We start from the raw sequence: 288358 nt of genomic DNA on the forward strand, positions 1-288358 counted from the left end.
TCCTGCCTACATACAGTTTATTACATGGACATCTGAGGCTATAGATGACACCTTCAGTGTTACAAGTAATGAAGTCTGATATAGTGTGGGTAATTGGACCTTCTTTAATAATTTTCTGCTTGGTGGTCTGGAGTTTATTGCATGCTGCGCATTTATTACAGGGGAAGAAACCAACAACTTCTTTGGTAAACGGAAGTTGTTCATTAGTTTGGGGGTTGCGAATTGTGGGAGCAATGAGGTTTCCCAGATTCTTGGCCTTCTTGTAGATGAATCTGGGTTTTGGTGGAATGAGATCACCTATCATTTTGTCGTCATGAAGAATATGCCAATGCTTGGTAATATTTTTTCTTAATAGATGTGTGTTGGAATTGAATTGAGTAATGATAGGGATATTGGATTGTGCCGTGATGTCTAGTGCATGAGTTTTTTTATTTTGATTCTTAAAGAATGTGTCCCTGGGTATTGTTTGGATCTTATTTTTCACTTTGCTGAGAAATTGTGCATTATATCCCTTTTCCAGGAATTTTTTGGTAAGTTGTGTTGATTCTTCATTAAAATCTTTGATGTTGGAGCAATTCCTGTGTAGCTGCATAAATTGACTACGTGGAATATTTAGAAGCCAGCTGGGGAGATGACAGCTGTCCAGCGAAATAAAACTGTTTGAGTCTGTCGGTTTAATATAAGTTTTGGTTTAGATTTTGTTGTCATGGATATATATATTGAGGTCTAGGAAATTTACTTGTTGTGTGCTAGTTTTGGAGGTGAATTCTAGGAAAAATTTGTTAGTGTTGATCTCTTTGACAAAGGAATCCAGGGATTCTCCAGACCAGATAAATAGAACGTCATCAATGAATCTGTGCCAGAGGACCAGGTTTGATCTGAGAGCCCCGCCGGGGTATATGGCAGACTCCTCCCACCGACCAACATATAGGTTCGCGTAGCTTGGGGCAAACCTGGTCCCCATGGCTGTACCTCACTGTTGTGTGTAGAATTTTTTTTCATATTTAAAATAGTTGTGTGTGAGAATGAACTTCATGCACTCCTTGATGTACATTATTTGCTCGTTGGGTAGTTTGCTTTGTTTCTGGAGAAAATGGGTGGCTGCCTCGCAGCCTACATCATGTTGAATTACTGTGTAGAGTGAGGAAATGTCCAGGGTGCCTAGGATGAAATTGTCGCAACATTTGACCTGTTGTAGAAGCCGGAGCACATGTTGACTGTCTTTTAAGTATGCCAGCAATAGGGGTACCAGGTCTTGTAGTTGTTTGTCAATGAATCTGGTTAGATTTGAAGTTAAACATTGAATTCCAGAAATGATAGGTCTGCCTGGGGGATGAGAGAGTGATTTGTGTATTTTGGGTAAATAATAGAAGGCAGCGAGTCGTGGGTGGGAGATGGTAATGTAATCAAATTCCTGTTTGGTGAGGAAGCCTTCATCGAGGCCTTTGGTGGTTAAAGTTTTCAATTCTTTTAGGTAAATGTCAGTGGGGTCCTCTCTCATAGTTTTGTAGGTTCTAGTGTCATTTAAGAGTCGATAAGCCTCTGTTTGGTATTGATCATAATCCAGGATAACCAGACCTCCTCCTTTATCAGCTGGATGAATAATGATGTTCTGGTTAGTTTGGAGGAGTTTTATAGCTTGCCGTTCCGAGGCATTAAGGTTATATTGGAATTTATTGCATGTTTTGTTACTTAAATTGCGGATATCTGAGATTACATTCTCTTGGAAACTTTCAAAAGCAGGTGAGTATTCATTTAGTGGGTGGAATTTGGATTTAGTTTTTAAATCTGTATGAACATATTTCAGAGTGAGGGGGTTATTTAATTGCTGTGCGTTCCCTTGGTTCTGACATTTAAGATAGTATTTCTTAAGCGCTAGTTTGCGCATAAATTGTTTGACTCCAATAAATGCCTGGAATTTATTAAATCCTGTGGAGGGGGCGTATTTCAAACCTTTTATCAAGAGGTTAGTTTCGTTTGGTTTTAAGGTATATTTGCTGAGGTTGAAGATGGTGTCGGCCTTTGATTTATCTCCTTTGGGTGTACCTTTTTCTTTTTGGAGAATTGCCCTCCTCTACATCCCCTGTGACGTCTGTTCTTTGGACCTTTTGAAAAAATTTGAAGAACTGTTTTACCTACGCACTTGTGGACATTTGGTATTAGTGCCGCAATTTTGTATCTTGGAGATGGTATTTTGTGCCATATCAGGTTGGTCATCCTCATTAAGTGGAGATTTGCTAATATCATTAAGGTTTAGTGTTGATCGAGCACTAAAATGCTTGGGTGCTCGAAGCTCGGGCCGAGCTCGCCGTGATACTCGGGTGCTCGACCCAAGCAACGAGCCCAATGTTAGTCTATGGGAGACCCGAGCATTTTTGCGGTGGCACCCCCGGCAGTCTTTTAAAAGCCAAACAAGTGCCCAAAACGACAGTGACAGTGCTCAAATGACATGGGGACAGCATGGGGATTGCCCCAGGAATCATTTCTGACCCCCAGGTCACTGCTGTCAACAACGTGTTCAGAGGTATTAAGCCACTTTTACGGGCTCACAGTAAAACGTTCAAAAACGAAACTGAAACTTTTTTCCTGTGAAATATGTTTAGGAATTTCTTTTCCAGGATAAAGACTTGTATATAAGGTAAAATAAATAGCCAAAAACAAAAATACTCCTCCACACCTCTTGGGCTATGTTCACAAGTAGCATTTTTTATGAGTTTTTGCACTTTTGTATTGCTTTCAACTGTGACAAATGCATTTACCGGGAAATGTCATTTTAACATTTTACAACCTTATCTGGCCATGTGCTGTGTGACACATGCATAAAGTGCTGAAAAGACATGGGAACAGCATGGGGAAGACCCCTGGAAGCATCTCTGACACCCAGGTCACTGTCTAAAAGTGTGCCCATCATAAGTGATCCTTGCCGCATCAGAAGATGCAGACTTGCAACTATCCCCGTGCAAGTTCTAGTCCCAGGGCAGTGTTCAATTGTACCTCCCCCATTCCTTGCAATACAAGTGCAAGTATGCAGCCTGCCACCCACCCACCCCCAGGCTGCAATACTATACTGCTTACTTGCATGCAGTTGAAATTGGGCCTTTTAGGCATGTGGAGGTGGAAACTGGCCACCACGTCATGGCTGCGTTGGCGGCCTGGAATCCATACTCAGTCCCCAGCCGCCCGGCGGCCGGGTGTCCATGCTCGGTCCCCAGCCGCCCCGCGGCCGGGTGTCCACACACGGTTCCCAGTCGCCTGGTTCTCCTTGGAACATCCCCCCACACACTTTTCTTAGCCCGGCCTGCTTTAGGGCAGCATTGGACGAGCCCACCAGAGAACCAGACTCCTCCGGTGGGCCCTGGCTTCTCCATCAGGGGAGTTGAGAGTGCCAAGGTGAGGAGCATGATGATGATGACAGAAGTTAGCATCTGCTTTGTTTTCTTTTAATGCAAGTGTAAGTGTGCAGCCTGCCACCCACCCACCCCCAGACTGCAATGCCATACTGCTAGCTTGCACTTGAAATGGGGCCTTTTAGTTTGGAGGAGGCCGAAGCTGGCCACTACCTCATGGCTGCTTCGGCAGCGAGGTATCCATACTCTGTCCCCAGCCACCCCTATTTGTCCTGGTGTGCCTTATACATAAGATTAAGCGCGTATACCAAAACATTACCTGTGCCCTCCCCAGTGCATTTAGTGGGAAGGAGAGCCTATTCCGCTGTAGTGTGTGCATGCCAAACCCCTGTTCATGGTACATGCGAAGATGCCTCCCACCCTGCACCTGTCGTTGCAGACTTGCAACTATCCCCGTTCAAGTCCTTGTCCCAGGGCAGTGTTCAATTGTACCTCTCCCATTCCTTGCAATGCAAGCGCAAGTATGCAGCCTGCCACCCACCCACCCCCAGGCTGCAATACCATACTGCTTGCTTGCTTGCACTTTAAATTGGGCCTTTTAGGCATGTGGAGGCGGAATCTGGCCACCACGCCATGGCTGCGTCGGCAGCCTGGTATCCATACTCAGTCCCCAGCCACCCCTATTTGTCCCGGTAACCCTTCCCACACTTTTCTTAGCCTGGCCTGCTTTAGGGCAGCATTGGCCGAGCTCACCAGACAACCAGACTCCTCCGGTGGGCCCTGGCTTCTCCATCAGGGGAGTTGAGAGTGCCAAGGCGAGGAGCATGATGAGGATGATAGAAGTTAGCATCTGCTTTGTTTTGTTGGAATGCAAGCGCATGTATGTAGTAGCGGCTAGGCCTGAGGGGGGCAGCGTTTTGGCGCATATCCTACCTCCTCCGAGGATTGCTGGATGTTTTCCTGCTACTATCCAAGTTCTATGACTCCTGTTAAAACAAAGCTTCAGGTGATAAATGATGGATGAGGTAGTGGCAAAGGAGAAAGAGCAGGAGGAACAGGGACCATTCACATCAATATCAGGCCAGTCAACTAGATATGTCTTGTTGGATATGTTTCTGTAACAAAAGGAGCGGTTCGGCTAAACAGTTATAGGGCATACAGTGAGTGCAATGCCTACCAAAAATTTCGAGGCACTCCAATGCCCCTTGGAAATGACATGGAGGTCAGAGGGCCTTAACTAAACCGTTTTTTCCATTTATAGCAACTGGGTCTCCTGTGCACTGTTGGCCTAAGCAGTGAATGGAAGGCTTTCCAAAAATTATGAGGAACTGCAATGCCCCTTACAAGAGCCATGCAGTACAGCATATTACAAACATAAGTCCCATTATTGGGGAGTGGGTCTCCCATAGGATTTGCTTATGCCTTTCAAGCAAAAACTTCCAAAAATTAGGACAGAGCAACTTGCAATGCTCCTTACAAGAGCCATGCAGTACAGCATATTACAAACATAAGTCCCATTATTGGGGAGTGGATCTCCCATAGTATTTGCTTATGCCTTCCAAGCAAAAGCTTCCAAAAATTAGGACGGAGCAACTTGCAATGCCCCTTACAAGAACCATGCAGTACAGCATATTACAAACATAAGTCCCATTATTGGGGAGTGGGTCTCCCATAGGATTTGCTTATGCCTTCCAAGCAAAAGCTTCCAAAAATTAGGACGGAGCAACTTGCAATGCCCCTTACAAGAGCCATGCAGTACAGCATATTACAAACATAAGTCTCATTATTGGGGAGTGGGTCTCCCATAGTATTTGCTTATGCCTTCCAAGCAAAAGCTTCCAAAAATTAGGACGGAGCAACTTGCAATGCCCCTTACAAGAACCATGCAGTACAGCATATTACAAACATAAGTCCCATTATTGGGGAGTGGGTGTCCCATAGGATTTGCTTATGCCTTCCAAGCAAAAGCTTCCAAAAATTAGGACGGAGCAACTTGCAATGCCCCTTACAAGAACCATGCAGTACAGCATATTACAAACATAAGTCCCATTATTGGGGAGTGGGTCTCCCATAGGATTTGCTTATGCCTTCCAAGCAAAAGCTTCCAAAAATTAGGACGGAGCAACTTGCAATGCCCCTTACAAGAGCCATGCAGTACAGCATATTACAAACATAAGGCTCATTATTGGGGAGTGGGTCTCCCATAGTATTTGCTTATGCCTTCCAAGCAAAAGCTTCCAAAAATTAGGACGGAGCAACTTGCAATGCCCCTTACAAGAACCATGCAGTACAGCATATTACAAACATAAGTCCCATTATTGGGGAGTGGGTCTCCCATAGGATTTGCTTATGCCTTCCAAGCAAAAGCTTCCAAAAATTAGGACGGAGCAACTTGCAATGCCCCTTACAAGAGCCATGCAGTACAGCATATTACAAACATAAGTCCCATTATTGGGGAGTGGGTCTCCCACAGTCTTTGCTTATGCCTTCCAAGCAAAAGCTGAAAAAAATAAGGACGGAGGAACTTGCAATGCTGGCACCCTGGTGGTATAGTGGTGGTGGAGGCTGAGGATAAGGAGAAGAACATAAAACAGCTGAAATGAGGAAGCGTATACCCATGTGTGGGTGTGAAGCGGTGCATGTGAATACACCTCCCGAAATAACACAGTGGATTTGACTTTATGTTACTCTGCTGTCATTTGGTGGTGATGAGAAGTCTGGCCCAATCCAGCCCTTGTTCATTTTGATAAGGGTCAGCTTGTCAGCATTGTCAGTTAACAGGCGAGTGCGCTTATCAGTTATAATTCCCCCAGCGGCACTAAAAACACGCTCCGATAACACACTAGCGGCAGGGCAGGCCAGGACCTCCAAGGCGTACAGAGCGAGTTCATTCCAAGTGTCCAGCTTGGATACCCAATAATTAAAAGGCATTGAGGAATCACGGAGGACGCTGGTACGGTCGGCAAGGTACTCCCTCACCATCTTTTGAAACTTTCCACTCCTTGTGAGAGTACCCCGCGCCTCAGGGCCAGTAAGCTGTGCGGGTGTCAGAAATCTGTCCCAGAATGTTGACAGTGTTCCCCTGCCTCTGCTGGATTGGAGTTGCATCTCTCTCGCCTGTACGCCTTGGTTGGGCAACGAACTGTGACCTCTGCGCTAGCGTGTTCAGATGGGAATTTTTTTAAGAGTTCTGCAGCAAGGGCCTTCTGGTACTGCCCCATTTTTGTAGACCTCTCCACCTCAGGAATAAGAGAGTGAAAGTTCTCCTTGTAGCGGGGTCTAAAAGTGTCACCAACCAGTAATGACTGTCACCCAACATTTTGACAACGCGAGGGTCACGGTTAAGGCAGCGTAACATAAAGTCAGCCATGCGTGCCAGACTGGTAACGGGCAAGATTTCCGTGTCTTCACCAAGATGACGACTAACCATGCTCTCCTCCTCCTCCTCCTCCTCCTCCCCCCTGTCCTCAGGCCACCCACACTGAACCGACGATATGACACTTGTACAGGTACTACCGTCTATAGCGCATGATAGCAGCTCCTGTTCTTCCTCCTCCTCCTCCTCCTCCTCTCCCTCATTGTCCCCCAATGCACGTTGGGATGAGATGAGGCTGGGCTGTGTGTAATCGCCCACTACGGCTTCTTGATCCATCTCATCATACTCTGGCTGCAATTCCTCCTCTTTAATTCTCTGCAGAGAGCGTTGCAAAAGACAGACAAGTGGGATGCTGACACTAATGATGGCGTCATCGCTACTCACCATCTTGGTGGCCTCCTCAAAGTTTGTCAGGATGGTACATATGTCAGACATCCAGGTCCACTCCTGAGGTCATATGTGTGGAGTCTGACCTGAATATCGACGGCCTTGTTGCATCTGGTACTCCACAACTGCTCTCTTCTGCTCACAAATCCTTTGCAACATGTAGAGGGTAGAGTTCCAACGTGTGGGGACATCACACACCAGTCGGTGTGCCGGAAGCTGCAAACGCTGCTGCAACACAGCATGGGCGGCGGAAGCTGTAGCTGACTTGCGAAAATGAGCTGACAGGCGGCGTACTTTGACGAGCAGATCTGGCAAATCGGGGTACGATTTAAGAAACCGCTGAACCACGAGGTTAAGCACATGAGCCAGGCATGGTACGTGTGTGATCTCACCTCGCCTCAGAGCCGCCACCAGGTTACGGCCATTGTCATACACGACCATGCCGGGATGTAGGTTCAGCGGTCTCAGCCACAGATCTGCCTGCTCTTTCACAGCTGTCCACAACTCACAAGCAGTGTGAGGTTTATCACCTAAGCTTATGAGTTTCAGCACAGCCTGTTGCCGCTTGGCGGAGGCAGTACTGCAGTGCTTCCAGCTTGTAACTGATGTGGTGATATCTGAGATGGAGGCTGAACATAAGGAGGAGGAGGAGGATGATGTGCAGGAGCTATACACTGTGGGGGCAACTATGACTGACATAGGGCCCGCCATCCTCGGTGTGGGGAGGACGTGTTCCGTCCCAATGTCCGACTGGGTCCCGGCTTCCACTATGTTTACCCAGTGTGCCGTCAGAGAGATGTACCGTCCCTGGCCACAAGCACTTGTCCACGTGTCCGTTGTCAGGTGGACTCTCCCAGTAACTGCGTTGTTGAGGGCACGGCAGATGCTTTGGGACACGTGCTTGTGTAGTACGGGGATGGCACACCGGGCAAAATAGTGTCGGCTGGGGACCGATTACCGAGGGACGGCCACCGCCATAAGATTGCGGAAGGATTCCGTCTCCACCAGCCTAAAAGGCAGCATTTCCAACGCAAGCAGTCGTGAAATGTGCGAATTTAGGACTGTGGCCTGTGGGGCGTTAGCTGCGAATTTCCGCTTTCGTTCAAAGGTCTGGGATATGGACAATTGAACGCTGCGGTGGGACGTGGACGTGGACGTTGATGCTGTTTCTTGAGAAACTGCCATAACAAGTGAAGACTGAGAGGAGGGGGCATCTTTACATGCAGTATGAACAGCGGATTGCCTTGCACACACAACAGGGGGTTCTATTGCACGCACAACAGTGGAAGAAGCAGTGGTGACACCCGCTGACACTGGTCGTGGACCCTGGGTTTCGCCCCACAAAGTCGGGTGCTTTGCTGCCATGTGCCTGATCATGCTGGTTGTGGTCAGGCTGGCAGTTTTGTCACCCCTGCTGATGCTGGCATGGCAGGTGGAACATATGGCCTTTTGGGGTTATCAGCAGAGTCTTTAAAAAAATTCCAGACTCTGGAAGACCTACCGCTTGTACTGGCAACGTCCCTCGTGTTGGTGTTACGGGGAACGGTTGCCCGCCTTCTGTCTGCGACCACCACACTGCTTCTTCCTGCCTGTTGGGGTACTCTGCCTCCCTCCCCCTGTGTGCTGCTGGCCTCACTCTGCATATCCTCCTGCCACGTTGGGTCAGTTACTAGATCATCCACCACCTCCTCCTCTTCCACTTGCGCACCACGATGCTCCTCCTCACTTCGTGGCAATTGTGTCTCGTCATCGTCCACCTCTTGTGACAAATTGCCAGCGTCGACTTCCTGTGGCCGTGGCTGTTCAAATATTTGGGCATCGCTACATGGGATCTCCTCTTCCACCACTTCAAGCGTATCAGGCGAGGGGCACAAATATGGAAATGGACCAGTGAACAGCTCTTCAGAGTGTCCAAGTGTGGGATAAATTGCTGTCTGACGACACTCGGCATGGTGGGAGGAAGGAGCATCAGGGTGAGGAGGAGTATGCGGTCGAGACTCACGGCTACTAAGAGTTGACCGTGTGGAAGACAGTCCGGAGGTGGTGGTGCCCAGGTAACTGGAAGTATTATCTGCTATCCAATTAATAACCTGTTCACACTGATCAGTTCTCAATACTGGTGTTGTTCTGTGCTTCCCTAGTAATTCGGTCAAGAAGTGGGAGCGAGAAGATGTGGCTGTTGGTTGTGGCACATTTTCACCTTGGCCACGGCCCCGTCCTCTGCACGAACCATCACCAGAACGTCCACTTCCACGTCCCTTGCCACGCGCCTTGCCCATTGTAAAGGAAGTAAAATAGCTTACACTTGCACTATCAATGGAAAAAGGGTAATAAAAAGTAGATTAGAACCGTAGAAGAGGAACACCACAGTTCTATTTCTCTGGCCTACACCTGACTCTTTTAAACAATCTGAACAATCAGGGAGAAACTATTACTGTTTTTCTTTATGGAAAAAGTACCAAAGCCGAATAATAGAGATTTTTTACCGTGGGATGGCAAAACCACAGTTATTGTTTACTGGGGTATACCAGACTTTTTTAAATATATAGATTTGCGGCTGAACAGTGAGCGACACACTCAAACTGTTTTTTTTTTAGATACCAAAGGCCCAAAACTGGATAGTACAGAGATTTGACCCGTGGAACTGCAAAACCACATTGGGATTTGTCGAGCCTACACCAGACTATTTTTAACAGATATATTTTTGCGTCACAACAGTCAGGAGACACTACTGTTTTTCTTTATGGAAAATATACCAAAACCTGAATAATAGAGATTTTTTACCATGAGATGGCAAAACCACAGTTATTGTTTACTGGGGTATACCAGACTCTTTTAAATATATAGATTTGCGGCTGAACAGTGAGCGACACACTCAAACTGTGTTTTTTTAGATACCAAAGGCCCCAAACTGGATAGTACAGAGATTTGACCCGTGGAACTGCAAAACCACACTGGGATTTGTCAGGCCTACACCAGACTATTTTCAACAGATATATTTTTGTGTCACAACAGTCAGGAGACACTACTGTTTTTCTTTACGGAAAATATACCAAAACCTGAATAATAGAGATTTTTTACCGTGGGATGGAAAAACCACAGTTATTGTTTACTGGGGTATACCAGACTTTTTTAAATAGATATATTTGCGGCTGAACAGTGAGCGACACACTCAAACTGTTTTTTTTTAGATACAAATGGCCCAAAAGTGGATAATACAGAGGTTTGAACCGTGGAAGTGCAAAACAACACTTCTGTTTCTCTAGCCTTCACCTGACTATTTTCAACAGATATATTTGTGTCTGAAAAATCAGAGACATGCTTTTTTTTTTGGGGGGGGGGACACCAAAAGGTTAATAAGATGTGTATTTGTACAGTGTGAAGGAGGGGAAAAAAAAAAGAGGATTTAGATGAAAAAAAAAGGATTTTTCCTGTCCCCTGAGACCTGGAGCTAAGTCCAGCAATTTCAGCAACAGGAGCAGCACACAGGACTGTAATGCAGCGTTTGCTGGTATAACCACTGCGTCTCCTATACAGCCTGCCTGATATCTGGGATGGATATTAGTCCTGAGAAGGACTGTTTGTTTGATCTGGCAGCCTTTACAGACCCTACACTAACTATTTCGCAGTTTATTTCTCTCCCTAAATCAGCAGCGCTGTCCCTACACTGTCTGATCCGGAGCGACTGTGTCCAAGATGGCGGTGCCCAGTTTTAAATACTCGAGGTGACGCTGTGTGGCCTGCCAATCACTGTAATGCCCACAACCAACATGGCTGCGGCATTACAGTGACTGGCTGGCAATCCCTGCATGTTCATTGGCTCTGTAAAGAGCGCCAAACATGCAGGGCGGAGACCCGAGCTCCCACCCGAGTAACCCGGAAATGCTCGGTGCTCGCCGAACATCCCGAGTAGCGTGATGCTCGGGCGAGTACCGAGCAGTGTCGAGCATGTTCGCTCAACACTATTAAGGTTATATTGGAATTTATTGCATGTTTTGTTACTTAAATTGCGGATATTAGTGCTCAGTCAAAGCTTGAATCTAATAACAAAGAAAATGACAGCACTTCCACTATTCCACGTTACAGAGTGCTACTTTGTTTTTTCATTGTATATGGAGGTAGCTCCTCTTTGTAAGCCCTGTTCACACATATTTCTTATAGTGGAAGTGCCGTCATTTTCTTTGTTATTAGATTCAAGCTTTGACTGAGCACTCCACCCCCATGCCACAGGTGGTTTTAATTGCATCAGGATCTTACTTTCCCACACATAAGCAGACGGATGTCCCTTAGAGAGGTATTCACATTGTTAGGTCCTGACATCGAGAAACGACTTATCGCGGCTGTCAGGTACACATGAATTGGCCAATTTATGCGCTAAGATTTCTCATTTGTTTCTATGTTCTACAGCAGTAATGCTATTCATATTTCATACTTCATATTTACACGTGCAAAAATTTTTCAAATATTTTTCATTTATTTCTATTTTCTACAGCAGTAATGCTATTCATAATTCATACTTCATATTCACACACTCAGCGTTACAGAGTGCTACTTTGTTTTTTCATTGTATATGGAGGTAGCTCCTCTTAGTAAGCACCTGTTCACACCAATTTCTTATAGTGGAAGTGCCATAATTTTCTTTGATATTAGATTCAAGCTTTGACTGAGCACTCCACCCCCATGCCGCAGGTGGTTTTAATTGCATCAGGATCTTACTTTCCCACACATAAGCAGATGGATGTCCCTTAGAGAGGTATTCACATTGGTAGGTCCTGACATCGAGAAACGCCTTATCGCGGCTGTCAGGTTCACATGAATTGGCCAATTTATGCGCTAAGATTTCTCATTTGTTTCTATGTTCTACAGCAGTAATGCTATTCATATTTCATACTTCATATTTACATGCGCAAACATTTTTCAAATATTTTTCATTTATTTCTATTTTCTACAGCAGTAATGCTATTCATATTTCATACTTCATATTCACATACTCAGCGTCACAGAGTGCTACTTTGTTTTTTCATTGTATATGGAGGTAGCTCCTCTTAGTAAGCACCTGTTCACACCTATTTCTTATAGTGGAAGTGCCGTCATTTTCTTTGTTATTAGATTCAAGCTTTGACTGAGCACTCCACCCCCATGCCGCAGGTGGTTTTAATTGCATCAGGATCTTACTTTCCCACACATAAGTAGTTGGATGTCCCTTAGAGAGGTATTCACATTGGTAGGTCCTGACATCGAGAAACGCCTTATCGCGGCTATCAGGTTCACATGAATTGGCCAATTTATGCGCTAAGATTTCTCATTTGTTTCTATGTTCTACAGCAGTAATGCTATTCATATTTCATACTTCATATTTACATGCGCAAAAAAATTTCAAATATTTTTCATTTATTTCTATTTTCTACAGCAGTAATGCTATTCACATTTCATACTTCATATTCACATACTCAGCGTTACAGAGTGCTACTTTGTTTTTTCATTGTATATGGAGGTAGCTCTTCTTAGTAAGCACCTGTTCACACCTATTTCTTATAGTGGAAGTGCCGTCATTTTGTTTGTTACAGTAACTTTATGAGCCACCAAGAGTACAGAAATATACAGTATCACTAGAACCACTAACAGAACAGAAATACATCACTAGCACCACTATCAGTTCAGAAATACATAAATTCTAAATAAATACAAATACTAAAACCACCTTTTGTACGGGAATACAGCACCAGAACCACCATCAGTACATGAATACAGCACCAGAACCACTGTCAGTACAGAAATATATCATCAGAAAAACATCAATACATGAATACATTACTAGAACCACCATCAGTACATGAATACAGCACCAGAACCACCATCAGTACATGAATACCTCACCAACCTTAGTACAGCAATCAATTGTAATGTCAGGCCAGCCCCATATACAAATGTATTGCATGAACCTACAATTCCCTGGATTCCTTAACAATGGTAAGGAGATACAGTGAGTTCTTGTTACCAGCCATCATTAGACTCTGGAACCTCTGGAACCTAAAGGAACCACAGTAATGATGACATGCTTGACAGTCGTCTCAAAAAACTGCTGAATCCCACTCCAGAGGCTGGCAAAATACAGCTGCCTGGGAGCCACCTCAGACAGCCGCATCAGGTTACCCGATGATCCTCCCGCTCCCCTAGATATGTCCCTTTTTTACTATCCATTGCCATCGTCTTTTTTTTTACCATACATTTTTTACAACACTGTAAATCTGTCAATCTTTTCAACTGTAATTATCCCTTACGATATCACAACCCCCCCTGCTCCATCTATCTTTAGAATGAACTTTGCACACGCTGATTAGATGCTTTAATACAAAATGTATGGTCTGAATCAGTCTATTACTGCCAATGTACATGTGGATTTTCTCAAAGACCAAGAATAATGAGTCTATAATTGTGCCAGTGTTCAGTGTGAACAGAGCAAGATGATATTAAAAATATTTAAAAAACACCAAATTATGAAAAAAATAGATTTAATATTAAACCTGATACAAATATATATTTTTTTAAATACACATTGATTTTTAACACTTATATTACCAGTAGGCAGCGTTACAATTAGATGGCAGAAAAAACAAACAAGGTGAACTAACAAGAAGACAAAGATGCCATGGAAATTGTATTACAATATTGTAATTTTCATTTTTTTTCTCATCTTTAACCTTTAGTCGATATTTATTAAATAACTGTAATATGGATCATTCCTGTAAATGTCACAATTGATGTTCACTATTTAGCTTCAGTTTGTGTATTTCCTGATTTGAAAAGAGGTAATTACCTATAAGTAACTGCATTGCTTACAAATATATACAGACATTCTATACTTTTAATATGTATTTGCCAATTGCGTAATTAGTGTCTCCTCATACCATACAATGGTAATAAAGAACCTAGATTTAACAAGCCCACAGGAGAAAAATGATCCCCCCACTTCTAGCTGATTACATTGCAATGACCACATATCTACATTATGTAAATGGCTCCTTTCCATTCTGCACTGAACACTATCAAATAAAATACTACAGTATTGATTTTCACTAGGGACCAATCATTATAACAATGTACTGACATACAATGTAATGAGCTTCCCGAGCAAAAGCTTTATCCTCCAGTTACCTCATCCAAAAGGTCTTTTCAGGTTGTGTATTGTCAACCGAATAAAATGCTATAATGTCAGTGTTCCCATTGACTGCTTAGTATGATGAGCTGATTCCAAGCCCCAATTTCATTAACCCTTTGACCCTTTAATTGATTGGTCTTATCCAAAAACTGAAATGATGTCCTGACATTTACTTTCAAGTTCATCTGCTACTGTGAACCTGTCAGTAATTACATTGGCTGCAAAAATATGTCTGTAAAATGGTTTTTCTCCACCAGTTAAGCTAGCTAGAGTGGTTATATACAAGTAAACCAAAGCAGATATATGACTTATCAGTGGCATAGCTAAGTTTTTGTTTTTTTACCTTGATTTTGCTGCCTATACCTTTATCTTAAAACTCTGCAGCATCCAGGGCACATGCCCTGCCAACCCTGTCCTATGCTCATGTATTTAACAGTGGACTTTAAAGATTGAGCTGTGCCATGCACAACAGGTGGCAGCTGTGTTCTACAGCTGGCAGCTAGCTCTAACTGCAGCAATCAGAGCTGAGTTCCAATGCCAGCTGGGGGTTTACTGAAATGCTCCATTCAGTCTCAAATATGGCAAAAAGTGTAAAATACACTTTAATACAGAAACACTGTAGTGTATTTTACCCATAATCAAGCTTAAAGGGAATTTGTCAGCAGATTTTGCTATGTAATCTGAGAGAAGCATAATATAGAGCAAGAGCCAACTATGCATCACTTACTGGACTGCTTGGTATATTTTTGGTAGAATCCCTGTTTTATCTGCTATAGATGTAGCAGTGATCAGAATGCTGAGCTGTGTATAATCCTGCCCACACCCGATTGACATTGCCAGCAAGCTACCAGTCAGCAGTGGGAGCGAGGCTGCACAGATCAGCCTTACTAGTCAGGCAGTGATAATCTCCTGCTGAAAAATCACTGATTGTATTAAAACTACAACACAGCCTATTCAGTGACACATCCCTGGAATCAGGCTCTCTTGCCCTATATTATGTTACTCTCAGATTAGATAGAAAAAAACTGCTGACAGATTCCCTTTAAGTCCCCTGGGGCATTAAAAAAAATAAATGTCAAAAATTGTTAAGAAAATGAAAGTAGACAAAACAATACCAAAATATCTTAACTTCTTCTAGAAAGAAAAAATACGATAAAAAATATATAATGCGTATCTCCAATCGTAAACATTATAGGATTATTTATCCGGCACAGTGAACACCATACAAAAAATAGAAAGGAAAATGCCAGAATGGCTGTTCTTCAGTCTTCTTACTTTCCCTACAGCTAAATAAAATAAAAAGTCATAAAAACTTCATATTTACCACAAAATGGTACAACTAAAAAACATGACTTCTCACACATCTATTGACAGAAAAATATGAGCTAATAAATAAGTTACGGGTCCCAAAAGTTTTTCTTTTATTACAAGCTTTAAAATATAAAAAAAAAAACCAATCTGAATTTGGTATTTTCATAATTATGCTGACCTGCAAAATACAGTTTTCTGACTAAATTAAATAAGCAGGCACGTGTCTGACAGCGGCTGTTAACCATTTAAATGTCGCAACATTTCAGACTTGGTCACACAACTGTTTTTCTCTCATCTGAGAAAATCGGTCCGATTATGCTAATCACACTCTGATTATAATGTGATCAGAGTGTGATATGATTTTCTCGGATGAGGAGGAAAAAAAATTCTCCATCTTTTCATTTCAGTCTGTCCGAGAAAATTGGAACGCACTTGGATGTCATTTGAGTGCGGCCAGATTTTTTTTCCATTGACCCATAGACATGAAAGGCCTAGTGTGGTGTGCTAATCGGATGCAAATTGTACATGCTGCCATTTTTTTCCTTGGACCAACTTTGTCCGAGAGAAAAATTGGACATGTGCACGACCCCATAGAATAATATGGGAATGAGTGCTACCAAACAAAATGACTGATAGCACTTGTCCGATTTTTACGGTTGTGTGCACGAGCCCTTAATGGAATACGTCCTGCTAGTGCACACCGGCTCGCATCGGCTCCCCACAATTCAATTGGGGGGCAACGATGGGCTACCATGGCAGCTGAGGGCCTGCTGAACACCACCGCTGCTGCCATCTTGGTACCCCTATAAAACTCAGCTACACATTGAGCTTCAAAGGAGACCGGGATTTTCACTGCATACTGTAATAGTGTAGTATTGCAATATATAGTATAAATAACCAAGTTCAAGTCTCCTGAAAGAACTAAAAAATAAGAATAAAATATATAAAAATAATAGAAACATTCAAATAACCTTCCCTTTTCCTCCATTAAAAATAAGTACATTTAAAAAATAAAAATAGACATATTAGATATTATTGCATCCATTAATTAAGAGACTAGTCCCTGTGCTGCCTCAGTCGACTTTTCACAGGTGATTGACAGGTCTCTTGCTTTGAGAGAGACCTGTCAATCACCTGCAGCAGCGCTAGGAGAAGCAGGTTGTGGATGGTGCCGGACTAGTCTTGTCTCTATGGTCCCCGGCTGGATCTTCTTTTTCTGAGCTGCTGCAGAGGGGTATACCTAGCTGTAATAGTGCAGCCAGGATCTGATTCATGCTGTCCGTGGTTTAGGCAGCATGGATTGAATGACAGATTATCTTGAAAAGTGTTGAAAATGACATTGTGCCTGCAGACTTGTGAATCGTCCCAGTGCACACACTGCATTCCTCGAGGATTCGGTGGGAACAGCAATCACGTAACTACAAGTATGTGATATACACCCTCCTGGCCAGAACCAGACTAGACTGTTTTCGGCGAGTCATCACGGCGTGCAGTGCCTGCGCTGGGACGATTCACAAGTCTACAGTCACATAGAGTGACTGCAGACTTGTCGTTTTAGACCAGACAACCCCTTTAACTACTCCTCACATGCACAGCACCGAGCAAACAGCTTCATACTATTTCCAGAACATGGATGTGAAATAGGAGGACATTTACTAGGTCTTATGTAGCAATCGAACACTGCATAAGTCCTCAAATTAAAGCTAGAGAACATTTAGAATAATTATTGATGAGTTTCTGCTATCTGCCACCCTTACCCATCCTTCCTTGTCTAGATCCTGCACAGTTTTTCGTTGCTTGCCAACATGCAGATCAGCAGCGTGCCTATTGCAGTTACAAGACCCCTCTCCTCTCCTGGTGACTTTCAGTTCTCTGTGTTCATGCATTAATCACTTATCATGCCAGGGCTATTTTTAGATGCACAACTGTACATTAGATGTTGCTATGCTCCCTGCATATTATTCCAGTGCCCTTGTCTGTGCTTGGGCTGCATTTTCTCCAGCACCAGAGACTGGCAGGTCATCATGAAGATCACCCCAGTGCACTCTATGTAAATCTTATTTAACAGCTCCTATAGAATTCCCATCCTGCACATTAATAGTAGCACAACAGCTGCTTGGAAGGAGGGGAAACCACAGCTGAGCTGCTCTTTAACTTTCACTGACTTCTTTATGGGTGATTTTTTTTCTCTCCTACTGATGCTAAAGAGAGCTGAGAGAGTGAAGTGAGTCAATTAATAAATTAAGACATTAAGCAATCAATTTTTGCAGGCTTGTGTGTTACACTGGGTAGGCTAGTCTGTAATGGGAAGATTAATGTGATGCGCTGATGTATGGTAATGTGCTATAGTACATTCCCCAGCACTACCTCTATTCATCAGGGAGCTTCAGTAGGGGGAGGCATCTGTTATTGGCTGCCTCCACTCCTCAAGGATAGCATTCCTGCTCTCTCCATTGGTTAGCACACTGCTGCAAGATTCTAAGCATCTTATTTTGATGATAAATATGAAGGCATGCTAGTCAGTGCAGGAGTGTGGGGCTCACACAAGGCTACACTCCTCTCCAGGACTGACAGGCTCCTCTCTATCCACAGCCCTGAACAAGGCAGGGGGAAGAGGCAGAAAGTTGTTGTGATGCTTTTCTTTACTCAGTGCTTTGGGGCAGTGTTAGATCTTATTCACCTAAGGTTTCAGCATTATCAGGCAAAGAGAGTCTTCTCCTCAGCTGGACAACTGGTCTGTGTGGTCACCCCAACACAAAACTCAAAGGTGAGTCTACCCTGGACCCCCTTTACTAGCCGCTGCACTTGAATATTTCCTTCCCTTCTGCTCAGCAGTTCTCTCCATTCCTTGCTTCTCCCTGCTCGGCTGCTCTGCCAGTGCATTATGTAAGAAGGGCTTTTTCAGAGCATTCATAATAGGATTCATAATTTAATTTGCATGTAAACTACAACTGCGGGGCAAATGGGTTTGTAAGCTGGGAAAGCAATTCCGCTCATGTTCTTTGATGTGAAGGAGAGAGAAGGTTTCCATTGCCTGTACAGATGCCCCTCTGCTGATCGCTGCTGATCGGGGACAGTGACACCCAGGAGAGTGTACAGAGCACAGGGCTAAAGCAGGGAGTTGATGCCTCTCAAAATAAGTTTACACTGGTTGTAGGTAATAGTGATACATAGTGTGCAGATACAAGTACAATGTGGACATGCAGTACTGATTACCTGTAGTCAGCTACAATGTTATCACCATACTTCCTATGTTCAACTGGTGATAGCATCTGATAGTACTTATCTAAACTGATACTAAAGGTATTATTGTACTGGTACCATATTATTGTAGTATTACTATATTATTATACTGTTACCATATTATTGTACTCTTACCATACTATGTACTGTAGCTGTGAACCAGTCAGAAAGTAGAAGCGAGCGCTGTCCATGGCTGGTGGTGCTGAAACAGAACAGATATCATCAGTGTGAAGTATAGTAGCTGGAGAAATGCCCCAACTTTCTTTCTATAGAAAGATCTATCTATCTTTTTTATCTATCTATATTTATATCTATCTATCTAGTTATCAGTCTGTCTATCTATGTCTTATTTATCAGTCAATTATCTATCTCATATTTATCTGTCTGCTATCTATCAATCTATGTCTATATCTGTCAATCTATATGATGTTTGTTTATCTTTCTCTATCTGTCCATCTATATGTCTGTTTATCTATCTATGTATATATCTATCTATATATGTCTATCTATCTATTGCTTGTCTATGTATGTGTCTGTTTATCTAACATTTATCTATGTATTTGTCTGTCTATCTATGTCTATCTATCTACTTAGATATCTTGAACTTGGACTTTCAGTCATTAGAGAGGTTCTAAGAGTAAAATTGTGGCTATATGTGTAATTTAGGTTTATGTGAGTGAGAATGAGGTATATAATAGACTAATGTTACTACAGGTCAGGTATGACAATTTATTACTATTTATGTATGCTGTGCAGTTTAATATAGTGCAGCACATAACTATTCTGTGTTAAACATTTGCCATGGACTGACTTTTTATTAGTCTGTATAGTTTATAAATGCTCTTATTACCCCTTTTATTCAAGTTGCTCCCTTACATTAAATTGTCAGGTAACGGTATCTAACTGCGCTGCAATATACAGATGTAAACAAAACATTTCATGGTTCACACTGTTTAGTTGCATGGATGGAGTCAGCAACTGTTTTGATTCTCTTTATGGGTATTATTAATTGTGAAGCCATGGCAGAAATCTGTATCAGCAACTTAGCTGCTATATATATCTCATTCTGTAGTTTAGTGAGAGAGCCAATGTGTGGGAAGCAGGTAGAGATGTAAACAAAGAGATGTGGGATGAAGAAATGTGCTACAATCAGTCTATAACAAAGAGCTGCTCTGACAGGTCCTTTTTGTTTGGGGCCTTAAAACAGTCTATTAGATGTGATTTTCTAGAATTAAAAGCTTCAAATTGCTTGATGTTCTCATGCACCATATCTTAATTATGCAATTGTGCCCATTGCTAGAATTTTTTCCACTAAATGAATCTGCATGAGCTTAAAACACTACAGAGTCATTTAATCATACTCAATTGCCAATCTTATGTTCATTCTGTCCAGAATGGACTAATATGTATAGTGATTCTTCTACATATATAACTGTGTGATTGTAAAAGCATCCATGGCAACTGATTAGACTTTATCTTTGCTCATTCTGGTCTAATAGGTTGAAATAAATGAAATTTTCGGAGGCACGTTTGTCCTTAAGGTATTTCCATACATACCAAGAACTTGGGTCAATGAGAACTTGACCTATGGACAGTGCATGTTGTCAAGCATGGCAAGTGTTAACAATAAATAAATAAATTAAATAAAGGCTTGGGTGTATTTAATCACTCATATTATTTTCTCTTTTACACCACAGTTTTTCCCATTTTTTTAAAAGGTTGAGCTTCTCTGATGTTCCTTGGTCATTATATAAGATCTAAGCTGTGACAGGCAGATAATTTATATTATGTATTTTGCATCTATTAATAACACAAGCCTACTGAGCGAGCTAAGCTTGATCAAAAAGTTAGAAGCTCTGAGATTTATCAGGTATGTGTAGTGCTAATTCATACTTTATTCAAGAATATAACAGATAGACAAATGTTTTTGAGGGCTTTTTCGTGAGCCTCTCAGACTGGGAATTTCTAAGCTATTTCCATACAGGAAAAATATATATCTTTGTACCGTGCTAACCAGTAGATAGAAAAATATTTAGATTTTAGAGTCCTCAGAGGTTGATACCTTTTAATGTCTAATTGAAAAGATGGTAACAAATTGCAAGCTTTCGAGACTACTCAGGTCTCTTCATCAGGCATAGTATACCACAAAATCTGAAGAGTCACAACAAGACACAGAAATAATGTAACAGATGACACAAGTGACGTGAAGCAGAACTATCATTATGGGAGAGGGATAAACATTTGTGGCCGTAAATATTGGAGCAGTTCATAGATAAGGAGTGTGAAAGTTTTATTGCCCTGTGATTGAAGTCTAGTCCATGGTTATGATGCCCCCACAAGGTCTGAGAAGCATATTCCTTAGTTGATATGCCTGATGACGAGACCTCAGTAGTCTCAAAAGCTTGCAATTTGTTACCATCTTTTCAGTTAGCCATTAAAAGGTATCAACCACTGAGGACTCTCAAATCTTAATACTTAGTTGATATAGAAAGACATAAATCCATGCAATACATTCATTCCTGCACTGAGTGTGTCAAAGGTTGTCATTAGTAGAGATGAGTGTTGTTCTACTCGAACTGTTCGCCAATCTCAAATTCGAGCTGTTTTGGGCGGTGTTCGAGCCGTTCGGCGAACACGAACAATTTGAGAAAAATTCGGCTGTTCGAGGTTATGTTCGATAACTGTTCGTGCACCAAAATCATAACTGGATTTTTTCTCAGTAATGATGAAAATTAATGTTAATACGCAGTTTGAGTGTACAGCGGGGTGGGGGGAGGGGCAGGGGATGGATCTCTGCAGGAACAATGAAGATTTCCATTTTTTTTCCTCTTTCCCGCATTTACAGTGGGGAGGTGCAATCTGTCAGCCTATCAGCAGCGCACACACGGAGCGAAGTGCTTTTTTTCACACAAGCAAGGGCATGTGTCATTGGCAGTGTATGTCACATGTCCTTGCCCTATAAGACCAAGCCATTTTCCCCGTCGCCACCATTTTCTCACTGCTGCAGCTGCGTGTTAGACGGCACCGCTGTTGCTGTGTGCGCTATACCTTGTTAATTTCAAGCCAATTTTCGCACAAATCTACAGATAGCTTGGGAGTAGGGAATAGTTGTGATTGCAGTCCTTTTAAGGACTAGGTTACAGCATTTCCTAAGACTTTTATCAGGCAGGTCTGTGCTCTTAAATAGATAGATTGTGGGAGTAAAGACTAATTGTAATTGGAGTCCTTTTCAGGACTAGGTTACATCAGTTCCTATCAGTTTTTGCCAGGCAGGTCTGTGCCAGTGCTGTGCAAGTTTTTTTCACAGCATTTGGCTGAATCTAGCAAAGCTAATCCTTTTTGGCCTATTGCAGAGTGTGTTAGTCAGTGGAGTAGCCTATCTGTGTTGCAAGATATACCACCTGTGTATAGAATACCAATTTTTTTTACTGCACCTAGTGAAGTAAAATCTTTTAGGCATAGCATCATTCTATTAGTCCATCTATACTGACCTCCATCAGGTTGCAAATTGAATATAATTTTTTTCTGCATCTAGCTCTGAAAAAATATTGGGCTTCTAGCTGTGTGTGGGACTTGTTCTATTAATCCATCTATACAGACCTCCATCAGGTTGCAAACTGAATATATTTTTTTCTGCATCTACCTCTGAAAAAATATTGGGCTTCTAGCTGTGTGTGGGACTTGTTGTATTAGTCCATCTATACTGACCTCCATCAGGTTGCAAATTGAATATATTTTTTTCTGCATCTACCTCTGAAAAAATATTGGGCTTCTAGCTGTGTGTGGGACTTGTTCTATTAATCCATCTATACAGACCTCCATCAGGTTGCAAACTGAATATATTTTTTTCTGCATCTACCTCTGAAAAAATATTGGGCTTCTAGCTGTGTGTGGGACTTGTTGTATTAGTCCATCTATACTGACCTCCATCAGGTTGCAAACTGAATATATTTTTTCTGCATCTACCTCTGAAAAAATATTGGGCTTCTAGCTGTGTGTGGGACTTGTTCTATTAATCCATCTATACAGACCTCCATCAGGTTGCAAACTGAATATATTTTTTTCTGCATCTAGCTCTGAAAAAATATTTGGCCTTCTAGCAGTGTGTGGGACTTTCTCTATTAGTCCATCTATACTGACCTCCATCAGGTTGCAAATTGAATATAATTTTTTTCTGCATCTAACCCAGCCAATAGTTTTGGCCTAATACCACAGTTTGGCCACTCAGCTCTGCTCGGTTCCCATCCATTGTTTTTTTGTGCAAACAACTCCAGAGTTGTTAATTAGTTAACCACCAAAATGAGTGGAAAAAGGCCTGCTGCTGGTGGAAAGGGGAATAGGCGTGTTGGGAAGGGGAAAAAAGGTTGTGTCCGTGGGGTAGGTGTTAAAGCAACAGTAACATCTGCAGAAGAAAGACCATCTTCCAGCCAAACTAAAATGTCTACTTCTTTTAGCGGACAATGTGATAAGATCCCTTTCTTACGGCCACACCAATCGCTACAAATTCCAGATGAGGCACAAAAACAGCAGGTGCTTCAACGGATATCAAGTGCTCCTTTAAGTGGGCTCTCCTCCACATCAACTTCAACATCACAAATACTCCAGTCCTCAAAGGTGTCACCCCAATCGCACTAGCTTCCTCACAGCTCCCAAATCTCCAGCTGCCCGTCTGAGTATGAGGTAGAACAGATGGTTGAGTCTGCAGAGCTGTTTACTCATACTATAGCCTGGGAATCAGAGGTCGACTCCAGCGCTTCTGTGAATCCAGACGAGGAAATGATCTGCACTGATGCCCAGAATCTTTATGAGTCGGATCCAGGACCAGACGCAGAAGGTTCTGACCATAATGTAGACCCTCATTCCCAAACTGTAACTCCTGTTGGTGGAGACAATGAGGAAGACGATGATAAGACTCAAATACCTGACTGGAGCGACAACTTTAGTTTTTTGTCAGGGCAGGAACAGGTTGGCTCTGAGGACGACGGGTGTGATAACGCACAGGGTGATGATGATGAGGTTGGAGATCCCACTTACTGTCAACCCACAGTCAGCCAAGAGATGAGGTCAGCAGAGGAGGTGGAGGAAGATGCTAGTGACGACGAGGTCAGGTTGCGCCTTCCTGGACAGAGACGTAGTACTGGAAGCACGTCAACAACTGCGTCCTCAAACACAACTCTGCCTCTCACCACAAGTCGTGGTGGCTCTTCAGGTCGCATGGGTGCTAAGCCTTGCATAGCCTGGGCATTTTTTCAGATCGATAAAGATGACCCAACTCGTGTTATCTGTAACATTTGTCAGCAAAAGCTAAGTAGAGGCCAAAAAATACATAGTTTGAGTACTTCATGCATGAACCGGCACATGGACATGAAGCATAAGTTGCAGTGGGAAGCTCAGTGTGCTACAATGCGACCTAGCCGGCCGGGCCAACCACCGTCTGCCATATCTTGTGCATCCGCGGCCTCTTCATCCTCTGTGACTGGGGGGACAGCAGTCACACCTGTTTTGGGGCGCAGACCTGCCACCTCTTTACCCGCAACAGCCAGCGTGATTGGCAGGTCATCATTTTCTTTGGAGGTGGTAACACCAGCTGGTGTTGAGCGCTGTCCGACATCGATAGCACCACCTTTGGATCAAGGCAACCTAACATGTCCGCCTGCATCTTCCTCACAGACCAGCAGTTTGCCGGGGACACCCTTATCAACCCCGTCTAAGCACAATAGCCAGCCCTCGGTCCCTCAGATGTGGACAAGTAAAAGACCATTTCCTCCTAGCCATGAGAAAGCTAAGAGGTTGAATTTCACCATCTGCAAGTTCTTGGCTACAGAAATGCTGCCTTTCCTCCTGGTGGACACAGAGGATTTTCGAGACCTTATGTCCGTCGCAGTGCCCCAGTACCAGATGTCCAGTCGGCACTACTTCTCAAAGAAAGGTGTGCCTGCGCTCCACCAGCATGTCGCACACAACATCACCGCTTCTTTGAGAAACTCTGTGTGTGACAGGGTGCATTTCACCACAGACACTTGGACGAGTAGGCATGGACAGGGGCATTACATGTCGCTGACTGGGCACTGGGTAACTATGGTGACAGCAGGACAAGGGGCTGCTGTCCAAGTCTTGCCGTCCCCACGAGTTGTGCGTCAATCCTCTTTATGTCAAAGTTCCTCCACTGCTTCTGCCTCCTCAACCTCCTCTCGGTCTTCCACCTGCACCCAAAGCCTGTCTGGTCATGCCACAAGCTTTCTAACTGCGCAGAAGGGATCCTGCACACCTCCTTACTATGCTGGCAGTAGGGCTCAACGTCATCAGGCGGTTTTTACATTGAAATGTCTGGGAAATGTGAGTCACACAGCTGAGGAGTTGTGGTCAGCTCTGGAGAACCAACTTCATGAATGGTTGTCTCCACTGGACCTGAAACCAGGGAAGGCCGTGTGCGACAATGCTGCAAACCTGGGTGCGGCCCTTCGCCGGGGCAATGTCACACACGTGCCTTGTATGGCTCACGTGTTGAACCTGGTTGTCCAGCAATTTTTAGCCCACTATCCCAGACTAGATGGCCTTCTGCAGAGGGCACGGTCGCTGTGTGCTCACTTTCGCCGTTCGCATCCCGCAGCTCAGCGACTTACATCTCTACAGAAGTCGTTGGGCCTGCCACTTCACCGGCTAAAATGCGATGTGCCTACCCGGTGGAATTCAACTCTGCACATGTTGCAGCGACTGTGGCAGCACCGACAAGCCCTGGTGCAATACGTTCTGACGTATAGCCTGGGCCAACGAGATCCAGAGGTGGGGCAAATCACGCTGGAGGAGTGGTCTCAGATCAGGGACCTATGCACCCTTCTGCACAGTTTTGAAATGGCGACGAAGATGTTTAGTGCTGACGATGCCATTATCAGCATGACTATTCCGGTGATTTACATGCTGGAGCACATGTTAAACAGAATTCGGAGTCAGGTGGTGGCACAAGTGGAGGTTGAGGAAGTAGAGGAGGAGGAGTTGTATGCGGAAGGGCTAACATCTGCAAGGTCCAGACGGTCGGCAGCACCAAGGCGGCAGGCATGTGAGGGTGGGGGAGATGGTTTTACCAGGGCGCATGGTAGCAGCCAAACTAGTGAGGAAGGTGCAGGAGCCCAGGAAGAAGTGGAGGACGAACTGATGGAAGACTCATCAGATGAGGGAGACCTTGATCACATTTCTGTTGTGCGAGGTTTGGGGGAGAGGACAGAGGAAGGAAGCATGATTGTTACCTCGCCACCAACACAACAGGGACTTGGTGCTCCTGGATGCGCAACACACATGAGTGCCTTCTTGCTGCACTACCTGCAACATGACCCTCGAATTGTGAGAATTAGAAATAATCCTGACTACTGGGTTGCCACACTGTTAGATCCCCGGTACAAAAGTAAATTTGCAGAAATTATTCCTGCCATAGAAAGGGATGCACGCATGCAGGAGTATCAGCAGAGACTGTTGCAGAATCTTACATGTGCTTCTCCACAAAATACCAGTGGTGCACGTAATGAATCTCACAGTTCCAACTTGCCAACCGTGGGACCGTCAAGTGTTCAGCACTCAAACCGTAACAGAACCACAGTATCTGCTGGTAACATCAATTTTGCGGAATCATTTCACCACTTTTTTAGCCCATCCTTTGCAAGGCCACAGGAGACAAGAAGTCTGACACATAGTCAACGCCTAGAGACGATGGTACAGGAGTATCTCCAAGTAAACATTGAAGCCATGACTGTGTCACTGGACCCTTGCTCTTTTTGGGCTTCCAATCTGGATAAATGGCCGGAGCTAGCCACTTACACCTTGGAGATCTTGTCATGCCCCGCAGCCAGCGTTCTGTCTGAACGTGTGTTCAGCGCTGCTGGTGGTGTGCTCACAGATAAGCGCACGTGGCTCTCCACTGATAATGTAGACAGACTCACGTTCATAAAGATGAACAAATCATGGATCCGAAACGACTTTTCTACCCCTGTGTCATCCTGGGGAGAGTAAAAGCTTGATGATTGGTTAAAATCACCCTACCAACCGTTTTAATCTTTCAAATTACTAATCATGTTTATCTGTATCTTGGCTGGAAAATAATTTGAGCTTTGTAGCAGTGTGCAGCACTGATTCTATTAGGCCATCTATAATAAGCTCCACCAGATTTAAAATTACTAATCATGTTTATCTGTATCTTGACTGGAAAATAATTTGGGCTTTGTAGCAGTGTGCAGCACTGATCCTATTAGGCCATCTATACTAAAGCTTCACCAGATTTAAAATTAATAATAATTTTTAGCTGCATCTAGCCCGGAAAATAATTTTGGGGCTCCGAGATGCGCAAGACACATAAGTGCCTTCTTGCTGCACTACCTGCAGCATGACCCTCATATTGTCAAAATTCGAAGTAATCATGACTACTGGGTTGCCACACTCTTAGATCCCCCAAACTTTTCGATCAACCTTTTCATTTTAATAAAGACCAAAAAAATGGTCATTTTTCAAATTATAAGCATTAGCAGGTTGTTAGAAACTGAAATCAAACAGTTTTCAACTCAAAACTTTATTCTAGGTGATATTACATTTTCACATAGGACCCCTTGTTCGAAAGGAGCTTCTGAACTCTCTCCATTGAATTTGTCAGGTTTTGGATGGTTTCTGCTTCAATTGTTTTGCATGAGGACAGAATACCCTCCCAGAGCTGTTGCTTAGATGTGAACTGCCTCCCGCCATCATAGACACTCCTTTTAATGATGCTCCAAAGGTTCTGAATGGGGTAGAGGTCAGGGGAGCATGGGGGTCACACCATAAGTTTGTCCCCTTTTATGCCCATATCAGCCAGAGATGCAGATGTTTTATGTGCAGCATGAGATGGTGCATTATCATGCAGAAAAATGATCTTGCTGTGAAATACACGGTTCTTCTTCTTGAACCATGGCAGGAAGTGCTGTTTGAGAAAATCCACATACATTATGGAGTTCATCTTTAGCGCCTTCAGGGATCCTAAAGGGGCCGACAATCTCTCTCCCCATGATTCCAGCCCAAAACATTACTCCACCTCCTCCTTGTTGGCGCTGTAGCCGTGTTTGCGTGGGGTGTCCATCAACCAGCCATCCTCCACTCCATCCATCTGGACCATCGAGCGCTGCACAGCACTCATCCGTGAACAAAACAGTTTTGAAATCAGTCTTCATGTAATGTTTGGCCCACTGGAGCCGTTTCTGCTTGTGTGAAGTGGATAGAGGAGGTCGACAGGATGGCGTATGCACAGCTGCAAACCTCTGAAGGACCCTGCATCTTGTTGTTCGGGGGACGTTGGAGGCACAAGCAGCTTCAAAAACTTGTCTGCTGCTATGACAAGGCTTTTTTGCCGCTGCTCTTTCAACCTGACGTAATTGCCTGTAGGAAAGAGTCCTCAATTTGCCCTTATCAGCACGCACACGTGTGTACTGTGAATCAGCTACATACTTCTTGATTGCCAAGACACTTCATCCTGATCATCGCACAATGTTGATTGTAGTCATGCCTTGACCTAAACACTCCACAATTTGTTGCTTCTCAGCAGCCGACACATCCTTTTTCTTTCCCATTTTGGCAGAAAATGTATGCTGCTTAATAATGTGAGACAGCCTTCTTAAGTAGTCTTGCCTTTCATTGGACACACCTGCCAAACTAATTAGCACAGGTGTCTGCAATTGCTTACAGTGATATAAAGAGCCCTGACACACATCACCATCAATGAGTTTAACTGACAAACAAACAAATTCTTCCCTTATCACTCCTAAACACTTTTTGCATAATAATTTGGAACACAGTGTACATGTGCTTTTCCACAAAACACCAGTGGTTCACGTAGTGAATCTTACAGTTCTAACTTACCAACCGTGGTCTGTATGGAGTTGTTCAATAAAGGGCCCAAAATTAAGATAACATAGATGGGAGAGGTGTCTATGAATAGGAATTCCTAAGTATTTGATACCCTGTGAGGGCCAGGCAAAGGGAAAGTTGGACTGGATGGAATCCTATATGGATTTGGGGAGGGAGACATCGAGGGCCTCAGACTTCGCTGCATTGATTTTAAAATTTGACCATGTAACAAAGTGATCTATTTCAGCCATAACAGCATGGATGGATATTTGTGATTGAGTGATATATACTAGGACATCATCAGCAAATAGAGAGCACTTGTACTCGGTGCCTCCCACCTCAATCCACCTAATATTGGGGTTATGGCGAATTGATGAGAGCAGGTGCTCCGTCACTAGGATGTATAAGAGAGGGGACAGAGGACATCCCTGCCTTGTCCCATTGGTGATTGTGAAAGGTGATGAAAATGTTCTGACGCACCCCCTGGGCCTTGGGACACCCGGAGCCGGACCCTTTTTGGTGGATGCTGGTGGTTGTAGTCTACGTGGCGGCGACCCGGTTCCGTGGCTCAGGGCGGTCAAACCAGTGGCGGAACAATTTATGTGGTTTTGATGTTTAAATGTCCGACTACGCCACCCGTGGATTGCGGTCAGAGTGAACCGCCGCTCCAGGGCAGACCGCTGAGGCTGGTGTTGTGGGTGCAGCAGAGCGTAGCATAACTCCCCACGGGAGGAGTATAGCCTCAGGGCAGTGTATGCGGAGGATGGGGGTGATGGTGCAGGGCAGCAGCAGTAACGACACGGAGTCAGTGATGCAGTCCAGGGCCTTTACTCACAGTTCTTATTATCCAGACCACGACTGCAGGTAACGGCTGCCCACTTCGTACTGTACTCACCAGGTGAGGGGCTCAGACAACTCCCAGATAACTTTGGAGTGCTTCACAGGACCCCCTTTGTGTGTCCTTTGTCTGGCCTTTCTTACCAACCCTTCTGTCCGGCTGCCTCGGGCCTCCTCTTGGTAAACTTGGCGCCAGTTTCCCTGACCCTATGTGGTGCCTTCCTAGCGGGTGTAGCGAGGGGCTGCGCCACATAAAATGTCACAGCCTCCTGTTTCTAGCTGAGGGTCGTTTCCTGCCTCCACTAGTTTCGGGGACCGGTCTCCCCCTTTGGCCTGACCCCTCCATGCAGGTGGATTCGGGCGTGCGGTGGCGACTCGCCCGTCCGCACCCCTGAGATCCCTTCGTTCCTCGTTCCTGGAGCCTTCTCCGCTCCTCTTCCTTCCTTCTCCCTCTTCCAGGCCTGGGCCTCTGTTACTAGGCCCGCCTCCGGAGCAGAGCTCATGCAGAGCCCCTGCTCCCTGCCACTTCTGCTCAGACTTCTCTGCACTGAACTAAGATGGTGCCCACCTGTTATACTCCCTTCTCAATGCACCCAGGAACTGCATCCTCCCTGCTCCTGCACTACAGGGTTCCCCTTCCTCAGTGTTCCCTCCCCCCACTCCAGCCAGGGACAGGGACTGTCGTGCCCATCTCAGGGGCATATTGGTCACCCTGCCCCACGGCAATGTGGTGTAATGCATGCAGGTGTCGGGTCCTGATCCACACTACATCCTTACCTGAGAGTGAGATGCAATACCTCTGTAGCAACCGAGCCCTCAGGGTGCTACAGTTCCATTTATCTTCAGCCTAGGTGACGTATTGCGATACAGGGCCGTGATTTTGGCTATAAAAGGGTCCCCTAGACCCCTACCCCAAGCTTTTTAAGAGAATCATATATGGCGTGCCAGGAGACTCTATGGAATGCTTTCTCAGCATCCAACGAGAGTATCTAATTACAAATTTTTAACTGCATCTAGCCCAGGAAATACTTTGTGCCTAGTAGCAGGGTCTGCTAGTCAGCGGATTATCCCGGCTGTTAAGCAAGCTACACCACCTGTAGTTTGGACACTTAATTTTTTCAAAGGAAATGCTTCGGGACCACGGGATACTCAGTGAAGAGCATCAGGAGGCACCCCAAGGCATAGGGGCTCGGACTAGCAGTAGGATGCCTTGCGGTGGACAGCCGAGCTCGATCCTTATAAAAGCTTTTTAACTGCAGCAGCTTTAGTGGACGCTACTGGAGCTGGAATTACGCGGCTGCTGGCATGAGACTTGCCCTCCAATAGATCCTTGTAAATGGATTTAAAGTGTATTTATTCAAATTAGAGAGACAATTTAAATTAAAAAGCTTAGAGTTGCCTCCACCACAGGGGGGCTCGCTCGACCCACCAGCGGACAGGCACCAGTATTGGGAGAGGGGGGCTGGCCGTCAGGGTTCACCGCGGCTCTGGCACAAACCCGGCGACACGGAGGTGGCACGGGCAGGAGCGGACTGAACGTGTCGGCTTCTCACTTTTTGGATTTTAGAAGGGCATGACATGCCTATATCGGTGTCTCCCCCTCCTTTTACTCCTCCACCTCTTTTCTTTTCGCATGACTATATGTACTTGTCACTTTTCCATGTGTTAGTTGTGTCTTCTGAGCAGTTTGTCAGCTTTTGGACACCTTTGAAGGTGTTTTCTATGTGTTTCTATGTGATTTTGTTTGCCTGCCATTGGTTTTAACGGTGTTCGAAGGTGTTCGACGAACAGTTCGACGAACAGTTCGGCGAACACACGGGTGTTCGACGAACCGAACCGAACTCGAACACTACGGGGGTGGCTCAACACTAGTCATTAGTTTGTTTTCCAAGACCCTCCTGTCTCTCTGAGATTTGAAGTTACCTTTTATAATTTCATGTCCATGATGCTGTTATCAGGGATACAAAAATGTTTGGCCACAGGTAGATCTATTTTTTTTTCTTTTATTGTATGGCGATGAGAATTCATCCTTGTTCTAAGTTTTTGCCCTGTCTCCCCCACATACAGACCCCCAGTTGCACATTTGGTACATAGAATTAAGTGCACCACATTAGATATGATGCAGCTGAAAGTACCTGAGATCTTGTAGTCCTGATGTGAGTTGGGGATCTTTATCTTGTCTGTGGTTATTATAAATGAACAGGTTTTACACTTTTTTCTGGTTGCAGGGATAGCTTCCTGTAGTTGTTGTAGAGGATAGGGAGCTTCTGACAATGATGCTTCTTAGATTTGGGGGCTGCCGAAGTTGTGGGTCTGGTGGGTCTGGAAATACTAACAGCTAACAGCTAACTGTCATTATATGAGTGGCCATAACCATGAATACTTAAGCTACTGCAATGCCCTACATGAGGTAAGCAACATAGCTAATCAGAAGAACTATACTAAATTTCTGTTTGGAGGTATTTGCTAATACTATTATTATTATTATACCCACTACATATTGGGATAGGATCTTGTAGATGGGAATACCCCTTTAACTAAGAGTCTTCACTGTTTTCCATAGATTTATAGTCTCAAGTTGCAATATTACCTTATAATTGTTGTCAAGAAAATAATAATGTAACTTGAGGGATGACTTGACAAGCGAAGAAATGTTGCGGGTATTCAATATGTTTGTAAAAATTTTCTTTTACATGCCATAGGAAACTTATCCAAAATGTATCTCCAGTTTAATGAAAAGTTAGATTCAAAAGGCGAGTGCCAGGTATTTTAACTATACATTATGTATCGTGAACTTTTGTTATGCTCGGGATGATTGCTTTAATGCTTTTAGCCTACAAAAGGAGCACATAGTGAATAATAGGCAGTCTATGCTTCTTTCAAGTGTAAAAAAAAATATTAGATTGTGAAAAAACTGCAATAAAAAGTTGAAAATGAAAAGGCTGTAGAAGTTAAAGAGGTTTATCCACTTTATTTTAATTTATTGGTTACATGATTTTGTGGCAATTACTAAAATATAAAAATTACAAGTTCTCCTCTAGCACTTGTTCTCCTCACAAACTGTACAACGGTCCTATTTTCAAAATGTCTGTTTATGGGGGAGTGTGTGACCAGACCTGCCCATCTACCTCCTCCGCTAGAAACACACTGAACATGGGAGGAGGCTGATGAACTCTGGTCACTTGCTGCTCTATTAGCAGCCAAATTGAGAACAGGCGGGGAGAACCTGTAATACCTATATATTAGTAAGTGTCACAAAGTCATATTCGGATTGGTTACCAGAACGGTACCCAAACTTGATTCCAAACCCGAACCCCATTCAAGTGAATAGGGTTTCAAACATCCCGCGGTTCCTATGCTGTCATCTATAGTCACTGCCGGTCACAGCCGCTGGGTATCGTGGACTGCTGTGGTTCCTACACTGTCTCACAGAGGACAGCGAGACCAGCTGGCGTCTGTGGATAGTAAGAAATATGTAAGTGAGATATATAATTAGTGCAGTGCATGTGTAGCTTACTGTACATATATTTAGCTAATAAATAAAGAAATAAAAGAAAAAAATGGTGTGGGGTCCCCCTTATTTTTAATACCCAGCTAAGGAAAAGCAGACAGCTGGGGGCTGGTGTTATTATTTTGGGAAGAGGCCAATATCCATGAAGCTTCCCAGGCTATTAGTATTGTCACGCTAAGTAAGGGGAGGACCAAGTGTACAACGATGGCAAAAGGGGGAAAGCCCAACAACTAGGGAAAGGGAGAGTGGAGACCCCTAGACAGATCTTACAATACCTTGACTCCCCTACCATACCTAAATAGGTTCCGCACCTATCGCCGAGCTGGATACCTAACTGACCCTAGAGCTAGGCCCTAGGTAGGGAGGGGAAGGGGTGAGCACTAGTCAGCCCCCACTGCAACTAAAGACAAACATGGCAAACAGTCAAGGGGATACGCTTAGCTTTGAGAAGACACCAGAGAGAAGACGACAACAATCCACCAAGAAATTCTAAGAAGAAAATAGCCGAGCGATAGCTCCAGTGCTAAACAGAGGAAAATAGTTCTGTCTCTCTCTGGAGACACTGAGGCTTTTTAAATATCAAGCAAGGGTGTGTCAATTAGCAGCAGAAGGTGGAGATCACTGCTGGGTCCTAGCGAGAGAAGGATACCACTACACTACAGAGATGAAAGGATCAAGAAGGTGTCTGCAATGCCAAGCGCAGCGACCTTCTACAGCCGGATCCAGAATGACTGTCTGTCAAACCTGATATACCCATGTCAAATGTCAGCTCACAGCTGTCTGTGTAGTCTTTACTGGTTATTAAAAAGGGGGAAAAAAGATGTTGGGTCCCCCCTATTTTTAATAACCAGCAAAGACTAGGGAGACAGCTGTGAGATGATATTAATAAGCTGGCAAGGGGTCATGGATATTGGCCCCATCCCAGACTAATAACACCAGCCCTCAGCTGACCCAGAAATGGCACATCCATTAGATGTGCCAATTCTGGCCCTTAGCCTAGGCGCTTCCCGCTTGCCCTGGTGCGTTATCAAGCGGTGTAATGGTTTTGGAGTTGATGTCAGCTGTGTAATATCCACTGACATCAAGCCAAGGATTAGTAATGGAGAGGTATCCATAAGACACCGCCATTACTAACCCCACAGTTGAAAGTAATAAACAAACAGAGAAAAGTCCTTTAATTGTACAAAACACTTCCTGACCTTCTTTTCCCCATTTACAACCTATACATTTATTACCTTAGGGATCCACTGTAAATCCGTCCCACGACAATCCCCGACTCTGCTACATCTGGATGCAGTGCTGAGTGGTGACATCAGTAATCAGTAGTGTGTGAATGTGAGTAGGGATGTGAATTATTTACATCCCTACTCAATAGTCTTTATATATTTACTTTTCATTGCAATTTTTTTAATAATATACATTAGATAATTTTTACTCATGCAAGAAGCATAGATTTCCTATTATTCACTATATGCTCCTTTTGTTAAGAGCATTAAAAGGGGTTATTCACAACTCGAACAGGCCCTTCTTGAATACTACATATCGCAATGTAAAATAAAGACACCTTATACTCTCCTCTCGCACTGGTGCCATTACAGCAATGTTGGCGGTGGGTCTCCCGGGGCTTGTGTCATGCCATGTAAGCCCTGCAGTTAATCAGCAGCCACTGTTGGGCTGCTGAGCCCACACTATCTGCGGAAGTTCTTTGGATGAATCTCAGATGTCCTAAGGAAGTGAGAGTGCAGTGGCCCATTAGTGATTGCAGCTGATTGGCTGCAGTGCCCATGTGGCATACCAATGTCATGTGAGCCCCAGAAGACCCGCTGCCGATATCACTGGAACAGCACCAGTGCGGGAGGTGAGGATGTAGTTTTTAGGAAGAGTTTGTCAGAGTGTAGAACCCCTTTAAAGCAACCCTCCAGGTCACAATAAAAACTTCACAATTCAAAATGCATAGTTAAAATATCTGGTGTTGTAAGTTTGAATCTGTCTGGCATGGCTCTTATGGTTGGTAGTCTTCTTTCCTTATTTAGTAAAAATAGCTGCCAGCTTTTAAAACTACTCAATACACACCATGCTTTGGTAATCTGAGAGATGCCCCCATCCCTCAGAAAAATGAGCCAAGAGCAGGTAGAAGGGAGATTTAAGGTATGTGTTCACATTTCGTGAATTTTTTTGCGAAAACTTTCCACATCAAACTATTCACAGAGAATCAAAAACCAAATTGTGTACATTTTCCTACTAATCTCCCTTTGGACTTCAGCAGATTGTTTATAAATAAAAAAAGATGACACTCACCTTTGCTTCCAATTTTTGCTGCAATATGTCAACACAGATGGAAGTTAGGCACTGGGGCTGGCATATAAACTTTGCAGGCTAAAACATAACAAATTGGCATCTGAGGTGTTTTTCATGTTTTCCATGGTTCAACATTTTTTAAAATTTGGTGTGGATTTAGCTGTGGACCGCCATGTATTCTGTAGAAAAATCTGAAAAAAATTAGCCTTAGTGTAAATTTTAACTTCCTCATTAATCTCATTGAGGGTGTTCCTAAAAAAAAATCCAAAGTTCCTAAAAAATAGGTGTCCACTATGTCTAGCTGTAATATTCGCCAGATTCATTACTGGCAAGCACCAGTTTTTACACGCAAGATTCTCGAATAAAGTCAATCAAGTCTAACATGTGCAAAAGGTGCGCTACATCTAACAAACCGCGTGCACCAACTACTGATTGCGTCCTCTAAGTTTATTCAGCCTGGATGCTGAACAGCAATGATATATCTGCCCCAATGTGCATAGAATAGCCCCAGTTATTTTATAGAGATAAAAAGGGAGCTAGGTATCATGGGAACAAGCACCAATAAATATTACAAAGAGGGACTAGAAACATTATAACTATGTATTTACTGTGAAATTTGAGCTAGAGAGCGCCTTTAAGTATCTGGACCTCAATCTAAAATTCATAATAGAACTCCCCCCTATCTTCTGTTTGCCATTGATAATTTAGTTTTACTATATGGCAAAAGCATTTGCCCTTTCTATGGCTACCACTTTAATGGCTACATGCAGTTATACTACCAATGGGATGTACTTCTAAATTAAAGAAAGAACTTTCTAAATTGTCTTTATTAGAAATATGCTACCATTTTGTGTCTGGAATTGATATCCAGACCTATGTTTCTCCATGGTTACAGACCACAAACAAACCCTGTATCGTCTGATCTTCCAGACTCCCTTCCATACAGTAACAAGACAATAAGTTATATGAAATCTTCAGGTTTCCAGAAAGATACAAATTAATAATTCTTTAACAAATAAAACTGGACCTTTTTATATTTGTCTATGATTACTTTACTGAACTATTGAAGTAATAAACAGAATAAAAAATTGTGTTTCTGCTTCAATTGCATTTTTAAATAGTTTCAAGGACAAATAAGCTAAATTGTATCATCATTATTCTAACACATTCTGTTTTAGTAAAGTGTGATTTTGTATTTGACCAACTAGTAAAAATATCAATGGCTGGAAATAAAACATACAGCATGCAACATAGAAAACAGTAAACGTGCAATTAACAGGATACTTCTCCTGTTTCCAAAAGCGGAAGACATCTACCATTCGGTAGATGATGTGAGAGTATGTTTCTCTCTCACATCATTAAAAAGGCGGTGCAAAATTAACATTTATTCTAATCCTAAATGTTTATCTATTTAATATCATGAGCTAATCACTTTTCTAATATACTTAAAGAGTAACCAATGTTTTAATTTTTATTTCATAAATCAATAGTACACATCAAAATAAGCAACTTTGTAATATATCTTATCAGAGAAATCTGCTTTTTTCTCTCCCAAAATTTTTCTTCTTACCTTCTTCCTATTTGATGAGGCTTTGTTTGCGAACCCCCATTGCAAGCTGTGATACTCAAATGAGCCATCATCAGGGGGCTGCCGCTCACTGTCGCAGCCTCAGCCTTCTTCCTGAAACTAAGCATTGTTAGTGACATCCGTTTCTGCAGCTTGGCTAGTCCCTAATTTATTGATCATGTGTCAGTTGTCAATACTGACGTATAGGCTATGTGCCCACAATGCAGAAATGCTCAGGATTTTTTCCTGAGTGTTTCTGCATCTCCCTGGCAGAAAAAAACGCATGCGGATTGTACATGCGTTTTCCTGCCAGGGACATGCGGATGTGAAGCGTTCTTCACTTGCATTTCCGCATGCGGGTTGACAAGCGCTTTCCAAGCGATTTTAGCATCACTTGGAAAGTGCTTGACAACTTGGTCACACTATATAAATCCATGCAAACAGCATGGATTTATACACTGGATTTGTACAGCGAAGGACCTGCCGACGTCAGCGTCGCGTGACCCGTCACATGACTCTGACGTCAGCGCAGGTCCTTCATTCCATCGCGAAGTGTCGGGAAGCAAGCGTGGGCCGCCAGAAGGTAAGTATACATTTATTTTTATTTTATTATTTTTTTACAGCTTTTTTAATGGTACCTGGGTGTGGATGAGACTCTCCTCTCCTCTACACCCAGGTACCATCCGCACATTAGAACGCGCCAATTACGCAAGTACAGATGCAGTCTTGTGGAATTGGCACGTTCTAATGCAAATCAATGGCGGCGAAAACGCAGCACTTCCGCAAAATAATTGGTAGTGCTGCGTTTGTTTCCACAATGATAATCCGCAGCGGAAATTTCCATAGCATGTGCACAGCACATGCGGATTATCATTGGGGAACATGGCAGGCCTTCTACCATGCGTTTTTGAAGCGTTTCTGCAGCGTTTTTGCCGCTGCGGAAACGCTTAAAAAACGCATCGTGGGCACGCAGCCATATTGAGTAGAATCTGGTTGTAAGATAGCTGCGGTGACAGTGCGCTCCCTCGCTAGCTTTGATGAGAAGTGACGTCACTTGCTGAGCTGGTCACTGCTTTTCCTGCATACCGGGTTTTCTCCTTACTATGCACACTGACAGGTCACTCATTTGCTGGCTCGTCACTTTTCATCAGAAACGGCGAGCAAGCGCACTGTCACTGTGCACAGTGAAAAGATCTTACTGAGCATCCGTCGAAATTGACAATAAAAGCATTTTCAGTAGAGCAGGGACTAGCCCAGCCCCTGAAATGGATGTCACTGACGATGCTTTGTTTCCAGGTGGGGGCAGAGGCTGTGGCTGTGACTGCAGCCTTTGCCCTGTGATGACAATTTGCTTCAGTATCCCAGCATGCACTAGGGATTCTCAAACAAATCATCAAACAGGAAAAAGGTAAAAAAAAATATTAGTTAGTGTGGTGAGTAAACGATACATACTTTTCAAGTAACATATATTAGAAAAGAGATGAGATTATGTGACATTAATTAGAAAGACATTTAGAATTAAAAGAAATGTTATTTTCTGACCACCCCGGTAAGTGCTCTTCATCCACTGGTTGAATCTGTATCACACATACATCCTCCTTTTCCCACTTCTTGTCTATCCTTCAAACATAATAAAGTAATTATTAAGAGCTCTTGGATACTTATGAGATACTTCTCCGTATATACGAAGCTGTAAATATAATGTAATTTCTCCTAAAAAATAAAATGGATTGTCTAAAAACCTTCAACTGTTGGACCTAACAGCAAGGCTTTATTGAGGGCAGATCATGGTAAAATAACCTCATTGATTTCTTTGACTGTGTCAGAAAAGTGCCTTGAATATCGTCGATCTGGAGTTCAGTAGTTCCACATAAAGAACATTTTAGGTAAGTCATTGAATATTTAATATAATTCCTGGATAGTTCAGTGGATTTTCTGTTGGCTTTTGGGTAGATATCAGAGTGTTGTTATTAATGGTGTGCATTGTGAAGAGAGATTAGTTACAGGCGATGTACCACTAGCCTTTGGTCTGGATAAATAGAAGATAATTTAGTAAGTAAGGTATGTTTGATAGTGTGGCCATGCAGTATAGAAAGTACAATGCTCACACTAGATAAAAGTATAAGCTGCACAGAGAGCGAGATTTTGAGACCACATTTAGTATTGGAGACCACCTCTATAAAAAGATATTGAGACAATAGAGTAAAGATCCAAAGCTGGACTACAAAATAGTGTGTGTGAGTGTTTGTGTGGAGGTGGAGGGGGGTGTCATAATCATAAAACATTAGAAGACTTTGGAAACTATTTTATATAGGCTGGAGGAAAGAAAGGAAAAGTTGTGGGTCCGAAGTCACATTTAGGGGGGAATATCAGAAGCAATATAAGAAAATGTTATTTTACTACTTTAAGTGAATCTGGCAGCAGGCATTTAGTTTGTTATCTGAGAGCAGTATGATATAAGGGTTGAGACCCTGATTCCAGCAATGTGTCACTTAATAGGCCGTGTGTTGCTGTTTCAATAAAATTAGTGTTTTATCAGTAAAGGACTAGCTGTCCTGTGCCTCCCAGTCATCTGCTCTGTGTACTTACACCCCCACCACTGATTGGCAGCTTCCTGTCACTGTAAAGTGTACACAGAAAGCTGCCAATCAGTGATGTGGACGGGGTTATATCACGCGCCCAGGGGATGGGGACGACTCGGTACCCGGGCCTTTGCCAGGTTTGGGGGTGTCGCGGTGGTCGGCTCCCGGGCCCGTACTCTGGGGTCACTCTTGAAAAAGGGGATTAGAACTTGGATAAAATAAATAAACAGTTTGTGACGCCACCTGTGGTACCTGGTAATGATTACCAGCGCTGTTTCAGACCTCCGGGGGTGTTGGGATGGCAGCTGAGGTGTTTCTGCTCCCCGCAGGTGGAGCGGGCCCCCGGGGCAGGGATGGTGTGAAGGGATGCAGGAGAGAGGGGACCCAGCCAGGTCAGCGGAAGAACAGACACGCACACAGGGGTTCGCTTCAGTACCTTTACTGATGATGGTAGTCAGGTACGGTCCGGGGTACTTGTAGGTGGTGTGCCCTTCTGGACTTGCTCCCCAGTGAGCGGGTGTAAGGCCTCCTTGCCTGTATCTTCCTGTCTCTCTCCCTGGAGCTTCTGACCTGCCTGGAACAGGGTCTAGCTCCCTCGATGTTTCTCTCACCCATCTTGCTTGGTGCCGAGGGCTTTCCCACTGGTTACCACTATCCCTGGATGCTGGGGCCTTTGTGGTACCTAGTCCTCTGAATGTGCGGTATTCACAGGTGGACTGAGGGATATGAAATCCTCCTCAGTATGCCGAATTCCCTACTGGCATAGAGATCCCAACAGGCTCAGGCCCGGTGCCCGGCTTGCATCAGGGGACGAACCCTCTGTGGTTCTTCTGTCCCTCATGGCTCCTCTCTTCTCTTTGCCTTATAGCCCACTCTAGGCTCTCACTGGCCAGACTAGCCCGAAGCTTGGGCCTAGCCTGGCTTTCAGCCACACAGACTTCAGCTGGTCTGGTGCTGCAGCATCGTGTCACACTCACTGCTTCCCACTGACTGACTTCCTGAACTCCACCCCCCAGTATATATATACCTGACAGGGCTCCTTCTAGTGGACTTGGGTGGAGATGTCTGCATGTACTGAGGCCACTGGGGAGAATCCGTCTGTGCAACACCCAGGAGTTCTGTGACAGCCTGCAGCCGCAGGGCGTCACATTCCCCCCTAGTACTAGTCAGTACTCCCGGACTGAAACAAATTTTTTTAAAACAGGTTACATTGATATCAATAACAATTTTATGAACATAACTATTTTTCTTCCCTTTATGGGAGGCACTTGGCTTGAACGTTGCAATAACAGATTTAATAAACATTATTTATGCTTTACTGTAGCGAAAATATTTTCTTTCTTTTTAATATATATAAAATACTTTTATAACAATTGAGCACACGCACATTAGCAGCAACACAACTTTACTTTCTGCAATGGTCAGTTTTGATGAGATCCCTCCTCGGGTGTGTCCCTCTCATCCGGGTAAGCTGGCTTGTGGGGGACCTGCTCCAAACCCCGAACGAAGGTCCTGGGCGGGCTGCAGGACTGGTGTAGGACCACTGGTTCGGCCACGCCAAGCAGGTTTTAGTGGTGGTGGTCTTGTGAAAACCACCAGGGGGCACCTCAGGAGGTGCAAACTATGTACAATGGTGGGACCGCTCATAGTTCACGGACTCCAAGTTCAGGTTGACTTATACTTAACATGAGAGCTACCGGGGAACTAGTAGCTCAAGGGCGCCCCCTCCTGGGATGCGCCTGGAGATGGGAGGTAGGTGACCCGTCCTGGTCATCCTCCCGTTCAGTGAGGGTGTCCTCCTGCAGAAGTTCCGTCACCCTCTGAACATCTAGGGAATACGGCAGAGCCATGGGCATGATCCGTGCCACAGCTCCTGCTGGTGCGGCGACTGCTCCTGCCCGAGCAGCACCGGACGAAGATACTTTCAGCCACACAGACTTCAGCTTGTCTGGTGCAGCAGCATCGTGTCACACTCACTGCTTCCCACTGACTGACTTCCTGAACTCCACCCCCCAGTATATAAATACCTGACAGGGCCCCATCTAGTGGACTTGGGTGGAGATGTCTGCATGCATTGAGGCCACTGGGGAGAATCCATCTGTGCAACACCCAGGAGTTCTGTGACAGCCTGCAGCCGCAGGGGGTCACATATACAGAGCTCAGCATTCTAAGCACTGCTGGATCTGCGGCAGATAAAACAATGATTGCATCAAAATGATAGGATACAGACCAGCAAGTGACACATTTCTGGAATCAGGAACTCAGCTCCTACATCATGCTGCATTCAGATTACATGGCAAAAACCTGGTGGTGACAGATTCCCTTTAACAGTAAGTGAACTGCAATAGCTTGTGATAAACATATATTTTGTAACATAAAAACAAAATAATACAGGCAATAAATACAACAACAATAATAATAATGGAAGACTAGATGGAACAAGTGGTCTTTTTCTGCCATCAATGTTTCTGTGTAACAACTATTTGGAACTAGATAATAGTTGTTATAAAAATCACTGACACTTTATTAGCATGCTGCACAAAATTATTATGGGCCCACCAAACCTGGTAAACATTTTTTTTTTAAACACCTATAATTTAGTTAAGTAAAATGCACAGCAGGAATGCAAGCACAAGATATTCCAAGGCGGAAGACATTATTGTATGTGCTACTTTAAAATATAGCTTAATTCTACAGAGCAGACCCTAATGCATTTTTGTCAGGGGGACGTATGTGAGCGAGCTAATGGCATGCAGTGAATGGTATAAAATGTCAAGGTTCTGTCACAGAGTGCTCTCATTAATCGTGTGCTGATGCTTTTATCTTGTAAGGTTCTCACCATTCACTATACTGTGTGATAAACTAATGTACATTATTTGGAGATATTCCATATAGTTAACAGCTTTCTGGCCTTGAAAGATAAGAAGCTCAGGCACTGAAGGCGTTAAGAGGACATTATCATCCTATAGAGAGTGGCTAGATATGAATTGTATGGAGTAGACCATAAGCTTCTAAACAGGGTTATGTGTTCTAAATTTGCCAGATTAATTGGCAATTTCTCCAAAAAGTGATTTTTGTTTTCTGTATGAAATGCTGGGCTTAGATGCATGGTCTTTTAATAGCCTGTTTAGACAACTTGACCACATTCTATGTTCATAAAGCAATTGTTAACCCCTTTACGACCTTGGACTTATAGGTACATCCAAGATTGCCTCCCCTTGTTTGATGCGGGCTCCAGCGATGAGCCTGCATCTTTTCCTGCACATGACAGCTGATCTGTCCACCCGTGGCTGTTAACATGTTAAACTCTGCTGTCAAACTCCCACAGCGGCATTTAATATGGCCGCACTAGAAGCACGTCATAAGACCTGCTCATCGGCGCGTCCATCACATAGAATCATAGAATCATAGAATGGTAGAGTTGGAAGGGATCTCCTGGGTCATCTGGTCCAACCCCCTGCTCAAAGCAGGATTCAATAAATCATCTCAGACAGAAGTCTGTCCAGCCTCTGTTTGAAGACGTCCATTGAAGGGGAACTCACCACCTCTCGTGGCAGCCTGTTCCACTCATTAATCACCCTAACTGTCAAAAAGTTTTTTCTAATATCTAATCTGTGTCTCCTCCCATTTAGTTTCATCCCATTGCTTCTAGTCTTCTCTAGTATTAGCTATCCCTCCTAGCTTTGTGTCAGCAGAAAATTTAATCAGTTTACCCTCAATTCCTTCATCTAAATCATTGATGAAGATGTTGAACAATACAGGTCCCAGGACAGAGCCCTGTGGTACCCCACTTGAGACATTCATCCAGCTGGATGTGAAGCCATTTACAACCACCCTTTGAGTCCGATCACTAAACCAGTTATGAATCCACCTAACAGTTGCCTGGTCCATTGCATACTTGGTCATTTTTTCAATAAGGATGGTGTGAGATACTTTGTCAAATGCTTTGCTGAAGTCAAGATATACTATATCTACAGCATTTCCCTGATCCACCCAGTCAGTGATTCTGTCATAGAAGGAAATTAAGTTAGTCTGACATGACTTGTTAGTTACAAACCCATGCTGACTCTGGTTAATCACTTCATTCTTATCCATGTACTTACATACATGTTGTTTAATAATTTGTTCAAAGATCTTTCCTGGTATAGAAGTCAGACTCACTGGCCTATAGTTCCCTGGGTCCACCTTCTTCCCCTTTTTGAAGATAGGAACAACATTTGCTCTTCTCCAGTCTTCTGGGACTTCTCCTGTTCTCCAAGAATTTTCAAAGATTATGGAGAGTGGTTCTAAAATTTCTTCTACGATCTCCTTCAGTACTCTGGAGTGTAATTCATCTGGACCTGGAGACTTGAACTCATTTATGTTAGCTAAATATTCCCTCACAATCTTTCTGTTTACAGATAACTTGGATTCTTCTATTCCTTTAAAAGGACAGTGAAGATCAGTTGATGTTACATTTTCTTTCTGAGAGAAAACAGATGCAAAATAGGAATTAAAAAGTTCGGCCTTCTCAACATCCTCTCTTACCATTTCTCCATTTTCATCCTGTAAAAATCCTATAGCATCTTTGACTTTTCTTTTACTTTTGACATACCCCCAAAATCCTTTTTTATTGCTTTTGACATCTCTTGCAAGCCTTAATTCATTGTCAGCTTTAGCTAACCTGATACGTGCCCTGCAGGATCTGCAGACTGCATTATAATCTTCTTTAGATATGCCTCCCTCTTTCCATTTAATAAACATTTCTTTCTTTCTTTTTAGCATGTGTTTAAGTTCTGTGTTCATCCATCCTGGTTTCCTTAAATGCTTCCCATTCTTCCTACTTTTCGGGATTGTTAACGATTGTGCTTTGAGATTCTCATTTTTAAAAATTTCCCATCCTTCCTGGACATTTTTGTCCTTAAGGACTTCCAGCCATTGGATCCCTCATATTCTCTTTCTGAGTCTCTTAAAATCTGCCTTTCTAAAATCTAACCTTGAAGTTTGAGTCTTCACATGTCTTCCTCCTCTAGTTATCCAAAATTCTATAATAGCATGATCGCTGCCTCCTAGGGTCCCAGCCACCTTTACCTCCTCAACCATTTCCTCCCTGTTTATAAGGATTAGATCCAAAGTAGCAGATCCCCTTGTTTTCTCCCCTACCTTTTGGAAGATAAAGTTGTCAGCAAGAGAGGATAAGAATTTGCTTGACCTGTTAGTTTTACTTGAGAGAGATTCCCAACAAATGTCTGGATAGTTGAAATCTCCCATGACCACTACGTCATATTTTTTGGAGAACTTGGTCATTTGATACATAAAGAGTAGTGTTGAGCCACCCCCGTAGTGTTCGGGTTCGGTTCGGTTCGTCGAACACCGGGATGTTCGAGGAACTGTCGTCGAACTGTTCGTCGAACACCTTAGAACACCGTCGAACACCGTTAAAACCAATGGCAGGCAAACAAAAACACATAGAAACACATAGAAAACACCTTCAAAGGTGTCCAAAAGCTGACAAACTGCTCAGAAGACGCTCTCTTTAAAAAAGCCGGCCGGCAATTCAGCAGCGGCATACACCGGTACCCGACAATTTAGACAAGAAGGAATAGAGCCTCACACATAGATTAGATAGATAGAAACATGTCAGTCACATATATATGAAGTACAGTGACAGTGTTGCTTACTGTACTTGTCATTTAGTGTAAAGGATTTATCCAAAAAAATAATAGTGTTTTCATGCACCGTCTCTTTAAAAAAGCCGGCCGGCAATTCAGCATCTGTACCCGACAATTTAGAATAGAAGGAATAGAGAATCACACATAGATTAGATAGATAGAAACATGTCAGTCACATATATAAGAAGTACAGTGACAGTGTTGATTACTGTACTTGTCATTTAGTGTAAAGGATTTATTTAAAAAAATAATAGTGTTTTCATGCACTGTCTCTTTAAAAAAGCCGGCCGGCAATTCAGCATCTGTACCCGACAATTTAGAATCGAAGGAATAGAGAATCACACATAGATTAGATAGATAGAAACATGTCAGTCACATATATATGAAGTACAGTGACAGTGTTGATTACTGTACTTGTCATTTAATGTTAAAATAAAGGATTTATTAAAAAAAAAATGGGCGCGGGGGTCCCCATAATTTTAGTCTCTAGCGGAGGTTAAGCAGACGGCTGGGGCAGATGTTTGAAGCCTGGGAAGGGGGTAATACCCACGGAGCTCCCCAGGCTACTAATATGAGCCCCCAGCTGAATACCTAGCCTTTACTAGCTCTCCGCACGCGACCAATCAGTGATCTTGGCGCTAAAGTTAAACACCGCTCTGCTGATTGGTCGCGGACGCTGCCCGCGACCAATCACCGATTTCGGCGCCACATTTAAATAGCGGCCGCGACCAATCAGCGAGCTTGGCGACAAATTTAAACAACGCTCTGCTGATTGGTCGCGGACGCCAGACGCGTCCAATCAATGAGATTGGCGCCAAATTTAAACAACGCTCTGCTGATTGGTCGCGGACTCCAGCCGCGACCAATCAGCGAGATTGGCGCCAAATTTAAACCCCGCTCTGCTAATTGGTCGCGGATGCCGGCCGCGACTAATCAGCATTATTGGCGCCAAATTTAAACACCGCTCTGCTGATTGATCGCGGTCGCCGTCCGCGACCAATCAGTAGTATTGGCGCCAAATTTAAACCCTGCTCGGCTGATTGGTCACGGTTGCCGGCCGCGACCAATCAGCAGTATTGGCGCCAAATTTAAACCCCGCTCTGCTGATTGGTCACAGTTGCCTTCCGCGACCAATCAGCGATTTTGACGCCAAATTTAAACACCGCTCTGCTGATTGGTCGCGGCCGGCGATTGCGACCAATCAGCATTATTGGCGCCAAATTTAAACCCCGCTCTGCTGATTGGTCGTGACCGCCGGCCGCGACTAATCAACATTGTTGCCGCCAAATTTAAACACCGCTCTGCTGAATGGTCGAGGTCGTGACCAATCACCATTATTGGCGCCAAATTTAAACACCGCTTTGCTGATTGGTCGCAACCACAACCTATCAGCATTATTGGCGCAAAATTTAAACCCCGCTCTGCTGATTAGTCGCGACCGCCGGCCGTGACCAATCAGTGATATAGTCGCCAAATTTCAACACCGCTTTGCTGATTGGTCGCGGTTGCTGGCCGCGACCAGTCAGCGATTTTGGCGCCAAATTTAAACCCCGCTCTGCTGATTGGTCACAGTTGCCTTCCGCGACCAATCAGCGATTTTGACGCCAAATTTAAACACCGCTCTGCTGATTGGTCGCGGCCGGCGATTGCGACCAATCAGCATTATTGGCGCCAAATTTAAACCCCGCTCTGCTGATTGGTCTTGACCGCCGGCCGCGACTAATCAACATTGTTGCCGCCAAATTTAAACACCGCTCTGCTGAATGGTCGAGGTCGTGACCAATCACCATTATTGGCGCCAAATTTAAACACCGCTTTGCTGATTGGTCGCAACCACAACCTATCAGCATTATTGGCGCAAAATTTAAACCCCGCTCTGCTGATTAGTCGCGACCGCCGGCCGTGACCAATCAGTGATATAGTCGCCAAATTTCAACACCGCTTTGCTGATTGGTCGCGGTTGCTGGCCGCGACCAGTCAGCGATTTTGGCGCCAAATTTAAACACCGCTCTGCTGATTGCGCCGGGTCTGCCGCATACATATTCTAGAATACCCGATGCGTTAGAATCGGGCCACCATCTAGTTTCATGAAATAATTTTAAAAAAAATTGACGTGGGGCTTCGCACTATATTTGTGTCCAGCCAGGTACAGCAGGCAGGAACGGGCTGCCCCCAACCACCAGCTGCCTATTTGTACCTGGCCGGACACAACAATATAGGGAAGCCCTTTTTTTCTTAATTATTTCATGAAATAATTAAAAAAAAAAATAAGTGGGGCTTCGCCCTATTTTTGTGTCCAGCCAGGTACAACTAGGCAGCTGGGGGCTGGAATCTGCAGCGCAGGGAGGCCCAAGCTTTCTGGGTCCCCCCAGCTGCAAATTGCAGTCCGCAGCCACCCCGGAAAATGGCGCGTTCATAGAAGCGCCATCTTCTGGCGCTGTACCCAACTCATCCAGGGCCCTGGTGCGGTGGCTCACTGGGTAATAAAGGGGTTAGGGCCAGCTTGACATTATCAGCTGGCCCTAAGCCCGAAATTCATGGGGTCACGCCAATATTAGACATGACCACTATGAATTTCTAGTAAAGTATTTAAAAAAAACACAACACCCAGAAAAAAGTCCTTTAATTGAAATAAACACACAATTCTTTATTGTTCTAAATTAACCCATACTTACCATCACGCCCATTCCAGCTGAAGCCAACGATCTCCTGCAATAAAAGTAAAATAATAAAACAACCTCATCCTTACCTTTCCATGGTTCCCAGACAGCTTCAGCTCTGCTACATCGAGATGACAGGCTGGACTGTAGCAGAACGCTGCCATCCAGCCTGTCATCCCGCAGACACTGAGAAGCGCAGGCATGCTTGCGCTCCTCAGTGTCTCTCTGTGACGGCATCCAGATGAGCCGAGGTCATGTCCAATGAACTCAGCTCACCTCATGTACGTCACTGACAGCGTGGAAGAATTCTCCTGCACTCAGCGCTTCAGCGTGAGAATTCTCCCACGCTGTCAGTGACGTACATGAGGTCAGCTGAGTTCAATGGACATGAATGAGCTCACCTCATGCACGTCACTGACAGCGTGGGAAAATTCTCCTGCACTCAGCGCTTCAGCGTGAGAATTTTCCCACGCTGTCAGTGACGTGCATGAGGTGAGCTCATTCATGTCCAATGAACTCGGCTCACCTCATGCACGTCACTGACAGCGTGGGAAAATTCTCACGCTGAAGCGCTGAGTGCAGGAGAATTCTCCCACGCTGTCAGTGACGTGCATGAGGTGAGCCGAGTTCATTGTCGGCTCATCTTTATGCCGTCACAGCGAGACACTGAGGAGCGCAAGCATGCCTGCGCTTCTCAGTGTCTGCGGGATGACAGGCTGGATGGCAGCGTTCTGATGCGGTCCAGCCTGTCATCTCAATGTAGCAGAGCTGAAGCTGTCCTGGGAACCATGGAAAGGTAAGGATGAGGTTGCTTTATTATTTTACTTTTATTGCAGGAGATCGTTGGCTTCAGCTGGAATGGGCGTGGTGGTAAGTATGGTTTAATTTAGAACAATAAAGGATTGTGTCTTTATTTCAATTAAAGGACTTTATTCTGGGTGTTTGTGTTTTCTTTTAACTTTGACTATGGGGTTAGTAATGGGGGTGTCTTATAGACGCCTCTCCATTACTAACCTGGGCTTGATGTCAGCTGGCATTATAAGCTGACATCAACCCCAGCCCTATTACCCCACTGCCACCGCACCAGGGCAGTGGGAAGAGCGAGGCTAAGTGCCAGAATTGGCGCATCCTATGGATGCGCCATTTCTGGGGCAGCTGACGGCTGGTGTTTCTAGCCTGGGAGGGGGCCAATATTCATGGCACCCTTCCTGGGCTATTAATATCAGCCCCCAGCTGTCTGCCTAGCCTTTGCTAGCTATTAAAATAGGGGGGACCCCACGTCATTTTTTGGGGGGGGTCCCCCATTTTAATAGCTAGTAAAGGCTAGGTATTCAGCTGGGGGCTGATATTAGTAGCCTGGGAAGCTCCGTGGGTATTACCCCCTTCCCAGGCTTCAAACATCTGCCCCAGCCGTCTGCTTAACCTCCGCTAGAGACTAAAATTACGGGGAACCCCACGCCAATTTTTTTTTAAATAAATCCTTTATTTTAACACTAAATGACAAGTATAGTAATCAACACTGTCACTGTACTTCATATATATGTGACTGACATGTTTCTATCTATCTAATCTATGTGTGATGCTCTATTCCTTCTATTCTAAATTGTCGGGTACAGATGCTGAAATGCCGGCCGGCTTTTTTAAAGAGACAGTGCATGAAAACACTATTATTTTTTTTAATAAATCCTTTACACTAAATGACAAGTACAGTAAGCAACACTGTCACTGTACTTCATATATATGTGACTGACATGTTTCTATCTATCTAATCTATGTGTGATTCTCTATTCTTTCTATTCCAAATTGTCGGGTACCGCTGCTGAATTGCCGGCCGGCTTTTTTAAAGAGACGGTGCATGAAAACACTATTATTTTTTTTGATAAATCCTTTACACTAAATGACAAGTACAGTAATCAACACTGTCACTGTGCTTCATATATATGTGGCTGACATGTTTCTATCTATCTAATCTATGTGTGAAGCTCTATTCTTTCGGTTCTAAATTGTCGGGTACCGGTGTATGCCGCTGCTGAATTGCCGGCTTTTCATGTTTCACTGTTGGCACTGTTCCCATCGATTTGGGCAATCACTGTAATGCCACAACCACCATGGCTGTGGCATTACAGTGAGTGGCAGACAATCCCTGCATGATTGGTGCTCTAAATAGCACCAGACATGCAGGACAAGCTTTTGGTGTACGAACAGTTATCGAACATAACCTCGAACAGCCGAATTTTTTGCAAATCGTTCGGGTTCGTTGAACAACTTGAACACCGCCCAAAACAGCTCGAATTTGAGATTGGCGAACAGTTCTAGTCGAACACCGCTCATCTCTAATAAAGAGTTCATCCATATCTTCAGCTTGCCCAGGTGGCCTGTAGTAAATGCCTACAATGGTGTCCTTTCCGTTGTTCTCTCCTTGTATTCTTACCCAAACAGTTTCCACAGAACTCCCAGTCTCTGAAGCTTCAATCTCTGTGCAGATATATGCTTTTCTAACATACAATGCGACACCTCCTCCTCGTTTATCAAGTCTGTTTCTTGCAAATAAGTTGTATCCTTTTAGCCTTTTATTCCAATCATGTGTATCGTCCCACCAAGTTTCAGTGATTCCAATGACATCATATTTCTTTTCCTGCATTAGTAGTTCCAATTCTCCTTGTTTGTTGCCCATGCTTTGTGCATTTGTATAAAAACATTTTAGTTTGTGATTGGTTTCTCTTCCTCCCATATTTTTATTATTTAAATTGTTTTGTCTTTGTTCTTCCTTTCCACTTCCAGTAGCAGAGATCTCAATAGTATTTGTCAGCTGTATGGCTTTTCTGGCCTTTTGCTTCCCTTCCCACATTGTTCTAGTTTAAAGCTCTCCTGATGAGTGTAGCAAGGCGACTTCCAAATACATGTTTTCCAGTCTTCGTAAGGTGCACCCCATCTCTAGCAAGTAGTCCATCGTATAGGTAATTCATTCCGTGATCCAGAAATCCAAATCCTTGTTGATGGCACCATCGACGTAGCCAGTTGTTCACCTGTAGAATCTTATTCCACCTCATTGTTCCATGGCCATCCACTGGGAGGATGGATGAGAAGACCACCTGCTCTCCCAATTCTTTCACTTTCTTGCCTAAGTCTTCAAAGTCACTGCAGATGGTTTCCAGGTCCTTTCTTGCGGTGTCATTTGTCCCCACATGTATTAGCAGGAATGGGTAGTGATCTGTAGGTCTGAAGAGTCTTGATATCCTGTCAGACACATCTTTAATTTTTGCTCCAGGAAGACAGCACATTTCTCTTGAGGTTATGTCTGGTCTGCAGATAGCGGCCTCTGTTCCTCTTAACAGGGAATCCCCCATGACCACCACTCTCCGTTTTTTCTTCACAATATTCTTCTTTCTCCATCCAGGAGGATTCTGAGGGCTTACAAGGTTATTCATTGCTGGCAAAGTCTTATCTTGCTGTATTTCTTCATGGTTCTCCTGCTAGAGAGCCTGGTACTGGTTCCTGAGCAGTATGGGTGCTGACTGCCTCTCGATCCTCCTGCTTCTGTGGGTCACATGCTTCCATTCCTCTGTTTCGTCAGGTGCAGTTCGAATTTCTTCTCTTTCTGAATCATGAAGAGATAATTCTGCTCTGTCTAAGAACTCTTCACCTTCCTTAATAATTTTCAAGGTAGTTAACCTCTCTTCTAGATTTCGCAACTTTTCCTCCAACAGTGACACAAGCTTGCATTTCTGGCATGTGAAGTTTGGCTTTTCCACTGGCAAGTCTGTGAACATGTAGCAGGATATGCAGCTCACCAAATGGCTCCTGGACTCTTCCATGTTCTTACTGTTAATGTTCTGAAAACAGTGAAAAAAGCTTCAATATGCGCGCGCCTACCGGCGCGCGGTTTACCGATGTCCTCTTTCCAGCTCCAACAGCCAAAATCCAGTGTTCTTTGAGCTCGCGGAGACTCTTCACTTACCCCAAAATGCAGTGGGAATATGCAAATTATCTCCTCAGGACTCCTCCCCTGGTTTACCGATGTCCTCTTTCCAGCTCCAACAGCCAAAATCCAGTGTTCTTTGAGCTTGCGGAGACTCTTCACTTACCCCAAAATGCAGTGGGAATATGCAAATTATCTCCTCAGGACTCCTCCCCTGGTTTACCGATGTCCTCTTTCCAGCTCCAACAGCCAAAATCCAGTGTTCTTTGAGCTTGCGGAGACTCTTCACTTACCCCAAAATGCAGTGGGAATATGCAAATTATCTCCTCAGGACTCCTCCCCTGGTTTACCGATGTCCTCTTTTCAGCTCCAACAGCCAAAATCCAGTGTTCTTTGAGCTCGCGGAGACTCTTCACTTACCCCAAAATGCAGTGGGAATATGCAAATTATCTCCTCAGGACTCCTCCCCTGGTTTACCGATGTCCTCTTTCCAGCTCCAACAGCCAAAATCCAGTGTTCTTTGAGCTTGCGGAGACTCTTCACTTACCCCAAAATGCAGTGGGAATATGCAAATTATCTCCTCAGGACTCCTCCCCTGGTTTACCGATGTCCTCTTTCCAGCTCCAACAGCCAAAATCCAGTGTTCTTTGAGCTTGCGGAGACTCTTCACTTACCCCAAAATGCAGTGGGAATATGCAAATTATCTCCTCAGGACTCCTCCCCTGGTTTACCGATGTCCTCTTTCCAGCTCCAACAGCCAAAATCCAGTGTTCTTTGAGCTTGCGGAGACTCTTCACTTACCCCAAAATGCAGTGGGAATATGCAAATTATCTCCTCAGGACTCCTCCCCTGGTTTACCGATGTCCTCTTTTCAGCTCCAACAGCCAAAATCCAGTGTTCTTTGAGCTCGCGGAGACTCTTCACTTACCCCAAAATGCAGTGGGAATATGCAAATTATCTCCTCAGGGCTCCTCCCCTGGTTTTGATTGCAGGTCATCGGTGACATGATTGCAGGTCATCGGTGACATGATTGCAGGTCACCGATGGGTTGGCATGACAACCCCTGGGTCTGCAGGAGACCCCTGTGGTTGTCATAGCCCAGCGGTCGGTGCTTATAGCAGATGAGCACTATTGTTACACATAGCAGGGCTGGAGACTATTGAAGCATGTGTAAAGTGAAACAAAATGTTTTTAAAAATATTAAAAAAAATAAAAAATATATAAAAGTCCAAATCACTCCTCTTTCTACTCATTCAAAATAAAACAATAAAAAAAAAAATCAGAAATACACATATTTGGTATTGTCGCATTCAGACTCACCCGATCTATCAATATATAAAAATAATTAATCTGATTGGTAAACGGCGTAACAAGAAAAAAAATCAAAACGCCAGAATTATGTTTTTTCAGTCGCTGAAACATTGCAATAAAATGCAATAACGGGCGATCAAAGCATCGAATCTACACCAAAATGGTATCACAATGGTGCACAAAAGATAAGCCCTCACTCGGCCCCAGATCCCAAAAAATGGAGATGCTACGGGTCTCGGAATGTCACCATTTTTTTTTTTTTTTTTTACAAACTTTGGATTTTTTTTCACCACTTAAATAAAAAAAAACCTATACATGTTTGGTATCTGCAAACTCATAATGACCTGGAGAATCGTAATGGCAGGTCAGTTTTATTTATTTATTTAGTGAATATGGTAAAAAAAAAAGAAACTAATGTGGAATTGTACTTTTTTTTTGCAATTTCACAACAATTGGAACTTTTTTTCCCATTTTCTAGTACACTATATGATAAAACCAATGGTGTTGTTCAAAAGTACAACTTGTCCCACAAAAAACAAGACCTCACATGGCCATATTGACGAATAAAATAAAAAAGTTATGGCTCTGGGAAGAAGAAGGGCAAACAACAAAAATGGGAAAAACGGAAAAACCCAAAGTGATAAAAGGGGATTGTTCTGTGCGCATAGGTTACCATGTTATCAGCAACACATCACCTGATTTCTTGCCTTATAAATGGGGTTGGGACCATCAGTTGTGTTGTGCAGAAGTCAAGAACAATGGCTAGAAATAAAACATATAGGCCCCGACTAATGAGGACAGGTGTGAAAAACGCTGGGTTGGAGTCAGATATTTCTTATTCATTAAGAGGGCCCATATTTTAATGAATTCAGTGCAGCTGAGAACTTGTATGCGCCTTGCCACAAATATTACTCCAGTTGGCATAAGATACACCATAAGAAAGTCATATCTGAGCTTACTATGTCTGTATTTTCACACGTCTATATCGGTGAGTGTCACTCCTGTTGTGGACTTTCAACTTTGTTAATTTTTTTTGAGGATTGAAGGAAAATGGCACATCCACAAATCTCATTTAAAATGTTACTTTTTTATTGATTATCCATAAGAAATAGAATAAAGATTAAATGGCACATGGCATGGACTTGAAATTCACTGACACATTTTTGCCATCTAAGCAGTCCGTGAACAAGGGCGCTGAGTTGCCAGAAATGCATCAGTGAACTTTCAGACTATGCCATGTGGATTTTAATCTATTTTCTATTTTTTTATGGATAATCATTAAAGAAGTAACCTTTTTTAATGAGATTTGTAAATGTGCCATTTTCCTCCAATCTTCAAAAAAAAAAAGTACCATGTAAAGTACACCAAATCTTGTTATCAGATAAGCTGTGGCGTCACGCCCCAGTTCCACCCCAGTCTCAACCCAGCTGCGCCCATTTTGGCAGAGCTGGGCGAAACTGTTCAGTCACAGCAATTTTGCACAACCTCAGGTCGTGCAAACATTTTACAACTTATCAAAATATTTTACGCCAGTTTTCTGGCCAAAATATTTTGATGATTCTGGGCCATAGCACGAAACATACTAAACAATCTTTAAGCAATAAACTGGATTCTCCACTTTGTTTCAGAAAGTAGAATAATATCTAGCATTTCTTAACTCAAGCTATTAACAAATATTGTGGATATATTGTTATTGCCCTAATGCCATTGTAAGTGGGAATGTTGTAATGTATGGTCACTAGGAAAACTTATTCAATATACAGAATAGAGGCTGTGCAATTTTGTGGAATGTCATTAAAAAGAAGTTAATATACATGCATATGTGACAATTGGGGGTTAAATTAGCTTTTGGGAATGGCATCTTCTGCAATATATGGCTGGCAGAGAGCACTTTTAACTACAACATAGAGGATTGGCATTATCATAACACACAGCAAAACTGCTTACATCACAGCATAAAAATAAATCTTCAAACCTCTGGCCGATATCGCCTTCCTCACCATTCTCACAGGCCAGAGACTACTGCCAGACCCTCAAAATACCACAAAGGACACATTTAACAATACCGTAAAATTTTTAGAAAATGTAAACTTAGACTTGACAGTCTTAAGATGCACCAAATTTATCATAGTGGTTCACGTTGATTGACAAATCTGTGTAGTCATTCTCCCCCACAGTGTCCATACCATTCTTCATGATGGTGATTCTCAAAGCCCGTGAACAGTCTGCCTTTCCCCAGACTGCGAGAATTTAGGTGAAAATACTAAAGTTTTCTTTTGAGATTTTTTTTCATGGTTTAGTTTTAATACGAGATATAATTTTAGAGGACCCTCGCAGATGTCGCTTAAAGAGGCTCAGTAGGCAGCCCAAAACATGGATGGATGGAGTATAAGCCCACGCTGCTCTCCCCAAAATCCAACAACCAGGTCAAAAGATTATTTCTCAGCTGCAATCAATAAGAACTCAAACAATTATTAGTCATACAACAGAATTAAAAATTAAAGCTGTGTTGTAGAGATGACCAGATCGATCCAGGGAGGATCGAGTTTGAGTCGAATTCCCTAAAATTCATGGTCTCAGGTTAATTCAAACATTTTGAGATTCAATTTGCAGTTTGCAAAAAAAGACTTGCTCAGGCACCATTTCCCACACTGCTAATGCATCACAGAACAGGCAAACTTCATTTTACATTGCCACATTGGCCTCCCCATAATGCTTTGCAACTATGACATCTAGCGGATTATTATACCTTGTACAGTGGTAGTCAGTACCTGGGCCAAAACAGATCAGCTTTTCCCAATGGAGTATAGTTTGTACCGCATAGTCGTTTTCTAACTCCAGAGTCACTGGGTTAGTCTCAGTCTCTTGTAGAGTGTAAGCTTTCATGGTTAACAGGGTCCTCTCATTCTCTCCTGTAGAGTGTAAGCTCTTATGGTCAGCAGGGTCCTCTCATTCTTTCCTGTAGAGTGTAAGCTCTTATGATAAATAGGGTCCTCTCTTTCCCTCATGTAGAATGTAAGCTGTTATGGTCAGCAGAGTCCTCTCTTTTTCTCTCCTTTAGAGTGTAAGCTCTTATGATCAGCATTTTCCTCTCTCTCTACTCTCCCCCACGTGTATTTTCCGAGCAATTACAAGCTTTACAGTATTGAGATTTGTGAAAATTTATTTGCCTCAAATCAAATTTTTGTGAAAATTCCACAAAGTCGTCAAATTCAAATTTCAAAAAGTTCACTCATCTCTACTAAGTTATTATTTGTTGGAATGGACAACAGGGACAGATAATTTTTTATTTTAGACAATTTCAAACATTTGACCCTCAGTTATAATGAAACAATGGTTAAGTATATAGAATACACAGAATATCCATTAAAAGGAATGTCAGTAAAAGAGCAAATGACGCTACAAATGCAAATGTTTTCAGTAATGATATTAGGTTGTTGGTTACCTTGTAGCCATCAGGAATACATTGAGAAAATGTTACATTATAACTTGTTTAATTTTTGCTAATGATCCCATATACCATTTTCATTAGTCATGATGTGAGGTTTCTGTTAAAATTATTAAATGATTCCTTTATACATTTGAAAATACAACCTTCTCCTCTATAATAGTATTTAGCAGATTCTTCTGATATTGATCCAGTCTTTACTGGGAAACCACAATAGATAGTTTAGTTTCCATTTCTCACTATCCCCAATCATTACAGTGCTGGTATAGGTTTTCTTCTCACTTCCTATAAGAGATAGATGCAGAATTTCAGTATTACTGATGTCATCAATTCACTTATTGATGTTCTATTCTAGTTGTGACTTCTTATAGTATAACATAAGAAATGTAGGAAACATATAGAACATTCCTTCCAGTAAGCTATGATGTAATGTTTAGTGTACAGTAATTGCTAAGCAATATCTAATTAGGGTTTGCTGATATATAGCTAGTCCTTTTTTTACTAGAAGACATTAATCTATATTATTTATACCAATTGTAATATTATCAATAAAGGTGTTGTCCATTACAAAACTCACGATAAGTAATGTTTGAATATACAAAAATAATCATTGCTTAAAGAGGACAGATTTGTAGGTCTTTTCTTGATGATCTGGCCTAGAGCACCAGGATAAGACCATGCCTAAAGTCCCTGTAACGATTGGAACGCCGGTTGAATGTGTATGAGGGATACGGCGCTGCTATGAATGACTCTGACCTAGTATAGTGGCAAATAACTTTCTTTATACTGGTCACACAAATGACAGCGTTAAACGATTCTACAAAATATGGGCCACAACAGCCACTAACACAAATTACAAGTTATGCAGCCCGAGAGAGCCCAAGTGCCAATCTCGCGGGAATGAGCCAAACTACCCCTGGGCTATGCCGCTCCCACCCTTATTCAGTACAGGGCCTACCCAGGATGTTACCGTGGACGTGGCACGTGGTCCTCCCAGGAATATAACCTTACACTCCCCTCCCACACTAATACAATGGGATCTGGGTACCCTTGTTTTCCCCTTAGAGAACGCTCATATATATATATTTCGCCAACACGTTACCTATACAGTATACAGTTTCTTTTCTTACAAGAGCAAAGAGAAATCTCTCAGACTTAATACATATACAAACAGTTAACAAACTAAACCTTTTATGAGACCCTGATCTCTGGCCACAGGGTTTGATCAGCTTCTCCTTCTCACCAAGCTCTCCAGCACATCCAGGTGTAAGCAGGAATTAGAATCAATCTCAGTCTCAAAGTGTAGTTCACAACAGGGCTCCTTTGTAGTATCCACGTACGCAGTCTTAGTATACCAGATCCTTCACAATCTCTGGGTCAAGCCTGATCAGTCCATCAGCAGTGATATACACCAGGCACTTCTCAGCACTACTGGAATCACTAACTAGCTTTCCCTAACTGACTACACAGTTGGTGACCAGTCACATATCTCAGTTACTCACAAGGCACAGCTTCTTCTTGGACACATAGTCTGGCTGCAGTCTGTACAAGCTCCCAAACGTCCCCTAGGAATCAGTCATGTCTCGTCTCCTCAGACAACTTACTGGTTCTGTGTTTCCAGGGCTTTTTTACAGATCCCCGGGCTTTTTCTTTACTTCTTTCTTGCTGACCCCTAATGGCCGGACTAAGTCATTACAGGAGAAATTTATACTGTCAGTAATATGAACTCATTACTAAAAAGACATGTCAACATGTTACATCCCGCCCTGAGCACGGGCATATCATTAACTCAAAACTGCAAACACTGATTGCACAAGAACCAAAAGATGGATTTATTCACCTCAGGTATCATATTAATCAGTGCAGCAGCCTCAACATGACACTGGGGACAGAGCTGCATGGATGACCAGTTGTACAAGGGTTACCCCGGCGGCTTCTCCCCACTTACTGACAGTGACTGGCAAGCCTCTTACTGCATGCACATATAGGCAAAGGCTTGTCAGTTACTGTCAGCGGGTTGGGAGAAGCCGCCAGGGACCCGCCTGTACGATTAGTGCACACTGCGGCTTCGGTCTCCGGCAGCTATTAAAAATGTGTTTTTCTCTGAAACGCTGCAGAGATTCAGGAATAAAAACCAAATAAGGCTGTGATCGTACAGCCAATGGCTGATACATGCTGCCCATGGTTTGTATAACATTTGATCTTGTTTAGAATATTGTTATAATTTATTTTATAATTACTGTTCATAAAATCTATAATTTATTCATACATTGAAACATGTATCAGCTGACAGGTTCCTTTTAATGGGAATCGGTCAGCAGGATTTCACCCTCCCAAACTTATTACATGCACATGTAGCTCTTTCAAAGACAAGTCCAGCAATACCTTTACATGGCCAGTCCTTCCTCTGTTACTGAGAAATCAGCGTTTGAATTGAAATGCAAATGAGGCTGAAGATCTGAAGCCTCTGTCGCTCCAGCTCTATTCCCTGGAGAGTGCCGCATCCTTCTGCATGACTGACAGCTTCTACACTGTGTGAATCAAGGCAAAGAAGCTGTCTGTCAAGCAGGAGGAGGCAGCTTTGGGTGGGGAATAAAGCTGGAGTGACAGAGGTTCTAGTTCTACAAATAGTTCTTCAGTCTCATTTGCATATCAGTTAAAGAGATGCGTGAGGACCAGGAAATTTTATGTTTTTTGCGCTTTCATTTTTGACTCCCCTTCTCCCAAAATCCATAACTTTTTTTATGTGTCCATCAACAAAGCTATGTGAGGATTTATTTTTTGAGGGAAAAATTGAAATTTTGAGTGACATCATTCATTTTACCATGTGATGTACTGAAAAACTTGAAAAAAATTCCAAGTATGACAAAATAGTAAAAAAAAGCAATTTCTACATTGTTTTTTGGGTTTATTTTTATGGCATTCATTATGCAGTAAAAATGACCTGGCAGTATGATTTTTTAGATCAGTACAAGTATGTCAATACCAAAGTGTTTTCATATTTTAAAAGTCAAAAAAATGCAGAAGTTTGTAAAAAATATATTTGGTTTGTGCCACCATTTTCTGAGATCTGTAACTTTTTTAATTTTCTGTCAATGGAGCCATGTGAGGGCTTGTTTTCTGTGTGCTGAGCTTATATTTTTATTGATACCATTTTGGTATGCAAACATTTTTTATCCGTTTATTGTATTTTTTGTGGGGATTGCAGTGACCAAAAAAATCAACTTTTGTGTTTTAACTCTTTTCTTTAGCCGTTTAATAAATGGTTAAAAGAAATTATATCATGATATATCAAACTTCTATGGATACGTTTATACCAAATATGTTAATTTTTTAAAATATTTTTTTTTAAATGGCAAAAGGAAGGTTATTTAAACTTTTATATTTAAAAAAAATATGTTTTAAAACTTTTTTTTTACTTTATTTTTTAGTGCCTTAAGGGGACTTGAACTTACTATTGTTTGATCACTTATATTATATATGACATTATGGCATATTACAGCTCCATAGTGAAATTGCAGTTTTCCTATGAGCTAAGCCTGTGGCTGAGCTTCACAGGAGGACCATGATGGTTGTTAAAGGGGCCTTTAGCCGGCCCCTGGCTACTATGAAAACACATTGATTTGTCAAGATCACTTCACAGAGGGCTAATGGGAGCTGGTGCACACATTTAAAAGCTGCTGTCAGTGATTGGTTATCTCAGTAGTTAAACAGCAGTGATCGGAGTAAGCTTCAGCTGCTCCTGTTACACGCATATGGTAGCTGCATAACACAACCGGCATCTGCTGGGAATGGTGTAGGCTCAGTTCCAGAACCCGATCAATAAACCCACCGTGACGGCATGATGTAAATTTATATCATGCATTTGTAATTGGTTTAATTTTACATTTTATTTTTATGTTCATACAGTATTACCACCAATGCAATGTTCAGATTTTAACTATTATTCTGCATTAGATGTTGTAAATGCGATTCATACAGATATACAGGCAGGCAGGTGCTGGCGGGCATGGCTGATATACAGGAACACATGGCAAGTACAGGTAGACAGGTACAGAACAGGTATATTGACTGGTGGGTACAGGGGACCTTAGAACTAGCAAGCATGCAGAGTATTGAAATGACACATTGCTCAGGCACCTCCCAACAGGCGGAGGTGCCTTTAAGAGGAAGTGTTGCCCAGCCATTGGCTGGGGACACTTTAGGACATCGCGCGCTGTCACTTTCTGTCACTTTAAGAGACAGGGAGCGCACACTCTAAGCACAGTGCCCGGGGATCTGCGAGTGGTGTGCAGACCCTAGGCAGCAGGAGGAGGAAGTGTGGGACGGGGGCCGCGGCGGTGAGTGAGTTGGTGTCCCTGTCAGGGGAGAAGCGTGTAGGAATGCGGCGCTACAGTTTGTCAGCAGTTCTTATAAACCAAATAGCATCCAACCAGGAACCGTGACTCAAGCACAAAACGGAAGGGCTGGTGGAGCGTTAATGCAGATAGCCAAGAGCATTTTAGCTTAATTTACTGTCTTTGAAGCACTTGCAGAGGCGACATGCACTAGAATGAAACTTCATTTTCGCATTCTTTCTGCTATTAAAACAATTCAAAAAGGTATATTTTTACAACTCTTCTACATAGTTCACATTACAATTCAGACTGACATTAATAATAAATTCTCTCCAGGTATATTTACCTCTACATGGCACCCTCAGGTACTTGGAGGCTATAATAATTGTACTAGACCTCATGTCTTGAGCGTTGTCACATGGGATGCCTCTATGGGAATTTTGCCTTTAGTAACAAACTATCAGGGTAGAAGAAGAGAAATTTGTGCTGTTGTGAGTTCAGATCATTAGACCTGAGATTGGGACATTTTTATGGCCAACGTACAGTGCCTCTATTATCGGCCTTATACACATGTCAATGGTCATACAATTGATCGCTCATAGGGACAATCAGGGAGCGAGCAGTGATAATTTGCTTGATTACGGCTAATTGCATCTTTTATACTGAACTATAAATTATTGCTGGTCAGTAGTACATTGCCCTGTGCAAAACAAAGATGTGCTGCTGAAAATAATGTAAAGTAGGAAACTCTTATGATAATTGCAACATGTAAATGTTATTGTGGGCAATGTATCTACTTTTGCAAAAGTACCCATAGGCTCAAGTGAAACCACGCCAAGCTTTAATTTTTCAGAATTTGGAAGCCCCCTGCCTTCCTATGCTCCTGCTTTAATGCAATTCAAGGCTCATGGACATGGCGGTCTTATGGCTCTTTTCCATATGGAGGTATTACATCATCTGGAGAAATATCTGTGGCATGCTTCATTGGGCTTTCTTTGTATGAAGACATTCCCCTTAGAAGTAATGCATCAATATATACGGCATTCAGCAGAGCCTGTACAGCACAAAATAGACGCCACACAGCTTTGCATTAAGGAGCTCTGAAACCTCAATGCATTGCCTTACAGGCTTTGTGGGAGTGGCCAACCTTGTGTATGAGCTCTTAGAAACGAACATTCAATAGAATTTTAAAGGGTTATTCCCACTTTCATAGATGAGTGATGTTAGATAGTGCTTGGGAAAAAAGCACTTTTGCAATTTACTGTTTATTAAATTTTGCAGCTGTTCTTGAAATATTAACACTTATCTTTTGTTTATAGCTTAATGCCTGGGAGATTGACCACCGCTGCTGTCTAACTTCTAAGCAAGGCACTGAACTGGCCAGGATTAGAAGATTACAATGTGCAATCCCAGGCAGCTTCAAAATTGTGCTTATAAATTCCATAGAAAAGAGCTTGTAAGCACTGTGCAAGCTCGCTGCTAGACAGCAGTGGTAGTCATCAACTAGGCAATGATCTGTAAATAAAAGTGATATCTCAATAAAGGCTAAAAATGTAATTGATAAATTGCATAAGTGCTTGGTATTACAAGCACTCTCAGACAATACCCATCTATGAAGGTGGGAATAACCCTTTAAGACACAAACACATTACAATGTACACGAGCATTAAAAAGAAACCGCATCCTACTACATCATGGTGTCATCACTATGAAGACTTACCGGGTTTCTATCCTCAGGCATCTTGTTAAAGGGGTTGTTCATCTAAAACTACAAGTCTGCAGTCACACATACAGTTATATGAAAAAGTTTGGGCACCCCTATTAATCTTAAGCTTAATGTTTTATAAAAATTGGCGTTTTTGCAACAGCTATTTCAGTTTGATATATGTAATAACTGTTGGACACAGTAATGTTTCCGCCTTGAAATGAAGTTTATTGTACTAACAGAAAATGTGCAATCTGCATTCAAACAAAATTTGACAGGTGCATAAGTATGGGCACCTCACCAGAAAAGTGACATTAATATTTAGTAGATCCTCCTTTTGCAAAACTAACAGCCTCTAGTCGCTTCCTGTAGCTTTTAATGATTTCCTGGATCCTGGATGAAGGTATTTTTGACCATTCCTCTTTACAAAACAATTCCAGTTCAGTTAAGTTTGATGGTCGCCGAGCATGGACAGACCTCTTCAAATGATCCAACAGATGTTCAATGATATTCAGGTCTGGGGACTGGGATGGCCATTCCAGAACATTGTAATTGTTCCTCTGCATGAATGCCTGAGTAGATTTGGAGCGGTGTTTTGGATCATTGTCTTGCTGAAAGATCTATCCCCTGCGTAACTTCAACTTTGTCACTGATTCTTGAACATTATTGTCAAGAATCTGCTGATACTGAGTGGAATCCATGCGTCCCTCAACTTTAACAAGATTCCCGGTGCCGGCATTGGCCACACAGCCCCAAAGCATGATGGAACCTCTACCAAATTTTACTGCGGGTAGCAAGTGTTTTTCTTGGAATGCTGTGTTTTTTTGCCGCCATGCATAACGCCTTTTTGTATGACCAAACAACTCAATCTTGGTTTCATCAGTCCACAGGACCTTCTTCCAAAAAGAAATTGGCTTCTCCAAATGTGCTTTTGCATACCTCAGCCGACTCTGTTTGTGGCGTGCTTGCAGAAACAGCTTCTTTCGCATCACTTTCCCATACAGCTTCTCCTTGTGCAAAGTGCGTTGTATAGTTGACCGATGCACAGTGACACCATCTGCAGCAAGTTGATGCTGCAGCTCTCTGGAGGTGGTCTGAGGATTGTCCTTGACTGATCTCACCATTCTTCTTCTCTGCCTTTCTGATGTTTTTCTTGGCCTGCCACTTCTGGCCTTAACAAGAACTGTCCCTGTGTTCTTCCATTTCCTTACTATGTTCCTCACAGTGGAAACTGACAGGTTAAATCTCTGAGACAGCTTTTTGTATCCTTCCCCTGAACAACTATGTTGAATAATCTTTGTTTTCAGATCATTTGACAGTTGTTTTGAGGAGCCCATGATGCCACTCTTCAGAGGAGATTCAAACAGGAGAACAACTTGCAAGTGGCCAGTTTAAGTAGCTTTTCTCATGATTGCATACACCTGGCTATGAAATTCAAAGCTCAATGAGGTTACAAAGCCAAAAAAAGTGCTTTAGTAAGTCAGTAAAAAGTAGGTAGGAGTATTTAAAACAAGAAAATGATAAGGGTGCCCATACTTATGCACCTGTCAAATTTTGTTTGAATGCAGATTGCACATGTTCTGTTAGTACAATAAACCTCATTTCAAGGCAGAAACATTACTGTGTCCAACAGTTATTACATATAACAAACTGAAATAGCTGTTGCAAAAACACCAATTTTTATAAAACATTAAGCTTAAGATTAATAGGGGTGCCCAAACTTTTTCATATAACTGTATGTACTTGTGGTTATATGATGGCCCACCCCCGGCACCAAGAATCCTCACAGCATGCAGGGCTTACGATGCTAAAATTCACAAGTCTGCAGTCACATAGAGCGACTGCAGACTCGTAGTTCTAGACCGGACAACCACTCTAGTGTTGCAGGAGCATATAATGTGCCTTTACGGAAGCACCCTGAAATTCCACCGGAGTGGGGGGGGGGGCAGGTCTAGGATACGAGAAGTATCCTCCCCCACTTCCATGTCTTTTTCTTTCCTCCTTTCTTTTCTTCCTCATCTTTCCTGTACAGTACTATAATATAAACCATGCAGGATCTTTTATATGTTGCTTTATATTGTGGTGAAATTATTATAATATGTCCTTTACTAATGGCCTATGTGCCCTCATTTTTCTCCCTTCATTCCCCCTTACCCTGTATAACTGGTATTTTTCACCCATACCTGTGTTCGAAAACGTTAAAGAATTAAGAAAAATAAATCTCAGTAAGGTTGTGAAAACATACCACGTGTGTTAATGGGAATTGTATGCAAAGTACTACATGAGGGAAACACCGTATGGCTGCCCTATGTATACCCAGCCTTGTCCTATTACTTATTAGTGGGCATATGAAGGAAATGTCAGCTCATTAAATTGAAATATCTTCCCCTCTCCATTAGTGGACAGTTCTTCTACCTCTGTATTAGTAATATATTATTTATTAGGCGCTGTACACTAGAGAACTGCTCCATGAAAGATGTTTTTGTCACTCTTTGCCTTGGTAATAAGGAAGGTGTGCGTGTAGTGCCTCTGGTGCTGCTTGATATACTGCCTCCTATGACTACAGAGATTGTGATTAAATTGCTTTTTTACGTTTGTCATGTTTACTCATATGTGATTTTCATTAGTAAGCGTTATTACATCTCATCCTGTGCTGCATTGTGTTACTGTCACAGTACATGGAGGAAAAAAAGAGAACCTTGTAAATCCGTCTCTTCACATCTAGCATCCTCAAACGAGTGTTTCTCTCTGTTGCATTACAATCTATAATGCAGCTGCAGGCCTAGACTGATTGAATATATTAAGTCTACACTTACTGTACCGTTCTGGCCTAAGGACACAGATCGCTGCATGGGGTAGCGCGAGAAATAGGCTAATAATGAGCCAAAGTGAACAAGTTTTCGGGGCAACAAATTTAAAAACAACTCAAGTGCCTCTTTTCTATATAGAGTTTACTCATGGAATTTACCTATGTGATGAGTTGAATAAAATAAAATGTCATGAAGTTAGAGAACACAATTCATGCATATTATAAAAAAAAATTAAGAATTTTTATATGAGTAACTATATATATACAATTTTATTTATTTTTTACTAAAATGGTAAATATTTATTTACCATTTTATTACAGATTACTGATCAAATCCATAACTAGCTAATTTCCTAAAAAGTTTAGTAATTTGATTTGCATGAATCCAAGTAAATGACTGCCAGACAATCACCATTTTCCTAGATTCGTTTGATGGCTGGTTAAAATAAACACATTATACTCACCTGTCATAAGTCCTCACCTGACACCTTGAGTGGTGAATGATCTGCATTACCACCCATGTGACTGTGTGGTCCTCAATGCAGAAATAATTGAAAAAGAAAGGACCAGGGAACTGCAATGGAGTAAGAAGACAGGTGACTTTAAAGGGGTTGTCCATGTTTAACATGAACATTTACTGTCATTCTATGTGATTTCAGACATGTAAATCCTCACATATCATGCAGCCCACACTGTGAGGATTCTTTAGTGCTGGAGGTGCGGCCGAGTGGACATGTGACCACAGGTATGCAATATACATACTTCTAGCCATTGAGCAAGTCCAGGCACATCTAGTCAGAATGTGTCAGGAAGTATATACAGTACAGACCAAAAGTTTGGACACACCTTCTCATTTAAAGATTTTTCTGTATTTTCATGACTATGAAAATTGTACATTCACACTGAAGGCATCAAAACTATGAATTAACACATGTGGAATTATATACTTAACAAAAAAGTGTGAAACAACTGAAAATATGTCTTATATTCTAGGTTCTTCAAAGTAGCCACCTTTTGCTTTGATGACTGCTTTGCACACTCTTGGCATTCTCTTGATGAGCTTCAAGAGGTAGTCATCGGAAATGGTCTTCCAACAATCTTGAAGGAGTTCCCAGAGATGCTTAGCACTTGTTGGCCCTTTTGCCTTCACTCTGCGATCCAGCTCACCCCAAACCATCTCGATTGTGTTCAGGTCTGGTGACTGTGGAGGCCAGGTCATCTGGCATAGCACCCTATCACTCTCTTTCTTGGTCAAATAGCCCTTACACAGCCTGGAGGTGTGTTTGGGGTCTTTGTCCTGTTGAAAAATAAATGATGGTCCAACTAAACGCAAACCGGATGGAATAGCATACCGCTGCAAGATGCTGTGGTAGCCATGCTGGTTCAGTATGCCTTCAATTTTGAATAAATCCCCAACAGTGTCACCAGCAAAGCACCCCCACACCATCACACCTCCTCCTCCATACTTCACAGTGGGAACCAGGCATGTAGAGTCCATCTGTTCACCCTTTCTGCGTCGCATAAAGACACGGTGGTTGGAACCAAAGATCTCAAATTTGGACTCATCAGACCAAAGCACAGATTTCCACTGGTGTAATGTCCATTCCTTGTGTTCTTTAGCCCAAACAAGTCTCTTCTGCTTGTTGCCTGTCCTTAGCAGTGGTTTCCTAGCAGCTATTTTACCATGAAGGCATGCTGCACAAAGTCTCCTCTTAACAGTTTTTGAAGAGATGTGTCTGCTGCTAGAACTCTGTGTGGCATTGACCTGGTCTCTAATCTGAGCTGTTGTTAACCTGCGATTTCTGAGGCTGGTGACTCGGATAAACTTATCCTCAGAAGCAGAGGTGACTCTTGGTCTTCCTTTCCTGGGGCGGTCCTCATGTGAGCCAGTTTCTTTGTAGTGCTTGATGGTTTTTGCAACTTCACTTGGGGACACTTTCAAAGTTTGCCCAATTTTTCGGACTGACTGACCTTCATTTCTTAAACTAATGATGGCCACTCGTTTTTCTTTACTTAGCTGCTTTTTTCTTGCCATAATACAAATTCTAACAGTCTATTCAGTAGGACTATCAGCTGTGTATCCACCTGACTTCTGCACAACACAACTGATGGTCCCAACCCCATTTATAAGGCGAGAAATCCCACTTATTAAACCTGACAGGGGACACCTGTGAAGTGAAAACCATTTCCGGTGACTACCTCTTGAAGCTCATCAAGAGGATTCCAAGAGTGTGCAAAGCAGTCATCAAAGCAAAAGGTGGCTACTTTGAAGAACCTAGAATATAAGACATTTTTTCAGTTGTTTCACACTTTTTTGTTAAGTATATAATTCCACATGTGTTAATTCATAGTTCTGATGCCTTCAGTGTGAATGTACAATTTTCAAAGTCATGAAAATACAGAAAAATCTTTAAATGAGAAGGTGTGTCCAAACTTTTGGTCTGTACTGTATATCACAAATCTGCAGTCACATGACCTCTCAGTCCCGCCGCCAGCACCACAGAATCAGAATCCTTACAGTGTGCACTGTGCGCAATATGAGGATTCACAAGTCTGCTGTCACATAGAGTGATTGCAGACTTTCATGATAAATCTGGACAACTGCTTCAATGTATTTTATTTTGTTTTTTTAAATCTTTCTCTCCACTATGTTTATTGTCCTTTGGGGTCTTGACAGATCTCAGAGCATAATAAACATGTTTTCTTGACAATCAGGGCGCTTTCGATTTTGACCAAATTTTATACAGGCTAAATTGAATCTGCTGGATGAAGTTCAAGAGATTCTCTCATCCCTACATATTTATATACAGTACTGGTCAAAAGTTTGGGTACACCCAATTAGAAAAAAGATAACCACAGCATAATTAGAATGTGCACATTATAGATTCAGACAGAAGGTGTCTTTTGAGTCATTGACCTGTTGCACCATACAATGGTCTTACTAAGCGCAAACCAGATGGCATGGCATATCATTGAAGAATGCTTTTGTAACCATGTTGGGTAAGTGTACCTTGAATTTGGAATAAATCACAGTGTCAGTAGCAAAGGACGTCCAAACCTTTACTTCTTCCCTCCATGCTTCACCTTTTCTGTATCTCACAAATTTATGGCGGTTGGTGCCAAAAACCTCAAATTTTGACTCATGGGACCACAATACAGATGTCCATTGATCTAATCTCCAGTCTTTGTGTTACTTGGCCCAAAAAAATCTGATGGACTTATCTTCTGCAGCAGAGGTAATTCTTGGTCTTCCTTTCCTGGTGCGGTCTTCATGAGAGCCAGTATTCATAATTCCACTTGAGCAAACCTTTAACGTTATAGTAACCAGATTGGCTCACCTTCATGTCTTAAAGTAATGAACGACTGTTATAATTTAATTAGGTGAGTGGTTCTTAACATATTCTGGCTAGGACATTTGTGGAATAGGGGACAACAATGTATGGAATTGTGTATCAACACTACCTCTGCAAAACAACCCAGGTGATTCCACAAATGAACTCTTGATGAAGCATATCTGATCTTTTTAAACCATTCCAAGTGACTACTTTATTAAGTTATGTGAAATAAAGCTGTCATCATATTAAAAGGTGGGGCTTTAAGGAATCTAAGGTTTAACCCATATACTGGTATGTTTCAGATGTGTTGTTTTACTCCTTGTTTCCATGATATTGCAATATGTCACCAACTTTTTTGCCTAGCAGAGTTGGTGCAGCCCTTAAAAATCATGGAGTTCATAGAAAATACTAGATGTAGTATTTTTGATATGGGGTGTATTCTTTTTTTGAATCAACGAATCTGAGTAAAACTGGTGATTTTGGAAATTTTGTGTTCAGTGAGCTATTAATTAAAATCTTACTTTTCTAGATGGGTGTACTTCTTTATGCTGAGAGCTGTATATACACTGCTCAAAAAAATAAAGGGAACACTTAAACAACAGAATATAACTCCAAGTAGATCAAACTTCTGTGAAATCAAACTGTCCACTTAGGAAACAACACTGATTGACAATCAATTTCACATGCTGTTGTGCAAATAGAATAGACAATAGATGGAAATTATTTAAATTATCAAGACCCACTCAATAAAGGAGTGTTTCTGCAGGTGGGGACCACAGACCACATCTCAGTACCAATGCTTTCTGGCTGATGTTTTGGTCACTTTTGAATGTTGGTTGTGCTTTCACACTCGTGGTAGCATGAGACGGACTCTACAACCCACAGAAGTTGCTCAAATAATGCAGTTCATCCAGGATGGCACATCAATGCGAGCTGTGGCAAGAAGGTTTGCTGTGTCTGTCTGCGTAGTGTCCAGAGGCTGGAGGCGCTACCAGGATACAGGCCAGTACACCAGGAGACGTGGAGGGGGCCGTAGGAGGGCAACAACCCAGCAGCAGGACCGCTACCTCCGCCTTTGTTCAAGGAGGATCACTGCCAGAGCTCTGCAAAATGACCTCCAGCAGGCCACAAATGTACATCTGTTTGCACAAACGGTTAGAAACCGACTCCATGAGGGTGGTATGAGGGCCTGACGTCCACAGATGGGGGTTGTGCTCACAGCCCAACACAGTGCAGGATGCTTGGCATTTGCCACAGAACACCAGGATTGGCAAAGTTGCCACTGGCGCCCTGTGCTCTTCACAGATGAAAGCAGGTTCACACTGAGCACATGTGACAAAGGTGACAGAGACTGGAGACGTCATGGAGAGCGATCTGGTGCCTGCAACATCCTTCAGCATGACCGGTTTGGCAGTGGGTCAGTAATGGTGTGGGGTGGCATTTCATTGGAGGGCCGCACAGCCCTCCATGTGCTCGCCAGAGGTAGCCTGACTGCCATTAGATACCGAGATGAGATCCTCAGACCCCTTGTGAGACCATATGCTGGTGCGGTTGGCCCTGAGTTCCTCCTAATGCAGGACAATGCCAGACCTCATGTGGCTGGAGTGTGTCAGCAGTTCCTGCAAGATGAAGGCATTGAAGCTATGGACTGGCCCGCCTGTTCCCCAGACCTGAATCTGATTGAGCACATCTGGGACATCATGTCTCACTCCATCCACCAACGTCATGTTGCACCACAGACTGTGCAGGAGTTGGCGGATGCTTTAGTCCAGGTCTGGGAGGAGATCCCACAGGAGACCATCCGCAACCTCATCAGGAGCATGCCCAGGCATTGTAGGGAGGTCATACAGGCATGTGGAGGCCACACACAATACTGAGCCTCATTTTGACTTGTTTTAAGGACATTACATCAAAGTTGGATCAGCCTATAGTGTGTTTTTCCACTTTAATTTTGGGGGTGACTCCAAATCCAGGCCTCCATTGGTTAATAAATTTGATTTCCATTGATGATTTTTGTGTGATTTAGGATGTGTTATTTGAGTGTTCCCTTTATTTTTTTGAGCAGTGTATATAAACTATATAAAACTATATATAGTGTATATACACTATATAAAAATACATATGCATGTTTTTCTCGGTATCTGACATGAAATCAAAATAAACCTTTCCCGTTTTAGGTCAATTAGGATTAACATAATTATTAATATTTGCCAAATGCCAGAATAATGAGATACCTTCAGGTATCTTGAAATTATACCCAGGGATGAGCCAGACTTGTGCAAGTCCACAATTCTCTTCCTGATATCTTGGCTGATTTCTTTAGACTTTTCCCATTATGCTGCGCAAAGAAGAAGTGTGTTGCAGGTCTGCGCTAAAATACATCCACAGGTGTGTCTCTAATTAACTCAGATGTTGCCATAAACCTATCAGAAGCTTCCAAACACATGACATCATCATATGTGCATTCCAGAATTGTTTAAAGGCAAAGTAATCTTAGTGTATGTAAACTTTTGATTTTTTAGTAAGTAATAAAAATGCCTTAAAACATTCTCTCTCTCTCATTAGTCTGGCATTTGGCAAATATTAAAAATGATGGTAATCCTAATTGACCAAAAATGGGAAAGGTTTATTCTGATTTCATGTCAGATATTGAGAAAAACATGCATGTGTCTTTTTATATAGTGTATGTAAACTTGTAGTTTCAACTGTATATATATAAATTATATAAATTAAAGACAGCACCATTTCATATTACTCACTAGTGGGTGCCAAGCCTCCAAACAGTCTGTCCAAACTGCTGCATGTCAATAGAAAAAATATAAAGAGGCAGCACTCCAAGAAATTTTTGAAAAAAATGGACTTTAATGAGCCCAAAGGCGACGTTTCGGTTCACAGAACCTTTCTCAAGCAGAGTTCAAGTGCATATAGTGCAATATATATATATGATTACAAACAGTGATGCCATAATTATAATCAATTCATACAAAAACATGATTATATAAAAAAGTGCAATTGTGCATATCTCAAAATATCATCCAGTTATATACATAGTGATAAAAAGTCTTTTACAAATATATTATTATCATCAATTACAGTATCCATGACTCTCATAAAGTGATAAGTGCTTTAATTGATATCTATCAGTGCCAGGAGTACATTATAAATCATAGTATATTTGAGGTAGCGACTCACCCTGCAGCAATCATGCATAACCACGTTTCCTATATCCTCCACGCTGCCCTCAGCATCTCAAAATCTCAACTGAGCATGTCTCCCAGGAAATCCCCATTATCTCATCATATGATCGGGACAAGCCTGGTCCGCCCACTTCATGACGTCATCGGACATGCTCAGTGCATCTCTAATGTTACAATCGCCATCTATATGTATATACCCCCCAAGTATCGACTACCTCAAGACTCTATGGAAAGCCGTTCTATCCATTAATCCAGAACCATATTTATTTATTTATGTATTTACTCATTTTTACCAATCTCTTATATTGTCTATTTTAGCTTTTTAGAAAATAATCTTTTTAAACACCTGTATCAATAAAGTACTTTTTAGTTATTTATTCTCCCGAAGTCCTTCATCCACTACCATTAGCGCGAATTTTAAACCATAGGTTATTATATATATATATATATATATATATATATATATACACAGTACAGACCAAAAGTTTGGACACACCTCATTTAAAGATTTTTCTGTATTTTCATGACTATGAAAATTGTACATTCACACTGAAGGCATCAAAACTATGAATTAACACATGTGGAATTGTATACTTAACAAAAAAGTGTGAAACAACTGAAAATATGTCTTATATTCTAGGTTCTTCAAAGTAGCCACCTTTTGCTTTGATGACTGCTTTGCACACTCTTGGCATTCTCTTGATGAGCTTCAAGAGGTAGTCAAGGGAAATGGTTTTCACTTCACAGGTGTGCCCTGTCAGGTTTAATAAGTGGGATTTCTTGCCTTATAAATGGGGTTGGGACCATCAGTTGTGTTGTGCAGAAGTCAGGTGGATACACAGCTGATAGTCCTACTGAATAGACTGTTAGAATTTGCATTATGGCAAGAAAAAAGCAGCTAAGTAAAGAAAAACGAGTGGCCATCATTACTTTAAGAAATGAAGGTCAGTCAGTCCGAAAAATTGGGCAAACTTTGAAAGTGTCCCCAAGTGCAGTTGCAAAAACCATCAAGCGCTACAAAGAAACTGGCTCACATGAGGACCGCCCCAGGAAAGGAAGACCAAGAGTCACCTCTGCTTCTGAGAATAAGTTTATCCGAGCCACCAGCCTCAGAAATAGCAGGTTAACAGCAGCTCAGATTAGAGACCAGGTCAATGCCACACAGAGTTCTAGCAGCAGACACATCTCTTCAACAACTGTTAAGAGGAGACCTTGTGCAGCAGGCCTTCATAGTAAAATAGCTGCTAGGAAACCGCTGCTAAGGGCAGGCAACAAGCAGAAGAGACTTGTTTGGGCTAAAGAACACAAGGAATGAACATTAGACCAGTGGAAATCTGTGCTTTGGTCTGATAAGTCCAAATTTGAGATCTTTGGTTCCAACCACCGTGTCTTTGTGCGACGCAGAAAAGGCGAACGGATGGACTCTACATGCCTGGTTCCCATCGTGAAGCATGGAGGAGGAGGTGTGATGGTGTGGGGGTGCTTTGCTGTTGACACTGTTGGGAATTTATTCAAAATTGAAGGCATACTGAAACAGCATGGCTACCACAGCATCTTGCAGCGGCATGCTATTCCATACGGTTTGCGTTTAGTTGGACCATCATTTATTTTTCAACAGGACAATGACCCCAAACACACCTCCAGGCTGTGTAAGGACTATTTGACCAAGTAGGAGAGTGATGGGGAGCTACGCCAGATGACCTGGCCTCCACATTCACCAGACCTGAACCCAATCGAGATGGTTTGGGGTGAGCTGGACCGCAAAGTGAAGGCAAAAGGGCCAACAAGTGCTAAGCATCTCTGGGAACTCCTTCATGATTGTTGGAAGACCATTTCCGGTAACTACCTCTTGAAGCTCATCAAGAGAATGCCAAGAGTGTGCAAAGCAGTCATCAAAGCAAAAGGTGGCTACTTTGAAGAACCTAGAATATAAGACATATTTTCAGTTGTTTCACACTTTTTTGTTAACTATATAATTCAACATGTGTTAATTCATAGTTTTGATGCCTTCAGTGTGAATGTACAATTTTCATAGTCATGAAAATACAGAAAAATCTTTAAATGAGAAGGTGTGCCTAAACTTTTGGTCTGTACTGTGTGTATATATATATATATATATATATACAGTACAGACCAAAAGTTTGGACACACCTTCTCATTTAAAGATTTTTCTGTATTTTCATGACTTTGAAAATTGTACATTCACACTGAAGGCATCAAAACTATGAATTAACACATGTGGAATTATATACTTAACAAAAAAGTGTGAAACAACTGAAAATATGTCTTATATTCTAGGTTCTTCAAAGTAGCCACCTTTTGCTTTGATGACTGCTTTGCACACTCTTGGCATTCTCCTGATGAGCTTCAAGAGGTAGTCACCGGAAATGGTCTTCCAACAATCTTGAAGGAGTTCCCAGAGATGCTTAGCACTTGCTGGTCCTTTTGCCTTCACTCTGTGGTCCAGCTCACCCCAAACCATCTTGATTGGGTTCAGGTCTGGTGACTGTGGAGGCCAGGTCACCCCATCACTCTCCTTCTTGGTCAAATAGCCCTTACACAGTCTGGAGGTGTGTTTGGGGTCATTGTCAATAAATGATGGTCCAACTAAACGCAAACCGGATGGAATAGCATGCCGCTGCAAGATTCTGTGGTAGCCATGCTGGTTCAGTATGCCTTCAATTTTGAATAAATCCCCAACAGTGTCACCAGCAAAGCACCCCCTCACTATCACACCTCCTCCTCCATGCTTCACGGTGGGAACCAGGCATGTAGAGTCCATCCGTTCACCTTTTATGCGTCGCACAAAGACACGGTGGTTGGAACCAAAGATCTCAAATTTGGACTCATCAGACCAAAGCACAGATTTCTACTGGTCTAATGTCCATTCCTTGTGTTCTTTAGCCCAAACAAGTCTCTTCTGCTTGTTGTCTGTCCTTAGCAGTGGTTTCCTAGCAGCTATTTTACCATGAAGGCCTGCTGCACAAAGTCTCCTCTTAACAGTTGTTGTAGAGATGCGTCTGCTGCTAGAACTCTGTGTGGCATTGACCTGGTCTCTAATCTGAGCTGCTGTTAACCTGTGAATTCTGAGGCTGGTGACTCGGATAAACTTATCCTCAGAAGCAGAGGTGACTCTTGGTCTTCCTTTCCTGGGGCGGTCCTCATGTGAGCCAGTTTCTTTGTAGCGCTTGATGGTTTTTGCAACTGCACTTGGGGACACTTTCAAAGTTTGCCCAATTTTTCGGACTGACTGACCTTCATTTCTTAAAGTAATGATGGCCACTCGTTTTTCTTTACTTAGCTGCTTTTTCTTGCCATAATACAAATTCTAACAGTCTATTCAGTAGGACTATCAGCTGTGTATCCACCAGACAACACAACTGATGGTCCCAACCCCATTTATAAGGCAAGAAATCCCACTTATTAAACCTGACAGGGCACACCTGTGAAGTGAAAACCATTTCCGGTGACTACCTCTTGACACTCATCAAGAGAATGCCAAGAGTGTGCAAAGCAGTCATCAAAGCAAAAGGTGGCTACTTTGAAGAACCTAGAATATAAGACATATTTTCAGTTGTTTCACACTTTTTTGTTAAGTATATAATTCCACATGTGTTAATTCATAGTTTCGATGCCTTCAGTGTGAATGTACAATTTTCAAAGTCATGACAATACAGAAAAATCTTTAAATGAGAAGGTGTGTCCAAACTTTTGGTCTGTACTGTATATATATATATATATATATATATATATATATATATATATATATATACAGTCATGGCTGAAAGTGTTCACACTCTTGAAATTGATCCAGAAAATGAAGTATTTTTCACGGAAAATTATTGCAATTATACATGTTTTCTTGCACACATGTTTATTACCTTTGCTACTATTGGAACAACACTAGTGATGAGCGAGCACTAAAATGCTCGGGTGCTCGATGCTCGGGTCGAGCACATTGGAATGCTCGAGTCGAGCACATTGGAATACTCGGGTGCTCGACCCGAGCAACGAGCCCAATGTAAGTCTATGGGAAACTCGAGCATTTTTCAGGCGGCTCCCCCCGGCGGTCTGCAGAGGGCGTAAAAATTGCCCAAATCAATGGGAACAGTGCTCAAATGACATGGGGACAGCATGGGAAAGACCCCTGGAAGCATTTTTAACTCCCAGGTCACTTCTGTCAACAACGTTGTCAGAGGTATTACGCCACTTTTACGGACTCACAATAAAATATACCAAAACTAAACCAAAATGGATTTTCCTGGGAAATATGTTAAGGAACATCCTTTCCAGGGTAATGACTTGTATTTAAGGCAAAATAAATAACCAAAAACAAAAATGCTCCTCCACACCTTGTGCTATGTTCACACGTAGCGTTTTTGATGCGTTTTTTCACTTTTGCATTGCTTTCAACGGTGACAAATGCATTCACCAGGAAATGTCATTTTAACATTTTACAACCTTATCTGGCCATGGAGTGTCTGAGATATCATCAGACACATCGTGTTTCATTTATGAAGGAGGGACTTTGAAAGTCACAAAGCCTATTTTTATAGGGCCATCAGGCGGCCTTTACTATTCTTAAAGGGCAAGCAGTCGGCCCTCGCTATTCTTAGAGAGTCATCAGCCGGCTATGTTTTATTGTTCCCATTACTAAAGAGTGGGTCTCCTATACTGTTATTGCATATGCAGCGAGTGGCAGGGGTGCCCAAAATTTGAACGCACCCCAATACCACTTTGAAATTTGGATGCGCCCTAATACCCCTATGAAGAGACTTAGGGTAGGGCCTCCTGAAAACAATATTCCCATTATTAGGAAGTGGGTCTCCCATTGTGTTTGCCTATGCAGTGAATGCAAGGGTTGCCAAAAGTTTGGAGGCACTCCAATGCCCCTTGGAAGAGACGTAGAGGGTCTCATGAAAAAATGTTCCCATTATTAGGAAGTGGGTCTCCCATAGTGTTAACCTATGCAGTGAATGCAAGGGCTGCCAAAAATTGGGAGGCACTCCAATGCCCCTTGGAAGAGACGTGGAGGAGGGCCTCATAAAAAAATGTTCCCATTAGAAAGGAGCGTGCCTCCTATACTTGTAATGCCCATGCACTAAGTGTATGGGCTGACAAACATTTACCGCTGGTGGGTATACATGAGCATACTGTATAAAAATTTTTTTTTACGGGCATCATAAACACCCTTTAAAAAAATTATGTAGGTGTTGCATCACGGACCACGGTCACCCTGGTGATATGGTGGTGGAGGATGAGGAGAAGGAGGAGGACAAGAGCAAATAGCCAAAGTCAGGAAGCGTATACCCATGTCTAGGTGTGAAAAGGTGCATGGGAATACACCTCCCATGAAAAGACACTGGATTTGAGTTTATGCTATGCTGCTATCATTCGGTAGTGTTGAGAAGTCTGGCCCAATCCAGCCCTTGTTCATTTTTATAAGAGTCAGCCTGTCAGCATTGTCAGTTGACAGGCGGATGCGCTTATCAGTTATAATTCCACCAGCGGCACTAAAAACCCGCTCTGATAAAATGCTGGCGGCAGGGCAGGCCAGGACCTCCAAGGCATAGAGAGCCAGTTCATTCCAGCCATGTATCCAGCTTGGATACCCAATAATTATAAGGCACAGAGGAATCACGCAGGACGTTGGTATGGTCGGCAAGGTACTCCCTCAGCATCTTCCCAAACTTTGCACTCCTTGTGAGAGTACCCTACGTCTCAGGGCTTGTGCGATGGGAGGCGCTGAGAAAATTCTCCCAGAACTTTGACAGTGTTCCCCTGCCTCTGCTGGAATGAAGTTGTGTCTCTCGAAGTGTGACCTCTGCCGCCAGCGTTTTCAGATGGGAATTTTTTTAGTAGTTCCGCAATAAGAGCCTTCTGGTACAGCCCCATTTTTGCAGACCTGTCCGCCTCAGGAATAAGAGATATAAAGTTCTCCTTGTAGCGTGGGTCTAGAAGTGTCACCAACCACTAAAGACTGTCACCCAAAATTTTGAGAACGCGAGGGTCATGGGAAAGGCAGCGTAGCATAAACTCAGCCATGCATGCCAGAATACTAACAGGCAAGACTTCCGTGTCCTCACCAAGATGATGACTGACCATACTCTCCTCCTCCTCCTCCTCTCGGTCCTCTGGCCATCCACGCTGAACAGACGGTATGACAGCTGTGCAGGTAGTACCGTCTATAGCGCATGATTCTAGCTCCTGTTCTTCCTCTTCATCCTTTTCCTCATTGTCCCCCAATCCACATTGGGATGAGATGAGTCCGGGCTGTGTGTAATCACCCTGTATGGTTCCTTGTTCCATCTCATCGTGCTCCGCCTGCAATGCATCCTCTTTGATTGTGAGCAGAGAGCATTTCAGAAGACAGAGAAGTGGGATGGTGACGCTAATTATGGCGTCATCTCCGCTCACCATCTTGGTGGAGTCCTCAAAGTTTTGGAGGATGGTACATATGTCTGACATCCATGTCCACTCCTGAGGTCTTATGTGTGGAGTCTGAACTGAATACCGATGGCCTTGTTGATGCTGGTACTCAACAACTGCCCTCTTCTGCTCACAAATCCTTCCCAACATCTGCAGTGTAGAGTTTCAATGCATGGGGACCACACACACCAATCTGTGAGCCGGAATCTGCAAACGCTGCTGAAACATGGCAAGGGCGGCGGAAGCTGTAGGTGACTTTCTAAAATGGGCACACAGGTGGCGTACTTTGACAAGCTGATCCGGCAGCTCCGGGTAGGTTTTGATAAACCGCTGAACCACGAGGTTTAACACATGGGCCAGGCATGGTATGTGTGTGAGCTTGCCTCGCCTCAGAGCCGCCACTAGGTTCTGGGCATTGTCACACACGACCATCCTGGCTGTAGGTTCAGCGGTGTGAGCCACAGATCTGCCTGCTCTTTCAGAGCTGTCCACAACTCTTCAGCATTGTGTGGTTTGTCACCTAAGCATATTAGCTTCAGCACAGCCTGTTGCTGCTTGGCCGAGGCAGTGCTGCAGTGCTTCCAGCTTGTGACTGATGTGGTCATTTCGGAGATGGAGGCTGAAGAGGACGAGGAGGCTGAGGAGGATGAGGTGCAGGAGCTGTAGACCGTGGGGGCAACCCTGATTGGCCAAGGGCCCACAATCCTTGGTGTCAGGAAGACGTGTTCCGTCCTAAGGTCCGACTGGGTCCTGGCATCCACTATGTTAACCCAGTGTGCCGTCAGCGAGGTGTACTGTCCCTGCCAACAAGCACTTGTCCACGTGTCTGTGGTTATGTGGACTTTCCCGGTAACTGCGTTGTTGAGAGCACTGCTAATGTTTTAGGACACGTGCTTGTTTAATGCAGGGACCGCACACCGGGAGAAATAGTGGCGGCTGGGAACCGAGTACCGAGGGACGGCCGCCGCCATTAGGTTGTGGAATGCTTCCATCTCCACGAGCCTAAAAGGCAACATTTTGAGCGCAAGCAGTTGTGAAATGTGAGAATTTAGTAGTGTGGCCTGTGGGGCATTGGCTGCGTATTTGTGCTTGCGTTCCAAGGACTGGGGTATGGACAACTGAACACTGCGCTGGGACGTGGATGTGCTTCCTGATGCTGCTACTTGAGAGTGTGCAACGACAGGTGCAGGACAGGAGGAATCTTCACATGCACCATGGACAGGGGATTGGCTTGCATGCACAACAGCGGAAAAAGCAATGGTGCCACCTGCAGACACTGTTCCTGGATCATGGGGTTCGACCCACAAAGTCGGGTGCTTTGCTGCCATGTGCCTGATCATTCTGGTGGTGGTCAGGCTGCTAGTTTTGCCACCCCTGCTGATGCTGGCCTGGCAGGTGGTGCAAATAGCCTTTTTGGGGTTATCGCAGAGTCTTTAAAAAACAACCTGACTCAGGAAGACCTAATAGTTGTTCTGGCAACTTCCTTCGTGTTGGTGTTACGGGGAACGGTTGACTGCCTTCTGTCTGCGGCCACCACACTGCTTCTTCCTGCCTGTTGGGGTGCTCTGCCTCCCTCCCCCTGTGTGCTGCTGTCCTTGCTCTGCATGTCCTCCTGCCAGGTTGGGTCAGTTACTATATCATCCACCACCTCGTCTTCCACTTCTGCACCCTGGTCCTCCTCCTGACTTTCTGGAAATTGTATCTCATCATCGTCCACCTCTTGTGACACTTTCCCACTGTTGCCTTCGTGTGACCGTGGCTGCTAAAATATTTGGGCATCGATACATGCGATCTCCTCTTGCCCCGCTTCAAGTGGACCGGGCGAGAGGCCCGAATCTATAAATGAAAAAGTATACAGCTCTTCAGAGTGTCCAAGTGTGGGATCATTTGTCGCCAGGCACTCGGCATGGTGGGAGGAAGGAGGATCAGGGTGAGGAATATGCGGTCCAGACTAACAGCTCTGAGACTTGACCGTGTGGAAGACAGGGTGGTGGTGGTGGCTAAGTGACTGGAAGCATTATCCGCTATTCAATCAACAACCTTTTGACACTGCTCTGGGTTCAATAGTGGTGTGCTGCGGTCCCCTAGGAATTGGGACAGGAAGGTCGGGCGAGAAGATGTGGGTGTTTGTTGTGGCACAATTTCAGCTTGCCCACAACCTTATCCTCGGCCTGTGCATGCACCATCACCATTACGTCCAGTTCCCCGTCCCTTGTCACGTGCCTTGCCCATTTTAAATGAAGGGCAATATCTTCCATGCTTACTACAAATGACTGAATATGGAGCGAACTTATATGTGATCCGTGTGACGGAGAAATCACAGTTTTAAATACATGGCCTGTAGGTATCTATTTAGAATAGCAAACTGGTGTCAATTGCTTCACTGATACACTGAAACAATTTTTTAATGGAGATCAAAAATGGCAGTGTTTTCTGAAAACATATATGTGATCTGTGTGACGGAGAAACCACAGTTTTAAATACCTGGCCTGTAGGTAACTATTTTGAACTGCAAACCGGTGTCAAAAACTTCGCTGACACAGTGAAAAAAAATTTGAATGGAGGCCAAAAATGGCAGTATTTTCTGAAAACATATATGTGATCCATGCGACGGAGAAAACACAGTTTTAAATAGCTGGATTTTTAGCGCTGAAATATGGAAAGGACCTGGCTGTGTTCTGCAGTGCCAACAAGCAAATGGCGCAGGAAAACGGTGTTCTCTGGACTGCTTTTTAAGCAAATAATGAGGATTAAGATCCAAAAAATGTATTCCTGGCCCCTGAGACCTGGGCCTTTGTCTAGAAATATCTAACAGCAGCAGAAGGCAGAACTGGAATGGAGCCAAACATGCAGGGAGGGGACCCGAGCATCCGCCCAAGCATCTCGCAAGTACTCGGCAAGCTCCGAGCATCTCGAGTACTGAGATGCTCGGGCGAGTACCGAGTACTTGCGAGTATGCTCGCTCATCACTAAACAACACAAAAAAAAGCAGAGAAAAAAGGCAAATTGGACATCATTTCACACAAAGCCCCAAAAATAAGTTGAATATAATTGTTGGCACCCTAAACTTAATATTTGGTTGCACATCCTTTGGAATAAATAACTGCAATCGCTTCCAATAACCATCAACAAGCTTCTTACACCTCTCAACTGGAATTTTGAACCACTCTTCATTTGCAAACTGCTCCAGGTCTCTCATATTTGAAGGGTGCCTTCTCACAACAGCAATTTTAAGATCTTTTCACAGGAGATGCACCCAGAGCCTGCAAGACAGCTTGAATTTATTTGGAACTTGATTGGACCTGCTTATCCACAATCCGGACTACCCTGCTTTGCAATCTTTCATCAATTTTTCTCTGATATCTATGTCCAGGGAGATTAGCTACAGTGCCATGGGTAGTAAACCTTTTGATTATGTTGCACACTGTAGTCTAGACAAAGGAACATCAAGATCTCTGGAGATGGGCTTGAAAGCTTGAGTTTGTTGATATTGCTCAATAATTTAGGTTCTCAAGTCCTCCGACATTTCTCTTCTCCTCTTGCTCTTCTGCATGCTTAATGTGGCACACACAGACGCACACTGCATAGATTGAGTCAATTTATCTATTTATATGGTTTTAGGCTTGATTTTCATATTAACCACACCTATTGCTTGCCATAGGTGAGTTTGAACGAGCATCACATACTTGCAACAAAGTTGTATACCCACAATTTTGGAAAGGTGCCAACAATTCTGTGAGACCCATTTTGGGGGTTTTGTGTGAAACTATGTCCAATTTTCCATTTTTTTTTTTTTTTTCTGTTTTTTTGTGTTGTTCCAATACACACAAAGATAATAAATATATTTAACAAAACATGTGTATTTGCAATAATTTTATGGGAGAAATACTTTATTTTCTGGAACAATTTTAAGAGTGCTTACACTTTCGGTCATGACTGTATTAATTGATAATCATTCAATTAAGAAAATGCAAGGTGAATGAACAAAAGGTGAAAACAGCATCAGAGCATCAATTCTAGGTAAATTTCCACTCAATTGTATAAGGAACTCAACAGAGTAGTTGCATTTTGGAGAAATAACATATTTTCTGTGTATGAGGCTTGCACAAATCCTTTTCTGTCTTCGTGTAATCCCACACCGACTCGAAGTTAAGATCAGGGCTTTATGGGGGACATATCAAACAAATGGCATCTAAACACAGTACTGTCTTAACACTAGGATAAAGGGGTGTGTCCAAATGGGCCTTAAGAGGCCTATTGAAATTATGTCACTTAGATGAGCCTTGTATAAACCGATGTGGAGCACAACAAAGGGTGGCTTCCATAGAGGAAGGGAGTAGAACCCGACACAGCCAACATAGGGGTGAAACAATCAGTGATTAAAAACCTTTCTTATATTACTGTGCCAACAGAGATGATGGTCAATCACTAGTGTTGAGCGAGCACTAAAATGCTCGGGTGCTCGAAGCTCGGGCCGAGCTTACCGTGATACTCGGGTGCTCGACCCGAGCAAAGAGCCCAATATTAGTCTATGGGAGACCCGAGCATTTTTGCAGAGGCACCCCCGGCAGTCTGTAGAAAGCCTAAAAAGTTCCCAAAAAGATAGTGAGAGTTCTCAAATGACATGGGGACAGCATGGGGATCGCCCCAGGAAGCATTTCTGACCCCCAGGTCACTGCTGTCAACAACTTGGTCAGAGGGATTAAGCCACTTTTACGGGCTCACAATAAAACGTTCAAAAACGAAACTGAAACTGCTTTCCTGTGAAATATGTGTTGGAATATCCTTTCCAGGGTAAAGACTTGTGTATAAGGTAAAATAAATAACCAAAAACAAAAATACTCCTCCACACCTTGGGCTATGTTCACAAGTAGCATATTTTTTTCCTTTTTGCACTTTTGTATCGCTTTCAACCGTGACAAATGCACTCACCTGTAAATGTCATTTTAACATTTTACAACCTTATATGGCCATGTACTGTGTGACACATGCATACAGTGCTGAAAAGACATGGGAACAGCATGGGGAAGACCCCTAGAAGCATCTCTGACACCCAGGTCACTGCCTAAAAGTGTGCCCATCAGAAGTGATACTTGCCTCATCAGAAGATGCAGACATGCAACTATCCTGGTGCAAGTCCTTCTCCGAGGGCAGGGTTCAATTGTACCTCCCCCATTCCTTGCAATGCAAGCGCAAGTATGCAGCCTGCCACCCACCCACCCCCAGGCTGCAATACCATACTGCTTGCTTGCTTGCACTTGAAATTGGGCCTTTTAGGCATGTGGAGGCGGAATCTGGCCACCACGTCTTGGATGCGTCGGCGGCCTGGTATCCATACTCAGTCCCAAGACTCCCCGCGGCCGGGTGCCCACACACGGTCCCCAGCCGCCTGGGGGCGGCCGGATGTCCATAAATGGTCCCCAGCCACCCCTATTTGTACCGGTGCGCCTTATACACAAGCGCGCATACCAAAACATTACCTGTGCCTTCCCCAGTGCATTTAGTGAGAAGGACAGCCTAACCACAAACACGTGGACAAGTGAATGTGGCCAGGGATGGTCGATCTCACTGACGCCTTCACACTGGGTTAATATTGTGGAAGCCGGGACACAGTTGGACACTGGGATGCAACACATCCTCCAGACATAGAGGATTGCGGGTCCTGGGTCAATCAGACTTCAACACAAAGTTCAGAAGGTAGACAGCAGCAGTGGTCGGCCTCCTACACAATGAGTAAATTATTCATGATCATGAGGCCATCCATCTCCTTAGCTTTCTGTTCCTTGGAATTCTAGAGCATGTATGTAGCAGCGGCTAGGCCTGAGGTGTTCAGCGTTTTGGCGCATATCCTACCTCCTCCGAGGATTGCTGGATGTTTTCCTGCTACTATCCCAGTTCTATGACTCCAGTTAAAACAAAGCTTCAGGTGATGAATGATGGATGAGATGGTGGCAAAGGAGGAACAGGGACCATTCACATCAATATCAGGCCAGTTAACCACACATGTCTTGTAAGATATGTTTCTGTACCAAAAGGAGCGGTTCGGCTACACAGTTATAGGGCATACAGTGAGTGCAATGCCTACCAAAAATTTCGAGGCACTCCAGTGCCCCTTGGAAGTGACATAGAGGTCAGAGGGCCTTAACTAAACCGTTTTTTCCATTTATAGCAACTGGATCTCCTGTATACTGTTGGCCTAAGCAGTGAATGGAAGGCTTTCCAAAAATTATGAGGAACTGCAATGCCCCTTGAAACAGACGTGGATTACGGTGTACTAAAAACCTTCTACCCATTATTGGGGAGTGGGTCTCCCTTAGTGTTCGCCTATGCATTGAAAAGCAAAAGCTGACTAAAATTAGGAGGAAATGCAATGCCCGTTAGAAGAGTCATGGAGGTTAGAGTTAATTAAAAACAACATTTCAATGCCCTTTGGAACAGCTGTGGAGTTCAGAGTGGTTTAACAAGACGGTTTTAATGCCCCTTGGAAGAGACGTGGAGTTCAGAGTGGTTTAACAAGACAGTTTTAATGCCCCTTGGAAATGACGTGGAGTTCAGAGTGGTTTAACAAGACCGTTTTAATGCCCCTTGGCAGAGACGTGGAGTTCACAGTAGCTTAAAAAGACGGTTTTAATGCCCCTTGGAAGAGAAGTGGAGGTCAGAGTGGCTTATCAAGACAGTTTTAATGCCCCTTGGAAGAGTGGTGGAGGTCGCAGTGGAATGAAAAGACAATATCAATGCCCCTTGGAAGAGTGGTGGAGGTCACAGTAGCTTAACAAGACGGTTGTAATGCCCCTTGGAAGAGCTGTGGAGTTCAGAGTGGCGTAACAAGACGGTTTTCATGCCCCTTGGAAGAGACGTGGAGGTCACAGTAGCTTAACAAGACAGTTTTAATGCCCCTTGGAAGAGTGTTGGACGTCGCAGTGGAATAAAAAGACAATATCAATGCCCCTTGGAAGAGTGGTGGAGGTCTCAGTAGCTTAACAAAATGGTTTTAATGCCCCTTGGAAGAGCTGTGGTGTTCAAAGTGGTTTAATGAGACGGTTTTAATGCCCCTTGGAAGAGACGTGGAGGTCACAGTAGCTTAACAAGACGGTTTTAATGCCCCTTGGAAGAGACGTGGAGGTCACAGTAGCTTAACAAGACAGTTTTAACGCCCCTTGGAAGAGTGGTGGAGGTCGCAGTGGAATAAAAAGACAATATCAATGCCCCTTGGAAGAGTGGTGGAGGTCACAGTAGCTTAACAAGATGGTTTTAATGCTCCTTGGAAGAGCTGTGAAGTTCAGAATGGTTTAACAAGACGCTTTTCATGCCCCTTGGAAGAGATGTGGAGGTCACAGTAGCTTAACAAGACAGTTTTAATGCCCCTTGGAAGAGTGGTGGAGGTCGCAGTGGAATATAAAGACAATATCAATGCCCCTTGGCAGAGTGGTGGAGGACTCAGTAGCTTAACAAGACAGTTTTAATGCCCCTTGGAAGAGCTGTGGAGTTCAAAGTGGTTTAACAAGACGATTTTAATGCCCCTTGGAAGAGTGGTGGAGGTCTCAATAGCTTAACAAGAGGGTTTTAATGCCCCTTGGAAGAGTGGTGGAGGTCTCAGTAGCTTAACAAGACGGTTTTAATGCCCCTTGGAAGAGCTATGGAGTTCAGAGTGGTTTAACAAGACGGTTTTAATGCCCCTTGGAAGAGTGGTGGAGGTCGCAGTCGAATAAAAAGACAATATCAATGCCCCTTGGAAGAGTGGTGGAGGTCGCAGTCGAATAAAAAGACAATATCAATGCCCCTTGGAAGAGTGGTGGAGGTCAAAGTAGCTTAACAAGACGGTTTTAATGCCCCTTGGGAAAGCTGTGGAGTTCAGAGTGGTTTAATAAGACGGTTTTCATGCCCCTTGGAAGAGATGTGGAGGTCACAGTAGCTTAACAAAACAGTTTTACTGCCCCTTGGAAGAGTGGTGGAGGTCGCAGTGGAATAAAAAGACAATATCAATGCTCCTTAGTAGAGTGGTGGAGGACTCAGTAGCTTAACAAGACGGTTATAATGCCCATTGGAAGAGCTGTGGTGTTCAAAGTGGTTTAACAAGACGGTTTAAATGCCCCTTGGAAGAAACGTGAAGGTCACAGTAGCTTAACAAGACAGTTTTAATGCCCCTTGGAAGAGTGTTGGACGTCGCAGTGGAATAAAAAGACAATATCAATGCCCCTTGGAAGAGTGGTGAAGGTCGAAGTAGCTTAACAAGATGGTTTTAATGCCCGTTGGAAGAGCTGTGGAGTTCAAAGTGGTTTAATAAGACGGTTTTAATGCCCCTTGGAAGAGACGTGGAGGTCACAGTAGCTTAACAAGACAGTTTTAATGCCCCTTGGAAGAGTGGTGGAGGTCGCAGTGGAATAAAAAGACAATATCAATGCCCCTTGGAAGAGTGGTGGAGGTCACAGTAGCTTAACAAGACGGTTTTAATGCCCCTTGGAAGAGCTGTGGAGTTCAGAGTGGTTTAACAAGACGGTTTTAATGCCCCTTGGAAGAGACGTGGAGGTCACAATAGCTTAAAAAGACAGTTTTAATGCCCCTTGGAAGAGTGGTGGAGGTCACAGTGGAATAAAAAGACAATATCAATGCCCCTTGGAAGAGTGGTGGAGGTCACAGTAGCTTAACAAGAGGGTTTTAATGCCCCTTGGAAGAGCTGTGGAGTTCAGAATGGTTTAACAAGACGGTTTTCATGCCCCTTGGAAGAGATGTGGAGGTCACAGTAGCTTAACAAGACAGTTTTAATTCCCCTTGGAAGAGTGGTGGAGGTCGCAGTGGAATAAAAAGACAATATCAATGCTCCTTGGAAGAGTGGTGGAGGAGTCAGTAGCTTAACAAGACGGTTATAATGCCCATTGGAAGAGCTGTGGTGTTCAAAGTGGTTTAACAAGACGGTTTTAAGGCCCCTTGGAAGAAACGTGGAGGTCACAGTAGCTTAACAAGACAGTTTTAATGCCCCTTGGAAGAGCTGTGGAGTTCAGAATGGTTTAACAAGACGGTTTTCATGCCCCTTGGAAGAGATGTGGAGGTCACAGTAGCTTAACAAGACAGTTTTAATGCCCCTTGGAAGAGTGTTGGATGTCGCAGTGGAATAAAAAGACAACATCAATGCCCCTTGGAAGAGTGGTGGAGGTCTCAGTAGCTTAACAAGATGGTTTTAATGCCCCTTGGAAGAGCTGTGGAGTTCAAAGTGGTTTAATAAGACGGTTTTAATGCCACTTGGAAGAGACGTGGAGGTCACAGTAGCTTAACAAGACGGTTTTAATGCCCCTTGGAAGAGACGTGGAGGTCACAGTAGCTTAACAAGACAGTTTCAATGCCCCTTGGAAGAGTGGTGGAGGTCGCAGTGGAATAAAACGACAATATCAATGCCCCTTGGAAGAGTGGTGGAGGTATCAGTAGCTTAACAAGACGGTTTTAGTCCCCCTTGGAAGAGCTGTGTAGTTCAGAATGGTTTAACAAGACGGTTTTCATGCCCCTTGGAAGAGATGTGGAGGTCACAGTAGCTTAACAAGACAGTTTTAATGCCCCTTGGCAGAGTGGTGGAGGACTCAGTAGCTTAACAAGACGGTTTTAATGCCCCTTGGAAGAGCTGTGGAGTTCAAAGTGGTTTAACAAGACGGTTTTAATGCTCCTTGGAAGAGTGGTGGAGGTCTCAGTAGCTTAACAAGAGGGTTTTAATGCCCCTTGGAAGAGTGGTGGAGGTCTCAGTAGCTTAACAAGACAGTTTTAATGCCCCTTGGAAGAGCTGGGGAGTTCAGAATGGTTTAACAAGACGGTTTTCATGCCCCTTGGAAGAGATGTGGAGGTCACAGTAGCTTAACAAGACAGTTTTAATGCCCCTTGGAAGAGTGGTGGAGGTCGCAGTGGAATATAAAAACAATATCAATGCCCCTTGGCAGAGTGGTGGAGGACTCAGTAGCTTAACAAGACGGTTTTAATGCCCTTTGGAAGAGCTGTGGAGTTCAAAGTGGTTTAGCAAGACGGTTTTAATGCCCCTTGGAAGAAACGTGGAGGTCACAGTAGCTTAACAAGACAGTTTTAATGCCCCTTGGAAGAGTGGTGGAGGTCGCAGTGGAATAAAAAGACAATATTAATGCGCCTTGGAAGAGACGTGGAGGTCTCAGTAGCTTAACAAGAGAGTTTTAATGCCCCTTGGAAGAGCTGTGGAGTTCAGAGTGGTTTAACAAGACGGTTTTAATGCCCCTTGGAAGAGACGTGGAGGTCACAATAGCTTAACAAGACAGTTTTAATGCCCCTTGGAAGAGTGGTGGAGGTCACAGTAGCATAACAAGACGGTTTTAATGCCCCTTGGAAGAGTGGTGGAGGACTCAGTAGCTTAGCAAGACAGTTTTAATGCCCCTTGGAAGAGCTGTGGAGTTCAAAGTGGTTTAACAAGATGGTTTTAATGCCCCTTGGAAGAGTGGTGGAGGTCTCAGTAGCTTAAAAATAGGGTTTTAATGCCCCTTGGAAGAGTGGTGGAGGTCTCAGTAGCTTAACAAGACGGTTTTAAAGCCCCTTGGAAGAGCTGTGGAGTTCAGAGTGGTTTAACAAGACGGTTTTAATGCCCCTTGGAAGAGTGGTGGAGGTCGCAGTTGAATAAAAAGACAATATCAATGCCCCTTGGAAGAGTGGTGGAGGTCGCAGTCGAATAAAAAGACAATATCAATGCCCCTTGGAAGAGTGGTGGAGGTCATAGTAGCTTAACAAGACGGTTTTAATGCCCCTTGGGAGAGCTGTGGAGTTCAGAGTGGTTTAATAAGATGGTTTTCGTGCCCCGTAGAAGATATGTGGAGGTCACAGTAGCTTAACAAGACAGTTTTAATGCCCCTTGGAAGAGTGGTGGAGGTCGCAGTGGAATAAAAAGACAATATCAATGCTCCTTGGAAGAGTGGTGGAGGACTCAGTAGCTTAAAAAGAGGGTTTTAATGCCCATTGGAAGAGCTGTGGAGTTCAGAGTGGTTTAGCAAGACGGTTTTAATGCCCCTTGGAAGAGACGTGGAGGTCACAGTAGCTTAACAAGACAGTTTTAATACCCCTTGGAAGAGTGGTGGAGGTCGCAGTGGAATAAAAAGACAATATCAATGCCCCTTGGAAGAGTGGTGGAGGTCACAGTAGCTTAACAAGACGGTTTTAATGCCCCTTGGAAGAGCTGTGGAGTTCAGAGTGGTTTAACAAGACGGTTTTAATGCCCCTTGGAAGGGATGTGGAGGTCACAGTAGCTTAACAAGACGGTTTTAATGCCCCTTGGAAAAGTTGTGGAGTTCAGAGTGGTTTAACAAGACTGGTTTCATGCCCCTTACAAGAGCAATGCAGTACAGCATATTAAAAACATTATTTCCATTATTGGGCAGTGGGTCTCCCATAGTTTTTGCCTATGCCTTCCAAGCAAAAGCTGCCAAAAATTAGGACGGAGGAACTTGCCATGCTGGCAAACAAGAGCCATGCAGTACAGCATATTAAAAGCATTATTCCCATTATTGGCGAGTGGGTCTCCCATAGTCTTTGCCTATGCCTTCCAAGCAAAAGCTGCCAAAAATTAGGACGGATTAACTTGCAATCCTGGCAAACAAGAGCCATGCAGTACAGCATATTAAACACATTATTCCCATTATTGGGGAGTGGGTCTTCCATAGTCTTAGCGAATGCCTTCCAAGCAAAAGCTGCCAAAAATTAGGATGGAGGAACTTGCAATGCTGGCAACACGGACCACGGTCACCCTGGTGGTATAGTGGTGGTAGAGGCTGAGGATAAGGAGAAGAGCAAAATACAGCCGAAATGAGGTAGCGTATACCCATGTGTGGGTGTGAAGCGGTGCATTGGAATACAACTCCCGAAATAACAGTGGATTTTACTTTATGTTACTCTGCTCTCATTTGGTGGTGATGAGAAGTCTGGCCCAATCCAGCTCTTGTTCATTTTGATAAGGGTCAGCTTATCTGTTATAATTCCCCCAGCGGCACTAAAAACACGCTCCGATAGCACGCTAACGGCAGGGCAGGCCAGGACCTCCAAGGCGTACAGAGCGAGTTCATTCCAAGTGTCCAGCTTGGATACCCAATAATTAAAAGGCACAGAGGAATCACGGAGGACGCTGGTACGGTCGGCAAGGTACTCCCTCACCATCTTTTGAAACTTTCACTTATTGTGAGAGTACCCCGCACCTGTAAGCTGGGCGCATCTCAGAAAACTGTCCCAGAACGTTGACAGTGTTCCCCTGCCTCTGCTGGATTGGAATTGCGTCTCTCTCACCTGTACGCCTTGGATGGGCAGCGAACTGTGACCTCTGCCGCTAGAGTGTTCAGATGGGAATTTTTTTTAACAGTTCTGCAGCAAGGGCCTTCTGGTACTGCCCCATTTTTCTAGACCTCTCCACCTCAGGAATAAGAGAGTGAAAGTCCTCCTTGTAGCGGGGGTCTAAAAGTGTCACCAACCAGTAATGACTGTCAGCCAACATTTTGACAACGCGAGGGTCACGGTTAAGGCAGCGTAACATAAAAGTCAGCCATGCGTGCCAGACTGGTAACGGGCAAGACTTCCGTGTCCTCACCAAGATGACGACTGACCATGCTCTCCTCCTCCTCCTCCCTCCTGTCCTCAGGCCACCCACGCTGAACCGTCGGTATGACAGTTGTACAGGTACTACCGTCTACAGTGCATGATACCAGCTCCTGTTCTTCCTCCTCCTCTCCCTCATTGTCCCCCAATGCACGTTAGGATGAGATGGGGCTGGGCTGTTTGTAATCGCCCGTTATGGCTTCTTGATCCATCTCATCATACTCTGGCTGCAATGCCTCCTCTTTAATTCTCTGCAGAGAGCATTGCAAAAGACAGACAAGTGGGATGCTGACGCTAATGATGGCGTCATCGCCACTCACCATCTTGGTGGACTCCTCAAAGTTTGTCAGGATGGTACATATGTCAGACATCCAGGTCCACTCCTGAGGTCTTTTGTGTGGAGTCTCACCTGAATATCGACGGCCTTGTTGCAGCTGGTACTCCACAACAGCGCTCTTCTGCTCACAAATCCTTTGCAACATGTGGAATGTAGAGTTCCAAAGTGTGGGGACATCACACACCAGTCAGTGTGCCGGAAGCTGAAAACACTGCTGCAACACAGTAAGGGCGGTGGAAGCTGTATCTGACTTCCGAAAATGAGCTGACAGGCGGCGTACTTTGACGAGCAGATCCGGCAACTCGGGGTACGATTTAAGAAACCGCTGAACCACGAGGTTAAGCACATGAGTCAGGCATGGTACGTGTGTGATCTCGCCTCAGAGCCACCACCAGGTTACGGCCATTGTCACACATGACCATGCCTGGATGTAGGTTCAGCGGTCTCAGCCACAGATCTGCCTGCTCTTTCACAGCTGTCCACAACTCACAAGCAGTGTGAGGTTTATCACCTAAGCTTATGAGTTTCAGCACAGCCTGTTGCCGCTTGGCTGAGGAAGTACTGCAATGCTTCCAGCTTGTAACTGATGTGGTGATATCTGAGATGGAGGCTGAACATAAGGAGGAGGAGGAGGATGATGCGCAGGAGCTGTACACTGTGGGGGAAACTCTGACTGACATAGGGCCCGCAATCCTCGGTGTGGGGAGAATGTGTTCCGTCCCAAGGTCCGACTGGGTCCCTGCTTCCACTATGTTTACCCAGTGTGCCTTCTGGGAGATGTATTGTCCCTGGCCACAATCACTTGTCCACATGTCCGTTGTCAGGTGGACTCTCCCAGTAACTGCGTTGTTGAGGGCACAGCAGATGTTTTGGGACACGTGTTTGTGTAGTGCGGGGATGGCACACCGGGCAAAATAGTGTCGGCTGGGGACCGAATACCAAGGGACGGCCACCGCCATAAGGTTGCGGAAGGATTCTGTCTCCACCAGCCTAAAAGGCATTTCCAACGCAAGCAGTCGTGAAATGTGCGAATTTAGGACTGTGGCCTGTGGCGCGTTGGCTGGGAATTTGCGCTTTCGTTCAAAGGTCTGGGATATGGACAATTGAACGCTGCGGTGGGATGTGGACGTGGACATTGATGCTGTTTCTTGAGAAACTTCCATAACAAGTGAAGACTGAGAGGAGGGGGCATCTTTGCATGCAGTATGGACAGGGGATTGCCTTGCACACACAACAGGGGGTTCTCTTACACGCACAACAGCGGAAGAAGCAGTGGTGACACCCGTTGACACTGGTCGTGGACCCTGGGGTTCGCCCCACAAAGTCGGGTGCTTTGCTGACATGTGCCTGATCTTGCTGGTGGTGGTCAGGCTGGTAGTTTTGTCACCCCTGCTGATGCTGGCACGGCAGGTGGTACAAATGGCCTTTTTGGGGTTATCAGCAGAGTCTTTAAAAAAATTCCAGACTCTGGAAGACCTACCGGTTGTACTGGCAACATCGCTCGTGTTGGTGTTACGGGGAACGGTTGCCCGCCTACTGTGTGCGGCCACCACACTGCTTCTTCCTGCCAGTTGGGGTACTCTGCCTCCCTCCCCCTGTGTGCTGCTGGCCTCGCTCTGCATGTCCTCCTGCCACGTTGGGTCAGTTACTAGATCATCCACCACCTCCTCCTCTTCCACTTGCGCACCACGATCCTCCTCCTCACTTCGTGGCAATTGTGTCTCATCATCGTCCACCTCTTGTGACAAATTGCCAGCGTCGACTTCCTGTGGCCGTGGCTGTTCAAATATTTGGGCATCGCCATATGGGATCTCCTTTTCCTCCACTTCAAGCTGAGCAGGCGAGGGGCACAAATATGGAAATGGACCAGTGAACAGCTCTTCAGAGTGTCCAACTGTGGGATCATTTGCTGTCTGACGACACTCGGCATGGTAGGAGGAAGGAGCATCAGGGTGAGGAGGCGTATGCGGTCGAGACTCACGGCTACTAAAACTTGTCCGTGTGGAAGACAGACCAGAGGCGGTAGTGCCCAGGTAGCTGGAAGTATTATCTGCTATCCAATTAATAACCTGTTCACACTGATCAGTTCGCAATACTGGTGTTGTAGTGTGCTTCCCTAGTAATTCGGTCAAAAAGTGGGAGCGAGAAGATATGGCTGTTGGTTGTGGCACATTTTCACCTTGGCCACGGCCCCGTCCTCTAGACGCACCATCACCAGAACGTCCAGTTCCACGTCCCTTGCCACACGCTTTGCCATTGTAAATGAAGTAAAATAGCTTACACTCGCACTATCAATGGAAAAAGGGTAATAAAAAGGAGATTAGAACTCTGAAAGAGGAAAACCACAGTTCTATTTCTCTGGCCTACACCAGAATCTTTTAAACAGATATATTTGTGTCTGAACAGTCAGCGAGACACTATTACTGTTTTTTTTTACGGAGAAAAGGCCAAAAGCTGGATAATACAGAGATTTGAACCGTGGAACTGCAAAACCACAGTTATAGTTATGTGGCCTACACCAGAATCTTTTAAACAGATAAATTTGTGTCTGAACAGTCAGGGAGACACTATTACTGTTTTTTTAACGGAAAAAAGGCCAAAAGCTGGATAATACAGAGACTTGAACCGTGGAACTGCAAAACCACTGTTATAGTTATGTGGCCTACACCAGAATCTTTTAAACAGATATATTTGTGTCTGAACAGTCAGGGAGACACTATTACTGTTTTTTTTTTACGGAAAAAATGGCAAAAGCTGGATAATACAGAGATTTGAACCGTGGAACTGCAAAAACATAGTTATAGTTACGTGACCTACACCAGAATCTTTTAAACAGATATCTTGGTGTCTGAACAGTCAGGGAGACACTATTACTGTTTTTTTTTTATGGAAAAAGGGCCAAAAGCTGGATAATACAGAGATTTGAACCATGGAGCTGCAAAACCACGGTTATAGTTATGTGGCCTACACCAGAATCTTTTCAACAGATATATTGGTGTCTGAACAGTCAGGGAGACACTATTACTGTTTTTTTACGGAAAAAAGGCCAAAAGCTGGATAATACAGAGATCTGAACCGTGGAACTGCAAAACGACAGTTATAGTTATGTGGCCTACACCAGAATCTTTTAAACAGATATATTGGTGTCTGAACAGTCACAGACACACTCAATTTTTTTTTTTTGGGGGGGGGGGGGGGATACCAAAAGGTTAATAAGACGCGTATTTGTACAGTCTAACTGAGGAAAAAAAAAATACAGGATTTAGATGAAAAAAAAAGGATTTTTCCTGGCCCCTGAGACCGGGGGATAAGTCTAGCAATTTGACCAGCAGGAGCACACAGGACTGTAATGCAGTGTTTGTTGGTATAACTACTGCGTCTCCTATACAGCCTGCCTGCCTGATATCTGGGATGGATATTAGTCCTGAGAAGGACTGCTTGTTTGATTTGGCAGGCTTTAGAGACCCTACACTACCTATTTCGCACTATATATCTCTCCCTAACTCAGCAGCACTGACCCTACACTGTCTGATCCCGGGCGACTGTGTCCAAGATGGCGGCGCCCAGTTTTAAATACTCGAGGTGACGCTGTGCGGCCAGCCAATCACTGTAATGCCCACAAACAACATAGCTGCGGCATTACAGTGACTGGCTGGCAATCCCTGCATGTTCATTGGCTCTGTAAAGAGCGCCAAACATGCAGGGCGGAGACCCAAGCTCCCGCCCGAGTAACCCGGAAATGCTCGGTGCTCACCGAACATCCCGAGTAGCAAGATGCTCGGGCGAGTAACGAGCAGTGTCGAGCATGCTCGCTCAACACTATCAATCACTATAGCCAGCTCTTGATTAGTAAACCAAGAGTAAGCAGTGGTTTCATTGAATGAAGAATATACATTTTTCTGAATCTTTTCCCTTAAACTTACTGTATATATCATTCTTTTCAGTTTCTCACACTTTGTAACATTTTTCTATAGACTGAACATTATTTCTAAGCTGTCGGGCTCACTTTAAATAATATTATTTGCATCTAAGAAATATCTACCTATAAATACAAGGAGTGTAAGAGGAGTCTTCATTTGTCCGCAAATGCTTGGTCATGTAAGGCAATGTTTCTGAGCCATTATCAGTCTCCAACACGGTAGTTAACTCAGACATGTGTCATGTTAAAACAGTCCACTACAGACTGGATGAACTAACTTACAGTGCCTGAATTGTTAAATAGAATACTGCTCATACTGTATAGTAAAGCTAACCATGAAGATTAAATTATTAGACTGGATCTTCCCAAAGTTTTTTTTAGAAGATATGTTGTGCTAGTACTTTTATAATATTATGCTTATCTAAGCATTTACAAATGGTATTTACTAATATTGATTGCTAATAAATTAATGTTTTGGGATTTTAAGAACTTCTCTAAGAGCGTGTAAATGAGATTTTCCCATCATTATCATAACGGTTAAGATTGCAATAAAAGTTAACACCTCTATTGTAAAGGTCTCCATACACTTTAGACTCACTTAGTCCGATCCAACTGATATCTGGACGAGTTTAAAGGGAGTCTCCCAGCTCTACTCCAACAGATGTCAGGGTACAAAAGGGTCCGGCATGTCTTATTTTGGACTGCAGATTCTTTTGATCTCAGTGGAATAAGTTGTCACCAGAGGAGTCTGGCAGTGGCTCTTTAATAGAGAACACAGGAGTGCTTGGCCCAATTACTGTTTGTCTAACTGCTATCTATTCTGTATGGAGAGCTTAAAGTTATAGACAAAAAACAAAGAATCCATCATTGATAGTAGGTGATAGGAACAGCTCTCCACCATCCCTTGTGCACAGTTACATCTGTAAATGTCACAAATAAAGGCGCAAATAGACAAAAGAGCAAAGTCATCTGAAACTGCCGATCTTTCGTGCATGGTGGTCTTTCCAACACATGCTACTTTTGTTCTCAGGATGGGTAAGCTACCATCAGAGGTGACTGGCAGCATCATACTCTCGGTCTGCCTACTGAATCTCTTGTACACTTGGTGGAACTGAGCATGCATGTGTATGAGGGCATTAGATAGAATATCTGGCTGTTGAATGAGCATTTAGTTGATAGCAATCTTGCAGTGTATGAACATCTTAAGTTTATCTGCAGAGCAGCGAAGCCTGCACACTAATTATTCGATAATGACTTCTTTTAAAAAAATATTCAAATTTGAGAGTATGGCTAACTGAAAAGATGGTTACAAGTAGCAAGCTTTCTAGGCTATTCAGGTCTCTAGAAGCAAAGAGACCTGAATAGCCTCGATAGCTTACTATTTATTACCATCTTTTTAATTAGCCATTAAAAGGTATCAACCATTGAGGACTCTCAATTTTTAATATTGTTTTATCTACTGGCTAACACAATATAAAGATATATTTTTGCGACATCTTTTAAAAGTATTGGTTCCAATAATATTTGTAATAATTCTGACCAGAAAGATATGCATGTAATTTTCACAAGTATTAATGTAGGTTCATCATTGGTAAACCTACTGTACATTCAGAGAATAAAATGCAGAGCTAATAAACAGAACACTAGGAAGGACAATTGCTACAATGATGTTCCAGGGCTAGCCATGGGCAGCTAACAATTAAAATATACATAGAATGTGTCAGTTCCAGTGTATCTCTGTCTAAATTAGTGCTGTTAGTCTAAATGCATCTACAAAGAAAGATCAATATCCATAGTCTTTATCATCCATCAGGGATACAGTCCTGTAATAAGCTATCCTTAATTAGTCCTTAATTCTTAAGTCTCTGTTCAGTATAATTAGAAAGTTTAAGAGCACCTCAACAAATCTGTGATTCAGTGCTGTAGATGCCAAGTATATATCAGGGAGGGATCAATACTTAAAGATCTATTGTTTAATCATTGTTCTAGATTGCTAGAGTAGCAGTTGTACACCATCACAATTAGAACTTCTAGCTAACTGTGAATCATGTTCCTTAGCCTGAGCTGTATAAATATGGTTCTGGGTATATGTTTAAGTGTATGACAAATATACTATGACATAGAGTGAGGGAGGCAAGACTTCATAGATGTATGTGGCAGACATCTTTAAATAAGTTGAGTCTGACCTTATGGTATTATTCGGACCACTACACATTATGCTCCTGGTAAAGTATGTCCACCCTTGGTTGATCCAGGAGGGACAAAAAGTAGAAAGAATAAGTCTTCTCATCCTTTTGCTCCACTTCTGTGTTATTGAGCAGATAAAATGGAGGCTAAGTTTCTAAAATAAAATTAAAAAGGACCTTTCGCAGTGAATATGATCCTGGGAGCAGCGATTGTCAAATACTTTATTCTGAATCTGCCAAAGAAATCAGTGTTCTGGATCTACCACAGGTATTGGGACATTCAGAGCATTGCCTAGGCTAGATCTATTTTCACTGCTCACACACTGCAGCTTCCCTCCTTTCCCTCCTTTTACAGAAAGTGATGGGAGTGAGGAATTGTCAGCGTGATCATGTGAGACACATGAAGCATCAACAGATCACACTGAAAAAGCTTTGCTTTTTTTCCCCTGGTATGACACTGCCTTCTTATGATTGGCCAATGTCATACAGAGGAAAAAGTAAATGCCACCAGATAAAATTCTTTGTTAGTTAAGGGTAAATTTGCACATAACTTCAAAAACCCATATTACTGCAATTCTGTGAAGAAAAAAAAATAATCAGCCCCTCTTCCACTTTTTACTGATATATGCAGTTTAAATTAAAAAAATATTGTGAAAGGTCCTTTTTAAAAAAGGCTCTGCCATATCCAATATTTACTGTAAAAATGAATAGTACAAATGAAGATAGGGCATTTTTAAAGGATAGATCGAATAGAAATAGAGGGTAATGGAGCAAGGGGGGCATGAGTATGCGATGATATCTTTGAACTAGAACAAATAGGAAATTATTTGTATTGACTAATATGATTAATTCTGGATGTGCAGAATTATGACAGCACATTATGATTTTGGAAATAACCCTTTAGCCCACAGGTGAAACCTGCATACGTCCCATTTTTTGTGGGATTGTCTAGTAAAATGAACCTGATTTGCCTAAAAGTCAGGGCTTCAAAGAAGTTTCAGGCAGATCAAAGACAAGGTTTTATTATGTCCCATGTGTTGGATTTCAACTATTGGGAAGTATGAAGCTGGAATCTCTAGGGAAAACTACCACATTCCCCCAGGACTATTAATTGCATGAAGCACAGGCTTTATTTCAATTGGTAGGAAATCCATTGAGGAACCTAATAAAATCTAAACAGACAAAATAAATATATACATGTATTAATTAGAATGTAATATCATTTCAGTATATCACCAAGCAACAATTCAACACTTATTAGTGTTTTTCTTTAGAGTAGTAGTGGCTGTCAAGCATACTCACCTTCCAGATACCCTTATCCGTCTTCTGCTTACTAAGTGACCTGGAAGCAGTGTTCAGTTGACTCAAGGCTTCCACAATTGCTGAGAATGATTGCCTTCACTGGCAGATGGCATATCATCTATTACTGTGCAGCATATTGCATCTAATTCCTTACATTTATTGCTTTTGATGACTTAGGGCCAGATTTATCTGATGCGTTAAATTTCTTTGACAAATTTCTTGCATGTTTGCATATCATCATAAATATGTGCAGAATGGCATTTTCCTGCAATAAAACATAAATGTTAAAGGCAAAGCTGAATGTTGAAGCAAACCACAAACTGCTTTTCTGCAGTCACAAGTAATATGTATATAGCAATAGAATATCGTGTTAATTTAGAAGTAAATACAAAAATAGGGATCCAAAAATAATAACTTACTTAGTGGTGTACTAGGCCACGGTCTCTATCATCATGAACACAGGACGAGATATAAACATTTATGTGTCACATCATGAAGGAGGTTACAGATGCTAAATTAATTGTCAGCAATAAGTAACAGATGGTGCCACACGCGTCTCCATAAAATAATATATTTATATACTGTTGTCTCTCACATGGACTATCAGCTGGTCTCAGATTAAACGTAGAAAATTAATAGTCATAATTATTTTTTATTTGTTGGTGACAAATTTTTTACAATGAATAGCTATGAGACGAAAATCATTTACCTTACGACGAACTAGAAAAACATTTTACACTTTTGTCTGGAGAATAGTATGATATGGGAGGCCACGAGGAATTTGGGATTGTGGATTAGACCATAATATCATTCTGTACAACCTTCATGTGGTGCAGAGCCATAAAGAGGCAGTCTACTGAGCTTTCCTTTACAGTTGAATGAACAGTATATACGAAGCAGATCAGACATAGGGTAAAATTACACACTTTTGACTTCTCTGATGAATAGAGGTCTATACAATGTTCGAGTGTTATCCTGGAGTTTTTTCCAGCATATATATTCAAGTGCACAGTAAAGAAAGAATCGGGCACTACTAGAGTTGCAGAAAAAAATATCAGATTTATTAGCAAAGCAATCCTATGGGTATGAACATCTATTCCCCATAGCGCTGCTAAATGCAGTGAACCATATGAAATCTGTCTGAAGAAGGTCTATTAGACCGAAATGTCACTGTTTTTGGATTGCTTTGCTAATAAATCTAATATGTTTTTCTGCAACTCTATGAGTGCCCAATTCTTTCTTCACTGAGTATATGGAGTGGTATCCTATCCTGGCACCGTATTTTTATACATAGTGACGTACAACCTATCTATATATTCAAGTGCACATACACAGTGAGAGGCTAGCATCCCCATACATATTAGCAGTTGGCCTGGCAGCTATATTCCCTGACTCACCTATACTCAGGAACATTCAGCATTATTGTGTTCTTTATAAGAGACCCACTGCCAGACTCCTTTGGCATAGCGGGCCATGGCATATTTTGACCACGCCCTTAAACACACCCCATGTATCATTTTTTTTCTATCTTGTCATCGAGGGACATTCAGTAGATGCCCAAGACTGCAGGGAGTAAACCCAAATCTGGAATTGCCTGCTGTATCCAGCATGGTTAGGACTAGAGATGAGCGGATCGATTCACAGGGCTCCGATCCAGCATCCAGGTCAGTGGTACCCAACGGCTAGAAGGCCTGTGAATCTCTTGTGTTCCAGCATCCACGACGTGGCTTTTGATTAGCCAGGGTTGGCGCAATGTAATTTGTGCGTCATGCTCACCTGGAACCTATTGGTTTATGTTTTGATCATTCATTCATAGTTGTTGCAGCCATAACTTTTTCATTTTTATGTAAGCTACACTATTACAAATTGTAAGCTTGACAGCAGGGCCCTCACTCCTGTAACTGTTGAACTATATGTTATCTTGTGATGTCATTATTGTTTGTACATGTCCCTGTTTAATTGTAAAGTGCTGCGAAATATGTTGGCGCTATATAAAAAAAAATATTAATATTAATTATTATATGACATTTAGCTTTTTGATGTCTTTAAGGCTTTGTTCACACGTTGCATGAATACTGTGTTTTTTGCTTTCTGCAGGTGTCCATCAAATTACACAATAACAATCTTCTGATTATTGCATTTTTTATGTTTTCCCCTTATCTGATGCTTTTTTCGTGCAGATTTGAATCATCATCTGTAATGTGTTTTTTATACTACAGAAAAGCTTTGATTCTGCACTTATAAAACTAACTGCAGTTTTCTATGTGAATTAAAATGGCATTTTTGTAATTGTTTTTTATTATATTTTTTTTAGTAATTTTATAGTAAGAAAAAAATTTGACTTTTACATTTCCTCTAGAATACAAGTACATACTGTAGAGATACAATGCTATGTATTTCTATGTATCAGTATAGTCTGTCCATAGATTCAGAGCCTGCAATGTGGCTTCAAGTAGATAATCTTCTCATATTAGTCAGTGCAGTCTATGGCTCATAGTTTTAGCTGCTGCTTGTGTAGCACCCTGAGGATTCGGCTGCTACAGGGGTATTGCACCTCAACCCAGAGGTGTGATATTCCACTCCCGGGTAAGGATGGAGTGTGGAACTGAGCTCGGTAGGCTGCATGCACTACACACATCCCATTTCCGAGGAACAGGCCGACGGTACTCCCACTTAGAAATGTGCAGGTACGACCGAGTCTGTTCCTGGCTGGAGTGGGAGGGGGGGGGTGGTACATCCCAAGTAGTGTAGGGGCAGATAGGGGGAGCAGCCTGGGTAAAGATAGGAGCTCATTGGGTGCTGGTCACCTGAGCTCACACATAGAGGGAGTATTTAAGGTGGGCACCATCTAAGATCAGGGTCAGTCTGTCAGAGTATAACCTGAAGAGCAGAGCAGAAGAGCAGCTCCAAGCCCCAGAGAGAGTGAGAGAGGAGAAGAAAGAGAGACCCAGAGGGGGAAAAGAAAGGACTCTGAGAACCCAAATTCAATCCCCGGGTGAAGAGTCGGCAATAGGGTACCGGATCCCAAGCTGGTGGGGGCAAAAGCACACCCTAGCCAGAGACCGGAGGCCGTGGGCAGCGTCTGCCACGGCCACCCACCACATCCACCCCGAAGGCAGACCACGTGGAGGGTCAGGGAACCCAAGGCCAAGGGTCTCCCAACAGAAGGCCCGAGGGAGCTGGACCTAGGTGGATCACTAGTGGGGACGGCCAGAGGAAAGGACGGAAGGAGAGCTCAGGGCCACGCTCCGGACTTGTTTGGGGGTTTGCTGAATCCAGGACCTGGTGGACGCAGCACGGCTCGGGTGGTCACTTGAAGCTGGAGTGACCGGAACATCAGCAGTGAGTAAATACCCTAAACTGCACAACCCGACTCTGTCTTCATTTAACACCTATGCTGCACCACCACAACCCCCATCCTCTGCACCTGACCCCCTGAGGCTATACCCCACCCGTTGGGGGTTATACCATCAAAAGCTGCACCAACACCATCAGCCTCAGCGGACCCTGCTGCAGCGGCGGCCGTAGTGACCGCAATACAACGGGTGGCGTAGTCGACATTAAGAACTTAATAACATCTGTAGGACTGCCACATACAACTGAGCTTGACACCCTGGGCACGGACCGGGTCACAGCCACTCGGAAGACTACAACTCCCATCTGATCCGGCTCCGGGTATTCCCCTAAAGAATATGGCCCAGGGGGCGCGTCAACTTTGGCGTAGTCGGCAGGATACCGTGCCCGCAACACCCGGGTACTGCGTGCCTGAAGAAAAGAACAAGTTTACCTCAAAAAGAAGTCTCCCGCCGGTTCCGGAGGGTCCCCGCCATCTGACTCCATCACAGATCGATTCCCGCCGGTTGTCCGCCATTAACAGCTTTTTCCCGCCATCTGCAGAGTTTCCCGCCACTGGGAGACGATTCCCGCCATTTCCAAAGGTTTCCCGCCTTGGAAGAGCGGACGCCATTATGGGCGTGCCAGAGGGTGGCAAGAGGCCACCTCCCATCGTGGGCCAGGACCGAAAATGGCGCCAAAAGTGGAAACCGCCCCCACCAACAGAGACTGTGATGCTAGAGGTGTCTGTCAGCGTGAAAGAACAGCCCCTGGAGCTGACAATCACCAAGTGGCCCCGGGACCGCCCTCGAAGTGGGAGGAGACGAAAGAAGAGAGCAAAGATGGGTGTCGCTTGGAGCAGTCTGGAGAGAGCGCACCCGGAGGCAAGAAGCCTGGAGAAGAATATCGGAGGAGCTTACCCGGAGATGGCGAGAGAGCAGAGCAGCACCGGCCCGTTGGCCAGGAGCCTGCTGGAGACAACGGAAGGAGAGCAGAGCAGCACCGACCCGTTGGTCAGGAGCCTGCTGGAAACAACGACCCCACTAGGCCTAGTGGAGGTCCTAGCACAGCTCCCCCGAGACCGGGAGTGTGCACAGACCGCTCTGGAGGGCCTCGCAAGGAGGATGGCCCGGGTGCAGCGAGAGACGTTGGCGGAGTGGAGCCGTGAGATGGCCCAGCAGACTGAGACCTGTCAGCGGAGCACGCCACCCAAGATGAGGAGACAGACCGCCTCTGAGGATGGCGCGGGAGGATTGAAGGCCGGAGACGGCGCCGAGAAGGGAGCCGAACGAGTGGAGGCAGGTAAAGGGGACGTCTATACCCCAAACCGGGAAACCGCGTACCTGCCCCAGCTCCCCGTCGCAGAGCCCGAAGTCTATCCTGCCGTGCCCGTCGCTGCAACGTCACCGCCGCAGACTAGGCCTCAAACGGGAGCCGCGACCCCTGTGACGTCACACGCCTCGACCCCGAGCGTGACCAAGCAGGAAGTACCACCAGCCTGGTCGCAAGGCCTAGTACCCCCGGGCGCCGCAATACCAACAGCGCCCCCTACCTCCGCGGAGCCCCCGGCCTGGTCGCAGGGCCAAGTAGCCCAGGGCGCCGCCGTCCTTACGGTGCCCTTCACCTTCCAGATACCCCAGGCCTGGCCGCAAGGCCCGGGCAACCCGGGCGCTAGCACCACCGCGCCCATAAGACCAAGAGTGCCGCATCTGGGAGAGGACCTGTTTGGCCAACACACGTGCCCGGATGGGCAGCCTTTCACCTGGCCCCAAGAATATCATGAACTGGAACGGCAGAGAAAGGCTGGGGCCATGTGTGCATCCCTGATCCCGGCTCCAAAGCCCGTGAAGAGGATCTCGCCCCCGCTAGAAGAGGCCCAATTTGAGTGGGACCCCACCGGAGAAGATCTCATGGGGTTCACTCAGGAGACTCGGGCAGCTGCAGCGGAGCGTGCTGAGTGCTGCCGCCAACAGCTCGAGGTCTTCGAGAGGGAGCGGAGAGAGAGGCGGGTCCGGGAACAGCAAGCTCAAATAAGGAGCGCGGAGCAGAAGAGCCGGGCCAGGAGAGACCCCCGTGCAGCGCATAGTCCCCGCACCACCGGGACTGTGATTAAGTTTAACATGCAGCATGGGTGGGGCTTCATCCGAGACCACCGCACCCCAGGTGACGTCTTTGTAACCAGGAGAGACGTTGAGTCCCACCTACCGGAGGGACACAGAGGTCGTGACCTTTACATCGGGGACGAGGTCACCTTTACCCGGCACAAGTGTGCCAAAGGACCTTACGCCCTCCATGTGCATCGCCTGACGGAGGAAGAGCTGCGGTGTGAGGAGGAAGAACAAGAGGACCCGGACGGGTCTGAAACTAGAGTTAGAGGTAACCATAAAGAAAGAGCAGGAGGACGTCGTCGTTAAGTACAGCGAAGCAGAAGCTGTATATAGTTGCCCGTCGGGGCACAGTGAACTGTTACTGTAGCTAATGTAGTCCCCGTTGGGACCAGAGAATTGAACTGTTTACCCGTTTAACCCTTAAATCCCACTGACCGAGGACTGAGAGCGGTCATTCCTCCCTAATACCTGGCCGAGGACTGAGAGCGGCCACCTTCCCTTTTGTATATAGTTGCGCGTCCTAAAGCGCCCCCTACCGGTTTTATAGGAAAACCATTTTTTCAAGAAAAGACTGTCGCACTTTACCCGGTCACGCGTTGCACAGTGACCGGAGGAGGAGCAAGAAACGAAGAAAAGTCTATATGAAAAAGTTTTATTGATATATATATATATACAATGTTTTATATGATGTTTTATTATGATGTTTATGCAAAAATTGTATGTTTTGGTGTTTTGTTCTTACAGCCCGAGGACGTGCTGTGGTTTACCAGGGGGGAATGTAGCACCCTGAGGATTCGGCTGCTACAGGGGTATTGCACCTCAACCCAGAGGTGTGATATTCCACTCCCGGGTAAGGATGGAGTGTGGAACTGAGCTCGGTAGGCTGCATGCACTACACACATCCCATTTCCGAGGAACAGGCCGACGGTACTCCCACTTAGAAATGTGCAGGTACGACCGAGTCTGTTCCTGGCTGGAGTGGGAGGGGGGGTGGTACATCCCAAGTAGTGTAGGGGCAGATAGGGGGAGCAGCCTGGGTAAAGATAGGAGCTCATTGGGTGCTGGTCACCTGAGCTCACACATAGAGGGAGTATTTAAGGTGGGCACCATCTAAGATCAGGGTCAGTCTGTCAGAGTATAACCTGAAGAGCAGAGCAGAGCAGAAGAGCAGCTCCAAGCCCCAGAGAGAGTGAGAGAGGAGAAGAAAGAGAGACCCAGAGGGGGAAAAGAAAGGACTCTGAGAACCCAAATTCAATCCCCGGGTGAAGAGTCGGCAATAGGGTACCGGATCCCAAGCTGGTGGGGGCAAAAGCACACCCTAGCCAGAGACCGGAGGCCGTGGGCAGCGTCTGCCACGGCCACCCACCACATCCACCCCGAAGGCAGACCACGTGGAGGGTCAGGGAACCCAAGGCCAAGGGTCTCCCAACAGAAGGCCCGAGGGAGCTGGACCTAGGTGGATCACTAGTGGGGACGGCCAGAGGAAAGGACGGAAGGAGAGCTCAGGGCCACGCTCCGGACTTGTTTGGGGGTTTGCTGAATCCAGGACCTGGTGGACGCAGCACGGCTCGGGTAGTCACTTGAAGCTGGAGTGACCGGAACATCAGCAGTGAGTAAATACCCTAAACTGCACAACCCGACTCTGTCTTCATTTAACACCTATGCTGCACCACCACAACCCCCATCCTCTGCACCTGACCCCCTGAGGCTATACCCCACCCGTTGGGGGTTATACCATCAAAAGCTGCACCAACACCATCAGCCTCAGCGGACCCTGCTGCAGCGGCGGCCGTAGTGACCGCAATACAACGGGTGGCGTAGTCGACATTAAGAACTTAATAACATCTGTAGGACTGCCACATACAACTGAGCTTGACACCCTGGGCACGGACCGGGTCACAGCCACTCGGAAGACTACAACTCCCATCTGATCTGGCTCCGGGTATTCCCCTAAAGAATATGGCCCAGGGGGCGCGTCACTTGCAATGATGCAGGTTGTGGGTTTGATTCCCGGGAAAACCAAATCTCAAGAAAAGAAGAGAAAATTACATTTTTGTAACTGGTCTTTTGGTATTTGGTAGTTTTATAGGAAGAAAAAAATCTGACATTTATCTTCCCTCTAAAATACAGGGACATAGAAATGCACTGCTATGTGGGTTCAGAGCCTGCGATGCAGCTTCAAGTATATAAAGTCCTCTCATTCCTGTCAATGCATCATGAGGCTAATAGCTTTAGCTGCTGCCTACAGTGCTAGAGGCTGGGGGTTTGATTGCTGCTGATCAGACCAGACCAAATCACAAGAAAAGAAGAGAATTGCTTATTTAATTAATGTGTGTGGAGAGCAGAGATACCAACCGTGCCCCCTGAGTATGAAGAGCATTGGTGCAGAGAGTGAGGGGATATCAAGACAAATTCCTGACCTAGCGGGACTGCTCCTTCAAAAAGGACAGTCCTGCTGAATTCAGGATGGCTGCAAGCTTTGAATATGCTAGCAGTGTAGCAGAATATTCTGTCTGAGCTTCATATTATTATTATTTATTATCATTCCCCCCCCCCCTTTTCCTACCACCCCCCCTCCCCTTGTTTCTGGAGGTGCGGTCCTCCCCAGCTTTCTCCCTATTTTTACAATTTGCTTTCCTCTTCTTTTTTGGGCTTTATGTGTGCTAGTCTGTCCTCTGCCTCAGTACCACTGATCTGACTTGACCTGTGAAGTATTTCCGGTCCATTGACCATTGGGGTATGTCTTGCGTGGTTATCCTAGACTGCGCGCCATATGGTATGTGGCTGGAGGAGTGTCATACATTTTGCTTATTTTTGGACACTCCTCCGGTTGGGGGTGATTTCGGATGGGGGTTCTTGTTACCACCCACCGCGGCGTGCTATGTGTGGGCACACTGTGTTTATTCCCCCCACTAATCGTTTCCTGGTCTGCGCGCCAGCTTCCTGTCGGACGCGCGCGCCAGAAGTGACGTTTGCGTGTCACGGCCGGCGCCTGCGTTCCACATACCGGATGCTGGTTGGCCGGAACCGGAAGTGACGCGCTCGCGTGTTAGCGCGGTTATATTTAAAAGGAGGACTTATTTGCCTGTTATTGGCACTGTCTAATGGATAAGCTGAGCCTTTGATGCCAGCTTCTATACTGCATGACACCCTCTTCTCCCCTGATGATTAGCTGAGGCAATGAAACGCGTTGGGAGCGGTGTGCTGTGAGTTGCTGGAGGCTGAATAAGGTTTTGGAAGCCCCATCACATGGAACTGTCTTAAAGCCAGAGAGCAAGAACCGACATTCTACCTGGTGAGGTCGTTCCATTAATATTTTTATAGGGTCTAAATGCTCACCATAACTAGTTAAATGTATTAAGGTTCTTGTATGCTGAGACATGATATGTTTGAGACATTGTCTTGAGAGCTCCGTTATTATTTTCCCGCCATTTTCTGTGCTATGTTACAGGTAGGCTATGTTGGTATTACGTATGTTCGTATTCCTGGACATAATGAGCTACTGATTTATAGGGTTACTCAGTATCACAGACAGGCTTATACTCGTTTTTAGGTCCTTGGGACTTGTGTATCACTTTTTTATTCAGTTGTAAAAAATGTTAAGTTTTAACTTTTTGTAGCACTACACTTGCTTTAATACTTATTTTTCTGTGTGGTTTTCCTGAACCCCTATTGCTGTACTTTGTTTTATGTTAGCAGTGTAGCAGAATATTCTGTCTGAGCTTCATTTTATTATTATTATTATTTATTATCATTTATTCCATGGCGCTTTACATGTGATAGAGATATACATAACAAAAGCATTTACATAATCTTAACAAAACGAGTCAGCGACTGGTACAGGGGGAGCGAGGACCCTGCCCGCGAGGGCTCACATTCTAGAAGGGATGGGTGAGGATACAGTAGGTGAGGGTAGAGCTGGTCGTGCAGTGGTGTTTACTGCAGGTTGTAGGCTTGTTGGAAGAGGTAGGTCTTCAGGTTCCTTTTGAAGGTTTCCACGGTCGGCGAGAGTCTGATATGTTGGGGTAGAGAGTTTCAGAGTAGGGGGGAAGCACGGGAGAAATCTTGTATGCGATTGTGGGAGGAGGAGATAAGAGGGGAGTAGAGAAGGAGATCTTGTGAGGATCGGAGGTTGCGTGCAGGTAAGTACCGGGAGACTAGGTCACAGATGTATGGGGGAGACAGGTTGTGGATGGCTTTGTATGCCATGGTTAGGGTTTTGAACTGAATTCTCTGGGCAATGGGGAGCCAGTGAAGGGATTGACAGAGAGGAGAGGCCGGGGAATAGCGGGGGGACAGGTGGATTAGTCGAGCAGCAGAGTTTAGGATAGATTGGAGAGGTGCAAGAGTGTTGGAAGGGAGGCCACGGAGCAGGAGGTTGCAGTAGTCGAGGCGGGATATGATGAGGGCATGCACTAGTGTTTTTGCAGAGTCTTTGCTGAGGAATGCACGGATCCGGGAGATGTTTTTGAGTTGGAGTCGGCAGGAGGTGGAAAGGGCTTGGATATGTGGCTTGAAGGAGAGATCAGAGTCCAGGGTTACTCCAAGGCAGCGAGCTTGTGGGACTGGGGAGAGTGAACAGCCATTGACGTTGATGGATAGGTCGGATGGGGGATGTGAATGAGAGGGTGGAAAGATGATGAACTCTGTTTTATCCATGTTGAGTTTTAGAAATCTGTCGGAGAAGAAGGATGAGTTGGCGGACAGACATTGTGGGATTCTGGTTAGTAGGGAGGAGATATCGGGTCCAGAGAGGTAGATCTGTGTGTCGTCAGCATAGAGGTGATACTGAAAACCGTGAGATTCTATGAGCTGTCCCAGGCCAAAGGTGTAGATGGAGAAGAGCAGAGGTCCTAGAACTGAACCTTGGGGGACACCGACAGATAGGGGGCGAGATGAGGAGGTGGTGCGTGAGTGGGAGACGCTGAATGTCCTGTCTGTTAAGTATGAGGAGATCCAAGATAGAGCCAAGTCCGTGATGCCAAGAGATGAGAGAATCTGGAGTAAGAGGGAATGGTCCACTGTGTCAAAGGCAGATGACAGGTCCAGAAGGAGGAGGATGGAGTAGTGTTGCTTGGATTTGACATTTAGTAGGTCGTTGGTGACTTTGGTCAGGGCAGTTTCAGTCGAGTGATGCGGTCGGAAGCCAGATTGCAGGCGGTCGAAGAGGGAGCATGAGGAGAGGTGGGAGGACAGTTCAAGGTGGACATGTTGTTCTAGAAGTTTTGAGGCAAAGGGGAGGAGTGATATCGGGCGGTAGCTAGTCAGAGAGGAAGGGTCAAGGGAGGGCTTTTTGAGGATGGGTGTGATTGCGGCATGTTTGAAACATGAGGGGAAGACTCCGGTTGTTAGTGACAGATTGAAGAGGTGGGTTAGGGTTGGGATGAAGACTGTGGTAAGGTTAGTGATGAGGTGGGATGGGATTGGGTCAAGTTTGCAGGTGGTGAGGTGTGATTTGGAGAGTAAAGAGGAGACTTGACCTTCTGTAATGGTGGAGAAGTGGGGTTTGGAGGAGGAGGGTTGAGTAGATATGAGGAGGGGTTGTGTAGACTTTAGGCAGAAGTTTTGTCTGATGGTGTCAATCTTCTGTTTGAAGAATGAGGCAAGTCGTCGGCTGAGATGAGAGAAGAGGGAGGAGGTGCTGGGGGATGAAGGAGAGAGTTGAAAGTGTTAAATAGCTGTTTAGGGTTGTGAGATAGGGAGGATATGAGAGATGAGAAGTAGGTTTGTTTTGCTGTAGTGAGTGCGGACTTGAAATTAGTGAGGGATTGCTTGAATGCGATGAAGTGCTCGATGGAGTGAGACCTTTTCCATCTCCGCTCCGCAACCCTGGAGGCCCGGCGCAGTTCTTTGGTAAGTTTAGTGTGCCAGGTTTGCCTGTTGAATGTGAGAGGTGTGGTGTGTGTGAGAGGGGCGATCGAGTCTAGAGCTGAAGCTATTGTGGTGTTATATGAGGCAGCAACAACGTCTGCATCGTGTAAGGAATTTATGTCTGTGAGAGGAAGGAGGGATTCAGAGAGAGAGTGTAGGTCAAGGTGTTTGAGATTTCTGTGAGGGTGTGTGAGTTTGTGGAGTGGGGATTGTGCACCCGGAGAGGAGAGGGTAGAGAATGTGAGGAGGTTATGGTCAGAGAGAGGGAGTGGTGAGTTAGAGAGGTTAGATAAGGAACAGAGGCAGGTGAAGATGAGGTCCAGTGTGTGGCCATCTTTGTGGGTGGGTGTGGAAGACCATTGAGTGAGTCCAAAGGAGGAAGTGAGGGATAGGAGCTTAGAGACAGACAAGTGGGAAGTGTCAATGGGGATGTTGAAGTCACCCATTATGATAGTGGGGATGTCAGTGGAACGGAAGTGAAGCAGCCAGGTGGTGAAATGGTCTAAGAAGGTGGTGGCTTGCCCTGGGGGTCGGTAAACGACGGCCAGTTGGAGGTTGGAGGGGGAATAGATGCGCACACAGTGCACCTCAAAATAGGGGAGTGTAACGGAGGGTGGCAGTGGGATTTGGGTGAAAGTGCAGAGTTCTGATAGGAGGAAACCTACGCCTCCACCATGTTTGCCATTGGGGCGGGGGGTGTGGGAAAGGTGGAATCCGCCATATGAAAGGGCAGCTGGGGAGGCTGTGTCAGAGGGGGTGAGCCATGTTTCGGTGATGGCGAGGAAGGAGAGTTTGTTTGTAATGAAAAGATCGTGGATGAAGGAAAGTTTATTGCAGACAGAGCGAGCGTTCCATAGAGCTCCTGTTAGTATAGCTGAGGAGGTGGGAATTAGTTGGATGGGTATGAGGTTAGAAGGGTTGCGACAGTTTGAGGAAGGTCGTGGATAGGAGGTAGAAGTGACTGTGGGTATATGGCGAGGAGGACCATTTTCACATTAGGTTATGAATAAGAAGTATCACTTTGAAACGCGTCAACCAGGACTTTGAATATTTCTCCTTGGATGATACACTTATCCATTTAATGAAGCGGATTTTCCTTTGAACCATGTTTTTACTGATGGAATACTAATGGAATAAAATTTTGCATTTTACCTGAAGTGCTGGATCAACTCCCTTCTTTTTATGGACTGCATTCATCAAATTCCTTCTTGCATGTTTTAAACGACTTCCCACCCAGCTCATTATTCCTCTGCATGCCCTCACGTAAATAAATGTATTATTTAAAACTTATATAAGTGCAATGATATTGCAGGTGACTACATACAATGATTATCTGCAGAGTGATAGATCACTTCTGAGTGGGACTGTTTGTCTATTCTATCAATAAATATAAGGCAGAATCATCATTGTATCCTATAAGATGCAGAATCAGACTGTCTTCCTGACTCCTGCCTGTAGGAGCTGACAGTGAGGAACCAAATACAAGCAAGAGGCAGGGGACACTGGCTGAATCTGCATCCCAACATATACACTGAGACTCTGCAGTGTTAATCAGGAAATAGCATATATATGTAAGGTGCCCCAGCGAGGTAGTCGTGGGCGAGCTGTAGCCCCCTCTCGCTCTGGCACCCTACAGACAATTTGTGTCCTCCCTCTGATGTGTGGCTGTGTATGTGGGACTCTCCACTTACCTCAAACCATCCGATCGCGGCTGTCTCCATGCATTTCTCTTCTGGGACCAGGGCAGCAATAAATTCAGAGGACACGAGGTTCTTAACCATAACTTGGACTTTACTTGGGGAAGAGGAATATGTACAGTATTTACAGGCAGATATAATGGATAAGGCCCGACAGGTTATTATCTCCCTCACAGGCGCTGGCAACATCTTCAGCCCTGGTTCCCTCTTTCTGTGAAGCATCTCTGTGACTCTAATCTCTAGCCCAAGAGACTCTTCTGCAATACCAGCAGTGTTCTGGATCCGATATCTCCCCCACGTCTTAGCCTGGAGTCCTATTTATCTTCCTCTGCTTCCTGCAGACTAGAAGTGCCCCGGGTCCTCACTACCTCTGTTGAGTTTCTCCGGCCGGCTAACAGGACTCTTGCGCAGGGAGACTTTTGCACTATTGATCCCACTGTCTGAGGGTATGGAGCTCCTGTCTACCCTAGCAGCCACATATAGTCAGGCTGCCCATACAGTTCACAGTCCTATCTCTTAATGCTCATCACTTCCTGCTTCTGGAAAACTAAGCAGAGATTTTCCTAATGTGCCCACCCTGGGAGCTGTCATCACACAGCATTAACCCATCACTGTCTGTAACACTGCTAGCAGACTCAACCTGACATCTGCACCCAGGACAGTGGCATCTTGTGGCTGTTTACAGGTACTGCAGCCCACAAGGAATTATGCCAGGAACAAGCTCTATATCACTCAAGGCTTGATCAGGGCACTAAGTTCCCCCTCTACTCTACTGACTGGACCACTGAAGCTAACCCCTTAGCTTGGCCAACAGTTCAGAGAGGTCTAACTATGGGAACACTTTCTTTAACTACTTCAGTGCCAAAGGAAGGCTACGTCCTTCCCCACTATTACATATAACTGAACATTGTAAAGAAACTGTCCACCCTAAGGCTGTGTGCCCACGATGCGTTTTTAATACGTTTCTGCAGCGTTTTTGCAGCTGCGGAAACGCTGCTGAAACGCATTAAAAATGCATGGTAGAAGGGCAGCAATGTTCCCCAATGATAATCCGCATGTGCTGTGCACATGCTGCGGAAATTTCCGCTGCGGATTATCATTGCGGAAATAAATGCAGCACTACCAATTATTTTGCGGAAGTGCTGCGTCTTCGCCGCCATTGACTTGCATTAGACCGCATGGATTACGCATCACTGTATATGTAGATGCGTAATCCAAGCTTTCTAATGTGCGGCTGGTACCCGGGTGTAGATGAGAGGATAGTCTCATCCACACCCAGGTACCATTAAAAAATCTGTAAAAAAAGAATAAAATAAAAAATAAATGTATATTTACCTTCTGGCAGCCCGTGCTGCGCTCCTCCTTACTTCCCGGCACTTTGCAGTGGATTGAAGGACCTGCGCTTACGTCAGAGTCATGTGACGGGTCACGCGACGCTGACGTCGGCAGATCTTTCAATCCACCGCTGTCGGCAAGGGAGAACGGAGTGTAAAGCAGGACACCGGGGGCCATCGGAGGGTAAGTATACATTTATTTTTTTATTTTTACCACTCTCTCGGGTCACACTATATAAATGCATGCCGTTTGCATGGATTTATATAGTGTGACCTAGTTGTCACAAGCACTTTCCAAGTGATGCTAATCGCTTGGAAAGCACTTGTCAATCCGCATGCGGAAATGTCAGTGATAACGCTCCATTTTCGCATGTCCCTGGCAGGAAAACGCATGTACAATCCGCATGCGTTTTTTTCTGCCAGGGAGATGCAGAAACGCTCAGGAAAAAATCCTGAGCATTTCTGCATCGTGGGCACATAGCCTTAAAAGACAAATGTGACATGTATAAGTAGTGCTGTTGCTTTAAAAGCATTCAGCAACTATTAGAAGTAACACAAGCACAGGAGACAGGAAGTGTTGTGCTCCAGATGCATCCAGCAACTAGAGGGGTTAACACAGTCACAGGAGAAGGGGGAGTGTTTTAGCAGAGCCCCAGGGGGATTGTGGGGAAGTTATTTACTGTCTGGCTGGAGCCGAAGAGAAAGGTGGTGTGTGTGTTCTGTATCTCACAGAAGTGCCCCTGCAAGTGAAAAGGACTCAAGTCAGGAGTGAAGCTAAGCACAGGTCAGGTAGAGAACTAAAAGTGCAAAGTATTGTCAGGCATAAAGATAAGAACTGGAATAAATGGTGTCACAGGGATCATCTCCCTCCGCAAACTCTCCCCCCTTCTCCATTTCACGGTGCTGTAAAGAATGCTGTGTTCATTAATGTGCCTTTGCATTAGAACTGTGCTGTCTGTACTACTGGGAAGATTGTGAACTGCTGTGCTGCTAAGGAAACTGTACTGTTTGTCACTTGAGCCTGTTGCTCATTAGACTTAACTTGCACTGGCTGTGTGGCTTCTTATTAAATGCTACTGTTCTACCACTTATGAGGACTCTTGTCAAGTGAGTCTTGTCAGCAAGTGAAACAAACTACATGTCTGTGCCTGAGGGTCAATATCGCTGTGTGCCTGAGAGAAGCTGCAGCACATGGTCTATGGTCGCCCTGAGTAATGGTTCCCCCAGGATTCCAAAGAATTCATGTAACCTGTCTCGGCCCTTTGTGAACCTAGCGGCGTGCGTGTAACACAAAGGTATCAAGGGAATTGTAGGCTACATCAAGGCATCCGTATCAGAGGGGAAGGAATAATCAAAATCTCACACACCGTATTAATGCACAACAAAATAGCCTCTACATTATTGTTTAATAATAGACAATGCTGCACTATATACTTGGTATCATTTCTATGGGGAAGCTTTGGCTATCATTATACTGGCTCTCGAGGTCACTATTGTGGTGGGGCTCTTGATGTCAATAGCGACAATCTCTCAGAGCTGACTATGACTCTCAAAATAAGAACTGTGAGCCCTCGCTGGCAGGGTTGTATTGTGAAAGGGAATCTGTCACACCCCTGGGTGATATCAGACCCTCCGGCCCCTTTTGGCTGCGTACTGCCAGCGGAGCAGAAGTCTCAGTGACTCACCGTAATATAAGGCTGCAGAGCAGTAAGCAGCCAAACGGGGTCGGAGGGAAACAAAGCGCGCTCCATGGGAGCGGAGCTTTGGGCATTCGCGGGAGGGGAGGCAGAGCAGGGCACGTCACAGGACCTGTCACAGGGCCCTGTGACGTGCAGGGGAGGGGGGAATATGGTAATTTAGCACACAGGCGGCGATTTAGGGGAATAGTAAGTAATCAGATAGGAGGGGTTTGCTTGGCATTCCCTGGATGCCAAGCCTCTGGAAAACAGACTTTATAAAACCAGATTTCTCTGCAATCAGACCTCTGCTATGGGCCATACAGGTATGTATAGATTTACTTTTCTATTACTTGTATGGCCATAGTAGAGGTCTGATATCGCCCAAGGGGGTGACAGATTCCCTTTAAAAATTATTGTACTTGTTTTTTATTATGTATACCCTTTTCACATGTAAAGCGCCATGGAATAAATGGTGCTATAATAATAAATAATAATAATAAGAAGAAGAAAAGTTGGGGACGACTGCTATAGGCAATACATGTTGGCATGCTGCTGTAATAAATTAATTACCACAAATATTTGGACCTAAAGACTACATGTTGATGAAAGGTGAAGATTCATATTAAAGTACAGTACATGAAGTTATTATATAACACTCTATTTTCTAGGAAAACTCACTACAGTAATAAATATGAATGAGCAGTGCAGTTCCAATAGAAGTCTAGCCCTTTTGTCACAAGCTACTATGTATTTAATAAAATGAGACTGGAACTTTCAGCTATAGGTCACACAAAACTGATCGGCCTATGTTTTGCTGTTTTGCACCTTGCATAGTAAACTCTAAAAAATTGCTAGACTATTTAGAGCAGTGTTTCCCAAACCCCATCCTCACGGCCCCCCACAGGTCATGTTTTCAGGATCTCCTTCGTATTGCACAGGTGAGAGAATTCCTGATGCCTTGATGATACTTCAATCACCTGTGTAATACTAAAGAGATCCTGAAAACATGACCTGTGGGGGGCCGTGAGGATGGGGTTTGGGAAACACTGATGTAGAGAATCAACAGTCTTTTGAAATTATACCAGCACATACCAGTAAAATCACTGATTATTTCGTTGGTATGAAATGTACTTTCACTGCACTTCCAAGATAAAGCCCATGCAAAGTGTGTATTAATCACTCTGACTATTGAAGTAGTGAGTGATTGTGGAAGAAAAGAACGAATGACAGCTCTTGTATTAAGTGAATCATCCAATTGATGGATGTCTCATCTGAATGAGCTACATTTATAATTTATATTTGCCTTACACTAAGCAAAGTAAATAAAAGACTGAGCGATTAATGCATAACGCACATGAGAAGACAATTGTCATCCTGTAATTTCTAACACAGCAGGCGCAGCTCTAAATCAAGTGAGAAATATCAATACTACCACTGCCGTCCCAATTGTAAGTGTAAGCTCATTTGTAAAGTAAAGATTTACTGCATGCTGTTTATTCAGAAATAAATTACATTGGATATTCCTGCTGATAGTAGTGGGAGGCTTTACGCACATAATAAGTAACTTTAATAACATCATCTGTTAATGAAATATTCCTGTAATCATCCAAGAGTGTGACTTAGTGGCCAAAGAGATAAATGTATAGTATAGCTAAAGATTACAAAAAATGATAGGAGGAAAATTGATATGAAATATCTATAATCTCTGAGCTTCTCTGTCTACCCAGTTGTGCAGAATACTGATGGTCAAGAGGCCAAGGTCAAAAGCCAGGAAGGTACGTCAAAGACAGAGGGATAAGACAAACGGATAGTCAGGGGCAAGTTCGGGGTCTGGTAACTAGAGACAGAATATCAAAATACAGAGCACAGAGTAATGACACCACTGAGCTAAAGCTACAATTGGCAATGATCTGACATTGCCAGCCAGTTAAATAGCCTGTAAATTATCCGGAAAGGAAAACACCTGGAGGAAACCGCAACACAACACTGACAGCCCGACACACCCCTGCTATCCATAGGGCGGCTGAGACTGACAGCCCAACACTCCCTTGCTATCCATAGGGCGGCTGAGTTGTCAATCACTGCAATTACAGCATGACACACCCCTGCTGTCCATAGGGCAACTGAGCTGTCACTCACAGCATCCCTAGGACACAGCGAGCGGCGGAATCATGGCGAATACACAATTACTGTATTTTCACACAGTGACCACATTGTCATGGCATGGTCAATATGAAACATCAAATGGGTTTACCTATCTATCACCATACAGCATTGTAAGCTGTTGAAGAGCAGTCACGTTTCTGTATGGCTGGATTAAGTCTTTTAACTTTCGTCTTCATAATTCTAGGTGTCTGCTGTGCTGAAACAGCACAAAAAGTGATCTCTACCTGATGTGGATTTGGCTATTACAACAGTGCACAGAATTGTGATATATTTGGGTACAATTAGGCTAGGTTATGCTTGTATTGCAGAATTGAAATCAGAGTCAGAATCAAAAAATATTTGGTGAAAGTAGCCTTGGAGGGCAGTTCATTAAAGCTTTTATGCCAGAATACTGGCGTGAAACATTTTGAAATGTCACCAAATGTTTGTACAATGCTGATTTGCATAAAATTAGCTAACTTTTGTCATTTTCACACCATTTTAAAAAAGCTCCACCAAAATGGGCGTATCTGGGGGGAAGCCGGGCAAGACAGGGCATGGCTATGCCGTCCATCAAACTTCTGGAAAGGTGCATGCCGCTATGAAGATGCGCCTAATTCATTAAGTTGTGTGCATCTCTACATGAATTTGGTGTATCACACTCAAACTAGCCATTTATTATAATGGGGAAAGATAGGTTGTTTGACTATTTGGTAATCTCCTAAACAGAACAATCCAGAGTGGATTGAAGACTTCACTCTATTAGCTACAATAAATATAAAAAGTCTCCACATCCCTGTTAAAATTCCACTTTTTTGTCATGTAAACAAAAATCATACCAAGAAGAACAGTTTCAGAACTTTTTCACCTTTAACTTCACCCATCCATTGAGAAACAAGCTGAATTAATTTTGAGGGGGAAATAGAAAACTAAAATAATGTGGTTACATAAGTGTGAATACCCTATTATAATTGGGGGTGTGGATGTGCTTAAAAATAGCCAATCACATGTAAACTCATGTTAAATAGTAGTCAGTACACAGCTGCCATCATTTACAATGATTCTGATTAACTCCATATAAAGTTTAGCTGTTCTAGTAGGATTTTCATAACATTTTCTTATTTGCAATTGACAGCAAAAGCCATGGTCCATAAACAGCTTACAACACAGCAAAGGGATCTCATTGTTGAAAGTTATCAGTCAGGAGAAGGGTACAAAAACATTTCCAAGGCACAAGGCATTAAATGTGTAGCAAGGAACATTGTGAAGACGCTCATTAAGAAGTGGCTTAAATTTGGCACAGCAGCGACCTTACCTAGAACAGGACTTCCCTCAAAAATTTTTGAAAAGACAAGAAAAAAATTGGTCCAAGAGGCTGCCAAGACATCTATAGCAACATTAAAGTAGCTGTAGGAATGTATGTGAAGTACTGGTTGTGTAGTGCATGTGATATCAATCTCATACATTCTTCATACTGTATGTCTCATCTGTGGGGTAGACTGGCAGGACGAAAGCCTTTTCCTACAAAGAAAAACTTCCAGGCCTGATTATGTGTTGTCAAAAGTAAACCTACATCAAGCCTGTCCAAAGCAGGTGGGAAACATGTTATGGTCTGATGAGACTAAGATTGAACTTTTTGGAATTATGAACAGTTCCAAATATAAGTCAATTTTGCAACAAAACCTTCAGGCCTCTGCTAAAAACCTGAAGGTGAAGAGGAATTTCACCTCTCAGCATGACAACGACCATAAGCATATCACTCAATCAACAAAAGAATGGCTTCACCAGAAGAAGATAAAAGTTTTGGAATGGTCGCTCCAGAACCCAGACCAGAATACAATTGAGTTGAGCTGAAGAGGGCAGTGTACAAAGGAGATGCACTCGCAACCTGATGGATTTGGAGCGCTACTGCAAGGTAGTGTGGACAAAGATTGCCAGTTCAAGATGTGCCATGATGAAAGACTCCTGCCCAAAAAGGCTGAAAGTTGGCATAAATTGAAAGGGTACATTAACAAAGTATTAGTTAAAGGGTGTGCATATTTTTTCTTTCATTTTATTTTTTCCTACTTGAAAAGATTTAAGTTTACTTTTCAATTGAATTCTACAGATTATAGGAAAAGGTTGTAAAAGCGCTGAAATGATTCTTCTTAATATGATTTTTTTATGACAAAAGTCTAGTATTTTAACATGTTGTGTAGATTTTTTTATGTACTCTACATATGGAATATTTACAGATTAATACTTAGTTATATAGAGAAAATATGACCCAATTCAGTATTGTATTTGTGTCTTTTTCGCCTTGTTTTTGATGTTTTACACCTGTTTCTTATTTGCACCTAATTCTTATTTTAATTTGTGCCTTTTTTAAAGTCACTTTATTGTGTTTATATATATTTTTTAGTTTGCCATTGTGGGTATGGTTTGGTATTTCCAAATGTTTTCTCCTGATTCATCTTTTACAAGTTTTCAAAAAGTCACAAATTTCTCACGCAAGTGAATTCCAGTGCCCCTCTAGAGTGATTTTATGCATTCCAGGATTTTTTATGCAGTTATGACATTTTGTGAAATTAGCAACTTTTTACAATAGAGAAAATGCAAAAAAGGTTAAAGACAAAAAGTAAAAAATTTTCACTGGTTGAAAAATTCATGAACCATGTGCGCCATTTTAAAGCATTACCTGTGTAATATTTATTAACTATGTAACAATGTTTGAGCATGTTGAACACCTTATCTCTACATATATGAATATTGGACAAGAATTCATATATTGAGCAAAATTTGACCACTGGAAAAGATCCCAGGTTCATGTCTGTAGATCAGGACCATGAAAACTGTTCAACGTCAAACAGAAAGTAAATCATATTTTAGGGAAATGACTTACAGTGAACAATAAGTTAAATATATAATAAACTTTATTGATATTAATAAATATAAAATCAGAAAGCATACCAAAGGGCGGAGGCACCATAGACTGACATACACATGTGAGTACCTAGGGCATATTTATTCTATATAACTTTTGGTTTTGGACGTTTTCTCATTGTTGACATCAGCACTGTGCACTTTAGTATCCATCTATGGCTTAGTTATGTGGTTCTCTGATTAGCCCTTATTGGATATAGTCCAAACCTTGATTCATATGGTCCCTTTATTTATATGAGTGTGTCTATCTGTGGAGCCTCATATGGCCTACCACTGATTCATTTGTTGCCATTGGAAATTTTTGTATGTTTTCTGGTTTTATATTTATTAATACCAATAAAGTTTATTATATTTTAACTTATTGTTCACGATACGTCATTTCCCTAAAATGTGATTTATGAATTTGTATATATAACTTTGTATTGTACATCGAAAAATTGGTGTTTGAAATAGGAGCAAACAACCATGAGTAAGAAGACCACTTAGGTCGAAACGCGTCATGTTTTTTTTCTGAACGCTGCTGGTCTGTATGCTGCCGTGTACCTTTCAACTTTTTTGTTGAATAAACAGTTTTTAAAAAATAGTTGCTTGCATCCGCTGGAATTATCTTCCCATTTTAAAGCATTAGGCGAAGAAAATGGCAACAAATTACTCAAGACAAAAAAGGAAAGTAACTTAAAAAAGCACAAACGATGATTCATGGTTTTAATTTTAAAGTTTAAACATTGTCCAAGTTATCAGATGGCATAGGCCATAAGAACCCCCTAGTACAGATTGCAATGGGACCCCACTCTGATGTCGTCACCAGAATGGGAGTTCAGGAAATAGAAATATTATGATTTTTTTAATCTGCTCATGCGTCTTTTCAACACTTCCACAGATTCCCTACAATTATTCCATGTCTATTCCTTCATTTTCTGTAACTCTCCCTCACCTATCATTCTCCTTCAGCAGTAGAAGTTTGCTCCCAGTATTTTTTATTCTTGCTAATCCATGAGGTAGTTTGGGGTCCTACTGTAATGTAGGAAACCCAATAGCTGAATTGTGTTCATGTGGTGGGGAGGGGGGGTTGAAGTGCATGCATCAACTTCTTGTCCAGCAACAACTTCTGTGCCTACTTACCTGATGCACACTGCCTTGGTAGACAGGCACACAGATTGCTGGAGAAGACATCAACTTTAATTTTTTAAGCCGTCAGATGCATCACTCAATATAGATACCAAGGTTCTTAGTACTCAATCCATCACTACACAATTACTGTGTTGGCTGTGCCATATGCAGCTGACATAATGGGTAGAAGAAGCCAGAACCTAAAAGTTTAGTATGAAAATATGGAGGTCATTTGAATAATTAAGCAATTTGATGTTGGATGTACAGAAAAAAATGCTTTAAGAGTTGTCAATTATTGTTAAAGGAGAGATATACTTTTTACATAGCATCATATCATGATGTTTCTTTTGGTGTGATTCCCATTTCTGGGACTCAACGCATTTTGAAGTTGGTCATGATTCCTTCTGAAATGCCACAACCTATTTTACATAGTTCGAAGAAAGTCTGACACTGATATACTGTTGTAAGTGCTACAAAATGCTTTAAAGAAATAGAAGTATTATTTTTTCTTTTTTATCAATTAACGAAATGTAAAGTGAGTGATCAAAAGAGAAAATCGCATCAAGGAATCATTTCTGCTAGGTACACTTGCAAACAGCTTTTAAAGGAAGTCAGCAGGGAGGTTGTTCCAAACATCTTGGAAAACTAACCACAAATCTTCTGAGAATGTAGGCTTGCACAAATCCTTTTGTCTCTTCATCTAATCCAGACAGACTTGATGTTGAGATCCGGGCTCAGTGGGGGCTTTTTCATCACTTCCATGACTCCTTGTTCTTTATGCTGAAGATATTTCTTAACGACATTGGCTGTATGTTTAGGTTCGTTGTCCTGCTGCAGAATAAATTTTGTGCCAATCAGATGCCTTCCTGATGGTATTGCATGATGGATAAGTATCTATCTATATTTACTGGAATGGAGAAACCAAAAAGATTTGGTGTAAATTTGTAATTTGCTGCTTGACAAAGGGTTGTCCACTTATAGACTGAGCTATATGAATGTTGATACTGTTTTGAGTTGATAATTATACTTTTTTCTACCCTGATTACTACTACCCACTACAGAAAATCTTGGTGCTATGTGGTGATAATACATACTGATATAGTAATATAAATAGCAGTGTTGTAACCACAGTGCCAGAGTATATTTTGAAGCAAATCAAACCTGACAGTTGTGAAGATTTTCAAAATATAGCTTTATTTCAATGCAAATGAATGAATGAGGCAGCAGTACCGGTTTCCATATTTTCTCATCTTCACTCGTCCTCCCTTTTTGTGTTATAGACTGGGCAAAATTACACACAAATCAAAATTGTCATCTAACAGGTGGAATAGGAAGGGCGGTTTTATGATGGAAATCCTTTCAGCATTATTTATTAGAACTTAGATGGAATTGTGTCACTGCCTTCTATAATCCGACAGTTCAATATTCCCCTATGGAACCTAAATCCCATCTGCCGTTCTTGGAGATGGGTGAAGATTGAACAATGGTGATTGAATTAGTTTAAAAGCATAACTGTTCATACATATGATTGCATTGTCATTCTGAAAATGAATGTTTCTCTCAAGTTGCAGTGAATCTGGTTTATACAATCACCAAAGACTATCGGCAAACATTATTAGCACTTAGGTAAACCCAATGACATGTCTGATTTAGTCAGTGATGGATATCCTAACATTTATAGCACTAGTTACACTTCCTTTAATTTCAGTCCTATTTTTGTAATTTGATTTTGCTCCATATTGAAGAAGAAAACAAGGTTAGGTTCACATGCGCACAGTTTTTGCAATTTGTATAATCCAGATGTATGTACAATATCTCGGCTGCATGTTGTTTTAGTAAAATAAATGACATTACTGGGAATAGTGGTGGTATTACATTAGGATTTATTAATCCCATCTGTGGCTATCCTGGAGCTAATGACTGGACATGCGTGAGTGCAATCCGAGTCATCTTTTGTATACTCTTTAGACAAATTCTCTTGGAAATCTAGCAGACATGACCTGTAAGGAGCACTTAAGGACACTGCTCAGATCTTGTTAGGAAATCGTGTTAAACTAATAGGAAAAAAATGGAAAACAATTACATGGATGGGTTTCCTGAATGCTGCTGCTTGAAATATACAAGCTGTCATAATGTAAACTACTGTAACATATAGACTCTGACAACACGGCTATAATAATGCATATATCTTTGTAAGGGCTTTCAACAAAGATTACCCCATGTGGGTGGCAGCATCTTCTGTTTGCAATTCAGTAAATGTAGGACACCCGGTGGACATAGCACTTACTGACCAAGACAAATTGTCATAGTTTCAGGTATTAACTGGTGAAAGTCAAATTTAAAGGACATACTTGTACTTACAAAACAGGACCCAAAAGTTTAGACGGAGTGCAGTAGGGAGAGAATTTTTGAGTAAATCTCTTGTCACTAGGGTCTTTCAATTTTTTATGGGTTAACCCACATACTGTATGCCTATTAGCCATTACTGATGATGTAGCCTAAAAATGGAAGCCAAATACTTAGGCAAATGTCAATGAATAAAATAAGGGACCATTTAGACAGGCTGATAATCACCAGATCGAAATGCTCGCTCATCGTGTGAAATGATTTTAAAGCAAGATTAAAAATCAGCATTCTCGGCAGCACATCGTTATGTGTAACTAGGACTCATGATGCAGAGAACATGATGTTCTGCGCACAAAGAACAATCATATAGATCATCGTTCTGTGCAGTTAGATCTTGATGATTTCTGTGCCCAAGTGCATTCAGTGTAGCAGAACGTTCTTCAGATAACTATTAATAAAATAATTGACAGCATGCCAAGGTGTATGTATTTCTGCGTGTGGTGCTTATACTTGATACTGAATAAATCGAGATGTTTTGAAAATGTTTTTTCAATTTTTCCATCATTAACATGTGTATTAATCCTGTGATTTGAATTATTCTATGATTTTTCCTTTTTGGTGTTGCAATTTTAATGCTATTGGGTGTAGATAATGTGTATATGGGGTGTATATGATGTATACAATTATGGCCAAATGTTTTTGACACCCTTGAAATTATTCCAGAAAATTATTGCAATTATACATGTTTTGTTATACACATGTTTATTTCCTTTGTGTGTTTTGGACAACAACAAAAAAAAAATCTCCAAAAATAGGACGGACAAATTTGTCGGCACATTTCAAAAATTGTGGGTAAACAACTTTGTTTCATGTGATGCTCGTTTAAACTCACCTGTGGCAAGTAACAGGTGTGGGCAATATCAAAATCATACCTGAAAGCAGAGAAAAAGGTGAGAAATTGACTCAATCTTTGCGTCCTAGGTCAACGGTCTTCCAGCAGGACAATGCCCACAAACATACTTCAAGAAGCACCCAGAAATGGATGGAAACAAAGCGCGGGAGAGTTTTGACATGGCAAACAATGTGTGAAATTATTGTGTGACATTATGTCCAATGTGCCTTTTTTTCTCATTTTTTTTTGTACCAATGCACACAAAGGAAATATTGTTGGAAGACCATTTCCGGTGACTATCTCTTGAAGCTCATCAAGAGAATGCCAAGTGTGCGCAAAGCAGTCATCAAAACAAAAGGTGGCTACTTTGAAGAACCTAGAATATAAGACATATTTTCAGTTGTTTCACACTTTTTTGTTAAGTATATAATTCCACATGTGTTAATTCATAGTTTTGATGCCTTCAGTGTGAATGTACAATTTTTATAGTCATGAAAATACAAAAAACTTTAAATGAGGAGGTGTGTCCAAACTTTTGGTCTGTACTGTATATATATATATAGATCTATCTATCTATGTATCTATCTATCTATCTACAGTTATATGAAAAAGTTTGGGCACCCCTATTAATCTTAAGCTTAATGTTTTATAAAAATTGGTGTTTTTGCAACAGCTATTTCAGTTTGATATATGTAATAACTGTTCGACACAGTAATGTTTATGCCTTGAAATGATGTTTATTGTACTAACAGAAAATGTGCAATCTGCATTCAAACAAAATTTGACAGGTGCATAAGTATGGGCACCTCACCAGAAAAGTGACATTAATATTTAGTAGATCCTCCTTTTGCAAAAATAACAGCCTCTAGTCGCTTCCTGTAGCTTTTAATGAGTTCCTGGATCCTGGATGAAGGTATTTTTGACCATTCCTCTTTACAAAACAATTCCAGTTCAGTTAAGTTTGATGGTCGCCGAGCATGGACAGCCCTCTTCAAATGATCCCACAGATGTTCAATGATATTCAGGTCTGGGGACTGGGATGGCCATTCCAGAACACTGTAATTGTTCCTCTGCATGAATGCCTGAGTAGATTTGGAGCGGTGTTTTGGATCATTGTCTTGCTGAAAGATCCATCCCCTGCGTAACTTCAACTTTATCACTGATTCTTGAACATTATTGTCAAGAATCTACTGATACTGAGTGGAATCCATGCGTCCCTCAACTTTAACAAGATTCCCGGTGCCGGTATTGGCCACACAGCCCCAAAGCATGATGGAACCTCCACCAAATTTTACTGTGGGTAGCAAGCGTTTTTCTTGGAATGCTGTGTTTTTTGCCGCCATGCATAACGCCTTTTTGTATGACCAAACAACTCAATCTTGGTTTCATCAGTCCACAGGACCTTCTTCCAAAAAGAAATTGGCTTCTCCAAAAGTGCTTTTGCATACCTCAGCCGACTCTGTTTGTGGCGTGCTTGCAGAAACGGCTACTTTCGCATCACTCTCCCATACAGCTTCTCCTTGTGCAAAGTGCGTTGTATAGTTGACCGATGCACAGTGACACCATCTGCAGCAAGTTGATGCTGCAGCTCTCTGGAGGTGGTCTGAGGATTGTCTGATCTCACCATTCTTCTTCTCTGCCTTTCTGATGTTTTTCTTGGCCTGCCACTTCTGGCCTTAACAAGAACTGTCCCTGTGTTCTTCCATTTTCTTACTATGTTCCTCACAGTGGAAACTGACAGTTTAAATCTCTGAGACAGCTTTTTTTATCCTTCCCCTGAACAACTATGTTGAATAATCTTTGTTTTCATATCATTTGACAGTTGTTTTGAGGAGCCCATGATGCCACTCTTCAGAGGAGATTCACACAGGAGAACAACTTGCAAGTGGCCACTTTAAGTAGCTTTTCTCATGATTGCATACACCTGGCTATGAAGTTCAAAGCTCAATGAGGTTACAAAACCAAAAAAAGTGCTTTAGTAAGTCAGTAAAAAGTAGGTAGGAGTATTTAAAACAAGAAAATGATAAGGGTGCCCATACTTATGCACCTGTCAAATTTTGTTTGAATGCAGATTGCACATTTTCTGTTAGTACAATAAACCTCATTTCAAGGCAGAAACATTACTGTGTCCAACAGTTATTACATATATCAAACTGAAATAGCTGTTGCAAAAACACCAATTTTTATAAAACATTAAGCTTAAGATTAATAGGGGTGCCCAAACTTTTTCATATAACTGTATCTATCTATATATATTGTATGCAGTAGGCCAAGTACATTTTTTTTGTTGCCAAGCATATGACAGCATAAGCCTTATTTTCCTGACAGTCAATTTTTTTTTGTGAAACAGTTACTATGGTCTATTTTCAGTTTCAGCCTTAAATAAAAAGTGTACATTAATAGATGTGGTCAGAAAGGGCTTCCGATCAGAGCATAGTGAAAACGCATGTGTTTGATCTAGTCACACTGTTGGTTCTATTAGCTCTGGTATCTTGTGTTCCATTTTTAGAGGATCACGGGGAGCTATGACAGATCCTTTTGATTAGTTTTACAATAGAGAATAATAGATTCTGACAGATCCCATTGACTTATAACAGCTTTGGCGGGTTTCCTTTTTCGACAGTGGAGAACAGTGTGATGGGCTATTCTTCCAGTCAGTATCAATGGAAATCTGATGGAACAGAATCATGAAACTAGTGTAAACTGAGCCTTAAAGATCTAAAGCTTAATTTACTCGCAGGATGCATGCAGTCCTATGCTTGTTGTTTAATAAAATAATTGGTTTTCTAAATGACCCCTGCCCTCTCAATAGGGACCTCTCATGGATTTTGAAAGGCTTAAAAAAATCACAAGCTCAGTGTCAGTATACTTAAGATTAATTCACTATAACTGAAAGTGATTGTTCTCATAAATCATAGTTTGCTTTTAGGCTCAGACAAAGGCTCAGTTTTATTGATATTTATGCTTGGGGTAGAACAAAATCAATTGTGCACATAATAAAATGCTTCCAGTAAAATGAATGATATTTTAACACTCCATTCTGAATGTAATGGAGAAGAAAGTACACTAAGCAATTCTGAATCAGTATTTTAACCATGCCAGAAATGCAAAATTGACTAATTTAAATTACAGAGAGTTTTGAACCGGAGGGGGACAATGATACATTGGCAACATTATCATTTTTCACAGAGCAGCGCAACATTTCGCATAGCACTCATTAACTTAGTGCCATTTATTCAGTATTTCAATTTGCTTGGAATTAAAACCTTAAAAAGAGTATTTTTATGGAATTAAAGAATGTGAAATGAAATTAAAATGCTGTTCTGCCTAAAGTTCACAAAGTTTTGAGAGAATGCAGATTATTTTTTCTTAGTTTCAAATATGAAAAAGTTCCAATCTCTTTTGCTATCCGTTCTCAAGTCTTTTCTTCTATGTATACTACACATAGCTGCTGGGCTAACTTCTGTGCTTGCAAATTCTTCCAGGATGCCATAATGTTGGGTAGCCAAGAAGCTGTGCAGTAAGAGGGCTAGGCACTGTTTCAGTTAAACTAGGCAATCCTACACAGTTCCAAATAAATAGTGCTATAGCACTCAGAGAACTGGTCTGGGTTCTTAAGACTAGAATAGGTCATCAGTATCAGATTGATGAAGGTCCGACACTCAACAACCCCTCTGATCAGCTGGTATTAGCTCTGGCGACATCCGAATGTGAACATGAGCTACATTTAATGTGTGCAGCCATGGTTGGGTACAGTAGATCTGGTCCTATATTTAAGGGGTTATCCAGGACTATTACATTTTTTCACTATGGGCCTGTTGTGCCCGGCTCAGATCTATGCTGCTACAGAGTGGTCAAAGAACACTCCTGATTACAATTCAACTGCTTCCACTGACATCACATCGACAGAGCAACGACTTCTCTTCCACTCTGCTGATGGGACGTGACTGCTGACATCACGCTGATTGACAGCCGGCTCCCAACTGTCTAACTGCAGTGAGCAAGCTGTCATTCAGCTTGATGTTGGCAGTCATGCTCCATCAACAGAGCAGCTTGGAAGAAGAGCTGCTCTGTTGACGTGGAGCAGCTGGATCGCCGGCAGGAGCGGTCCATGAACCTTCTGAGTAGGCGCCGGACAGAACAGGCAGGTAGTTGCCTCTGTTAATTTTCAGGCAGTTAATAAAAATTAGAAAAATAGTCCTAGATAACCCCTTTAAGAGACTAAGAGCTGATCTGCCAGAGCTAATAACAGCTGATCAGTAGGGGTGCATGGCGCCCAACCCCTATGATCTGATATTGATGACCTTTCTTAGGAATTTTATGACCCTTTAAGGTATCAATAGCCACCTGTCTTTTGTGAAGGAGTAGTAAAGGTAACATAAGGTGTTAATGTCAGTAAAAGGACACTGCTCAAGCCACCCCCTAATGAGTTACTGTTGCATATCTCTACATATATTTCTGGGTAGGTGCAACTTGGCACTATGAGAAGTATACAGTAGGCTACTATGTCTCTGGTCTTGTAGTGTAATGGCTGGTTATAATTTTTTTCCCATGTAGCCTTTGTAGCTATGTCTTTCTTCTGTATCCTTTTTTACCTGATTGTTTTTATTCAATGATAAAAAAAAGTTTAGTGTTAACTTTTGGAGACCATATGACTCCAGTTCAGATTCTTTTTGGTTATATATTGTAAGCTTTGGAGCGGTCTTACATGATCATTGGAATTTTTATTTTGCATGGCCTATTTTTTTGTTATATTAATAAAGGGGTACTGTCTGTATTGGTTTTTGGTAGACAAAGGTTTACTTTCAGAACCCATAGTGATATTTGGTGTCTAGCACAATAAAGAAGTTATTCTTAGCATCACTGACGGTCTGTGATAGTAAAGGGATTCATGTCTATAGCCCTTATTCCAAGAGGCATAACTTTTATTTTTCCATTGAAAAAGCTGTATGAGGGCTTGTTCCCAAGCTAAAGTTTTTATGGATTCCATTTTGGAGTAGATATAAAATATTGATCAATTTTTTTTGCATTTTTGGGGGGAACTTCAGTGACTGAAAAAAGGCAAATATGGTGTTTTGAATTTACTTTATTTTTCAGCTTTTAATGTATATTTTAAATAATTTTATATTTTGATAATCCAGACTTTTATGGATTGTGTGATGCCAAATTTGTTTTTTTTTTCATTTTTCACATAATTTTTTAGTCCCTTTAGGGAACTTTAACCTGCAATTGTTTGAACATTTATACACTTATAGCACAGTATTGCAACATTTTTGCAGTATATTGCTGAACTTCAGTGGAGTTCCAATGTGGTGGCAAAGTGGCCTTCAGCAAGCTTCTGGCTGCTATGGTAACCCATTGGTACCCCACGATTGTGTCATGGAGGGGCTGTTGGGTTGGGTGCTGTCAGTGATTGACAGTGACAATTAAGTATTAATCAGCAGCGATCAGATCACTGCTAGTGCTGATCGCTGCTATTACAGGCAAAAGCTGCCTATGTATTACAGCCGGGATCTGCCCTGTATGGAGCTGGCACAGATCCTGAGCGCACTCCATACAGGTGTACCTTTACATTTTTGTACATTTATGGCAAGGTACGTAAACGGGTTAATAGTATTGGCCTACTCATAAAAGCCAAAGTGACATTTTGTGCCCCCCCTAAGCTTTAAAAGGACTCTGTCAGCACAGGATGACTGTTCAAACTAAGTACCGCCGTTCTGTGCTCTATGGCGGGGCCAATAATTTAAATACACCTTCAAACCTGCTTTGTTTTCCCTCAATATCCATCCCCACCTTGTTTTATTGATGGCTTCATAGAGCCTGGGAAGGGTGGAGATAGATGGAAAAGAAGCAGGTGGGAAGGTGATTGGCCGCGCCGTGATGTGCCAAGCGCCTGTAGTTGGTTTGAACAGTCATTCTGTGGTGACAGAGTCCCTTTCGGGTACATGCCCACTATCCTTAGAGTCAGCCGTTTGGACGCAGCTCACCTGCGCTGGGTCCAAACCACTGCGTTGTACAGTAGAAGCACAGTGGATGGGATCTATAGAAATCCCATGCCCACTGTGCTTCTATTTGACGCCGCGTAAACTTACCAGCAGTGTGGCTTTACAATTGGTCTCCCCAACAGAAATGTCCACAATAGAATGGATAGGGTGTGGTAACTCTGCATATGTTCAATGAACACCTGCGGATTTACATGCGGGATCTGACGCAGCGAAAATATTCTGTGTCCAAAGCGCTGCTATAGCCTGATTGTGGGCACATAACCTTAAGGCACAGATGGGACTACAACCTGTGCGTTCGCTGTAGTCATGCCCCTGTCCTTGACTAAGCTTTGACCTTGTAGATCTGCTACTTTAAAGCAGTTCACCTCCTTACCCCAGTACTTTGACTTTTCCTGTTTGCAAAAAGCAAAATGAGAAGTTCCTTTACGTATGGATTACTTTAGTGGGAAAATACTTTAGTTATACTTGCTATATTGACATCTTTACTTTTAACTCTTTCGAAATATTATGATTAATATGAAAAGCTGCATTTCCATATAGTTGACTCTTCATTACCCTTATACTTGCTGCTCTTTCAGTAATGATTCTGAGAAAGATTTTATATTTTGCACTGCTGACTCTGATATTTTTGTTCTGCACCATCAATTCATCCTGCATCACATCTCTTCACTGGCAGTGTGGAACGAGCCGAACCGAGAGTTGTCCATCTGTGAGCAGAGTGACAGCTCTATGGGTAAGTATACCCTGACTGTAACAAGGAAAGTGACAGAAATATAAGCCAAATGTCTTACGTGTATATTATGATTGAAGAGAGAGTAGAAATAAAAAGACTCAATGGACTTTTATCTATTTTTTTTTATATAGCACTTTAGGCAAATGAAGTAAAAGAGTTCTTTGAGTCTGTGAATATAATTTTTTTTAGCCGTAACGAATAGTAAACATTTTTACCAGGTTTCTTACTTGTGTTGTATCTGGTCATTTTGCGGTTTGTCAAATGTTGCAGAATATTTCATAATTTTTCTATGGCAGATTTAAAAATTACGTAGCCAACCAGGAATGCTGTGTCCTATTATATTTTATGACATAACCTTACTATATAATTCAGTGTAGTATAATAATGCCAACTTTTTAGGCATGGAGCAGAGACTTACAGTACTTTGCTGGTGTGCGGTCTGCAGAAGACCTCAATGGTACAAAATCATTATACATTTAGGCATGTATCACAAAGTTTTTTCTCTGTGTGACGTTCAAACAGCCTTGCTATTAGATATCATTTAGTCATGCAGTGTTTACAGTGTTCTGTTCTCAGTGCAGTATTTTTGTTGTTTTTTACTCCCTATTATATATTTTTTTTCAGTTTTAACGTGATAAGATAAAGGTAAATGTAGAAAACAAAGTTGTGGTAGTGACTGGTGGTGGTACATGAAATTGTAATGTAGCAACTGAGTGATTTCTGCTTAGTCCATTTGTTTGTCTTTATAGCTTACACAATAGCGTATTTTTAAACCTTGGTGATTTTAATATATACGAGGGGCGTTCATTAAGGATTTCCCCTGACCCACTTCCTGTGGACTGAAAGCAATGAAACTTGGCACAGTTATTAGTCCTTCTCTGCATAGGTGCCACCTAGGGACACACACTTCTCCCATCTCTCTAAGCAGCTGTAAACACCTCGCTTGTAGAAGTTGACAGGTTGCTCCAAAAGCCACATTGTGACTTCAGAAATCAGAGTCTCATCATCATGAAAATGCTTGCCCTTCAAAAATAAATTCATTTTTGGAAGAGGTGGAAATTCGATGGTGCGAGGTTGGGTGAATAAGGGGGATGCGGTAGAATTTCAAAGCCACAGGAGCATGCTTCCATTTGGGCAATATGTGAGTTGTGAACTGGTGCATTGTCTTGCAGAAGGCGGACACCTTTGGTGAGCATGCCACGTCTTTTGGTTTTGATGGCCTCCCGCAATTTCCGCAGCAGTGAAGCATAGTATGCCCCAGTGATCATGGTACCTTTTGCTAGGAAATCCATCAATACTACTTTGTGCTGGTCCCAAAATACTGTGAGCACGGCCTTGCCTGCCGAGGGTTGGGCACGTGCCTTCTTTGGATGAGTCATGATGCTTCCATTTCATTTTCTGAACTTTAGTCTCAGGATCATAGTGATGGACCCAGATTTCATCTTGTGCGATCAGTCTGTTGAAAAAGTCCTTTTGGTTTCCATGGCACATCGTCAATAGAGCCTGAGAGCATTCGACTCGTTCCTGCTTCAGGAAAGGTGTGAGCAGCCGGGGAACCCAGCGAGCGGATACCTTATGCATGTGAAGATGGTCTTGGATGATTTTTTCCACGGAACTCACACTAATCTTGACATTTTGGGCTAAGTGGTGAATGGCATCAATAGCAGAGTGGGATCACCCTGGAATTGAAGCTGTTTGCATCGAAGTCCGACCACACTTCAATTGACGATGCCAGTTCTTGACTACATCATATGATGGGGAATCATCACCATAAACCTCTTTCATCTCATCGAACATCTCCTTTGGTGTGCCGCCTTTCAAGTAAAGGAACTTGATGACTGCTCTATTTTCCACTGGGTCCATTATCAAACCTCACACCACTTCAGCACCTGTAAAATCAAGACTGTCATCAGTTCTGAGTTGGAAATTGGCACGTAACCTATAGAAACTTATATCATTACACATGTGAAGTTTCAGCGTCCTGTGATAAATAGAAGTAAGTCAGGGGAAATCTTTAATGAACGCCCCTTGTATTTTGAACAGTTGCAGAAATGCTTACAAAAAAGTCCATGTGGGACCCTAAAGCTGGCCACATACATTGCATGCCTGTCAGTTGAACGATGCTTTAGCCGATCATTAGGCTGATCGCCGTCTAAACCAATTCTCCCATACACAGGAACGCTCGCTCAGTCTACACCGAAATCGAACATGAGCGATCAACATCTCTCCCAATGATTAGTCGGCTGGCATCCCCCATACACATTAGACTGTTGGCCGAAATCGTGGATTTTGACTGGTTCAGCTGACATTAGTCTAATGTGTGTGGGGAATCCCAAAGCGGAAACACAGAACATGAGGTCATGGAGGGTCAAAAACATGAAATTGAGAGAGTAAAAAACCTTTACTTCACAAGCAATTGGTTACATGGTGGCACTGCAGAAGTGGGTGCCCACACTACATACAATACAATGATTGTATAAATAAACAAATGATTAATATATATATATATATATATATATATATATATATATATATATATGTATCCTGAACCCACAGGAGCAAGTACGTACAAGAAAAATAAGACCAAGCGTATATAGCAATATGCTTACTGTAGCATGTCAATGAACTAAAGGTGAGCCTAAAAATGATTATGTATAAATGACCTTAAATATATAGCATAAAACGATTGTCGATATAAGGTGGCCCTACACAAGCAAGCCAAATGGTGGGACCAGCAAATGAATCCCGCTTGTAAAAAATTAAATAGACAGAGTGGATGACTAGTGATGGAAGTGTACACAACACCAGATCAATGGCAGACAATGTTATACAGTACAGACCAAAAGTTTGGACACACCTTCTCATTTAAAGATTTTTCTGTATTTTCATGACTTTGAAAATTGTACATTCACACTGAAGGCATCAAAACTATGAATTAACACATGTGGAATTATATACTTAACAAAAAAGTGTGAAACAACTGAAAATATGTCTTATATTCTAGGTTCTTCAAAGTAGCCACCTTTTGCTTTGATGACTGTTTTACACACTCTTGGCATTCTCTTGATGAGCTTCAAGAGGTAGTCACCGGAAATGGTTTTCACTTTACAGGTGTGCCCTGTCAGGTTTAATAAGTGGGATTTCTTGCCTTATAAATGGGGTTGGGACCATCAGTTGTGTTGTGCAGAAGTCAGGTGGATACACAGCTGATAGTCCTACTGAATAGACTGTTAGAATTTTTATTATGGCAAGAAAAAAGCAGCTAAGTAAAGAAAAACGAGTGGCCATCATTCCTTTAAGAAATGAAGGTCAGTAAGTCCAAAAAATTGGGCAAACTTTGAATGTGTCTCCAAGTGCAGTTGCAAAAACCATCAAGCGCTACAAAGAAACTGGCTCACATGAGGACTGCCGCAGGAAAGGAAGACCAAGAGTTACCTCTGCTTCTGAGGATAAGTTTATCCGAGTCACCAGCCTCAGAAATCGCAGGTTAACAGCAGCTCAGATTAGATACCAGGTCAATGCCACACAGAGTTCTAGCAGCAGACACATCTCTACAACAACTGTTAAGAGGAGACTTTGTGCAGCAGGCCTCCATGGTAAAATAGCTGCTAGGAAACCACTGCTAAGGACAGGCAACAAGCAGAAGAGACTTGTTTGGGCTAAAGAACACAAGGAATGGACATTAGATCAGTGGAAATCTGTGCTTTGGTCTGATGAGTCCAAATTTGAGATCTTTGGTTCCAACCACCGTGTCTTTGTGCGACGCAGAAAAGGTGAACGGATGGACTCTACATGCCTGGTTCCCACCGTGAAGCATGGAAGAGGAGGTGTGATGGTGTGGGGGTGCTTTGCTGGTGACACTGTTGGGGATTTATTCAAAATTGAAGGCATACTGAACCAGCATGGCTACCACAGCATCTTGCAGCAGCATGCTATTCCATCCGGTTTGCGTTTAGTTGGACCATCATTTATTTTTCAACAGGACAAAGACCCCAAACACACCTCCAGGCTGTGTAAGGGCTATTTGACCAAGAGGGAGAGTGATGGGGTGCTACGCCAGATGACCTGGCCTCCACAGTCACCAGACCTGAACCCAATCGAGATGGTTTGGGGTGAGCTGGACCGCAGAGTGAAGGCAAAAGGGCCAACAAGTGCTAAGCATCTCTGGGAACTCCTTCAAGATTGTTGGAAGACCATTTCCGGTGACTCTTCTTGAAGCTCATCAAGAGAATGCCAAGAGTGTGCAAAGCAGTCATCAAAGCAAAAGGTGGCTACTATGAAGTACCTAGAATATAAGACATATTTTCAGTTGTTTCACACTTTTTTGTTAAGTATATAATTCCACATGTGTTAATTCATAGTTTTGATGCCTTCAGTGTTAACGTACAATTTTCATAGTCATGAAAATGCAGAAAAATCTTTAAATGAGGAGGTGTGTCCAAACTTTTGGTCTGTACTGTATATGACAAAAAGTTAAGCCAAAGGTGCTTGAATGACGGGCTATGATGAGAAGTGCTCAAAAGATGCTGGTTAGACATTAGAATAAGTATTCAACATGAGGGCCAGGTCAAAACATGTGGACAATCAAACCATTAAAACAAGGTAGAGGAGAAGTATAAGACATATTAAATAGGTGGTCCAGGGTTACGAGTCTGGCGCACACCCCAACGCGCGTTTTTGTCACTTGACATGCTACCCTAAGCATATTGCTATATACGATTGGCCTTATTTTTCTTGTATATACTTGCTCCTGTGTGGTTCATGATACATATATATATATATATATATATATTTTTTTTTTTAACCATCTGTGTATTTATACAATTATTGTATCTTATGTAGTGTGGGCTTCCGCTTCTGCGCTGCCACCATGTAACTAATTGCTTGTGAAATAAATGTTTTTTACTCTCTCAATTTCATGTTTCTGACCATCCATGACCTAATGTGCGGTGTTTCCACTTTGGGTTTTCTGATTATTCCCGAATGATCTGCCATTCATATCCTAGCAAATATATGTCATCATCTTTTTGATACTAGACAGTTGTTCGATACTTTGATATTTTCCTTTTAGTTTAATATATATTATTTACTCCTTCCAATTTTGTTTTTCTAATGTGTGTGGGGGGATCTTTAGTCTTCAAGAGTGCTTTGGTGATTCTCTCCAAAAAGACACAGAATTTGTATGCAAATTGCATCTATATGGCCAGCTGGACAAGTCCAGGTCACTACTCTACTCAAAAATTTACAAAAGCTATTTTTTCCCCATGGGATAATGTGTTGTCTATATGCACTGGTTTTGGTTATTAGTTCTCCTTCTGCATGATATTTCATTGATTCATGGCCACATAGCTCAGTGTGCCAAAGCAGCTGTACATATAAGCCCATCATAAGTTTAGTATGAGATGTTAGGATTTCTTCATCTTCTCTATAGAGTCAACCTACATAACCTACAGCAAAACTGTTATGTGGAGGTGATTTGGTATAATTCCTTTATCCTTTAGTGCCCCCTCATTTAAATATCCACCATAAAATTTTAGTAACACTGTAATAAAACTGCATTTTTTGATGGCCACACACTGAATCTCATCTTCACCCGCCTCTGTTCCCTATCTAACCTCTCTAACTCACCCCTCCCTCTCTCTGACCATAACATCCTCACATTCTCTACCCTCTCCTCTCCAAGTGCACAATCCCCACTCCACAAACTTACACATGCTCACAGAAACCTCAAACACCTTGACCTACACTCACTCTCTGAATCCCTTCTCCGTCTTACACACATAAATTTCTTACACAATGCAGATGTTGCTGCCGCTTCATATAACACCACAATAGCTGCAGCTCTCGACTCGATCGTCCCTCTTACACATACCAAATCTCGCACAATCAACAGGCAACCCTGGCACACCAAACTTATTAAAGAACTGCGACGGGCCTCCAGGGTTGCGGAGAGGAGATGGAAAAGGTCTCACTCCATCAAGCACTTCATCGCATTCAAACAATCCCTCACTATCTTCAAGTCCACGCTGACTACAGCAAAGCAAACCTACTTCTCATCTCTCATATCCTCCCTGTCTCACAACCCTAAACAGCTATTTAACACTTTCAATTCTCTCCTTCGTCCCCCAGCACCTCCTCCCTCTTCTCTCATCTCAGCCGAAGACTATGCCTCATTCTTCAAGCAGAACATTGACACCATCAGACAAAGCTTTTGCCTAAAGCCCGCACAACCCCTCCTCATATCTACTCAACCTTCCTCCTCCAAACCCCACTTCTCCACCATTACAGAAGGTCAAGTCTCCTCTTTACTCTCCAAATCACACCTCACCACCTGCGAACTTGACCCAATCCCATCCCACCTCATCCCTAACCTTACCACAGTCTTCATCCCAACCCTAACCCACCTCTTCAACCTGTCACTAACAACCGGAGTCTTCCCCTCATGTTTCAAACATGCCGCAATCACAGCCATCCTCAAAAAGCCCTCCCTTGACCCATCCTCTCTGACTAGCTACCGCCCCATATCATTTCTCCCCTTTGCCTCAAAACTACTAGAACAACATGTCCACCTTGAACTGTCCTCCCACCTCTCCTCCTGTTCCCTCTTCGACCGCCTGCAATCTGGCTTTCGACCACATCACTCGACTGAAACTGCCCTGACCAAAGTCACCAACGACCTACTAACTGCCAAATCCAAGCGACACTACTCCATCCTCCTCCTTCTGGACCTGTCATCTGCCTTCGACACAGTGGACCATTCCCTCTTACTACAGATTCTCTCATCTCTTGGCATCACGGACTTGGCCCTATCTTGCATCTCCTCATACTTAACAGACAGGACATTCAGCGTCTCCCACTCACGCACCACCTCCTCATCTCACCCCCTATCTGTCGGTGTCCCCCAAGGTTTAGTTCTAGGACCTCTGCTCTTCTCCATCTACACCTTTGGCCTGGGACTGCTCATAGAGTCTCACGGCTTTCAGTATCACCTCTATGCTCTATTGCTATGTATATCCCTATCACATGTAAAGCGCCATGGAATAAATGGCGCTATAATAATAAATAATAATAATAATAATTTTTTACCATACGGCTTTGCCATAGATTTATTCCCAAATGAAACCCCTACTTTAGCAATGCTGTTCATCTGCATGTCCTTGAGTGGACTCGGCGGCAGGTCAACTGAATTAATTTAGCGGTCTGGGGTCTAAATTAAATCAGGGTTCTTGTCTGAGTTCTGAATTAATATAGGGGATTTGCAGCAAACTGTGCAGTCTTTGTAAGAAATAGTCATGGCAGTGGGGGCCAGTAAGAGAAGAAAAGCAAAGTGAACAACTTCAATAAGAAAACAATTGTTGACATTTTCTTACATAATCTTGAAAGTTGTGGCTCCTTTACCCTCATTGATCTTACTTCTTGACCCCCTTCACCGTTGCCTGCTTATAACTTGGGAAGTTGTGTTGCTGTAAACTGCAGAGCTTGGAAGTTTACTGATTTCAGGCCTGTTGCCTTTAGGTAAGGCATGTATGCTTGTACATATTAATAGCTGTATGGCTTTTGGAGACTTCAGTAGGTGATAATTTACAAATGAAGAATATAAATGAGATTTTCTATTCATTTTATAATTGAAACTAAAAGCTTGGATATTTGATGTCCTATAATAATGATATAATAATATAGTAGCTCTTTTAATAAATTTGTGTATGTTTTTACTTTGACTGCTTTTTTTATACAATAAAACTTTAATTATAAGTAACACACTGCCTGTAATGAATTATATTCCTGGTAAAAACTGGTTCTCTGCATTACCCGTCTTCAGATTAATCACTGCGGATACCATTCCTTCTGACTGCGCTAAAATTCCTAATAAAAATGACACACAGCCTCCTCATAAATTGTGCTCCAGTGACAGCACTATAACATCTTTTAATTTTTGGTGTTAAGAAAACAAATGGGGTGACCCCTGTGCGATGTCTAATAAGTATCACGGGTCAGTAATCATTCATGTGCCAGGAGGAATAGAAATGAATTTCAATAGCAAGCAGAAACTTTAAATCATTTTAATTTCTGTGCTAAACTCAAGGCAGCTGGTGAAAAATGTGAGTTGCACAGCAAACAAGTGACGTAACAGCTACATATCACAGGAATACATATTCTTCATGTTTTATAACCAAAGCTAATAATGAATCGAATGCATAGTTTTTCATGACTGTGCTACTGAAAAGCTAGAAATGCCATTCTACACATCCTTTAAGACACGCTTCCTTCAATATAACTGCTTATTATAGCATCGATGGCTTCTTGTTAGGGGGTGAGGCACGGAGCAGTTGTCCTGGGCACTAAATTCTATTGGGGCACAACATCTTGGGCCCTCCCCGCAGTCAATAGCAGTGTACTTAGTGCCCTGTTATTCAGAGTAGGTCTAGGCCAACTTCACTACTTATGCAGCAGCAGAGATGACTTTGGATTATGTCATCAGCTCTGCCAGTGACTGAGATGACAAACCTCTCAATGTAATCTTTATACAGAGTGTTTTGAAATCTTAGTTACTGCCTATGCAAAGCAAAGCACTTGAGATGACATTTTCATTCCACTGCTCTGCATAGGCAGGGACCAAGATTACAAAGCACTCAGTATAATATTTATACTACAAAGGCAGCACTAGTGTAAGATGAATGCTTCTGAAGACTTGCACAGAGGAACAAGCTGATTCTCATTGTATTCTTAAGTTATGAAAGTAGTAAACAACACAGTCACACTGTTTAATAACATATTACAGCAAAAAGTGCATTGAATTCAGCATAGTTTGCTATACGGTCTCCATCTCAACTGTTGCGCTCTACATAGGCATTAATAGAGAGATACTGTAATTCAGACTGTGCAGCTTTTACTGAATAAAATCTAAGATTGAAGATTTGACAATATTGAATGGGGCACTTCTCAGGGCATACTGGAGTAGGCACTGGCACTATACTCAATCAGGGGGAATAAAATATCATGTCTCACTGAGTATTCATGTGCAAAATTATCAATTTACATCAGCCATGCAAATGGAAGCAGAGGGGCCCCACTGAAAATTTTGGGTTAAATTTTGAGTCACTCTTTTGAACAGAAAAAAAAACTCCTGTGTAGCACCCTGAGGATTCGGCTGCTACAGGGGTATTGCACCTCAACCCAGAGGTGTGATATTCCACTCCCGGGTAAGGAAGGAGTGTGGAACTGAGCTCGGTAGGCTGCATGCACTACACACATCCCATTTCCGAGGAGCAGACCGACGGTACTCCCACTTAGAAATGTGCAGGTACGACCGAGTCTGTTCCTGGCTGGAGTGGGAGGGGGGTGGTACATCCCAAGTAGTGTAGGGGCAGATAGGGGGAGCAGCCTGGGTAAAGATAGGAGCTCATTGGGTGCTGGTCACCTGAGCTCACACATAGAGGGTGTATATAAGGTGGGCACCAACTAAGAACAGGGTCAGATGCAGAGAACAAGTCAGCAAGCAGAGGAGAAGAGAGACCCAGAGCGAGAGAGGAGAAGAGAGACCCAGAGGGGGAAACAGAAAAGAGGACTCCAAGAACCCAACTTAAATCCCCGGGTGAAGAGTCGGCACAGGGTACCGGATCCCAAACTGGCGGGGGGCAGAAAACACACCCTAGCCAGAGACCGGAGGCCGTGGGCAGCATCTTCCACGGCCACCCATCACATCCACCCCGAAGGCACACCACATGAAGGGTCAGGGAACCCAAGGCCAAGGGTGTCCCAACAGAAGGCCCGAGGGAGCTGGACCTAGGTGGATCACTGGTGGGGACGGCCAGAGAAAGGACAGAAGGAGAGCTCAGGGCCACGCTCCGGACTTGTTTGGGGGTTGGCTGGATCCAGGACCTGGTGGACGCAGCACGGCTCGGGTGGTCACTCGAAGCTGGAGTGACCAGTACAACATCTGCAGTAAGTAAACACCCTTAACTGCACAACCCGACTCTGTCTTCATTGCCGTCTGCACTGCACCACCACAACCCCCATCCTCTGCACCTGTCCCCCCTGAGGCTATACCCCTCCCGTTGGGGGTTATCCCACCAAGCTGCGCACCCACCATCAGCCTCAGCGGACCCTGCTGCAGCGGCGGCCACAGTGACCGCATCACAACGGGTGGCGTAGTCGACACAAAAGAACTCTTAATAACATCTGTAGGACTGCCACATAACACTGAGTTTGACGCCCTGGGCACGGGCCGGGTCACAGCCGCTCGGAGACTACAACCCCCCATCTGATCCGGTGCCGGGTATTCCCCTCAAAAAGGAATATGTCCCAGGGGGCGCGTCAACTTTGGCGTAGTCGGCAGGATTACGTGCCCACAACAACCGGGTACTGCGTGCCTGAAGAAAAGAACGAGTTTACCTCAAAAAGAAGTCTCCTGCCGGTTCCGGAGGGTCCCCGCCATCGGACCCCATCACAGGTCGATTCCAGCCGGTTGTCCGCCATTAACAGCGTTTTCCCGCCATCTGCAGAGTTTCCCGCCACTGGGAGACGATTCCCGCCATTTCCGAAGGTTTCCCGCCTTGGAAGAGCGGACGCCATTATGGGCGTGCCAGAGGGTGGCGAGAGGCCACCTCCCATCGTGGGCCAGGACCGAAAATGGCGCCAAAAGTGGAAACCGCCCCCACCAACAGAGACTGTGATGCTAGAGGTGTCTGTCAGCGTGAAAGAACAGCCCCTGGAGCTGACAATCACCAAGTGGCCCCGGGACCGCCCTCGAAGTGGGAGGAGACGAAAGAAGAGAACGAAGATGGGTGTCGCTTGGAGCAGTCTGGAGCGAGCGCACCCGGAGGCAAGAAGCCTGGAGAAGAGTTTCGGAGGAGCTTACCCGGAGATGGCGAGAAAGCAGAGCAGCACCGGCCCGTTGGCCAGGAGCCTGCTAGAAACAGAGGAGGGAGAGCAGAGCAGCACCGGCCCGCTGGCCAGGAGCCTGCTGGAGACAACGGAAGGAGAGCAGAGCAGCACCGACCCGTTGGTCAGGAGCCTGCTGGAAACAACGACCCCACTAGGCCTAGTGGAGGTCCTAGCACAGCTCCCCCGAGACCGGGAGTGTGCACAGACCGCTCTGGAGGGCCTCGCAAGGAGGATGGCCCGGGTGCAGCGAGAGACGTTGGCGGAGTGGAGCCGTGAGATGGCCCAGCAGACCGAGACCTGTCAGCGGAGCACGCCACCCAAGACGAGGAGACAGACCGCCTCTGAGGATGGCGCGGGAGGACTGAAGGCCGGAGACGGCGCCGAGAAGGGAGCCGAACGAGTGGAGGCAGGTAAAGGGGACGTCTATACCCCAAACCGGGAAACCGCGTACCTGCCCCAGCTCCCCGTCGCAGAGCCCGAAGTCTATCCTGCCGTGCCCGTCGCTGCAACGTCACCGCCGCAGACTAGGCCTCAAACGGGAGCCGCGACCCCTGTGACGTCACACGCCTCGACCCCGAGCGTGACCAAGCAGGAAGTACCACCAGCCTGGTCGCAAGGCCTAGTACCCCCGGGCGCCGCAATACCAACAGCGCCCCCTACCTCCGCGGAGCCCCCGGTCTGGTCGCAGGGCCAAGTAGCCCAGGGTGCCGCCGTCCTTACGGTGCCCTTCACCTTCCAGATACCCCAGGCCTGGCCGCAAGGCCCGGGCAACCCGGGCGCTAACACCACCGCGCCCATAAGACCAAGAGTGCCGCATCTGGGAGAGGACCTGTTTACCCAACACACGTGCCCGGATGAGCAGCCTTTCATCTGGCCCCAGGAATATCATGAACTGGAACGGCAGAGGAAGGCTGGGGCCATGTGTGCACCCCTGATCCCGGCTCCAAAGCCCGTAAAGAGGATCTCGCCCCCGCTAGAAGAGACCCAGTTTGAGTGGGACCCCACCGGAGAAGACCTCATGGGGTTCACTCAGGAGACTCGGGCAGCTGCAGCGGAGCGTGCTGAGTGCTGCCGCCGACAGCTCGAGGTCTTCGAGAGGGAGCGGAGAGAGAGGCGGGTCCGGGAACAGCAAGCTCAAATAAGGAGCGCGGAGCAGAAGAGCCGGGCCAGGAGAGACCCCCGTGCAGCGCATAGTCCCCGCACCACCGGGACTGTGATCAAGTTTAACATGCAGCATGGGTGGGGCTTCATCCGAGACCACCGCACCCCAGGCGACGTCTTCGTGACCAGGAGAGACGTTGAGTCCCACCTACCGGAGGGACACAGAGGTCGTGACCTTTACATCGGGGACGAGGTCACCTTCACCCGGCACAAGTGTGCCAAAGGACCCTACGCCCTCCATGTGCATCGCCTGACGGAGGAAGAGCTGAGGTGTGAGGAGGAAGAACAAGAGGACCCGGACGGGTCTGAAGCTAAAGGAAACCATAAAGAAAGAGCAGGAGGACGTCGTCGTTAAGTACAGCGAAGCAGAAGCTGTATATAGTTGCCCGTCGGGGCACCGTGAACTGTTACTGCTGTTATCATAGTCCCCGTTGGGACCAGCAAGTGTGAACTGTTTACCCGTTTAACCCTTAAATCCCACTGAGAGGACTGAGAGCGGTCATTCCTCCCTAATACCTGGCCGAGGACTGAGAGCGGCCACCTTCCCTTTTGTATATAGTTGCGCGTCCTAAAGCGCCCCCTACCGGTTTTATAGGAAAACCATTTTTCGAGAAAAGACTGTCGCACTTTACCCGGTCACGCGTTGCACAGTGACCGGAGGAGGAGCTAGAAGCGAAGAAAAGTCTACGAGAATGTTATATATATGAAAAGTTTTATGATGCTGCTAATGTATGTTATTTTATATGTTTTTACTATGTTGTTTATATGAAAAAATTTGTATGTTTTGTGGTGTTTTGTTCTTACAGCCCGAGGACGTGCTGTGATTTACCAGGGGGGAATGTAGCACCCTGAGGATTCGGCTGCTACAGGGGTATTGCACCTCAACCCAGAGGTGTGATATTCCACTCCCGGGTAAGGAAGGAGTGTGGAACTGAGCTCGGTAGGCTGCATGCACTACACACATCCCATTTCCGAGGAGCAGACCGACGGTACTCCCACTTAGAAATGTGCAGGTACGACCGAGTCTGTTCCTGGCTGGAGTGGGAGGGGGGTGGTACATCCCAAGTAGTGTAGGGGCAGATAGGGGGAGCAGCCTGGGTAAAGATAGGAGCTCATTGGGTGCTGGTCACCTGAGCTCACACATAGAGGGTGTATATAAGGTGGGCACCAACTAAGAACAGGGTCAGATGCAGAGAACAAGTCAGCAAGCAGAGGAGAAGAGAGACCCAGAGCGAGAGAGGAGAAGAGAGACCCAGAGGGGGAAACAGAAAAGAGGACTCCAAGAACCCAACTTAAATCCCCGGGTGAAGAGTCGGCACAGGGTACCGGATCCCAAACTGGCGGGGGCAGAAAACACACCCTAGCCAGAGACCGGAGGCCGTGGGCAGCATCTGCCACGGCCACCCATCACATCCACCCCGAAGGCACACCACATGAAGGGTCAGGGAACCCAAGGCCAAGGGTGTCCCAACAGAAGGCCCGAGGGAGCTGGACCTAGGTGGATCACTGGTGGGGACGGCCAGAGAAAGGACAGAAGGAGAGCTCAGGGCCACGCTCCGGACTTGTTTGGGGGTTGGCTGGATCCAGGACCTGGTGGACGCAGCACGGCTCGGGTGGTCACTCGAAGCTGGAGTGACCAGTACAACATCTGCAGTAAGTAAACACCCTTAACTGCACAACCCGACTCTGTCTTCATTGCCGTCTGCACTGCACCACCACAACCCCCATCCTCTGCACCTGTCCCCCCTGAGGCTATACCCCTCCCGTTGGGGGTTATCCCACCAAGCTGCACACCCACCATCAGCCTCAGCGGACCCTGCTGCAGCGGCGGCCACAGTGACCGCATCACAACGGGTGGCGTAGTCGACACAAAAGAACTCTTAATAACATCTGTAGGACTGCCACATAACACTGAGTTTGACGCCCTGGGCACGGGCCGGGTCACAGCCGCTCGGAGACTACAACCCCCCATCTGATCCGGTGCCGGGTATTCCCCTCAAAAAGGAATATGTCCCAGGGGGCGCGTCAACTTCATGGAGAACTTTTTCTTCCTTTATTTCATTCTAAAACTGGCACAAAACTAAACCTCAAATGAACCCCACAACAATTAATGGGGCCTTTTGTTTCCATTTGTATAACTGATAAAAATGGATACATTTGCACATGAATTCCATTTTATCCTCTAAACAGAACAGACAGATTGTGAAATTAGCCTTAATTTAATTACATCAATGTTTTCTTAAAATACAGTAAAATATACAGTCATGTCCATAAGTGTTGGCACCCTTGAAATTGCTCCATAAAATGAAGTATTTCTTCCAAGAAATTATTGCAATTACTCATGTTTTGTTGAACACGTTTATTTCCTTTGTGTGTATTGAAACAACACAAAAAAAGCAGAAAAAAGGCAAATTGGAAATAATTTCACACCAAACCCCAAAAATGGGCCGGACTAAATTGTTGCCACCCTCAACTTAATATTTGGTTGCACACCCTTTGAAATAAATAACTGCAATCAATCACTTCCTATAAACTTAGGCTCCAACAGCCCTGTCTCCCTCCGCAACCTATGCTTAACATTGCTAGGCACAAATACCCAAGAGACAATCTGTACATCTCGTGGACCAGCTAGGCGTTTGGGCTGATGATGATGCTGAGCAGCATCATCCCTGGCTAGATTGTAATGGGAGACCACAGAAGGTTCTGGACCATTGTTGAATCCAGCAACAGCCTAACACCTCTCAACTGGAATTTTGGACCACTCGATGGGACTGAAGGGTACAACTCCACGTGGCTGACAGGCATTAACCGTAGATAGGACGTCTTTAGGCTGCTCGGGATGTTAGGCGACCCCTTTGGCAGAGCCAGACTGCTAGACGAAGCTACCTGCCTATGGAAACTACGTGGAACACAGTCGTCCACACAACAGCATCACTTGCTCAATGATCAGAGCGCGCCACCATGTTTGTGGGCGAGTCATTTAAAGACTAAGCCCTGCCCACCTTCGCACTATTGGTGGCGTCACACGTGACCAATCAGGTGGTGCCAGGTCACCGGATCAGCTGACTGCCGAACCACCAATCACGGTCCGCCATGTCACGGGCATGCTCAGTACCGAGAATCCTGGACTTAGTCTCCAACAGCCCTGTCTCCCTCCGCAACCTATGCTTAACATTGCTAGGCACAAATACCCAAGAGACAATCTGTACATCTCATGGACCAGCTAGGTGTTGGGGCTGACGACGATGCTGAGCAGCATCAGCCCCAGCTGGACTGGAATGGGAGACCACAGAAGGTTCTGGACCATTGTCAAATCCAGCAACAGCCTAACACCTCTCAACTGGAATTTTGGACCACTCTTCTTTTGCAAACTGCTCCAGGTCTCTCATATCTGAAGGGTGTCTTCTCCCAACAGCAATTTTAAGATCTGTCCACAGGTGTTCAATGAGATTTAGATCATGACTCATTGCTGCCACTTCAGAACTCTCCAGTGCTTTGTTTCCATCCATTTCTGGGTGTTTCTTGAAGTATGTTTAGGGTCATTGTCCTGCTGGAAGATCCATGACCTAGGAAGCAAACCCAGCTTTCTGACACTGAGCACTACATTGCGACCCAAAATCCTTTGGTAATCTTCACATTTCATGATGCACAAAGTCAATGCACCCAGTGCCAGAGGGAGCAAAACAACCGAAAAACATCTTTGAAACTCAACTATATTTGACTATAGGTACTGTGTTCTTTTCTTTGTACTGTAGTAAGTAGAATGATGTGCTTTACCAAAAAGCTGTATCTTGGCCTGATCTGTCCACAAAACGCTTTCCCAGAAGGATTTTGGCTTACTTACATACATTTTAACAAACTGCAGTCTAGCTTTTTTATGTCTCTGTGTCAGCAGAGGGGTCCTCCTGGATCTCCTGCCATAGCGTTTCATTTCTTTCAAATGTCAATGGATAGTTTGCGCTGACACTGATGTACCCTGAACCTGCAGGATAGCTTGAATTTCTTTGGAACTTGATTGGGGCTGATTATCAACCATCCAACCTTTCATCAACTTTTCTCTGCCCTACACATCCATGGAGATTAGCTACAGTGCCATGGGTTGTAAACTGCTTGATTATGTTGCGCACTGTGGACAAAGAAACATCAAGATCTCTGGATATAGACTTGTAACCTTGAGATAGCTGATATTTTTCAACAATTTTGGTTGTAAAGTCCTCAGACAGTTCTCTTCTCCTCTTTCTGTTCTTCATGCTTAGTGTGGCACACACAGACACACAATGCAAAGATTGAGTACATTTTCCCCTTTTTATCTGGTTTCAGGTGTGATTTTTATATTGCATCCATCTGGTACTTGCCACAGGTGAGTTTGAAACATGCTTGAAACAAAGTTGTTTACCCACAATTTTGGAAAGGTGCCAATAATTTTGTCCAGACCATTTTTGGGGTTTTATTTCAAATGATTGAATTTGCCTTTTTTTCTCTGTTTTTTTTGGTGTTGTTCCAATACACACAAAGGAAATAAACATGTGTATAACAAAACATGTGTATTTGCAATATTTTTCTGGGAGAAATACTTCATTTTTTGGAACAATTTCAAGGATGTCAACACTTTTGGCCATGACTGTGTGTGTCATTATGACGGATAGCACTCAACCCTGTGTTATCCTATGGGGATATGGAGATGTTCACATGTTTGATTTTTTTAAAAAATCTCAGCATGAACAAGTTGCATTTGACTATCGGATCACACCCGCCCATTCATGTCTATCGGTCCGTGGTAAACATCGGAATGCACTTGGATGACATTTGAGTGCAGTCTGATTTTCATGGACAGACTGAATGGAGAAGGTGGAGAAACTTTTTTTTTCCTCATCTGAGAAAATCAGATCGCATGCTGATCAAATTCTGATCAGAGTGTGATTAGCATAATCGGACCGATATAAGACCGATATGGGCATGCCTTTTCCAACCAAGTTGCGTTGTCTTGGTTAAAAGGGGTTGGTTTTTCATAAAGGGGTGTAGCTTAATGTGTTGCACAATGTGCTAAAAATTGCGCCATAATTGTGGCACACATTTCTGTGATAAAATAAGCCAACTAATAGGTGGTGTAAACTTAACTAGAACGTCTTAGCATTTGACAGATTTCTCAAACAGTACGAACCACTAAAATAAATTTGACAGAGTCTATCTAGACTATCTATGACAGAGACAATCTAGCCTAAGTTTGCATTGTCAAAGAATTGGACAGTTTTGATAAATGTGATACTGAATTGGCAATAATGATCTCCTAATGCATTTTTATTAGTAAAAAGCAGATTTATATATGCCATCTGCTCAATTATTTATCTATCCAGATATGTTTGTGTTACTTAAATGTGTGCCTCATTATTATAAATACATAAAAAGTGAGAACAATGTAATAAAATTGTCCATGGCAATTTAATATTGGGTGCAAGCTGTGATAAATAGCAGTGTCCCTCATCAAATATTCTAAGCTATCTTTCCATGCCATTTGTCAAATGTTCTTAAATTAAGCCTCAGAATTACTCTACATAATTAAAAGTATTCCTGTGATCCTGGTGTTAGCAAATCTCTCACACAGTGGCTTCATTTTGATAACTTAATTTCTGATGTGGATACTAAGGCTTTGCCAAAGAGATTTGCTTCATCCAGATTTTACAAAATCCCATTAGCATATGCAGGGAAGATAGTAAGTGAGACATGAATGCAAAGATTAAAAGGATTTGAATATCTTGTCTTTGAATATATAGCAGGGAATTGTATAAATGGTTGGCGGGAGTTTAGGTTTACATCTGGAACTTAAGGCTTCTCAGGATGAAACGTGGACTATTCTTACGAGTTATGCAACTGTTGGCAAAGGATCCTGTAGCGCTAAGAACTTTGTGCAAATGATTCATTTTGCAGCCTGTTGTAATTTATAACTGAGCCTGGCATAGATTCAGAAATGTGATCTCTCTCAGCATGATTTCAATTCATATGACATTCTTTTAGATGGGACTTTTTATATTTCGAAATTGCAACCTACTGTTGGATTTTACATTAAATATGAGTTAATATCTAAACTATCATGGCATCAATATCACAATGGGTGAGGGAAAATTAGCTGTATGTGCCAGCCAGTAAGGGAAAGATGGTTACGTGGAGTAGGTGGCCACCTAGGGCACTGTTGAAAAAAGGGGGACAATTTCTGGATTAGAGAAAAATAACTACTCTTTCATCCTACAGCTAGCCGGATATTTCACATTTACACAGTACACTCATACATAACATGCATATTCAGCAAAGCCAAATGTGCCACCTTTCATATGCATCAATAATTTCTTTCACTGTGGATAATAACACTGCCACAAGAAAGGAAAGATAATCCACCGTGATCACCCAAGGTCTGCTTGGGGTGTTCCATGCTATGGCACAAACATGCTCACATGTGAAAAGTGTTTTAGGGCGTTACTAAAAATACTAATTACAACACATAAAAATAAAAGTATCTCAAGTTTTACATAAAATAAATCCTCAAATTCTATTTCAGTAGCTTAACCCCTTCACGACCTTTGATGTACCCATAAGTTCCCATAGTTGGGAAGTGGTTCCCGACCTTTGAAGTATGGGTACGTCATGGCGATCATGTGGGGCTCAGGATTTGGGCCCGTGCGATGGCTACCGGGAGCTTGACTTAAGTTGTCACTGTCACTTGCCAGGAGCGATGCAAAAACATTCTTTTTTCTATAAAATAGTTTTTATTGTGTAAAAGCGGCAAAACATAAAAAATATATAAATGTATAAAAATGTGGTATGGCTGTAATGGTACTACTGACCCAAAGAATAAAGTTGTCTTATCATGTTTACCACATGGTGAACATCATAAAAAATAACCCCAAAAAACAATTTCGGAATTGCTGGATTTTGTTCATTTTGCTTTTCCTAAAATCGGAATAAAAAGCGATCAAAAAATGTTATGTGCCCGAAAATAGTACCAAAAAAACATCAACTCGTCCCACAATAAACAAGCCCTCGCATTACTCTGTCTACAGATACATAAAAAATTATAGCTCTCAAAATGTCTCGATGCAAAATAATAAAAAGTGTTGTTTAGTGTGTGACAGCAGCCTAACATAAAAAAACTATATAAATCTAGTATCGTTGTAATCGCACCGACTCGAAGAATACCGATTACATGTAGGGTATTGACGCACTCAAGAGAAATTGCACAATGAACTGTGAGTTCCATTTTTTGCTATTAGCCCTTATAAAAATTAAAAACTTGGGGCTAAAACAACATTTTAGTGGTAAAAATGTAAGCATTTTTTTTTCAGTGCCCAATGATATAAAGTTTTGTGACACACCTGTGGTATCAATATGATCACTGCTCCTAAAGAAGAATTCATTCAAAGATGTAATTTGTAAATTGGGGTCAATTATGAGGGGGGTTCTGCTGTTCTGGCACCTCAGGACCAATGTTACATGGCTCCCTCAAACCATTCCAGCAAAATCTGAATTACAATATGGCACTCCTTCCCTTCTGAGCTTTCTGCTGTGCCTCAGAAGTAGTTTTTGACCACATATGGGATATTGACGAACTTAGGAGAAATTGTATAACAAATTATACTGTCCATTTTCTCCTATTATTTGTTTAGAAAATTAAAAACTTGGGGTGAAAGCAATATTTTAGTGGAAAATTGTAATTTTCCATTGACTCAGTCCAATGTTATACAATTCTGTGAATCACCTGAGGGTTAAAAATGCTCATTACACACCTAGAGGAATTCCTCAAGAGGTGTAGCTTCCAAAATAAGTAATTTGTGGGGGTTTCTGCTGTTTTGGTAAGTTAAGTGCTCTTGAAATGTGACATGGCATTCGAAATCTATTCCAGCCAAAATTGTGCTCCAGAATTCAATTGGCGCTCAATAGTTTTCCACCACATGTAGGGTATCAGCGTACTTGGGAGAAATCGCACAACAAACTGTATGGTCCATTTTCTCCTGTTACCCTTGTGAAAATAAAAAATTTGGGGCAGAAGCAAAATTTTTTCTGGAAAAATATATTTTTTTAATTTTCACGGATCAACGTTATAAAATTCTGTTAAACACCTCTGAGTTTAAGATGCTCACTACACCTATAGATAAGTTCCTTGAGGGTGTAGTTTTCAAAATGGGGTCACTGTTTAGGAACATAAGGAGCTCTGCAAATGCGACATGGCGTCCGCTATCAATTCCAGCCAATTTTACGCTCCAAAAGTCTAATGGCGCTCCTTCCCTTATGAGCTGTGCTGTGTGCCCCATCAGTAGTTTTCCACCACATATATTGTATCGATGTCCTCAGAAGAAATTGTACAACGAATTGTATGGTCCATTTTCTCCTGTGAACCTTGTGAAAATGAATAATTTGGACCTAAAGCAACATTTTTGTGGGAATAGTGCGATTTTTTTTTTCACGGCTCAACGTTATATGTTTGTGCACATGACAGCTGATCTCTACAGCTGACATATGCCCTGACAGCAGCATATAACATGTGCGGGCCAGAAGTGCGTCAGTAATGACGCCTATCGGCACCCGTGTCACGTGACTGCGGGTCGCGATGGGTTGGCATGACAACCCAGGGTCTGCAGGAGACCCCTGCTGTTGTCATTGCTGGGATGCTATGTGCTCCGCCCAGTGGTCGGCACTCATAGCAAGTGAGCATTTTTGCTACACACAGCTCTGCTATCTAGCACAGGCGATCGGATGATCGCATCTTCTAGTCTCCCATTGAGACTACTGAAGCATGTGAAAAGTAAAAAAAAAATGTTTTTAAAAATATTTAAAAAATTTATAAAATATAAAAGTTCAAATCACCCCCCTTTTGCCCCATTCAAAATAAAGTAATAAAAAAACAAATATACACATGTTTGGTATCGCTGCATTCAGCATCGCCCGATCTATCAATATAAAAAAATAATTAATCTGATCGTAAAACGGTGTAACGAGAAACTAGAGTATCTACCCCAAAATTGTATCAATAAAAACGTCAGCTCGGCACGCAAAAAGTAAATTCTCACTTACCACTAGATTTTGGAAAATGTCGACTTTTTCTTTTTTTTTCAAACTTTGAATTTTTTTTTCACCACTTAAATAAAGAAGAAGAAACTATACATTTTTGGTATCTACAAACGCGTAATGATCTGGGGAATCATAGTGGCTGGTCAGTATTAGCACTTAGTGAACATGGTAAAAAAAATAAAATAAAATATGGAACTGCACTTTTTTTGCAATTTCACCGCAATTTGGATTTTTTCCCATTTTCCAGTACACAATATGGTAATGGTTCCATTCAAAAGTACAACTCGTTCCGGAAAAAACAAGCCTTCACATGGCCATATTAAAAATAAAAAAGTTATGGCTCTCGGAAGACAGGGAGCAAAAAACAAAAAGCGTAATCGATGTTTTAATTTTTGTTTCAGAAATCAATATTACACATTAAAATAAGAAACTTTGTAATATGTCTTATCAGAGAAATCTGCGTCTTTCTTTGCCAAAGTTGATCAGTCATTATCAAAATTCTCAATTCTGAGGTAAAATCTGTATTCAGTGAAGACTGACTTTCCCATTACTGAGATAGGAGATGGCAGCTGCTACGGAAACAATTCTGTGTAAATGGAAGGTGGGAAGAGCTAGAAGCAGAGCTCCTCCCTTCTATCCAGATAGAATCTTATCAGTAGCAGCTCTCATCTCGTATCTCAGTAATGGGAAAGTCTGTCTTCACTGAATACAGATTTTGGGTATGCTCACACTGGCGAGTAGCCAGCGTATAACTCGGACGAGTGCTATCCGATGTTTCATCGGACAGCACTCGCTCCAGTGTTATACTATGGAGCAGTACCAACTACTGATCTTTTTCTTATGCCGCATCGGCATGAGAAAAAAAAAGCTGCATTCTGCAATTGGCAGCGTATATCGGACGGCACACACCCATACAAGTCTATGAGTGCGTGCAAAACATCGGACTGTCATCCGAGTGCAGTCCGATATACGCCGACTCACAGAATGGAGAAGATGGAGAAATGCGAGAGAATCGGATCACAGTAAAATGACACTCGAATCACGCTCGTAGCCGAGTTTGAGCCGAGGTTCATCTGCATATAGCATCCAATTCTCTCACATGAATCACCAGATGCTGTACGCTAGTGTGAATGAACCCTTTACCTCAGAATTAAGAATTTTGATAATGACTGATCAATTTTGGTGGAGAAAGAAGCAATTTTTTTCTGATAAGATATATTACAAAGCTGCTTATTTTCACGTTTTCTCTTGATTTATCAAATAAATATTAAAATGACGTTATGCTTTAATGTAAAATTCTGCTGGAAAGTTTTTTTTTTTCTGTGACATTTATTTACTATAGTACTAGAGTTTTCAGCACATCATTCATTTAAAATAAGGCACTACGATTAAAGCTGTTCTGTCACCTGATTTCACAATACATTATTAAATAGATCTCTTAGACCCATTAAGGCTGGTAAACTTGCTTTCAAAATCCATGTCCGGATGACTATATAATTCTGATATTAAGATGAACATTTTAGCAGGGGCTATAGCTAGATTCATAAAATTCTTATCTTAATAACAGGCAAAAAATATTTCACAAAGAGCTACATGCTGTAGATATATACCTTTTAAATATACACAGTTGAAACCGGAAGTTTACATACACTATATAAAAAGACACATATGCATGTTTTTCTCAGTAGCTGACATAAAATCAGAATAAACCTTTCCCATTTTAGGTCAATTAGGATTACCATCATTTTTAATATTTGCCAAATGCCAGAATAATGAGAGAGAGAGAATGTTTTAAGGCATTTTTATTACTAACTGCAAAGTCAAAAGTTTACATACATTTCATTAGTATTTGGTACCATTGCCCTTAAACTGAATGACTTGGGTCAAACATTTGGGATATCCTTCCACAAGCTTCTCACAATAGTTGGTCAGAATTTGGGCCCATTCCTCCTGACAAAACTGGAGTAACTGATCCAGGTTTGTAGGTCACTTGTTCACACCTGCCTTTTCAGCTTTGCTCATAAATTTTCAATAGGATTGAGATCAGGGCTTTGTGATGGCCACTCCAAAACATTGACTTTGTTATCCTTAAGCCACTTTGTTTCTATTTTGGCAGTATGCTTCGGGTCATTGTCTATTTGGAAGACCCATTTCCTCCCAAGCTTTAACTTCCTGGCTGATGTCTTGAGATGTTGCTTCAGTATTGCCACATAATCTTTTTTTGTCATGATGCCATCTAATTTGTGAAGTGCACCAGTCCTTTCCTGCAGCAAAACAACCCCACAACATGATGCTGCCACCCCTGTGTTTCACAGTTGGGATGGTGTTCTTAGGCTTCCAAGCTTCTCCCTTTTTCCTCCAAACGATGGTCATTACGCCCAAAAAGTTCAATTTTAGTTTCATCAGACCACAGGATGTGTCCAAAAAATAAGGCCTTTGTTCCTGTGTGCATTTGCAAACATTAATCTGGCTTTTTATGTTTCTTTTGGAGTAATGGCTTCTTCCTGGCAGAATGGCCATTCAGCCCATGTTGATACAGTACTCGTTTCACTGTGGTTATTGACACAATCTTACCAGCTTCCGCCATCATCTTCACAAGGTCTTTTGCTTTTGTCTTTGGGTTGATATGCACATGTCGGACCAAAGCAGGTTCATCTCTGGGACACAGAACCCGTCTCCTTTCTGAGTTGTATGATGGCTAGACATTCCCATCTTGCTTGTACTTGCGTATAAATGTTTGTACAGATGAACGAGGCACCATTAGGTATCTTGAAATTGTACCCAAGGATGAGCCAGACTTGTGCAAGTCCACAATTCTCTTCCTGATATCATGGCTGATTTCTTTAGACTTTCCCATGATGCTACACAAAGAAGCAGTGTGTTTCAGGTGTGCATTAAAATACATTCACAGGTGTGTCTCTAATTAATTCAGATGTTGCCAGAAGCCTCCAAACACATGACTTCATCATATGGGCAGTCCAGAATTGTGTAAAGGTATAGAAATCTTAGTGTATGTAAACTTTTGACTTTGCGGTAAGTAATAAAAATGCCTTAAAACATTCTCTCTCATTATTCTGTCATTTGGAAAATATTAAAAATTATGGTAATCCTAATTGACCTAAAACATAAAGGTTTATTATGATTTAATGTCAGATTTTGAGAAAAACATGCATGTGTCTTTAATATATAGTGTATGTAAACTTCTGATTTCAACTGTACCTTTTAAATATCTGTTTATCCTCAGTGAATCTTGATCTTAGTCTCTAGAACAAGCAGAGCCATATATATTATAAACTAAAAACTAGGCTGGATATTAATTGGAAAAAAATACTGACAAATATATCCAGAAAAAAATATTGCACGGTGTCTGTGAGCCAAATATCAGTCTGGTGTGGGCTGTGAGATGGGGTAATATTGCTAATCTTTTTATCTGCATTTGCTCCTGATATGTACTTACTGAAATAGTTTGCAGCTTCCACTGGAAACAATATTAGATCTCAGGAGCCTTTTTCTACAGTTAGACACTACTGATAATGCTGCTGTTTACAAAATGCAAGCACAGTACCATTCAGTGAAGCTGAGCCTTTGTTTTCCACTTGCTTAGCAGCGATTTATAACTTACAAACCTTCTATAGATGCCATTCTATACAGTTTATTTCTAATGGTTGAATCCTGAATGCTGATATTACATGGTGTGTGTCAGGTTTCCAGTTACTTTGCAAATTCCGCTGTTTTTGATGAGAAAAATAATACTGGATGCAGCACTATTTTTCTCTTCAAAATGACGGACACTTCAGTGGGGCCCTACTGACCCCATAATAAATCAGTGAGTTCTGCCAGACAACTCTGGTGTCCGTCACTTGACAAATCTCAGACTGCACTGTTTCTTTTGTAACTATAATAATGATGCTGATGTGAACATAGCTTACAATGTTTTCCTTGATTCTATTGCGTCTTTCTTGATGAATCCTCAATTAACTCTTGGCCCTTGTACTATTACTCAATGCAACTTTGGGAATCTTCATCACTGTTTGGAGGTGTGAAGAATATCGGGGGATGTAATGTCCTGCCAATCACCTGTTTCATATTCGTTCCGAGATTACAATCCTCCTTCAAAATGTGAAACTGAAACAGGACACCTGGTTCAGCAGGTGATCCAGCCACCAGAGTTTCAAAGAGAAAACTCACATTCACAGCAGCTTAGCTTGTACCTTCATGACATGATGACCCCTTGCCGGGAATCAACATTGTGTAACTGTTTCATTCTTATTGGCCAGTCAGAATTTCATAAGGAGATTATGAAGTTATTGTACATCCTAGCGGTATACGGGTTATATTTTCGAGATCTTGGGAACGAGCCAAACGTGTGCTATGGTCTCGATTAGCTCTAGCACCTCAGGGTGGGGAGATACATAGAATGGCTAGTGTTGGGGGGACCTCCAGGGGGTCATCAAGGTCATCAAGGTGGTTTCCAAATATTTTAGGCCCGAGCAGACAATAAGGAACTAGATAGAGACAGGTCTCAGTTTGGGAGGATCTCCGTGGAAATATCTAACCCTTGTATTGCATAGGCAGGTTATATAGGTTTACAGACATTCCTTCCTAGTTCCCATCACCCAATCACAACCCAGAGTTCAGTCCTTTGTCCATATTAGGAACAACAACGAAGCAGTTCATCTGGTTCTGGTGTTGTCTTGTCGTCGTCATGCGTGGACACATTCCTGGACACAATCCTATACGAAGTGGCATTCCTATACGAGTTGGATTCTGTATCTGTTAAACTGGTTTAGGCAGAAATATATAATGCTTAAGGGGGGAGTGGGTCCTTCATAGATAAAAATATTGTTATCACCATGGAGAGCCAGTCCATACTTCACAGTCCCCGCTTGATAATATATTTTTATCAATTATATTGATTATGTGGGCCCAACACTCCTGGTCAAGGGTTCTGTGGGTACTATCCCATGTTCTAGAGGCACAGGGGAGGTTGGTCTTCATTCACACTGATTCCATGTTATCAGACTGGAGCTTTCTGCGGCACCTCCATCCCCTTACAGGCCTCGACCAGACATAGGTATGGGCCCACTTTCATATCTGTATCAATTATATCAGCTTTCTCAACTTGAATCTCCCTTTATTTGGAGGAGACTCTACCATAAGGGTGGGTATTGATTTTCCTTCTATTTTCACTGGGGCATATAGGACTGTTAGAAATGTGGCCATGGTCTCATTGGTGCCCTTGTTACAAATCTTTCTGCAACAAGGGATAAAGCAAAATACAACTGCAGCCAAAACGAGCACCGTCAGAATAACTATACCAAGCTGAATCAGAATACCTTTCAGTGAACCTATCCAAGTGATCCAGTCTCCCCAGGGGTCTTGTACTCCAGAATTTGCCTTCAATTCTTTAGATAGTGAATTGAGCTTTTGCAATGCCTGAGTCACTTTACCAGTTGGACCGTTCTCATCAGGGACATATATGCAGCAAGCTTCTCCAATCATAGGACATACACCTCCTTTTTTGCTACTAACATGTCTAGGGCCATTCTATTTTGATTGCCTAGCAGGGTAGTCTGACCCTGCTGAGTTGCTAAACAGGTTAATGCATCTCGGGAATAGTTAACAAACCTCTGTTGGTTGTAATACAAATAGTTAATCCAAGCTACATTCTTATTAGACGTAATGATGGGAAGCACGGATTCAAAACCAGCTTTCACCTCATCCCGGGACTTGAATTCATCAGGCACCCCCCTTGGGACTCCTATGGCATCTATGTAAACGTGGGGGTCATCAAACAGTTCTGGTTTTATGGCTGCACGTCTGTACCTGTTCCTAACTGAACTGACTATATCAGTGAGTTCTGCTTCATGGTTTACTTGGGCTATCAAAATCGGCATAATTACTTTCATGAGGGCACATTGTCTTTCCCAATTTCCTTTCTGCTCCTTACTCTGAGATCACCACAAACCCAGTATATATCTGCTAAAGATTTAGTATGGTTTTGTGCAAACCGGGTTATATTCTCATCATTGGTGATATTCTCTGCACAGTAGCCTGGAGGGAACATACCATAATTTCTAAATGTACCAGTATTATTTTGTATTGTAATACACGTATACTTTCCAGGGTAAACTGCTATTCCTTGGCCAGCTTGGGGTGTCCCAGTTATTATAGGATATTTTTCTTTCCATTTCTGACATTCAGTACTGATATTATTCTTACCGGAGTATAAACTCAAAAATCATTCCAATACTTCATCTCTCATGTGTAAGGGTACTGATCCTAGATGGGGCCTTGCAGAAGCACATACAAAACAGTCTGATTGACTATTGGTTTTAGCAGTATATTGAGTCCATTGAACCCAGAGATTGGTGTCTGTATACCCTGTCTCTACCAAGAAAGTTTCTGCAGTTGACAAATGAACTGATTGGCCTGGTGGTATTGGTTTACCCAGGGTTTTACTTGGGAGTAGGAGATTTAAGGGCATATCAGGGCTAATGTGGGGCTTCTGAGCGACATCTTTTAGTATCAAATGTCCTAGATACAAATTCCCTGTATTTTCAGACTGCCATAGACCCAGAACATAGGTCCCTAGATCACATTGGGTTGGATTTTCAAGGTTCAGTACTAGCGATGAGCATTTGTTATTATCATTAGATCGGTAACACTTATTATTGGTCCTGGCCAATTCCGGATTAGTGGGGGTAAGCCGAACACGCAAACTCTGATTTTTGTTATTTCTACACTTTATATTTTCTGTTGGGCGGTATCCCCAATCTTCTCCAGTGTTCCACCCCACATCACTCCACGAATGACAGTTCTGATTATTTTCCCGGGTTACACAGAGATAGTATCTAAACTCAGCCCCCCTCCTGGACCAGGCTGTCCCTGCACAATTAACCACATTACAGTAGTCAAAGAAGAATGTTTGGATTGGGGCAGTAGTATTCACCCATAGTACATAAGGGCTGGTGCCAGCATTTTTAACGGGCATCGCCTATCCAGAACTTAATATACATAAGGAAAGTATATGGGAAATAATTTCTTTTCGGGAACCAGTTTGCAGTGTGAAGCATATATCCATGTTGACCGGCCTTCAACCTTCACCGAGGTAGGAGTCACAAGTAGAACTTGGTAAGGGCCGTCAAAGGATGGTTCTAGGCAGCTCTTCTTTACGTGTCTTTTGACCAATACCTGATCTCCAGGTTTTATACAATGGCAGGCACTGCTGGCTTCAGGATCTGCAATGGAAGAAGAAACTATAGCATGGGTGTTAGTTAGTTCATTAGTGAGATTGATTACAAACTGAACAACTCTATCATTGGACTGAGACAATTCTTGTGGACAGTAAGAAGCTATTAGGGGTATAGCTCCAAACAATATCTCATACGGTGACAACCCATGTCTGGACAACGGGGTTGTTCTGACATGGTTAAGAGCAATGGGGAGCAAGTCAGGCCATCCCTCAGTCGACTCCTGCATCATTTTTGTCAGTTTTTTCTTCAGGGTACCATTCATTCTCTCTACCTTGGCGTTGGCTTGTGGGTGATATGGAGTATGCGGGGCCACGCTTGATCCTATCATTGTCAATAGTTCCTGGTAGACTGAGGCTACGAAGGCGGGGCCCTGATCACTTTCCACTACTTCCGGGACTCCATACCGGCACACAACTTCTGAGATCAACTTCTTGGCTGTAGTTTTTGCTGTCATATTGGGCACAGGGAATGCTTCGGGCCAATTAGAGAAAACGTCTACCACTACCAGACAGAACTCATATCTTCCTGCTTTGGGCAACTGTATATGATCAACTTGAAGTCTCTGGAAGGGGTAGTCTGGTTTAGAAAGGTGTTTTGATGGCACAACTTCTGTTCTTCCGGGGTTGCAGGTCTGGCAGACGAGACATCTTTTGTTATAGTTGGACAATGTTGTTGATATCCCAGGTGCCCAGTAAAATTTCTGAATAAGTAGCAGAGCCTGATTCTTGCCTCTGTGTGTAGGACCGTGGGCCCAGGCTGGAAAGGCTGCATGCATTCTTTTGGGCAAACAGACTAGTCCATTCACTCGCCATATATTGTTTTCTTTCTTTGCACCCTCTCTCTTCCATGTTCCTAATTCTTCCTTGGATACCAATCTTTGCTCGGCTATAAGCTTGTCAGTAGGTGTCCAACCAGGGGCTACAGCGTTTTGTGGCTCCCCTGGTTCAACCAGTGCCATATCACGCAGGACCTGTCTCCTTTGAGCTTGAGTAAGTTACCATGACATAGGTATACTCAGCTTCTTTCACTTCCATCATTACCTCGAGCAATGTCCGTGTTTTGGGGTCCATGAGCTTGGACCTTGAGGATAGCCACTTGTCTTGGGAGAGTTAAGGCAAACATCAGTCTTTGGACACACTCAGCATTTTTTACTGGGGTACCCGCTGTTGTTATGAACCCTCTATTCGCCCAAATTGCTCCAAAATCGTGGGCTATCCCGAATGCGTATCTGGAATCCATGTATATGTTAACCGTGCTGTTTTCAGCATAATGGCAGGCATCTGTCAGGGCCACAAGCTCAGCTTCTTGCGCAGCCATGTATGGTGGTAGTGCTGCAGATTTGACTACTACTACTTGGGTGGTGACTGCGTATCCAGTGTGAAATTTTCCCGTATCATCTGCATATCGTGACCCATCCGTGAATAACGTATAGTCTGCCTCTAGTAGGGGGTGCTCACAAATATTCTGTGGAATGACAGTCTAAAGAACCATTTCTTGCACGCAGTCTTGTCCAGGTGTCTCTTCACAGGATGGATCCCCCCTTGGAGGAGGAAGAAGCGTTGCTGGATTGATGGTGGTGCATCGATGGAGAGTGACATTATCTGGAAGGAGGAGGGAGCACTGGAGCCGGAGATGTCGTTGGGTAGACAAATGTTTGGGTTGAGTCAAGGTCAAGATGGCAGAGATATCATGAGGGCCGAAGATTTTGGTTGGGTGCCCAAGGATGATGTCAGCCGTCTTGTCGAGCAGTATGTGTGTGGCATGAACAGCTCTCATGCAGGTGGGGAAAGCTCTGGCCACCAGGTCAAGATGTGCAGAATAATAGCCAACTGGCCGTTGTCATGTGCCATGACGTTGGGTGAGTACTCCAGTAGATGGCTTGAATTTTCTGAAACATACAGGTGGAACGGTTTTTGACAGTCTGGGATTCCTAGTGCGGGGGCTGAGGCAATCTGAGACTTGAGTAAATTGAAGGCTTGACGGATGGCTGTGGTTGTTTGAGGGTTATACTTGGTATATGAGGAGAATCCAGTTTTGAGAGCATCATACAGAGGCTGCATGATTCTGGAGGCATCTGGAATCCATTGCCAACAGTAGGTACATAGTCCGAGAAATCTTTGAAGTTCAGTGGGGTTGCTTGGAAACTTGAGTGTGATGATGGCTGTCTTCCTTTCTTCAGTGAGATGTTTGGCACCCCGAGAGATGCAGTGTCCAAGGAAAACAACTTGACTTTGGCAGAGCTGAACTTTAGAGCGCGAGACTCTACAGTTAAGATCTGCAAGATGCTTGAGGAGGGACATAGTGAGGGACAAAGAGAACTGCTCATCCTCCGCACAAAGGAGGAGGTCATCAACATATTGCAAGAGAACTGCATCGGTATGTTGCATTATCCAGGGCAGCAAGCAACTGGTCATGCTGCGGGTGAATTGGTTCGGGTTGTTCTGGGCTCCTTGGGGCATAACAGTCCATGTTAATTGGGAACCTTTGAACGTAAAAGCAAAAAGATACTGGCAGTCTGGATGTAAGGGGATACTGAAGAAGGCATTTGCCAAGTCAATGACAGTGAAACAACCAGCTTCCTTCGGTACATTAGACAACAAGATGTGGGGATTGGGGACTACAGGGGTTTCGAGAACCGTGGCAGCATTGACAGCTCTCAAGTCTTGGACTAAGCGATAGGCTGGAGCTTGTCCTAGTACAGCCCTTTTCTTTACAGGAAACAGGGGTGAATTACATGGAGAAACACAATGTCTGAGCGCTCCGTTTCCAAGAAGGGTATTGACTTGTTGCTGTAGGCCCTGCACCTGGGCAGGTTTTAGGGGGTATTGGGGAACTCTGGGTAGTGGGACACCAGGTTTCAAATGAACCATGACAGGGTTGACTGGGAGACATCCGATATCATCGGGACCCTTGGACCATAAATGGTCTGGTAGCTGATCCAGGAGGGCTTGATATTGGGGTTTGTTAGCAGGTGATGACAGAGCTATCATCATTGTGGGTAGTGCTTTGAGCAGACAGATTTCCTCATGCCCCTGTTGAGTATGGAGATTGACGAGGACAACATGCATATTACCATCATCACTGTAGGTAATTCTGGTTTTAAACTGTGACAGGACATAGGACCCCATCAAATTAACAGGGCAGGTTTCAGAGATCACAAACTGGGATACCACATTGGGAAAGGGGCCAACAGGAATCAGGACAGTCAAAGTATGGGTGGTTGGCTCTAGGGGCGGGTGCACTTTAGGGGCGGGATTTGGGCTCTCAACGTCCACTAAGAGATCAGTGGGCGGATCAGGAGTAGGTACGGACTGGGCAACAAAGCAACCTGCCTGGGGATCTTACTGTTCCTTCCCCATTTCCTGCTGCACGTAGTAGTACATGAATACCCCACCTTTGCCTTCTTCCTCAATCTCTACATATCCTTCTCGTTTCAATGCGCGCGCTACGGCAAAGAAAGTCTTCGCAACATCCAACTAACCCTCATCACTTAACTTTCCCTTCTTCTCATTAATGACGTTTTTCCCACTCAATAGGTTGTAAGCGGCCACTCTTTGGCATGCCTAATAGTTTGAACAGTTTAGCACTGTTTTTCACCGCTTTCTTCCCCTCTCTATTGGCAACTAGAGTAATTACATCCTGTGGATCCTCTGGCTCGCTATCCCGCTTCTTACACCACTTAAACATCCTGTCTATTCCTTGACTAAAATGACGATTTAACAAGACCTAAAAACTATTTTGGCGCATGCTACGGTCCAGCCGGCACTGGGCGTTCCACCCCTACTTTAACTCCCTTCGCTAGGTAGGCAACCACGGTGGTCCGTGAAAGGAGGAGTTCCTATACAGACATCTCCTCCGGGCCTCCGGGTGCAACTAGCTACGCCTTTTACAGCCCTTCCCAATCTTTGATCACAGACACCGCCTTGTCTCAAATACAGACAAGGAGAAACAAATCTCAATGCTGTCAAACCATCAGCTTCAACCTATCATATTCAGAACCAACAAGCACCTTATGATCACTTCCGGTCACCCCGACTCGGCAAGATACGGTGGGCAGCAGCATTTCACCACTTCTCTCTAAACCCAACAAATGGCAGTGAATACACAATATGTAACACTTAACGTAGTTCGGGGGGTTGGAGAGAGGAGGCTTCCGCCGCTCAACTCCGAGTTTCGCCGAGCTCCTGGGTTTTGGTGTGCTCCTTTTGGGGGCCTCACGTTGGGCGCCAGGCTGTTGGGGGGGACCTCCAGGGGGTCCTCAAGGTCATCAAGGTGGTTTCCAAATATTTTAGGCTCAAGCAGACAATAAGGAACCAGACAGAGAGAGGTCTCAGTTTGGGAGGATCTCCATGGAAATCTCTAACCCTTGTATTGCATAGGCAGGTTATATAGGTTTACAGACATTCCTTCCTAGTTCCCATCACCCAATCACAACCCAGAGTTCAGTCCTTTGTCCATATTAGGAGCAACAACGAAGCAGTTCATCTGGTTCTGGTGTTGTCTTGTCGTCGTCATGCGTGGACACATTCCTGGACACATTCCTATACCGAGTGGCATTCTTATACGAGGTGGATTCTGTATCTGTTAAACTGGTTTAGGCAGAAATATATAATGCTTAAGGGGGGAGTGGGTCCTTCATAGATAAAAATATCGTTATCACCATGGAGAGCCAGTCCATACTTCACACTAGTAGAAACCAGAAAGCAAAGCCTTGTTTGCTCTCCAAGCGTAACCAAAGCATAGAGCGCCAGATAAATGTGATCCCAAACATTATACAAAATGTTCCCAATAAAAGCTTCAACTTAATCCACAAAAAAAGCATTTGTTAACGGAAATATAGGGGGCTTCCACATTACTGGTAATACAAAGGCTCTGGAAAAGTGAAATTGCTTCTCGCCACCCAAAAGAAATTCAGCAAATTCTGCGCTCCCAAATACAAATGACCCCCTCCCTTCTGAGCTCCACAATGTGCCTAAATCACATTTAGACTCCATGTTTGGCATGGGTATAATGTCCAAAATAGGGTCACTTGAGGGGGGTATTCTGCTCTTCTAGCACTTAGGGGCTCTGTATATGGAGTCCTCAAACTATTCTAGAAAAATCTGCACACCAGGAGGTAAATAGCGCTCCTTCCGTTTTGAGCCTCACCGTATGGCTAAGCAGTACTGTACAGCCATATATGGAGTATTTCCAAGACCAGCAGAAATTTGTGTGACAGATTTTGGCTCCATTTTTACCCTTTTCCCTTGTGATAATGTAAAATCTGTTGCAAATTTTTTGTGGTAAAAATGGTGCCCAATGATATAAAATTCTATGACACACCCGTGATGTCAATATTATCACTGGACCCTTAGATGAATTCATTGACAGATGTAGTTTGTAAAATGGGGTAACTTATGGAGGCTTATGCTGTCTTGGCACCTCAGGGGCTTTTTCAGTGGGTCATGGCACCCGCAAACCACAGCTGTATAATCTGCACTATAATATGACGCTCATTCGCCCACTTATAGGGTATTGCTGTACTCAGGGGAAATTGTGCAACTAATTTTTGGGGTCCATTTTCTCCTGTTATCATTGTGAAAATAAAAAATTTGGGGATAAAATAAAATGTTTGTGGGAAAAATGTGATTTTTCATTTTTATGGCTCTACATTATAAACTTCTGTGAAGTACCTGGGGGCTCAAAGTGCTCACCACATTTCTAGATACATTCCCTGAAGGGTCTAGTTTCCAAAATGGGGTCACTTGTGGGAGGTTTCCACTGTTTAGGCACATCAGGGGCTCTCCAAACTCGACATGGCGTCCGCTCTCGATTCCAACCATTTTTGCGTTCAAAAAGTCAAACGGTGCCCCTTCCCGTCCGAGCCATACAATGCGCCCAAACAGTAGTTTTCACCCACATATGGGTATCTATGTACTCAGGAGAAATTGCACAAAAAAAATTGAGATTCATTTTCTCCTTGTGGAAATAAAAAATTGGAGCTGAAGTAAAAATTTTGTGAAAAAAAGTTAAATGTTCATTTTTTCCTTCCACATTCCATTACTTCCTGTGAAGCACCTGGAAGGTTAATAAACTTCTTGAATGTGGTTTTGAGGAGTTTGAGGGGTGCAGTTTTTGGAATGGTGTCAATTTTCTGTCATATAGGCCCCTCAAAGTCACTTCAAAAGTGATGTGGTCCCTAAAAAAATGGTTTTGAAAATTTTGTTGTAAAAATGAGGAATTGCTGATAAACTTTTAACCCTTCTAACTTCCTAACAAAAAAAAATTATGATTCAAAAATTGTGCTGATGTAAAGTAGACATGTGATAAAAATTATTTCTTAACTATTTTGTGTGGCATAACTCTCTGGTGTAAGGGCATAAAAATTACAATTTTGAAAATTGTGAAATTTTCAACATTTTTGCCAAATTTCCGATAATTTTACAAATAAATGCAAGTCATATCGAACAAATTTTACCACTACCATGAATTATAATAAGTCACAAAAAAAACAATCTCTGCATCAGGGGGATCCGTTGAAGCGTTCCTGAGTTATTACCTCATAAAGTGACACTGGTCGATTTAAAAAATTGTCCTACAAAGTGGCTTGGTCCTTAAGGGGTTAAACGAGTGAGCCAGTGCCATATATGGACTGCTTGTTTTCCATTTTGGCTTTGTTATGCCTTTTGTACCCAGAAGAGGCTGTTTTGTTTTGTTAAGCTAGACGGTTTATGGACATTTAATAAACCACACTTTGTTTTGAACCAGCGAATCGGACCTCTGTGTGTGCACCAACGTCTACCTGAGAGCTGATCTCTTACATAGTATGCACTATATATATGTGTTTTGAATTGGTGAATTATTACTCTTGGGCATGCTTTTAACTTAAGAGTCCACAAATAAATACATCTTTCATGCACTATATGATAAATGGTCCATGATAAAATATTGAAGAGACCTCAATTCAAATAGCGAAGAAAACTCCTCCAGAGCATATACTGTATATGTTGTAAAAGCATTTTCTACTCACACTTTGGAGGTTACTGACCTTCTCTGCAATACAGATGAAACACTTTATTTTTATTTATAAGTGATATATTCTCATAGCATAGAGAAACTTAATACCATAAAAAACAAATCGCTGCACTAACATCCAGACAAAAATGCTTTTTGTCAATTCAATTGCATTGAAAACTTAGAAAGTAAGTCTACACATCATCCTCGGTCATGAGATTGAGTGGGAAAGACTTTTCCATTAATTTGTTTTCAAGAACACAAGCTATCAGTGTAATGCCTCAAGGGCAGCAATACCATTTGGATATGAAATGTATCTGTTATGATTCTCATTTTTCCTCGAGGATCTGAACATGAGATTCTGGTATTCAAAGTTGTGCTTTGATTTTTCTACATTAGACCACAATATAATTTGCTATGCTGCAAAAATGGAAAAATAGTAATTTGATATAACATACTATTCTAGATAGCTACATATACCAAATAAGCTGAAGTCAAGTTAAATAAGTCTAGCCATTTACATTTTTTTTTGATGGTCAACAAATGACAGCATTAATGCAATAATAGAAGTAATCTGTAAATAATCTTTTATCAAATGTATTCATGGCTACAAACATTTCCTTTATCATATATTTTTGTTGGAAAATATTTAGTATAACTTGTATCTAATACATTTAAATCTCTGCTCATTCTGGGATTAGAAGTCAAGCGGGTGGTCCTAATCAGTGATTGACAGCTATTTAGGTCAAGTAAGTGTTTGACCACTGATATTCTGCAAAGATGAGTGAAATGATTCAATACAAATGGAATTTGTGTAAAATTTTTAGGAATTCGCTGAACCCGGCGATTTGAAAAATTTGTCATTCGCTTTGTGCAAGTCACCTAAAATGTCTCTTGTCATATTGCACATTGCAGAAGATTACATCAGCCAGAGAAGGATCCCATGACCTCGGGCAGGTTTCCCCATAATGCCTTGCCTCTATCATATCATATGGTCTAGCACGGACAATCAGGAGGTAGTATCACAGCCTGTATACAAACAGAAGTATGGAATTTAGCAGCCAATTTATGATGAATCTGGATATTTAAAGGATGTCACAGCTTACAACTTAGCCAAAGGGGTAAGGAGAGAATTTCAGAAAACAGTGAAGAAACTGTAAAGCTGAGTTCAAACATTGTGGCAAAAACACATGATTTTTCCACAATTTTTAAAAATTGCAGCACAAATATTGCAATTCTTCAGCAATCATGGCAAAAAAAACAACCCACAATGCAGCCGCAAAATGAAAATGCAACCTAAAGAGCACGTGTGTTTCAGCACAGCAGCGAAGAAGAATAGGTTTTGGAATACTTCCAATTCAAGGCAAATTTATGAACAGTGAATTTACTTTACTGGGAAAATTGGACAAATCTGGCAAATTCAAGTTTTAAAAGATTTGTTCATCTCTTGTATCATCCAGGTCAGTATCTGACCTCTCTGTTTCCACTAGGAGGTGCCACACTCTTGTTGCAGGCGTTACTGGACAGTGACATGGTTGTACTTGGTTGTTTTGATGCTGCTCAGTCAGGGAGTTATGGGGTTAATTCCAAGATCCTTTCTTTGAGCCCTTGGTGACTCCGCTGCCATTTAAACCCCTAAACCTCTGACTCTGGCAGTTAAAGTTCTTCTTTGGTTTAGTCCCTGTGCTATCTGCTCCTGCTTGCTTGTTTGAATTCCTGTTGTCTCACCGCGGCTTGTTTCCTGACCATTCTTTTGTCTTCTGATTTTGTGCCTTGACTGCCCTCTTGGTTCTGACCTGGCTACCTTGTCTTTTCTCGCATCTGGTTCACTCCCTCGGCCAATAGCCCTTTGCATGGAAGCAATCCAGTGGACCCCATTGTAAGACCAGATCCCTGTACAGGGATTAAAGAGTGAAAGCCAGGTTTCCTCTGGGAATACCCAGAATGGCAAGCGCCATGTCTGTCCGAGGTAGCCTTTTTGAGCATATGGCCTCTGACAGATGTTATATCTCTAATATTCACTCTATCATATCGCTATACAATTAGAGAAATCAGAAATAGGGCTGCATGAAGTTTATTTATTGCCAAGGAGAAAAGAGAAGAGCGTCCAACTCAAAAAGAGAGCTAATAATGCTGGATTGGTAGTTATAGGGCAGCTACTTTTTGTCTCAGAGGTTTCAAACAGTGTAAGTTATTTCATAATGCATTCATGTTACCCAGTTAGTAAAACACAAGCTAAAGGGGCAATTGCATTTACAATGGATTTTTATGGATGGCCACTGGTACCAAGCACTAGAGTTTAGTATATAACAACCATATTAGTGATAAACTCCCGCAGTTATTTATGTATTGTATGCTTTCATGATAAATAAGTCTTACCTTCCCATTATTTGCTATTAGCTTCGCTGTTAAAGGTTAATGAATTATGCTAAAGCAATTACCAGATTTAATGGTTCAGTAAATGTAAATTTTGAATTATCTTAATTTTTCCAACAACTAATGTATTAATGTTAACATTTCCAATTCTAATTGTCATATTCATTTTAGAGGGTATTTCAAAATCGGCTTCCTAATAGAAACATTTATAGTCGTAGAGAGCTTAAGTACCTTGACTCATACTAAGGGTTTAGTAGAATGCAAAGGAAAGTTCATTATTTTTAATTAGTGTAATTGCTAATGTTGCATTAAGAGTTTGGTTAGTGGAAGTAATTACAGTAAGTGTATTAGATGTGAGTACTGGCATTCATCTTGTGACATTATTAAAATTTCAGAGATGAAAATATCCCTGGTGGTTTGCAGGCCCTACATTGTTTACCAAAGGATGTTAAATTAATCATATTGTCAATGCCCACCAAGCAGGCAAAGAATAATTATAAGTTACTCTTATCTAGGGAATGCCTTAGAAACTCTTCCAGGCTGTGTGTATTTATCTGCGCTTTTTAATAAAGGGTGAAATACGGTATTGTGGAAGCAGTCGCTTTATTCTTTTTATTCTTTACTAGGAAGAATAAAGAATGGAGATACATGTAAAAAAGTGTCTCACAAAAGAAACTAAAAACTTGAACTTTCGCTGTAAAAAATACATGATAAGACAGATGGACTGTATATCTCCATCATTTCCATTACATAAGGGTTGGGCTGCTTTTAGGTGGGCGCAAACTGGGAAATAACACAGGGAGTCAATTTTTAAGATGCCCAAAAGGGATTCTGGCACCCTCACTTGCCAAAACAACCTGAGAGTATAGCCAAAAAAATTGTACTACATTAACCCTCCAGTGGCCTAAGCCACAAGGAATGTCACTATTCTGATTTAGAAATAACTCTAGGCTACCCAATATTATTTAGCAGTGTATTGTGGTATTATTTATGAATCTTATTGAACTATTATGTGAGTTTTTAGTGACTATTATTTTGGATATTGCAGGCAATTTAGATGCTATATGGTTGTCTTATGCAGCGTGTATACAGTTGTGCTCAAAAGTTTACATACCCCGTCAGAATTTTTCCTTTCTTGGCTTTATTTCAGAGAATATGAATGATAACAAAAAACTTTTTCTCCACTCATGGTTATTGGTTGGGTGAAGCCATTTATTGTCAAACTACTGTGTTTTCTCTTTTTAAATCTTAATGACAACCAAAAACATCCAAATGACACTGATCAAAAGTTCACATACTCCAGTTCTTAATACCGTGTATTGCCCCCTCTAACATCAATGACAGCTTGGAGTCTTTTCTTGTAGCTGTGGATGAGGTTCTTTATTTTCTCAGATGGTAAAGCTGCCCATTCTTCTTGGCAAGAAGCCTCCAGTTCCTGTAAATTCCTGTTATGATAACAAACACTGCACTTCCGGGTATACTTCGGTGCACAAGTAGGACCCCAATCCTTTAAACAGTGTAAGAAAGACTTGGCACTCGCTTCTTCACATAGACTGAAATATTTTATTGTTCATAGAAATTCCAGATTCAAGACGTTTCAGTCAGTAAGACCTTCATCAGTCATCTGGGAGTTGATTACACTGCAGCAGGAAGCACTGGAAAGGTGTCTGCAGTATCCACTGCTCAGACAAGTGGCCACTGACCGAAACGTCTTGAATCTGGAATTTCTATGAACAATAAAATATTTCAGCCTGTAAATTCCTGGACTGTCTATCATGAACTGCGCGCTTGAGATCTCCCCAAAGTGGCTCAATATTGAGTTCAGCAGACTGAGATGGCCACTCCAGAACCATCACTTTGTTCTGCTGTAGCCAATAGCAGGTCGACTTGGTCTTGTGTTTTGGATCATTTTCATGTTGGAACGTCCAAGTACGTCCCATGCGCAGCTTCCGAGCTGATGAGTGCAAATTTGCCTCCAGTATTTGCTTTTAACGTGCTGCATTCATCTTTCCTTCAACTTTTACCAAGTTTCCTGTGCCTTTGTAGCTCACACATCCCCTAAACATCAGCGATCCACCTCCATGCATTACTGTAGGAATGGTGTTCCTTTCATCATAGGCCTTGTTGACCTCTCTCAAAATGTAACATTTATGGTTGTGTCCAAAAAGTTCACTCTTGGTCTCATCACTCCAAATTACCTTGTTCTAGAAGTTTTGAGGCTTGTCTCTGTGCTGTTTGGCGTATTGTAGGTGAGATATTTTGTGGCATTTGCGCAGTAATGGCTTTATTCGGGCGACTCGACCATGCAGCCCATTTTTCTTCAAAGGCCTCCTTATTGTGCATCTTGAAACAGCCACACCGCTAGTTTTCAGAGAGTCCTGAATTTCAGCTGATGTTATTTGTGGGTTTTTCTTTGCATCCCAAACTATTTTCCTGGCAGTTGTGCCCGAAATTTTTGTTAGTCTACCTGACCGTGGTTTGGTTTTTACAGGGCCCCTGATTTTCCACTTGTTAATCACAGTTTGAATTCTGCTGACTTGCATTATCAATTCCTTGGATATTTTTTGTATCCCTTTCCTGTGTTATACAGTTCAACTACCTTTTCCTGTAGATCCGTTGACAATTCTTTTGCTTTCCCCGTGACTCACAATCCAGAAACATCAGTGGCTGGATGAAAGATGCAAGAGTTGGTCTGGATCCCAGAAACTCACTCAACTTTTATGCACACACACTGATTACAAGCAAACAGATCACAGGTGCAGATGTTACCTTTAGTAGCCATTCAAACCCATTTGTGTCAAATTCTGTGCATGTTATCAGGCCAAAATCACGAGGGTATGTGAACTTTTCATCAGGGTCATTTGGATGTTTTTAGTTGTCATTAAGATTTAAAAAGAGAAAACACAGTAGTTTGAAAATAAATGGCTTCACCCAACCAATAACCATGAGTGGAGAAAAAGTTTTTTTGTTATCATTGATATTCTCCGAAACAAGGCCAAGAAAGGAAAAATTCTGACAGGGTATGTAAACTTTTGAGCACAACTCTATATGTTAGTATTATTTTGGCACTCTATACTGGTATAATGTGAGCTGTATATGCAGTATTAGGTGGACAATGTATAGGAGTTTTATTTAGATCTTTTATTGAGGTATTTTCAGGACATTGAATAGCAGGTCCATTTGATCTTTTAATTTCCTACAATATTATGTGGGAATATATAGTAATCTTATGTGAGCTATGTATGATAATACAATGTAGATACTGTATTATTTAGGCATTGTAAGGTGATAATAATTGGGTAAAAATGGATGTATTATTTGGCATTGTATGGATCCTGTATTATATGTATACTACTGTGGAAAAGAATGAACCAGTTTTGCTTGTTGGTCCCATTTTCTAAAAACGAGTATATAAACAGGAGAAGAGTGTGATATTCTTTGGATCTGTCCTCTCTAGTGATGAGCGAGTATGTTCTGTTAACCCTTTCGCCGAGTATGCTCGGGTGAGCACCGAGTAGTTACAGCTGCTCGGTGTTATCTTTGAATCACTCCAGTGTGCATGATTTGCAACTTTTTGACAGCTTTGATACATGTGAGGAATGTCTATTTCTTACACATTCCTCACATGTAATAAAGCTGTCAAACAGTCGCAAATCATGAGCACGGGAGTGATTCAAACATAACACCGAGCAGCTGTAACTACTCGGTGCTCGGCCCGAGCATACTCGGCGAAAGGGTTAACAGAACATTCTCGCTCATCACTAGTCCTCTCATGTTTCCCCATGGTAATTGTAATGGTTGCCCTTGTGGTGCATTTTGTACATCCTGAATTAATAGCCAAAATCCAGATGAAAATAGTTACATAACCTCTTAAAATAAATCTCAAGCCAAAAACAAAACTGTCTTTTAGCTGGAAGTTATACCAACAAGCCTTTGCTCAAACATCTCCCATGTGCCTGTGAGATGGAAGGTTGTTCTGTTGATGCAGCTTACCCTTACCCAGTGCTGTGAGTTATTGAGCATGGCAGCAGTAGCTGCGAATCATACCCTTGTAGTCTGCAAGGCCTGTTCAAAGCATGGTAAAAATTCTCAGATCAGTCTATTACTGAGTGAACATTAAATTTAAACTCCGAAATTACAATAATTACATATATAATTAAGTTCATAATTGTAAGGAGATGTAAGTTAATTTGACTGTTGGTGCTTGGAATTCTAACCTGCATGCCAAAATACAGCATGCCAATGATAAAACAGCTGCACTGCAATCATCCTATGTAAACTAGGAATAAAGAGACGAAAATACACTGTGGAGCAGCAAAGAAAAAATCTAAATTTTGTACAAAAGCAAAGCAAAACTGGCACAGTAAGAAATACCTGAAATGCACAAAGCTTTCATGTCAGAAAAGTGGCATAAAGGATTTGAAAAGTTGCTAAATTTTTGCGGAACGTGGACTTTTGGAATTTTCACCCCACTTTGGATTAGCCAATATGGCAGAGCTGAGGAAGAGCCAGTGTATTCTATACCAGAAATGCTACTCTAATCTCTGATGGAAGTAGTATTTTTGGCACAGCACGCAAAGGTGCATGGCACTTACCAGACTAAGTGCCATATGCCTCCTAATGAGTTTGGCGTTGTTAAGACTGGTGTAGGGCGAGCTTGCACTACACCAGTCCTGATTAACCAGCCCTGAAGATTCATGTAATCAACAAGTAGCTTCTTTATTCCCTGAAACTTCCATAGAATTGTGCTATGGTTTCAGGAGAATTATGTGACAATGGCAAAATCCGTTGACTTTCTAGTACTCAGTACAATTGCGGGAGTGTTTCCCCCCTGGGCTGTGCCCCATTATACGTATATTCAGTCTTCCACAGACAGGTCCCAATACAATCACACACTGGTCCTGCTCTGCTCCTGCTTATTTTGAGGCCTGATTGGCACTTAGTGAGGTGAGTCACTAGAGCTAGGGTCCATCCTGATGAAGTACACCTTGTTGTGGTGAGATGGCTTTTACACCTTTTTGATCAAAAGGGTGTTTGCTAAATACCATATGTTTTTACTTCTGTTGCCACTGTTCACATACTACAGTGGGCTTGTGTCTTATTTTTTTATTCTAGCCTTTGGCAGTTGAGGCCATAGCATATATGGGCACCTGCATATTACACTTATATTAACAGGTGTGTCAGTCCTCGTTTTTGGTTTCTCTGTCAAGACTTGCTCAAGCTTGTGCTATGCATGTCTTGATGAATCAGCACCAAGGATTCATGTAATGAACATATAGCTTAATGTCTTACTGTTCTGGGAACTTCCATAGAATTGTGCTTTGGTTGCAGAGGAATCATGTGACAATGACAACATCCATTGACTTTAAAGAGATGCAATATTCTAACAGTATTTTCTTGTACAAAATTCATAGTGACCTGTAATTTGGTTAGTCATTTGCTGCACAGCCGATAAAACTGGATCCATCAATCACAATAGGCGATATTACAACTGATCCTTCTCCCACCCCCCTTTGAATGACCTTTGCAGACACTTATTTGACACTTCAACACAAAGATACGAGATCCAACAAAGAACACGAGATTCAATATGTGGCTATGTACATGTGTTATTTCTTGAAACAATGGGAAGTTAAAGTTTTAAAAATCCGGAGTGGCCAGTGTGAAAATTGCAAGGTTTCTTTTCTATTTTTTTAATTCAGATTGTGACATATAAAAAAATATATATGTTAATAAAAAAATCCTGATTTAAACAAAATGTAATTTTTGTACAGATCAGACTTATTCACACATGAACTCATACCGGTCAATGGAGGTATTCACACATCGAGTTTTTTACAGACCGGCATTCTCAATCTGATAAAAACTTAATGCATGTCCGATTCTTGTGCAAGTTTGTGGATCAGACTTGGCTATTCAAGTATTTGGCTTCCATTACATTACATTTTTATCACTTCCAATCATTGTGTATCCATTTTGCATGAATCCTTTGTTTATGGTGCAAAATGAGTTACATTTATGCATATGGAGCCTTACAATGTTTGTTGAGGAAAATACATTGTTACACTGAGGCAGACCGAGTGCTAACTGGTACATAATGGACCTGGAGTGATTCTATCTTCTTGCTAAATCTTTTCTTGTAAAAAAATGGTTCTGTATCCTATTACAAAATGGAAAGGAATGTTCACATATATTTCTTAAGATTATTTTCCTACAGATGTAGCAACACTTAACTTAACAAATAACCCACCATCTTGATAAGTTGTAAAAGATGGTTATCTCACTTAAGAGGATTAGATAACTTAAATAATTTTCAATTTTACCCATTGAACAAAATTGAGACAAAGTGTTTGTAAAAACATGCAACTGCAATTTACCTCTTATTTAGTGTTGAGCGAGTATGTTCGGTTAACCCTTTCGCCGAGTATACTCGGCCGAGCACCGAGTATTTATAGAATGCTCAGGCTTTAAGTTTTCTTCGCTCCGTGAACATGATTTGCAACTGTTTGACAGATTTAATACATGTGAGGAATGCTGAAAAAACAGGCATTCCTCACATGTATTAAATCTGTCAAACAGTCACAAATCATGTTCACAGAGAGACGAAAACTTAAAGCCCGAGCATTCTATAAATACTCGGTGCTCGGCCGAGTATACTCGACGAAAGGGTTAACCGAACATACTCGCTCAACACTACTCTTATTAAAAATCATCTGTATTGTCAATACTGAAGGAATTTTTAATTATTTTCTGAGTTCATTGCTAGGCTACCACTTCTGCAGTTTATCAGAAGTGGCGAATTCCTAGGTAAGGAATGCTCACTTGCGAGCTCTTTGCCTTAGAGCTTGCAAGAGCTGTTCTGAACATGGCCGGATCACTAGATCCGACCAGCTTCAGTCCCCCTGTACTTCTCCAGTGCTGCAGAGGCAATGTTACCTCTGCTTGCAGCATGGGAAAGCACACAGTTTGGACCAGCAGCTGTACCATACCAATGGTTTGTGCTGACAGTCTTCAAGTGAGTACCAACCCCGACAAGCAAGAAGCCAAGAGGCAAGGAAGCAGTGAGCTCCTGAAGTTAGAAGATGAGGAAATTTGTTTAAAATTGCATTAGTGATGGTGTGTCAAATTACGCTTTATTTGTGCTGACATATTGCAGTGCTATGTTATCTCTGTTAAGGTAAACCATTTTGACACATGTATTTCCTTTAGACTAGGATTCATTACCACTTTTTATTTAAAAAAAAAAGACATCCTAGAGAGTAGATGACCTAAACGCACTGAGCAAACAGTCTTACATGAGCATTGTACATTGTTACAGGGTAATACTTTTGTGCCTTTGAATTAACTATTATGTCGCGGATCATATGTTTCCCAAATAAATACAGCTACAACTAAAATAAAAAGCCTCCTCCAGCTTGACATGTATTAGCATGAACTTTATTGCACCACATCAAGTTTACTGCACCCACTGCGTTCTCCAGGAGCTCATGTTCATGTAGCCACTGCCTTTCCCCATTTTAATCTATGCACTAATTATCATTTGTTTCCTGTTTTATGTCTGACTGCTTCTGTGCTCAGGGATTCCATAAATGTTGATTGTTATTGCCTATTTTCTACAGTAATTTCTTTTTCTTTCAGAATGCTTCAAACAGATGCGCAGTCCCTGAAGCTTCCGCTCCACAAATCAGGCATCATCATTGCCATGAAACGGTCCACGACCCACAGCTGACTTCATGCTCTTGCCCTTTGTATGCCTGTAAATGGGAAGGTCACTTAGAGGTGGTTGTTGCTCATTTAACACAAAGTCATACAATAAACATCCTACATGGAACAGAAATTGTCTTTCTTGCTACTGATATGCACCTTCCAGCGCCGGTGGACTGGATAATTGCACATTCTTGTTTGGGCCATCACTTTTTGCTTGTGCTCAGAAAGCAAGAAAAATACGAGGGATACCCGCAATTTTTTGCTACAATGATGCTGATCGGCACACCAGCACAAGCTGAGAATTTCAACTATAAACTGGAGCTGAACAGGAATCGAAGAAGACTGACATGGGAATCCAGTCCCCGCTCAGTCTTAGACTGTGTTGACTCTATAATTACAGATGGTGATTGCCTTGTGCTTAATGCCTCAGTGGCTCAGCTCTTTGCTGATAATGGAAGTCTGGCCATTGGAATAGCAATAACTGCAAGCAAACTTTGTGCTACTCAACCTGAAATGTAATTTGCAGGACATCTGTGTATGGAAATCCAATTTAATGGGCTTTTTACCCTTCCTTGGCTTTCTAGTGCTTGTACATAGGAAAAGGTTGTTCAGAGAGAAATGTATAAGCAATATTGCTTTTTGATGTATTTAGTTTTAGTTTCTGTGAAGACTTTTTGACTTATACAGAGCTATTGACAGTAGGATGCCATGTGAAGATATTTGTATGTTTCCATATGTACTGTATATTTCTGATGTTCATTTATTTTTACCTGGATTTATTGCTATAAATCTCAACACTGGTCAAATAGATTCTTAAGGTTTTTTTCAGTTAAACTTTCTCAATAGCATTTAATTTTTTATAACAACTCTGTTTTTTAATTTGTGTAATTGCTGTTAAGTCATATTAGTCTGGCAGAATGAAGGTTATATTACCCAGTATTCTGTGAGTCTAAAGGATAAAGTTTCTTCTGGAGTAGAGAGCCAATCTATAACAAGGAAACTTATGGGCCATGCAATGTTACACTGTGAAATTAGATATGACCGCTCAGCCAGCCAAAATTCCTCTTACTTTGCACTGATGAGAGGCAAAAAGGCCAAAACAGATATGTGGAAATTCTGTTTTGACTTTATATCTTAAGTCAAATGGCAAGGCCCTTTAAAAGGTGCACTCGTAGGATTGTATTTAAATGTTTCTTTATAAGATATTCAATAATGTCCATTACAGAAGCTTGAGAAAGGGGTGTGTCCCGAAATGTTGTTACAGCTGAGCTAACTTATACTGACTTCAGAGTCTCTGCAAACTCTTGTAGGATATGGAAAAGTCCTTGGAAATATACATGGGTAATTATTTGTCTATACTATATGGTCATTCTGCTATAATGGACATTATTCAATATTTTATAAAGAAGTATTTGATTACAATCTTACGAGTGCACCAGTTATATGAAGTTTGATTATTTAGGCAGATGGAGAAAGCCTGATTAGAGCACCTTTTCCAAGATGAAACCCTGTAAGAGTATATGGCTCTTTAAAAGGTCAATATTGACTTATGGATTGTTGCTTCCAATAAGACCCTAATCTCTTCCTTTGTGAAAAAATAATTTTCATATTAACCGTTATTATAATCATCCTGATGAGATTGAGATTAATTTGTCACAATAATTTGGGAGGCATGGTTTGTCACCTTGATAACTGCATTACAGTAGGAAACTCTCTAATCCCTCATTTTGATCCACCTCTATCAGACAATGTAGAGAGGATTTATAAGCACTATCTCTCGCAGCATTAAAGATGCTGTCTTCAGATGTAGAGCAAGTACTAGCTATCAATAGAGAACCTATGTTCCAAATATCCTAGTAGAGGAGAACACATCCAAACAATTAAAGAATAGTGACATGTTAAATATAAAACTACAGATAACAGATTGAAATATCAGCTCTAATTCTTTACGTTTAATATTGCGGTTGTTTTTATTTACTTTCACAGACTTTACATATTGTATTATTATTATTATTATTATTGTTATTATTATTATCATCATCCATATTTTCCACATTATTTTAGGAGGCAGACAGTTCTATAATTTAATGTCCTGTGATTTGATTCTGGTTTGCCTTGTTCTAATTTGTAAACACTGGTCTCATTAATTTTTCCATTTTCACATGTTATTTTTGCCTAATTCCAAATCACTCTAACTGAACATAGGACATCAAGGCTTTCTATGACCAACATATCTAGTATTTCTTACTGAAGACTAATATGGAATTATGCAAATTGTGCCAGAATTTTCATAATTACACAATAAATTTTATGCAATATGTAAGGCTTTTCAGACAATTTTCTCTTTCTTAGGCTGCATTTGTATGGCAGTGTTTTGAGGTCCGTATGAATTCTGGACCTGCCACTGGTCTCCTGACCAGAGTGTAGCAGCCTCCTAGGCATAAATGAGGCAGTTTAAGTTTGGGTCAGAAAACCCCCAGCAGATTGGGACATCGTGGTCCATACTCAGACTGTAAATGTTGGACTTGTAAAACTGGTCTTATGCCACTTCATGGCACTATAATTTATGTCAAAAAAGGCTCTACTTGTTAACAAACAAAATAAATATTTGGAGGTTCCTCTTATTCCTTTTTTTTAGATTCTGTTCAAAACTATTGGAAAATGTAAACTTAAAAATGTCTGAAACAGAAGAAAAATGGATGCATGCCATGAACTTCTCTTTGCAGCAGAATACTGTTTTATTTTGCTTATAAATGCTTAGTAAATGTTTAATAAGTTTGTCAATGATGCTATTTATAATTTCAGACCCTGAGCCAAGATCTTGAATAATCGCATATTGATATATATTGTTGTATACACACTGTTCCATGCTGTCGGCAATGTAAATTATTTAGACTGATCATTTATCTAATAAGTCATACCACATCAATACATATCTGTACAGTAATGTTGTTATTATTATTTTGCTTATTGACTGGCTTTGGATCATGTAAATGTTGCTTATGATACCATGTTTTTCATTTTTAGCATTGCATATAGTTTGAAAATATTAAGGAGACAAATCGTATTTAAAAGAAAGAGAGCTAAGATACAATAAATATTTGCATTTTGTATTTTGATATGACTTCAGTGGTAATTGTCTGTCTCTCTGTCAGCACTATGACAAAGTAGAATACAAGATAAGTGGTTCAATTGCATGTATGCAGTGAAAATCTTACTGTATGTGGCAAAATCAGAAAAAGATGTAGTCCCAAACAGTTAAAGGGAACCTGTCATTAGATTCATGCTGCCTGGACCGCCTGATTACATGATTGCAGCCATTTGTTTTAATTATTATTATTATTTGTATTTATTTTTAGAGCAGTATTAATTCCAAGGTGCTATACATGAGAAGGGGCTACATACAAGATACAAATATAAATTACAGTGAACAAGCTAACAATGACAGACTGGTACAGAAAGGAGAGGGCCCTGCTCTTGGGGGCTTACATTCTACAGACTAATGGGAAAGGAGGCAGTAAGTTAGGGGGTTGCGGCAGCTTCGGTGGTGAGGGGGGTCATTTCTGGCTGCAAGCTTTCTTGAAGAGATGGCTTTTCAAGTTTTGTCTGAAAGTTCCGAGTGTGGTGGATAAACGGATGTGTTGCAGCACAAAATTCCCGAGGGAGAAATCTTAGAGGTGATTGGGTGAGGGACGTATGAGTGTGGAGGAGAGTAGGAGATCTAGGGAGGATCAGAGGTTGCGTGTTGGAAGATATTGGGAGATTACTTTGGAAATATATGGAGGAGACAGATTATGGACGGCTTTGTAGGTCAGTGTTAGTACTTTGAACCGGATTCCTTGGGTAAATGGGAGAAATATGAAGGAATTTGCAGAGGGGAGAAGCAGAGTAGTAGCGTGGAGAGAGGTGGATTAGCAGAGTTAATGACGGTCTGGAGAGGTGTGAGAGCAGGGAGACCACAGAGGAGGATTTTGCAGTAGTTGAGGCAGGAGATGATAAGGTCATGAACTAACATTTTAGTAGATCCTGGGTTGAGGAAAGGATGGATTCTGAAAATATTTTGGAGTTGGAAGCGACAGGAAGTGGTAAGAGATTGGATGTGTGGTGTGAAGGACAGGGCAGAAAAGAGTCACTCTGAGACAGCAGATTTCCAGTACTGCAGAAAGCATGGTATTATTAATTGTGATAGATAGAAGGGAATTAGGTAAGATGGAGGAAAGATGATGAGTTCAGATTTGTCCACATTGAGTTTTAGAAAGCAGGAGGAGAAGAAGGAGGATATGGCTGATAGACACTCTGAAATTCTGGACAGCAGAGAGGTGATGTCTGGACCAGAGATGTAGATCTGAATGTCACCAGCATATAGGTGGTAATGGAAGCCATGGGACTTTATGAACTGTACCAGGCCAAATGTATAGATTGAGAAGAATAGGGGTTACAGGACAGAGCCTGGTGGGACACCAACAGAGAGAGGGTGGGATGAGGAGGTTATTTGTGAGTGGGAGAAACTAAATGTGTGTTTAGAAAGGTATGAGGAGATCCAGAAGAGTGCGAGGTCTTTGACGCCAAAAGAAGAGAGGATTTGTAGTAGGAGGAAGTGGTCGACTGTGCCCAAGGCAGAGGACAGATCTAGGAGGAGGAGTATAGAGAATTGTCTGTTATGTTTGGCAATAAGTAGTTAGTCATTTTGGTCAGAGCAGTTTTTGTAGAATGGTGGGGACGGAATCTGGATAGTAGGCTGTCAAAGAGTGAGATCAGTGGTGGGAGGAAAGTTCAGCATGGACATGCTGTTTGAGGAGTTTGGAGGTAAAAAACTGTAATTTCAGAGAAAACATAGTTGGAAAGCCGGCTGGGGACTATAGAGAGAGACATGACAGTGTGGTCCTCACCCGGCTTCTCACAGTCCTGCCTTAGAGTATTGACAGCTCTATCCCTTGTGTGTACATAGGGGGAGACCTGTCATTCAATTGGAGTGTGGTGGGATCAAACCAGACTAGTCAAGCTTTTGGAACTGTTCTCTCTGAAACGCTGCAGCGTTTGAGAGTAAAACATATCTGGCTGCAATCACACAACTAGGCTCTGATTTATGCTTCTTATTGTTTGGGTAGCATGAATCTAATGACTGGTTTTCATGAAAGGGTCAATTCAGCATCCATATTTTATATGCTGTAAAAATATTTGAGCAATATGGCAGAATTCCTATGGAAACCATTGTAAGGGGTTAATGAACAATATCAGACTTTGGGTTTCCAGGAGTACAGCACAGAGGCGTAGCTAAGGGATCAGCTCGGGAGGGGGGGGGGGGCAAAACTTCAGAGTGGGCCCCTACCAGGTAACCCTGAATACAACTATGGTGGCACACCCTGATCATGAGTACAGGGAAACCTCAGCAGATGACCATGCTGTTACTGAAAATAAATCTCTACAAAAAGATCAACACTAATAATGATAGATATCAGTCCTGCAGTACATGTAAGAGATTACAGTACAGTTATTGATGGTAAATTACAGCTGATGTTCTTTCTGATGGAGTCACTCACTTTTCCTGTCTTTTCCATGACAACTTCTTCCAGACGTAACTCATCTGCAGAGATTACAACAAAGACACATTTAACTTCTTACATTTCCAGCACCGTCCCCATCTATCCCCAACCTGCATAAACTACTTACCGTGTTTTTCAGACTATAAGATGCACTTTTTTCCTCCAAAATTTTGGAAGAAAGTGGGGGGGGTGCGTCTTATAGTCCAAATGCTATATTATTGTATGGCTGTGCATGGTGGTGAGTGTGGGGGAGCGGCAGCATGGGATCAGCGGGGCACAGGAGGCAGCAGCTGCATGCTGCAGCCTACACTGTGCCCGCTAGCAAAGAAAATTAATATTCATTTTCCTTAATAGCCGACACACTGTAGCTGCAGCGCGGCTCCTGCTGCCGCTCTGCCATCTGTGTGCCCGCTATTAAAGCTCATGAATGAACTCCCATGGGTTGCAGTGAATATTCATGGTCTTTAATAGCGGGCACACTGACCGCAGAGTGGCAGCAGGAGCCGTGGTATGGTACAGTGCGCCGGCTATTAAAGAGGCTGAATGGTCACTGCTCCCCATGCACAGAGTCCCGGCGTGGGGAGCAGTGACTATTCCAGCACAGCATCTCACACTGTGTGAGGGCGCATGGCAGGGACACCATGCGCGGCTCACACAGTGAGAGTGTCGGCAGCAGAGCGGGACAGCGCTGGAGGAGACAGGAGGTGAGTATGATTGTTTTTTTTTTTTTGTGGGCAGCGTGATGGGGAATCAAGAGGTGCCATACATACCAGGATGTGTGATCAAGGGGTGCCATGCATACCAAGATGGGGGATCAAGGGGTGCCATGCATACCAGGATGGGGGATCAAGGGGTGCCATGCATACCAGGATGGGGGATCAAAGGGTGCCATACATACCAGGATGGGGGATCAAGGGGTGCCATACATACCAGGATGGGGGATCAAGAGGTGCCATGCATACCAGGATGGGTGATCAAGGGGTGCCATGCATACCAGGGTGGGGGATCAAAGGGTGCCATGAATACCAGGATGGGGGATCAAGGGGTGCCATGAATAACAGGATGGGGGATCAAGGGGTGCCATGAATACCATGATGGGGGATCAAGGGGTGCCATGAATACCAAGTTGGGGGATCAAGAGGTGCCATGCATTCCAGGATGGGGATGAGGGCCACGTATACCAGGATGGGATGGGGGCCATGTATACCAGGAAGGAGGGACCATACATATCATGATGGAGGATATTAACAGAATTGGGGAACATTACCCCAATACCAGTGTCAGCAGCAGACCACCTCCCCCATAACAGGGCATCATGACCACACTTTTTGCTTAATTTTTTTTCCTATTTTCCTCCTCTAAAACCTAGGTGCGTCTTATGGTCCGGTGCGTCTTATAGTCCGAAAAATACGGTATATCCCAATGCGGAGCAGATGCTGCGGTATGTGTTCCTATTACTGCACATGCTATTTTTCGCAATAACAGTGCTCCTCTTGCTGTACCACATAGTAATTTCCACCACTGTGTCCCTTACATAGTAATAATGTATCCTTTGTACCCTCTAGATGGTAAAATTACCCCCTAAAGAATTGGAAAATATTAATGTCCTTTGCAAATGCCCTAGAAAACAGTGTCCACATTTTTCCTCTAAAAAATAATATTACCCCCTGTGTATCTTTGACGATCACAATACTCTGAGTGCCCCTATAAGAAGCATTATTGTTAAGTGCCCACTTAACATGTAATAATGTCCCCTGAGTCCCCCTATGTACAGTTCCTCTATACACAGTATGATGGGCACACAGCTCCTCTATGCACACGACAATGTCACATCTCACAGTATGGTGGTCCCACAGCGCCCCTATACACAGAATAGTGGTGGTCCCACAGCTTCCTTACACAGAGTGTGATGTCCCCATAAGCATCCCTATATACAGTATGATGGGCCCACAGCTCTCCTATACACAATATAATGCCCCCACAGCTCCTCTATACACAGTATAATGCCCCCAACAGTGCCCCTATATACAGTATAATGCCCCACAGCTCCCCTACACACAGTATGATAGGCCCACAGCTCCCCTATACACAGTATAATGGGTAAACAGTTCCCCTATACACAGCATAATGCTACTACTGCTCCCGTATACACAGTATGGTCATCCCACAGCTCCTCTATACAAAGTTTAATACCCCCACAGCTCCCCTAAACACAGTGTTCTGGGCCCACAGCTATACTTTTACACAGTATGATATCCCCATAGCTCCACTATACATAGTTTAATGTCACCACTGCTGCCCCAAAACACAGTATAATGACCCTCATAGTAGCCCTCACACTGTATAATGGACCCCATACTGTATAATGACCTCCACAGTAATCCCCATACATTTTGGTAGCCCCCATAGTAGCCCCCAAACTGTATATTGACCCCCCACATTAGCTCACACACTGTATAATGGATCCCGCATTAGATCCCACACTGTTTGTGTCACGGATTGACTAGGGACTGCGTGCGCCTACTCAATCTCTCAAACTAGGGGCGCCTTAGTCTATACCTGTCCACCGGGTTACTCCTGAAGGTGGAGATACCGAGTTAATGTGCCTTGCTATGCTCCTATATAAACCCTCATCTGTCTTCTCCCCCACCCAGGGAAGTGGGAGGCTGAAGTGTAAAGGATTACACTAACCAGACAACAAGGGAAGACGGAGAGGGATAAAATGAAAATAACAATCATAGAAAATGCACTCACAAAAAAACAGAGTGTAACACAGGTGAGTTATCGGAAGGAGAAACCAAATAGGAGAGGATGAGGATGTACACACAAACAAACTCCAAGCAGCAATCTCCTGAACAAATCTCCAAACACCTACTTCAAACACAAACGTCACCTCCAACTCCTAACCAGACAGTAAGAACTAATACTGGCAATTCTGCATATACAGCAGAGGGGAGTGACCAACACTGAACAGCTGAGACAATCCAGGTAGGAAAGCTTCAACTGAACAGATTAACCTTTGCACTGCCAGCAAGGAAAAAAACTTGCACTATTTAATAAGATGGTGAAACAGTTCTAACCAGTGCAGGAGTTCGTGATCTTCTGGTCACGGAATCCCCGTGACAGTATGATTGCCCCCACAGTAGTTCCCATACTGTATGATTGCCCCCACAGTAGTCCCCACATTGCGTAATGCCCCCCTCATTAATCCTCAAACTGTATAATAGCCCCCACATTAGCTCCCACACTGTATGATTGCCCGCTCAGTAGGTCCCAAACTTTATAATGGCCCCATGATGTAAAATGGCCCCCACACATTATTAGGGCCCCCCACAGGTGTTCTTACAATGCATGAGGGGTCCACTCACAGTATGAGAGGCCCCTACTATATGAAGGCCCACTACAGTAGTTCCCACACTATATTATTGCCCCCACGGCAGGCCCAAAACTGTATAATGGCCCCACACTTTATGGGGGCCTTCTACAGTAGTCCCTACTATGTATTAGGGCCCCCCACACTGTATGAAGGTCCCTCATTGATTATGATGTCCCCACAGTCCACCACAAGTTTTAATTCAAATAAAAAACATTATATACTTACCTAATCCTGGATCCTGATGAGTCCACCAGCAATGCCTGGGCGAACTAAAGTGCTGTTGTCAATGGGCCAATGCATGCACAGGACATCAGAGTCCTGACGCAGCGCAATGACGCCACCATGCCAGGACTCTGACATCTTGTGCGTACACCGGCACTTCGGCCACTGCATCTCCCTGCTGTTCTGTAGGCTGCAGGTATAAAGCAACATGTGGTCTACAGAACAGAGAGCAGTAGTACAGGGAGATTACATCTCCCTGTTTTACCACACACTATGCAGACCGATATAGTTAAGAGTGGGAGTAGCTCAGTGTTTGTGTAGCTCAGTGGGCTTTCTGAGAGCTGGCAACTGATGCCTATGCCCCCGAGGTAGCCACCCCGGAGTATTTTAGTGTAAACTTGCATTTTTTTCTGTCGTTTTTAATATGCTACACAGTAGCATATTGGGAAAAGATAACTAAATACCATACCTAAACCATGCTGCGTTTTGGAAGAAAAATAAAAGCAAAAAATGCCTCTAAAAACATCTTTGGCATGTAGTACATTTCAGGCTGAGTGCACCCGATGCGGTGTTAATGCATTTCCGTGGCGGTTATTCCGCCGCGGAAATGCATTAAAATCGCTTGGTAAGAGGTTTGCCATGTATACCAATGATAATCCGCATGTGCTGTGCACATGATGCGGAAATTTTCGGCTGTGGATTATCATTGCGGCACAAACCACAGCACAACCAATTCAGGCGCGATTTTGCAGCGAAATAGCGCTTATTGACTTGCATTGAATTGCAGCAAGCCCGCATGTAAAATATCTATACATGCGGATTTGCTGCATTTCAATGTAAATCAATTGGCGCAAAATCGCGCCGTAATCGCGCCGCAGCTGGTATCTGGGGCGTTAGAGGAGGCTGCTACTTCTCTCATCCGGCCACTGCTCTGGCTAACAACAGCGAGAGCAACGTGGATGGGAGAAGCAGCAGCCTGCTCCTCCCAGCCCACGTGCCAGCGGCAGTTAAAAAAAAAACTTTATACTCACCTGTCTGGTGGCCCCCCGGTGTCCTCCTCTGCGATGTCATCTCTTCAGTGGCTCGTGGTACACTGCGGGGCGGGGGTTTGTGCCCCGCTGTGTACTTACAGGACCTGCGGTGATGTCACTGATCACCTGATGGTCAAGCGACCATCAGCTGATTGGTCACATCAGCAATCACCTGATGGTCGCGTGACCATCAGGTGATCAGTACCGGCATCAATCAGCTGATGGTCACGTGACCATCAGCTGATTGCTGAAGCCGGTAATCAGCTGATCGGTCTCATGACTGATCAGCTCATGCTTACCGTGGGAACCTTTACAAGAAGGTTCCCATGATCTCTAGCTCACCGGGGTCATCAGCTGATCTTCAGCTGATGAACCCCAGTGACCCCCTGCAGCACTGTATACTGATGGGGTGATTTTACACCCCTGTCAGTATACAGTGCTGTATTCTACAGCTGTGACATCAGTGATGGCTGATGTCACAGCTGTAGAAATGATCCGGATTGTCATGGGACAGTCATGATCGTGGACTGCGTCGTTGACGACGGACAGGTGAGGGATATTGTTGTTTGTTTTTTTTCTTTTTTTTCAGGAGATCGATGGCTTCGCGTAGGCGTGTAATAAAAAAATTGTAGAACAGTATATGTTTTATTTCATTAAAATACTTTATTCTGGCCGTGTCTTTTATTGAAAATGCGCCGACCATTTTACTATGTGGTTAGTAATGGGGGGGTCTTATAGGCAATCTCCATTACTAACTTGGGCTTCACGTCAGCCGCCAGTACAATGCTGATGTGAACCCCAACCCCATTACTCCATGCCACCGCTACAGGGCAGTGTGGAAGAGCGAGGCTAAGCGCCAGATTTGGCACATCTTATGGATGCACCATTTCTGGGACTGCTGAGGGGTGATATTAAAAGACGCAGAGGGGGCTAGTATTCATGGCCCCTTCCATGGCTATTAATATAAGCCCGCAGCTGTCTAGTTTAACCTTTGCTGGTTCGATTTTATAGGGGGCCCCACGTCAATTTAATTTCTGAGGTCCCCCTGTAATCTAGCCAGTGAAGGCTAAACAAACAGCTGTGGGCTGATATTAATAGCCATTGAACATTGTTGGCTAGTGGCCCTTTCCACGGCTAATAATATTACCCCACACCAATCGGCTTTCCCTCTGCTGGTTATAAAAATGACACGGGAGCCCACGCCAATTTTTTTTTTAATTTTAGGCTTTGTGCCCATAATTCAGATGCAGCAGCGATTTGGACGCAAATTTTTGCTGCATCCAAACCATTGCATTCTATTGAATGCAGGTAAATCCACATGTGTTCACTGAACCATGCAGATTTACCGCCTGCTATACTTTCTAGTGGTCAAATTTCTGTTGTGGAGTCTAGCGACTCCACAAGAGGATTTGACATGCTGCGGTCCTGAAAGACGCACCGCATGTCAGTCCATGGGTGATTTGCAGCCTCAGATGTACGCATAGCGGACATGGGATTTCTAGAGATCCCATCCACTATGCTGTAACATCTGGATGCTGCAGGTTTGACGCTGTATAAACTTGCAGCGTCAAACCTGCAGCGGCTCCTGACTGTGGCCACGTACCCAAACTCACCCGCAGCATGTGAACTTCTGTAGTGGACATGCTAGTCTCCACTGCAGATTTTGACTGATTGAAGTGTCATTATATGCGGTGGATTCACATTTACCGAAAACAAAAGTGCGGCATTAGAACACCGCGTTTTGGATGCAACATAAATATGTTGTGTCCAAAGCGCTGCTGAGTGCTGATCAGGGAGGGGGTACTTAGGGGCTAACAAACCAGCTGTGAGATGTTAATTATAGCCAGCGAAAATGTTTGCCTAGTGGCACATTCTCAGGCTAAAAAAAACAGCTCACAGCAGGCGCATAAATTACGTGAATAGAAATGCTAATGAAGATTGGGTGAATGGGACACCCAGATATTTTGTTTGGTGATGTCAAGGTGTCAATCAGACCTTTTCATGACCAAACAAAGTAAAGAAACACACAGACAGTGTAAACACTTTATTTTAAATACTACAGACCCATTTGTAGCACCCTGAGGATTCGGCTGCTACAGGGGTATTGCAGCTCAAGCCAGAGGTGTGATATTCCACTCCCGGGTAAGGATGGAGTGTGGAACTGAGCTCAGTAGGCTGCATGCACTACACACATCCCATTTCCGGGGGACAGACCAATGGTACTCCCACTAGAGAAATGTGCAGGTACGACAGTGTCTGTCCCTGGCTGGAGTGGGAGGGGGGTGGAACATCCCAGTAGTGTAGGGGCAGATAGGGGGAGTAGTCTGGGTAATGCTAGGAGCTCATTGGGTGCTGGTCACCTGAGCTCACACATAGAGGGAGTATATAAGGTGGGAACCATCTTAGATCAGGGTCAGTCAGTCTGTCAGTCTTCTTGCAGAGTCAGAGGAAGAGAGCAGAGGAGAAGAGCAGCTCCAAGGCCAAGAGAGAGAGAGAGAGGAGAAAGAAGGACCCAGAGGGGGAGAAGAGGGAACTCCAAGAACCCAAAATCAGATCAGAGGGTGAAGAGTTGGCACAAGGGTACCGGATCTCAAGCTGGTGGAGGGCACTAATCCTAAGCCAGAGACCGGAGGTCGTGGGCAGGATCTGCCACGACCACCCACTAAATCCACCCGGAAGGCAAACCGTGCATAGGGTCAGGGAACCCAGAGACAAGGGTTTACCAACAAGAGGCCCGAGGGAGCCGGACTTAGGTGGATCCCTGGTGGGGAAGGCCAGAGAGAAGGACAAGTCAGAAAGGGAGCTCAGGACCACGCTCCAGAATCACCTGGGGGTTGGCCGAGTCCAGGACCTGGTGGACGCAGCACGGCTCAGGCGGTCACTCAAGGCCGGAGTGACCAAACAAAAGCAGTAAGTAAAAACCCTGAACTGCACAGCCCGACTCTGAGTCTCACTACCATCCTCCCTGCACCTCCACAACCACCATCCTCTGCAACTGACCCCCTGAGGCTATACCCCTCCCGTTGGTGGTTATACTACCTGAGCTGCACACACACCACCAGCCTCAGCGGACCCTGCTGCAGCGGCGGTCATAGTGACCGCAAATCAACGGGTGGCGTAGTCGACACTAAAGAACATCCAGTAACATCTGTAGGACTGCCACACACTGAGCTTGACACCCTGGGCACGGACCGGGTCACCGCCACTCGGAGACTACAACCCCCATCTGATCCGGCTCCGGGTATCCCCCAAACAACACTGGCCCAGGGGGCGCGTCAACTTTGGCGTAGTCGGCAGGATTACGTGCCCGCAACAACCGGGTACTGCGTGCCTGAAGAAAAGTACATCGTTACCTTGAAAAGAAGTCTCCCGCCGGTTCCGGAGGGTCCCCGCCATCGGGCCCCATCGCAGGTCGTTTCCCGCCGGTTGTCCGCCATTTGCAGCTTTTTCCCGCCATCCATGGAGTTTCCCGCCACTGGGAGACGATTCCCGCCATTTCCAAAGATTTCCCGCCTTGGAAGAGCGGACGCCATTATGGGCGTGCCAGAGGGTGGCAAGAGGCCACCTCCCATCGTGGGCCAGGTCGAAGAATGGCGCCAAAAGCGGAAACCGCGCCCACCAACAGAGACTGTGATGCTGGAAGTGTCCATCAGCGTGAGAGAACTGCCCCTGGAACTGACAATCACAAAGTTGCCCCGGGACCACCCTCAATGTGGGTGGAGACAGAACAAGAGAGCAAAGATGGGTGTCGCCTGGAGCGGTCTGGAGAGAGCGCACCCGGAGACAAGAAGTCTGGAGAGGAGTCCAGAGAAAGCCTACCCGGAGATGGAGGGAGAGTCAGGCAGCACCGACCCAGTGGTCAGGAGCCTGCTACAAGCCACAACCCCACTAGGCCTAGTGGAGGTCCTGGCACAGCTCCCCCGAGACCGGGAGTGTGCACAGACTGCGCTGGAGGGCCTCGCACGGAGGATGGCCCGGGTACAGCGAGAGACGTTGGCGGAGTGGAGCCGAGAGATGGCCCAGCGGACCGAAACCCGACAGCGGAGCACGCCACCCGAGACGAGGAGACAGACCGCCTCTGAGGTGGTGCAGGAGGACTCAAGGCCGGAGACGGCGCCGAGAAGGGAGCTGAACGAATGGAGGCAGGTAAAGGGGACGTCTCTACCCCAAGCCGGGAAACCGCGTGCCTGCCCCAGCTCCCCGTCGCAGAGCCCGAAGTTCCCCCTGCCGTGCCCGTCGCTGCATCGTCACCGCCGCCGACTAGGCCTCAACCGGAAACCGCGGCCGCGACCCCTGTGACGTCACGCGCCTCAACCCTGAGCGCGGCGAAGCAGGAAATACCATCGGCCTGGTCGCAAGGTCTAGTACACCCGGGCGCCGCAATTCCAACAGCGCCCCCTACCTCCGCGGAGCCACCGGCCTGGTCGCAGGGCCGAATAACCCAGGGCGCCGCCGTTCTTACGGTGCCCTTTGCCTTTAAGGTGCCCCAGGCCTGGTCGCAAGGCCTGGTCAACCCGGGCGCCGCTACCATCAACGCGCCCTCAACATCTAGAGTGCCGCACCTGGGTGAAAATCTATTTGCCCAGCATACGTGCCCGGATGGGCAGCCCTTCATATGGCCCCAGGAGTACATTCAGCTGGAACTCCAAAGAGCAAGGCCCATGTGCGAGCCCCTGATTCCGGCTCCGAAGCCCGTAAAGAGGACCTCGCCCCCGCTGGAGGAGGCACAGTTTGAGTGGGACCCCACTGGAGAAGACCTCATGGGTTCACTCAGGAGACTCGGGCGGCCGCAGCGGAACGTGCAGAGTGCTGCCGGCAGCAGCTCGAGGTCTTCGAGAGGGAGCGGAGAGAGAGGCGGGTCCGGGAACAGCAGATGCAGATAAGAAGCGCGGAGCAGAAGAGCCGGACCAGGAGGAACCCCCGTGCAGCTCATGGTCCCCGTACCACCGGGACTGTGATTAAATTCAACCTGCAGCATGGGTGGGGCTTCATAAGAGACCCTCATACCCCCGGCGACGTCTTTGTCACCGGCAGAGACGTATAAAGCCATCTGCCGGAGGGACACAGAGGTCGTGACCTGTATGTAGGGGACGAGGTCACCTTCACCCGGCACAAGTGTGCCAAAGGACCCTACGCCCTCCATGTACATCGCCTGACGGAGGAGGAGCTGCGGTGTGAGGAGGAGCAGGAGGACCCGGACGGGTCTGAATCCAAAGAAGCAGCAGGAGGACGCCGTCGTTAAAGTACGGTAAAGAGACTGTAAATAGTTACCCATCGGGGTACAGTGAACTGTTGCTGATGAAAAGTTTTATATGAAAAGTTTTATGCAGATATATATATGATGTTTTATATGTTTGATATGTTTATGTTTATGAAAAATAATTGTATGTTTTGGATGTTTTTACCTTTTACAGCCCGAGGACGTGCTGTGATTTACCAGGGGGGAATGTAGCACCCTGAGGATTCGGCTGCTACAGGGGTATTGCACCTCAAGCCAGAGGTGTGATATTCCACTCCTGGGTAAGGATGGAGTGTGGAACTGAGCTCAGTAGGCTGCATGCACTACACACATCCCATTTCCGGGGGACAGACCAATGGTACTCCCACTAGAGAAATGTGCAGGTACGACAGTGTCTGTCCCTGGCTGGAGTGGGAGGGGGGTGGAACATCCCAGTAGTGTAGGGGCAGATAGGGGGAGTAGTCTGGGTAATGCTAGGAGCTCATTGGGTGCTGGTCACCTGAGCTCACACATAGAGGGAGTATATAAGGTGGGAACCATCTTAGATCAGGGTCAGTCAGTCTGTCAGTCTTCTTGCAGAGTCAGAGGAAGAGAGCAGAGGAGAAGAGCAGCTCCAAGGCCAAGAGAGAGAGAGAGGAGAAAGAAGGACCCAGAGGGGGAGAAGAGGGAACTCCAAGAACCCAAAATCAGATCAGAGGGTGAAGAGTTGGCACAAGGGTACCGGATCCCAAGCTGGTGGAGGGCACTAATCCTTAGCCAGAGACCGGAGGTCGTGGGCAGGATCTGCCACGACCACCCACTAAATCCACCCGGAAGGCAAACCGTGCATAGGGTCAGGGAACCCAGAGACAAGGGTTTACCAACAAGAGGCCCGAGGGAGCCGGACTTAGGTGGATCCCTGGTGGGGAAGGCCAGAGAAAAGGACAAGTCAGAAAGGGAGCTCAGGACCACGCTCCAGAATCACCTGGGGGTTGGCCGAGTCCAGGACCTGGTGGACGCAGCACGGCTCGGGCGGTCACTCAAGGCCGGAGTGACCAAACAAAAGCAGTAAGTAAAAACCCTGAACTGCACAGCCCGACTCTGAGTCTCATTACCATCCTCCCTGCACCTCCACAACCACCATCCTCTGCAACTGACCCCCTGAGGCTATACCCCTCCCGTTGGGGGTTATACTACCTGAGCTGCACACACACCACCAGCCTCAGCGGACCCTGCTGCAGCGGCGGCCGTAGTGACCGCAAATCAACGGGTGGCGTAGTCGACACTAAAGAACATCCAGTAACATCTGTAGGACTGCCACACACTGAGCTTGACACCCTGGGCACGGACCGGGTCACCGCCACTCGGAGACTACAACACTGGCCCAGGGGGCGCGTCACATTCTTTAATCATTTAAATGAACCAATATACTCACCCCAGTTCTATGGTAATCCAAGGGCTTAAGCAATGTCCCACCAACTTTATTTAGCTCCAAAAAAATCATTCATTGATGCTCAAAAACGCTTAAAAAGACGCTTAAAAAACGCATGTAAAAACACGTCAAAAATGCATCAAAAACGCATGTAAAAACTGCATGTGTTTTCTCTAGCAAGGAGAGACAAAAACTCTCAGGAAATTTCTGCTTCAAATCTGCATCTTGGGCACATACCCTCATAGTGCAATGCAGACTGTAGAATAAAATATGGGCATATATATAACAAAAACACTTAAAAAATGCCATTATAGAGCAGTGAAAATGCTGCAAAAAATAAAAATAGAACAAGTCACAGTGCGACAGTATGTGTGAAACTGCCTAACTGCAGCCATAGTTCTGTGGACAATCAGGAGCCGCTGACTTGGGAAAATGAAGCAGTGGCTTTACATATAGATAAAACATTACTTGTGTGAGGCTGGGTGCACCCCTTCAGACCACTCTTCAAGTTGCAATCATTATTTATTAGCATAGAAGGAATGGTTCATTATGAATAGCAGGGTTGGAATCATTTTTTTATGAAAGGTATTTACAGTACAGTATCTTTCTGTACTGCTGAAATATTGCAGCATCTTGAAATGATAGAGTAAAAGGGCTCGGTCAGGATGACAAAAAACATGGTGACATTCTTTTAGAAACAGCTCAACCCCTGTCTATTGTTTATGTCTGCTATTGCAGATCAATAAAATGATGAATTGGGCTAAGATGCAACCATGAAGCAACCATGTTTTTCTAACCCTATAGAGCCCCTTTAAAGATTGTAAACTCTAGTAAAACTTTTATTGGGGTTGTTCATCCATATAAGTACATTGTTTGAGCTCTATCTTTTCTAGAGGTCACAACATTATGTGAACAATGTCTTTAACCCCTTAGTGACGGAGACAAGTTTGACCCTAATGACTAGTGATGAGCGAGTAGTGAAATATTTAGATTCGGGAAAATCGGCACAAATAATTTCTAATATCTGTGCATTCGTACTGAATAATGAATCCAATGCAAGCCAATGGGAAAGACGAATATTTTTCTACTGGATCCAACAAACAGGTCTGGGGGGCCTGAGAAAAAGCTGACATTGATGGGAAAGTGCTAAAACTAAATGGGAACAGCATGGAGAAGATGACTGCATGCCTTTCTAACTCACATATGGTATCTGGGAATAATTTTGTCAGACTATTGCGCCGGTTTTACGGATCTATAAGAAGACCAAACAAACCTAAAAAAATTTTTTAAGGGAAAAATGCTAAGAAACATTTTTTCCTTCATATTAACTTGTATATAACGCAAATTAAAAAAAATATATTATACCTCCCCTTTAGCTTATGTTCACATGTAGCATTTTGGTTTTATTTTTTCCTTTTACATTTGTGAGGGCTCTCACTCCTACATTTGGGAGGTCCCTCCCTCATTCAAAATTGTTAGCTAGATAGTGGAATATATATTCCCCAGCACTTTACAATGCCAGCTAAAACATGCCCACTTGAATTTTGGCCTTCGCCCTGCGTAACCGCCACGTCCACCGCCATGTGATTATGCGGCACTGGCTTCACATTTTCAGAGACCCAGCAGGTGCCATGAAACCTGTGTTTTGTGAGCTCCACAGTTCATTTTGGCCTCTGGTTCCCAATGGAGCCACTGTCATAGCGGATGAAGCCGCTGTAAGGTGAATATAATACAGGAGTTGGGGGAGCTGTGTGCTCATTGTCAGTAAATTGGATTCTACCGGACACCAAAAGCATTTGAATTAAATTCTAAATGCAGTGTATGCAAGAGAGGGCCTGTATTGTGGTCAGTCTGTCAGGCCTGAAACCCATGTCAGGAACATGTACAAGCCTCATTTTACTTTGAAGCTGCCTCCTCAAGAGAAAGAGACAGGAGTGTCATTGACCAATCTGAACAAGCCTACGCACTTCTTCTAGAAACTACCCAGCCAGGCAAAATGAATCTTTTGCATGGTTTTGAGCAAGAACAATGTAATTACAGGATATGTCCCAGAGAGCGACGAGGTCTGTGGAGTGTATTGCTCAGGTGACAGGCAGTGCTACAGAGCTCAGGTAAAGGCCTTAGCGTGGCAATGACCATGTTATAATATGTGTAAGGCTGCCACCTGAATAGGACTGTGGAGCGTATTAACCCAGTCTCTTAGACCTGCTTAAAATGTACAGAAACTGGCCAATGCCCCACCACCATTTTTTTTTTTTACCAAAATTTAGAAAATTTAAGGGAAGCAACAGTTTAATACAGAGACACAAGTCTCATTTAGGAGCCTGGAAAAGCCAGGAATGGTCTTTGTCCAGCACCGGACTATGTAAAGTTCTAACGAATATGTATGCCCTATTTAACTAACAATTTGGGAAGAGACATATATTCTGACAAGGGAAAACTGAACACTGTGCTGGGACCAAAAAGTGGACATCGTTGCTGAATGTTCTTACTGTATGTGCAACTGCAGGTTGTGGTCAAGAGGCATCAGCTCCTGCTTCCAGGACAGCAGATTGGGAAGGCTGTAGCACAGGGGAAAGGCCAGTAGCTTCACCCTCAGACACAGATTTTGTACCCAGGTGTTCCGCCCACCTACTGAGGTGCTGTGCTTGGCTGCCATGTGCTTCTGAATGCTGGTGGTGCTCAGGTTGGCAGTGTTCTTGCCTCTTCTCGGCTTGGTCTGGCAAATGCTGCAAATTACAGTTGTTTTGTCTGAAGGACTTTCAGAAAAAACTGCCATACAGGGGAACAACGCCTCCTTGGCCTGTTATCTAGCGAAGTGGGGGTCCTCTGTGGAACAGTTCACCGAGTTCTCCCCCTGGTCAAAGCACTATCTCTTCTTGCCTGTTTTCGTGCTACGGATCCGTCCCTCTTTGCACTGCTGTGCTCGCTAGACGTGCCACCGTGCCATCTTGGATCAGTGGCCTCATCATCGATCACGTCATCTTCCAATTCATCAATCTGATCCTCCTTCTCAGTTGCGATTTTAGGCTGACTTGTTGGCAACTGTGCGTCATGATTATCCTCCACCTCTTCAGACATGAATTGACCTTCCCCAACGTGGCTTTCTCCTGGCTGTGGGTGCTCAAATTTTTGTGCATCACTGCACTCCTCCTCCTCATGACTCTCTTTAATGGTGCACGTTGAGAGGCCTGAATAATTACAAGGAAACGTAAACATTTTCTCTGAGTGGCTAGCATTGGGGTCATATGTCTCCTAGGACTCTTGCTGGGGGGAGGAAGGAGGACCAGGTTGAGGATTGTGAGGCCCAACATCTTGGCTACTGAGACTGAGCTATGTGGAAGACTTGGTGGTGCTGCTTGTCAACACACTGGAGCCTTTGTCTGCCATCCAACCCACAACCTCCTCACACTTGTCTGGGTTCGACAGTGGTGTAGTGCACTGACCGAATTTTACAGGAAGCTAGAACGAGATACAGTCACCTTCTGATCTGTCACACGGCCTTGGCAGGCACCACTACATCCATGTCTACGTTCCTTAACGTCACCCTTTCCTATATTGAATGCGTTATGAAAAAAAAAAAATTCCTAGCTTTATTTTTCACAAGTACCCTCACAGAGGTGTTATGTACAAATTCCCTGTATCTAGCAATATGTGGGTATTTTTTTTTCAGATATCAGTTTTATTGCACACTTGGGGACATGAATATTTTTTTACTTTGATCTCTGGGCTCATGCATTGCAGTACTCGTGTACTCCAGTGACTTAGACCTGTCAGTAACTCACTGACAGAACCTGAAACCTGGCTTATAGCTGGATCTTACAGGACACAATACCCTGAGGTCATCAGATGACCTCAGGGTACAATGGCAATGATCAGCACCGCGACTATAATCGCAGGGGTCGATCTCATCAAAGGGAGTCTTTTAACCTTCTTTTACCACTGTATATTTTTATCATGAACATCATAGTGCTCAGCTTTTAGCAGTTGTACTAAATATAGTGTACATACAATGTATAAAGCTTATTAAATATATACTGGAATCCTGACTGTAACGACTTGTACAAAAAATGACCGTACTTTATTTATAATCGGTCAGTGGGATACAAAGAAGACACAGAATAAAATTTTTGTGCATTACACCATTTGACAATTGTCAAAATAAAATGTAAATCTAACTACAGTCAACACTTCAGCTAACAAAGGGTTATTCTTAAGTTCTTTAATGTGTATTATTGCCAAAGGCTTGTAAAAACTAACAACTTTGTAATGTACTTGTTCTAAAAAATCCTCTCCATTCTCAAGAAAATGGTTGTACACGACTACAGCAATTTGGATTTTAGTATCTGAAGGAGATCTGGTTAAACTGATGCTCTGATAAGAGTTTTGAGTACTATTAAACATTTACTGTTCATTGCCTAGGTTATCAGCCACTGCTGCAGTCTGTCACCAATGGCCTGTCTCCTAGGCTGTGCAGAGTTTACAAGCTTTTTTCTATAGAGCTTAATAGCGCTGCTCTTAAAGAGAAACTGTCAGAAGGTTTTAGCCCCTAATCTGAGAGCAGAATACTATAGGGGCAGATACCCTGATTACAGAGATGTGTGATTTACTGGGCTGCTTGCAGTCATTTTGATAAAATTACGCTTCCCTCGCCTTCAGATCTAGCAGATATCTGAATGTTGAACTCTGTATAAGCCCACTAAGATCATCGATTGGCTGCTTACTGCCCACGTGCATTGTACACAGAAAGCTGCCAATCGCTGATGGGGCAGGTTTATACAGAGCTAATGAATATTCTTGAATTCCTTTAACAGGTGTACTAGTTCTTTAACCCCTTAACAACATTAGACGTACTAATACGCGTCTGTGCCCTGGGACTTAAGAGCCAGACCCGTATTAGTACGTCATGGCGATCGCGCGCGCACACAGGCTGTGCGGGCGCGATCGCCACCGGGTGTCAGCTGATTGTCACAGCTGACACCCGGTACTATGTGAAGGGAGCGGTCACGCACCGCTCCCAGCACATTAACCCCGGCGATGCTGCGATCGAAGTCGATCGCAGCATTGCGGTGGCAAGGGGAGGTGATCGCAGATACTCACCTCCTCTTCCGGCTTCCAGCGCTGTCTGCCGTGGCTTCCAGGATGTTGCCATGACGACCCAATGTCGTCATGACAACATCCGGGTCACCAGACAGCAGGAAGATTTTTTGGACATGCGCAGTGCATCTCCAAACAATCTTCTCCCTGTCCAGCGCTGACAGCCTGCATGGCACAGGGATTGTGCTGCATTCCTGTGCCATGCAGGCGATCAGAGAAAAAAAAGTGAAAGTCCCATAGCGGGACAAAGTAATAAAGTATAAAAACTATCAGAAAGTGAAAAAAAAAATAAAAAAAAAATGTTAAAAATATTAAAAAAAAAATACAAAAATAATCCACCAAAAATAAAAATATAATGTACCCATCAATAAATATTATTATTAAAAAAAACAAAAAAAACAATAAAAGTACACAACCTGACCTATAAAACTGTCCCACTAGTTAACCCCTTCAGTGAACACGGTAAAAAAAAAAAAAAAAACGAAGCAAAAAACAATGCTTTATCACCATACCGCCAAACAAAAAATGGAATAACACGCGATCAAAAAGACAAATATAAATAAAAATGGTACCGCTGAAAACGTCATCTCGTCCCGCAAAAAACAAGCTGCCATACAGCTCCATCAGCTGAAAAATAAAAAGTTATAGCTCTCAGAATAAAGCTATGCTAAAAAATAATTTTTTCTATAAAATTGCTTTTATTATGTAAAAGTGCAAAACATAGAAATACAATATAAATGTGGTGCCGCTGTAAACGTACTGACCCAAAGAATAAAGCTGCCTTATCAATTTTACCACACGCGGAACGGCATAAAAAAATACAAAAAAAACAATTCCTGAATTGTTGGTTTTTGTTTATTCTGCCTCCCAAAAATCGGAATAGAAAGCGATCAAAAAATGTCACGTGCCTGAAAATGGCACCAATAACAACGTCAACTCTTCCCGCAAAAAACAAGCCGTCAAATGACTGTCTGCCAAAATCTGGAAAAATTATAGCTCTCAAAATATGGCGATGAAAAAACTAGATTTTACAAAAAATGCGTCTTTTAGTGTGTGACAGCTGTCAGTCATAAAAACCCCATATGATTCTGGTATCACTGTAGTCTCACCGACCCGAAGAATAAGGTCGTCTAATCACTTATACCGCATGAGGAACGGCGTAAAAAATAAACTCTCAGGTTAGGGTTGTGCTAGGGTTAGGGTTGTGCTAGGGTTAGGGTTGTGCTACGGTTAGGGTTGTGTTAGGGTTAGGGCTGGGGTTGGGGTTAGGGTTGGGGTTAGGGTTGTGATGGGGTTGGGATTTTTTTCAAAAGTAAGAAAAAAAGATGACGATATGGCGACTAGTGTTGAGCGCACGTGCTCGCTACTTGAGTTTGCATTGGGTGTTCTGCTATGCATTGAGTATCGTGGGTATTTGAGTGACATGCTCGAGTCTCCGCCCCATATGCTTCACGGCCCAAAAAACGTTGCGGGGATTGCCTGCCATGCACGAGCGATCCCCGCATGTTTTTTTTTTGGGTGTCTAATAACCGTGAAACATCCGGGCGGGGACTCAAGCATGTCACTCGAGCACACGCAGAACATGGAACATACCTGAGTACCCGATGAACACTCAAGTAGCGAGCACTTGCGCTCAAGACTAATGACAACTTATTCAATATGATGACCTAATGTTATCAAATTCTGTGTCGTACCTCTGGGTTCAAGATGTTCACTATACACCTTAATAAAATCCTTGAGGGGTATAGTCTCCAAAATGAGGTCACTTGTGGGGGAGCTCCACTGTTTAGGCACATCAGGGGCTCTCCAAACGCGACATGGTGTCCGCTAACAAATTAAATGGAAAATCGGCTCAAATTGTTAGCGGACGCCATGTTGCGTTTGGAGAGCCCCTGCGTGCCTAAACTTTGGAGCTCCCCCAAAAGTGACCACATTTTGGAAACTAGACCACACAAGGCACCTATCTAGATGCATAATGAGCACTTGGAACCCCCAGGTGCTTCACAAATTGATTCGTAAAAATGAAAAAGTGAAAAAAAAATACTTTTTCATTTTTACAAATCAATTTGTGAAGCACCTGGGGGTTCCAAGTGCTCACTATGCATCTAGATAGGTGCCTTGGGTGGTCTAGTTTCCAAAATGGGGTCACGTGTGGGGGAGCTCCAATGTTTAGGCACACAGGAGCTCTCCAAACGCGACATGGTGTCCGCTAACAATTTGGAACCATGTTGCATTTGGAGAGGCCCTGTGTGACTAGACATTGGAGCTCCCCCACAAGTGACCCCATTTTGGAAACTAGACCACCCAAGGCACCTATCTAGATGCATAATGAGCACTTGGAACCCCCAGGTGCTTCACAAATTGATTCGTAAAAATGAAAAAGTGAATAAAAAACACTTTTTCATTTTTACGAATCAATTTGTGAAGCACCTGGGGGTTCCAAGTGCTCATTATGCATCTACATAGGTGACTTTGGGGGTCTAGCTTCCAAAATGGGGTCACTTGTGGGGGAGCTCCAATGTTTGGGCACACAGGGACTCTCCAAATACAACATGGTGTCCGCTAACAAATTAAATGGAAAATCGGTTCAAATTGTTAGCGGACACCATGTTGCGTTTGGAGAGCCCCTGTGTGCCCAAACATTTGAGCTCCCCCACAAGTGACCCCATTTTGGAAACTAGACCCCCGAAGGCACCTATCTAGATGCATAGTGAGCACTTGGAACACCCAGGTGCTTCACAAATTGATTCAGAAAAATGAAAAAGTGTTTTTTTTTTCACTTTTTCATTTTTACGAATCAATTTGTGAAGCACCAGTGGGTTCCAAGTGCTCACTATGCATCTAGATAGGTGCCTTGGGGGGGTCTAGTTTCCAAAATGGGGTCACTTGTGGGGGAGCTCCAATGTTTGGGCACACAGGGGCTCTCCAAACGCAACATGGTGTCCGCTAACAATTTGAGCCGATTTTCCATTCAATTTGTTAGCGGACACCATGCTGCATTTGGAGAGTCCTTGTGTGCCCAGACATTGGAGCTCCCCCACAAGTGACCCCATTTTGGAAACTAGACCCCCCAAGGCACCTATCTAGATGCATAGTGAGTAGTGTTGAGCGAACATGCTCGACACTGCTCGGTACTCGCCCGAGCATCACGCTACTCGGGATGTTCGGCGAGCACCGAGAATTTCCGGGTTACTCGGGCGGGAGCTCGGGTCTCCGCCCTGCATGTTTGGCGCTCTATACAGAGCCAATGAACATGCAGGGATTGCCAGCCAGTCACTGTTAGAACCTTGCTGTTAGGTTTTTTTTCCTTTGCTGGTCACATGACCTTGTTGGCCTATTTAATCCTGCTCCGCCCTTCTGGCTTTGCTGGACTTCATTGTATATCTACTTTCTAGCTAGCCTGTGCTCTGTATCTAACTCTGTTAGTTTGCTTGGTCTACGGACCTCTATGTTCTATCTATTTTGTTTGTTCGTTTTTCTGCTACTATTTCTGTTAGGAGGTGTCCCATATTCCTCCCAGTCCTTAGTACTTGTAGGGATTCCCTCCCCAAATCTATAGGTCTCCGTACAGACTAGATTAGGACTTTAGCAGGTCTGATCGCAGGATCAGGTTCCCTGTTACATCGTAGGGATTCAGCTGAGTCTTATAGTAGGGACAGATCTCCTCTCTTTCCTTAGCTTTGGTAGCAGAACATAACAGTAAGTCCAGCCTGTAAATTCTCTAAGGAAAGATTTTTTTTGTTCCATCATGGTGTCGGTTCAGGATTTGGCTAAACACCTGCAGGGACTCTCTCTGGAAGTGGCCGAGCTCCGTCAGCACGTGAGTAACTGTCCTGGAGCATATTTCTTGGAGCCTAAGGTATGTTTGCCGGATTTATTTTTTGGTGAACATCGAGAATTTTTTTCATTTAAAAATGCTTGCTTATTGTATTTTCGTTTGAGACCCAAGTCCTCTGGGGATGAATCCCAGCGCGTAGGGTTCATAATGTCACTTTTGCGCAAAGAGCCTCAGGAGTGGGCCTTTTCTTTGCAACCTAGTGATGCATGCTTCAGATCAGTGGATAGTTTTTTTTCTGCTTTAGGACTATTATATGATGATCCTGACCGTGTGGCATCAGCTGAGACTGAGTTGAGACGTTTAAAACAAGGATCAGGTAATATGGAAAAATATTGTACACATTTTCGTCGTTGGTCCACTCAAACAGGGTGGAACGATTCTGCTCTGAAAAGTCTATTTCTTGCTGGGCTCAGTGAAAAGGTTAAAGACCTGCTAATTGCTTATCCTACACCTGAGGATTTGCAACAGGCTATGCAATTAGCTATACGGGTGGATAGAAGACTGCGTGCTAGGGTTAATGAGAGCAAATCCTCTGCTATGTCAGTTTCTGGTTATGATAATGTGTGTACTAACAGTGGTGAACCGATGGAGATTGGATCGGTGGCACCTCGCTCTCAAGAAAAACACCGTCGTTTTTCAGAAGGCTTGTGTTTCTATTGCGGGAAATCTGGTCATTTGATTAAAGGCTGTGAGCTTCGTATGAAGAAAGAAAAAAAAATGGTCAGTCACGCCCGTATTGCCTGTTTAAATTCCAAGGGTATATTTTTAGCTGCTTCCACGATTGCTCAGGAAAAATTAATGGAATTTCGGGTGTTTGTTGATTGCGGGTCTACACTGAATGTTATTGATGGGGGATTCGTGGAAAAACTCAATTTAAAACCTGAACCTTTATCATCCCCCATTGCTGTGGTTTCTGTGGATGGCTCCCCTTTGAAGAATATTACTCTCAAGGTCAGTGAATTTCCTCTCACTATTAATGGTGTTCACCATGAGAAATTGGATTTGGTAGTGTTGAATAACTTGCCTTCTCCAGTAATATTGGGTTTGCCCTGGTTAAAATTTCACAATCCTGTACTGGATTGGTCTACCAGTGAAATTAAATCCTGGAGCCATAAATGTTATGACAAGTGTTGTAACGGGCGTATTGCAGCTTTGGATAGGGGAGAATTGCCTGTTCCTATTCAGGATTTTTGGAGAGTTTTTTCTGAGAAAGAATCGCAGGTTTTGCCTCCCCATAGAGACTATGATTGTTCTATTGAATTTGTCCCTGGAGCGACTCTTCCTAAAAGTCGTTTATTTAACCTTACTATTCCTGAGAGGAAGGCTTTGGAGGAATACATACAGACAAGTTTGGCCGCCGGTCACATTAGGCCCTCTAAGTCTCCTGTGGCGGTTGGATTTTTTTTTGTAAAAAAAAAGGACGGCGGTTTACGTCCTTGTCTAGATTTTCGTGAGATTAACAAAATTACGGTACGCAATCCTTACCCACTGCCATTGATTCCTGATCTGTTTAACCAGTTATTGGGGGCCAAGTGGTTCTCTAAAATTGACCTTAAGGGGGCATACAATCTGTTGCGCATGAAGATGAGATTCTTAAAGCTCAGGAGAATGCCCCATCTAACACTCCTCATGGGAGGTTGTTTGTGCCTGGGACCTTTAGGAGAGATTTGTTTGTTGAGTGTCACGAATCTCGGTTGGCAGGTCATCCCGGAATCTCTGAGACCAAGAGACTGGTGGGTCGCAGTTTTTGGTGGCCTGGATGGCAGAAGGAAGTCATTAAGTGGGTGCGCCAATGTACTATATGTGCTAGATCTAAGTCCTCACATACTCCTGCTGCGGGGTTGCTTTGTCCTTTGGAGGTCCCCAGTGCTCCTTGGACACATTTGGCTATGGACTTTATAACTGACCTTCCCCCCTCTGAGGGTTTTACTGTCATCTGGGTGGTCGTGGACCGTTTTAGCAAGATGTGTCACTTGGTTCCCTTCGTCAAACTGCCCTGCGCTAAAACTCTCGCTAAGGCCTTTGTCAAGGAAATTGTCAGACTTCATGGCGTTCCTACTGACATTGTTTCTGATAGGGGTCCTCAGTTCGTGGCTCGTTTTTGGCGTGCCTTTTGTGACAGGTTGGGAATTCATTTGTCGTTTTCGTCCGGATATCATCCTGAATCTAATGGCCAGACAGAAAGGAAAAACCAGGATGTTGAGCAGTTCTTGCGTTGTTTTGTGGCAGACAATCAAGAGGGGTGGTCTGAGTTTCTGCCACTTGCCGAATTTGCTCTGAACAATCATACATCTTCTTCTGCTGGTTGTTCGCCTTTTTTTTGTTGTTCTGGGAGACATCCGTCGTTTGGGTCGTTCTCCAAGTTGGGATCTGCCGTGCCTGAGGAGGAGAATTTTTCCGGTGATTTGGAAAGAGTTTGGACGGATGTGCGTGGTAATCTTCAGGAGGCCAACAGAAAATCTAAAGACTACTTTGATAGGAAACGACAGGAGGTTTTGTTCGCTGTTGGTGACATGGTTTGGTTGTCCTCTAGGAATCTGCGGTTGAGGATTCCTTCTAAGAAATTGGGTCCCAAGTTTGTAGGGCCCTTTAAGGTGCTTCAGGTTGTCAACCAATCTGCTGTTAGGTTGGAGGTTCCTACCTCCTGGAGAATTAATCCGGTCTTTCATGTCTCCCTGTTAAAAAAAGCTGTTGTGTCGGATGGTGACGCCTCTGCCTCTGTTCCTCCGGTGGTGGAGGACGGGGAATATGAAATTTCTCGCATCCTTGACTCTAGACGGTATAGAGGTAGTTTGCAGTATCTTGTGGCCTGGAAAGGTTTCGGACCCGAGGATAACTCTTGGGTGAGGTCAGATGATGTTTCCGCGTCCAGACTTATCAGAGCGTTTCACAGGAGATTTCCTGATAAGCCTGGTCCTAGGGGATCCGGAGGATCCTCTTAGAAGGGGGGGTACTGTTAGAACCTTGCTGTTAGGTTTTTTTTCCTTTGCTGGTCACATGACCTTGTTGGCCTATTTAATCCTGCTCCGCCCTTCTGGCTTTGCTGGACTTCATTGTATATCTACTTTCTAGCTAGCCTGTGCTCTGTATCTAACTCTGTTAGTTTGCTTGGTCTACGGACCTCTATGTTCTATCTATTTTGTTTGTTCGTTTTTCTGCTACTATTTCTGTTAGGAGGTGTCCCATATTCCTCCCAGTCCTTAGTACTTGTAGGGATTCCCTCCCCAAATCTATAGGTCTCCGTACAGACTAGATTAGGACTTTAGCAGGTCTGATCGCAGGATCAGGTTCCCTGTTACATCGTAGGGATTCAGCTGAGTCTTATAGTAGGGACAGATCTCCTCTCTTTCCTTAGCTTTGGTAGCAGAACATAACAGTCACTGTAATGCCGCAGCCATGTTGTTTGTGGGCATTACAGTGATTGGCTGGCCGCACAGCGTCACCTCGAGTATTTAAAACCGGGCGCCGCCATCTTGGACACAGTCGCTCCGGATCAGACAGTGTAGGGACAGCGCTGCTGATTTAGGGAGAGATATATCCTGCAAAATAGTTAGTGTAGGGTCTGTAAAGGCTGCCAGATCAAACAAACAGTCCTTCTCAGGACTAATATCCATCCCAGGTATATCAGGCAGGCAGGCAGGCTGTATAGGAGACGCAGTGGTTATACCAGCAAATGTTGCATTACAGTCCTGTGTGCTGCTCCTGTTGCTGAAATTGCTGGACTTAGCTCCAGGTCCCGGGGGCCAGGAAAAATCCTTTTTTTTAATCTAAATCCTCTTTTTTTTTTCCTCCTTCACAATGTACAAATACCCATCTTATTAACCTTTTGGTGCCCCCCCCCCCCCCAAAAAAAAAAAGTGTGCCTCTGATTTTTCAGACACAAATATATCTGTTGAAAATAGTCTGGTGTAGGCCAGAGAAATAGAAGTGTGGTTTTGCAGTTCTATGGGCCATTTGTATCTAAAAAAAACAGTTTGAGTGTGTCGCTCACTGTTCAGCTGCAAATATATATATTTTAAAAAGCCTGATATACACCAGTAAATTATTACTGTGGTTTTGATGTTCCACGGTATAACATCTCTATTATCCTGTTTTTGGCATTTTTTGCTGTATAAAAATAATAAGTGTCTCCCTGATTTTTCAGACACAAATATATCTGTTGAAAATAGTCTGGTGTAGACCAGAGAGACAGAAGTGTGCTTTTGCTGTTCCACGGTAAAAAATCTCTATTATCCTGCTTTTTGCATTTTTTGCTGTAAAAAAAAAAAAAATAGTGTCTCCCTGATTTTTCAGACAGAAATATATCTGTTGAAAATAGTCTGGTGTAGGCCCGAGAAATACAAGTGTGGTTTTGCAGTTCCACGGTACAAACTTCTGTATTATCCACTTTTGGGCCATTTGTATCTAAAAAAAACAGTTTAAGTGTGTCGCTCACTGTTCAGCCGCAAATATATATATATTTTAAAAAGCCTGATATACACCAGTAAATTATTACTGTGGTTTTGATGTTCCACGGTAAAACATCTCTATTATCCTGTTTTTGGCATTTTTTGCTGTATAAAAATAATAATAGTGTCTCCCTGATTTTTCAGACACAAATATATCTGTTGAAAATAGTCTGGTGTAGGCCAGAGAGACAGAAGTGTGCTTTTGCTGTTCCACGGTAAAAAATCTCTATTATCCTGCTTTTTGCATTTTTTGCTGTAAAAAAAAAAAAAATAGTGTCTCCCTGATTTTTCAGACACAAATATATCTGTTGAAAATAGTCTGGTGTAGGCCCGAGAAATACAAGTGTGGTTTTGCAGTTCCACGGTACAAACCTCTGTATTATCCACTTTTGGGCCATTTGTATCTAAAAAAAACAGTTTGAGTGTGTCGCTCACTGTTCAGCCGCAAATATATATTTTAAAAAGCCTGGAATACACCAGTAAATTATAACTGTGGTTTTGCTGTTCCACGGTAAAAAATCTCTATTATTCAGGTTTTGGTAGTTTTTTCCGTAAAGAAAAACAGTAGTGTCTCCTGACTGTTGTGACACAAAAATATATCTGTTGAAAATAGTCTTGTCTACACAAGTGTGGTTTCGCAGTTCCACGGGTCAAATCGCTGTACTATCCAGTTTTGGGCCTTTGGTATCTAAAAAAAAAAGCAGTTTGAGTGTGTCGCTCACTGTTCAGCCGCAAATATCTCTATTTAAAAAAGTGTGGTATACCCCAGTAAACAATAACTGTGGTTTTCCTCTTCCACGGTTCTAATCTACTCTTTATTACCCTTTTTCCATTGATAGTGCAAGTGTAAGCTATTTTACTTCATTTACAATGGGCAAGGCGCGTGGCAAGGGACGTGGAAGTGGACGTTCTGGTGATGGTTCGTGCAGAGGACGGGGCCGTGGCCAAGGTGAAAATGTGCCACAACCAACAGCCACATCTTCTCGCTCCCACTTCTTGACCGAATTACTAAGGAAGCACAGAACAACACCAGTATTGAGAACTGATCAGTGTGAACAGGTTATTAATTGGATAGCAGACAATACTTCCAGTTACCTGGGCACCACCACCTCCGGTCTGTCTTCCACATGGTCAACTCTTAGTAGCCATGAGTCTCGACCGCATACTCCTCCTCACCCTGATGCTCCTTCCTCCCACCATGCCGAGTGTCGTCAGACAGCAAGTGATCCCACACTTGGACACTCTGAAGAGCTGTTCACTGGTCCATTTCCATATTTGGGCCCCTCGCCTGATACGCTTGAAGGGGTGGAAGAGGAGATCCCATGTTGCGATGCCCAAATATTTGAACAGCCACGGCCACAGGAAGTCGACATTGGCAATCTGTCACAAGAGGTGGACGATGACGAGACACAATTGCCAGGAAGTGAGGAGGAGGATCGTGGTGCGCAAGTGGAAGAGGAGGAGGTGGTGGATGATCTAGTAACTGTTCCCCATAACACCAACACGAGGGACGTTGCCAGTACAAGAGGTAGGTCTTCCAGAGTCTGGAATTTTTTTAAAGACTCTGCTGATAACCCCAAAAAGGCCATATGTTCCACCTGCCATGCCAGCATCAGCAGGGGTGACAAAACTACCAGCCTGACCACCACCAGCATGATCAGGCACATGGCAGCAAAGCACCCGACTTTGTGGGGCGAAACCCAGGGTCCACGACCAGTGTCAGCGGGTGTCACCACTGCTTCTTCCACTGTTGTGCGTGCAATAGAACCCCCTGTTGTGTGTGCAAAGCAATCCCCTGTCCATACTGCATGTAAAGATGCCCCCTCCTCTCAGTCTTCACTTGTTATGGCAGTCTCTCAAGAAACAGCATCAACGTCCACGTCCACGTCCCACCGCAGCGTTCAATTGTCCATATCCCAGACCTTTGAACGAAAGCGGAAATTCGCAGCTAACGCCCCACAGGCCACAGTCCTAAATTCGCACATTTCACGACTGCTTGCATTGGAAATGCTGCCTTTTAGGCTGGTGGAGACTGAATTCTTCCGCAATCTTATGGCGGTGGCCGTCCCTCAGTACTCGGTCCCCAGGTGACACTATTTTGCCCGGTGTGCCATCCCCGCACTACACAAGCACGTGTCCCAAAGCATCTGCCGTGCCCTCAACAACGCAGTTACTGGGAGAGTCCACCTGACAACGGACACGTGGACAAGTGCTTGTGGCCAGGGACGGTACATCTCTCTGACGGCACACTGGGTAAACATAGTGGAAGCCGGGACCCAGTCGGACCTTGGGACGGAACACATCCTCCCCACACCGAGGATTGCGGGCCCTATGTCAGTCAGAGTTGCCCCCACAGTGTACAGCTCCTGCGCATCCTCCTCCTCCTCCTCATCATGTTCAGCCTCCATCTCAGATATCACCACATCAGTTACAAGCTGGAAGCATTGCAGTACTGCCTCTGCCAAGCGGCAACAGGCTGTGCTGAAACTCATAAGCTTAGGTGATAAACCTCACACTGCTTGTGAGTTGTGGACAGCTGTGAAAGAGCAGGCAGATCTGTGGCTGAGACCGCTGAACCTACATCCCGGCATGGTCGTGTGTGACAATGGCCTTAACCTGGTGGCGGCTCTGAGGCGAGGTGAGCGGTTTCTTAAATCGTACCCCGAGTTGCCAGATCTGCTCGTGAAAGTACGCCGCCTGTCAGCTCATTTTCGCAAGTCGGCTACAGCTTCCGCCGCCCTTGCTGTGTTGCAGCAGCGTTTGCAGCTTCCGGCACACTGACTGGTGTGTGATGTCCCCACACGTTGGAACTCTACCCTCCACATGTTGCAAAGGATTTGTGAGCAGAAGAGAGCAGTTGTGGAGTACCAGCTGCAACAAGGCCATCGATATTCAGGTCAGACTCCACACATAAGACCTCAGGAGTGGACCTGGATGTCTGACATATGTACCATCCTGACAAACTTTGAGGAGGCCACCAAGATGGTGAGTAGCGATGACGCCATCATTAGTGTCAGCATCCCACTTGTCTGTCTTTTGCAACGCTCTCTGGAGAGAATTAAAGAGGAGGCATTGCAGCCAGAGTATGATGAGATGGATCAAGAAGCCATAGCGGGCGATTACACACAGCCCAGCCTCATCTCATCCCAACGTGCATTGGGGGACAATGAGGGAGAGGAGGAGGAGGAGGAGGAAGAACAGGAGCTGCTATTGACGCGCCCCCTGGGACATATTCCTTTTTGAGGGGAATACCCGGCACCGGATCAGATGGGGGGTTGTAGTCTCCGAGCGGCTGTGACCCGGCCCGTGCCCAGGGCGTCAAGCTCAGTGTTATGTGGCAGTCCTACAGATGTTATTAAGAGTTCTTTTGTGTCGACTACGCCACCCGTTGTGATGCGGTCACTGTGGCCGCCGCTGCAGCAGGGTCCGCTGAGGCTGATGGTGGGTGCGCAGCTTGGTGGGATAACCCCCAACGGGAGGGGTATAGCCTCAGGGGGGACAGGTGCAGAGGATGGGGGTTGTGGTGGTGCGGTGCAGACGGCAATGAAGACAGAGTCGGGTTGTGCAGTTAAGGGTGTTTACTTACTGCAGATGTTGTACTGGTCACTCCATCTTCGAGTGACCACCCGAGCCGTGCTGCGTCCACCAGGTCCTGGATCCAGCCAACCCCCAAACAAGTCCGGAGCGTGGCCCTGAGCTCTCCTTCTGTCCCGTTCTCTGGCCGTCCCCACCAGTGATCCACCTAGGTCCAGCTCCCTCGGGCCTTCTGTTGGGACACCCTTGGCCCTGGGTTCCCTGACCCTTCATGTGGTGTGCCTTCGGGGTGGATGTGATGGGTGACCGTGGCAAACGCTGCCCACGGTCTCCGGTCTCTGGCTAGGGTGTGTTTTCTGCCCCCACCAGCTTGGGATCCGGTACCCTGTGCCGACTCTTCACCCGGGGATTTAAGTTGGGATCTTGGAGTCCTTTTCTGCTGTTTCCCCCTCTGGGTCTCTCTTTCTCTTCTCCTCTCTCACTCTGGGTCTTTCTTCTCCTCTGCTGGCTGACTTGTTCTCTGCATCTGACCCTGATCTTAGTTGGTGCCCACCTTATATACACCCTCTATGTGTGAGCTCAGGTGACCAGCACCCAATGAGCTCCTATCTTTACCCAGGCTGCTCCCCCTATCTGCCCCTATACTACTTGGGATGTACCACCCCCCTCCCACTCCAGCCAGGAACAGACTCGGTCGTACCTGCACATTTCTAAGTGGGAGTACCGTCGGTCTGCTCCTCGGAAATGGGATGTGTGTAGTGCATGCAGCCTACCGAGCTCAGTTCCACACTCCATCCTTACCCGGGAGTGGAATATCACACCTCTGGGTTGAGGTGCAATACCCCTGTAGCAGCCGAATCCTCAGGGTGCTACATTCCCCCCTGGTAAATCACAGCACGTCCCCGGGCTGTAAGACATAAATAACACCAAAAACATACATTTTTTTTTTTTTTCATAAACATATAAAACAACATATATTAGCAAATAAAACATTCTTGTCGCCTCTGGCTCCTCCTCCGGTCACTGTGCAACGTGTGACCGGGTAAAGTGCGACAGTCTCTCTGGAAAACTGGTTTTCCTATAAAACCAGTAGGGGGCGCTTTAGGAAGCGCAACTATATACAGGGGAAGTTGGCCGCTCTCAGTCCTCGGCCAGGTAAAGGGAAGGGAATGGCTGCTCACAGTCCTCAGCCTGTGGGATTACGGAATAACGGGTAAATAGTTCACTCATGCTGGTCCCAACGGGGACTATATATATTTAGCAACAGTTTCTTTGGTACCCGGTCGGGTAACTATTTACATTTACTGCTCTGCCGCACTCAACGGCGTCTTCCTCCTGCTCTTTGCTTGTAGCTGGTTGTAACTTCAGACCCGTCCGGGTCCTCTTGCTCCTCCTCCTCGCACCGCAACTCCTCCTCCGTCAGGCGGTGTACGTGGAGGGCATAAGGTCCTTTGGCACACTTGTGCTGGGTAAAGGTGACCTCGTCTCCGATGTAGAGGTCACGACCTCTGTGCCCCTCCGGCAGATGGGACTCCACGTCTCTGCGCGTGACAAAGACGTCGCCGGGGGTGTTGTTGTCTCGGATGAAGCCCCACCCATGCTGCTGGTTGAACTTGATCACTGTCCCGATGGTGCGGGGACAATGCGCTGCACGGGGGTCCCTCCTGGTCCGGCTCTTCTGCTCGGCGCTCCTTATTTGGGCCTGTTGTTCCCGGACCCGCCTCTCTCTCCGCTCCCTCGCAAACTCTTCGAGCTGCTGTCGGCAACACTCAGCGCGCTCTGCTGCAGCTGCCCTAATTTCCTGAGTGAACCCCATTAGATCTTCTCCGGTGGGGTCCCACTCAAACTGTGCTTCCGCTAGCGGGGGCGAGATCCGTGCCACGGGCTTCGGAGCCGGAATCAGGGGTTCATCCAGGGGTCTTAGTCTCTGCTGCCGTTCCAGCTCATGGTATTCTTCGGGCCAGATGAAGGGCCGCCCGTCCGGCCATGTGAGCTGGCTGAACAAGTCCTCCCCCAGGTGTGGCACCCTTGGTTTTACGGGTGCGGGCGCGGTGGTGGTGGCGCCCGGGTTGCCCAGGCCTTGCGGCCAGGCCTGGGGCACCTGGAAGGTGAAGGGCACCGTTAGGACGGCGGCGCCCTGGGCTACCTGGCCTTGCGGCCAGGCCGGAGGCTCCGCGGAGGTAGGGGGCGCTGTTGGTGATGCGGCGCCCGGGGGTACTAGGCCTTGCGACCAGGCTGGTGGTATTTCCTGCTTTGTCACGCTCTGGGTCGAGGCGCGTGACGTCACAGGGGTCGCTGCGGCGGCTTCCGGTCGGGGCCTAGTCCATAGCGGTGACATGGCGGCTACGGGCACAGCAGGGGGACTTTCGGGCTCTGCGACGGGGAGCTGGGGCAGGTGGGCGGTTTCCCGGCTTGGGGTATAGGCGTCCCCTTTACCTGCCTCCATGCGTTCGGCTCCCTTCTCGGCGCCGTCTTCAGCCTTTGGTCCTCCCGCGCCATCCTCAGAGGCGGTCTGCTTCCTCTTCCAGGGTAGCGTGCTCCGTTGACTGGTCTCAGCTTGCTGGGCCATCTCCCGGCTCCATTCCGCCAATATCTCGCGCTGTACCCGGGCCATCCTCCGTGCGAGGCCCTCCAGGGCAGTCTGTGCACACTCCCAGTCTCGGGGGAGCTGTGCTAGGACCTCCACTAGGCCTAGTGGGGTCGTGGTGTCTAGCAGGCTCCTGACCAACGGGTCGGTGCTGTTCTGCTCTTCTTCCAGCAGGCTCCTGGCCAGCGGGCCGGTGCTGTTCTGCTTTCTCTCCATATCCGGGTAAGCTCCTCCGCTACTCCTCGTTAGACTTCTTGCCTCCGGGTGCGCTCGCTCCAGACTGCTCCAGGCGGCACCCATCTTCGTTCTTTTCTTTCGTCTCCTCCCACTTCGAGGGCGGTCCCGGGGCAACTCGGTGACTGTCAGCTCCAGGGGTAGTTCTTTCACGCTGACAGACACCTCCAGCATCACAGTCTCTGTTGGTGGGGGCGGTTTCCACTTTTGGCGCCATTTTCTGTCCTGGCCCACGATGGGAGGTGGCCTCTTGCCCTCCTCTGGCACGCCCATAATGGCGTCCGCTGCTCTTCCAAGGCGGGAAATCTGCGGATTTGGCGGGAAGCGTCGCCCAGTGGCGGGAAACTCTGCAGATGGCGGGAACAAGCTGGAAATGGCGGACAATCGGCGGGAAACGACCTGTGATGGGGTCCGATGGCGTGGACCCTCCGGAACCGGCGGGAGACTTCTTTCTGAGGTAACCTTGCACTTTTCTTCAGGCACGCAGTACCCGGGTGTTGCGGGCACGTAATCCTGCCGGCTACGCCAAAGTTGACGCGCCCCCTGGGACATATTCCTTTTTGAGGGGAATACCCGGCACCGGATCAGATGGGGGGTTGTAGTCTCCGAGCGGCTGTGACCCGGCCCGTGCCCAGGGCGTCAAGCTCAGTGTTATGTGGCAGTCCTACAGATGTTATTAAGAGTTCTTTTGTGTCGACTACGCCACCCGTTGTGATGCGGTCACTGTGGCCGCCGCTGCAGCAGGGTCCGCTGAGGCTGATGGTGGGTGCGCAGCTTGGTGGGATAACCCCCAACGGGAGGGGTATAGCCTCAGGGGGGACAGGTGCAGAGGATGGGGGTTGTGGTGGTGCGGTGCAGACGGCAATGAAGACAGAGTCGGGTTGTGCAGTTAAGGGTGTTTACTTACTGCAGATGTTGTACTGGTCACTCCAGCTTCGAGTGACCACCCGAGCCGTGCTGCGTCCACCAGGTCCTGGATCCAGCCAACCCCCAAACAAGTCCGGAGCGTGGCCCTGAGCTCTCCTTCTGTCCCGTTCTCTGGCCGTCCCCACCAGTGATCCACCTAGGTCCAGCTCCCTCGGGCCTTCTGTTGGGACACCCTTGGCCCTGGGTTCCCTGACCCTTCATGTGGTGTGCCTTCGGGGTGGATGTGATGGGTGACCGTGGCAAACGCTGCCCACGGTCTCCGGTCTCTGGCTAGGGTGTGTTTTCTGCCCCCACCAGCTTGGGATCCGGTACCCTGTGCCGACTCTTCACCCGGGGATTTAAGTTGGGATCTTGGAGTCCTTTTCTGCTGTTTCCCCCTCTGGGTCTCTCTTTCTCTTCTCCTCTCTCACTCTGGGTCTTTCTTCTCCTCTGCTGGCTGACTTGTTCTCTGCATCTGACCCTGATCTTAGTTGGTGCCCACCTTATATACACCCTCTATGTGTGAGCTCAGGTGACCAGCACCCAATGAGCTCCTATCTTTACCCAGGCTGCTCCCCCTATCTGCCCCTACACTACTTGGGATGTACCACCCCCCTCCCACTCCAGCCAGGAACAGACTCGGTCGTATCTGCACATTTCTAAGTGGGAGTACCGTCGGTCTGCTCCTCGGAAATGGGATGTGTGTAGTGCATGCAGCCTACCGAGCTCAGTTCCACACTCCATCCTTACCCGGGAGTGGAATATCACACCTCTGGGTTGAGGTGCAATACCCCTGTAGCAGCCGAATCCTCAGGGTGCTACACTATCATGCGTTGTAGACGGTAGTACCTGTACAAGTGTCATACCGTCGGTTCAGCGTGGGTGGCCTGAGGACAGGGGGGAGGAGGAAGAGGAGGAGGAGGAGAGCATGGTCAGTCGTCATCTTGGTGAGGACACGGAAATCTTGCCCGTTACCAGTCTGTCACGCATGGCTGACTTTATGTTACGCTGCCTTAACCGTGACCCTCGCGTTGTCAAAATGTTGGGTGACAGTCATTACTGGTTGGTGACACTTGTAGACCCCCGCTACAAGGAGAACTTTCACTCTCTTATTCCTGAGGTGGAGAGGTCTACAAAAATGGGGCAATACTAGAAGGCCCTTGCTGCAGAACTCTTAAAAAAATTCCCATCTGAACACGCTAGCGGCAGAGGTCACAGTTCGTTGCCCAACCAAGGCGTACAGGTGAGAGAGATGCAACTCCAATCCAGCAGAGGCAGGGGAACACTGTCAACGTTCTGGGACAGTTTTCTGACACCCGCCCAGCTTACAGGCCCTGAGGCGCGGGGTACTCTCACAAGGAGTGGAAAGTTTCAAAAGATGGTGAGGGAGTACCTTGCCGATCGTACCAGCGTCCTCCGTGATTCCTCTGTGCCTTTTAATTATTGGGTATCCAAGCTGGACACTTGGAAAGAACTCGCTCTGTACGCCTTGGAGGTCCTGGCCTGCCCTGCCGCTAGCGTGTTATCGGAGCGTGTTTTTAGTGCCGCTGGGGGAATTATAACTGATAAGCGCACTCGCCTGTCAACTGACAATACTGACAAGCTGACCCTTATCAAAATGAACAAGGGCTGGATTGGCCCAGACTTCTCATCACCACCAAATGACAGCAGAGTAACATAAAGTCAAATCCACTGTGTTATTTCGGGAGGTGTATTCACATGCACCGCTTCACACCCACACATGGGTATACGCTTCCTCGTTTCGGCTGTTTAATCTTCTTCTCCTTATCCTCAGCCTCCACCACCACTATACCACCAGGGTGCCAGCATTGCAAGTTCCTCCGTCCTAATTTTTGGCAGCTTTTGCTGGTAAAGCATAAGCAAATACCATGGGACAAACACTCCCCAATAATGGGACTTATTTTTGTAGTATGCTGTACTGCATGGCTCTTGTAAGGGGCATTGCAAGTTGCTCCGTCCTAATTTTTGGCAGCTTTTGCTGGGAAAGCATAAGCAAATACTATGGGAGACCCACTCCCCAATAATGGGACTTATGTTTGTAATATGCTGTACTGCATGGCTCTTGTAAGGGACATTGCAAGTTGCTCCGTCCTAATTTTTGGCAGCTTTTGCTGGGAAAGCATAAGCAAATACCATGGGACACCCACTCCCCAATAATGGGACTTATGTTTGTAATATGCTGTACTGCATGGCTCTTGTAAGGGGCATTGCATGTTGCTCCGTCCTAATTTTTGGCAGCTTTTGCTGGGAAAGCATAAACAAATACTATGGGAGACCCACTCCCCAATAATGGGACTTATGTTTGTAATATGCTGTACTGCATGTGACGCGCCCCCTGGGCCGTGTGTACACGTGTGTGGGATACCGGGTCTCTGGGGTCTGTAGTCTCCGTGGCGGTGACCCGGTCCCGTGGCTCAGGCTGGTCAAACCATTGGCAGTCTTTCTTAGGTTTTGAGGTTAATTGTCCGACTGCCCCATCCGTGGATTGCGGTCAGGGAGTACCACCGCTGCGAGGCAGACCGATGAGGCTGGTGTTGTGTGCGCAGCATAGAATGGGATAACTCCCCTCGGGAGGAGTATAGCCTCAGGGCAGTGAGTGTGGATGATGGGGGTGATGGTGCACGAGCGCAGCAGGAACGACTCAGAGTCTTTGCAGTGCAGTTCAGGGTCTTTACTGATGATTATAAGGTAGACCCTCCCGGGAGTACTGGCTAGCATAAGAGGCCTGGTCAGTCTGTGAGCAAGCAGGAGTTCCCCTGGCCAGGTGGAGTTGTAGGCCTCCCTGTCTGTCTGCACTCTTCCTGGCTACCTTGCTGTAAGCGGGTAGAAGTAGCCCACGTCCCTGAGTGTACCGTGTAGTGCTCACCCGTATGGCTGGTGACTTGGGTCTTCTGTTAGCCTCCGCTCCACGACGGCGGTCCTGGTCCCTTGCTTGTGACTGAGCCTCCGGGCTTCTATAGCCAGAGGACCTGAAATCCCCTGCCGGCTGGTTTCTGCTGCTGGATATATAAGTCCTCACAGCTTCGGACTCCTGTGTCCGGTTCCTATTGTCTTCTGCCAGGGCGAGCTCTGCTCAGCTTCCAGCCCCTGGTCTTTAGCTCCTAGCTCCTACAGAGCTCCTTGCTGTTACTTTCCCTTGCTCTCACTCTGACTCTGACTGTTCTCTGACTCACTCAACCCCACCCCAGATCCAGTTTATAAGGGCAGAATTCTCCCCTCCCAGGACTGGGGCAGGAGGATGTTGCATGTTTAAGGGATCCTGACCAGGAAACCTCCCACTTGCTCTCCGACGTAATATCTCTATTACTGTGGTGACCAGAACCCTGGGGTGCCACACATGGCTCTTGTAAGGGGCATTGCAGTTCCTCATAATTTTTGGAAAGCCTTCCATTCACTGCTTAGGCCAACAGTGCACGGGAGACCCGTTGCTATAAATCGAAAAAACGGTTTAGTTAAGGCCCTCTGACCTCCATGTCACTTCCAAGGGGCATTGGAGTGCCTCGAAATTTTTGGTAGGCATTGCATTCACTGTATGCCTTATAACTGTGTAGCTGAACCGCTCCTTTTGGTACAGAAACATATCCTACAAGACATGTGTGGTTGGCTGGCCTGATATTGATGTGAATGGTCCCTGTTCCTCCTGCTCTTTCTCCTTTGCCACCACCTCATCCATCATTCATCACCTGAAGCTTTGTTTTAACGGGAGTCATAGAACTGGGATAGTAGCAGGAAAACATCCAGCAATCCTCGAAGGAGGTAGAATATGCGCCAAAACGCTGACCACCTCAGGCCTAGCTGCTACTACATACATGCGCTTGCATTCCAAGGAACAGAAAGCTAAGGAGGTGGATGGCCTCATGATCATGAATAATTTACTCGTTGTGTAGGAGGCCGACCACTGCTGCTGTCTACCTTCTGAACTTTGTGTTGAAGCCTGATTGACCCAGGACCCGCAATCCTCTATGTCTGGAGGACGTGTTGCATCCCAGTGTCCAACTGTGTCCCGGCTTCCACAATATTAACCCAGTGTGAAGGCGTCAGTGAGATGGACCATTCCTGGCCACATTCACTTGTCCACGTGTTTGTGGTTAGGCTGTCCTTCCCACTAAATGCACTGGGGAGGGCACAGGTAATGTTTTGGTATGCGCGCTTGTGTATAAGGCGCACCGGGACAAATAGGGACGGCTGGGGACCGTTTATGGACACCCGGCCACCCCCACGCGGCTGGGGACTGCATACAAGCGATCTGCTCATCGCTTGTATGCAGTAGAAGCAATCAGACAACTGCTGCTTCTAGTCTCCTCTGGAGACTATAGAAGCAAGCAGAAAGTGTAAAAAAAAAGTTTTTAAAAAAATAAAAAATATATAAAAGTTTAAGTCACCCCCCTTTCGCCCCATTCAAAATAAAATATATATATATAAAAAAAAAACCACATACACATATTTGGTATCGCCGCGTTCAGAATCGCCCGATCTATCAATATAAAAGAACAATTAATACAATCAGTGTACGGCGTAACGAGAAAAAAATTTTAAACGCCAGAATTAAGTTTTTTTGGTCGCTACAACTTTGCAATAAAATGCAATAACGGGCGATCAAAACATCGGATCTACCCCAAAATAGTATCAATAAAAACGTCAGCCCAGCACGCAAAAAATAAGCACTCACCTGGCCCCAGATCCCGAAAAATGGAGAAGCTAAGGGTCTCGGAAAATGGCGCCATTTTTTTTGTCTTTTTTAGCAAGCTTTGGATTTTTTTTTCACCACTTAAATAAAAAAGAACCTATACATGTTTGGTGTCTATGAACTCGTGTCTATGAACTCATAACGACCTGGAAAATAATGATGGCAGGTCAGTTTTAGCAATCTGTGAACGTGGTAAAAAAAGGACCCAAAAAACAACTGTGGAATTGCATTTTTTTTGCAGTTTCACTGCACTTGGAATTTTTTTCCTATTTTCCAGCACACGATATGGTAAAACCAGTGATGGTGTTTAAAAGTACAACTCGTCCCGCAAAAAATAAGCCCTCACATGGCCATATTGAACGAAAATTAAAAAAGTTCTGGCTCTGGGAAGAAGGGGAGCAAAAAAGGAAAACACAAAAACAGAAAGACCCATGGTCGTTAAGGGGTTAACATATTTCACAGGAAAGCACTTTCACTTTCGTTTTTGAACGTTTTATTGTGAGCCTGTAAAAGTGGCTTAATACCTCTGACCACGTTGTTGACAGCAGTGACCTGGGGGTCAGAAATGCTTCCAGGGGCGATCTCCATGCTGTCCCCATGTCATTTGAGCACTGTCACTATCGTTTTGGGCACTTTTTAGGCTTTCTACAGACTGCCGGGGGTGCAGCCGCAAAAATGTTCGGGTCTCCCATAGACTAACATTGGGCTCGCTGCTCGGGTCGAGCACCCGAGTATCACAGTGAGCTCGGCCCGAGCTTCGAGCACCCGAGCATTTTACTGCTCGCTCAACACTAATAGTGAGCACTTGGAACCCCCAGGTGCTTCACAAATTGATTCATAAAAATGAAAAAGTGTTTTTTTTTTCACTTTTTCATTTTTACAAATCAATTTGTGAAGCACCTGGGGGTTCCAAGTGCTCACTATGCATCTAGATAGGTGCCTTGGGGGGTCTAGTTTCCGAAATGGGGTCACTTGTGGGGGAGCTACAATGTTTGGGCACACAGGGGCTCTCCAAACGTAACATGGTGTCCGCTAACAATTTGTACCGATTTTCCATTCTATTTGTTAGCGGACACCATGTTGCATTTGGAGAGTCCCTGTGTGCCCAAACATTGGAGCTCCCCCACAAGCGACCCCATTTTGGAAACTAGACCCCCCAAGGCACCTATCTAGAAGCATAGTGAGCACTTGGAACCCCCAAGTACTTCACAAATTGATTTGTAAAAATGAAAAAGTGTTTTTTTTTTCACTTTTTCATTTTTACGAATCAATTTTGTGAAGCACCTGGGGGTTCAAAGTGCTCACTATGCATCTAGATAGGTGCCTTGGGGGGTCTAGTTTCCAAAATGGGGTCACTTGTGGGAGAGCTCCAATGTTTGGGCACACAGGGGCTCTCCAAACGCAACATGGTGTCCGCTAACAATTTGAGCCGATTTTCCATTCAATTTGTTAGCGGACACCATGTTGCATTTGGAGAGTCCCTGTGTGCCCAAACATTGGAGCTCCCCCACAAGCGACCCCATTTTGGAAACTAGACCCCCCAAGGCACCTATCTAGATGCATAGTGAGCACTTGGAACCCCCAGGTGCTTCACAAATTGATTCGTAAAAATGAAAAAGTGTTTTTTTTTTCACTTTTTCATTTTTACGAATCAATTTGTGAAGCACCTTGGGGTTCCAAGTGCTCACCATGCATCTAGATAGGTGCCTTGGGGGGTCTAGTTTCCAAAATGGGGTCACTTGTGGGAGAGCTCCAATGTTTAGGCACATCAGGGGCTCTCCAAGCGCAACATGGCGTCCGCTAATTATTTAAGCAAATTTTACAATCAAAAAGTCAAATGGCGCTCCTTCCCTTCCGAGCCCTGCCGTGCGCCCAAACAGTGTTTTTTCCCCACATATGGGGTATCAGCATGCCCAGTGGAAATTGCACAACAAATTTTGGGGTCCATTTTTTCTTGTTACCCCTGTGAAAATAAAAAAAATTGGGTCTAAAGTAACATTTTTGCGAAAAAAGTTAAATGTCCATTTTTTTCTTCCACATTCCAAAAATTCCTGTGAAGCACCTGAAGGGTTAAGAAAGTTCTTGAATGTGGTTTTGAGCTCCTTGAGGGGTGCAGTTTTTAGAATGGTGTCACTTTTGGGTATTTTCTGTCATAAAGACCTCTCAAAGTGACTTCAAATGTGATGTGGTCCCTAGAAAAATGGTTTTGTAAATTTTGTTGGAAAAATGAGCAATCGCTGGTCAACTTTTAACCCTTATAGCTCCATAATAAAAAAAAAATTTGGTTCCAAAATTGTGCTGATGTAAAGTAGACATGTGGGAAATGTTATTTATTAAGTATTTTGTGTGACATATCTCTCTGATTAAGGGCATAAAAATTCAAATTTTGAAAATTGCAAAATTTTCATAATTTTCGCCAAATTTCCATTTTTTTCACAAATAAACGCAAGTGATAATGAAAACATTTTACCAAAATCATGAAGTACAATATGTCACGAAAAAACAGTCTCAGAATCAGGGGGATCTGTTGAAGCGTTCCAGAGTAATTACCTCATAAATTGACAGTGGTCAGAATTGTAAAAATTGGCCTGGTCATTAACGTGCAAACCACCCTCGGGGGTTAAGGGGTTAATGATAATCTCCTGGTAATAAAACAGTGATTTTATCAGTGCTACAGAAAGCAGTCCAGTAAGTGACCCATCGCTTGAATCAGTGTCTCTGTCTCTACATTATGCTGCTCTCAGATTTGGTGGCAAAAACATGGTGTCAGATTCCCTTTGAGCTGGCTGGATTGCTGAATCTGTATAGCTTTAGTGCAACTGCTCTCTTCCCATGCAGTAGATTGGAAAGAACACAATTTGGTCCAGTGGTGTGACAATGCCATTGGCCTGAACTGTCAATCGGCAAGCTAAGAGTCTGGGGAAAATCTAAAAAAAAAGCTTGATAAACCACTCCAATCTGGTGGTCACTAGGATTATGTCTTCTGTCTAACTTGCTGTCCAATTTTTGTAGCAGCACAGATGACAAGAAAGCTTACAGGAAATGAGATATGTCTTTATTCTTCCTGCCTCTAGTTCCATGTTTGGCAAAGTGTATAAAGGCATAACAGGGAGGAGGCTTTCAGGTCAAGGCAAGAAAGCTACTGGACAGTGGAAATAGTATGGCATGGTAGGAATGTAGAGGAAGAATTTTCTTGCAACTGTGGTGCTGCTAGTAATGCCGGACTGGCCATCGGGCAAATCTGGCAAATGCCAGATGGGCCATCCAGCCATGGGCTGCATCAATTGCGACCTCAGAATGCTGGTAATGTTATTAGTTGTGGCAGAGCATGGAGCCACCGGCTTCGTGCTCAATCACTTACTTACAGGCCGCAGGATACTTTTGGCATGCTGGAGGCTGGTGTCACACAGGCAAGATTGGTCAGAGCAATGACATCACTGCATCGCACCGCCAGCGTCCATTGTAAAACAGGATAGAAGAGACAGCGGCTGTTGTGGACTGGGAGGCAGGATTAGGTGAGTATAAGGTGTTTTTCTTTTTGTTTTTTTGTGGGCTGTGGTGACCTTAATACATATTAGGGTTATTTGTGACCATTATAATAACTCGTGGGTTTAGGGGGTGGGATCATCATACTACATGGAGGGCTGTGGAGGGACCATGATACTGCATTGACCCTGCTGGGGACCATCATATTGTGTGGAGGAACCATCATACTATATGGAGGGATGTGAGGGAACCATCATACTATATGGAGGGCTTTGAGGAACCATTATATTATGTGGGAGCCATAATATTGGGCTATGATTGCCATAATGCTATATTAGGACTATTGGGGGACCATTATACTAACTGATGGGTTTGGGGGGGGGTGCTTTCTACTCTATGGAGGGCTGTGGTGGAATGAGGATATTGGAAGCTATGGGGGACCATCATATTGTGTGATGTGTGGGGACCATCATACTATATGGTAGAATGTGGGGGGACCGTCATGCTATATGGAGGGCATCATACTATATTGGGGCCATGAGGGACCATGATATTGTGTTGGGGGACCATCATTTTGTATTGGAGCTCTTGGTGAAAATCATATTATTTGGAGGACCATCATACTATATGGGGAAATGTGGAGACCATCATACTGTGTGGGTGACAGTGGTGACTATCATACTGTATAGGGGGCTGGCATGACATCAAATCTGGGGGAATACAGTGGTGGACATCATACTGTGTAGGGGGCTCAGGTGACCATCATATCATACTGTCTGTGGGGTAGTGGTGACCATCATCTCGTGGGGGGCGTCAGTAGTGGACGTTATACTGTGGGGGGCAGTGTGGACTTCATACTGGGTCGGTGGCAATGGTGGATATTATACTTTGTGGGGGCTGGGCTTACCATTGTACTGTGTTGGGGGCTGGGGTAACCATCATATTATGTGGGGGTCTGGGGTGACCATCGTACTGTGGGGGGTTGGGATGACTATTGTACTGTGTGGTGTTTGTGGGGCCATCATACTGTGTAGGTGAAGGAATGTGGGAACATCATTTCATGTGGGGACATATTTGAGGACATCTTACTCTATGGAGGCCATGCAAGGAGCAACATAGTGGGTTAGAACAATAAGGGGCTTCAGTGGGGGCACAATAACTGTGTAAGTGCTGCAATAAATATCTCTCCCCATGTCTTAAAAAGTTGAGGCATGTCCTTCTGTGACTGTGTCTAGGTAGGACTTTTCCAATTGGGTCTCGTGACTTCTATGTATGTCCCTGCTCAGGGGCATTAATATAAGGAGACTTAATGGGGGATCGTCATCATTATAGGAAAAGCACAGGAGGCATTATTATAAGAATGCACTGAGGTGCTTGTATTATTATGAGGAGGAACGGGGTCATTATTATAAAAGTTCACAGAGGAATTGTTATAAGGCAAATTAAGGGGATATTAATTATCATTATATTGTGCAGAATAACTAAAGAGGCACAGGAAAGCATTATTACTATGAGGAAGTACAGAGGAAGCATTATTAATGTGTAGGTGCACATAATGGGCACTGTTATTGTGTGGGGCACAAAAGCAGGGTATTATTACTATACAGGGTCCATAAGGGACATTATTACTGAATTGCGTAGAGGTGGGGGAATGTGAGAAGGTGGCTGGAAAATTATTAAACCAAAATAGTTTCTGTGTTACAGTTTGCAGCGATGAGTTATGTATGGAAGAAATGGTCATGGTGATCCGGGCCTAATAGAAAATAAAAGGGAAAGTGAATTACTACTGTCACGACTGGACACAGGTAACGTCCGGCGGATGGCACAACACACAGGTACAACGGGATGATAAAGGGAGAGGAAGGCCCTAATGGTTGCGAGCGGGGAATGGGACACCTCCTGACACCAACCTGTGTCTGTCCCTAAACTCCCCTAATGCCCTATGTGGGTTTTTCCCCCCGTCGTCATCATGTGCCTAGTCCCTGGCTGTCACCATTACTAACCCTGACTAGGCCGGCAAGGTTGCTAGCCTTGCCACTGCAGGTAAAATACAAAGGCCAAAAGATAAAACAGGGGACAGGCAGAAAGAAATACTACTTAGCTTAACACCCTGCACCAGAAGATGAATCTACTGCAACAGTCCAAGATAGCTCCTGGCAAGCATAACTCCACACCAAGCTGGTCTGCATAGAAGAACTCTATAGCGGATGATCAGCTGATGGGTCATGAGACTATTTAAAGGGAGGTGGGAGAGGTTGCCAACCAACATCAGCTGACCAGATAAAAAGAAACTTGCCAGCAAGAAACTGACATTAATTCTTGGTAGACCAAAGGAAAAAAACAGCATTTAAATTCCAGCAACCCAGAGCTGCCATGAATCCCTTAATGATTTTTGACAACTGTGTTCAGCGAGAGAATGCTTGGTGAGAGCCTGTACCGTATACACATACAGTCATGGCCGAAAGTGTTGACATCCTTGAAGTTGTTCGAAAAAAATGAAGTATTTCTTCCAGAAAATTATTGTAATTACACATGTTTTGTTATACATGTTTAATCCCTTTGTGTGTATTGGAAAAACACATAAAAACAGAGAACAAAGGCAAAAAAAGGCAAATTAGATATAATTTCACACAAAACCCCAAAAATGGGCTGGTCAAAATTGTTGGCACCTTTTCAAAATTGTTGATAGACAACTTTGTTTCAAGCATGTGATGCTCGTTCAAACTCTCCTTTGGCAGGTAACAGGTGTGGGCAATATGAAAATCACACCTGAAACCAGATAAAAATGGGAGAAGTTGATTCAATCTTTGCATTGTGTGTCTGTGTGCCACATTAAGCCTGGAGAACAGAAAGAGAAGAAGAGAACTGTCTGAGGACTTGAGAACCAAATTGTTGAAAAATTTCAATAATCTCAAGGTTACTGTACAAGTCCATTTTCAAAGATCTTGATGTTCCTTTGTCTACGGTGCACAAAATAATCAAGTGACGTGCCCCCTGGGCCGTGGGGTACTCGGTAGCCGGGCCGGTCGGTGCTGGGGGATGTCACAGTGGCGGTGACCTGGTCTGTGACCCAGGGCGGTCAATAAAAAGGGGATTATAGTTTATATAGTTTAATGCCATTGACGCCACCTGTGGTATGTGACTATATGGGCCGCCGCTGCGGTGCAGATCCTCTGGAGCTGATGGTGACGCAGCAGAGTTGGTTCAGCTCTCCACAGGCAGAGCTAAGCTCCAGGGCAGTGTAGATGGTGACTTGGTAGATGTTGCTGTGCATTGTAGGGCAGGTGATGGCGCAGATAATAATTCTAGGACACAGTGGGGGTGCAGTCTACAAGATTTACTCACAGTTGTCAGACTCCAGGTTTTCAGTGCCAGGGCAACCTCCCGCGCCATCCTGTGTTCACTCAGGGAGGGGTTCAGCAATCCCTCAGGTAATTCAAGAGCACTTAACGGAACCCCATGCTGTGTGCCTTCCTCGGTCGTCTTCCTGCACTGGCTCTCACCCTCCTGCCCTGCGCCACGCAACCAGTGTCCCAAGCCGGTAGCCTTGGATTTTGGTGGGCAACCTGCAGTCCCCTGAATCCTACATGGCTACTTTTTTAGCGATTTAGTTGCGGTTGTGAGCAGCAGCACCCTGAAAGTGCAGTAGCCTCCGGTTTCTAGCTGAGCCTTGTAGTTCTCCACTAGTTAGGGGCCGGTCCCCTCTGCGGCCTGATCCCTCCACGTTCTGGTAGATTCGGGTGCATGGGTGGCATCCGCACTTCCCGTGCCCCTGGGATCCCCTCTGTTCCTCTTGGAGCCTTCCCTCTGCTCCTGTCCTCTTTCACTCTCTCTCTCCTGGGCCTCTCAAACTAGACCCCACTCCTCTCTCTCTCCTCTCAACTGCCAACTGCCAGCTGCTTCTAGATGGTTCCCTGCTTTCTTATACTCCCACTGAAGTGCTCCCCTAAACTACTTCCTCCACCCACACCCACTACATAGTTCCACCCTCCAGCTAGTGACCAGGGACTGTGCTCTCCCTTAGGAGCAATCGCGCCCTTCCCTCCTGAAGTGGAGTGTGCTGGATGCGGGTGTGTGGGTCCCGGGCAGTACTCCCTCCTTACCTGAGAGTGGGATACCACACTTCTGGGTGAGATGCAGTACCTCTGTGGCGACTGAACCCGCAGGGGCGCCACACAAGCACTGTATCTAATCTCCCTGGATGTTGACAGCAGAGAAAAATTGATGAAAGGTTGCAAAGCAGGATAGTCTGGATGGTGGATAAGCAGCCCCAATCAAGTTCCAAAGAAATTCAATCTGTCCTGCAGGCTCATGGTGCATCAGTGTCAGAAAGAACTATCTCTCGACATTTGAATGAAATGAAACGCTATGGTAGGAGACCTAGGAGGACCCAACTGCTGACACAGAGACCTAAAAAAGCCAGACTGTAATTTGCCAAAATGTGCGTGAGTAAGCTAAAATCTTTCCGGGAAAGCGTCTTGTGGACAGTTGAGACCAAGATAGAGCTTTTTGGTAAAGCACATCACTCTACTGTTTACTGAATATGGAACGAGGCCTACAAAGAAAATAACACACTACCTACAGTGAAATATAGTGGAGGTTTAAATATGTTTTGGGGTTGTTTTGCTGCCTCTGGCACAGAGTGATTTCACTGTGTGCATAGCATAACGAAATCAGAAGATTACCACCGGATTTGGGTTGAAATGTAGTGCCCAGAGTCAGAAAGCTGGGTTTGCATCCTAGGTCAATGGGTCTTCCAGCAGGACAATGACCCCAAATATACTTCAAGAAACACCCAGAAATGGATGGAAACAAAGCACTGGAGAGTTCTAAAGTGGCCAGCAATGAGTTCAGATCTAAATCACATTGAACACCTGTGGAGAGGTCTTAATATTGCTGTTGGAAGAAGGCACCCTTCAAATATAAGAGACCTGGAGCCGATTGCAAAAGAATAGTGGTCCATAATTCCAGTTCACAGTTGTAAGAAGCTTGTTGATGGTTATAAGAAGCGATTGACTGCAGTTATTTACTGCCACAAATTATTAAGTTGAGGATGCCAACAATTTTGACCCATTTTTGGGTTTTTGTGCGAAATTATGTCCAATTTACCTTTTATTCTCTGTTTTTTGCATTGTTCCAATACACACAAAGGAAATAAGCATGTGTATAACAAAACATGTGTAATTGCAATACTTTTCTGGGAGAAATACTTCATTTTCTGTAATAACTTCAAGGGTACCAACACTTTCGGCCATGACTGTATATGGTCTGCAGAGCACTGGTGTAGAGCTGATATTACCAATATATGGTCACTGCTTGGTGCTAATATCAGTCCTAGCACAGTGGCTGTGATTAATGCTCAATATGGCAGTATTATCATCACAGTTTATGCTGGCAATATGTTGTTATGGTCTGGTGGTATTTGTCTGTTATATTGCAATATTCTTTTTCAAATATTATTATTATCATTATTATTAATAAAAATAAATCTTATACTGTGGCATTATTGGAAATAAAGGTCTTGTAGTAAATCTTGATTTCCTGCAGGCAGAGTAATATTAGTAATAGAGACTCAAATCTTGGGAAGGGGACTGAGTTGGCATGGGTCTGTGTGCTTTCAAATGTAAGGGCTGAATTTTAGTCCCAGTGCATCCCTTGCTGCCCGAAACCCATTGAACGGGACAGTCCTGCTCAAAATAGAGTGAATTGCAAGTTACAGAGCATGAGAATTAGGACAGTCCCAGGATACATTAGATTGGCAAGTGCATCAAACTAAGTTTTAACTTGATATATGTCAATAGCACAGAAAAGTGGTATGAAGACAATATGCACAATTATTCTGACCAGTAAAAACAAAATAACTGTAATCATAATGATCTGCACAAGTTTCTTTAACTTCAAAAAATTGAAGAAAAGTACCTTCTTTTTACAGACTGTTCAAGAATTTATGGCTGGTTTCCAAGACAAAATTTTTTTTGTCTTTTATTATTTCCTAAGCAAGCCAGTACCCAAAGGATTTTAACAAGTTGAGATTTTTAATTGACTGAAAAGCTGCTACATTATGTTTTTTATAAAATTACATTTTGATTTTCATATTTTAGTGGGTAAATGAGCTTTGTAGTTAATGACGGGAGGAATCCGAAAAACAGATACAAGCAGCTCAACATCACTACAAGATGTCAGCATCCAATAAAGGTGTTAAATCTACCAAATCTAATGTCTGTTCTCAGGAGACCACTGCTGACTGTGATACATATCCACGTTGTGAATTTGTGCATATGACACTATATGCTCTGTTCGGTAACAGGTCCCCAGAGCTTAGATGAAGCCAACATACTCTCCTAAAATAGAAATGCAATATTCAGTTGGATGATTTTTTTTTTCAAAAGGGAATATGGATATCTGTAACATGGAGGGTAAGAAGAATAGAATTTCTGTGTAATGCAAAGCACTGGTTTCAGATCTCATACAGTAAATGGTATTCCAAAAAGTGCACTGCTATATACAGATTTGGGATATGTGACTAGCACAGGGGATGTGGATGACACGGTGCCCCGGCCTTTGCCTGGCCTTGGGGATGTCGTGGTGGTCGGTTCCCGGGCCCGTACCCTGGGGTCGCTCTTTAAAAAGGGGATAATACGTTTCTTAGATTTATAACAGTTCGAGACGCCACCTGTGGCTTCTGGTGAGAATCATCAGCGCTGCGCAGTCCACTGAGGCCGATGATAAGGCAGCTCGATGGTATAGCTCCCCACAGGTGGAGCTAGGCCTCAGGGCAGCGTACGGAAAGGGGAATGCAGGACAGGCGAGACCCAGCCGGGTCAGAGCAAGAACAGGGACAGACACGATAGTCACTTCAGTACCTTTTACTGATGAAAATTCAGGCACGTCCCGGAGCACTGTGGGGTGAAGGGTGCATATCAGGATCCTCCCCAATGAGCGGGTGTAGGGCCTCCTGTTACTTGCCTCTGCGTAGTAAGTTTCTGACCTGCCTGGAGCTAGGCCTAACTTTGTCTCTGTCCTGCGCTGGCTGACCTTGTGGTTGGGCCTTTTCTTCGAGTACACGCTCCTCAGCTTGCGGGGCCTATGTGTCTCCCGGCTCTGTTACGTATCAGCTCTTTAGTGATCCTGGGACTTGTAGTTCTCCAGGGATTCCGGTTATGCCTTACTGGGTCATAGAGATCCCGGCAAGTTTCGGACCCAGTGTCCGGTAAATGCTTCGGGGTGAGCTAGATAAGCTCCTCTGCCCCCTGTGTACTAACTCTCCACTCGCCTTCGGCCTACTTGGGCCCTCACTAGGCTGTACACCGTTGTTATGGCGCCGGCACACCTTAAGCTCCCTATTCTGAGCTTCAACTGAGTCTGGACTGTGCTCCACTGCAGGCTGACCTCTCTCAGGCTTCTCTACTGCAGGAACTCTCTCAACAGACTTGGCTCTCTGTCGACTCCAGACTAACTGCTGCCTGGCTCCACCTTCCCTATTTATCTCCCTAACGGGCTCCCTCTGCTGGTCTGAGGTGGAAGGTGGAGATGTCTGAATGTTTATGGGGGCCTCTTGTGGAGGAATCTATCAATGCACTCTTCCAGGATCTGTGATACCAAGCGCAGCTGGGCGTCACATTCCCCCCTAGCAAAGCTCAGCACTCCCGGGCTGAAGTACATTTTAAAAACAACAATAAGAAACATGAACAATGCAATAACAATCTTCCCTTTATGGGAGGCACCAAGCTTAAACGTTTCATAACAATATAAACAAATACAAAGTGTCCTCAGAATTCAAGTCTCTTGTGGTGAGGTTCCCAGACAGGATGTCCATCTCACAGGGTAGAGTACTTGGTGGTTTTTGAGGGACCTGTCCCAAACCCTTAACGTAGGCCCTGGGGTGGCGGCAAGACATGAAGATCCCAAGTTGGACCTCCAAGAGAGCCACTCCAGACAGGTTTTTCTTCTGAGGTCACCTAGAAGGGCACTCCAAGGAGCGCAATTATATACAAAAGCAGTTTTTGGGCTGCACACAGTTCTCAGCCACAAAGTTCTTTATGCAAATAATAAAGGAATTGATAAGGTAAAGCGTCCTTGTCACTTGAATTGTCTATTTGCAAGGCAAAGCACAAATTAATATACATATGCATGAAAATACACAATTAATACTGTACATTACAATTTTAATACCCCAGGGGTAACTAACTACATTTTCAGAAATTTGACTACTTACTGAGTGTACCTAACAGGGGGTTTGCCTCTCGTGCTACGTGTTGATCTGCGTAGTGCGGTGGTCTGCGGGGTATCAGAGTCTGTATTGTTAGTTACCCTACCAGTTCTACGTGTGACCAAGTTGTAAAACTGCCTTAACCTCTCTCTTGGACTGGCAAGTTCACCATTGGCTGGGCCCTCTTGCTCTGCTCCTACCGGGGATCCTTCGTCCGGGGATACTTCTTGAGCTGGTTCTTCTGCAGCACTTACAGGTTCAACTTGCTGTGGAGGTTTTCTGGCTGTTCATAGAATTGGATTGTTGGAATGATTACTGCACCTCCTATTTGACGCCAATCTGCCGGGAAATCTCCTAAGTCAGTGTGGATCTCTGTTTCTTCAGGCTCCTCCGGGATTGTGAGAGGCACTTCTTCCTGGGGGCATTTCTTAAAGTAATGATGGCCTCTAGTTTTTCTTTACTTAGCTGCTTTTTCTTGCCATAATACAAATTCTAACAGTCTATTCAGTAGGACTATCAGCTGTTTATCCACCAGACTTCTGCACAACACAACTGATGGTCCCAAACCCATTTATAAGGCAAGAAATCCCACTTATTAAACCTGACAGGGCACACCTGTGAAGTGAAAGCCATTTCCGGTGACTACCTCTTGAAGCTCATCAAGAGAATGCCAGGCGTGTGCAAAGCAGTCATCAAAGCAAAAGGTCGCTAATTTGTAGAACCTAGAATATAAGACATATTTTCAGTTGTTTCACACTTTTTTTGTTAAGTATATAATTCCACATGTGTTAATTCATAGTTTTGATGCCTTCAGTGTGAATGTACAATTTTCATAGTCAAGAAAATACAGAAAAATCTTTAAATGAGGTGTGTCCAAACTTTTGGTCTGTACTGTATGCCGGAGTGCAATTGGTGGAACTTACTGGTATATGATTGTACAGATCCACTAGGTCAGGTAGTAGGTCTGGCCACTGATTTCTCTCCTCAAGTGGTATGGTCTTTAGCAGGTCGATGATGATGTTGTTCATCTTTTCGCAGAGACCGTTAGTTTGTGGGTGGTACGGTGTAGTTCTTATCTTCTTACACCCGTAGAGATGGCAGAACTCCTTGAACAACTCAGCCTCAAAGGCCGGGCCTTGGTCCGTCAGTACCTGCTCAGGATATCCATGGGGTCTACAGAAATATGCTTGGAACATCTTTGCTGCTGTCTCTGCCATCAGGTCTTTGACGGGGGCGACCACCAGGAAACGTGAGTAGTGATCCACCATGGTCAGAGCATTCGAGTACCCTGACCTACTGGGGGACAGCTTGACATGGTCCAGGGCCACGATCTCCAGGGGCCGAGTCGTCTTGATGGGTTGCAGGGGTGCCTTCTGGCTGCTGTAGTCTTTTCTTCTAAGGCCGCAGGGTCCACAGTCTCGGCACCACCGTTCAATGGAGCTGCGCATTCCTACCCAGTAGAATCGACACTTCAGCAGGGTCTCTAGCTTTTTCCAGCCAAAGTGCCCCGCCTGATCGTGGTAAGCTTCTAATACCATCTGGATGTCTGTCTTCGGGACCACTATCTGCCATACCATCTCATGGGTTTTTGGATTGACGTACCTCCGGCACAGCTTCTCACGGTAGATAAGCAGCCGGCTTCTCTCGTTCCACAGCTGCTTTGCTTGCAGAGACGCTTCCTTCTCCAGGGAGGCACCCTCTTGGGTTATCAGCTCCTTGATGCGGCTGACAACCCGGTCACTGTCCTGGGTCTCTTTCCAGCTGTGGTGAGGCAGGGGATTTAACGTCGTTCCATGCTGCCTCCTAGAGGCTCGTTGCTCGTGGATCATCCCATTCCGGTGAAAGGTAGGTAGCTCTATCTCTTCCAGGTCATCCACTTCTTCTTCTGTGTCTGACTGGTGAGGCATCCTGGACAGGGCATCGGCGTTGGCGTTCTTGCGGCCCGCCCAGTATTTAATTGTAAACTGGTAATTTGACAGCTGAGCCATCCATCGTTGTTCCAGTGCCCCGAGCTTAATATATATGGGTCAATGTTAGAACTCTCCTGTTAGGTTTTTTCTATCTTGCTGGCCACATGACCTTTTTTGCTGATCAAAGGTCTAATGATGTCATTAATAAGATTCTGAAAAAATGCTGGAGCATTGGTAAGACCAAAAGGCATAACCAGGTTCTCAAAATGACCCACAGGAGTGTTAAAAGCAGTCTTCCATTCATCACCCTCCTTCATGCGCAACAAATTGTATGCCCCCCGGAGATCAATTTTAGAGAACCACTTGGCCCTCACTAACTGGTTAAACAAATCAGGAATCAATGGCAGTGGGTAAGGATAGCGTACAGTAATTTTATTAATCTCACGAAAATCCAGACAAGGACGTAAACCGCCGTCCTTTTTTTTAACAAAAAAAAATCCAACAGCCACAGGAGACTTGGAAGGCCTAATGTGACCGGCGGCCAAGCTTGTCTGTATGTATTCCTCCAAAGCCTTTCTCTCAGGAATAGTAAGATTAAATAAACGACTTTTAGGAAGAGTCGCTCCAGGGACAAATTCAAAGGTACAATCATAGTCTCTATGGGGAGGCAAAATTTGTGACTCCTCCTCAGAAAAAACTCTCCAAAAATCCTGAATAGGTACAGGTAATTCCCCTTTTTCCACCGCAGCAATACGTCCGTTACAACACTTGTTATAACACTTAGGGCTCTAGGACTTAATTTCATTGGTAGACCAATCCAGTACAGGATTGTGCAATTTTAACCAGGGTAACCCCAAAATAACTGGAGAAGGCAAATTATTTAATACCAGCAAATCCAAATTTTCTTGGTGAATACCATTAATAGTGAGGGGAAATTCACAGACCTTGTGAGTAACACTCTTCAAGGGGGAGCCATCGACAGAAACCACAGCAATAGGGGATGACAAAGGTTTGGGTTTTAATTTAAATTTTTCCAAGAATCCCCCATCAATCACATTCAGAGTAGAACCACAATCCACAAATATCCGAAATTCAATTAATTCTTCCTGAGCAGCAATAGTAGCAGAAAGAAATACCCCCTTAGTATTTAAACAGGCAATACGGGCGTAACTGACCTTTTTTTTTTCTTTGTTCATACGAAGCACACAGTTCTTAATAAAATGGTCAGATTTCCCGCAATAAAAGCACAAACCTTCAGAAGATCTGCGGTCTTTTTCCTGAGAGCGGGGTGCCTTCACCCCAATCTCCATCGGCTCTTCAATGTCAGTACAGACCCTCTCAAGACTCGGAGCTGACATGGCAGAGGATTTACTCTCTTTAACCCTTGCACGCAGTCTCCTGTCCACCCGTATAGCTAATTGCATTGCCTCCTGCAAGTTTCCAGGTGTGGGATAAGCAATCAGCAAATCCTTAACCCTTTCACCTAGCCCCGCAAGAAACAAACTTTTCAAAGCTGAATCGTTCCACCCCACCTGGGCAGACCACCGACGGAAGTGAGAACAATATTTTTCCACATTACCTGATCCCTGCCTCAAACGTCTCAATTCAGTCTCAGCTGATGAGACACGATCAGGATCATCATACAACAAACCCAAAGCAGAAAAAAAACTATCCACTGATCTAAAGCATGGATCACTAGGTTGGAGAGAAAAGGCCCATCCCTGAGGTTCTTTGACATTATGAACCCTATGCGCTGTGATTCATCACCAGAGGATCTGGGTCACAAACGAAAATACAACAAACAAGCATTTTTAAAGGAAAAAAAATCTTCTTGATCACCAAAAAATAAATCAGGCAAACGTACCTTTGGCTCCACAAAATGTGCTCCAGAACAGCTACTCACGTGTTGTTGGAGCTCGGCCACCTCCAGAGAGAGTCCCTGCAGGCATTGAGCCAAATCCTGAACCGACACCATGATGGAAACTGGAAGTCTTTCCTTAGAGATATTTTTGGGCTGGACTTACTGTTATGATCTGCTACAAGCACTAAGGAAAGAAAGGAGATCTGTCCCTACAATAGAACTAAGCTAGATCCCTACGATGTAACGGGGAACCTGATCCTGCGATCAGACCCGCTAAAGTCCTCGGCTAGTCTGTACGAAGACCTATAGATGCAAGGGAGGGATCCATACAAGAACTAGGGACTGGCATAAATTTGGACACCTCCTAGCAGAAATTGTAGCAGTAGAAGACAAACACACAACATAGAACATAAAGGTCCGAAGACCTAGCTAAACTGACTGAGAAAGGTAACTAAGCACCAGGCTAACTTAAGAGTAGAAATTACAATGAAGTCCAGCAAGGTCAGGAGGGCGGAGCAGGATAAAATAGGCAAAAAAGGTCATGTGACCAGCAAGATAGGAAAAACCTAACAGGAGAGTTCTAACAGTCAAGGGGTTGTTATCAGTGAAGGCAGTGAAGTTACTGGAGGCTAGATAGTGCTTGAACCTTTCAGTGATGGCCCAGACCAAGGCCAGGAACTCTAACTTAAAGCTGCTATAGTTCTCTGGGTTCCTCTCAGTCGGGCGGAGCTTCCTGCTTGCGTATGCGATCACTTTCTCTTGGCCATTCTGCTTCTGACTTAAGACAGCACCCAGTCCTTCATTGCTGGCATCAGTATACAGCAGGAACGGTTGGCTGTAGTCAGGGTAGGCTAGGATCTCATCGCCTGTCAGGATCTCCTTCATCTTCTGAAACGACTCGGCTTGCTCCTTACCCCAGTGGAATGGGGGATTTCTGCCTTTGGGGGACTGCCCTACCAGGAGGTCTTGCAGAGGAGCTGCTTTCTTGGTGTAGTCTTTTACAAACCTCCGGTAGTATCCTACTAGTCCCAAAATCTGACGTACCTCCTTGAGGTTCTTCGGCTCCGACCACTTCTGGATGGCTGTGACTTTCTCAAGGTCTGGTGCTACCCCTTCCGGACTGACAATGTGCCCCAGGTATTGTACCTTTCTCTTGAGCAGGAGGCACTTTGAGGGCTTCAACTTCATCCCGTACTGGGACAGTGACTCAAATACCTCTGCCAGGTGTTTCAAGTGGTCCTCGTACGTTCTGGAGTACACTATTACATCGTCCAGGTAAAGTAACACAGTCTCGAAGTTGCGGTGTCCCAGGCAGCACTCCATCAACCTCTGGAACGTTCCGGGGGCATTGCAGAGCCCAAACGGCATACTGTTGAACTCGCAGAGTCCCATCGGGGTAGTGAAGGCCGTCTTCTCCCGATCCTCCTCAGCCACAGCTACTTGCCAGTACCCACTAGTGAGGTCAAGGGTGGAAAAGTAATTTGCAGACTTTAAGGCAGCTATAGGGACTCCTCTATGCGTGGTAAAGGGTATGCATCTTTATGTGTAATGCGATTTACTTGACGGTAATCTACACACATTCTCATGCTCCCGTCCTTTTTCCTAACTAGCACTAGGGGAGCTGCCCAGGGACTACAACTATCCCTTATTACTCCTGCCTTCCTCATGTCCTGCAATATTTCCTTGGCCTTCTGGTAGTGAGCTGGTGGTATAGGCCTGTAACGTTCTTTGATTGGGGGATGGTCCCCTGTGGAGATATGATGTTGAACCCCCTTAACCCACCCAAAGTCAAGTGGATGTTTACTGAACACCTGCGCGTATTCCTGAACCACCCAGTGTACACCCTGTTTTTGATGGGCAGGAGTGGTGTTAGTCCCAACATGGAGCTGTTGACACCAATCCTCCACCTGGGTTGCAGGGTCATTATCCTCCACTTCATCTGGCGAGGTTAAGGACTCCGCCTTGTGAATGCAATTGTTATTCACAGCATGTAATTTGGCAACAGTGGCATAACGTGGCAGTCTGACCTCATCTTCCCCACAGTTGGGAAGACAGACGGGCACTCCCCACAGTTGGGAAGACGGACGGGCACCCTCCCATTACGTACATCTACCACCCCCCTGGCGGTTAAGAGCATGGGTCTGTGCTCGGAGCAAAGGGGTTCTACTACCGCCTGGTAGCTCTGTCCTCTAAGACCTATAGCAGCTCTACACCAGATGAGCATTTCACTCATTGGGGGGATGACAATGGGTATTGGGTCCGTCACCCACACGTTAAAGATCTCACCGTCTGTTAACCTTACTTGCTGTTGATACATCAGGACTCGGATCTCCTTCTGCAGTGCCCTCCTCTGTCTTGGTCTGGCAGTGTTGGCTATCTGTTGGAGCAAGAACACAACTTCTCCCAAACAGTTACCAACAATGTTAGTGCCAAGTACCATATACGAATTGGTGTCATCAGGATTAGTCTCTACTACAATTAGCCCCTGGTCCTTCAGCTCCACTCTCCCCACCTTTACAGTCACATTCTTAACCCCCGATTAGGTTAAGGGGAAGTCCGTTTGAGGCGTAAACTGAAAGATTTGGAGCTGGCGGACGTAGGTCGTCCATGGACCAGAACCTCTTGTAGAGGACGTCAGGCATGATGGTTACCTGAGATCCTGTGTCCAGCAGAGCGTGCGTCGGGATCCCGTCCAGAACAATGGACAGGAAATGTCTTCCTCCGACTAACCTGTTGTACCAGTCTGATGGGTCTGGGGAATTTACTCCTGGGTGTCGACCCTCGGCCCCAGGGTTTTCTCGTTTAAAGGACAATTCTGGGCGGTGTGTCCGGTCTTACGGCAGCGGTAGCAGGTAGGGTCCTTCGGCGGACAGCGCTGGTCACTGGTCCTCGTAGAGGATGGTGCTGGCCTCCTACTCCTTCGCATCCAGGGGACATCCTCAGGGCTATCGGCTAACAGGAGTTTCCCTCCTTCCTCGGGCTCCGTCCGCAGCTGCAGAGCACTCAGCACAGTGGTCAGGGTTTTGCTCAACTGACGCACTTCAGAGCGCAGACTGTCCAGTTCTCTAGGGGACGTTGCTGGAACCTTGGCTTCAGCAGCCACTGGGGAAACGGTGGGTGTAGCAGGTACTGGGGTAGCCCCACCCTGGTAACATTGGATGGCATTTGTTTCCAGGGGCTGCAGTCCTTTTATAGCCATGTCCTTAAGACTATCAAAGGTGGCATCTGGATGATCCAGGGACCACCAACGCACAGTCCTGCTCTCCTCTGGAGACCTCAGTCCCCGGACAAACTGGTCCTTCAGCATTTTATTCTCATTTTCTATGCTGGTTGGACTAACCTGTTTCAGAGCCCGCAGGGCCCCCTGTAGACGCCAGGCGTAGTCCCGAACATTGTCCTCCGGCTGTTGGTAACAGTTGTAGAACCTCATCCGGAGGTCTGCCTCAGTAAGATCCTCAAAGCCAGTCTGTAGCTTTTGAAATATTGCGGACACTAACTGCTGGTCTGCGGCCGACCATGTTTCCACTTCCCGTTCCGCAGCACCAGTGAGTTGTCCCAATACAACAGCAGCTCTTTGCTTGCCTGTCATAGAGTACATGTCTAAGATACCGCATATCTTCCGCTTGAATCCAGACAGGGTATCTGGTTTGCCGTTGTACTGGGGGAGCCACTTTGCTCCAGGAATGTACGGTAAAGTTATAGGAATGACAGGGGTTACAGGCGCTGCAGGTGGAGCGGCCGCCTCGGCCTGCCCAGCGTCGGGCGCAGGTTGAACATCAGGGACGTTGGCCGGTATCCCGGCGTTGTGCTGTTCGTCGGACATTCTGGCACCCCCCTAGCTAACCGTGGCCTACCTTTTAGTTTTTTTTCCGGTAGGCCGCAGCTCCGCAGGTGACGGTTGTCTTCAAGACCTTGCGTCGCTTGCGTCCTACGTTAGAGCGCTCAGCGACCTTACAGGACCTGGCACTTCCTGGTTTAACGTCGAGGCGTGGGGCGTGTCCGGGGCTTCACGCTCTTTTACAGGTACGCCCTTAGTTTCCCGTGGTTACGCCCGTCTTCTCACTCGGCGGGCCAACAATGGCAGCAATCTTCACCACAGTTTAAAGTACACAGTTTCTGATTAAAGGCGCACAGTACCCGGTGGCAACGGGCATAACACTTCGTCGTTGCAGCGGGCACGCGATGCTGTTTGTGACGCCAGGAAAGAGATGACTAGCCCAGGGGATGGGGATGACTCGGTGCCCGGGCCTTTGCCTGGCTTTGGGGATGTCTCGGTGGTCGGCTCCCGGGCCCGTACCCTGGGGTCGCTCTTTAAAAAGGGGATAATAAGTTTCTTAGTTTTATAACAGTTCGAGACGCCACCTGTGGCTTGTGGTGAGAATCACCAGCGCTGCGCAGTCCACTGAGGCCGATGATAAGGCAGCACGATGGTATAGCTCCCCACAGGTGGAGCTAGGCCTCAGGGCAGCGTACGGAAAGGGGAATGCAGGACAGGCGAGACCCAGCCGGGTCAGAGCAAGAACGGGGACAGACACGATAGTCACTTCAGTACCTTTTGCTGATGGAAATTCAGGCACGTCCCGGAGCACTGTAGAGTGAAGGGTGCATATCAGGATCCTCCCCAATGAGCGGGTGTAGGGCCTCCTGTTACTTGCCTCTGCGTAGTAAGTTTCTTACCTGCCTGGAGCTAGGCCTAACTTTGTCTCTGTCCTGCGCTGGCTGACCTTGTGGTAGGGCCTTTTCTTTGAGTACACGCTCCTCAGCTTGCGGGGCCTATGTGTCTCCCGGCTCTGTTACGTATCAGCTCTTTAGCGATCCTGGGACTTGTAGTTCTCCAGGGATTCCGGTTATGCCTTACTGGGTCATAGAGATCCCGGCAAGCTTCGGACCCGGTGTCCGGTAAATGCTTCGGGGTGAGCTAGTTAAGCTCCTCTGCCCCCTATGTACTAACTCTCCACTCGTCTTCGGCCTACTCGGGCCCTCACTAGGCTATACACACTAACGGCAGCTTGCCGCACTTCACCGATCTTATGGCGCCGGCACACCTCAAGCTCCGTATTCTGAGCTTCAACTGAGTCTGGACTGTGCTCCACTGCAGGCTGACCTCTCTCAGGCTTCTCTACTGCAGGAACTCTCTCAACAGACTTGGCTCTCTGTCGACTCCAGACTAACTGCTGCCTGGCTCCACCTTCCCTATTTATCTCCCTAACGGGCTCCCTCTGCTGGTCTGAGGTGGAAGGTGGAGATGTCTGAATGTTTATGGGGGCCTCTTGTGGAGGAATCCATCAATGCACTATTCCAGGATCTGTGATACCAAGCGCAGCTGGGCGTCACATATGCACTCTGAATAGGGACAGAAATAAGATAGCCACAAAGGTTAACTTCTTTGTGATCTTAGGTTTTTCCGTTTTTGCGTTTTTGTCTTTTGCTCCCTGTCCTTCCCAGAGCCATAGTTTTTTTAATTTTCAGTTAATATGGCCACGTGAGGACTTGTTTTTTGCAGGACGAGTTGTACTTTTGAAAGACACCATTGATTTTAACATATCGTGTACCGGAAAATGGGAAAAAAATCAAAGTGCAGTGAAATTGCAAAAAACAATGCAATTCCACAATTGTTTTTTTTAATCTTTTACCATCTTCACTAAATGCTAAAACTGACCTGCCACTATGACTCCCCAGATCATTATGAGTTCGGAAGATACCAAACAGGTATAGATTATTTTTTACTAAAGCGGTGAAAAAAAATCTAAAGTTTGCAAAAAAAAAATGGCGCCATTTTCCGAGACCCGTAACATCGCCATTTTTCGGGATCTGGGGCCAGGTGAGGGCTTATTTTTTTGCGCGCCGAGCCGTTGTTATTAATACCATTTTGGGGTAGATACGATCGTTTGATCGCCCGTTATTGCATTTTATTTCAATTTTGCGGCGACCAAAAAACGTAATTCTTGCGTTTTGATTTTTTTTCTCGCTACGCCGTTTACCAATCAGATTAATTATTTTTATATATTGATAGATCTGCCGATTCTGAATGCAGCAATACCAAATATGTGTGTATTTCATTTTTTTTTATTGTTTATTTTGAGTGGGGCAAAGGGGGGGGGTTTGAACTTTTTAAACATTTTTAAAAACATTTTTTTTGACTGGCTTCAATAGTCTCCATTAGAGACTAGAAGCTGCGATCGTCTGATCGCCTGTACTACGCCCAGCGGGGCTTCAGCTCTGCTGTCTGTAGCTAAAATGATCACTTGCGATAAGCGCTGAACGCTGGGTGGCACTCATAGTATCCCGGCAATGACAACCGCAGGGGTCTCCTGCAAACTCCAGGTTGTCATGCCAACCCATCAGCAACCCGCTGTCATGCGACATGGAAGCCGATGGCCGGGACTAGTGACGTGCTTCCGGCGCAGCAATATTAAATGCATTTAACATGTTAGCTGTGGGTGGATCGCGATTCCACCCGTGGCTGTTAGGGGCACATGACAGATGATCAGATCAGCTGTCATGTGCCCGGTAACATGTGGGCTCAGCGGCGAAGCTCGCATGGAGTGCAGGGATATCACTTTGGACGTACTCATATGTCCAAGGTGGTAAAGGGGTTAAACTAGTGAAACTCAGGAGACTTTGTCATCTAGTAAGCCCATTGCTAGAGGCTATGGTGAATCAAGGTTTGAATTAACTTTAACGGGGTTGTCCTATAAGCAACATACACTGTTTGGACAAAAGTATTGGGACACCTACACATTACAGTTACGGGAGCTTTTATGGCATCTCAAACTAAATTCATATAAATTACCATGGAATTGGTCCTTCCTATTCAGTTAAAACAGTTTCCACTCTTCTGGGAAGGCTTTCTACAGATTTTAAAGTGTGTCTGTGGGAATTTTTGTCTATTCAGACAGAAGAGCATTTATGATGATCAACAGGGCTTGACTTGCAATTTCCATTATAGCTCATCCCAAAAATGTTTGATGAGTTTTGCCAAGTTCTTCCACACCAAATTTAACCAACCATGAAACTTGTTTTTATTGAAACAATTAAAAAGATATATAATAAAACACTATCAATACAAGGGAAAACCTCAAAAAATGGGGGGAGAGGTCCCCAGAAGAAGCTAGGGACACATGCAATGGAGCCCTGCTGATTGGTTGAGATTGACGCGATTAGGTAATGTTATGATTTATTGCTTCACTGACACTTTTTCTTCATTGGTATTCTGTCCATTTAAGTGTTGCATTAAAGATTTATAACTAGGCATTAGCTCTTATTAATAGCACTGACACTTTATTTATTCAGACATGTGGGGGTATATTACTCTAATCAGTCTATCCTTTAGCAAATTCGTTTAAATAAGTGAGGATTATGAACAGTGTAACATTTCATATAAATAGCACTTGCACTTTATTACATATACGTGGTCTTGTTCTATCTTGAATATTCATTTATTTATTTTTTTCTCTGGCTCGTACAATATCCTGTCATGTGAACCCCCTTTTTTTAAGTTCTCCCTTGTATTGATAGTCTTTTATTATATTATATATCTTTCTAATTGTTTCAATAAAAAATATATTTTTCAATATTTTTTTGCACACATCTGTTGTATTAACAATGATAGACTGGTACAGAGGGAAGAGGACCCTGCCCTTGCGAGGATACATTCTACAGGATGATTGGGAAGGAGATATTAGGTTGCAGCTGCTCTACTGGTGGTGAGGAGGCAGATTGTAAGCTTTCTTGAAGAGATGGGTTTTCAGGTTACGTCTGAAGGATCTGAATGTGGTGGTTAATCGGACTTGTTGGAGCACAGAATTCCATAGGATGGGGGATATTCGGGTGAAGTCTTGGAGGCGATTGGGTGAGGAACAAATAAGTGTGAAGAAGAGAAGGAGGTCTTGGGAGTGCCAGAGATTACGTAAGGGAATATATCGGGAGAATAGTTCAGAGATGTACAGAGGAGAAAGGTTATGGATGGCTTTATAGGTCAGCTTTATTATCCTGGGATGACAACATGTCTTAAGGTAGTGTTATGGTATTCATAGAAATAGTGTCTCAACCGCCCTACACTCGCAGCCTAGTTATGGAGTCAAAATATGGCCACAGTCTTGCTGAAACAGAATAGAGCCTTCCAGAAAAAGTTCCCACAAAGTTGGAAATGTACAATTGTCCAAAATGTTTTTGACGCGCTCCCTGGGCCAGTGTTGTTTGGGGGATACCCGGAGCCGGATCAGATGGGGGTTGTAGTCTCCGAGTGGCGGTGACCCGGTCCGTGCCCAGGGTGTCAAGCTCAGTGTGTGGCAGTCCTTATAGATGTTACTAGATGTTCTTTTACTACGCCACCCGTTGAATTGCGGTCAATACGGCCGCCGCTGCAGCAGGGTCCGCTGAGGCTGGTGATGTGTGTGCAGCTCAGGTAGTATAACCCCCAACGGGAGGGGTATAGCCTCAGGGGGTCAGTTGCAGAGGATGGTGGTTGTGGAGGTGCAGTGAGGATGGTAATGAGACTCAGAGTCGGGCTGTGCAGTTCAGGGTCTTTACTTACTGCTGTTATGCTGGTCACTCCGGCCTTGAGCGACCGCCCGAGCCGTGCTGCGTCCACCAGGTCCTGGACTCGGTCAACCCCCAGGTGATTCTGGAGCGTGGTCCTGAGCTCCCTTTCTGACTTGTCCTTCTCTCTGGCCTTCCCCACCAGGGATCCACCTAAGTCCGGCTCCCTCGGGCCTTTTGTTGGTAAACCCTTGTCTCTGGGTTCCCTGACCCTATTCTTGGTGTGCCTTCCGGGTGGATTTAGTGGGTGGTCGTGGCAGATCCTGCCCACGACCTCCGGTCTCTGGCTAAGGATTAGGGCCCTCCACCAGCTTGGGATCCGGTACCCTTGTGCCAACTCTTCACCCGCTGATCTAATCTTGGGTTCTTGGAGTTCCCTCTTCTCCCCCTCTGGGTCCTTCTTTCTCCTCTCTCTCTCTCTTGGCCTTGGAGCTGCTCTTCTCCTCTGCTCTCTTCCTCTGACTCTGCAAAAAGACTGACAGACTGACCCTGATCTAAGATGGTTCCCACCTTATATACTCCCTCTATGTGTGAGCTCAGGTGACCAGCACCCAATGAGCTCCTAGCATTACCCAGACTGCTCCCCCTATGTGCCCCTACACTACTGGGATGTTCCACCCCCCTCCCACTCCAGCCAGGGACAGACACTGTCGTACCTGCACATTTCTCTAGTGGGAGTACCATTGGTCTGTCCCCCGGAAATGGGATGTGTGTAGTGCATGCAGCCTACTGAGCTCAGTTCCACACTCCATCCTTACCCGGGAGTGGAATATCACACCTCTGGCTGAGGTGCAATACCCCTGTAGCAGCCGAATCCTCAGGGTGCTACATTTTGACTTGCTGATACATTAAGATTTGCCTTCACAACAACTAAGGTGTCTAGACAATTTGTGCTTGATGCAAAGTCTTCAGTTGTTGAGTGAGCAGAGTGTTGATGACTTTTATGTAATATGTGGTCTGCCACTCATGTCTATGTTGCTGTGGTCCCTAAATACTTCCGGTTTTCCACTAATGGGCCACTTCACTCTTAGTTCCTTTTATACAAAACTGAAATCAGGAAAAAGCGGGAGCTGCTGGATGTCAGTAATGTCTGAAGGAAATGAGAGTGAAGCGACCCATTAGCTGTCACAAATTGGCTGCAGAACTCATGTATTACAACGTCACGGGAGCCTATCGAGACCATGTTGCTGGAATTGCGTCAACAACGGAGGTGAGGTTAAGGTGTCTTGTAGAGAAGGGGTTGACCAAGTAGTGGACAAAAACTTTAAATAAATGTTCAATTTCAGCACGTACAGTTAAAGTTTCTGGTATATATTCTGTATTGATTCCACACAATATTACAGCCACATTTTAACATCCATTTTATGTCTGCAAGAAACAGACGCCCTATAGTTCTATTGAATTGAAAACTGTTCACCATAGGGCTTGGAGGCTTGAGCTTTTAAGCTGCGTATGTGTGCTATGGCCATATAAAACTAGACCAAGTAGCCATAGAAAAGCTATTATGTCTTTTGTGATATAACCCTAAAAAGTCTTTTTTTTCCTATGCTTATGCCACATTTTTAAGATATCTTGGCAGATAGCTGGTAAAGCATGCTGGGGCTTTCGGTTCAGCAAAAGTTTGAAGAGTGACATACTGTCAACCCAGGAGTTCTTTTCTTTTCACATTGAAGGATATAAATTCTAGGTATACATTGTAATGTTCCTGCCATGCAATTACACAAATTATGTGTCCTTTCACCTGTAAAGTCAGTAAACTAGTCAACAATGGAGAGAGAAAATATAGGCTTCAGCTGAAAGCTCAGCTGCTTCGGTGTGCTCTTTTTTCCTTCCTGCAGCATAAAAGTAGCTGTGTAAAATGTGTCAATCAATAAAAGTAATTTGAAATACTATGCTGCATTCAAGGGCTCACTGAAATAGATTGCTTTGGGATCTACAAAAAGCAAAACTGTTCCTACAATGCACATGCCAGGTTCCTGACCTTTCTGAAAACATGATGTGAAATATATACACATAACGTGCAAAAAATGGTGACACCTACAGTAAAAATGGTGTCCACCAACGTTCACCATCTGTAAAGGGAAGTGTCCTAGGTTGTACATGTATATATGTATCTACATGCTAGCCATGCTTGCAGATAAGTATACATGTATATATTGTCCCCCATCTCCTTATGTGTTTCAGTGTTTTGCTCTGTAATTATCTGGTCATTGTTTGTGAACTGATCAGGCCAGGGGGACATGGACAGATTACATTGATGCAGAGTGAACTGTTGTGTAATTCTGTGTGTTCAGAGCGCTGAAAGTTCAGACGAATGACACAGCTTTTCAGCATGAGCTGTACACGAGACAAAATCTATAACAGAGAACCCAATCTTTTGTTTTCTTCTGATTTTTAACGTTTTTCTGTTTGCTTTACAATCTTTGAGCATTTGGGGTGATCTATACCAAGGCATTCTTCCAAAGAAGCATAGTCGTTCTCAAGGGAAAGTCCAGCTGGTCAGGAAAAGGCGTTCCGGAGGTAAAAGGACCTTTTTCAAGCAGCACAGAAGGGACAAAGAGGATGACCGTGATGGCTCCAGGAAGAGTGAGTATGGATTTATCCACCCTGAAATGCTTGGCAAAACACAGTAAATTTAACCCAGTGCACCCCAGTACACCAAAATCTGCAGAATTGCTGTGGTCTGCTCTATTGGAGCAAGCATGTGCTCATGATAGCATGTGTATAGACAGACGGTCTGTTTTGAATAAAACAAGCAAACAGCTCCACATGATAGCAAAACTGATTTGCGTATATGAGGACTCACTGTGTAAGGAAGATCCCCCAAAGTTTCACTGTCAGTGTTGTGTAACAAATTTGCAGAGAGTTTGTGCCTTACAGACACAACTGGCAGAGAATGGTAAATGTGATATGGATAGAGATAAGCAGATCTGCATGCTTGAATCGCAACTGCTTGAGATGAAAAATCATTGTCTTGATATTGGTGCACAGCTGACTCAGTCTGGGGCTGAGATCAAAGCTTTTAAGGACCAGGCAGCAGCTAGTGATGCCATAATCAATCAGTTGAGTGTTGATCTTGATACTAGATCCCAACTGATTACAAATTTGCAAAATATCATCAATGATTATTCAAACATGGTGCCGGCCTTCTCTTTGTCTCTGAGACCAAAGCCAGATTCTCTACCAATTGTGCCCTGTGCAGGGCAAAAAGGGGGGAGTGATGGATCAAATATTTCATCAAATTTTGATCAAATCAATAAATGTAGCGACAAGTGTAAAATAATGAGAAAATGCAAACGTAAAATTGTTAAAAGTGCATCCCTAGTGATGGAACAGTTTAAAATATCCAGACAAATGGAAGTATGTTCTGTTAGGGGCCCTACATCAAGCATGGCATCCATTAGATGTTATGCCTGTGATGGCTCAGGTCATATTGCCAGGTACTGCAAATTGTCAGGTACAAGGAGAGAGAGGAAATATTGCTCTGTTAAATGTTTTAAATGTGGTCACTTTGGACACATTGCAAGGAATTGTCATTGCACAATTAATTGTGAGAAGTCCAGCATGGAGAACAGACATTTACAGAGACAAAATAGTATTTTCTCTCAGTCTCATGTGCCCCACCATGTGCAGATGTGTCAAAATGGCCGACTGCCAGCAAGGGATGAAAGGGTAAATTTTGCTCCCTAGTAAGGCCTTGATTAAACTCAATCAGCAGAGTTTCTAACAGACCTGTACTGTTCTATATGTATACAGTTGTTTTGGCTTATTAGTTTATTTTACTGTTCTGTTGTTTACTAGGTTTGTTCTTTCACAGTTTAAATATATTGTTAGACCTGTGAGACTCAGACAGGTGGCAGAAAGGCTTTATAGGAGTCTCAATGTGTATGCAATGTATAACAGGATTTGTTAGTATGCTGGTTGCTTTCTGTTTTCTATCAGACCCCCTGTCAAGTAAATGAGGTTTATTTGCTGGTACTTTTATTTTTAGCTCCAGTTTTTCCATAGGATTCATAAGGTTAAGAGTAGCACAGATCGCAGGAATGTGTATTTTATTTTTTTTGTTTTCATTTGGTAATAGTCACATCCATGGATGAGCTGGTTTTGCTGCATGGACTAAGATAGGTAGAAAGGTGTGGATAGGTATATATTGTGCACCTAGGCCTTGAAGTTCCAGCTGGTTGCGGTTGCCTACATATCTTAATCGGTAGTATGTGGCAACGGGGAGTACCAAACCCAGGGATGGGCAGTTTCATGATGAGGCATGAGGCTAGCAAACTAGGATGTTACTCCAGAAATCCTGAATTAGTTCAAGCCAACTATACACAATGAGCCTTTGTCTCTGTGTAGTCTGTTTGAAGCTATGTATAAGGAGAATAAGTAGCTGCGAAGGCTGTGTGTTACTCTTTTGTATTGTGAAAAACTGGAAGGGGTGTCTGTATGGTAATCAGAAGAAATTGACTAGGAGCATACTAAAGAAAAATTGCATTCATTTTGTGGGGTTCAAGAGAGTCAAGGAATTGCCTATGCAATAGGAACTTGCTAGGCAGCTCAAGAAAGGTTAACAGGGGGAGGCCACCCTGAAGGAACAGGAGTTTGATGGGACAGGGAAGATCAAAATAAGGGAGGTTATCCAGTGTCAGGATGTTGAATAACTGCACCGGGAGAACTCCCAGGAGTGTATTGTTCCCTTAATCCCATTTTAGGTATCGATGTAGAAAAGCATAGTTCTGAAGAACACCTATCACTCCTGAGAGAAGTCTTGACCTTCACCCAGATACCCCTGAGAGATGCCAGAAGACCCCTCTTGTGTTTGTCACAGAGCTGAAACATCTCCTCTCATATTTTAGCCATGAGGAGGAGACTGTAATAAAGCCCCAAAGCTGCCTCTTCCTGTCATTGCCTCCTGGTTGTAATCTTATATACTGGACTGTTTCTGATTTGCAGGAGGATCAAAAGACTGTCTGCCCAACTGCACAGAAGTCAGGCTGAGCACCATGAGCTCAGCCAGAGACGAGGGTTAAGGACATAAGACAAACACAGTCCTTTACCCCAAATCCAATATATATTGTGTATATATAATTTAATGTAAATTTGAGTTTACTGTATACAGAAATTCCATATGTGTACATATAGACACTTTAGGTGTAAATGCAGAACTACCTGTGCATGGACATACTCAGTCCACAGTAAGTGTGTTCATGTAACGGTGTTCATGCATTTGCAGCCGGTAGTTACTCCAATTGCACATGGGTCAATGATCTGCATGTGCTCTATGGATCAGTTAGAATACATGCTATTTTAGCTCAAGTCTCTATATGCATTCAAACCAAAAGCTTATTTTGGAATGGAATTGTAATGTGTGTTCTGTGTGAATTGGGGACTAGAGTTAGGTTTCTCTAGGGACAGGTCCCCTCACTTTATAAGGTATTTGCCACTTCAACCCTTGCTATTGTGAAGTTCGTAAGGGATGGATTGAATGCCTGTTAGAATCAGACGGTGTTTCTCCCCGCAGTCTACTTAGGTATTGTGACATCACTCCCTACTAGAGAAATTCTGACCTGCCTAGAAAAGAGCTGCTTATCTATCCATGGAAGAAACTCATCAACGATCTTCAATCAAGACTACAGGAAAAGTGCCTGATGAAAGTCGTGCCTGAGGGATGTCGTGCCTCTACTGAAAGACCACGATTGACCGTACCCCAAAAAGAAGGAGGTGCTCAAAGAAACCATGTGGTGAGGCCCAACTACAGACTGTGACACCCAGCAGTCTCATCACGCCAGGAGTACTCATAACCCTGCAGAAGCTAGCTGCGGGAGAGGAATAGAAAGACTGGCAGTGTGAGGGGTGTACACAGGATAGTGACTTGGGCCAACCTATACACTGAGGGTAAAGCCATTCCAGAGTCTGACCAGCAAGACGACTTTGGGATAGGCAAATACCTGAAGACTAGCAACGACATGACCACAGCAAAAAGACTTTAACAACAAAAAGACTTTGATTAAAGATCCAAGAAAGAAGCAGAGTGTATTCAGTGGAGGGATACGTTGGATTACGGTGAAAGGCAGGGAAGAGTTGATGGCCGTAATGGCTGATGTCTAGGTACCTAAGTGCAGTATTATACTGTACTTCATTCCATCCTGAACTGTCACAACTTATTTTGGATTTGAGTAGGCAAATAAATCCCAGTACAACACTTCCCTCAAATTTCATTGTCGTGTTCTCGACAACAGGGGGATTATAAAGGGAAGTGTCCTAGGTTGTACATGTATATATGTATCTACATGCTAGCCATGCTTGCAGATAAGTATACATGTATATATTGGCCCCCATCTCCTTATGTGTTTCAGTCTGTTTGCTGCTGTTGGGGGCAGGATCAACAAAATGTCCAGCCATGTACTAAAACAGGTTTTGCGGGTATGGTTGGACATGAACAAAGACCTTAGCCAGTGGGCGGGGAATAATACCTCATTTCCTGTGCTGGACTTAAAACCCCAGAGCACTCATGTGCTAGCTCTCTGTTGGACTGTTGGAGAGATGGACACAACACATGGCTGAGTATCTCTCTTCCCTTGTAACTTCTTTGCTTACTAGCCCTACATACCCTGTACTAACCCTACTAGATATTGATATCCTTGTATCTGTATATATATAGGGAAAGTTAGTATAGTTGGGTGGGCTGATATTGCATGAGTGATTAGGAAACGTGGGTGGAAAATATATTAGGTAATTGGGAATTGTATATCCATTTTGTGTACTGTGTTAGTGTGATAAATAGTAGTATATTAACTGTAGACTTTTGTGTAATAAATACCTTTTATTAGCACACGGTTTTGTCTCAGTTGGTATATAGTAGAAGGCACAGATAACGTTAGTGGATATTAATTATTAATAGTCAAGTTTGATGTTAATAGTTAATATCGGACCTCAATAGAGGTGTAGGAGAGCTCCCCCATTAATAACTGATATTTTTGTAGGGAAATCTCGTCCTTTTACACCATCCAACTTGACGGAACTGGAGAGGATCTGTGGCGCCCCTGAGGGTTCGGTCGCCACAGAGGTACTGCACCTCACCCAGAGGTGTGGTGTCTCCCTTTCTCTCAGGTAAGGAGGGTGTGCTGCACGGAACCCCAACACCTACATCCAACACTACACTACCCCAGGCCAGCAGGAGGAGCAAGACGCAATTTGGTTTTCTGCTAAGCTCTGACCCTGGCTGGGGTGGGGGGAACCCAAAGTTAGGGGGAACCAGTAGTGGATGTGGGTGGAGGAAGAAGTTCATGGGAGCACTTGTACAGTAAAGATATAAAATAGGGAAGCCATCTTAGGGTGGCAGTCTAGTAGTTGGTGAACAACTTGGGAGCAGAGGCTCTCTAGGAGCTCTGCTCCATTTCAAGGGGCCCAGGACTGAGGCCCAGGAGGGGAGCAGGGAGTAGGCTCCGATCTACTGAAGGGATCCTAGGGGGTACAGCGAGTGCAGGCGGCACCCGTACACCCCAAACCTGCCAGGTGTCAGGAGGATCTAGGCCGCAAGAAGGGGACAGGCCCCTGGCCCAGTCGTTCAGCTTCAAGCCTCGGCTGGAAAAACCGGAGGCTTCTGACTTCTATAGCAGAAGCCAAACTCTCACTTCAATCCAAAGTAAGGTCGAGCAGGTCTGAGCAACTCCGACGGACAGGGGGGACCTCGCAGCACCCGAATAGGATCCACAGCGAGAAGCGCAGGGCAGGAGGGAGTAAAGACCCAGCGTGAAGTCGGTCTAGGAAGGTACATTTGAAAGTGGGGTTCTGCCAGGTACACCCGAGCTGACTGAGGAAGGACCGAACCCCTGCCTGGTGAACGCAGTGCGACGCAGGAGGCTTGCACCAGTACTGTACACCTGAGGATCTTGAACAGAACTGTGAGTAAACTCGGATGACTGCACTGAACTGCCTCCGCTCCTTCATTTCGCCGGTACCTTTTCCCTCCCTGCACTACAATGCCCAGCGCACCTCCTCCATCTTTTCTTACACTGCCCTGAGGCCTGCTCCACCTGTGGGGAGCTGTTCCATCATTTGCTGCCCTAACATCTGCCTCAGAGGACTGTTGCAGCGCTGGTGATCCTCACCAGACACCACAGGTGGCGTCACGAATAATTCCAAAAACCACAAATAATAGAAGTTTCCCCTTTTCACTGACCGCCCTGGGTCACGGACCGGGCCAGCCACCGTGATTTCCCCCGGCAACCAGAGGCCCGGCTGCCGAGTACCCCACGGCCCTGGGGGCGAGTCAGATCTGCAAGGAAGAATAGCAGAGGATCCCCAAATCCAGGTGTGAAAAACTTGTTGCATGATTCCCAAGAAGACTCATGGCTGTACTAGCTCAAAAGGGTGCTTCTACTCAATACTGAGCAAAAGGTCTGAATACTTATGACCATGTGATATTTCAGTTTTTCTTTTTTAATAAATTTGCAAAACTTTCTACATTTCTGTTTTTTTTTTCAGTCAAGATGGGGTGCAGAGTGTACTTTAATGAGAAAAAAAATTAACTTTTTAGAATTTACCAAATGGCTGCTATGAAACAAAGAGTGAAAAATTTAAAGGGGTCTGAATACTTTCCATACCCACTGTGTATAACAGTTGTGTCAGATTTCCCATTGGAGGGGAAATTGTTCATTCCAAAAGTTCCATTTATTATAATATTTGTGTAAAGAGTTGTTTATTTTGGCATTAATATATTTTTATAAATTGTGTAGAGATACTTTAGCTATAATTCCAGAGATCGAAGGTATAGTGGAAGTTCTCCAATTAGACGCGATTACATTTTTGACAACTAGGAAAATGTGTATGATTAGATGTCTCAAATTTTTTTGGAATGAACTCTGTGCCTAAAGATAGAAGTGCGAGATTTGGGGTGATTATCATTTTTTGCTGAGTGATTCTATAAATCAATAAGGAGATATCTTTCCACATATTATCTAGAATTGGACAGTTCCAAAAACTGTGAAACACATCCCCTTTAAGCCCGCAACCACGCCAACACATAGGGGATTGATCTTTATAGGCTAATTGGGTAATTTACTGGGAGTTAGATACCATCTTGTAATGATTTTAAAATGGTATTCATGTAAGTTCAAACAAAGATTAGATGAATAGGTAAGACTAAGACTATTTTTTAAAACATTCTTTGCAGCATTTTTTTTCCACACCTGTCTAAAACTTTTGCTCAGTATTGTATGTGGTTTTAATCATGTCTGAATAAAGAACGGAACATTTTTACAACAGGTATTGGAATTTTGGCTACTTTTCCCATCACATCAGTTCAACTTGTTAAATGCTGCTTTCAAGCGTGACAACAGCATTTAAAAGCCTCCAATATGGCCAGCGTCATATTCATCCAATATAGAAAAAGTGTCTTTCTCATATCATCATTAGAGATGAGCGTTGTTTGACTCGAACTGTTCGCCAATCTCAAATTCGAGCTGTTTTGGGCGGTGTTCGAGCCGTTCGGCGAACACGAACGATTTGAAAAAAATTCGGCTGTTCGAGGTTATGTTCGATAACTGTTCGTACACCAAAATCATAACTGGATTTTTTCTCAGTTATGATGAAAATTAATGTTAATACACAGTTTGAGTGTACAGCGGGGTGGGGGGAGGGGCAGGGGATGGATCTCTGCAGGAATAATGAAGATCTCCATTTTTTTGCTCTCTTTCCCGCATTTACAGTGGGGAGGTGCAATCTGTCAGCCTATCAGCAGCGCACACACGGAGCGAAGTGCTTTTTTTCACACAAGCAAGAGCATGTGTCATTGGCAGTGTATGTCACATGTCCTTGCCCTATAAGACCCAGCCATTTTCCCCGTCGCCACCATTTTCTCACTGCTGCAGCTGCATGTTAGACGGCACTGCTGTTGCTGTGTGCGCTATACCTTGTTAATTTCAAGCCAATTTTCGCACAACTCTACAGATAGCTTGGGAGTAGGGAATAGTTGTGATTGCAGTCCTTTTAAGGACTAGGTTACAGCATTTCCTACGACTTTTATCAGGCAGGTCTGTGCTCTTAAATAGATAGGTTGTGGGAGTAAAGACTAATTGTAATTGCAGTCCTTTTCAGGACTAAGTTACATCAGTTCCTATCAGTTTTTGCCAGGCAGGTCTGTGCCAGTGCTGTGCAAGTTTTTTTCACAGCATTTGGCTAAATCTAGCAAAGCTAATCCTTTTTGGCCTATTGCAGAGTGTGTTAGTCAGTGGAGTAGCCTATCTGTGTTGCAAGCTACACCACCTGTGTATAGAATACCATTTTTTTTACTGCACCTAGTGTAGTAAAACCTTTTGGGCATAGCATCATTCTATTAGTCCATCTATACTGACCTCCATAAGGTTGCAAATTGAACATAATTTTTTTCTGCATCTAGCTCTGAAAAAAATATTTGGCCTTCTAGCTGTGTGTGGGACTTGTTCTATTAGTCCATCTATACTGACCTCCATCAGGTTGCAAACTGAATATAATTTTTTTCTGCATCTAGCTCTGAAAAAATATTGGGCCTTCTAGCAGTGTGTGGGACTTGTTCTATAAGTCCATCTATACTGACCTCCATCAGGTTGCAAATTCAAAATAATTTTTTGTCTGCATCTAGCTCTGAAAAATATTTGGCCTTCTAGCAGTGTGTGGGACTTGTTCTATTAGTCCATCTATACTGACCTCCATCAGGTTGCAAATTCAAAATAATTTTTATCTGCATCTAGCTCTGAAAAAATATTTGGCCTTCTAGCAGTGTGTGGGACTTGTTCTATTAGTCCATCTATACTGACCTCCATCAGGTTGCAAATTAAAAATAATTTTTATCTGCATCTAGCTCTGAAAAAATATTTGGCCTTCTAGCAGTGTGTGGGACTTGTTCTATTAGTCCATCTATACTGACCTCCATCAGGTTGCAAACTGAATATAATTTTTTTCTGCATCTACCTCTGAAAAAATATTTGGCCTTCTAGCTGTGTGTGGGACTTGTTCTATTAGTCCATCTATACTGACCTCCATCAGGTTGCAAATTCAAAATAATTTTTATCTGCATCTAGCTCTGAAAAAATATTTGGCCTTCTAGCAGTGTGTGGGACTTGTTCTATTAGTCCATCTATACTGACCTCCATCAGGTTGCAAATTAAAAATAATTTTTATCTGCATGCAGCTCTGAAAAAATATTTGGCCTTCTAGCAGTGTGTGGGACTTGTTCTATTAGTCCATCTATACTGACCTCCATCAGGTTGCAAATTAAAAATAATTTTTATCTGCATGCAGCTCTGAAAAAATATTTGGCCTTCTAGCAGTGTGTGGGACTTGTTCTATTAGTCCATCTATACTGACCTCCATCAGGTTGCAAACTGAATATAATTTTTTTCTGCATCTACCTCGGAAAAAATATTTGGGCTTCTAGCTGTGTGTGCGACTTGTTCTATTAGTCCATCTATACTGACCTCCATCAGGTTGCAAATTGAATATAATATTTTTCTGCATCTAGCTCTGAAAAAATATTTGGCCTTCTAGCAGTGTGTGGGACTTGTTCTATTAGTCCATCTATACTGACCTCCATCAGGTTGCAAATTAAAAATAATTTTTATCTGCATCTAGCTCTGAAAAAATATTTGGCCTTCTAGCAGTGTGTGGGACTTGTTCTATTAATCCATCTATACTGACCTCCATCAGGTTGCAAATTCAAAATAATTTTTATCTGCATCTAGCTCTGAAAAAATATTTGGCCTTCTAGCAGTGTGTGGGACTTGTTCTATTAGTCCATCTATACTGACCTCCATCAGGTTGCAAATTAAAAATAATTTTTATCTGCATGCAGCTCTGAAAAAATATTTGGCCTTCTAGCAGTGTGTGGGACTTGTTCTATTAGTCCATCTATACTGACCTCCATCAGGTTGCAAATTAAAAATAATTTTTATCTGCATGCAGCTCTGAAAAAATATTTGGCCTTCTAGCAGTGTGTGGGACTTGTTCTATTAGTCCATCTATACTGACCTCCATCAGGTTGCAAACTGAATATAATTTTTTTCTGCATCTACCTCGGAAAAAATATTTGGGCTTCTAGCTGTGTGTGGGACTTGTTCTATTAGTCCATCTATACTGACCTCCATCAGGTTGCAAATTGAATATAATATTTTTCTGCATCTAGCTCTGAAAAAATATTTGGCCTTCTAGCAGTGTGTGGGACTTGTTCTATTAGTCCATCTATACTGACCTCCATCAGGTTGCAAATTCTAAATAATTTTTATCTGCATCTAGCTCTGAAAAAATATTTGGCCTTCTAGCAGTGTGTGGGACTTGTTCTATTAATCCATCTATACTGACCTCCATCAGGTTGCAAATTCAAAATAATTTTTATCTGCATCTAGCTCTGAAAAAATATTTGGCCTTCTAGCAGTGTGTGGGACTTGTTCTATTAGTCCATCTATACTGACCTCCATCAGGTTGCAAATTAAAAATAATTTTTATCTGCATGCAGCTCTGAAAAAATATTTGGCCTTCTAGCAGTGTGTGGGACTTGTTCTATTAGTCCATCTATACTGACCTCCATCAGGTTGCAAATTAAAAATAATTTTTATCTGCATGCAGCTCTGAAAAAATATTTGGCCTTCTAGCAGTGTGTGGGACTTGTTCTATTAGTCCATCTATACTGACCTCCATCAGGTTGCAAACTGAATATAATTTTTTTCTGCATCTACCTCGGAAAAAATATTTGGGCTTCTAGCTGTGTGTGGGACTTGTTCTATTAGTCCATCTATACTGACCTCCATCAGGTTGCAAATTGAATATAATATTTTTCTGCATCTAGCTCTGAAAAAATATTTGGCCTTCTAGCAGTGTGTGGGACTTGTTCTATTAGTCCATCTATACTGACCTCCATCAGGTTGCAAATTCTAAATAATTTTTATCTGCATCTAGCTCTGAAAAAATATTTGGCCTTCTAGCAGTGTGTGGGACTTGTTCTATTAATCCATCTATACTGACCTCCATCAGGTTGCAAATTAAAAATAATTTTTATCTGCATCTAACTCTGAAAAAATATTTGGCCTTCTAGCAGTGTGTGGGACTTGTTCTATTAGTCCATCTATACTGACCTCCATCAGGTTGCAAACTGAATATAATTTTTTTCTGCATCTACCTCTGAAAAAATATTTGGGCTTCTAGCTGTGCGTGGGACTTGTTCTATTAGTCCATCTATACTGACCTCCATCAGGTTGCAAATTAAAAATAATTTTTATCTGCATCTAGTTCTGAAAAAATATTTGGCCTTCTAGCAGTGTGTGGGACTTGTTCTATTAGTCCATCTATACTGACCTCCATCAGCTTGCAAATTGAATATAATATTTTTCTGCATCTACCTCTGAAAAAATATTTGGGCTTCTAGCTGTGTGTGGGACTTGTTCTATTAGTCCATCTATACTGACCTCCATCAGGTTGCAAATTGAATATAATATTTTTCTGCATCTAGCTCTGAAAAAATATTTGGCCTTCTAGCAGTGTGTGGGACTTGTTCTATTAGTCCATCTATACTGACCTCCATCAGGTTGCAAATTCAAAATAATTTTTATCTGCATCTAGCTCTGAAAAAAAATTTGGCCTTCTAGCAGTGTGTGGGACTTGTTCTATTGGTCCATCTATACTGACCTCCATCAGGTTGCAAACTGAATATAATTTTTTTCTGCATCTACCTCTGAAAAAATATTTGGGCTTCTAGCTGTGTGTGGTACTTGTTCTATTAGTCCATCTATACTGACCTCCATCAGGTTGCAAATTGAATACAATATTTTTCTGCATTTAGCTCTGAAAAAATATTTGGGCTTCTAGCTGTGTGTGGGACTTGTTCTATTAGTCCATCTATACTGACCTCCATCAGGTTGCAAATTGAATATAATATTTTTCTGCATCTAGCTCTGAAAAAATATTTGGCCTTCTTGCAGTGTGTGGGACTTGTTCTATTAGTCCATCTATACTGACCTCCATCAAGTTGCAAACTGAATATAATTTTTTTTTGCATCTACCTCTGAAAAAATATTTGGGCTTCTAGCTGTGTGTGGGACTTGTTCTGTTAGTCCATCTATACTGACCTCCATCAGGTTGCAAATTGAATATAATTTTTTTCTGCATCTAGCTCTGAAAAAATATTTGGCCTTCTAGCAGTGTGTGGGACTTGTTCTATTAATCCATCTATACTGACCTCCATCAGGTTGCAAATTCAAAATAATTTTTTGTCTGCATCTAGCTCTGAAAAAATATTTGGCCTTCTAGCTGTCCGTGGGACTTGTTCTATTAGTCCATCTATACTGACCTCCATCAGGTTGCAAATTGAATATAATTTTTTTCTGCATCTAGCTCTGAAAAAATATTTGGCCTTCTAGCAGTGTGTGGGACTTGTTCTATTAATCCATCTATACTGACCTCCATCAGGTTGCAAATTCAAAATAATTTTTTGTCTGCATCTAGCTCTGAAAAAATATTTGGCCTTCTAGCAGTGTGTGGGACTTGTTCTATTAGTCCATCTATACTGACCTCCATCAGGTTGCAAATTCAAAATAATTTTTATCTGCATCTAGCTCTGAAAAAATATTTGGCCTTCTAGCAGTGTGTGGGACTTGTTCTATTAGTCCATCAATACTGACCTCCATCAGGTTGCAAATTAAAAATAATTTTTATCTGCATCTAGCTCTGAAAAAATATTTGGCCTTCTAGCAGTGTGTGGGACTTGTTCTATTAGTCCATCTATACTGACCTCCATCAGGTTGCAGATTAAAAATAATTTTTATCTGCATGTAGCTCTGAAAAAATATTTGGCCTTCTAGCAGTGTGTGGGACTCATTGTATTAGGCCATCTATACCAAGCTCCACCAGCTTTTAAATTAATAATAATTTTTAGCTGCATCTAGCCCTGAAAATAATTTTTCTTCCCAATAGTGGTAGCAATAGAAATATGGGGCGTGCTCCTGGCTTACAAAAATATACGCTTCATAACAAAAAACACCAGCCTAGCGCACTGCATTAATAAGATGGCATCATCGTCTCTCCCAGTGCTAGGCCTACTACACAGGCTAGCATTCCTGTGCCTAAAACACAATGTATGGGTCCACGCTAGCCACTATGCTGAGGGGTCTAAAGCTGCTGCTAACGCTTTATAACAATTCCATTGGCAGATTTTCACAGAGCTCTTCCACAACGCCCACCCATCGGGCAACAGTTGCCCACCTTCCCTATGGGATCTAGTGGCGAATAGTTGATGCCATTAATCAGATCGTCAGTTGCCCCGTCGACGTGGCAAGCATACGGTAAGGCATGGGAAGAGTGGACACGACTAGTAGCAGGCAGACTGGTTGACCAATGTGAACAAGCCAGATCACAAGTCACCATAGAATTTCTTCACTATCTAATGATGAGGGGCATATCAGGGGCGTCAGCGCAGCGGTGTCTGACCGGAGTAGCATTTCACTTCCAACTACTGAATTGGGGAGATGTGACAAAGATTCATCATCAGACAATCCATAAAAGGGTGGAAAAGGGGTCAGCCAAGTCAGGAGTGTAGAAGTCCCGTCCCGTGTCACTAAAACTGATTTCTCACATCATATCCCTAACACCATTAACATGACACTCACAATTTGAAGCAACACTACTGTCTACTGCATTTGTGATCGCCTTCTTCGGGGCGCTATGCATAAGCGAATTAGTCCCTCAATCCAAAATTACCACCAGTGGAGGCTTATTACACCAGGACGTAGTCATAGCCAATAATGCAATACGTCTACGCATACACAAATCGAAAACGGTTCCAGCGGGCAGGGGCACTTGGGTACTTCTACAACCCACAAACGGTACACTGAGTCGGGTAACAATAGTAAAAACATATCTAACCATCAGATCACAAACTAATTTCTTCCTATCACACATTGATGGAACGCCATTATCAAGATACCAGTTCCAAGCTATATTTAATAAATGCCTAACATCGTCAGGGAACCACCCCAAAGATTACGGGACACACTCATTCCGCATAGGCGCAGCCACGGAAGCAGCAAGAGCAGGACTGTCAGAAAAGGAAGTTCAGAGGATAGGGAGATGGCGATCCACGTGTTTGGCAAGATACATAAGACCGGACTTGTTATCCTAACGTGGTTTGTTTCTTTTACAGGTGACGCTAAGCCAACAGTGTGGGTGATAGACCACTCGTATATATATTGGGCAGAAAAAAGGGCGAAAGTCCGCCCAGGCGGGAGGAAATTAGAGTTTCATAACACATATTTCAACTGGAGAGGTATTAGAGGCCTGCTATGGCCACAGGTACTAATGGAGGTAATCAAGGTAGGGAGAGAGGCAAGATGTCCGGTCATCTTAGTTATACAGGCCGGGGGAAACAACCTAGGTCATCACAAGAGCGCATAACTAATGGCAATAATGAAACTAGACACTGAGCGCTTCAGAGAATTTTTCACAAAACTAGCTATAGTATGGTCAGAGATTGTGCCGATAGCGGTATGGCAAGGTGCGCGAGACATCACGGCCATCGAACGGACAAGGCGGGTAATAAATATTCGGATGGCAAAATTTAGAAGAGACAGAGGCGGTGTAGTGGTACGACACCGACAACTGGAAGGAGATAAAGCAGGCCTCATACGGCCCGACGGTGTTCACTTAATGGATATTGGACTGGACATATTCCTGTCAGGACTCCAGGACGGAGTGGAACAAGCATTAAGAGTGATGGTTGGGGGTCAGAGTCCTGCATACGAGTACGCAGGATCCTCCGTGGCCTGGAAATAGAAAGGACATGTTGGAGAGTTACACTTGTTGACCAAGTTGCCGGAGTGGAGACCCAGGGCATGCTGCAACAAGCTGAATTATTTTAGAAATAAAATGCCTTTCTAATGGAATGAGTATAAAGAGTTAATAAAGCTGTGACCGATCCTCACCCATCCAGTTGTAAGAGTTACATTATTGTATTGTCAAGGAAAGGGGGACGGTAGGGGGGCTGAGCGTCTGGGTTTGGTTGGGGGTCCCCACAGTCTGCCTAGGCTAGATGCATTTAAAAATTCTTATTAGATACACAGGCGGTGCAGCTTGCTTCGCAGCTGGGCTACTACGCCCAAAGTATTGCCTAGGCTAGATGCAGTTAAAAATTCTACGCTGACTAGCAGACACTGAAGATTTGGAGCAGACCTCTGAGTAAACAGCTCTTCAGACTCAACCATCTGTGTTACCCCAAGCCATAGTGTATGTAGTTTCTTACAGTTAAAAGGGGGGGGGGAGCGACCCAACCCACCTGGAATTGACGATGCCAACGTCACGTAAGACACAGCAAGGGGACTCCAAAAAGAGTCTCCATTTTTTCCCAAAATTGTGGCACAGACACCACTTAACCCTAGAACGCATACCTGGGGCCTCGCAGTCCCGCCCTGTTAATTGTTTTCTATTTTCTGCAAGATTACTTTAGTTAGAATTTTGAAACTCTAGGTATTCTTCATGTATATAGTTGTTTGTCATTTGAGTTTGAGTTATTCCATGTTATTTGCACACGGGCCAAAAAGGCCCCAGGTATATGAAAGTGTAGATTTTTATGGTCATGCGTTCTAGGTTTAAGTGGCATCAATTGCCCCACAGTAGCTTAAAACGGTTGGTGAGGTGATATTACCAAATCCTCAAGCTTTTAGTCTCCCAAGGATAACACAGGGTTAGAAAAGTCCTTGCGAATCCATGATTTGTTCATCTTTATGAACGTGAGTCTGTCTACATTCTCAGTGGACAGCCGCGTGCGCTTATCTGTCAGCACACCATCAGCAGCGCTGAACACACGTTCAGAGAGAACACTGGCTGCAGGGCATGACAAGATCTCCAAGGCGTGAGTGGCGAGCTCCGGCCATTTTTCCAGATTGGAATACCAAAATGAGCAAGGGTCCAGTGACACAGTCATGGCTTCGATGTTCACTTGGAGATACTCCTGCACCATCCTCTCTAGGCATTGACTATGTGTCAGACTTCTTGTCTCCTGTGGCCTTGCAAAGGATGGTCTAAAAAAGTGGTGAAACGATTCCACAAAATTGCTGTTACCAGCAGATACTGTGTTGCTGTTACGGTTTGAGTGATGAAGACTCGACAGTCCCACGGTTGGCAAGTTAGAACTGTGAGATTCACTTCGTGCACCACTGGTGTTTTGTGGACAAAGCACATGTAAAATTCTGCAACAGCGTCTGCAGATACTCCTGCATGCGTCAATCCCTTTTTATGGCAGGAATTATTTCGGCAAATTTACTTTTGTACCGGGGATCTAAGAGTGTGGCAACTCAGTAGTCGGGATTACTTCGAATTCTGCAATCTGAGGGTCATGTTGCATGTAGTGCAGCAAGAAGGCACTCATGTGTCTTGCGCATCCAGGAGGACCAAGTCCTTGTTGTGTTGGTAGCGAGGTAAGAATCATGCTTCCTTCCTCTGCCCTCTCCCCCCAACCTCGCACAACAGAAATGTGATCAAGGTCTCCCTCATCTGATGAGTCTTCCATGCCCATCGCCAGTTCATCCTCCACTTCTTCCTCGGCTCCTGCACCTTCCTCAACAGTTTGGCTGCTACCATGCGCCCTGGTTAATCCCTCTCCCCCACCCTCCCATGCCTGCTGCCTTGGTGCTGCCAACAGTCTGGACCTTGGAGATGTTATCCCTTCCGCATACGACTCCTCCTCTACTTCCTCCACCTCCCCTTGTCCCACCACCTGACTCTGAATTCTGTTTAATGTGTGCTCCAGCATGTAAATCACCGGAATAGTCATGATGATAATGGCATCGTCGTCAGCACTAAACATCTTCGTCGCCATTTCAAAACTGTGCAGAAGGGTGTGTGGCGCCCCTGAGGGTTCAGTCGCCACAGAGTTACTGCATCTCACTCAGAGGTGTGGTATCTCACCCTCAGGTAAGGAAGGCGTATGGCTCGGGACCCTAACACCTGCATCCAACACATACCCGCAGTGGGGGTAGGGCGAGATTGCTCCTAAGGGAGAGCACAGTCCCAGGTCCCTAGCTGGTGGGAGGGTCCTATGTAGTGGGTGCTTAGGGGAGCAGCTTAGGGGAGCACATGACAGGGAGAGTATAAATAGGAAGCCATCTTAGAAAGAGCAAGCCAGTCAGAGGAGGAAAAATGACAGGAGCAGAGGCTCGGCATGAGCTCTGCTCCGGAGGCGGGCCTAGCCTGGTAGGCCCAGGACTGAAGGAGAGAAGAGAGGAGTGGGAGCAGGAACCAAAGGGACCCTAGGGCTACGGGCTGTGCAGAAGGCCACCCGTACTCCCGCTGCTACCAGGAGGTAGATGGGTCAGGCCAGATAAGGGGAAGTGATCCCTCAACTAGAGGAGAAACAGCAAGGCTCAACTAGAAACCGGAGGCTGCAGCATTTCATGTACTGCAGGCAAAAGTCCACACCAGTCTCACTAAGAAGGTAGCCACATAGGACCCAGGGGACGGAACACAAGTCGCCCGCCAAGGCCCGAGGATACCGGATAGAAGTGTCACTGGGTGTGAGGTGCAGGGAGAAGGCCAGAGAAAGGACACACAGAAGGGGTCCTGCTAAGTACTCCGGAGCTATCTGGGGGTGGACTGAGCCCCTCACTGAGTACGCACAGCACGACGGGTGAGATTGCTCTGGTACCTGTAATCTGGACTGCAACAACTGTGAGTAAAGATCTTGGGACTGCATCACACGGACTCTGTGTTCATTACTGACTCCCTGCACTACAACCACCATCATCCACCCACACTGCCCTGAAGCTACACTCTTCCTGTGGTGAGTAATAATACCATTGCTGCAAAACCACCAGATTCAGAGGACTGTTCCGCAGCGGCGGCCCCTTTGGCCGCACTCCACAGGTGGCATAGTCGGACATTATAAAATCCATATATACAAATTACCGTTGGATTGACCGCCCTGGGTCACGGACCGGGTCACCGCCACAGTGACTACAACCCCCAGCGTCTACCGGCCCTGCTCAGGGTACCCCACGGCCCAGGGGGCGCGTCAACTTCATAGGTCCCTGATCTGAGACCACTCCTGCAGCGTGATTTGCCCCACCTCTGGATCTCGTTGGCCCAGGCTATACGTCAGAACGTATTGCACCAGGGCTTGTCGGTGCTGCCACAGTCGCTGCAACATGTGCAGAGTTGAATTCCACCGTGTCGGCACATCGCATTTCAGCCGGTGAACTGGCAGGCCCAACGACTTCAGTAGAGATGTAAGTCGTTGAACTGCGGGATGCGAACGGCGGAAGTGAGCACACAGCGACCGTGCCCTCTGCAGAAGGCCATCTAGTCCGGGATAGTGGGCTAAAAATTTATGGACAACCAGGTTCAACACGTGAGCCATACAAGGCACGTGTGTGACATTGCCCCGGCGAAGGGCCGCACCCAGGTTTGCAGCATTGTCGCACACGGCATTCCCTGGTTGCAGGTCCAGTGGAGACAACCATTCATGAAACTGGGTCTCCAGAGCTGACCACAAGTCCTCAGCTGTGTGACTCACATTTCCCAGACATTTCAAAGTAAACACTGATGCCGTTGAGCCCTGCTGCCAGCATAGTAAGGAGGTGTGCAGGATTCCTTCTGTGCAGTTATAAAGCAGGTGGCATTACCAGACAGGCTTTGGGTGCAGGTAGAGGACCGAGAGGAGGTTGAGGAGGCAGAAGCAGTGGAGGAATTTCGAGATTAAGAGGATTGACGCAAAACTCGTGGGGACGGTAAGACTTGGACAGCAGCCCCTTGTCCTGCTGTCACCATAGTTACCCAGTGCCCAGTCAGCGACATGTAACGCCCCTGTCCATGCCTACTCGTCCAAGTGTCTGTGGTGAAATGCACCCTGTCACACACAGAGTTTCTCAAAGAAGCGGTGATGTTGTGTGCGACATGCTGGTGGAGCGCAGGCACACCTTTCTTTGAGAAGTAGTGCCGACTGGGCATCTGGTACTGGGGCACTGCGACGGACATAAGGTCTCGAAAATCCACTGTGTCCTCCAGGCGGAAAGGCAGCATTTCTGTAGCCAACAGCTTGCAAATGGTGAAATTCAACCTCTTAGCTTTCTCATGGCTAGGAGGAAATGGTCTTTTACTTTTTCACATCTGAGGGACCGAGGGCTGGCTGTTGTGCTTTGACGGGGTTGAGTAGGGTGTCCCCGGCAAACTGCCGGTCTGTGAGGAAGATGCAGGCGGACATGATAGGTTGCCTTGATCCAAAGGTGGTGCTCTCGATGTCAGAGAGCGCTCAACACCAGCAGGTGTTTCCTCTTCCCAATTAACTGACGACCTGCCAATCACACTGGCTATTGCAGGTAAAGAGGTGGCAGGTCTGCGTCCAAAAACATGTGTGACTGCTGTCCCCCCCAGTCACAGAGGATGAAGAGGCCGCGGATGCACAAGATGGGGCAGACGGTGGTTGGCCCAGCCTGCTAGGCCGCATTGTAGCACAGTGAGCTTCCCACTGCAACTTATGCTTCATATCCATGTGACGGTACATGCATGAAGTACTCAAACTATGGATTTTTTTGCCTCTACTTAGTTGGGTCATCCTTATCGATCTGAATAAATGCCCAGGCTATGCAAGGCTTAGAGCTCATGCGACCTGAAGAGCCACTACGACTTGTGGTCAGAGGCAGAGTTGTGGTTGAGGATGCAGTTGTTGACGTGCTTCCAGTACTCCGTCTCTGTCCAGGAAGGCGCAACCTAACCTCGTCGTCAATAGCATCTGTGACGCCCCGCTGCGCTTGGTATCACAGATCCTAGAAGAGTGTATTGATGGAATCCTCCACAAGAGGCCCCCATAAACATTCACACATCTCCACCTTCCACCTCAGACCAGCAGAGGGAGCCCATTAGGGATATAAATAGGGAAGGTGGAGCTAGGCAGTTCAGTTCCTCTGAAGAGTTCCTGCAGTAGAGAAGCCTAAGAGAGGTCAGTCTGCAGTGGAGCTCAGTCTAGTCTAGAGAACTCAGTTAATAGTTCAGCAGTGGAGCACAAGGCTCCTGCTAGCTAGATTCAGGGAGCCCAGATAGAGGTTAAGGTGTGCCGGCGCCATAAGATCGGTGAAGCGCGGCAAGCTGCCGTTAGTGTGTATAGCCTAGTGAGGGCCCGAGTAGGCCGAAGGCAAGTGGCGAGTTAGTACATAAGGGACAGAGGAGCTTAACCAGCTCACCCCGAAGCATTTACCGGACACCGGATCCGAGCTTACCGGGATCTCTATAACCCAGTAAGGCATAACCGGAATCCCTGGAGAACTACAAGTCCCAGGATCGCTAAGGTGCTGATATGTAACAGAGCCAGGAGACGCTTAGGCCCCGCATACTGGGAGCGTGAACTCCAAGAGAAGGCCCTACCACAAGGTCAGCCAGCGCAGGACAGAGACAAAGTTAGGCCTAGCTCCAGGCAGGACAGAAACTTACTACGCAGAGGCAAGAAACAGGAGGCCCTACACCCGCTCATTGGGGATTATCCTGATATGCACCCTTCACCCTACAGTGCTCCGGGATATGCCTGAATTTCCTCCAGTAAAAGGTACTGAAGTGACTACCGTGTCCGTTCCCGTTCTTGCTCTGACACAGCTGGGTCTCGCCTGTCCTGCATTCCCCCTGCATACGCTGCCCTGAGACCTAGCTCCACCTGTGGGGAGCTATACCATCGAGCTGCCTTATCACGGGCCTCAGTGGACTGCTGCAGTGCTGATGCTTCTCACCAGATACCACAGGTGGCATCACGAACTCTTCTAAAATTAACAATTATCCACCCTTTTAAAGAGTGACCCCAGGGTAGGGGCCAGGGAGCCTACCACCGCGACATCCCCAAGGCCAGGCAATGGCCCGGGTGACCTCATCGACTGGCTGACTGTGGGTTGACAGTAAGTGGGATCTCCAACCTTGTCATCATCACCCTGTGTGTTATCACACCCGTCGTCCTCAAAGCCAACCTCTTCCTGCCCTGACCGAAAAGTCAAGTTGTCGCTCCAATCAGGTATTTGAGTCTCATCATCGTCTTCATCATTGACTCCACCAACAGGAGTTACAGTTTGGGAACGAGGGTCTACATTATGCTCAGAACCTTCTTCATCTGGTCCTGGATCCGACTTATAAAGATTCTGGGCATCAGTGCAGATCATTTCCTCATCTGGATTAACAGAAGCTCTGGAGCAGACCTCCGTTTCCCAGGCTATAGTATGAGTAAACAGCTCTGCAGACTCAACCATCTGTGTTACCCCATACTCAGACGGGCAGCTGGAGAATTGGGAGCTGTGAGGAAGCAAGTGCGATTGGGGTGACACCTCTGAGGACTGGAGTATTTGTGATGTTGAAATTGAGGTGGAGGAGAGCCCACTTGAAGGAGCACTTGATATCCGCTGAAGCACCTGCTGTTTTTGTGCCTCATCTGGAATTTGTAGCAATGGGCGTGTCCGTAACAAAGGGATCATATTACATTGTCCACGAAAAGAAGTCGACATGTTAGTTTGGCTGGAAGATGGTCTTTCTTCTGCAGATGTTACTCCCCACCCACCGCGGGGGGGCTCAACCCACCAGCGGACAGGCACCAGTATTGGGAGAGGGGGGCTGGCCGTCAGGGTCCACCGCGGCTCTGGCACAAACCCGGCGACACGGAGGTGGCACGGGCAGGAACGGACTGGCCGTGTCGGCTTCTCACTTTTAGGATTTTAGAAGGGCATGACAGGCCTATATCTGTGTCTCCCCCTCCTTTTAGTCCTCCACCTCTTTTCTTTTCGCATGACTATATGTACTTGTCACTTTTCCATGTGTTAGTTATGTCTTCTGAGCAGTTTGTCAGCTTTTGGACACCTTTGAAGGTGTTTTCTATGTGTTTCTATGTGTTTTTGTTTGCCTGCCATTGGTTTTAACGGTGTTCGAAGGTGTTCGATGAACAGTTCGACGAACAGTTCGGCGAACACAAGGGTGTTCGACGAACCGAACCGAACTCGAACACTACGGGGGTGGCTCAACACTAATCATCATCATAAACAATGTTTCTTTATTAATTCAAAATATCAGAATAACAAAATTATAAAAACTTGTACAGTAAAATTACAGGGAATATGCATGATGCGGAGAAAAAACACCCAGTGGCATTGTGCAATACAAGTTTAGTATCCAGTATGTAGCAGATCATTCAATATCAAGAACAATTGCCTATAAAGATAAAGTTAATAAACAAGTAAAGGTGCATATAACTAGTCCTCCACATGAGGCATGGTTCATCCAATCTCAAGGTGCATATGGCTCCTAACTATGGGTTACAGTAACAATGATATATGTGGAAAAATTGCTAAGTGCAATTCAAGCTTGCTAAATAGGGGGGAGGGTATAACAGAAACAATATATATAATACAAGAAGGAAAAATTATATAAATCAATTAGCATCAAGGTTTTTGACTCACAAAGACAACCTACTATAGTGTGTAAAGTAAATGGATACCATGGGCAAGAAAAAAAATGTTTTTGCAGATATTGTGTACAGAATCACAATATATGAGTGCACTGTAAAACATAGACTTTACCATGCAGCATATGCCAGCAGGAGCCCCCTGATGCGTGTTTCGCGTAGATTCCTCAGAACGGGTTAGGTTAGAAAGCTCTTTATCACTAAAGGGCCAAATAGGTTGATCATTGTGGAGCCCATCTGACACCTCGGCAGCGCAATTGTGGTGTGCTGATGGGTTGACCTGGGGCTTCTTAAAGGGAACCTGTCACCAGAAAAAACGCTATTAACCTGCAGATATGGGGTTAATCCACAGGTTAATAGCATTACTAACCTGCACAACACCTGCACTTAGCTGAACGCTGCGGGAAGAAAATGAACTTTATTCCCCCCGCAGTGTGCGGGTTTCAGTCATGGGGTCTGCACCGACACTGGTTCAGTCACCACTTAATACAGAGCTGGGGCTATAGCCGTCCTCCCCTGGCCTTGACTGACAGCCGGCCCCAATGCTTAGCCACAGTTAGTCAGGGCCGGGGTGGTGCCGCCACAATGTATACTCAGAGTGGCGACTAAATCAGTGCTGGCGTTGCCCCCATGACTGAAACCGAAAGCTGCCAGGGAGAGTAAAGTTAATTTTATCCCCGCAGTGTTTTGGTAAGTGCAGGCATCGGGCTGGTTAGTAACGCTATTAACCTGCAGATTAACCCCATATCTGCAGGTTAATAGCATTTTTTTCTTGTGAAAGGTTCCCTTTAAGGCCTCCATGTTTGCCATGGTATTATTCCTAGGAAGCTAAGCCCATATGTCTCGACTCCATTTCAGGCCAGTAGTTTTACAATACACTGCAATACTTGAGTATTACAGTGTAATATATAGAAAATCAAAAAATCACAAATTCAAATCTCCTAAGTAAAAAGTGTAAAACAAATCATTTGGTGGTTGTAGGGGATTCTATAATCAGGAAAATGGATATAATAATTTGTCGCTAAGACTGCTTAAACCAAATGGTTTGCAGTCTCCTTTATGTCAGGTTTCGGCATTTGGTGGAACGAGTTTATAAATTACTACAGGGGGCTAGTAATCCACATAAGAACCAGTAACAAAATAAATGAAGAATCCTTAAGAATAATTTTAAAGAATTAGGCTGCAAGCTAAAAGGAAGAACGTCCAAGGTTAAGTTTTCTGGAATGCTGTCTGTACCATACCCAACATAGAACAGACAATAGGGAGGTAAATGCATGGCTTAAGTTTTTGTGCAGAGCAGAAGGTTTGGAATTTGTAGAACACTAGGCTGACTTTTCAATGGGGTACGTGAGAGTCAGTGACTTAGGATTCAGGCTGTGCACTGCATGTAAATTGAATGGAAGTGAGTCTTCTGTGCTGGGGAAGAAAAATCTACCGCGAGGCTGAATTATTTGAGCTAGGAACAAAGCAAATAATAAAGGGGTAGATCGTTTAGAGAGGAGTTAGATTAATATTGGAGAGTGGCATAGTAGACTTATTGGGAATAGGGACATCCATGTGTTACAAACTAACAGTGAAGACAAATGTGCTCAACAAATTTCAGGAATTAGCATTTTTGAAAGCAAATGGGATAAAATGAATGGAAACCTAAAGTGTATGTTCACAAACTCCAGGAGCAGAGCAAGCAAACATTGCAGGGAGTTGCAGGTTATATTGCAGCTAAGAAAAAGCAACTATATTTATAGGGGTCGTCCACAACTTTAACATTGATGGGCTATCGTTAGGATAGGTCATCAATGTCAGATCAGTGGCGGTGTGAAAACCGGCACCCCAGCTGATAAGTTGTTCCAGTTTACAGAGCTATTCAAACCAATACAGGGTGGATGCGCAGTACTTGGCCAAGGCCACTATGCCGTTGACGGAGTTGTGTCATGCAGCTCCTTAACTGAGCAGTTCCAGGAACAGCTGATCGACGGGGGTGACGGGTGTTGCACCCCCACAGATCAGACATTGATGAACTATCCTAAGGATAGGCAATCAATGTTAAAGTTGTGGACAACCTCTTTAAAGCATTTGAAAAGGCGAGTCAATGAGCCTGGGAGTGCTTTGTCCTAAGTGTGATTTGGCTTAAGTGTGACTTGAGAGTCAGTGACTTAGGATTCCTTTTAGAAGGGATTGACTTGTACTAATTCACTATTTGTTTTGATTCCTGCGTTTGTGCAATCTTCATTAGTAAATTGTGCTCCTAATGTGCAGCTTGAAACACTGAGATCCTTTGTAAACATGGAAAGAAGTTGCTGCTCACTGAAAAGATGCTAGCTGGGGAAGAATGACAAGGAGGTTAGTCCTGATCTGGCACACCCCAACAACTTTGCTAAGTTGGCAGATAAATGGGGTAGCACTGCTGCAGCAAGACATGTCAGCCAAGGGAGTGCCTGCTCCAGTAAGGTGGGAAATAGGAGTGCAGGGCAGTCCAGACATGTACTGGTAGTATTATATCAAAAAGGTCAAAGAGTATTCCTCCGCCATAGAATCTTTTACACACACAAACCACAGTTATAAATCTGGTTTAAGGAAGATATACAACAGAAATCTTAATAAAATCATTCTTTTATTTCACCAATTTAAAAAAATTTATTCATAAGAATACAATAAGAAATAAGTAAAAGCAGAGACCTAAAAACAATGAAGGAGACCCCTCCCAATCAATCCAGTAACATATAGTATTATCCCTAACTGATATATCTACAAGAAATTTGGTATAACTCCAGATCCATTAAGACATCAGTACAAATTGCACTATTCCCATAAAAAATACTCCTAATTTAATATTGTGCATAATATGGAAAGCAATATTGTGAATAAATGTCAAGTGCTGGAGAGGACCCAGTGGTTATGGTGCACATTAGCACCATGGACAAAGTTAGGCTATGTGCCCACGATCAGGCTATAGCAGCGCTTTGGACCCAGCGTATTTTCAATGCGTCCAAAGTGGTGCGTCTGATCCCGCATGTAAATCCACATGTGTTCATTGTACACATGCGGAGTTACCGCATACTATGTATTTGTAGCGCCCCGAGGGTTCGGCCGCTACAGGGGTATTGCACCTCTGCCAGAGGTGTAATATTCCACTCCCAGGTAAGGATGGAGTATGGACCAGGGCTCAGTTAGCTGCATACAGCACACACACCCCATTTCCGAGGGACAGCTCAACGGTGCTCCCACTAGACAGAAGTGCAGGCACGACCGACTATGTCCCTGTCTGGAGTGGGGAGGGGGGTGGAACACCCAGTGCTGTAGGGGCAGATAGGGGTTGGTTCCTGAGCGTAGGAAGGAGCCCATTGGTTGCTGGTCACCTGGGCTCATGGTCAGAGGGAGGTATAAAAGGTGGGCACCATCTTAGAACAGTGTTCAGTCTGTGAGGAGAGGAGAGCTGACAGGGAGCAGCAGCTCAGGCTGAGTGCTGCTCCAGAGGCAGGCCTAGAGAAGAGGCCGGAGCCTGAGAGGACAAGGAGAAGTGGGCCTAGAGAAGAGGCCGAGGAAGGAGAAGACAGAACAGGAAAGAAGGAGAAGAGAGAGAGAAACAGAAGGGCTCAGGAACAAGAAGGTGGAAGGGACCCTAAGAACCCACGAGAATCCAGGGTGAAGGGTCAGGCAGATTAAGGGTACCGGATCCCAAGTTGGTGGAGGAGAAACTACCCTCAGCCAAAGACCGGTCGTTGTGATCATTTATTGGTGCGACACCTCATCAAACCTGCTAGGAAGGCACCATATAGGACAGCGGAGGACGGGGCCCACGTTTACCCGCACAAGTCCGCGGCAGCTGGACAAAAGTGGGTCACTGGTGAGGCAGGCCAGAGAAAGGATTAAAGGGGGTCCTGTGCCATGCTCCTGAATTGCCTGGGAGTTGACCGAGCCCCTCACCTGGTGGACGCAGCACGGCTCGGGCAGTCATTCCCTGCAGAAGTGACTTGGATATTAACCGTGAGTAAAGACCCTGGACTGCAGTACGTTGTCTGTGTGCTTTTTCGCTCCTCCGGCACTACCGGTACTGGGACTCTCACCACCATCACTCCCACCATCCACTACACTGCCCTGGGGCCGCACTCTTCCCGTGGGGAGACACACCATCCCAGCTGCATACATCATCAGCCCCAGCGGTCTGCATGCAGCGGCGGTTCCTAATAACCGCAATCCACGGGTGGCGTAGTCGGACATTATCTAAAGTACAGTAGCAGACTACCATTGGTCTGACCACCCTGAGCCGCGGGACCGGGCCGCCACTACTACTCCCAGCGTCTCCCTATTGCCCGGTTCCACGTGCCCCACGGCCCAGGGGGCGAGTCATATTCTACTGTGGAAATTTCTGCTGTGGAGACTAGTGTCTCCGCAACAGAAATTGACATACTGCGGCTCGTAAAGCCACGCCGCCGGTGAGTATACACGGCGTAAAATAGAAGCACAGTGGGCATGGGATTTCCATAAATCCCATCCACTGTGCTTTTACTGTATAACGCAGCGTTTTGGACGCAAAGCAAGTGAGCTGCATTCAAAATGCTGCTAGTACGGATCGTGGGCACATACCCTTAGAGGTAGGTGTTCTTAAAAAATATCTTCTGAAGTATTCTCTGAAATGGCTAGAAAGATAGCGGAATGATTACACTAGGGACTGGGGAAGGGAGGACAATTACAGCCCAGAAGGGGAAGATAGTGTATCTAGTGACCTGGGCCAAAGTAATGCAAGTTGGGGTGGCATGGCTGATTGATTAGAAAAGATAATACACTAAGGAGGAAAAGAGATACAGAAAAATATACAAAGTGCATGTATATTAATTCCAGAAGCTTCACCAACAAAATTGACGAATTAGAATTAATATTGTTGGAAGATAATTATAATGCTCTTGACTACAAGCACTTCCGGTGTCAAAGCGGTGTCAGCAGCGTGATCAGGTTATCTGATCATGCTGCTGACGTCAATCTTGTGCCACAGTGGATGACAGCTATAAGGTATACGCTTCAATGGAGCTGAAGAAGCAGAGTTTTATTAAGGGGAGGACTAGGTGGGTATGGGAACATGATTCTCCAGGTCAGTATGATTACATCAATACCAAACTTCTATAAGTCTATGTGCCCACGATGCAGAAATGCTGCGGATTTTTCCTGAGCGTTTCTGCATCCCCCCGGCAGAGAAAATGCATGCGGATTTTACATGCGGTTTTCCTGCCAGGGACATGCATAAGTGAAGCGTTTTTCACATGCGATTTCACATGCGGGTTATCAAGCGCTTTCCAAGCGATTTTAGCATCACTTGGAAAGTGCTTGACAACTTGGTCACACTATATAAATCCATGCAACCGGCATGGATTTATATAGTGTGACCAAGTTATAGTAAAAGAATGGTAAAAAAATAAAAAATGAACATTATACTCACCTTCCGATGGACCTCGGTCTCCTCCGGTGTGTCCGGTGTGTTGGGCGTCTCGCGGTGGTCTAAAAGGACCTTCCATGACGTCATTTAGTCATGTGACAAGTCACACAACCGCCGACGTCAGCGGTCGTGTGACCTGTCACATGACTAAATTACGTCATGGAAGGTCCTTTTAGACCATCGCTAGCTGCCGGGAAAACAGTAGGCACCGCTATGGAGACCAGGGGCCATCAGAAGGTAAGTATAATGTATTTTTTTATTTTTAATTCTTTTTTTTTTACAGGTACTATGGTACCCGGGTCTGGATGAGAGTCTCCTCTTCTCCAGACTCGGGTACCTTCCGCACATTGAATCGCTTAATATCCACATGTGCACATGTAGTCATGCAGATATTAAGCGATTCAATGCAAGTCAATGGCGGCAAAAACGCCGCGATTACGAAAAATAATTGGTAGTGCTGCGGATTTTTCCGCAATGATAATCCGCAGCGGAAATTTCCGCAGCATGTGCACAGCACATGCGGATTATCTTTGGGGAACATAGCAGACCTTCTACCAAGCATTTTTTAAGCGTTTCTGCGGCGGAATTGCCGCTGCGGAAACGCTTAAAAAACGCATAGTGGGCAAACAGCCTAATTCTTTATATTTTAGATGCGAAAATATTGCAGAAATTCATAAAAAAATAGCCTGTTTGACATTTTCCGAGATCTGTAGCGTTTTCATTTTTCGATTAAGCTGTGTGAGGGCTTGTTTTTTTGCTTGGTGATCAGACATTTTAATTACTTACATTTTGGGGCAGATACAATAATAATAATAATCTTTATTTTTATATAGCGCTAACATATTCCGCAGCGCTTTACATATATTATCGTCGCTGTCCCCATCGGGGCTCACAATCTAGATTCCCTATCAGTATGTCTTTGGAGCGATGTTTTGATATCTTTTTATTGCTTTTTTTTGCAATTCTGGGATTTAATTTTTCTCTCTTTACAGCATTTACCAATTGGGTTAATTAGTTTTATATTTTGATAGATTTTACTTTTACAGATTATTATTTATTATTATTGCGCCATTAATTCCATGGCGCTTTACATGTGAAAAAGGGGTATGCGTAGTAGACAACAAGATCAATAGTATGAACAAAAACAAGACACCAACTGATACAGGAGGAGAGATGACCCTGGTCGCGAGGGCTCACAATCTAGAAGGGGGGATGAGGATACAGTAGGTGAGGGCACAGCTGGTTACTGCAGGTTGTAGGCTTGTCGGAAGAGGTAGGTCTTCAGGTTCCTTTTGAAGGCTTCCACGGTAGGCGAGAGTTTGATGTGTTGGTGTAGAGAGTTTCAGAGTAAGGGGGATGCACAGGAGAAATTTTGTATGCGATTGTGGGAAGAGGAGACCAGAGGGGAGCAGAGAAGGAGGTCCTGGGAGTATCGGAGGCTGCGTGCAGGTAAGTACTGGGAGACTAGGTCACAGATGTATGGAGGAGACAGATTGTGGATGGCTTTGTATGCCAAGGTTAGGGTCTTGAACTTGAGTCTCTGGGCAATGGGGAGCCAGTGCAGTGATTGGCAGAGGGAAGAGGTAGGGGAATAGTGGGGGGACAGGTGGATTAGTCGGGCAGCAGAGTTTGGGATAGATTGCAGGAGTGTGAGAGTGGTAGAAGGGAGGCCACAGAGCAGGAGGTTGCAGTAGTCGAGGCGAGAGATGATGAGGGCATGCACTAGTGTTTTTGAAGATTCATGGTTGAGGAATGTACGGATCTGGGAAATATTTTTGAGTTGGAGTCGGCATGAAGTGGAAAGGGCTTGGATATGAGGTTTGAAGACAGATGCGGTGATATCACATATGTTTTTTTTTTCATTACTTTATTTTTAATGGGGAAAACCAGTGGTGATTCGAATTTTTTTCTTTTAACTTTTTTACTTTATTTTGTTAGTTCCCAGTTGCTTGTACTATATAGTATAATTGCATATGTAGTAAAAAACAAGGGTCTCCTATGAAGCTCAGCCACAGACTGGGTTTCAATGAAGCACTGTTATGAAAGCAACTCAGGTCTTCAGCTATCGCTGTTGCCATCACTGTTATGGCAACCCATCGGTACGCCACAATCACATTCTGGGGGGGCTGATGAGCTCATGGCATGCGCCCCCTCCAACCTGCTGCACTGTAAAAGCAGTTGTCAGAGATTGCCTCTGACAAAGCCATTATCTGCTGGGAACAATGCCAGCTCAGTTTCTGAGCGTCTATCAAAGAAGGGGACTCAACATATGATGTAAATTGTAGCGCCGGTGTCTCTACACATTTCCTCCCCTGGCAAAGACACCAACTTACCGCTGCGGCCTCCGTCCCGCTCCTCCTCCTCCTACTGCTGCTGCCCTGTCTGTGCATGGCTTGAAGATCCTCAGGCACTGTGCTTAGGGTGTCCTAATGTGTTTCTAGCCAATGGCTGGGAAACACTTATAATTTAAGGCACATCCACCTGTTGGGAGGTGCCTGAGCAATGTTGTTAGTCACTCCCTGCACACTTGCTAGTTGTAAGGTCCCCAGTTCATTAGTACTTGCTCGTACCTGCTTGTTCTTGTCTTGTTCCTGCCTGTCCTTGCTTGTGCCTTTCAACCGTACCCGCCTGTACCTGCCTGTGACCACCTGTATACCAGCTGTACCTGCCTGTGCCCACCTGTATACCAGCCGTACCAACCTGCACCTGCCTGTGCCCACCTGTATACCAGTCGTACCCACCTGCACCTACCTGTGCCCACATGTATACGAGCCTTACCCACCTGAACCGGCCTGTGCTCACCTGTATACCAGCCGTACCCGCCTGTACCTGCCTGTACCCATCTGTATACCAGCCGCAACTACCTGCATCAGCCAGTACCTTCCTGTCTACCAGCTGTGTCTGCCAGCACCTGCCACTCCTGGGTTCCTGTCGTGCCTGCCTGTACCAGCTGAACTTTCCCTTCTTGGCTGTTCCAGTCTCCTGTCCCTTGGGGGTCAACTGTCATGCATCCAAGGTCAGTCTTGGTGTAGCACCTGGTCACGCCCCTCCAGGCTCTCCTTGGATCACATCACAGTGGTTCCACCATCCCCATTACATAAATATACTAAATATACGTCATATGTCAGGAAGGTGTTAAAGATCATTTATTTGCATATGCTCAACTTCACATTGTTTTTTTGTCTCAAAGAAATCAATTCAGTCTAGAACTCAGCAGTTAGATCCTGTATCTGCTATGAACTGTAGGATATAGGCCATTATCAAGGTCTAGGACTGACCGAAACATTGGTCATCCTTTCTATTTCCACATGCTGACATGTCTATTCAACTCAAAGTGCTATGGTATTTTGTACTATTATTTGGTGGGGCGTCCCCTACTACAGAGCACCACTGCTGACCAGAAATTTGATTGATCTCATATAGAAGTCTATAGAGATGCCAATCATGATCAGTACGAAGAGTGCTTTGTTCTGGACAACCACAAACCCAGGAGAGCACTGCTCAGGCACGATAAATAAAGTGGATACTCTAGACTGCTGTAGAATGAGAATTTGACTTGAATCCAGTTCCTGGATTTCAGAGATGGAATGAAGATAGTTAGATATCTCTGCAATTATTCAATATTTTTTAAATGAAGCACATTTGTACAGCTGAAGCCCTGGGCAACAGCACCTCAAAATTACCCTTTCCCAGCTAGAGTTGGTACAACCTACTCACAAAGTGACCCATTCATTGTTTCTATGGAATGAATTAATACTGTCTATCGATGTCATGAAGGAAATTTGTCCCTAGAATGTATTATTGCAAGATGATTAACCTGCAACCAAATTAAAGGGAGCCGTCACCTGAAAAAACGCTATTGACCTGCAGATATGGGGTTAATTTGTAGGATAATGCTGTTACTTGTTACTAAGCTGCCCGCTGCCCGCACTTAGCCAAACGCTGTGGGAGAAAATTAACTTTATTTTCCCCAACAGCGTTCGGGTTTCAGTTACGGGTGTGGTTACCAGTCTGAGTATACAGAGCGGCAGCTGTAACCGCGCCTCCGGCCCTGACTGACAGCCACCCTAATGCAGAGAGAGTGTCAGTCAGGGCCGGGGATGCGGTTACAGGTGTCATTCTGTATACTCAGAGCGGTAACTGAACCAGTGCAAGCACCACCCCTGAAACGAATGCTGCCAGGGATAATAAAGTTCATTTTCTCCCCGCAGTGTTCAGCTATGTGCAGGCGCCGGGTAGGTTAGTAACGCTATTAACCTGCAGATTAACCCCATATCTGCAGGTGAATAGCCTTTTTCCCTTTAAATCTTTATTGTGTCAAATATCGGGTTTGTGGATTTCTAAATAAGGAGTAATTACCATGTGGACAGCACTTTTGTATGAATGAATGCTAGATGGTACAGTATAGATTCATCACTCTAGAAAGCGGCTTTCCACTATGCTATACTACTTTGGTATTGTGCTCCAGTCCAGGATGCGCCTGACAAAGAGTTCTTATGCCAATATCCTTTCAACTGTTCAAAACTCAGTACTGAGCATTACAAATCGAGACAGACATTGTTGTCTATACTTCAGAAATCATTGGTCCTTTTCATTAAGCTTTTGCAGCTGTCATTAGCTGAGCACCTAAAGCTCCAAGACAATTTCATAATTAGGGCTCCAATGTGTCCTGAATAAGTAGATCGTTGATATCGACAATATAATGAAAATTATCAGGCACATTACTATAGTAATTAATTATCCATTAATAATACATTTATGAGTAAATGACTGCACAATACACCTACAATTGATAACTGTGGATTTACTGCCACACTGAGCAAAAAATATTAACTATTGTCCATATACAATATCAGTCATAGTGCCAGCATTATACTGTTAGTTTTACTCACACTAATTATAGTGCAATTATTGTATATTATCAAAAGTATTCAAAGACATTGTTTGTTTAATACAATGGGCACCAGTAATACAAGTAGTACCATGAAGCTACTGAGCTGACTGCGCCATCAATGACAAGAAGCGCTTTAAAAATAGGCAGTACGGCTGGAAGAAACAATTCTTGCTGCTATAGATGTAGAAGCAGGTTTTTTTTCGATTTCTACATCTATAGTAACAAGAATTGTTTCTTACAGCCATATAACCAATTTTAAAAGTGCTTTTTTATTCCCTAGTAGTGAATTTTATTTGGGGGATCTGTCCCAGCCTGAGGCAGCAGCGACTGTGACTTTATAGTGGTTACCCCGCAATCTCCTAGGTGAGCGATACCATTCTTTTTCTCCTCTAATAGGATCACCCTATTGTGTGTGCTTTTTCTCCCTCTACAGCAACTCCTGATGAATGACGAGAAGATATAAACCACAATAAAGGCTCTGGATCCTAAGAATCTAATTTAGTACTAGTCATATGTTTAGCAGTGGCATGAATCCAAGTATACCCTATATCCGTTTGTTTTTTTTTATGTTAAAACTCAGTTCGGAACCTTAAGGTGGCAGACTGGGGGCTGCTATGACTACCCATCAGCACTGCATTGTAGCATTGCACAGGGGGAGGGAGGGATAAGGGATGACAGACTGCATTCAAGAGATTAAATGAATTGGCCAATTAATTTTACCAAATGTGTTGGGGAACATCAACTTACACAAAATTCAATACTAAGTGTGTGCAACAAAGATTAAAAATATATCCTATAAAGAGATGGCAACCTTATAAATAATTAAAATATGTTATTTATTAAGTTGTTTGAAAACACATCGTAATACAGATAGATAGATAGATAGATAGATAGATAGATAGATAGATAGATAGATAGATAGATAGATAGATAGATTGATTCCAGGGAAATGATAAGCACAGGAAAAAGGGGGTACCAGGAGATCAAGGTGTATTAGTTATATACGTTATATACATGATAAAGAGAAGTCTTATATACAAAAATTACAATATATTCAATTAATTTAATAAACCTTATATATATATATATATATATATATATATATATATATATCTGTTACATGGGGAAGAAATTCATGTAGATCAAACGTGCAAGTGCATAAATATACTCATACTGAATAATACACACTAAAATGTAATACCCAGGTAGGAATATACCAAACTATGCTTATATGGGAAACATTCATGTAAGTAAAAGTGCAAGTTCATAGGGACTCCCATGTATTAATAAGGCAGTGTTACAAAACAATATTAGATCATAACCAATAAACAGATATAGGATGGTGAATTGAAAATTGCCCCAAAACTGTTTGATTACCCACACCCCAATGCGAGTTTCGCTCATTGGCTTCCGTAGGACTACTGTCCAATTGGCCAGATCAGTAATCTGTGACCGCTGGATGGTCCTGTAAATCTCCTACCTCCAAGCATTCGAGGCTATTCTTTTGATTAGCTGGGCTGGCGTTACATTATGTGTGTGTTATGCTGCAATGCTGTCATTGTGCCAGCCCAACTAATCAAAGGAGGACCTGGGAATGCCAGAAGGTAAGGAGATTTGTATGCCTCCTGTCCAGTAGTCAGAAATTACTGACCTGGCAGATGGACAGGAGAACTGCAAATAGATTTTCCCATGATTACTGTCTATCAGTTAGTCCATCAGCAGCTACCAATCTTGCCAAAATAGTGAACATATTTCTTTATATTTATATAGTGAAATAGCATCTACTCCTATAAACTGCTAGCCCATGGTGATTCAAAGCAGTCAATATGGAATTGAAGAAACACATAGGAATATTCAATTTCTTTAAGGCAGATAGATTTTTTAGCTATAATCAAGTTAGCTAGTGTTTACTCTATATCTTTGTTAGCTCTACTCTATCAGTTTTTGTTTTTATCTTTTTTTTGTCATCTAGCAACAGGGAAAGCTTTAATGATAAGCTTAAAAGCTTTACAGCACTTATTATTTTGGGAGATAGTATTATTTAAATTATGTGAATAGAGCAGTGAATTGGTTCCCCTGTTTTCCTCAGGGGAGTTTCTACATAATACTTTATCATTATAGCTAAATCAGCTTGTACTTTTAACAATGATTTTTTTAAAGTTAAGTTGTAGTAATTATTTTTGTATTCCAATTGAATGACACAGTGAACCTGTCCATCATTCTCCTCCAAATGAGATAGACTGCACATTTTATTTAATTGGAGGAGGCTGATAGAAAGGTCTGATCAAATACTCCACTAGTAAAGGGGTTGTCCCACCTTACGCTCCATGTCTGCATTCACTTCAAGTGACTGCAGACTTATGAATCCTTATATCGTACGCACTGGATTTGCCGGCGCCAGAAGCAGCGGATGCCTGACTGCAAATATGCGATTTTCATACATGCCGACTAGACATGTGCTTATTATAAGTGTATTTAAAGAGGCAGGACACGTCTAGTCGGAATATGGCTGGAAGAATGCAAATTGCATACTTGCGGTCGCCCGCTCCCGGCACCAGAGAATCCTGAGAATGAGCACTGTATATGCTGTGTCGACAACCATTTCAATAGCAACTTTGTGATGGAAACATTGTGCATTCTTTGAGGAAGGCAGCACTAACAAGTACAGGAGAAGAACCTACACTAGAGATGACCAAATCGATTTGCGGAATATTTACTTTTAGTCAAATTTCCTGAAATTCATAGGGCCCGACAAATTTGAACACATTGCAATTGAATTTGCACAGATCAGCCACACACACAAAAAAAAATGTCAGCCGCCATTTCATACCATCTTCTAAAGAATCACAGAGCAGGCTAAAGACGACAGGCTCAGCCAGGCAGGCTTTCACATAATGCCCTGCAGCTATCATATCATATGGTCTAAGCACAATCAGGGGCTACTATCACATCTAGTATAAAAGATGGAGGCCGGTAAAGCTACCCTTCAATGATTTTACAGGGTAAACATACAGTACAGACCAAAAGTTTGGACACACCTTCTCATTTAAAGATTTTTCTGTATTTTCATGACTATGAAAATTGTACATTCACACTGAAGGCATCAAAACTATGAATTAACACATGTGGGATTATATACTTAACAAAAAAATGTGAAACAACAGAAAATATGTCTTATATTCTAGGTTCTTCAAAGTAGCCACCTTTTGCTTTGATGACTGCTTTGCACACTCTTGGCATTCTCTTGATGAACTTCAAGTGGTAGTCACCGGAAATGGTTTTCACTTCACAGGTGTGCCCTGTCAGGTTTACTAAGTGGGATTTCTTGCCTTATAAATGGGGTTGGGACCATTAGTTGTGTTGTGCAGAAGTCTGCTGGATACACAGCTGATAGTCCTACTGAATAGACTGTTAGAATTTGTATTATGGCAAGAAAAAAGCAGCTAAGTAAAGAAAAACGAGTGGCCATCATTACTTTAAGAAATGAAGGTCAGTCAGTCCGAAAAATTGGGCAAACTTTGAAAGTGTCCCCAAGTGCAGTTGCAAAAACCATCAAGCGCTACAAAGAAACTGGCTCACATGAGGACCGCCCCAGGAAAGGAAGACCAAGAGTCACCTCTGCTTCTGAGGATAAGTTTATCCAAGTCACCAGCCTCAGAAATCGCAGGTTAACAGCAGGTCAGATTAGAGACCAGGTCAATGCCACACAGAGTTCTAGCAGCAGACACATCTCTACAACAACTGTTAAGAGGAGACTTTGTGCAGCAGGCCTTCATGGTAAAATAGCTGCTAGGAAACAACTGCTAAGGACAGGCAACAAGCAGAAGAGACTTGTTTGGGCTAAAGAACACAAGGAATGGACATTAGACCAGTGGAAATCTGTGCTTTGGTATGATGAGTCCAAATTTGAGATCTTTGGTTCCAACCACCGTGTCTTTGTGTGACGCAGAAAAGGTGAACGGATGGACTCTATATACCTGGTTCCCACCGTGAAGCATGGAGGAGGAGGTGTGATGGTGTGGGGGTGCTTTGCTTGTAACACTGTTGGGGATTTATTCAAAATTGAAGGCATACTGAACCAGCATGGCTACCACAGTATCTTGCAGCGGCATGCTATTCCATCCGGTTTGCGTTTAGTTGGACGATCATTTATTTTTCAACAGGACAATGACCCCAAACACACCTCCAGGCTGTGTAATGGCTATTTGACCAAGAAGGAGAGTGATGGGGTGCTATGCCAGATGACTTGGCGTCCACAGTCACCAGACCTGAACCCAATCGAGATGGTTTGGGGTGAGCTGGACCGCAGAGTGAAGGCAAAAGGGCCAACAAGTGCTAAGCATCTCTGGGAACTCCTTCAAGATTGTTGGAAGACCATTTCCGGTGACTACCTCTTGAAGCTCATCAACAGAATGCCAAGAGTGTGCAAAGCAGTCATCAAAGCAAAAGGTGACTACTTTGAAGAACCTAGAATATAAGACATATTTCCAGTTGTTTCACATTTTTTTGTTAAGTATATAATTCCACATGTGTGAATTCATAGTTTTGATGCCTTCAGTGTGAATGTACAATTTTCATAGTCATGAAAATACAGAAAAATCTTTAAATGAGAAGGTGTGTCCAAACTTTTGGTCTGTACTGTATGAGGTCAGAGCATGCAGCTCATTTCACACAGGGATAGAAAAATGAACAAATGGAATTGTCTTGTACAAAAGAACTAGTGTCACATTAAAAATGTTAGCAGTATTCAGCCTGTGAATAGTAATCCAAAGATTCAAGTGAGATAGGGAGGTGCTGTACCTGCATAGTTATGTGACTAACAAGCTTTTCTTGTCATGTTCTGTTTCTGGAAAGTACAGTGTGTTTTTTTTTTTAAATCTCTTATATGAGAGGCAAAATTACATTTTTGGAATATCTGATTTAATAGTCTAATTTATCAACCACACAAATCACGACCATGCTACACACTGTTGCCGTATTTTAGTTTCCAGGAGTGAACCTACGTGAACCGAACTTGCAAATGTAGCATTTTGGGTTGCATTGTTGTTCAAGAGCGGGATAACTTAAAAAAAAGGTAAAAGTAAAAAGACAAAAAAAGTTTAAGGTTTCATTACTGTTTTAATAGTCGAATGTTCATGCCGGAACAATATTGCTGGCTGTTGCCACAAATTACTTTCCGTGCATGCACCTACCTAGTAACAATATTTTAGGGTTACGTATATAGTAATACTTTTTGCAATGGGAAAGATAAATTTAAAATACATATATATAAAAAAAAGGTTATTGTTTTACAACTATTTTAGTAATAAAATGTAATAATCGTATGGTCACAAAAATACTGCTGTTTGTTGGCTGCTGCAGCAAATCACTTTCAGTGTATATATCTACCTGGTAACATAGTATTTTAGGGTTAAATACACTGCTCAAAAAAATAAAGGGAACACTTAAACAACACAATGTAACTCCAAGCCAATAACACTTCTGTGAAATCCACCTGTCCAGTTATGAAGCAACACTGATTGTGAATCAGTTTCTCCTGCTGTTGTGCAAATGGAACAGACAACTGGTAGAAAAGATCGGCAATTAGCAAGATACCCCCTATAAAAGAGTGGTTCTGCAGGTGGTGACCACAGACCATTTCTCTGTTCTCATCTTTTCTGGCTGTTGTTTTGGTCACTTTTTCATTTTGCCATTGCTCTCACCCCTAGAGGTACAGTAGCATGAGGCGATGTCTACAGTACAACCCACAGAAGTTGCTCAGGTAGTGCAGTTCATCCTGGATGGCACATCAGTGCGAGCTGTGGCAAGAAGGGTAGCTGTGTCTGTCAGCGTAGTGTCCAGAGTATGGAGCAGATACCAGGAGATGTGGAGGGAGCCATAAGAGGGCAACAACCCAGCAGCAGGACCGTTACCACCTCCTTTGTACAAGGAGGAACAGGAGGAGCACTGCCAGAGCCCTGCAAAATGACCTCCAGCAGGCCACAAATGTGCATGTGTCTGCACAAATGGTTAGAAACCGACTCCGCGAGGGTGGTATGAGTGCCCGACGTCCACAGATGGGGGTTGTGCTCACAGCCCAATACCATGCAGGACACTTGGCACTTGCCACAGAACACCAGGATTGGCAACGTCGCCACTGATGCCCTGTGCTCTTCACAGATGAAAGCAGGTTCACACTGAGCACATGTGACAGACGTGACAGAGTCTTTAGACGCCGTGGTGAGCGATATGCTGCCTGCAACATCCTTCAGCATGACCGGTTTGGCAGTGGGTCAGTAATGGTGTGGGGTGGCATTTCTTTGGAGGGCCACACAGCCCTCCATGTGCTCGCCAGAGGTAGCCTGACTGCCATTAGGTACTGAGATGAGATCCTCAGACCCCTTGTGAGACCATATGCTGGTGCGGTTCGCCCTGGGTTCCTCCTAATGCAGGACAATGCCAGACCTTATGTGGTTGGAGTGTGTCAGTAGTTCCTGCAAGATGAAGGCATTGAAGCTATGGACTGGCCCGCCCGTTCCCCAAACCTGAATCCGATTGAGCACATCTGGGACATCATGTCTCACTCCATCCACCAACGTCACGTTGCACCACAGACTGTCCAGGAGTTGGCGGATGCTTTAGTCCAGGTCTGGGAGGAGATCCCACAGGAGACCATCCACAACCTTATCAGGAGCATGCCCAGGCATTGTAGGGAGGTCATACAGGCACGTGGAGGCCACACACAATACTGAGCCTCATTTTGACTTGTTTTATGGACATTACATCAAAGTTGTATCAGCTTGTAGTGTGTTTTTCCACTTTAATTTTGGGGGTGACTCCAAATCCAGGCTTCCATTGGTTAATAAATTTGATTTCTATTGATGAGTTTTGTGTGATTTTGTTGTTAGCACATTCAACTTTGTAGAGAACAAAGTATTCAATGACAATATTTCATTCATTCAGATCTAGGATGTGTTATTTGAGTGTTCCCTTTATTTTTTTGAGCAGTGTAGTTATTAAGTACTCCTTGTCCAGCGGGACTAAATTAATCCTGTAATTTTAACCTATTTTGTAGGTTGGGAGCATGCAGTTTTGCCTTATATATTTATCTTACTTTTTGTGTTTATAGTAATGTTTCTTTACACAGATTGTACAGTTATCTAATACTGGTAATAAAACATGATGTAAGTAGTATGATATACATATACATAAAGGTAGTAATCGATTTCTTACCAGTATTGTAGTTTCGGTGGTTAGGTTATGTGTATAGGTGAGTGGCTAAAGCTACTGAGAGCGTATTATGGTATTTGTTGGTCTTGATGAACAAACAATTTGTTAAAAATATTATGCAATTAATCCCTTCATGACCTTGGGATTCTCAGTTTTTGCGTTTTCGTTTTTTCCTCCCCTTCTTCGAAGAGCCATCTTTTTTTTCAGTCAATATGGCCATGTGAGGGCTTGTTTTTTTGCAGGATGAGTTGTACTTTGAATGACACCATTGATTTTACCATATAGTGTACTGGAAAATTGGAAAAAAATTCCAAGTGCGGTAAAATTGCAAAATAAGTGCAATTCAACAATTTTTTATGTTTTTTTTTAATATGTTTACTAAATGCTAAAACTGACCTGACAATATAATTCTCCAGGTCATTATAAGTTCAGAGATACCAAACATGTATAGGTTCTTTTTTATTTAAGTAGTGAAAAAAATCCAAAGTTTGAAAATAAATAAATGGCGCCATATTCCAAGACTTGTAGTGTCTCCATTTTTTTGGATCTGGGACTGGGTGAGGACTCATTTTTTGCGTGCTGCGCTGACGTTTTTATTGATATCATTTTAGGATAGATACAATTTTTAATCACCTGGTATTGCATTTTAATGCAATGTTGCGGAGACCAAAAAAACATAATTCTGGCATTTTGATCTTTTTTACTCGTTACACCGTTTACTGGTCGGATTAATTGTTTTTATATATTGCTAGATCTGGCATTTCTGAATACCAGCGATACCAAATATGTGTATTTTAGATTTTTTTAAGTGTTTTATTTTGAATGGGGCGAAAGGGGGGGGGTGATTTGAACTTTTATATTTTTTTCAATTTTTTAATATTTTTAAAAACATTTTCTTTCTACTTATTACTTGCTTCAATAGTCCCATTAGGAGATTTGAAGCTGTGATTTTCCGATCACTTGTGCTAGACATAGCAGGGCTTGCGTTCATAGGAGATCTGCAATGACAAGCAAAGGGGTGTCCTGCAGACCCCGGTTGTCATGCCAACCCATCGGCAACCCGTGATCATGTGACATGGGCGCCAGTGGGCAGGGTCGTGAAGTGCTTTCTGTAAACGCGAGTTAAATGCTACTGTCAGAGGTTGACAGCGGCATTTAACATGTTAACAGCTGAGGGCGGCTGTTAGGGGCACATAACAGCTGATCAAATCATCTTGGTATAGGCGCCTTATCCTGGGCCCCATCCTGTTATATGTGCCTCGTTCTGCTGCTGTTCTTTAGTGTATATAAAAAATAAACTATTACTCTCACCTCCAATCCACTCCCCTGCCGCGTAGCATCCTCTTCTGAAGCTAGCAGCTGACTTCAGAGTGCAAGCGACGGGAGTGTGTGAAGGAAATGTGACTCCAGCGTCTAAACAGGAAAAACTTCTTTACAATTAGGTCATGTTCACATGGTAGTATTTTGGCCTGTATTTCACATCAGTATTGAAAGACGAAGCCAGGAGTGGTGTATATGTTTCTATTATACTTTTCCTCTGATTGTTCCCCTCCTAGTTTTGGCTTACAAATACTGATGTGATATACTGAACGTGTGAACGCAGCCTTAGGTTAAGTGCACATGTAGCATTTTACGCTACAGAAATGCTGCGAACACGCTTGGTAATCGGTCTGCCAGGTATTGCAATGGTAATCCTGATGTGCTGTGCACATGATGCAGAAATTTCCGCTCAGGATTACCATCATGTCAATAATATTTATACCTGCGGATTTGCTGCTTTCAATTAAAATGGGCTTGAATTCGCGGAGGAAATGGTGCGGGTGGTACCCTGGTCGGCAGAGGAGGAGTACTACTCCCTTCATCCAACCGCTGCTCTCGCTGATAACAGCGAGAGCGGTGCAGCTGATTGGAGAAGTAGTCTCCTCAGCCAAGCCGGGAACCACTCGTGAAAAGAAAAAAAAAGAAAAAAATAAGAAAAATAAACAGTATACTCACCTGTCTGGTGCCCAACGGTGTCCTCCTGTTCCTCAGTCCCCGGCGATCTGATCAGGTTGGCGGCCGGCGGTGCATTGCCGGGAGTGCGCTCACTCCCAGCAGTGTACTGCGCTGCCAGGACCTGCGGTCACATGATGTTCATGTGAGCTCTCACCTGAAGATCAGCTGTGAGTTCACGAGACCTCACTTTATGGCACAGGTGCTGCGTGGGAACATTCTCAAGAATGTTCCCACCAGTACTGGTGTGGAGGACACCGGGGCTGATCAGCTGATCTTCAGCTGATGAACCCCAGTGACCTCACTCCTGCAGCAGCAATGTACACTGACAGGAGTGATTTTACACTCCTTGTCAGTGTAGATTGCTGTCTTCTTCAGAAGTGACATCAGTGATTATTGATGTTACTGCTGTAGAAGTGACCCGGATCACCGAGGGACAATCATGACGGAATCGTGGACTGTGTCTTGACGGCAGACATGTGAGAGATATGGATGTTTTTTATTTTACGTTTTCTTCAGGAGACGAGGGATTTGGGGACTGAGAGTACAATAAAAAAAAATTAAAACCATATGTTTTTTATTTAATTAAAATACTTTATCCTGGCCGTGTGTTTGTTGAAAAAGCAGCGACCACTTTACTACGTGGCTAGTAATGGGGGCGTCTTATAGACGCCCTCCATTACTAACCTGGGCTTCACGTCAGCTGCCAATACAAGGCTGACATGAACCCCAACCCTATTACCCCACTCGCCACCGCTACAGGGCAGTGGGAAGAGCGGAGGCTTATGGATGCGCCACTTCTGGGACTTCTGATGGGTGGTATTATTAGCCGCGGAGCGGGCCAGGATCCATGGCCCCTTCCCTGGCTATTAATATCAGCCTGCAGCTGTCTGTTTAGCCTTTTCTGGTTAGATTTTATAGGGGGACCCTATGTAAAAAATTTTCTGGGGCCCCCCTGTAATATAGCCAGTAAAAGCTAAGCAAACAGCTGTGGGCTGATATTAATAGCTAGGGGACATTTTTGGCTAATGGCCCCTTCCCCGGCTACTAACAGCAGCTCCCAGAAGTCGGCTTTCCCTCTGCTGGTTATAAAAACGATGCAGGAGCCCACAACAATTTTTTTAAATTTCAGGCTCTGTGCTTGAAACATGCTGCATCCAAAGTGCTGCTGACTGTTGATCGGGGGGACATAGCGGCTAACGAAACAGCTGTGAGCTGTTAATAATAGCCAGGGACCATGTTTGCCTAATGGCACTTTCCTAGGCTAAAAATAGCAGCTTATAGCTGCCCAAGAAATTTCATGAATGGGAATGCTAATGAAGATTGGGTGAATGGATTAGCTGACACCTAGCTCTTTTGTTTGGTGATGACAAGGTGTCAATCAGACCTTTTCATCACCAAACCTAATTAAAGTAAAGTAAAGAATTAAATAAACACACAGACACAGAGTAAACACTTTATTTGAAATACAACAGACATATTCTTTAATCATTTAAATTAACCAATAAACTCACCCCAGTTCTCACGGTAATCCAAAAAGCAATGTCCCACCAAAAAAGTTTATTTAGCTCCAAAAAGCATTCATTGATGCACAAAAACACTTAAAAAACGGCATTAAAAACGCTTAAAAACACGCACCAAAAATCGTGTCAAAAATGCTTGTTTTTTCCACAGTATTTTTCCTGCCAAGGAGATGCAGAAACGATACAGAAATTTCTGCTTCAAATCCTGACCGTGCTCACATAGCTTTAGCGTATTTTGGACTAGAATGCCCTAACACAAGAAGTAGTAATGGCAAATACTAGAACAGAAATTAGAAAAGGGCTTATTGTCAGTGAGAAATTACACATGAAAAAGGGTATAAACCAAAATCATCATCAAAGAACAAAAATATATACCGTTTTATATTTATGTTGAAAATCTTAAAGTATTTTATATTGTTTTTATAAGCAAAGGAGAAAACTGCAGGAAAGCCAATGCTAGCCTAGACTTCCATTCCTGTATTGAGATAAAGGGAA

At 44.1% G+C, this 288358-nt stretch overlaps 1 protein-coding gene across 1 annotated transcript; it reads left to right on the forward strand.

The window, feature by feature from the left end:
• The first annotated feature begins 17942 nt into the window (after nucleotides 1-17942).
• Nucleotides 17943-179325, forward strand: SIAH3 (siah E3 ubiquitin protein ligase family member 3). The gene is made up of 2 exons (XM_073663845.1): nucleotides 17943-18347; nucleotides 176138-179325. The coding sequence occupies exons 1-2, from the start codon at nucleotides 18093-18095 to the stop codon at nucleotides 176723-176725; spliced, it is 843 nt and encodes a 280-aa protein (XP_073519946.1). The 5' UTR covers nucleotides 17943-18092; the 3' UTR covers nucleotides 176726-179325.
• The last annotated feature ends 109033 nt before the right edge of the window (nucleotides 179326-288358 follow it).

Source organism: Phyllobates terribilis, unplaced genomic scaffold (genome assembly GCF_046119375.1).
Source record: "Phyllobates terribilis strain yellow unplaced genomic scaffold, ASM4611937v1 Scaffold_2__4_contigs__length_985480577, whole genome shotgun sequence".
Taxonomy (NCBI): Eukaryota; Metazoa; Chordata; class Amphibia; order Anura; family Dendrobatidae; genus Phyllobates; species Phyllobates terribilis.

Coding starts and splice junctions, on each gene's coding strand:
- SIAH3 (XM_073663845.1), top strand. CDS start 18,093: ATGCTAGTCAGTGCAGGAGTGTGGGGCTCACACAAGGCTACACTCCTC. Junction 18,348..176,137: donor CCCCAACACAAAACTCAAAG/GTGAGTCTACCC, acceptor TTTTTCTTTCAG/AATGCTTCAAACAGATGCGC.